General features: G+C 41.1%; 2 protein-coding genes, 1 long non-coding RNA gene and 1 pseudogene across 12 annotated transcripts; 2 read left to right on the top strand and 2 right to left on the bottom strand.

Annotated features, from left to right (window-relative positions):
• Nucleotides 1–7,877: 7,877 nt before the first annotated feature.
• On the bottom strand, nt 7,878–29,907 carry LOC131516500 (uncharacterized). 2 transcript variants are annotated; one of them, XR_009264114.1, is made up of 3 exons: nt 29,788–29,907; nt 11,110–11,295; nt 7,878–7,969 (listed from the first exon to the last, which is right to left on the bottom strand). It is a non-coding gene; the product is annotated as an uncharacterized LOC131516500 (long non-coding RNA). The 2 variants fall into 2 exon arrangements; XR_009264113.1 differs by lacking the exons at nt 7,878–7,969; nt 11,110–11,295 and adding an exon at nt 23,626–23,778.
• A 39,210-nt stretch (nt 29,908–69,117) lies between these two features.
• ALDH1A2 (aldehyde dehydrogenase 1 family member A2) lies at nt 69,118–202,406 on the bottom strand. Of its 9 annotated transcripts, none has more exons than XM_058737592.1 (14): nt 169,865–170,063; nt 133,355–133,459; nt 133,032–133,172; nt 129,875–130,004; nt 117,333–117,394; nt 115,190–115,318; nt 114,950–115,063; nt 83,819–83,921; nt 81,925–82,109; nt 80,400–80,564; nt 79,558–79,715; nt 79,137–79,211; nt 74,270–74,331; nt 70,120–71,963 (listed from the first exon to the last, which is right to left on the bottom strand). In XM_058737592.1, the coding sequence occupies exons 1-14, from the start codon at nt 169,979–169,981 to the stop codon at nt 71,929–71,931; spliced, it is 1,581 nt and encodes a 526-aa protein (XP_058593575.1). In that variant the 5' UTR covers nt 169,982–170,063; the 3' UTR covers nt 70,120–71,928. The 9 variants fall into 9 exon arrangements, with proteins under 9 accessions (XP_058593574.1, XP_058593575.1, XP_058593576.1 ...); XM_058737596.1 differs by lacking the exons at nt 70,120–71,963; nt 74,270–74,331 and adding exons at nt 71,988–72,225; nt 166,392–166,519 and having other exon boundaries at nt 169,865–169,979; XM_058737595.1 differs by lacking the exons at nt 70,120–71,963; nt 74,270–74,331; nt 169,865–170,063 and adding exons at nt 71,988–72,225; nt 166,392–166,519; nt 168,360–168,499.
• Nucleotides 202,407–229,631: 27,225 nt separating this feature from the next.
• Nucleotides 229,632–277,469, top strand: AQP9 (aquaporin 9). Its single transcript, XM_058737587.1, has 7 exons — nt 229,632–229,745; nt 230,479–231,278; nt 259,902–260,028; nt 263,512–263,649; nt 265,219–265,337; nt 270,557–270,774; nt 275,657–277,469. The coding sequence occupies exons 2-7, from the start codon at nt 231,168–231,170 to the stop codon at nt 275,829–275,831; spliced, it is 888 nt and encodes a 295-aa protein (XP_058593570.1). The 5' UTR covers nt 229,632–229,745; nt 230,479–231,167; the 3' UTR covers nt 275,832–277,469.
• On the top strand, nt 245,643–245,727 carry LOC131518385 (U6 spliceosomal RNA; annotated as a pseudogene).
• Nucleotides 277,470–288,358: the final 10,889 nt, after the last annotated feature.

Raw genomic sequence — 288,358 nt, 5'->3', positions numbered from 1 at the left:
GCCTATAAAGGGAACTCACAGGTTCTATAGAATTCTCACTGTCTTTTTCCCCTTGTCCTTAGCTAGCCAGTGAAGAGACAAAGAGCAGACTCATGTCAACATCTGGCTAGTGTCTAGGCGTGAGCCACAATGCTCTCCTCCCACACACAGGTGCTGCCATATGATGTCTGGCCGCCACATGGCACAGCCTGAGGAAGGGCATGCTGGGAAGAAAGTGGGTATGCCCTGTTTTCTGGTCCATCACGCCCATGGGCACCACCCCCGGAGTAACACATGAAATGGAGGAATCCTCATCTCCAGCTAGTTCTACGGAGCAGGGAACAAAAAACACAGAGACCATGACGGTCATCCCTGCCTGCCTGTCCCAAGGAGGGTGTCTTCAGTACATGGTCATCTGGAGCTTGCCGACCAGTCACGGAGAAGTTGTCTTCTGGGACCAGACCATCTAAAATCCAACATAAATGGGATAAGGCAAGCCCCCTACAGGGGTGTAAACATGTTGAAGTGCCACACGGCAGTTCAGACCTTTACTGTGCGGACCGTGCTCACTCCTGCAGCCTTCTTGCCGGCATATGCAGTTATTACTGTGCTGAGACTCTGCTCAGGTGTTTCCCTCCAGGAAGGGTCTGAATTCCCCCATTATTGGGAGGGCGTCCTCCTTCTTCTCTGTTCCCAGAACTCAGGCAACTGCTGAGCTGTGGCGGCATAGCAAGCTCATCATAGTAACTGCATCCCCCTCATGGGCCAAACCCCTGAAGTCCAGGTCATTCATCCTTGCAGCACCACCCCCCAAGGGGCTTACCAAACCCCAAACAGGGACTTGGTAAGAACAAAATCTGTGCTGATTGCGTGAAAGGATTAATGAGGAAGCAAGAGAATCGTCATGTTTATCAGGACACACCTGGGGCTGAAGTGCAACTGAAGGAATTTCGAGTCCAGCTCCATGGCCCCTCAAGCGCGGCCAGCGGAACATGAGCCCCTTTGGTGCGTGCTGCTCCCCTTCCCCTGGCAAGAGTAGATATTTAAAGGGGCATTCTCTGACTAAATCCAAATAAGCTCGGGAAACGCTGCACACTGCATGTCCTTCCTAAAGAAATATATGTATAGGAGTGTCACATGTTACAAAGGCCCTAGGAAGACCTATGGTTAAGAATCTTTTCAAAAGTTGCTTTCATCTGGTGTTGAGCAAACTAATTCTTTTAGATGCCAGGTCTGGCAATTATGCACTGTTTTATGAGCCAACCCTGATGCGCCGATGAAAATTTCAAAGAGAGGAACTTCCATTACAGCAGTGCCTCTCAAAGTGTGGTCCCCAGACCCACAGCAGCAGCAGCTGGGAACGTGCCAGGAATGCAAAGTTCAGGCCTCACCCTAGACCTACTGATTCAGAGACTGGGGGCAAGGGTGTAGCAAACTGTGTTGTAACAAACCCTCCAGGTGGTTCTTGGGGGTCCCCCTCATTCATTCAGAAAGGAGGGGCTTGTCCGAGGGGTGAGTCAGGGGAAGGAATGGCTCAGCCTTCTCTGATTCTGGCGTCAGATCTGCTATTTGCAACATGGGTGCATTAGGGTCTTCTTCCTTGGTAGGCTGTAAGCTCAGTGGGCCAGAATCTCCCGTGGGGAAGGCCTGTGGTTTTTCAATGCTGCTGGTGACTAGGTGGGTAAATGATCCAGAGATGGAGTTTGAGCAGGGCTTTTGCCTGCAAATCAAAAGCCTCACCTTCCAAAAAAAGGTAACTCTTAACAGAAGATAGCATTTTGATCATTGTTTGCCTGTCTTTTATGTCTTAATTGGCTCTGAGCTTGGGTGGGGAAGAAGGGAAGATTTTGCAGGCCTACCATGTAGCACAGCCCAGAAATCAGTGTGGATCGTGCTCCTAGGGTAACAGTCCCCGTTATTCTTTAGTCCCATAACACCCCAATTTTGTTGGCTGTGTAGAGTGCTATGTTGAGAAGGATTCTGTGACCAGGACTGGACTCAGTGGGAGGAGTGCTAAGGTTAGTTAATGAAGTCCACATTCATTAGAACATTAATGAATTGGGAACACTGTGCCTGGGCACTCTTTCCCCTCTTCACCAAGCAACCTTCTAACACAGAACTTGTTCTTCAAAGTGGACTAGCCTATCAGGAAGGAGTGCCCTGAGCCAAGAGCCAGTTACAGGTAACTCCCTAGATGGTTCTCCCATAGAAAAGCAATACATTGGCCTTTGGCTTTATTTCTAAGTCTCTTGTGTGTTTAGTGATGGGTCCAACCAGAGCCCAAGCACCGCCAGCTGAGACTCCAGGTGCTGGCAAGCTGAACTGGGCTCTGGCCACTGAACCTTGCTTGGGTGTCTTTCATCACAACGGGTGACTGGGCAGGATGGACCTTTTCTCAATTCACGCCTTCCATTTCAAAAGGCAAAGTATTTGGGCAAAGGGGAATGGCGAGGTGGAATTATCTAGGAATTTGATCCTTGTGGTCACTTCACAGATTAAAATGTTCCATCCATCCCTTTTCTCAAGAGCAGGAATTTGGTACCCGTATTATCTAGATCATTACATTACTCCTCTTGGCATTTGAAAAAAATTTGTTTTGTGTGTCTTTGAGAAAGAGATTTAATGTGTTTACCTTGCTTTGATGCCTGCTTCCTCTCTCAGTTTCTATTTCTATGACCAAGGAAGCCCTTGCATGTAGTTTTGTAATGTGAAGCCCACACAAAAAGCTTTTTTTTTTTTGTGAAACTACTTTTCTAAAATTACTTAAGAGCTGCCAATTCTGAAAAGCAGGCTTTATTGAATTAATTTTGAACAACAACCCCAACTAGTTAAGGGAGAAGAAAATTGAGAGGCATGAGCACTGTCAAAGTTTTCACATCTAATCTCCTACATATCCCTGCAGCCAGAGTTAATCAAGAGACTATTCCTGCCTAGAAGAGTAAATGCTTAGGACGAAATGAGCAAAACTCTTGTGACATTGACAAAGCTTTGAGAAAAAGGTCAGAACATGCCAAAGTCTTCTCAGAACTGGCAGTAAAAATGTAGACCTTTCCTGTCATTTTCCACATCTTGCTATGAGGCCTGGGCAGTCATGTATTAAAAAAAGGTGCTCAAAATGACACCTTCCAGATTTCTAGTGACTTCCAGTGTACCATCACATTTACAGAGCAGGGATTGTGGAGCCAAACTGCCTCCATCTGTGTGTGGGTGCCACTGTTTACTAGCTGTGTGATGCTGGGCAAATCATTTCTCCTTTTGGAGCCTCGGTAAGCTCTTATGTAAAATGGGGAGCACAGAGTATCAGTTCACAGCCTTGCGGAGAGAGAAATGAGCTTACTCATGTCAAGGACGTTACATTATAAGCATTTTCCTACATCATTAAAATTCTTCAAGTGAGCATTCCTTGTTGGTCATATAATATTCCATTGAATGGAAGACCTCTATTTTATTTAACCAGACTCTTTGATCTTTCAAGCCTGCTTCTCTGGGTCCAGAAAGAAATTGTTGCAGATTTATGCCAGCTGCCCCAAACACGATGTCAGGCTTTTACACATGCCTGCCCTGGGGGCCTCCGTTCTCAGAAAGACAGAACTGCTATGTGACTAAAGACAGCAAGACTGCCTGCCCTGCATGCGTGTGGACTGCCTGCTGGAACCCCGCAACCTCACCTGCCAGGGGAAGGGGGGAGTCTGGCACTTGAGTTGAATGAATGCACCTTTCTCAGGGCAACACAGCTGCCGGGACAAGGTAGAGACCCCGGGAAAGAGAGGGTGCAGCAAAGGTGAGGAAGGCAAATGGCAGAGGGAGACGGGGAAACGCTGTGCCAGGGCAGCATCCCAGCAGGACTTCTTGGCTTTTGCCCCCAGTGCTCCCAGCACATCCCTGCCTACTTTCTGCTCCTATACATTTCCTTGGGCAGGGCTGGCACAGAGCCATCCACATGAAACAACACAACAAAAACAAACTCTTCAGCAGATGCTGCAGCCCTAAGAAGCTCTTATATTCAAGACCCCAGACCTTGGCCTCAACTCAGCAAATGCAGGAGCCTGTGTACAGACGTGTGGGAGGACCAGAGCCCAATGCAAACAAAATGCTCCAGAAAGCATTTGCTTCAGATGGACTTTCTGGGCCCTCATAGGATGTGGCAGGCCAGCACAGAATGCAGCTGTCTGGCTCTCTTCAGGATAAAGATGACCAACGCTATGTGATAGAGGAACTGGAATGTTTATTTACAAAAATTTTGTTTACCTACTTCTGGCACTGATAGACCTGTGAGTGTACTCACATTTTTTGGTCTTTTTTTTTTTTTTAAATGTTTTATCTTTCTGGAAAAGAAATCTTTTTAGAATCTAACGTGCCCACATTTTGACATAAATCAGAAAGCAGCAACTGTTGGGTTTTGCTGACAGGTCTTCATCTTGATTTGATTTATCTCTGATTGGGGTGGGCAGAACGTTAGATGGAGTCATCATTTCTAATCCTGAATTTGTCACTTATTTGACGTGTGATTCTGAATGAATTATGTGTGCGATTATGAATAAATGGTTTAATTCTTCTGGATCTCAGTTTCCTCAAATGTAACATGAAGCAGTTGAATGATCCAACTGAGAAACCCAAGGCTGATATTTAAAATACTTACCAGCCAGAAGTGCTTGGGTCCCTCCAGTCAGTACATACGTTGACCACAGTCCTGTGGTAGAGATCTGGGAGCTCCCTGCCCTGCCTGACATGAACCCTTTCATTCTGTGCTCAGAGAGAGCTGGGGGTTGGATCTTAGGGAATAGGCCCCATGGCTCAGACATCCTGCTGAGAGCTCAAGACAGCAACTATTTACTAATAATTATGTCCACAGTAGTATGAGTCACAACAGCCAAAAATGGAAACAAACCAAGTGTCCATCAAATGAAGAATGGCAAGCGAAAACGTGGCATATCCATATGAGGGGACATTATGCAACCATATAAGGGAATGACATTGTGATAAATTCTATAATATGGAAGAGCCTTAAAACTTTATGGTAAGTTTAAAAAGCTAGACACAAAAAAGGCACATACTGTATGACTTTGTTTATATGAAACGTCTAGAACAGGAAAATCCATAGAGATTTGGATTACATAATACGTAGAATGTACTTTCTAGTACATTCACCATTACCAGGGGCTGGGGAGGGGGCAGGGTGGGTGGGAGACAGTGGTGAAGAACTGCTAATGAGCATGAGATTTCTTTCTGGGATGACAAAAATGTTTTGAATTAGCCAGCGGCAGTGATAGCACCAGTCTGTGAATGATCACTGAATCATACACATAACAAAGGGTCAATATCATGTTATGTGAATTACATCTCAATAAAACTGTTCTTTAAAAAGGTATTATGAGATGCTATGCATGCATATATTTTAAACTTTAGTGACACACACAAGTACCCAAGATAACACAAAATGGCAAAATCAGCACCAGAAAAAAAATAAAGAATTTGACTTGACTAGTAAGTATTAAGAGATTAAAATAAGAGTTAAATCTCCCTTCTACCCCAGAAATCCAGGCCCAGATGGTTTTACAGGTAAGTTCTACCAAACTCTCAAGAAACAGTTAATTTTAATCTTAAATAGACTGTATCAGAAAACAGAAACAACAAAAAATTTGTCCTGTTTTTTCTATGAGATCAGTGTATTTTAATTAAAACTCAGATAAAAACAATATGAGCAGGAAATTATAGGCCCATTTCACTTATGAACATAAATGTGAAAATCAAAATAAAAGTTTTAGCTTACCAAATCAGATACTGAATTATTTTTTTAAATGTATCATGATTAAGTAGTTTATGAAAATGGTTTGACACCAAAAATTTTATCAATGTAATTTTCCCTGTTAATAGACTGAACAACAGAAAACACATGATATCTTAAGCTACCAGAAAAAGCAGTCATTCAAGTGTTACTTTTAAAACAATTGCTTAGACCCTAGAGTAGAAAAAGAGCCTTCTTGATTTAATAAAGGTTATCTATGCAAACATACAGCATGTGTTACACTGAATGGAGAAACTTCAGATGCTTTTCTCAGTTTGGAGGCAGAGAGGGGGGCTATTCCTGAAGAAACTCACTGTCCCCCTGAGAACCACGGAGACCAGAGATCCCTGTGTCAAACAAGTCACAGTTTTCCTGCCGCCTTTCCCCACTCTCATGCTTTGATCTTACAGGGGCGAAAAACCATGAATTCCCAAGATCGGGAGGGCCAAGACCGGGATCAGAGCTCAGGAACTCAAACTCCTAATCTTGGCCTCCACCTTGTTCCAAGCCCAGGCTGTGAACATGCAGAAGCCCAAACTGTGGATGATGTGTAAAGTCTAATTTTTCACTGGACGGAAAATATGAATTATTGAGCTGAGACTACTTTTATTACCTGAAAGAGACCACAAAAACTCCGGAGACTTGTCCTACATTTCATCCAGGAGCAGAGAAGAACTAGTCCCACACAATAAACTTAAAGAAATTAAAGGGCACAAATAGAAAGGCTTTGTCATTACAATCCATGTGCAGTGACTATCAGAGATAATCATTACATTATTTGTCACCAGTCCTGGGGAGTTGATATTGTTATGAGAATAACATCAAACCCACAGAGGGGAAAACTCTTGCTTGTAGAGGTCAAGGGATTTGAACAGATCCACAGAGCTGCAATGTGGCAGAGCCTGGATTATGTCCTGCATTTCTGACTCTACACAGCATTTGTGAACACAGCATTTCAAGTATAGACTTGAGATAGTGTAAGATCTCCTGACCTACATCAAGATCTTCTCCACACAGAAGTTTCTACGTGAAATACCTGTTTCCTGGTGATCCTCCTGGGTTGGATCTCTTTTTAAATGACCCTAAACAAAACATTCCCATCCCAGTTTGCACCTCTTTCCCCCATCATTCTGTGCCTTATGATGATGGCACAAGACCTGCCACCAGCAGGAAGACAGGTCTCTCCCCGTCAGCCTTCTGATCCCACTTCACCCTGTAGCCACAGACACTAAGCCTCTTGTCTGGAGATCCATCAGCCCTGTGCAGACCCAGTTTAAAGATGCCCCAAACTCCAGAGGATACAAAGTGTAATTTCCAAGAACCACATTGAGGTCCTCTCTGGGCAAGGGATACAAAGGAGCTAGAGCCCTCCCACCCCTCCAAGTGCCTGTAGCAAGATAGGAGCAGCTCTAAGAGACCTCCCTTTTATAAGTCCATGCTCCATCTCTGCTCTCTCCACTTGTTTATACTCTTGTTTTAATCTTGGATCCAGTCAACTTGCTGAACTATCTTATTGGTTCTAATAGTTTTATTCTCCTGTTGATTATATTGATTTTTCCAGAAATTTTTTAAAAAAATGTTTATTCATTTACTTTTGGGAGAGAGAGAGAGAGCACGCAGATGCTCTCACAGTGCACATGAGCAAATGGGGGAGGGGCAGAGAGAGAGAGGGTAAGAGGGAAGCCCAAGCAGGCTTCAACCTGTCAGCACAAAGCCTGACATGGGGACTCGATCTCACAAACTGTAAGATCATGGCCTGAGCCAAAATCAAGAGTCGGAAGCTTAACCGACTGAGCCACCCAGGCACCTCAGTTTTCCAGGAATTTCTATTGTTGTGTAAGCTACCAATAATTTTGACTGGTTCTCAACCTTAAAGGAACATCCAGGCAGTCTTTCTGTCCCCAGGGCCCACCTCACAGGCTGTACATAACCTCCACAGTCACTTAGGGCTCCAGACTTGGTTTAATGGTTTGTCATCGCCATCTTGAAATCAAAATAATTTTGGAACAAGGGGGTCCCCTGTCTAGAGGACAGTGGGTGATGGTTATATAACAAAATCTACAACAGTCAAGAGTTAGCAAAGTATAATTTCTACTCAATGGCCTTGTCTTATCTGGCTATCTAAGTGTTCTTTTGTTGACATGCCAGCGCTGTTGTCGTCACTCTTCTTTCTATTAAAAGTTCTGTATAAAGAAGCTATTTTATCTGTTAAAAAAAAAAAAGTAATCAACTTAAGGATGTTTTAAGTGACTTGTGACTCAGCCTAATGCAGAATGGAGCCATGAGAAATCGGTTGTCCTAATAGGTCAGCGATCAAGTCATTCCAATTTGGATTATTCGAAGAAAACAACCAAATAAAATAGTGAATATAAAAATCATTTTAGGAAACTATTGGCCAGATTCCCTTCTCGAGTCTGAAGACCTTGCTAACATTTGCTAAGGAATTCATTATTTTTCCTTTTTCTGGGAAGCAAATGGGCTCAACCAAGTATGGCTGCTGTCTCAGTCCTCAGAGCCACCACACTAAGGTCTGAGTGCTTTTTCCCTGACCAAGTTTATAAGATTCAATGAAAAGTCACTTCCAGTGCAAGAATTATGCTTGCTTCCTGCCTGGAGAGGCACCGACCCCTTAATTCAATGAGGTAATACAGTATGAAACCCAGGGGAAGGACTGAAAGTGTCAGAACACCCACCACCACCACCACCCATGGTGAACTGATTTCCAGGCCCAGCCTTGAGGCTTGGCTGTGGTGATGGGCCAGTCCCTCTTGGCCCCCACCTTGTTCTAAGGAACTGAGACAGCTGGGGGGTCCACAACTTGCTGCTTGATCAAGAAGTTGACCCCTCCAGTTTCTGGTGCATGGCTAGAAGCTGGAGCATTGTCTCCAGTGAGTGCTGAGGGAAAACGGAAAACAAACAAAAACTCTGACCAGCTGACAAGACCAATTTAAGGTCTCTCCCAAAGAGGAGAGTGGTCTTTACACCTGGCATTTCTAGAATGAAAACCTTATCCCATTGAGTGGGCTTGAGAAAGGGCACATACTTAGCCCAGAAACAAATACTCAGGGGGACATGAAGGTATCAGGAGATCACACATGTCTGTGGCTTGCCAAGGGCAGGACCAGGGCAAGGGGTTGTCGTGGCAACAAATCAGCTTCTGTTGATTATAGGGAAAACTGTCTATCTGGAACCCACCTTAAGTCCGGCCATTTCACATGGTACAACTTCAGAGGGCCTTGGGAGGCCTTTAAACCTTTTTTATTGAAACACAACAAATAATCAGAAAAATATTCCCATAATTGAACAGCTCTATGAAATTTTACACACTCCCCACACCTATGTAGTGACCACAGAGATTGCTACCAGCTCCCCAGAGAGCTCTTCCAGTCAATACCCCCTTTCCAAGGGTGACTATTATGCCAACTTCTAAGGGCATCCACTGTTTCACCTGTTTTGTACTTTATGTAAATGGAATCAGAAATCTGGGTCCTTTTTTGGGCCCAGCTTCTTTGGCTCATCATTACATTTGTGCGATCCAGCCATGGTTGTGAATGATTCATTCTCATATGTGAATAAAGTATTATTTATATAACAAGTCTACTTGTTTGATGGGCATTTGGCTAGTTTCCGATTTGGGACTATTATAAAGAATGCTGAACATTCTGGTACATGCATTTTGCTGAGCATGTACATACTTACTCCTCTTCAGCAGGAATGGAATTACTGGCCCAGAGAGCATAGATTGTAGTAAATACTGCCACCAGCTTCCAAAATATTTGTATCAATTCACATTCCCTTCAATAGTGCAAGAGAGTAGCAAGGCTTTGTCACCCCTGAAATGTGTTCCCTGTTGGTCCCCTCAGAGACATCTGAGGTGTCGCCACTGGAGGTGACTTCCTACAGGGAGAGCCCATGCCCTTACTGGTTATCTACACTGTGTGGGAGTTAGTACTCATTCAGGAAGCTGAGAGACTTTGACAAGAGTCAAGATCAGGGCAGGAGAACCTTGTGCACTTTGTGGCTGGGAAAGTAGATTTGGGGACAGTAGAAATGCTATGATCCTAAGGTTGTGTCCCTGGCTGTCGGGTCTGTGCCTGGCCTCAGCTGCGCCCCATGAGAACAACAGGTTTGGCACTTGTCTGGCAGAGACCTGGTCCCTCACATTCCCCAGGGAGGAAGAGAAAGCAGTGCTGGTGCCCCCGTGTCCCCCAGGGAAGAGTGGAGCCCCCTAGCTGTGCAGCCCCTCGGTTCTGTCTGCTTCTCTGGCTTGGTCCACAGACTCATCACCCGTGCCCATCCCCATCACCCCCAGCCTCCTTTTCTACTTTTCTCCAAAACAGGAATTATTTTGCACATTTTCTTTCCAAGTCCAAAAATAGGAAAGAGAAGGGAACAGCTAATCTGGTCCAGCTGCTGGTTTTGCTACTTAACAAAGATTTTTTTTTTTTTACAGTAATTCTCTCTCTGGTTTTCCCTCACATCTGCACAACCTCCTGCTTCCCCTTCTCCCCTGACACCCCTTTTTACAAAACTGCTCTCTCTAGAGTCCAGAAAATGTTTCTTCCTTAGCTTCCCATAATGTATCCACACAACCAAAGGGGGTCCTCCTCAGTAGTGCCGAGCCCCCCACGCTGGGATTTTTACCTCTTGCCATGTACACACTCTGGGTGGATCATTGGCTGGTTTCAGTGAGTTTCAGCACATCTCACCCCAAGTCCTGGCCTTCTGGTATCACAATCTCACTTCTTGACAAGTTTGAAGGGTAGGCAGAGGTAATAAGAAGAACCTCCAAATAGGCAGCCTCAGTAGGCAGACCAGATGTAAAGTGAATTGCATTGCTTTGTGAATTACCATGTGCTAAACCAAATTCATGCATTCATTCATTTACCCAACCTGCATTTCCTGGGCGCCTAACTTATGGCAGGCTTGGTGCCAGATGCTGGGGTGGGTGCAGACATGTACATGCCACATTGCTCACGCTGAGGAAATTCATGCTGAAGACTGGTAGTAAGGGGACTGTAGGACTCTTCTAATAGCAAAAGACACCACTGACAGCTATTGCAGGATAGCAGGCTCAAACTGGAACTATCCTGGACAAATTCAGACAAATGACACCCTATTAACAGGGTAAGCATTTTGCCCATAGCTTAGGGCACTGGCTTTAACCAAGGTGGTTTCCAACTAGGTCACAGTGGAAATGGGGGCACTAACTCCCCTAGGGTTCCCAGGGACCCCTTTTCCAGTGCGGTTGCCAACTTGCAGCCAAATTGATAAGCAGAATGGAGTGGATTTCTGGTCCTAACAATGTCCCATCCCAGTTCCTTTAGCAGCCAGCACAGTCTTACCTTCTGTCCCTTCCTCAGGCTTCCCTCCATTGCAGATCTGTAGATGCGGGGCCACCCCTCAGGTTGCAGTCTCCACTGCCTGCTTGCTAAGTGATTTCATTGCCATCTACTGTGCCATCTCAAGTCAAATACAGAAATTTGGAGAAGGTCGTAGATATAATCCTTGTCCCCAGATCCTGCATGGGTCTAAAATTTTAAGATATCATATTAGGGTGCTTGGGTGGTTCAGTCAGTTAAGGGTCCAAATCTTGGCTCAGGTCATGATCTCACACACAGATCATGAGATCAAGCCCGTGTCAGGATCTGAGGTCTCAGCACAGAGCCTGTTTGGAATTTTCTCTCTCCCTCTGTCTCTGCCCTTCCCCCGCTCACTCATGCTTGGTATCTCTTTCTCTCTCTCTCAAAATAAATAAATAAACATTTTTTAAATGCCGTATTTTGTCTGAGTATGTGGACCTTTTTCCAATATAATTTCTGAAATTTCATTTAACAGGGAGTCGTAAGTCATGCGTGGCTAACCAGTCTTGAGAAGGAGTCACTGTTTCCAGATCCAGGTTACATTTCCTTAGAAAACTTATGGGAAGGGATTTTATTTAACAGCACAGAGACAGACAATCTCATTTTTGGCTGAAGAGAATCTAGGGGACAGGATTTTTCACATTCTTAGCAGAGAGACCCCCTATGAAGCTTTCAGTTTCCCCCCCTAGGTTTCTGCTCCAGGACTGAGAGGAGAGGGAAACTCAGAAATAAAAGGAAGTTGAATCCAAGAGGAATTACTAAGGCAGCAAGTATTGAAAGAAGGCAATATGCCTTATCTATTTGGGTATCTCTAACTGACAACATCATGAGCACTCAGTATAAATATTTGTCTAATGAATTCATGAATGGATGAGTGAATGAATGAAAAAATTAGACAATTGTGCTTGGAATTGGAGAAGTAACAAGAACAAATCCCTAAAAAGTCTATTATGAATGACATCACTAAAGCAAATGGGGGACAAAAGTGAGTGCCATGGTTCCTGAGGCTGGTCATTGGCTTGGGGGCCTCCACATGTCTCTACAAACTAGTGGGGCTGGTCAGGGAGGCATGTTGGTGCTGGAATGTGGGTTCAGGACTCTTTGTAGCATATAAGCCAGAGATTCTGAGAAGCTTTCATTGAGGCAGCTATTTTCTTTGCCTGCCCATCATCCACTCCCCTTTCTATTGCTAGATTATCAATTGTCCTTTGGTGGATCCACCTCTTATTTAATCTCAATCCATGTGGTTCAGGTGGGATTTACCACACTTCCCAGATCCAGTGATGACCACATGACTTTAATATGTCTAAAGTTATGAATGATTTAGAGATAGGGCCATGACACAGTCTGGCTCAATAAGGGTCAGTCCCAGTACTTTTGCTGGAACCATTGGGAAACAGGTATGGTTATTCTGCTATGGTTGCTAATCTGGGAGATGTCAGATGGTAAATATGCTGGCCGCCATATTAGCCACTAAGTGGGAATAGCCTGACATAAGCTAAAAAATTATTTTTCTGTGTTAAGTTTAGGTTGATTTTTCTGTCTCTTGTAGCTGAGACAGTGCTTTGTTTCTGTGCTCTGAGGCCCTAAAACCACCTGTGGGGTCCTCTGGCCCTTGGTCAAGCATTTTTGCCAACTTTCTGTTGTCCATGCTGGGTGATGAGCTAGGAGGCACCTAGTTTGTGAGTTTGGGACCACAGCATTTTGATCAAGCCTGTCCCCTTGTGTTTAGGCTTCCTGAAAGATTCCAGCTGAGCCTCTTTTGAACTAGAAGATTATCCCTGTGGACAATGCATCAGCATTCTGAGAATGCAGCACACTTTCCATGGTGGGGCTGAATTTCCAGCTTGGTCTCAGCTATTCCAAGCGTCAATGGCTGGGCTGTATTGCCATGGGGACCCTTGAGGTTCTATCTTCATGCCTGGACAGCTGGCTTAGACCAGGGCTGCTTAAAGCGCCCATCCACAGACTAGTTGTTACTGGTCTATGATGAGATAAGTCACTTGTATCAGAATGTATATAAATGTACTGCTTACTTCATAAGGAAAGTCTTACTACAAAAAACCCCCAAAACCAAAAAAAACCCAAAAGCTAAAAACCAAAAAAAAAACCCTTAAAAATATGATTGTTTCACATGATTGTACAACTTTCTTGAGGACCAGTAATAAAAGAATTAGTGAATCGACAGTGGTCTGCAGACCATGCTTTGAGTATCACCTGCCTAGATAGCCCTCAGTTCCCGCATTCACACAGGAGAATTGGTCTTGACCACAGTCACTTTCATAGATGTGATCCCCATGAGAGGGAAGCCTTGCCATCTTCTGAGAATGATGGATCTGCTATGATTCTCAACCTTGGTTGCACACTGGTATCATCTGGGAAGCTCAAAAGATGGATTCCATGTCCCAGACATTTTGATTTGATTGGGCCAGGGAGTGGTCTGAGCATTTGGGATTTTTAGAACTTCTTCAGGTAACTCTCATGTGCAACCAAGGTTGAGAACCACTGCTACAGTTCTAGGTTAGTGGTTGTTCAATGTTAAATGTGTATAAAAATCATTTGGAGAGCTTCTGTGAAATATAATCCTGAACACCAATGCCAAAGACTGATACAGTAGGATCCTGGGAATTGTTCTTTTTTAACAATTCCTTAGTAGCCCAGGAAATTTGATGTAGGTGGTCCATGGACCATGACACCTTGAATAGCACTATTTTAGATTATTGTCTGGATAGGTAAGATCAAGGTAGGCTGGAATAAGCAAAGATTCGAAATGAGTTTTCAATTGTTGAAATGTTGAAGACTTGCCAGGTGAATTTGTTTCCTTTACTTTTCTGAGGATCTCAGCTATGTGGGACTGTCATAGCAGAGGAATGGAGAGCTATTAATAGTGTCTAATGAAATCCAGGAATCAGTGGGCAACCTTAATTGTCTTGGAGCTTATCAATCACTATATTATTAATGTCATTAATATACTGTCTTATTTCACGTGAATGTCCCTGCCTTGAAGCTCGCAAACCACCTTTCTCTGCTGTAGCCTAACAGGAAATGCTATAACAAGACGTCCAAGACAGCCTAGGCCAGGCTTAGGAGTGGCCAGGTCCAATGAGTAAATCACAATGGCACTGTGATAGCGCAGGCTTCTTCTGTCAGCTTTTGTACTTGGTGGAAGTATTTTACCTGTTGAAAGCCTTTATAATGGCAACAAGGGGAAAGAGATCTTTTATCAGGATGAGGTTATACATCCATTCAAAAGTTCACATCATGAGCCAGGTTTTGCTCAGTTGGTTCAAGAGGTTAAAAATCAGAAGGAAAGAGCACTCAATCTCAATGGTAAAACACACTGAAGTCAAGGCGATCTTCAAACAGGAAGCACCCACATCCCCCCCACCTCCTTCTTATTGATGGACAGCCCCTAGGTCCAGGTAATGTACCTCCAAATTCAGGCCTAGAATGAAGATATTGTTAATGTTTAGAAGGACATAGGCTCTGAGGACCAGTTCTATGGGGGAGGTCCTATTAATGAACAGTGAACCACTCCTCCTGGTCTAAAACATCTAAAGTCTGAATACTTGTTCAGGATTCTCTGAGCAGGAAAAAATGGAAGGTATCAACAAAAGATCTTTTCAGTGATTTCTGAAGTGAGTTTTTAATGATCTGGAGATCCTAAATCAACTAAAACTTACTTTAGTGGAGTTAAATTAAATGTACAATTTTCCTCTGTGGGGAGACTTCTTCCTCCTGAAAGCTGGATATGTATAATTTGGAAGATCTAATTATTCTGATTTCCCTTGCATATATTCTGATTACCCAGGACAAACTCATTTTACATCTATTGTCCTTGTATAATAATTAAGATTGTTTCCTTTCAATCACAAGAGTCCCAGTTTGGGTGACAAATTGTATAGGGATTTTTTGTTTTAACTTGTAGGTCAATGAATATAAGTTTTGTCTTTTTTTTTTAAGTTTGTATTTTTTGAAGTGAGAAGTCAGGTTAGGAAATTGAAGTGGGAAAGATATTTGTTTAAAAACAACTATTGCAACATTTGCAAAGTGATCTAAGATGGATTCAGTAGGAATCCAACAATAATTTTTAAAAAATCTCTCAGGCAGTTAAGACTTTTTGATGGAAATTGTTGACTCTTCTCTGCCTCAATGCCCTTTCACTTGAGGAATCCACACTTGTTAAAGGCCATCAGATAAAATTGTAGCTGGATTTAAAAAGGAAAAAAACAATTATTTTTTGAGTCTTACCATGAGCATCTACCCCACTACCTAAGACAAAATAGCAGAGAATCAAATCCCTTCTTCCAAGGAGGATCCTCAGGAAATGAGATATAAACAAAATGTTCTGCCATGAAACTATTGTCCCTTGAGCAGTACTTAATCCAAAAAAAAAAAAAAGAAGAAGAAGAAGAAGAAAAAGAAAAAGAAGAAGAAGAAAGAAAGAAAGAAAGAAAGAAAGAAAGAAAGAAAGAAAGAAAGAAAGAAAGAAAGAAAATGTGTATGTCTTTAGCACTGAGTGGATAGACCAACAGAATTGCCAGTACCTGCCACCCAGCCTCATGTCTCTTTCTGGGTCAACCCTAGGCTCAGTTTCAAGCTCATTTCTAGGTCAACCACATTCAATGTAGGGAATAAAGACTATGTCAGCAGCTTTTATATCAGTAGAGCCTTAAACTTCTCTCCTCTGGTGTTCCAGGTGTTCCTGAGAGGTGTGGAAATGTGGCTAGTCCATCACATCATCATTATCAACATGGCTACCACTTATATGAGTGCACATCACATAAGAAGAACTGTTTCAAATGCTCTACATGAAGCAACTCACTCATTCTTAACAACCTTATAAGGAGGTACTATTGTAATCTGCCTGTGGCAGATGAAACTGAGGCACAGATAAGTGAGGTGACTTGCCTAAGTTCCCACAAATAGTAAGATGTGGAGTCAAGATTCAAAATGAGGAAATGTGATTCCTGAGCCTTTGCTCCCAACCTCTTTCTTCATCTCCACTCTAATACAAATGACAATATGTATGGAAACTCTATTTCTCCTGACATCATTTCCCTCTCGAGCTACTTCCCTCCTTCCCTTTACAGCAAAATTCCTCAAATTCCTCAAATAGCACAACTATACTTCCATCCCTTCCAATCTTGCCTCCCTTCCAATCAGGCCTTCACCCCACCACTCCACTAAAATTGTTCCATCAGAATAACCAATGGCCTCCATGTTGATAGATCCGATGGAAATTCTCAGTTCCATCCTCCTTGATGAGTCAATAGTTAACAAGTTGCTCACTCATAACTCCTTGAAAAAAAATCTCTTTATCGGCTACCAGGGCAACACATTTCCTTACCTCACTGGCCATTCTTCTTCAGTCTCTAGAGTTACCACCTCTTGATCTCCTCCAACACCACAATATTGGTGTGTCTCTGGGCTCAGTTCCTAGAATTCCTCTTTTGTCTGTCTATACTCTTGATGATCTCACTCTACTTCATAATTTTCAATATCTGTATTATAACATTTTATGTCCAACCTATGTCTCTCTTTTGAAACACATCCACCGTACCCCTCATCCAAGCCTTCATCATCTCTTGCCAGGACCGTTGTAATAGCTTCTTCATTTGTCTTCCTGCTTCTACTCTCATCCCCTTTTCAGTCTTTTCTCAATATAGCAACCAGAAAGATACTGTTTTTTTTTTAAATTTTTTAACATTTATGCATTTTTGAGAGACAGAGAGAGAAAGAGCATGAGTGGGGGAGGGGCAGAGAGAGGGAGACACAGAATCAGAAGCAGGCTCCAGGCTCTGAGCTGTCAGCACAGAGCCTGATACGGGGCTTGAACCCACAAACTGCAAGACCATGACCTGAGCCGAAGTCGAATGTTTGACTGAGCCACTCAGGTGCCTCCAGAAAGATCCTGTTTAAATGTGATTCATATCATGTTACTCTGCTCAAAATAATACAATGGTTTTTCATTGTACAGAGTGTGGCAGATTATATTTTTCAAAGATGGCTATACCAGTATTTTCTATCCCACAGGCTCTTCTTATAACATGACTTTAGAGAAATGGGATTTGTATTATCTCTCTTGAATCTGGACAGGCTTACGACTATGGCAAAAGTCATAAAAGTAACTTTCAAGGCTAGACCAGCCTTTGAATCTTTCTAGATTCTAAGTGCCCCAAACACTGTGGGAAATCATGGAACACAAACAATCCATCCTTATAATGCCCTGTCTGAATTCCTAACCCACACATGCATCATAAAATGATTATTTTATGAAACTACATTTTGAGGTGGTTTGTTACACAACAAAGGTAACTGGAGCATCGGATAAAAACCAAAGTCCTTATGGTAGCTACAAGGTCTCCCATAATCTGGCTCTTTGTTATGGCCCTGACTGACCTCACCTCCTACCACCACCCCCCCTTCCACTCTAGGCATCCTGGCTTACTTGCTATTCTTCGACTGTAGCAAGCCAGTCCCTGCAACAGAGTCTCTACATTTGTTATTCTCACTGCCTGGAGGTTCTGCCTCCCAGTTATTTTCATACTCAATCTCTCATCTCCTTCAAATTTCTCTTTTCCATCTTCCTTGCTAGGATATCCAGGCTCCAAGATGGTGCCAATGATAGCTGCCTCCTGGCATCATGCTATGGCATGGTCTCCTCCCACACGGATCATCTACCAATAGAATGTAGTAGAAATGAAAGAATATGACCAGGCTAGGTTGCAAAAGACACATTGGCTTCCATGTTGCCCTCTTGGGTCATTCATTCTGGGGGAAGCCAGTTACCATGTTGAGAGGAGACACAAGCAGCAAGGTGGAGGCCTGTAAGGTGAGGAGCTAAGGTCTGTTTCTTCCAGAGCCAGCAAGTGTCTGAGGCCTCCTGCCAAACCCATGAGAGTAAGGTATATTGCAAGGGGATTTTCCAGTTCCATTCAAGCCTTCAGATGACTGCAGGCCAGCTGACATCTTAATCGCAGCCTTGTTATAGACTCCAACCCAGAACCACCCAGCTAAGCTGCACGTGATTTTATGACCCACAAAAGTTGTGAAATAACAGATGTTGTTTTAAGCCACTCAATTTTGGGATAATTTGCTCCTCAGAAAAAGATAACTGAAACACCTGGCTACCCTATTTAACAATGTAACCCCTCTCTTCCCAACATTCTGTCCCTCTTTCTTGGTATTTTTCTCCACTGCCCTTATTACCACCTAATATACTACATATTTTACTTACTTATCTTAATTACTGACTCCTCTCCTGCTCCCCACTGTAATGTAATCTCTAGAAGGATAGACATTTTTGCCTGTTTTAGTCTCTGCAAATCTGCAGTCCAGGCATATGGCCAGCATTCAGTAAATATGTGTTAAAAGGATAAATCTCCCATGCCACTCTGTGATCAATTGGTTATGGCTACCTGAAACCCCGCGTTAATAGCAAGGATCGCCTGAGGTTAGCAGAAGAGTGCTGCCATCTATTAGTGATGACTGCTATGGCTATAAGAGCTGCAGTGCCATCACACTTGCCATGCAAATGCCCTCCCCACTCCACCCCTGCATCTTTTCATCAGGCACAATTCCTACCCAAGTTAGCCTATACCAATAATTACAGAGTTTATATTTTGTCGAGGCCACCAGATTAAGCAACTCATTCCACAGTTCAGCATTCATAACATTAGTAAAAATATTTCTCTCCTAATTCTCAATATAAATGTCAACATTCAGCTTGTCTGTTGGCTCTTGATTATCTTCTGGAGAGGCAAAGAATAACTGGTCACCATTATTTTTGAACTACTTAAAACAGAAAATAAACATTAAGAAATGAAAATTATATGGCTTACGGGGGGGGGGGGAATTTGAAACTTGAATACTGTCCAACCATAGAAATCAGAGTTTATGTAGGAGTTTGAAAGTAATTTTAAAAATGGATTCAACATTTATGCAGCCCATGAGAATATCACCAGCCCTGATCACAGGATGGAGTGCAGCATGCATGAAAATCAGGTCTGCACCATTGCTCATGGGCCTAGAGATCCTCTTTGAACACATTACTCTTCTCTGTTCATTCAAAAAACATTTTCTGATTGCCTACTGTGTTCTTGACATGGCTTTAAGTACAGGAAATTCAGTAGGGGAGTAAGCAAAGTTCCTGCCTCAAACATCTTACATTATTTTCCTGAAATGGCATGATTTTCTATCTGGCTCTGCTCACCCCAGTTAGACAGTCAAACTCAAATGTCCAAGAGATTTCTATGTTCAGCACTGTTCTTTGTCCCTTATCACATGGAATTGTAAGATAGTAGAGTAGGACAACCCACATAGTTTTGATCGGCCTGTCAGTTTTTAATTGGTTTTCCTCAAATCCAGAACCCTTATCTTTTATGAAACAAGAGGCAAAAAATTTAATTCCACCTTCCAAGTCCAAGCATTACTTTTAGAGAATCTGGGTATCTTCAAGGTAATGATTGCCCAGGTTCCTTCTGGGGAGACTGGAGAAGTCTGTTGTGAGAAAGGCTTCCAGCAGCTGAGTGGGCACCAGGTCTATTCAAGACCCATCTGTCAAACTGAAACCTGGATCCATCACAGGCATGTGAAGCAGGTTTGGGTAGGTGTGTGGGTGATGATGTAATGGGTTCAGTTTTCAATTTGTTGGCCATAAGAGAACTTTGGAAAATCCAAGAAGACAGTCCTATTAGTGGGAAATACAATCAATGATCCATTCAGCATTCCATCACTGTATTGGTGACAGCTGACATGCAGGAACTACAGATCAAGGAAGAGAGGGTTGAGGGTATATTTCTAGGGCACATCAACATTTCACATACATTAACTCATTTGACCCTCACCATAATCACTATGGCAGGTTGAATGGAGATTATTTTAGTCTTTGTTTTATAGACAAGAGATGGGAAATTCTGAGAAATCAGTTTGCTCAAGGTCTCATGGAGCAAAGTCAAGAATAGGCCTGGTATGACCCCCTTCTGCAACATTTACTATCCTGCAACATGGCCTTCTAGAGAGAAAGACTGTATCAGTATTATCCAAATTCTGTTGCTTCTGCATTTTTGATAATCACTCTGGAAACTCTTTCCTTATACATGGGAAAGGGAGAAAAGGCTGTATCAGCTGGATTTCCTTTATGTGCTGTGGATGGAACATAAAACTAGAGTCTTAGCATCTAAGATCTAAGCATCTTAGATGGCTCCTGTCACCCTGCCTGTAGCTGACTGCCCTCTGGCTCCAAACATACCTCATTTTTCCTACTAAAATCTGACCCGAAGAAATACAGTTGAAACCCTGACAATTTTGTATTTTTGTAACACAGTGGTCCAGACAGAGATGAAAAGATTCAAGCAAAAACCTTTTTTTTTTTTTTTTTAGGAAAACAAGCTAAAAGTAATTTCTTCTTTGCAAATTCCGAGCTTCACCTTTGTGTGTCTTGAAATTCCTTGGCAATGCACTTAATTTTGGGGAATCTGAGTTTATTAGAGGAATGTTGGGAGGAAGAAGGCTACCTGCCCTCCCAGCTCAGTGTTAGATTTAACTGTGAGTGTGTCTGCTTTGGTTTGTTATAACTATAAGACACAGTGATGGTCTGAGTCTCTCCCTCACTACCCGGAATGAAGATAGGGTATCTGCTGGCTCTGTTCCAGACCAATAACCAGGGGATGGACAAGGAGACGCTGAATTACAGTACTTTTTGAGAAGAGGAGTATGAGCTTATCCCATCCTCTCTACAACTGCCAAGTTTCCAGAAACTTCCAAGGGAACAAAATTAGCCTACAGCACCCTTTGGGAAAGTCTGGTGGAGGGCACTGGCACTGGTTTTTCCTTGATAAGGCCTTACTAACGGGAATGTGATTTACAAAAAAGTACACCCCATGAACAGACTAATAAGAACTACCCCTACCATATTATCATGCATTTTATCTGGACACTTTAGGAATGTTACTTCCTCATCTCACTTAATAGTTGCAAAACACCAGTGAGAAGCATAATTTTCTCCATTTTACAAATGAAAAAACCAAGAGTCAGAGGTATCACATAATTGGCCGAGATTCACAAAGCTGGTAGGAAGCGGAGCAATGAGTGTCTGACTTCAGTGTCCATTTTGCCCAGGTGGGGATTCTGTCCCTGGGTCTGTAGCCCTTTGTTAGGGAGTTCATTTCAAATTCAGCAGGCTGCTTTCCAAGTCAGCCTTCTGTCCTGGATGGGGGGTTCCCATAGCCCCTGATCACACTGCAGTGCAGTGGAGTTGGAGGGCTAGTTAAAAAACAGAAGTGGGGCACCTGGGTGGCTCAGTCAATTGAGTGTCTGACTTCGGCTCAGGTCATGATCTCACAGTTCCTGAATTTGAGCCCCGCGTCAGGCTCTGTGCTGACAGCTCAGAGGCTGGAGCTTGCTTCGGATTCTGTGTCTCCTTCTCTCTCTGCCCCTCCCCTGCTTGTGCTCTCTCTCTGTCTCTCAAAAATAAATAAATGTAAAAAAAAATTTTTTTTAATTAAAAAAAAAAACAGAAGCAAGGTTGCCACATGTAGCAAATGAAAATATAAGACTCACTTAGCTTTAAGTTTAATAAAAAATGAGTAGTTTCTTTTAAAAAATGTTTTTAAAGCAGGGTCCATGCCCACCATGGGGCTTGAATACATGACCCTGAGATCAAGAGTCACATGCTCTACTGACCAAGCCAGCCAGGCGCCCCAATAGCAAATAATTTCTTAGTACATGCCAGATATCGCATGGAACATACTTATACTAAGATTTTGGGGGTCTGTCTGAAATTCAGTCAAAACTAGGCATCCCATATGGAGCCTGGCAGCATGAGATGGGAGGGAAGCACAGTCCCAGGCTTCAACCAGCACAGCGCTGGGCTCAGCTCTTCTTCCTGGCTTGGTATTTCAGGCAACCCTTCCCTCTCCCAAATTTCTCAAATCTCCAGAGACTCGGCCTGCTTTCCTCTCCTTTCATGGAGCCACTTCCTAATCCCAATGGAAAATTTTCCTAGAGTCCTCATACTTCCCATCTTCTTTTCTCTGGCCCTCCAAATAAGCACACACGCTCTCTTGCTTCCTTTTCAGGGTTTTCCCACTAACCATCACAAGAACACCAACAGGGGTAGTAAAAGGAATAATAAGCATGAAGAAACCCAGAAGCTTCCAAAATGACTATAATGGTCTCTTGGTAATTATTTCCCACTTTCTCAGCAACACCCACACTCCCACCTCCTACCGCTCCACCCCCAGGTCTCTCTTTCTGAGCTGGTTCTAGACTTCTCCTCAGACTGGTGCCAGAGTTCATCAGCCCCACAGGCTTCTCATTCATCAGTCATCTCTCTCCACTGACTCTTGACCCAAGCAAGGCCAAATGCTGCCTTTGTTACACACTGCTGCGTTGAACGAAGCTATAGCCAGAGGAGGTGTGCCCCCTCCTGCACTGGCAGACCTTCATGCCCGTGTATAAACTATCTCAGGAAACAGACTCCCTTCTTCCTTTACCATGTTCAGTCCTTGTCTTTAAATCCTAAGTCCAGGGCAACTGCAACTATGCTCCTGCCTTTAAACCCCCATTCTTTTGGCACCCTCAAGTAAGCCTGGTCCTTCCTACACAGCCAGTACTACAACTGTTTCATTTCTCTTGATCTCCACCAGTCTGGCTCCTCACATTGCTGGGCATCTAAGGAAGAGCTGTCATCACCTAGCAGCCCACTGGCTGATTCTGGCCCACAGATTTTGGGCGGAGAAATTGTACAATGCGTTAAAAATTAGCTAACATCAAAAAGTTTTCATTATAACTTCTGCTTCTGGCTTATCTTTATAAATCAGAAGATCTCAGGCCACCAGGCCCACATTTCTGCACATTCTGGGGTGCCTGCACACCCTGCTTCCCCATTTCCTTCCTCCAGTTTCCTGCCAGTCCCGTCAGGACTGACACTCAGCCATTCACCGGAGAATTACAGGACTTTCACACACGAGTGGCAGACTAGACATAGACTCCTGATTAACACATTACATAACAGGCTGAGAACCAGGTTAAATTATAGTAATTTTTTTTTAATGGGTAGTTAAAACAGTTCTAAAAGAAATCATTAGGGGCGCCTGGGTGGCTCAGTTGTTTGAGTGTCCGACTTCGGCCCAGGTCATGATCTCATGGTTCGTGGGTTCAAGCCCCATGTTGGGCTCTGTGCTGATGGCTCAGAGCCTGGAGCCTGCTTCAGATTCTTTCTCCCTGTCTCTCTGCCCCTCCTTGGCTTGCATTCTGTATCTCTCTCTCTCTCTGTCTCAAAAATAAACATTAAAAAAATTAAGAAAAAAAAGAAATCATTTATTTTCTCTTATGACTGGATATGCTAATTTGAGGATTACTGAAAAGCATGCATATAGTTATTCTGGTTGTCCTTTACAGGTTTAGAATTAACTGAATCTAGTGCTACAAAATATATAGACATTATAAAATTACATCTCATTAAATTTAAAGGAAAAGTTTGCTGGTAAATAATTGTAGATTTGCTCATTGAATGTATTTCAGAACACATTTCATGTTACAATCTGCCAAATCATATGGAATAGGAGTCTCTTCATTTTTGCCAACATGGGAGTAATAGGCGAAAGCCAAAGACAAGCGGACGGAACGTGGAATTTCACTCTCCCTCTGCAAAGACTCAGAAGAAAAGAATATGTTTGTCAGCATCTTTATGATAACACCACAAGCAAAGACAATACTGAGTTTCTTCAATACTCCCCAAAGCAGAGAAACATCTCGTGTTTACTGTTGACAACAGTGTTGTCTGTCCTCAGAGCTCAGGCGCTGGCATCATCTGCTACACTTGATCATCTTACCTACAAAGTTATCCTCCTGAATAATGTAAGAAATACTTCCTGGCAAGTATTTGAGAGCCATTTTGCAAAATAAAGCATCTTGATGGATCAATAACATACATAGATGCTAATTAACATGTCCATCATACAATCATTATATTCATCACATTATAAAGTACATCTTACTGGAGAAATGTTTTCTTTCTTATTTTTGTTGGAAAAGTCAGAATTTATCCCCGCTTATCCAAATCTGGCCCATATTGTTAGAAGAGATCACAAAACTATAGAGTCACAGATTTTAAAGATGTCTTGGTGTTGGGTGACGCATTTTATCCCTTTTCCATCATCAGAGTTAACTGGAAGAATGCAGGACAGGTTTGGCTCACAGAGAGAGAGCCAAAAGATGACCGCACCTGAGCAGAGTATATGTCCAAATTCTGCTCAAATTTTGCAAATGAAGAAGCTGAGACTAAAGAAGAGGAATTAGCAGGACAAAGCCTCATGGTTGGTACAAGACACAGGAGTCTGGGTTGGTGTGCTACTCTTTCTAGCATTGCCTCCTTAGAAAATGCAAAACGACGTTGAGGATCCTCTGTGGAAGAAGTCAGGAGCATGCACTGTACCCTTTAAAAGATTTTCATTAAAATGGTGAAATACACAATGTTTTTACATAAAGGGACAAAAAGATGTCCATATATGTAACTAGAAGAATATATACCCAATGCTAACACTAGAATATAGGCTCTGATTACTGCTGTCTTCACGGCACTGACAATTTTGGGGCACAGTAGGTGTTTGATAAATAGGGTGACCATATGTGCTGGTTTGCCTAGGACATCCCCATTTATGCCTCTCGTCCTGAGGGTGGGCCCCTTAGTGCTCCTTTCCATTCTCCAATATCTCCAATATTAACTAAATATTAATAAATGCACTTGAATGAATAATTTATGACGGATGGGATTCATTTTTATTTTTCTGTTTTGATTTATCTGCATTTTCTAAATTCTGTATTAATAAACATGTGTATTTGCATATTAGGAAAAAACATTTTTTAATTAAAAATAAAAAATTTGGGGCGTCTGGGTGGCTCAGTTGGTTAAGTGGCCAACTTCAGCTCAGGTCATGATCTCGCAGTCTATGGGTTCAAGCCCCGTGTCGGGCTCTGTGCTGACAGCTGGGAGCCTGGAGCTTGTTTCAGATTCTGTGTCTTCCTCTCTCTCTGTTCCTCCCCCGCTTGCACTCTGTCTCTCTCTGTCTCTCAAAAATGAATAAACATTAAAAAAATAAAATAAAATAAAAAATTTGCCTCTTGATCAAATCTAGCTTCAGTTCAAATAGTCAATCCTATGAATCATGGAATTTCCTGATGATAATCTAAATATTGCAATAAACCTCCAGAGTTTAATTTTTTTTTAAGTTTTAATTATTATTTTGAGAAAGAGAGAGAGCACAAGCAGGGGAGGGGCAGAGAGAGAGGGAGAGATAGGATCCCAAGCAGGCTCCACACTGTCAGCATGGAGCTTGATGTGAGACTTGAACTCATGAACCATGAGATCATGACCTGAGCAGAGACCAAGAGTCAGACATTTAACCAAATGAGCCAGACAGGTACTCCCAACATGAAATTTCTTTCTTAAACCTACAATTTACAAATAGAATGTTAAATTGCTCTAGAACACTAGAGCAAAACTGAAAATCACAAATATTTTTTTTTAACTCAGATTACAACATAGTGTGGTTTTCAAATTAAGCCACTTCTATGTTAAACTATTTGGCAATTGGATCTCTATGATAAGTAAAGAGACTCTTTGAATGTGTTATTTCTTTTTGGTTTAAAAAAATAATTAATTTTTTGTTAATTTCTCTCTAGGAGTGTTTTGTGTTAAGAATTCCTACTCGTGGGGCGCCTGGGTGGCTTAGTCAGTTGAGTGTCCAACTTCAGCTCAGGTCGTTATCTCACAGTCTGTGAGTTCGAGCCCTGTGTCGCTCTGTGCTGACGGCTCAGAGCCTGGAGCCTGCTTCGGATACTGTGTCTCCCTCTCTCTGCCCCTCCCCCGCTCATGCTCTGTCTCTCTCTCTCTCTCTCTCTGTCAAAAATAAATAAACATTAAAAAAAAAAAAGAATTCCTACTCGTCCCCATTTTTGTGAAAAGTGGATATTCCTAAAAATTTAATGAAGACCTGCCTGTCCATAAACCATGTCAAATCACAACTTTTTCTTATTATATTCAGCTGAGGAAACAGAAATGTTTTTAAACAATGAACTTGATATCACAGAAATACACTTTAAAATTTGGGTGGAGGTACGTAGAGAGACAGGATGGTGAATACCCGGGAAAATAAAAGAGGGAAAGAAGGAAAGCCTTGCCCACTGCCTTCCAACAGGGAAATGAATGTAATGGGACAGTGAGAGCTTCAGGGCTTCCAATAGCAAGAGAGACACCCTTCCCTCCCTGACACTCCCACCTCCCAGCTTCCAAGATGCTGTGCCCTTTGACTTCCCAGCTCTTCACACTTGGCTTCTGCCCTTTCCACCATCCCTGGGGCTCAGTTCTTAGCATTCGGCTGTGGTTCCTTTGCGAGGCTCTTCCTTCACTGTGGTGCTGGTCTCCCACTAATCCATTCTGATATCCAGAAATGTCCATCTCACCCCAAATCACCCTAAGAACAGCATATGTACACAGGCTTTCAGACCACTTTCCTTGAGATGCCCTACCATCACTGGAACATAAATGAATAAATGTGATCAAGCACCTACTATGTGCAAGCCACCGCAGGGGATGCATTTTAATCTTTTTTCCATCATCAGAGTTAATTGGAGGAAAGGCAGAACAATATTGGCTCACAGAGAGGGAGCTGGAAGTGGACCCCACCTGGGCAGAGCATATGTGCATGGGACCCATTTACTGCTTTCATCACTTGCCTTCGTGGGACTGAGCCACATCTGGATCCCATTACAATTATGAAAGGTGCAGGCTTCATGCTTGCTCCAAAGCCCAGCTCTGATTTCACAACCAGCCTGGAGAAGCAGGAGGCAAGTAAATACTTCCTGTTCCATTTGTAATCAACATGCACTTGACATCAATAAACCAGGATAATTACATTATCATTATCATTACCATCATTATTATTGGCCACAATCGAGGAGACATTAATAGGGGTTTCTGCAGCATCCTCTTGGGACGGATGGGACCAACACTGGAGTAGGAGGGTGGAGGAGGATGCCATTTGTCGCTTTCCTTAGCCAAGCAGATGAGGCAACTCTTAAAATGCTCTCAAAAGACATAAAGATTTGATCTCACAGACCAGCAGTTGATTGCCTCCATTGTTTCTTCCACACAAAATCACAAGGTCTCCAGGCCTTGAATATTTTCTGGAACCCCAGAACATTGGAAGAGGAGGGATTTTTTTTTTTTTTAATTTTTTTTTCAACATTTTTTATTTATTTTTGGGACAGAGAGAGACAGAGCATGAACGGGGGAGGGGCAGAGAGAGAGGGAGACACAGAATCGGAAACAGGCTCCAGGCTCCGAGCCATCAGCCCAGAGCCTGACGCGGGGCTCGAACTCACGGACCGTGAGATCGTGACCTGGCTGAAGTCGGACGCTTAACCGACTGCGCCACCCAGGCGCCCCGGAAGAGGAGGGATTTTTAAAGATAGTCAAGTCTAGCCTCTTCTTCTTTCTTTTTTCTTTTATTGTTTTATTTTTGCTGTTGAGGAAATGTAGACCAAGGGACTTGATAGCACATTAGTCTGTAGAACTCAAACTAGAACTTCAGCTTTGGCCTGTCCACTTCCTCCACTGGTTGGGAAGAGCTTAACCGAGCTACCTTCATTCTTATACGTCGGCTTCTTCACCAGAAATTAGACTTTCTAATGGCTTAAGATTCTTCACCGTGGCCCTTAGGCATTCTCTTGTCCATTATCTAATGCAATATAAATATTTGGCAAACAGCCACTTGGCTTCTCCCCTGAAAAGAGAACTGCTACAAGTGAAATTTACATCAGACTATCTCTGCTGAAAACCCTCAGGGCAGTGTGGGTTGTTAGATGCTGGCAAGAATTGTGGAGAGATTTTTCCTTTTGAAAAATGTATATGTAGGAGGTGTGTGTGTGTGTGTATCTTACTTGGATATACTCTTTGTTGGATGGTATCCTATCATCAGATGAAGCCTGAAGGAGTATGGGTGGTGGTGGAAAGAGAAATGGATTATTTTGTGTTATCCATTATTTTGTGTGATATCACATCTATGATCCTGCTGTGTTTTTAGAATTGTTCTTTTGGACAGTGGGTAAGTCACCTTGTCAATGAAACTATCTGGTGGTGACAGATGATAACTAGACTTAACTGTGGTGATCACTTTGCAATGTACACAAATGTCAAGTCACTATGTTGAATACATAAAACTAATTAAATAATGTATGTCAACTATATAGTTCAATAAGAAATTTTTTATTAAATTTTTTTAAATGTTTATTTATTTTTGAGAAAGAGAAAGCGTGAGCAGGGAAGGGGCAGAGAGAGAGACACACACAGAATCCGAAGCAGGCTCCAGGCTCTGAGTTGTCAACACAAAGCCAGATGCGGAGCTCAAACCCATGAACTGTGAGATCATGACCTGAGCTGAAGTCAGACCCTTAACCGACTGAGCCACCCAAGTGCCCCAATAAGAAAATTTTTAAATGAAACTACCTGGGACTTTGCAATGTACACAAATGTTGAGTCACTATGTTGTATACGTAAAACTAATTGAATACTGTATGTCAATTACATAGTTCAATATAAAAATTTTTTAATGAAACTACCTGGGACATCCATACTCATAAACATGCATGAGCACATGCGCACACACACACACACACACGCACGCACCACCTTTTTTATCTTCATCACTTTCACTATATCATTGGTACAGAAATGTACAAAGAGAAACAAAACCACCCACGCTCCTTATACTCATAAGAGTCTCTGGTGTCCTAGTGAATGGGTGGTAATGACTGGATGGAATCATCCCTGAATGTATGCAAACCCTTGGAGTCTTTGATTAATAAACAAATATTGTTGATTCTAAAGTTATTTTAATTGTGATTAAAAAGAGCAAAATATGATTAATAAACAAGTTTTTACTTACAGCCACCAACTAAGTCACTTCTTTGATGAGCATTTTTAAAAGAAATAAATTATGAGACACCTCTTAGCTTCCATGATCAATCATGTCAAAGTGACCCTTTTCAAGGGCAGCTTTTCTGTTTAGGAAAAGGACAAAGGAGTAGTCCAGGGCGGCTGCTCAAACGAACTGGCTGGACAAATGCAGAGAGGTGTCCTTTTCCAAATGTGGGCCTCTGGCTCATTTCCTTCAATTTGCTCACCTTTCTTGTATGAAATGACCTGATTTTCCTCAACATCTTGATGATTTATTGTAAATAAGGGTTATTTATAAGAGATCTTCCTGGAGGAATAGCAGAATTATGTAATGGCTTCCCAAGAGGCCAGCTTAGCATTGTAACTCCCCTTCCTCCAATTCAGGGCAGAAACAAGAAAATAAAACCTCATTTAACTGTTTATTCAACCCAAATAAATCTGGCTCCAGGGCCTGCCAAGATTTTACAGTGCCAGAGGCAAGGGGGTGAGAAACCAGAAAGGGAAAGGAGGAAAGAGAATTGTAAGATGTGGGCAAGCGAGGGAAGCAAACAGCTCACACGGCGTGAGCTTCCTGCCTCCACAGACCCTGTTTATGAAATCTGAGCTCCTGCACCCCCGACACATGGAGTCAGGATCCAAAACGGATGGAAAATGAGAAAACTTCAAGCCATTTCCTGACTTCTCCAGTGTGTTCTCACCTTTTACCAGTTGGGCCCCAGACTGGACAGGTGCGAACAACATTTCCTTCACACTGTTCCCCAGTCCTTGTTCCTTGGGGTTCAGAGGGGCTGCATGTTAGAAGGGACCTCAAAAGGTCATCCAGCTGATTCTGCTGCCTCCAGGCAACAATGCCTCACCGCAGTTGAAGATTCCATACTTTGTTTTGGAATATTCCACAACCCCCGTTGGTTGTCTGTTTCAAGATTGAACCATCCCATTTTCTTTTCTTTTTTTTTTTTTTTTTTAATGTTTATTTTTCGAGAGAGAGAGAGAGAGAGACAGACAGACAGACAGAGAGAGAGAGAGGCAGAAAGAAAGGGAGACACAGAATCTGAAGCAGGCTCCAGGCTCCCGTGCTATCAACACAGAGCCCGACACGGGGCTCTAACTCATGGACCATGAGATCATGACCTGAGCCAAAGTTGGATGCTTAACTGACTGAGCCACCCAAGCACCCCATGAACCATCCCATTTGCAAAGTGTTTGCTAGTTAGAAGCAAGAGAGAAAGGAGAACTGTATAAAAAACAAACTTTGGCTTATATTCCTTCTACATGCTTTCCTGTTTATTACCTTCTGTCCTAGGTGACAGGCATGGCAAGTAAGTTATCTTCATTATACTGAGATTGGGGGACAAAACAGTTTGTCTAAAGCACCAAATCTCTTTGCTTTGGTGTCACAGATCACTGATGACTTAGTGGGCCTCATTCCCTTATACCCACTTACAACCAGGTCTGTGGCTCTCAGAAAGATAATCTCTCAGCATCATGAAAGTATTGAGAAAAACATGGAAGGTTGAAATGCAGAAACAGTGAGTGTAGGCAACAAGTTCCAGAATAGCAGCTGTGAAGGAATGCAGATCCTCACAGTAGTTAACAATGTCCAAGAACCAAGACAGGCTCTTTGTTTATTTAATTTTAAGATAGAGGACACCTGACTGTGTTCATGGAGTAAGAGGATGGAGACAGTGAAGAAAGTGAGGTTGAATAAATAAGGGGGAAATGTTTACAAGAAGGAATAATAGAGCAAAAGCCTGATGGGAATAGGATAGTTTGTGGTACCGAACTCGGTTGGAGCAATTAACCGTGGACATCAGAAGGACATCACCTCTTCTGAGATGGATGGGAAAGGGATGAAGGTGCAGGTGCACAAAGACAGAGTGTAGGTAGAAGTGGAGGGGGCTATCTGACAGCAGGGGTCAAAGTCATCTGCTGAGCGAGAGCAGAGGATGTTACTGGGGGGCTGAGAAGCAGTGGGGATTCTTGGTGGACCTATAGGAAGTGGGAGCATTACCTAGGGGATGAGAAGCTTTGCAGAGCAGCACGGAAGCCAGTGAAGGAGTGCTGATTTCCACCCAAGGTGGAATTTATAATTTCCACAACCCAAGGTTGTGTGGGACTTTTGCTAACGTCACTCGGCAGCCTAGATTTGGGGATGGCGATCTGGGCTGGTTGAGATAACTCACAGTTGGAGGTTCTCAAGAAGGTGGGCAGAGGAATGAGGTACAGAAGTTGAAGATGCTGGTTAGAAGGATCTGGACTGGAGGAGGCAGAAAGAGAGTCAGAGAAGGCTGGGTGACAGCAAAAAAAAAGCAGGAGGCAGAAAACCAGGTGCCATGAAGGAGTTGAAGAGTCAAAGGCCTGGAAGGGAGGATGCTGGGGTCAGACGCTGAGACACTTGGGATTTGAAACCTTAGAAGTGGAGCAGTTCTGGGAGATAACGCAGTCTCCACGGTGGCCTCAAAAGTGGGTAGCTAAAGAAGAGTGTAATATGAGACTAACAATATATCCACAGCTTGCTCTTTGGGTAGGGAAACCGGGGCCCTTGCCAGGATCCCACTTGGTGATGGAGGGGTGCACAGTGGCCTACCCCTTATTCTTCTTTTCTGACCATAATTCAAACTCAACATTTCTATCATTAAAGCTATCCCAAAGGTCCTGTGAAAGAAGCTGACAGTTGATACAGCTGCCACAGGTGCTGTGTTCTCAGATCAGCTCTGTCCAGGGAGGTTGACCCAGGCCTCATCCAGCCCTCTTTTCTGACAGAGGCACTGACAAAGATTCTATGCTTGTCCAAACTTTAGTCAGTCTCCTGAACCTTCTCCTAGGCCTATCTGTGCACTTTCTTGTAAAATCCAGTTTTAGCAAGAACTGCTAAAGTCAGTTAACCAGGACCCCCTGCCCTGGATATCTGATGGGGTTCCACATCCTCCACCCTCCCCCCAGGGGGTCTGCTCACCCTGGCCTGTCTTCAGCAAGAATCCTGTTAGGTCAGTTGAGTCAGAATCTCTCTATCCCTGATGTTTCTTCTCAGCAATTTTCTATCCACTAACTTCTACCCCACTCCTTGGCTATAAATTCCCACTCGCCCATGTCAAATTCAGAATTAAGCCCAGTTCTGTTCCAGGGTCTCTTATCAACCACTGTGATAGTCCTGAATATATATATTCATTTTATAATTACTTACTGACCAGCTCTGTTTTTAACTTGATAGCACTGAGAGACTTTAAGGAATCTTCTTGATTTCAATCTTGAGAGCTTAGGGGCATGTATTGAAGAATCATAGCACCTACTAATAATTCCTTAACTATTACCTGCAAGTTTATCAAAACTCTCTTTAATCCATTTGTGTTTTCAGCATGTACAACACCCCAGGGGTAATGTATTACATAAATTTATCACTTTCTCTATAAGGTAATTTTTTCTTTTACTTGTCCTGAACTTGACCCTTTCAATCTTTCAAAGATACTGTGTAATTTAAAATTTTGGATTTACACACTTTATAATTTTAGAGACGGTTTTCCCCAGCCTTCACCTCTGTAGAGTTGAGCTTTAGTCATTTTGTCTGTTCACATCCAGTCCCACTATCTTCACATGGCCCTCCTGACAATGCTGTTAATCAGATAGTGATGCCTCTTGATTTACCTCAGAGCTTTCAAAGCACTCATAACTCATCTTATTTGAGCCCCCACTGAAATCCTAAGAGTTAGGAAGAACCTTCTACTCATTGCATAGATCAAAAAGAGGTTGACTTGCCCAAGGACACACTTGACTTTTGATTCCAAATTCTAGGCTTTCTCCATACCTCAAGCACAACAGCACTACAGTTAGGAGAGTGACTTTTCAGGTTCTAGCTCAAAGCTCCACCCTGTCCCTTTCTATGAACTTAGACAATTTATTCAGTTGCTACAAGTCCAAGTAACTTAATCAATAAAACCAGAATGGATGTTTTTATCCTGAAAGTCTGTTATGTGAATTGAATGAGATTATATCTATGAGTGCTTAGAACAAAATTCCTTGTCCTTTTGCTGAATTATAAGAGACCTTGATGTTCATAACTTACAAATATAGTTTGGAAAATTCTTCCATGATTGCGCTACTTAATAGTTTGCCAGGCTTAAGCTCATTTGTACGTTTTCTGTCTGCTCGCATGTCATTGAAACAGCCCAACAACAGCAGAATACACGTTTTTTTTTTTTAATTTTTTTTTTAACATTTTATTTATTTTTGAGACAGGGAGAGACAGAGCATGAACGGGGGAGGGTCAGAGAGAAAGGGAGACACAGAATCTGAAACAGGCTCCAGGCTCTGAGCTGTCAGCACAGAGCCCGACGCGGGGCTCGAACTCACGGACCGCGAGATCATGACCTGAGCCGAAGTCAGCCGCTTAACCGACTGAGCCACCCAGGCGCCCCATGAATACACGTTATTTTATTTATTTTTTTTTTTTTAATTTTTTTTTTCAACGTTTTTTATTTATTTTTGGGACAGAGAGAGACAGAGCATGAACGGGGGAGGGGCAGAGAGAGAGGGAGACACAGAATCGGAAACAGGCTCCAGGCTCCGAGCCATCAGCCCAGAGCCTGACGCGGGGCTGGAACTCACGGACCGCGAGATCGTGACCTGGCTGAAGTCGGACGCTTAACCGACTGCGCCACCCAGGCGCCCCTGAATACACGTTATTTTTAAGTGCACATAGAACATTTACCAAGATAGACTGTATTCTAAGTCATTAATCAAATTTCAATAAATTTAAAATGATTAGCATCCTACAAAGCTTGTGCTCTGCCTGACCACAATGAAATTAATGAGAAATAACATATATCTGGAAAACCCCATATTTGGAAACTAACACATTTCTGAATAAGCCATGGGGTCCACAGATCAAAGAAGAAATTAAGGGGGAAATCAGAAATTAGAAAGTGTTTTGAGCCAAATTAAAATGAAAGCACAGCATATAAAACTTAGCAATATAAATATTGCTAACTCAATATTTAGAAGGAAATATATATGGTAATATTATAAGCTAATAAATATGCTGTATCAGAAGGAAGATCTTGAACAAATGACCTAAACTTCCATATGAAGAAACTAGGAGAAAGGGAGCAATGATAATAAAGGTAAGAGCAGAAATAAGTGAAACAAAAAAAGAGAAAAACCATACAGAAAATCAATAAAGACAGAACTTGATTCTTTAATAAAATCAATAAAGTTAATAAATATCTGCCTTGACTGATTAAAAAAATTATAACAAAAATTAAGAATATCAGGAATGAAGGAGGTATCATTGCTGCAGGTGTTAAAGGCATTGAAATGAACAAAAGGAAGATGATCTGAACACATTTATGCCAATATATTTGACAACTTGGATGAAATGGACAAATTCCTTGAAGAACACCAACAACCAAAACTCACTCAAGAAGAAATAGAGAACCTGAAAATCCTTATATATATGCTAAAGAGACAAAGTCTAGAGTTATGAACCTTCCCATCGCAGAAACAAAGACCTCAAGGCCCAGATGGATTTACTGCTGATTCTATGAAACATTTAAGGCAGAAATAATATAAATTCCATATAAATTTTTCAAGACAATTGAAGAGAAGGGAAAGGGAACATTTTCCCATTCAGTCTATGAGGCCAGCATTATTCTAATATGAAAACTAGAAAGAAACATTACAAAATTATAAACCAATCTCATGAACATGGATGTAACACCCATAATAAAATTCTAACAGATCAAATCCAAGAATACATAAAAAAAGATAATATATCATTAAAAATGGGGTTTATTCCAGAAATGCAACTTGGTCTAAAATTCAAAAATCAATGCAATTAACCATATTAACAGAGTAAAAAAGAAAAACTATATAATCAGCTCAATGCAAAAAAGAAAAGAAAAGAAGATGCTACTCCATTTCTGATTAACAACAACAACAACTCCCAGGACAGTAGGAATAGAAAGTAACTTCCTCCACTTGATAAAGGCCATTTATGGCAAAACTAACAGCTGACATCTTAATGGTGAATGACAGAATGCTTTCCCCTACGATTAGGAACAAGGTGTGTACGTCTGCTTTCAGCACTCCTATTCAAATTGTACTGGAGGTACAATAAAGCAAAAAAATAAATAAAAGGCATCCAGATAGGAAACTATCTTTATTTTAAGAAGACATGATCATTTGTTTACAAGATGCTAAGGAAAATTTTTTTTTGGTCACGAGAACTAATAAATGAGTTTACAATATCCCTGAAATACATGAAATATTTATGTATAAATCTTACAAAATATGTGTAATATCTGCACTACAAACATACAAAAAACTACAAAACACTGATGGGAAAATCTAAATAAGTGATGAAATGGTAATGCCATGTTCATGGATTAGAAAATTCAATATCATTAAGATGTTAATTCACTACAAATAGATCTATAGGTTCATTGCAATTCCAATCAAAAGCTATCTCAGCGAAATCCTCTTGTGGAAATCTACAAGTTCATTAAAATTTTTTAATGGAAAGCTGAAGGAACTAGAATAGTCAAAGCAATTAAAAAAAAAAGTTGGACGGGGAACTCAACTTTTCCCTGGATGGGTGGCTCAGTCAGTTAAACATCCAACTCTTGGTTTTAGCTCAGGTCATTATCTCACAGTTCATGAATTCAAGCCCTGTGCCAGGCTTTGTGCTATCTGTGCTTGGGATTCCTTGTTTCCCTCTCTATCTGCCCCTTTCTCTCCCCTCAAAAATAAATAAAAATCAAAAAAAAGAATAAAATTGGATACTCACACCACCCAATTTCAAGACTTACCATGAGCTTCAGTAATCAGCACAGTATGGTATTGATGGAAGAATAGACATGTAATAAACCAATGTAATGGAATAGAGAAACCATATATAGACCCATACATTTACCTCAATTGATTTTTGTCAAAGGTGCAGAGCCAATTCAATGTTTTCAATAAATGGTATTGGACCAAACAGATGACCATATGGAAAAAAATAAAGTTAAATACATACCTGTAACATATACAAAACTTAATTCAAAATTGGTGAGATATAAATACAACACCTAAAACTATAAAACTTTCAGAAGAAAACTTAGAAGAAAATCTTTGCTAACTTTCATTTCCTTAAAACACCACTAAAAAGCATGATTTGCCTAAGAAAATATTGGTAAACTGGACTTCATTGAAATCAAGAACCTTTGCTTTTGACAGTCAGGAAAATGAAAATACAAGTCAAAATTGGGAGAAAATATTTGTAAATCACATATTTGATAAAGGACTTGAATCCACATGTATAAAAAACCCTAAAAAGTTAGTAAGAAACAAAATTTTAAAGTTGGGGGAAATATTTAAACAGATGTTTCACCAACAAAGAAATATAAGTGACAAAAAACATGAAAAGATGCTCAACATTGTAAATCATTAGGTAAATGTTAATTAAAACCACAATGTGTTAACATTAGCCACCTTTTAAAGAGGATAATAAAACAACAGCACCAACAAAACCCCCTAAGTATTAAGAATGAAATTCTTATACATTTCTTGTAGGAATGCAAAATGGTACAGCCACTTTGAAAACCGTTGGACAATTTCCTAATGTTAAACATATACTTATGCTACATAGCAATCCTTCTCCTAGACATATACCTAGATATCTACCCAAGTGAAATAAGAGCTAATATTCACCCAGTACTTGTACATGAATGTTTACAGTAGCCTTACACATAACTGGCAAAAATTGGAACCAAATGTCTTCCAAACTTGGGTAAACAAACTGCGGTATATTTATACAAAGGAACACTATGCAGCATTGAAAAAGGAATATGCTACTAATGCACAGAACAACATGAATGAATCTCGGGTGTATTAAACTAAGCCAGAGTCAAATGCTACCTTGTATGAATCCACTTAAATGGCATTCTTAAAAAAGCTAACTATAAGGACAGGAAACAGATTAGTGGTTGCCAGGAGTTTTGGAGGGAGGGACGATGGAACTATTCTAGATCTAAATTGTGGTGGTAGTTACCCTGCTGTATCTATCAGAACTTACAGAACTATACATTAAAGATGGTTAATTGACTGTATGTGTATGTGTACTATATCTTACTTTTTTTTAATGAAAACACACACACACACACACACAAGATTCAGAGATTAAATTCACTGAGATCCAGAATTAGTGAGTGGTAAAATTGGGATGTGAATTCAGCTCTGACTCCAAAGCTTGTGTCCTTATCCACTATGGCAGAGGTGCCACAAGATCCCAACACAAAACAGTGGAAACTCTGTCAGCCTGGGAATGACTGTGTGAAATATAAACTTCTGCATGTTAAGCCACAGGTTTTGGGGCTGTTTGTTACTATAGCGTAATGTAACCTGTTCTGACTGATAGATGCAACCACTATGCTGCACTCCCCAGTAGCTTCCTTTTGCAAGACCTGAGGATCCGTGTAAGAGTTTCAGATTATAACCTGGAACAGCAAAGAAGAGAAAGCTGCTGAGGGTCTTGAATCCCAGACTTAGAAGTACAGACACCACTGGCTAGGTGACTGGGACTTCCACAGACCTGGACATCCTGGATTCAATCTTTGAAAGAACTATGAGAGGTAGTGGCCCAGTTGCAAATCTCTACACTCTGTGACTGGGCTCCCTCTGGCTCTACCCAGGAGCCATTTTCCTTGGTTTTGAGAAGCTAAGTCTCTCACTGGCAATCTCCCCAAAGGCCAGGCCCTTTGGGCACCAAGAGTATCCAAAGCCTTCCTATTTGGAATCTAGTGCCCTGGCTGGCTCCTGCAGTCTCAGGCTATGTTTTCCTGTGCAGGTTACAATGTTCTATGGAAAATGTGAAGCAGAAATTGTTGTGATAAGCCCGGAGCTGAGGGGCCTCTGGGGAGCAGCCCTGGTGAGCTGGGTCACCTCATTTCGTGAGGGCCAGCCCTCGGGGAGGCTCCACAAGCTTAATTAAAGCCAGCAGGGGCCTGTTTGAAGCAAGAGGAGCAAAAGAGTGAGGGCAGCAAAGAGCAGGCTAAACCAAACCCACCTCCTCTTGCTAGAGCCCAACCTGGGGAGTCCCAGAGGCTGGAGCCCAGTCAAAACCAAAGCACAGGATGAATGAGGGACAACACAGGGAGCACTGAGGGGACCAGGGGAGCAGCAGACGGGGCCTGGGCAGGAAGGCAAGGTGGCTGACTTGGGGGGAAATCACAGCTCTTCTTTGGGGAACTAGTTCCTAGGGCAGAGATGCTGGTGATCACCAGGATAACCAGCTGGGGGTGTAGGAGTTGAGGAACACAGAAATCCCAGACAAATGTGTTCATGAAACGTACACAGAAACATGTTATAGCCAGACATTGCTACTCTACCTTCTTTTGGTCCCAGCCCAGAGAACCCTCTTTCTCCTGCAGACAGTCTCCTTTTCTGCACTGTTCATTCACCCTTGCATGGGTATGTGTGGGGGCAGCAGGGGCTCCACCTTCTGTCCCCATGTATCCCTAACTGTAGCAGCCCTGGGCCCCAACTACATACCTGGAAGATGCTGACTCTGGTTTCCGGGGCTACCAGCCCCATACCATGCTTTGGGTTGGAGAGAAACAGACATCTTTTCCTTCCATGGCCATGAGCTTTGGGAATGCCTTTGGGAGGACTTGACTTCTGGACCAGAAGAGGTGATGAAGGGGTTGACAACAGGCCTGAGTATGAATTTGTACATTTGTACCTCAATTTAGAGTTTGCAAAATCTTTCCACATATCTTGTCTCATTTTCCCCAATTAACTATGAGATCAGAAGAGCAGTTCTTATTCCCATGTTACAGATAGAGGCCCAAGCAAAATGAAATGACTCCCCAAAGTCACAGGGATAGACTCAAGAGCCTTTCCTGCTGCTTCAATCAGGGCAAGTTTTTTTTGTTTTTGTCCCAACATTGATAAAAGATTTCTCCTGCTAAAAAATAAAATTGTTTAAAATAGCCACAAAATGTCTGAAGATCAATACTGTCATTTTTCTGCTGAGTAAAGAAATGAAATGATTCGTCCAAATTCATGCTGAATAAGCATCCAAGGTGGGGCCAGACCCATTTTTTCCTGCTTCCAGGCCAGTTTTCTTCTTTACGCAAAATATGGTCCTGGGCCAGAACCGAGCAGTGTCTTTACTCCTGGGTAACTCCGGGCATCGCTGTTCTTTCTTGCCAGGGTCCAGGCAGAATCTCACAATTGAGGGCAGGAAGGAAACTGAGTCCTAGTCCAAGGAACAGGGTTTTACACTTCACCAAAGAGGGCACCAACGCCAGGAAGAAGTGACTTTTCCCATATCACACAGTAAGTTAGAGGCAGAAACTGGATAAACCTGGGCGTTCCCAGGTCTTCAGGGCAGGGCTCTTCCATCGCACTGGAGCCTGCCCCTTCCCCTGCCCCTTGAACTGTCCGGCCAGGTCGCCTTCCCCCAACCTACGCCCTGACTACCCACCTCCGGAAATTCCTGACTCTTGTCTCCCTGACAGCCAATCGCCTCCTCCCTTGGCCTCAGACAGCCCGCCCCTCAGAACGAGGCCGTAAGCGCTTTCCTCGACCAGCTCTTACAATAGCGGTTCTCCCCCTCTAGCCCCGCCCTAGCGCTGGGTTCCAGGCAACACAGTTAAGATTCCCGGTGCCCAGGAGGTAAAGGGTCACAATCTAGTACAGAGTGGAAATGCTGGAGGTGATGGGGCGAAATGTCCTTCTGTGCAGTTCCCTGATCCTGGAAAACTTTTCATGACTTCTTCCTTGAGAGCCCTTAATGTCACCACACTGCAACACCTGGCTGAGAAGCAGCCTCCATGGGGGAGTTCCAGCTCAACCGTTAAGGGAGGGTTTTGGTGGGTCCATGCTCTTCTCCCGCCTTAGACTTGAATGACTCCCAGCCCCACCCACCCTGTTTCTGAGGGGCTCATTCAGCTTTGCGTTCCCAACACATATACACATCACCAGCAACGGGTGCTTTGCACATAGCACCAGATATTTGCTTAATATTTATTATACGTTATTCTATTATATTGTCATACTATTTTTACCATAATATTTATGTTCTATTTATTTATATGATTATTTACATACTCTATATACTTAATGACATTATTATACTTATATATACTATATAAAATAATGTATATATAATATATACTATCATTATCTATTCCATATAATACATGATGATACATGACATATAATACATTATAATATGTAACTTAAAATATTATAATTAATATTAATTTATTAGTTCATAATTACTATATCCCCATATACTTGTGCAGGACCAAACCCCAAGGGAGACAGAGAAGGATCCTGAGCCATGTAGTTCATGAGTTATAAGGAGGAGAACCAAATCCCAAATATATTGCCCCAAATGCATTTCTTAGGCGTTTCCAATATCTTTAAAGACTCCTTAGAACCCTGTTCTCATTAGTTTCCATCTCCTGAATTCCTAGTTTTCTGAGATTGAAGTGTACTAGCTTCACTGACGCTCCTGACACACTGTAAAATTACTTAATGGTTATCAACAGGACGCTGTGTTCTGGCCAAAGCAAACAGCCGCCTGGTCTGTTGGTCCAGGGTGAGCTGGAAGCATGCAATCTGTCAGTTCTGTGAGAGTTCTGGGTTTGGAAAATGCCCACAAGCGTCTGAGGGTCAGGAGGATGGATCAGTGGTTGGTTTCTACCTCGCATGTCACCCCTCCCATGAGCCTCAGTTTACTCACCTGCAGCAGGGTTGAGTGAGGGAGAGGGAATAATGATCTCTCATGGTAGGGCTGTGAGAAATAATTAGAGAAACATGGCAAAGTGTTTGAATGAACAAATTCATCTGAAAAACGATTTGAATGGGCCTCTGGGGAACAACAAACAGACTTTTACAAGTTCACAGTTACTTAGCTAAGATCAGGTGATGATATTTTATTTCAGGAAAAAGAAAACACCATGTGCTAGCAGAAGTTGCTCATGCTTGGGCCGAGGGAAGGACATCTGGGAGGAGGGGGGTGAGGGCTGCCCTGGTTCGGCCCCAGTCCTGGGAGAAGGCTTCACCCTTTCCGGTCACAGGCTGGCAGCATCTCCATCAACACCCTGGGTCCTGCCACCTCCCTGCCCAGATGTTTGGCTTCTCCTGACACCCCTACCATGGCACACTTTCAGCTTCATGTTTTCTTCCCGGGTTTTCATTTTCTCTGCTTTTGTCTTCTTGTACAATATTATCAAATGAAAATGTCCCATTACGGTTCAATATTTAGTTCTGACATATGGTGGGAGCTGGCCAAAAGCATTTATCTTCTTTGCCTCTCCATTTTCCAGACTATGCATCAGGAATAAGAGGGTCGTAAGTCCTATTTGATAAATATATTTTTATGTTTTTGCTTTTCTTTCTTTCTTTCTTTCTTTCTTTCTTTCTTTCTTTCTTTCTTTCATTCTTTCTTTCTTTCTTTCTTTCTTTCTTTCTTTCTTTCTTTCTTCTATCCTTCCTTCTTTCCTTCCTCCCTCCCTTCCTTCTTTCCTTTTCTCTCTCCTCTCTCTCTCTCTCTCTCTCTCTCTCTCAATGATTTCCAGGATTGCTAGCTCTGGGGAGAAGGGAGCTCAGCGTGTAGCTACAGAGATGGCATAAGCAGTCCCAGCAGCTCAGAGGGAAATACTGATGATGCTTTATCCCCAAAGTCATAGAAACTGCTCTGCTCTAGACCTGGAAAGGCATACTTTCATGCCTCTGGGAACCCAGAGGGGCCTTCTGGGCCTCAGGTCCCATGTCAAGTACCTGCAGCTGTAAGATTCTGGGAGGATGAAGATAGGCGAATCTGTGTCCAGCAGCCTCGCCCTTGCTGTGGCCCTGCTCCTCCTCCTCGGAGGTTCATTTAAGAGGGAAATTAGCTGAAGGTGGGAGACCCAACGTGGGACCGGCTGCGCAGTTACAGCCATATTATCTTGGCTCACCACATAACTCCTCTGGGCCCCAGTTTATCCATAAATAAGGAAGAGAGGCTTGGACTAAATCCGTGGATTTCAAAATTTTACTTCTTAAATTTTTTCAGCAGTGGCATCCTTTTCTCAAAATCCTTCACAGGACCTCATGACAGGAAACACATAAAGGTGGAGCCACCCTGCTTGAAGGTGGGTGGGAGGGCTTTCTCGCTGGCTCCAGGGCCCGGGCTGGGCACGGTGGCGGCGGGGATGCCTGCTCTGGTCCCGTCCAGCTCCCATAGTCTATGATTCAGGAGCCATAGCCCCTGACTCCACATTGAGGATGCAGGGAAGGAGGGAACCAGAGCACCATCTTCTTGCCCTATGGTCCCAGCATCCCTGCCTGCCTTCTTTACTCCAGAGCAACTGGTGGAGAGTAGGACCCTCCGTTTCCGGTATGGCGTTATGTAAGAGGGCCAGCCGGCCCCCCGTCATGGCCTGCTGTCGCTGTCTTCCTCAGCCTCCCAGTTTCTGAGGCCCTGCAGATGTGAAGGCTGACCTGGGACCTGGGAGAAGTCCTGGGGGAGTGTTGGGGGGGGGGGGAGCTGGTGACCTCACAGGGGAGGAGATCAAAGGAGGCTGAGCTCATCTGACCCAGGCCACAGACACAGGGCCGGGGACAGCTGTGAGAACAGAGGGAGGGCACCCAGCGCTCCAGGCGGGAGGAAGGAGGCTCCCGCTCCTCCTCAGACTTCCAGGTGGTACCTGCTTTCCCGCAGCACAGGCATTTTTGTGGCGGACAGTCGGAGAGCGAGGGAGGGCTGATAGAATTCCTGGGTTGTTTTGTTTCTTTTCACTAATTCCTCATCCTGGGCTTCTCTCCCACCTCCTCAGACTTTATAGGAATTTTTGGTTATTCAACACACCCTCTTTCCTGTCAGACCATATTTCATTTCTCACATTCCACCCTGGGGCCTAGGTTAGCAGAGCCCGGCTGCCCTGGTTAACCTAGGTGAGATATTAAACTCCACCCGCCCCGGGAGGCACCCATGGCCATCCCCCGAGCCGCGGGTTCTCTCCCTGGTGAAACGGAGGTGATAACAGTTCTCATGACATTGTTCAATTAAAAATTCCTGAAATGTTTCCAACATCAGCCAGCCAGCAAGGAGGGTGATAGGGAACAAATGGTGACAAGGAGAGAAAGAAAGAGAGAGGGAGAGAAGGGGATGGGGTGGGGGAGGGGAACGACCATGTGAGGGGCCAGGAATCCGCAAGGGAGAGCCCCGGAGACCAGGAGCCAGGAAATGCAGAGCCAGAAAGAGAAGCTGCCAGAAGAAAGATGGAGGAAGGGGGGCAGATCAAGCTGCTGAAGTAGACTGGGAGGCCCGAGAGAGCAGAACCCGCACATGGAAAAATCGAAACAGCCAAAAGATAGAGAGCTTTGGCTAGAAGTCAAAAAAGTGTTAACATAAGTGAGCTGGCACCTACTTGGCATTCGTTAGCCAGCTTTCCTGTATTGTCCTTAATCATTCTCCCTTCATTATTCTTTATCACAGTCTTCATTCTGGTCACTGGAGGGCCCATCCCCAAAATGTACCCGAAGCCACAGGGAAGGGAGTAACAGAGATCTCAACCTTGTAGGAAAGGAGAACACTTTTACCCCAAAGGCCTTTGTGGGCTTTCAAGAAATCACAGAGAATGAAGCCCAGCCGTGGCCTCCTAGGCAGGTGTTTGGCAAATCCATTTTGTTGGAACCGATGTGGTCACCCATCCCATCAGGGAGGGAGGTCCACGGGCAAAGATAAACAGGAGAGAGACGGGGAAGGGCCGTTATGTAACGTTCCCAAACACACCACTTCAGAGAGCATGCGGAGGAGGAAATGAGAACCAGTCATTTCAAAGGCAAAAAAGCAAATGGAAACCCCCACAGGCACCCACTTCTACGAAAAGCTGTGCGGGGGAGGGAAGTCCCTGGAACAACAGGACCCGCCACCACCAGGAAGCTGCTTGTGGAGCTGTCTTGAGGAAATAGCCAAGTAAACGGTTTCCTCCAAAGAGTGTGGGATCCTCCTCTGGTGCCCCCCAGCCCAGGCCACCGTGTCACCCACAACCCAGGTTGTTCCTGTCAGAAACCCTGGAACAGTCTACTTGGCCTCTTCCTCTAGGTTCATCGGCATGTTCTGGGAGCACTTCCTCCCTCCGCGTCCTCTGTGATCGCCTGGCTCAGGCCACCACCCCCTCTCACCTGGGGTATGTTCTGGTAGTAGTTTCCCGATGGCCTCCCTGCAGCCACTCCTGTTCCCCCTAATCCATTGCCCACTCCATAGCCAGAGGATCTAAAAATGTAACTCTCAGGTGCCTGGGTGGCTTAGTCAGTTAAGCTTCCAACTCTTGATCTCGGCTCAGGTCACGATCTCTCAGTTTTGCGAGTTCCAGCCCTGCGTCGGGCTCTGCACTCACAGCATAGAGCCTGCTTGAGATTCTCCCTCTTACTCTGCCCCTCCACCGATCTCATTCTCTCTCTCTCAAAATAAATAAATGAACTTAAAAAAAAAAAATGTAACTCCTATGGCATTTGTCCTATGGTGAGAGCCTGCCTGTGGCTTCTCATTGTCCTCAAATCAAGTCCAACGGAGTGAGCATGGCCCACAACGCTGCTGGGATCGGCCCCTGCTCCAGCCCCAACTTGCAGCTCTCCTACCCAGGGCTACTGGATGCCAGGCCTGCTTCCTATCCTATCAACACCCCAAATTCCTTCCTGCCGTGTGGCTTTAGCATCTGAAACTGGCATATCAGGGTGTCTCCTTTCTGTGGCACCAGATTCACACTCAGAACCTACTGAGGAAAGGGAAACATCAAAGGAGGGGGGGCCATATGATCTCCATGGCTTGCAGGGTCCTCTGCTGGTCTGTAGTCTTTGCGGTACATCCTGACACAAGGTCCTACCAGGCAATGGGGTGTTCTTGGAAACCCTCCAGTAGCTTCCATGTCTCCTTACCTCCAACATCACCACATCTGTTCCCACTGACAGACCACATGCTGACTCCAGATTAGTTACAAGCCATTGTTTTCCTGAAGGTTTAAGAGAGCATCCTCAAACCATACTGAGTGGGAGTCAGGAAGTTCTGATTTAGGCTAACTTGTCTTTTGGGCTGGCCTCACACCAATCTTTGATTGGTAGATCCTGCCCCTACTCCTCCATTCTTGCTATGGAACTCCTAAAGCACCTTTGTTCCTGTTTGGGGGCTCCTTGAAAGTCCCATATCCAAAGCTGTTATGAATATTTGTCACCCCCCAAATTCCTATGTTGAAATCCTAACCTCTAATGTGATGGCAGTAGGAGGTGGGGTTTGGGGGTGATTAGATCTAGATGCAGTCATGAGGGTGGGGTCCTCATAAGGAGATTAGTGCCCTTATCGGAAGAGGAAGAGACACTGGAGCTCCCTCCCCATGTTCACGCACTGTGGACAGGCCATGTGAGAAGGCGGCTGTCTGTAACGCAGGAAAAGGGCCCTCACCAGACACTGAATCTGCCAGCACCTTGATTTTGGACTTCTAGCCCCCAGAACTGTGAACAATATATGTCTGCTATATAAGCCACTCAGTCTATGGCATTTTATCACAGTGGCCCAAGCTGAGACAAAAAGCCAGTCGGCATTCCTCAGGATTCTCACACTCCCCATGGGAAGTCAGAGCCCCATCCTGTCCACCATGTCCCTGGCTCGGTGCTGGCAGACGCTAATGGGCCATTCCTCTTCCCAGGCTTCTCCCTGCTCAGAGGTACAGAGTGACAGTGACCGCTTCATTTGCAGTTTGGTCTTTATCCGTGGGGGACGTTCATCACTGGCTTCTCCTGGAATCACCTGGGTCTGTGCTGCTGTGCAAATGAGTATTTTTTTCCTAGGATGCTGCAACGTGGTCTATGATAAAACCTATTTTTTTCTATTTACGTGAATTTTATTTTGTGAAAAAGCTCTGGTCTTTTTATGTTGTATGCACATTTGTTTTCTTCCTGGACTGTGTTCATTACAAAGAGTTCTCACTTCAGCTCCCACCCCCACATTAGCCGAAATTGTATTTCTCTGCCTCCATTCGGGGTGGTGGGCACCGTCTTCCTATCATTTCTCTGTGATGCCCCCTGTTTCTCTCTGGAAAGTAAGGGAGGGTCTATTTCAGTTCTCTATGGGCATGGTTTTCCCTCAGACTAGAATATTCCTTCTTCCCCAGTTCCTTTCTCCAGCTGGTTTCTGTTTGTCTTCTACATCTCAGCTCAAAGTTCCCCCAGGGAGTTCATTCATTCATTCATTCATTCCTTACACTATACCATTTCGTGGGCCAGATATTGGAAATATAATAATGAGCCAAGACAAGCATGTCCCTTGTGGGGCTCACTGTCTTATAGAAGCAGCTAGCCAAGTTGGTGGACATAGGAGTGCAGCTGTGATGAGCTCCAGGAATGCATTACTTGGGAACTGGACCTAGTTAAGGAGGTTGGGGAAGCTGTATGAGACAGCAGGAGAGACATGGACATTCCAGGCAGAGGAACAACCCATGGAAAGGTCATTTGTCAAGAGGCACAGCACATACCAGAGCCTGAACGAGGACTGGGGTGGCTGGGCCAGAGAGTATGACTGTGTGCACGATGAGTCTGGGGAGGGAGGGCAGGGCAGAAGGTGCAGGGCTTTGTGGAATATGCTTTGGAGCTTGTTTTGATTCTAAGAGCAAAGACACATTGGGGTTGTACTTGCGGGATGTGGGTGGGATTAGAAGGGTAGAGGATGAGAGGTAAGGGATGGGGTGGCATAATTAGGTTTTCCTTTCAGACTATCTACCCTGTGTAGAGTAGATAGCAGGGGCCCCGTGGTGGGAAGGTAGATCTGGTGGGCGGGACTACAATGGTGCCTGCAAAAGGTGATGATTCTGCTGGAGACCAGGGCAGTGGAGGTGGAGATACATAGGGAACAAAATCAAGAGGGTCTGGCAAGGGATTGGTCATGGGGAGTGTGGGATTTGAGGATGACTCCTGGGTTATTGGCTCCCACACTGTGGGTGGGGGTGCTCTCTGAGATGGGTAGGACCCCAACAGGACCTGGTGTGGGAGGCCAGATCATAAGTTCTTCCTGTAACACCCACCCGGCACTTAGCACTGTTGGAATTAATCATTATCTGGGTAGTGATGTGTTCATTGTATGAATTTTCTGGAAATTATTATCTCCGTGAGGGTGGGACTTGAATTGGTCTTATTCACCAGGAAATCCACAAGGCCTGACTTGCTGGCATTAAGCAAATGTTTGCTGAATAAATTAGTGACCATCTGCCTCACTCTATCTGCCCATGGGAAATCACCGTTTGAAATATTCACCATTTCTGTAGCCTCCATGCATCCCAAACAGAGTTTGTTACTAACTTCACACGTTGGAGTTGAAAAGCACTGGGCTGAGAGTCAAAAGATCTGGGTTGGAGTCCCACTAGTTATGTGCTGTGCTAGCAAAAGGTCTATAGACAACTCAGAAATATTCAGAAATATGTTTCCTCTGGGGTAGAGGAACCTGGAAGCCAGGCCAGTCAGAGTATAAACACGGTGAACCAAGAAGCAAAGATTATTGTTCTGAAGGTGTTAGCTCTAACACGTCCTTCAAGGGCTCATTTTATTTCATTTCATCCTTTATTACTTTTCAATTGTGGGATCCTAGAGGAAGCTGGGAATGGATCAGGGATCTCCCAGAAGGGGCTAAGTTTTCCCTCAGTAGTGGGGCTGCCCCAGAAGGAATTTCTCTAGGAGACATTTCCCCAAGAGACATTTACCTCTCATCATTCTTTCTTTGGGAAGAAGTCGGATGTCAGAGGGTTCAGGGTGTGAGCGTTGAGTCATGGGGGGAGGGGAGGAGCATTGACCCAGCCTCAGGAGTTCTGGCTGCAGACCCGACCTGCCCTATGACTAAGGACATGCAACCCCTGTCCCAGCAGGGCCTGAGTTTCTGCACAGAGAGAATGAAGAATTTGCAGTACTTTAATGCTCATTCCCAGGGTGAAGCTGTGTTTGAGGGCGTTGTCGCAGAAGCAAGAAGAGATGGTAGTTTACAAGATCAAAGTCAAGGTGGGATGAGGCTGTTGACCTGAGACATTAGGAGGCATCCGTTCAAATTTCCAGTTGCCTGTTAGCTCATCAAGAAGATGCCCCCTGAACCAGTGTAAAGTAGGGCCCCCATTATTTCCTGTCATAGTGCCCTACTTTAGGAATAAACCATAAAAATTACACAATTTTAAATGAAGTATTATTTGTTTGATTATGTTTTAAACATGTCTCTTATGTTTTAAACAGGGTATAAGTTTTATGAAATGCCTGTTCTATATGAACAGACTTTAGCACAGGGCCTGCCACGCATGGATTAAGTAGAGGTCTGTTGGGTGGGTGGGTGGATGGATGGATGGATGGATGGATAAGTGAGCATGGAAACAGTTCCCAAGCCTCAGCATGCCCTATTGTGCTGGGACATCTGCCTTCTCCTTCTTGATGAGTTGACTCCCTCTTCCCCCAAAACTGCTCTCCCTCCCTGAGGGAGAAAGACTCAGAGCTCCTCAGCTTGCTTCCCAGACTTGGCAACCAGTCTTTTTACTGAATATGTGGCTGCCATCCTGACAGTCTTTGCTTTTATTATTAGAGGGTTAGAAATTAGGCCAATCCTGAAGATTATTTCAGGGGGACCGGCTGGCCCCCGATTTCTTGTTCGCCAGAAGTTTGTCAAAACCTCCGAGACTTTGGTTCTGACAGTGACAGCGGGCCCATTATTTGTGTCCTTAGGTGTCAGGCCCGTGCTGAGCATTGCCATCCATTCTCCCAAGCCACCCTGTGATGTAGATGCCATTCTTGCCTTCATTTCCCGTATGTGAGAGCACTGAGGGGAACTTGCCCGGGTCATGCGGAGAGCAATGGGCTGAGCTAAATTTGGATCCAGGCAGTCTCGGTATAGACACCACTCCCTTACCCATTAAAATAGATTTCGTCTTGTCCTAAAAGTGTGTTCCTTTCAGTTGAGTTCGGCTCCAGCTGTGAGATTTCTATTCTAGGGTTCATATTGGGTCTCTAAGTAATGCCCGATTGCACAGTGAGCGGGTGTGGAGAGGGCTGCTGTGTCCCAGGGAGAGGAAATATTTTGATTTCTGAGTGTCAATGGTGCATACAAGTTCTGCAGATTGTCCTCCAGGGGTGACAGGCTGTGCTTTCAGGAAAGTCTCAAGTGTCCGCTCTGGATGCAATCAGCCCAGGAAGGAGGGGCAGGTGCCCAGCCCCCGAACGCCCGGTTTGGGCCTGGGCAGCTGTGGCTTCCACACCGTGGCTTCTCTGACAGAAGGCCTGATGCTGAAGGTGTGCTGCAGCCGAGGCCACCTCTTTCTCAGTGCATGTATTTCAATTTTTAAAAACAAGGATAAAAAAGGAGCAAATTCAGGAGGTAAGTTCAAAAGTGTGCCAAACAGCAGACTATAGCATGCAGAGGATTGATGAGTTTTTCATACAGCACCATCTTAAAGTAACAGAAACGCTCCCAAATTAGTGCTTTTAACCCTTTTTAAAAAATTGCTTGGATTAAGATCAAATCTTAAACAAGCCTGGAACCAATATGCTGTTGTTTCTTCTGTTTGTATCAATCTTACAGCTGTTGCTTTGCTAGGATTAATTTGTCTCTGAGGGGTTTCAACACTATCCTCCCTGGTGTATTTTCAGAGCCCATAATGTCATGTAATCGGGACCATGTTATTTTTGTCTGAATCTCTAGGAGTGATGTAAGAGGAAAAAGGAAACTAGCTAACTCCCAACCATTTGACCAAAGGTTAAATTAGTCTTGGCCTTTCCCCAGCTGGACAGAATGCTGCTCAGTCAAACATTTATTCCACCCAGCAGAATGGAAGTCCTCTTCCTTTCTCCCTGAATTGTTTTCCTTAGATATCCTTCCCCCATAGTGCCCCCAAGTAATATGGCAACATTCTCATGCCCCTCCCCTTCCCCACCATCTTCTTGTTGCGCATTATGGGTCATTAGCACTGGGGTAAACTGTGTTAGAAAAGTCAGACCAGGTGGAAACAGATCCTGACGTCAGAACTGGAAATAAGCTTTTCCTTAAGAAAGCCTTCAAGCCATTAAGCGGATGTGAGGAGGATCCCCTGCTTGTCCCTTGGCCTCATCACTTGTGCAGACACCCAGTTTTGCCGGGATCTCAGAAACACCCTGATGACTCTGATTGTAGGTCCTTCTGAAGCTGCCATGCAGGGCAAGTCAAACACCCCACCCAAGCCTGGTAGTTGGTCTTCTTGTAAGACATATAGACATGTTGACTTTCATTCTATCAAACTTACTCTTCCTGCAGTTACAGCAAGCTCTCTTGGGGCCTGAGGGTGGGTCTTGAAAAATTAACATCTCTCCATTGACACTATATCTGTTTTGTGCTTGGAGACACTTGCCGGCAGGAGTTGTGGCTATTGAGTGCTATGCCAGGCCCAGGGAAATAGTCCTGTTTCTTTTTGGTATTCTTCTTTAGCTGGCAAGCAGAAATCCATCCAGTGGCAGACTTCAGCTTTCTGAAAAAGTGTCTTCTCTTCCAGGAGTAGGGACACTGTGGTAGAGGAGAGCTGAGGCAGAGAGTCTCTGGTGCTAGAAGAACTGTAAAAGCAATAGCTAACACTTATTAGGACTTCACTAGGTCTGGGCCAAGTGCTTTCTGTGCACTGCTTCCTGCAGCCTGTGCAGTGATCCCAGGAGGCAGGTCCTTTTGTGGTCCCCATCTTCAGAGAAGGAAACTGAGACTTAGAGCTTGTGTCATGGGTCTAACATCACAGAAGCAGTAGGAGACCAGTCTGGGATCGCTGGGACAGGCTTCTAGGCTGCTCCACACAACTTCCCCAAGAGTGGTCTGTGCACTGAGCCTCAGTTTCTTTCTCTCTGAAACGGGAACAGTAACATTTGTCTGTCCTACAAGGGTGCTTATAAGACTGGAGTGAGGCACAGCAGAGAAAAGAACAGCACTGCGAAGCAGCATGCAAACGTTTTTGCTTTTATTTTTATGGCTGAGAAATGATGAGCACCAGGGACCCACTGCCTCACAAGCTTCTGTTTGTGGTCTGAGCTTTTATAATTTGCAGGATAGTTTTTGGTGATGGGGGCCCATGTGATGGTGGTGGTGATATTTTAATTCTTAATGGATGAGTGTAAAAAAGTAGGAACAAGAAAACAGAAAAGGGATCTAAGAAAACAAGGGCCGCGTGGTGGCCAGGAGAGAGGAGACAAGATGTTTAAGAATCAACCCTTGATCAGTTATTTTCCCTCTCACCTCCTAGCTTGAAGTCCATTTGGTCATCCACATCCAATCAAATTCTGTCAAGTGCATTCTCCAAAGAGCTCTTAGATCTGATTTTTCTCCTTCCTTTCTGTCACTGTTTTGGTTCTGGTGCCCATCACTACTCACCTTGACTTTTCTTACCTTTTTACCTGCTCTCCATGCATCCAATCTTATTTTCTTCCTCCATTCTGCCATCAGAAATCTTACCCTTCAAGGGCCACACCATCTATCTCCTTAAAAAATAAAATCTAAATTCTGAGCATGAGTCCCTACCCTTAATGCCCTTATGAGACAGACCGTGCTAGGACCTGCAGACTCAGGCAAATGACACCTTAGTCCTGTATTCCAGCCACACTGAACCACTGGCCACGGCCCGTGCATGACATTTACTCTATGCTTTTAAGATTCAGAAAGTGGGAAGGATGTCCTTCCCTTCCTTATCCAGCAAACTCCTATGCATCTTGCAAATTCCAACTCACGAATTGTCCTTCTGTGTATTCTGATGGTACTGTATTTGAATTATCCAATAGTATCGTAATTATTTAACGCTTGTCATTCTTCCTGAGGGTTTCTTAGCTGTGGGAGCTATTTATTAGTCTCTATCAACCCCCTGTCTTAGAGATAGAAGGTACTAGGTGGAAGCTGTCTGAAAGATGAACGAACCTCTAATATTGGGGTTGGGTTTGTGCAAGATGGTTGGTTCTTCCTCTTGTCTTTACTCAGTTCACTGGCCGTGTTCTCCTACAAATTTTATGATTTTTCCAATGACTGTAGAGAATGTATTCATGCCTCATGATGTGGTATGGCTATTTCTGATTCTTCCTGAGTTGGGGAGGTGGGTGGTATGTAAAATATCTTAAAGCATGCAAGCAAAAAATGCTTTTTCAAAATGTGATGTTTATGCCCAAACAAACACTTTTATTGAACTCTGAAGAGTCTTGGAAAAGAATTTGGTTCAGCGCAAGGTTTGAACAAAATCTCTGCCAGCAAATTAATCCAGGGAAATGAACCCCCACACCTCCCTTATTCTGCTCTTCTCATTGGTTTAACAAAAAGGAATGGAATGTCGTTGACAACACTGTGTTATCCCAAGGAGCGAGATTCAGAGCTATTCTTTCCATCAAAAAGAAACAATATAAACTCTGCAAGCTGAGGCATATTTCTGTTATTTTTTCATGAAAACCTATTCCAGTTCAGTGGGTTAACCACAGCTATTTTGGAGATACGCTGCATTAAGTGCACAGCCCCAAAGCCAAAATGTCATAGACGTTTTAATATTTTAATTGTTCTAGTTGATATTCATTGATATATATAGATATAGATATAGATATATACAGATATATACACACACATATACATATGTATATATGTATCTGAATTTTCTCCACCAACCAGCATATATAATCATCTAAAAATAGAAATAGATTTAACTTCTAATTTTTACTAGTCTGACTACAAATGGGAATTAAGTCGTGTGTGGTTAAAAGCAACAGTGACAACTTGAGCCAAGTTAAAATGAATAACTTCCACAGAAAGCTTCTCCTTAGAAATATTTCTTGGGCTTATCCAGAATTCTAGGTAAAACCAATTTATTTTCTGGGAAGTTACTATACGAAGAATAGTTATCTGGTTCAGTGATTCCCAAACCCTAAATCCAGGATTAGCACAGGGTAGTTGACGTTTGAATCTCAAAAGGAGATTTTCACAAATTCCCAAACCCCACCCAGATCCATACTGATTTGATGTGTCTGGGGAGAGTCTGGAAAGCTGTATTTTGCAAAGCCCCAACTGATTTTGACGGAAAGCTGGGTCTGGGGTCTACCCTCACCCCCCCTTACCTTGCACAGATATAACTTAAGGTCGCACCTTCGTAATTCTTTAAGTGGCAGCTGTGTCATTGACCCAGAATGTGTGTGGCAATACCCTGCCTGTTGGGGTTCCATAGCAAGAGCCACAGACTCAATGAAAATGTGTTTGTCATTCAGAGAGCTGGAGTTTGGTGTTCATGGTTCAGTCAACAGCCTCTTCATATGTAAGTGATTTGTCACAGATTACTCTGGAGTTATTCTGTTGTGCAAGGGAACTGGAATGGCCAAAGTAAAACCACTCCTCAGCAGCCTCTGCTCTCACGAATCCTGAAGTTTTTCTCAGATCAGAGTGGGAAGGATCAAGGTTTTCAAGCTAGACTCTTCTCTTCATCTGGTACAGATCTGGCCCACGCATCTAAATGCAAGGGCCTATTCTACAAGGCCAGCAGAAACCAGAGACCTCAGCCCATTCTCCATGCTGCAGGACAGAGCCTGCCTGATGGATAAACTCACTTGGGAAGCTCCTCAGGGGTGAATGGGGGTACAGTTACTGTAGAACACCCAGTAAGGGCTGGACCCTTTTATACTGAAAGCTGGATGAAGCAGAAACATAGCAAGTTACTGGAGGATGGCTCAAGTCCAGGGCAGCAGGTGACCACTGGACATCAAATCATGTCCTTCACTATGAATCATGGAGCATTTTAGAAGTCCTTCTTTGTCATCAGATATGCATAACAGATTTTAAAGAATACTTTAAATATTTAAATTATCCACACAAAAAAAATGGAGAAAAAAATGGTTTTAAAAAAATCATTTTGACTGAATGTACTATTCCCATCTAGGCAGAGAAAGTAATCTAATTTTGGAAAAAGATAGCTTAATCTTTATCTTCATCTTTCTTTTAGAGATAAGTTGGAATGAGTAGACAGAGATTTGTATTTTTGCTTTGAAATTTTTTTAAATGTTTCTTTCTATTTGAGAGAGAAAGGAGCATGAGTGGGGGAGGGGCAGAGAGGGTGGGAGACACAGAATCCGAAGCAGGCTCCAGGCTCCAAGCTTCCAGCGCAGAGCCCGATGCGGGACTCGAACTCACATATTTGGAGATCATGACCTGAGCTGAAGTCAGAGGCTTGAGTGACTGAGCCCCCCAGGGGCCCCTATTACTACTTTTTAATAGCCCCTTGATTTCTTATTATGAAATGCATTTCTCCGGAGGAAAGACAATTATAGAACTTGAAGTAGCACGAATCCAAGTTTTCAGCAGACTTACTCTAGTAGCAGAGACCATTTCAAAACCTCAACAAATTTTACAAGCTTCACCCTTGACCCAGGTATTTATTATATCTAGAGTTGTTTAGAGACAATTCTGAGAAGCATTGGTCTTCAAGGTGAAATGAACCTCAGCAAGGCCCTTATCCAGTCTGAACCTCAGATGAGGTACCAGAGCCCCGAGTGGCTGTGTCCCGTCTCACGCCACAGGGGTGCTGGTGGCCATCTGGCTCTGAAGTCTGGGATCAGGATAACGCGCTCATTGCATGGCCCTTCCTTTTCAACTGTGAACAGTTAACCCTGCAGTGACAGCTTAAGACCCTTCTACCAAAGGAAACAATTGTGCTGCTTACATGTGTTTCCTTAATGCTGACAATTAACTCTGTCGTTGTATAGTCTAGTTTCAGGATCTCCTGTTTCTGCCCAATCTCGAGAAATCGGCAGTTTTTAAAAGAAGCCCTTTGGGGCGCCTGGGTGGTGCAGTCGGTTAAGCGTCCGACTTCAGCTCAGGTCACCATCTCGCAGTCGTGAGTTCGAGCCCCGCGTCGGGCTCTGGGCTGATGGCTCAGAGCCTGGAGCCTGCTTCCGATTCTGTGTCTCCCTCTCTCTCTGCCCCTCCCCGTTCATGCTCTGTCTCTCTCTGTCTCAAAAATAAGTAAACGTTAAAATAAATAAATAAATAAATAAATAAATAAATAAAAGAAGCCCTTTTCCTGTACCATGTTTAAGGCAAAGGAAGTATCTGAACGGCCAGCACATGCTCCATGTTTCTGTTTGGTAGATGTCAAGAACAGTGCCTGCGAGGGTTCACCCCCTTTATCTGGTCACCACCTTGTTCTCTGCTTGCCCTTCAGATCGGAGAACAGCTCAGAGTACTATCTTTTCACTCTGAGGAGACCCCATGGGCTCCCGCCCGGAGCAGCTGTCATGGAGTGTAGGCAGTCACTGTCTTTCTTGTTTCCCTCTCCCTTCCTTCCTATTCTTTCCCTCTTTCTTTCTGAGAGTTTGCCCCACCCCCACCCCCTGGGCCAGATATCTGCAGCCTAAGGTGTATTGAGTGAATCCCACACCATGTGTGGGCGGCTGGAGGCTCCCCTCACACTCCTCCCCACTTCACCTCATATTGGGGACATTTGCAGTACAGCCTGCCACCAACGGGTAGCTCTTGCCATCTGAGTTTCCTTTCGCTGCTGATTTGGTATGCATTCTGCTAACAGCGCATCTCCTGTTTTTTAAAGAACTTAGTCTCTTTCGGTGGCTGCATTAGTACAATTTTCCTCAAGGCTGGGGTACTATCTTCTTTCCCTTTCCTCCTTAGCAGTTTTTCTGTGACGGTGGCTCTGATGGGCCGATGCCCTGGCTCCGGGGTCCAAGCCGAGACAACCACCCCATCCCCAAAGGGAATTCACTTCACGAACAAGCTTTCGAAACAGTTCTTGTCGGTGGCACTCACTGGTTATTGCTACAAATGTGTCTGAGTTCTTTTTTAGGGTGGAGAATTTCAAAAACCTTTTCGCATACAAAGAGCTATTCCCTGACATCCACTGGCCTCACCAACAAGCCCCGAGTTAGGGGAGAGATGCTGAAAGTAAATCCCATGTACCGATGCGATGCGTGTGCTCAACCACTGCTGGAGGCGCTCAGACGCTGCAAGAGGAATATATGTCCAAACACACTCTCCCATCCGCATTTGAAATATGGTAGATCTGACCCAGAAACACAAAAATGCTCAGATGCTATTGTGAGAATCTGGTCGCCCAGAGTCCTCCAGGAGGCAGTGGGCTTCTGAGAGCTGGCTGCGTGGAGAGGTCAGGGCTCCATCTATCACCTTCATGGCTGCATCCTGAGCTGGGGTGCTTCCCGGGTGGGGGGTGGGCTCTGCTGGGCAAACAGGCATCCCATTTGCATTTCTTTGTTGCGCTGTTTGCATTTTGCACTTTACCACCTGTCTACCTAAAGGTAGAAGTTCATTAAAATGTTCTCCAGCCTGCGCAGTCCTCCTTCCCAGGAGATAGGGTTTCCCTTTTCCCACAGGAATCTCCCCCCGGGCTCAGTCCTTACTTCAGGGAAGCCCAGGCAGCTCTTTTTCTTCCAGAAAACAGAACTTTCCACTCAGAAGCTTCTCCTTTGTTTTCTGAGCCCCTTCTCCTTCTCATTTATATCAGTAGTTTATGTCTCCCTGGACATGCCTATCCCCACTCTGAGAAGCCTCCCTTGATAAACTTTGTGGATTAGAGTTAAGCTCTCAGCTCTATTCATATAAACTCTTGGATGGACAGTGGGTCTGACTGGATGCACAGCCAACACATCTCTACATTTGAAAGCTGAGCATCTTTGTTTCCAGAGACTTCTACCTGGAGGCAATGCACACTAACTCCCATAGAGAGGAGTACTTTCTTCTGTGTCCTCTCCAGATGCTTCTGGACCTATCTACAGATGACACCCTGTGAAGGGGAGCCCCTCACATAGTTCACCCTGTGTCTGGATGAGCTTTTGAAACTTTTCTTAAAAGTTTACTTGGTGGTCTGTATCAAGTTATATCTATCTGCCACCCCAAACTAGTATAAAGGTGTAACAGTTAGAAACCATGATCACTGTTTCATAATGATACTTTGGACCTTTAATATATCTTGAGTGGAAATACTTTTCTATAGGAATGGTAACTGGGGAGCCTGGGTGGCTCAACCAGTTGAGCGTCCAACTTTGTCTCAGGTCATGATCTTATGGTTCGTGGGTTCAAGCCCTGCATCGGGCTCTGTGCCGACAGCTCAGAACCTAGAACCTGCTTCTGATTCTGTGTCTCCCTCTCTCTCTGCCCCTCCCCCACTTGTGCTCTGTCTCTCTGTCTCTCCTTCATTCTCTCTCTCTCAAAAGTAAAAAAACATTAGAAAAAAGGAATGGTAACTATTTTTTGAAAAGCATCAGGACGCATACTCTGTCAATTAGTCAAGGTACTTGAAAATGGTTCTGCCAGAGAATATCCGAGATGTGTGCAGTTACCACACAAATGTATGTTCTCACAACAGATATTTTAACCTGTCTCTGTCCCAACTCCACAAAAACAAAAACAGCATTCCAAACTTTTTCATTGTTTTTGGGATGCCTGGATGGCCCACTTGGTTAAGTGTCTGGCTATTTGTTTTGGCTCAGGTCATGATCTCATGGTTTTGTGAGTTTGAGCCCCACACTGGGCTCTGCTCTAATAGCACAGAGCCTGCTTGGGATTCTCTGTCTCCCTCTTTCTCTGCCCCTCTCCTGCTCACCCTATCTCTGTCTCTCTCAAAATAAATAAATAAACTCAAAAATTTTTTTTCTTTTTTTTTTTTGAAGTTAATTTTAAAGTTGCCATTTAATTTAGTAGAAAGTTAAGTCCTCTCTAAAACTCTCAGGCATACTACTTAAACTCTGAGTCTCAGCTTCTCCCTCTGTAATTTGGGGATAATGATGACACCTGCTTCACAGAGTCTTGGGGACTAAATAAGGTAATAAGTGAAAGTGCTCTGAAATGCAAATGTTGGTTGTGAGTGATTTACTTCCTTTCACTGGGAGCAAGAAGATCCCCATAATCACCATTTGCCTCTGCCCACAAGCAAAATATTCATGCCATGAGTCAAGCTTTTACTGGAGTTGTACTTTTCCTAAGGAAGTCTGGTGATATGTATGTAAAGAAAGAGACATTCACATTTTACAGGCACAGAAACGAGGCTGAGTCTGAGTGTTTTTATGCCTTGGAGAATTTGATTTTGTATTCTTAGAGCACTAAGTCTTGGGAACCAACGGAAAGCTCACTAACTGTGTTGCTTGGACAAGCCATTGAATCTCTCTGGTCTTAGTTTCCTTACCTGTAGAAAGACTTTGGGCTAAATGTGGACCTTCCCAACTCCACTACAGGTTGACTTTCGCTGACCCGTTATAGGAAGGAGGGTAATAACAGTAAAAGCTACGTTACTGACCCTTTCCGCATGCCATTCTGTCGGCTCATCTATCCGCACAACATCCTCACAATAACTACTATTACGTTTGTATCAAGGATAAGGAAACTAAGGCAAGACAGGTTATATATGACTTGGCTCAATGCACACCGAGAAAGCCATGGAGCCGGGGTATGTACCCAGGCTGTGTGCGTTTTCACCAGGAGTCTCAACCACATTCTATGCCGAGATAAATTTTATCTATGTTAAATTTGTGTTCATTTAACTTACCCATTTAAACAAATCTATGGACACGTTCTTAAAAGAAATGAAAACTTTCCTGATAAAACTTGAGTGCCATTTGACAACCCCACGCCTATGCCAACCTCTTCTCCATAGGTAACCAGTGATAGACATTTGGCGTGAGTCTACGTCTTTTTCTATACGTTTAACATAATGCGTGTGCACTAGGCACATATATGGCATGCTGGTGCGTGTGCCTTAATCTACATGGCATTGTGCTTCATGTATTGTTTTTGAATAGCTTTCTTCACTTAACATTATGTTTAAGAACATATTGTTTCCCCTCTTCCTGGTACATGGAAAGGAGTCAGTAGGTGTGGTTTATTCTCCATAGAGCTACTCAAAAGTATATTTAACTAGTATTGATGGCATCATGTCATTGTGAGTCTGCACTGTCGTGATTACTAGTGAGAATGGGGATCTTTTCGTATACAGACTGAACTGGCCTTTTGTATTTATTCTTCTGCGAATTACTATTCATATTATTTGTCCAGTTTTCTATTGGCTTGCTTTTTTCTTACTGAGTTCTAGGAGCTCTCTATATATTCTGGATGCTGATGCCTTGTCACATATATTGCAAATATTGTCTCCTAGTCTTCCGGATGAATATATTTTTTAAATTCCATCTATTAAAACGCTTACCATGTTCTAGGCTTTGACGTGCATTGACCATAATCCTTGTAATGCTGTAGATTATTTGTTACTCTCCTGCAGGTTCAGAGAACAACATGAGCTGCAAAAGATAAGCATCTTGCCACAAGTCACACATAAATGGCAATACCAGTATTTGAGGCCTGCCTGTCTGAGTCCAGACCCAGTCTTACTACCACTCTTGATTTTATCTATTCAAACAGTTTCATGTGGCCAAACACAAGGATCATTTTTTAATTTTTTTTTAACGTTTATTTTTTTGAGATAGAGAGAGACAGAGCATGAACGGGGGAGGGTCAGAGAGAGGGAGACACAGAATCTGAAACAGGCTCCAGGCTCTGAGCTGTCAGCACAGAGCCCAACGCGGGGCTCGAACTCACGGACCGCGAGATCATGACCTGAGCCGAAGTCGGCCGCTTAACCGACTGAGCCACCCAGGTGCCCCAAGGATCATTTTTTAAATATCAGGTCATTCTTAGAACACAATGAATTTAAACTTTTAAATTCAACTAGTAAGTTCCCCTATTTTCCGTTAAGGTCATTTGGTGTGGCAATATGCAAGCAGACCCCGGAAGTATAAATGCAACCACGAAAGCTTTGCGCGTTGAAGCCAAGTCTTACTCATATGGTGCTACTGCTGCAGTGCCTGCCTGGCTTGCGGGGGCTCTCGATGAAATGAAAGGTTCTGACCACAGCAGGCAGAATTCTACCTGCCTGGTGTTGCCACCGTGGAGGGACTTGCGTTCTTCAGTGTCCCTGGGAACGTGTTTCCACCCTGGATCCTGGGCTGAGATCTGTGGGTGGAGATCCACCTGCAGGGAGCTTCCTCTTCTGTTCCACTCGCTGCTCCTCCCGCATTCCAGAAGAGCAGCTTGTGGCTTTCAGTCCACTCGCCAGCCTGGCACACTTGAGAAGCCTTGATCAAAACCAGTGTATCAGGGTCACAGAGCAAAGGACAAGTAGACTGTTGTACTGAGTTTCTCTTCAAGAGCCTCTCTCCCAAAACATGCCCCACCTTCCTCCTTACAAGGTCCATTAGCATTTCAGAAGAGAGTTGGGTAGCCATCATTTTTATTGGCTGTCGTGGTTGCCTGGCCACCTTTCCCTGCTTTTCCAAATCAGTCTTCGAGGCTCTACAGGCACGTTCTGCTTTGCTTATATACACTTAGGATCTACCCTTGCCTGATGGACAGATGTTTTCCTCCTGAGGCTGATCCCGGGTACTCTGGGTTTTCTCTTCTTGCTTATATGTGCACTTTGTTTTTTTGGTTTTTTTTCCTAGAAGCTACTGTGCTAGAAGGAGTCTGTATGAGGCTAAGTAAGATTCTGGGCTCTGGACATACCTCTGAATCCTCTGTGAGCCATGTAGCAAGTAAAAAAAAAAAAAATGCCTGATATGTAGATGGCTACATAATAAAATCAGAATGTTCTCACTCTCTGGTCCCTGCCCTTTATTCACCCTTCTAAAATCCTCTGTGGAAGCAGGGAGGTATTTAAAAAACCCCAATGTCACCTACTCTATAAAATTCTCCCCACCGCCCTCCCCCCAAACTCAGTCTAGCTCCTGCTCACCTATCAAAATTGACCACTTCCCTCCTCTGCCTTCTCACTGCAGTTTTTCTTCTTCCTGGTACAGCACTTATCCTATGACATTAGTGTGAGTGATTTATTTCTCTGTCTTCCACCTTAGAAGGTGGGCTTCAGAGGACCAGCTCCTCCCACCCTCTAGGTGTTCCCAGAACCTAGTACAGCGCCTAGCTCACAGGCAAGGAGCAGTCATCCTGCTGAAAGTATCAAGGAAAGACAGAAGGAAAAGGGAAGTCGGGGAAGCAGGGCTGAGTTCAGGCAGAGGGAGCAGGTGCCAGAGGAGCTAGGAACAATAGCCGTCGGGTCAGCCAGGGCTAGTGGAGGAGACAGTGGAGGGAGGACAGCGGTAATGGAGATGTGTGGCTGGGCAGAGGCCGGCAGGTGAGGGCCCCGACAGACACTCTACCTGCTCGCCTGGAAGGAGACTGGTCCCCGGATCCTGTGCTGCCACTTGTGATTTCTTCTCCAATCTCAACGCCATCAACGAAACAGGGTTGGCCAAGCCCCTCATTCATAGTGGGTAGTGCTGGGACTGAAGTGGAGCGTTGCCGATGAGGAGGCCGGCCGGCTGAGGGCAGGGCGCCAGCACACGGCCGAGACCAGAGCCCGGGTGCCTGGCCTGCGAGTCAGGGCCCTCCAGCCTCAGGGGGCTGCCCCTCGGGCTCCAGAGCAGGAACCATGACCTCAGGACCTCAGAAGATTCCACGCATATGCTCGCACACAAAGCCGGACTCACGGCCAGCTACGAGGCGGGCCAACTGAATTGGATGCTGAGAAACAGGAAACAACCAAGCCATGAAGTAAGCTGATCCGAGTGTTGAAAAGATAATTTGTCCAGAAACAGACCCCTGGTGAAGCTTCCCTGTGTTATTTATTAGCTAAGGGCAGAAGGCTGTGGAAGTGACGGTTGCTGGGACCATTACTGGGAGATCTTTAAGGCCATTACTGACTCAAGTATCAGGAACGAAGACGCTTTCGTCTCTAGAATTTCCAGCTCCTTTTCTGGGACGGTTTTTCAGATCTGAAATCGGTCAGCTTTGGGAAAAACAATCTCACTATGCGTAAATTTGGGGGTGCCACAAAGGATGGGAAGAGGAGGGAAAGAGGCAGGACCCACAGCAGAGCTCGAGTCTTCCTGGGTGCTGGGGAGAGGCAGGTTTTACTTGTCAAGTTTCCCTCCGGGGCAGTGCCAGGATCCCCACAGTCTTCTCCCAGCACCCCTGAAGCCATGGCCGGGAGTTGGGCCTCTAGTGCAGGAGAAGCCCTTCCTGGCCTGGCTCCATGCTCGGGGAGAACTCAGCTCTCCTGTCCACCCAAGATGCACCAGAGCGCTCCCGTCCCTGACAGCAGTGGCCGTGAGCAAGACAAGGACACCAGCAAAGGTCAAGCATGGAAGTAAGAGCACCGTGTACGAGAGCCTGTCATTGCCCTACTGCTCCGTGAGGCGTGATGTTTTGCTGTGTCTAAGCCTCAGTTCCCACATCTGCAGGGTAAGGAGGCTCTGGAGTAGACCCCTGTCCCCCCAACGCCTGTCTCGAGACGAGCTGCGCCACAGTCACTTGGGCCACATGTTAACAATGTCCATGGCATCTCGGGAAAGATACCAAGAAACCGATAAGGGGTGTGCTTCTGGAAAGAGGGATGGGGACTACCAGGACAAGGCTTTGGAAGGAAATCTTCCAATACACAAATCCTCTTTCTTTTTCGTGTGTGATTAACATTTGAGCTTTAAACCGAACATGTGCAAACAGCTGTTCAGTAATAACCTGAAGCGATTCACGTTTAAAGCAAGACAAACCACACATACAGATTTCCAGGCCAAACCTCAGTCCCACTGAATCAAAATAGCCACAGAGGAAATGGAGCAGTGTTTTTAACCAATTCTCCAAAGTGAGTCTGATGCCAGGTTCAAGGACCCCTGCCTCTCCCCACCCACGACCCGTAATTTACAGATAGAAAACTAAGCTCTGACAGGGGCCAGGATGGGGCCAAGTCACACTGTTGCTCAGAAGCAGAAACAGCAAGAAAATCAGATCTCCACACCATGACACCCTCACCCTCACCCTGCTGCGGCCCCAGGCGTGTTTCCCTCTTCATTCTACTTCTCTACGCAAGAAAGACTTTCCTCATCTCAGCTCCCTCGCCCTTCAAACCCTGCTTTCTTTAAGCTGATCTGGGAAACTGAGTGATGATGTGTTTAGTGGGTACTAATGGGCTAATGTGTTCTATTAAAAGACTCTGCTTGAACCCTTCTGGAAACATTTGCAATTAATGGCTATGTTTTACTTCTGTAAAGTAAGATTGGGGATTCAGTATAACAAGTTTCCAAAAATTCTATCCCAGGTGGTAGAGGAGAAAAAGCATCGGACTGAAGTTCTGGGCTGAAAGGTTTATTTACCGTGTGGAAGTCATTTCTCTCTTTGGCTCATTTTCTACATCTGTCAAATGAAGGTATTAGACTGGATAATCTCAAAGGTCCCTTTTAACTCTTAAAATCCCATTACATAACCCTGTCTAAATCTTCCCTCTCTGGCTAAATCTGCATCTTCAACGATAGGCACTAGAAAATACAACTTCCCCTTTGGAAAACAGTTGCCGGTGACCAGATTTTAATGAGGGTGAGAGGACCATATGTGGCAGGTTGGGGCATTGAGGACCAACTGCAAACTTCAGGTTTTTTCACAGGCTTTCCTTGGATGAATCCTCTGCCCTCAGCCCTTCAGATCTGTTCACACCTTGGCATCCACCCACCAGTGAACCTTCCCTAGTGAGTAGCTGTGTCCAACACCCCCGGGCTCTCCTTCCTGACCATGGAGAGCCCTGGCCCTGCACAGTTTGGTGGCTGCGGGGAACTTCCTGTCTTCCTCAGCTGAGGACATGGATGTGTGACTCAAACTCACGTATAAGCACATCTTCCAAAGTCTTAACGACCTTCAAAATAGGAAAGAATTTAATTGGAGGGTATGGGAACTTCTCTCCTAGAGTAGGGCTTTAAAGGTTACCAAAACATTTCTGAACAATGTGTTGAATAGACAAGACTAAAACTGTGGTTTAGTTTCCTGAAAAGAATTCCTGACAAGCTAATTTGTTACAAAGTCCTTGATATCGCTGAGGGTAAGTGGAAAAACATAAAGGACAAGTGTTTCCAATATGTATGTGGCTTTGCGCATTAGTTTATTTGTTATCTTTGAGCGAGAAATGAAAAAAAAGAAGAAAAAAAAAGCCAAATCAGGATCCTGGGTCACCATGGCCCTTGGGATTGAGTGAATTTCCAGGGTGGTTTTATTTTCCTTAAGTTTTTTAAGGTTATCTATTCTTCTTGTGGGCAAGCCTTGTAACTAGTTGGGAAGAATAACAGTTTCTTGTGGGAATGAAACAGACAAACAGAAGAAAGTGTTCTGGGCAGTTTTCAGTTTTGTTTTCTGCGGTCCTTTAGGCTTAGCTGATTGTACCAAGGCCTCTGCTTGGGAGAGCGTTCTTGTTTTCAACATCTGGGCCAAAGCAGCCCCCGCTCCTCTCCTCTGAAAGGGCCTAGAATTTCAGAGTCACATTTTGTAGCTCTGGGGAGAGGTGAGGCCTTCCCACAGTTAATACCCTTCCAGGGGTGTTACCATCGCCTTCCTGAGAACCTGGGCTTCAGTTTAAATGTTCAAACAGGCAGGTGACTCCCTCTAGCACACCTAGGCAAAACCCCTACCCCAATGTTATCGGAAGCAAGGATAACAACAACAATAATGTTGTAATAATAACCTCAACATAGCAAACACTTAGCACAAGGCAGCAAAAGCCTCTTCTGAGTTAGTAATTGCCTCCTTCACCAACACGGCCCCACTTGCTACCTGTTCTTTTAAACAGATGGGAACTGGAACCACATCTTCTGTGGGACACAATCTCTAGATCTTGGTGACAGGGCATGCAGAATAGAACTGACTGGTCACAGACATGTGATTTTAAATGATTCTACCCTGCCATCCTTCCAGCATTCACCAGAGTGGTTCCAATGCCACTATTTAAGGCCACCACAGTGCAGGTGTCCTCCTGCCTGGCTTCTGCATGGGAGCCCAAAGCCATGGATGTGCTAGACTGAACCTAAGGGACTGTGAAATTTATGACCTCTATGGGACTAGAGCTCTCCTGACTATGGATTTGTTTATTCATCTTTATTCATCGCTGCCATTTTTTTGAGCCCTTACAGTGGACCTCAGTAAGCATTTTACACACATCTCTTATTCCACTCTCATGACAACTGTGTGAGGTAGGTAATTTTATTACCCCCATTTTCCAGGTGAGGAAACTGAGAGCTTGGATAGTTAACAAATTTTCCAAAGCACACAGCTAGTGAGAGGTGGAACACTCTAGAATTTTGCTGCTTTGCCCGCTGGGAATCTCTTTATGTTACTAGTGTAACTGTTACTAACAGTTACTAACTCCAATTCCTGGAATCAGAGTATGTCAGATCTGAACTTAAAAGAGTAGTCATGTGGTGGGTGGATATCATGTACACACACACACACACACACACACACACACACACACCCGTGGTCCCCAGCCTTTGTCTGACAAGCTCCTGTCCCCACCTCTCTTTGGCAAGGCACACACAATTAAGGGCTGGGAGTGGACACTGCAGCAGCCTCCGAGAGTGTTTGTGGCCATCACACCTCCCTCAGGGCCACTAGGGAACATGAGCTAATTGTATTCACAAGTGGCATCTGGAATTTATCCAATTTTACTCGAATTCTGTGTTGTTTATGAATGAACCTAACTTGGGAAATGGAGACTGAGATCTCAGCTGTTTAACCAACAAAACTTCCCTTGGGTTTGCCAAACTCTGGCAAACTTAAGAAGCACGATGGGTGCTTGTTCATTGCTGCTTGGCTCTCACGGGAATCTCTGAAAGTTCTCCCTCTAGGTCACCAACCAAGAGGAACTGGGAAACGTTCTACACTATCCTTCCATAAATTGGATGTATCTGCTTGGAATTAGAAGAGGTCTTCCCAGAGCCCTGGAATCACTGCGTTTGGCTCCAGATGGGATGGCGCCTGGAGGAGTCTCTATTCTTTGCAGCTCACAAGTGCTTGGGCTTACAGTACTTTTTATCCTGCTCATAACATAAAATAGGAAGCCTATGGCACATCTCTGAAGCAGACTGGGGAAACCGCTTCATAAAAGAAATTCGGCAACTCGAGCCCACTTGATAATAACATCTATTTTGGGAGAAGGAGAGGAGGGACAGGGACCTGCTCTTGAGAAACAAACCAAAAAAGTAAGGCTCAAAGACCTTAAAACCATGAAGAGGCGCTCATGCTCCAGCAGGAAGGGGGCCCAAGCTGGGCTGGTTTCAGGTTCCTCCTTGCTACATAGATAAATGGCCAAAGGAAACATTATCTAAGCAGTTTCACATCAAAGGCTACATGGCAAGCTGATCTTCCTGTTAATCTGGCCAATAACCAAGTGAGAATTAGACCATGTACGTGTTTAGGAAGAGGGCTCATGCCGTTCTGGACTGGACTTTCCCATGCTCTCACTCCCAGCCAGCACCACTGAGGAGCAGTTGTTGTGTGACACATTCAGGGAGGCACCGGCAGTCCGGCCAGAGCCTGCAGGCCTCGTCATCACCCCACGCGGCGTCTGAACAATGTGTCGAATACACAGGACTGAAATCTGGGGAATGGCCGGAGCTACGTGCATCCCCCTCAGTCCTAGCTGGCTCGAGGGCTGCGCGTGTGGCCCAACTCCAGGCAAGGTGGCCTCCCCGGAGACCCAAGGAATCCCACTCTAGAGAGTCAGGGTCCGGGTGGTGGCCTTAAAGCTGAGTGAGAAATGACAAATTCTGGTGTCCTACAGATTGATCAGCAAAGCAACAGGGTCACTTTGTTATTACTTTTCGTAGCTTAGAGCTGTGTGTGTGCATGATGCTTCAGAGCAACCGAAGAAACTGACCATTCATGATGTTTCATGCCCGCACAGCATGGGGCGAGGCCCACCTAAGTGAAGGGACTTCCCCAAAGACACACACAACTTCCTGTAAAGGGACTACAAAGGAGGGCTGCTGATCACTTTTCTGACCCTCTCCTGCAACGTGCTCTTCCCCATGCCGCGTTGCTAGTTGGCCGTCACTCTGGATTACCAACAAGACGATGTGAGAAAGGGTCTGTGTGATCCTTCCACAAACTGGATGTATGTGCCCGGCAAGGAGTTACAGTGAGAGAGCAAAGCAGACGTCCCACAGTTATGGTTATCCTGTTAGACTGGAAGCTTCACAAGGTAGGAGCTGCGCCTGGCTGGCTTCGTGCCCCAGCATCCATGCCAACGCCTGGCATCATAAACATTTGTGGAGGGAAGGTGATGGAGGACAGGGGAGTGGTTTCTTAGGGCCAGTGGTCTGCAGTGTTAGCTCTTTCCTGATCGGATTAACAGCGACCCCTACAAACAGTGAGAGCACCTTGCAGAATGTGTTATTTTCCAGCCTCATTCTGGCTGCACTCGTTTCCCACTGTTTTCATCCCATTTTTAATTCATGTGATTTTGTAATTGTTTCTATTATTCCTAGTTTATTTCAAGCACTGTGATTGACTTTAAATATCTTGGGGACATTTGTCAACAGCCCTCTCCCAAAAAATACCCTAGAAAAACTAATAATTACATAAATACGCGTAACTGGCAATGGACATTTGTTCTGCCCTCAGCTGCAGAGAATGCAGCCGGGATGGCACTAAAACTGTGAGGAGACACTCCCCAACAGTCCCGCTATCCTCCTCTCTAGGCCTTCCCCAGCTCTACCCACTTTTGGACACTTGTTCCAAGGCCATTCTCCCCCTCCTGACCTCAGCCAGCTAATCCAGCTCTAGTTTCTTCTAATCAAAGGGGGCAAGTATCGAATGGGAGCTCACATCCTCTGTTTGCAGGGGGCTCTAGGGCAGACAAGAGCGCGGAGTAGGATGGAGCAGAGCAGGGCAGGGCAGGCGTAGACAGACACTGGCTGCTTGGTCACGAGCCCGCACCATGGCTCAGGAGAGGCGGGGGCTCTGCTGGCTGCTGAGCACCGTGGACCTCTGAGAGGCCTCCCGGCTCACGGCATGAAGCGTGTGCGTGGCAGTGGCTGCTTATCACCTCTCTCAACTCACGGCCACCACCAGCCTCCACTTCGTAAATGAAGAGATAAATTCAGAATCCCTTAACGTGGGGCTCCTCAAACCATCAGGCTCTCAAGCTTTTGGCTGCCTGCCCTCCTTGAACTCTCTCTCCCCTGGGTTTCTGGGGACGACAAGGTGTCCTCCCAGTTCTCTGACTGCTGCCTCCATTTTTTTCACTCGGCTCCTCCTTGGCCCTGGTTGTTTCTATTCTTGCATTCTCAGAACCATCGCTTTCATAGTCACGCCCCAGTTCAGTCTCCCGGGCCAGGTTCCAATCTCTTATCCCCACCTGCCTGCTCCTCTGGCTGGATATTCCTTCATCACCTTCAAAATTACATGTCCAAAGCCTGATGTCAAGATCTTTCCCTAAAACTTTGTTCCATGTTTCAACTTCCGCACTGATGGCACTGCCATTTCCTTGTCATCCGGGCTTGAAGATGTACTCATTTACTTTTCCTTCTTTCCTATTCATTCACGGAGTTCTTGTGACTTCTCCACTGATTTGTTTCCTCCCTTTCCATCCCCTGACCAAGCTGGGATAACACCACACTCTTCCTGTAACCAGTCTGCTTCTCTGCCATCCTCTCTGTTCCAGACCAGCATGTTCTAACCACCGCTCCGTCATTCTCCAGCCCCCATACCACCAGGGACCCCATTTTCTACTACAGTACCTGGAGCTCTGGCTGACCCTCAGGGCCCTCCACAATCTCAATGACTCCCATCTCCTCACAATCACAAGAGCATACCTCTGCCTCACCTCTGCGCCTGTGCAGATTACTGCTTTTACCAAGGACTCCTTCTTCTCACTCCGCTGCCTACTGGAATTGCACTCCTTCCTCAAGCCCAGATCAAAGCCCACCTCTTCCGCTAGCTTCTCCTGGAGTGTCCTCTTTTCTTGGGCATCTTCTTGTTTTACTGTAGTCTAGTGTACTTACTCTTTCTGTTCTTTAGTCCCTACCTCATGATTTTCTTGCCCTTTAGGGTCTAAAATGTCATGAAAAAGAATGAGATCATCAATACGAAGGCACTGAGAGTGTTTTGGAGGAAAAGGTATAATGGAAAGCTCAGGGATTAACAGTAAAAAAACATACAGTGGTGATGACAAGGATCGAGTGTCTCTGTATTAGTTTCATTACTGACATTTGTAATGGTGTCTTTATTTGCCTTTATATTGATACCGTAAAGGGATGAGGTTTGAGGATCTTTATGCTTTGAAGAACCATCAAATTATGTCTATCTTATTCTGGATTTCCATTATCTAGAAGCTCTACAGTGCCAGCTTCCAAAGGACTTTTCAATGATGACTCTATGCCCATCTGGTTCTCATTTTCTTCCTGGTGACTGAAAGTAATGAACATGAAGTAGATTCATAGGGAGCCTGCATCTTATATTTCAGAATACACCCCAGTGCCCTGGGGACTGCACTCCCCAGGTTCAGTTTCCTCCTCTGAGGGACGAGATCTCAGCAGAGAGCAGCACGACTCTCCACCCAGTCTGATCCCCTTTGTGGCCAAGTCATCAGTTTTTGTTTTGTCTCACATGACTAGGGCTCAGGTGAAGATTCCAAGCGTTGGAAGGAGGGGACGTGCAGGTCTGAAGAGTGGAAAGCACTCCCCCAAAGCTCAACTCTGAGAATGCAGAGCAAACAAACTCTAGCCGGTAATACAGTCACCATTCACAGCTTCCTTCTTACAGCTGCCAAAATACTGCGTCAGGTTGTCAGCTTTTGACTTCATTGCACCACAGTAAATAAAAATAAAACCACTGCCAAATACCATCAGCAACGCGAGCTCTGTCATGTAGCTGTGACGGCGAGGACGAGGCCCCGAGGCTCCTTTGCGTTTTAGCTTTCGTGGGGGCTCTTTTGAATGAAGTCATTTCCTAGGCTTTATAAATGATTATACTTGTTTGCCACACAAAATTGTATGTATATACCAATTCTGAATTGTGTCAGAAAACAAGGGTCTTGTTCACTTCACTGCATTCTGTAAAAATACTCGCCCAGACTTCTGGTCAGTAACCAGAGAAAACAGCCCAGCTGAAAGCCCCAGCCACTGAGAGAAGGACCCAAGTGTACTCAGTATGACACAAAGATTTATAAACACAGCCAAATAACCCCAAGGAGTACACAATATAAATGCTTTATTGCTAGCACAGAGGTTTCTTTTTAAGTAAATTAAAAGAAATAAATCTTCATTTTCACATTCTATACTGCAGTTGAAAGGTAACTAGCTGGTTAATGGATATGTTCACTTGGACACAAGCTATAAGGAGAGCATGACAGTCACATGGAAGGGCTCAGAGATGTGGCGTCTCTCAAGGCATCGGGCCACTGAATGCACTGCCGTTCGTAAATAACAGCGAGGAGGGATTTCTTTTAAACATCATGAATAGACAAGACTTATAAATAGAAACCCGGGATGGTTAGAAAGCAGAAACCCATTAAATACAGAAGGCTATATATGTGTTGGCCATATTCCATGTACTCTAGGCTATGTTTGGTACTTTTAAATAAATGATCTCCATCTACGTTACAGACCGGACTGACTTCGGCAGCCAGGAAAGCGGAAGGAGGAAAGGAAGGTGATGCTGTCCATCAACCGGTGGATGCGGTGGATGCGTTGGAAAGCAGGAGAGGAGGGTGTGACTGGAGGGGAGGGAGGGGCACCGCTTGGTGCCTCCCCCTCGGGAGGCTCCTGGGGAGGCTGGGAGGGAAAATGCTGCGTGGATGTGGACGAGCCGCTGGATGAGTCGGCGGAGGTCTGGTGGAGCGTGGCAATCGTGGCACGCTGCAAGTCTGCGAGTGACACGGAATCTGCAGGCTTGCTCAGGTTCTCCAGGGTTACTGCCAGTGGATTTAGGGCACGATAGGCCAAAGTGACAGCCAGAGCACTGGGAGTAGCAGTGCTGGGGCAATGGGGGGCGGGGGACAGAGGCTGAAGAGTCCAACTGCAGAGATAATTCACTTAGTAAGAATTGTCAGCCAGTACTGAAAATGAAATTATTTCTGCAAGGCCCCCAGCATTACCTTTTACCAAATTCTTGAGCCCAGCCATTCGTTTCTGGGTTGTTAAGATAAGCTTTGGAAAAAGACCTTATCAATCTATGAAAAACAACCCCCCCTGCCCCCACCTTATTCCAGAATCACCCAGAAGGAAGTAAACACACGCGCACCCACACGCCCTAAAGCCAAGCAGCCAGATCAGAAGTTGTGAACTACATAGGATGATCTCCAGATCTCCATCTTCCTGCTCTTTTGCTCGTGTTATTTATGGATGTAAGAAAGCCAGACTGGGTCAGGAATGTCCCCAGTTCTTGCTTCTTGGTACATCTGCAGTGTACCAGCTCCTGGCATTTTCAGTCTGGGCTGGCTCTAACTAAAACCATTTCATGTTTTGCTTTGAAGAAGTGGATAACATGAAATGGTAATTTGGCTGCAAAACCTTGGAAAATTGTTCCCGGCCCAAACATCTGCCCCAAATGAGCTCAGCTGAGATCTCCTTGGAGGGGTGGGAGGGATGGGTGAGCAGAGAGAGGCTGGAAAGGGGAAAATGAAGACAATGGAAGGACAACCTTCCCTCAGGAGGAAAGTTCTTTGTGACAAAAGGCGCCAGCCCATCCCTCTGGAGAGATCGAAGTCCCTGACAGCTACTTCTCTGCTCTCCGTCCCCTTTCCCCAGTATTTGGTATTATTCAGGTGAACCCTTACAGAGTGCCAGGAAATGGTGCCCACATGGTCTGCTTTCATTACCCACTGACTGGCCTGGCCTACGTGTCATTATTTCACTTTAAATAAGGACCTAGTATGGACTTTGGATTCCTGAGAGCCGGGCCCCCCAGGGAGAGCAGAGAGGGAGAGTCCTGCGGGATGGCCTCCACCTTCCCCCTTGGCCTTCTTAGGAGTTCTTCTGAGGGATCTTTACTGTCACCGTCTTCACCTCCGAGTACTCTCGCAAGCCAAACTCCCCCCTAAAAGGCAGAAATAGGCAGTATCAGACACCAGAGGGCTGGGCGGCCCGGCCTGAGGGACGGCAAGAGTCCCGAGAAGGGGAGGTTTATCACGTGCTAACAGCAGGCCCCTGGGTTTCCATGTAGAAATGTCTGATGAGTGGATAGCCCAGCTCTCCTCTGAGGAGCACAGAGAGCTGTCATATCCCGAGCAGTAACCGTTTCTTGACGGCAAAGACTGATTGTCTCCACAACATTGCACAGAAGGGTGCAGCACTGCCACCTACTCAGAGAAACAGGCATGTGGATTAGCCTGGGTCAGCGGTCACACAGGCCCTGAACTGTGCCCCTGGGTGGGCACCGTGGACAGCAGCGGACCAGGCCCAGGTCCCTGCCGCCGCGTCTCTACCGCAGGCAGCAATGGCTCCTGGGGACGATGGTGTGCCTTCCTCCTCTAAAACCTGCTCCTGCCACTGGACACCCCCTCATGTGTGTTTTCCAGTTGCTCCCCTAGAGATCTAGTCTACCTTAGCTGAAAGAAAAGCATGAGATTTCCGGGCTGGGATCCCCTCTGTCTGATGTTCTAAATTCCTTTTCACTGGACCTTAGACTTAACAAATGGAAAGGAAGACCTGAAGGCTCACCAGGGAAGAGCACGGATCACCTGCAACGCTTAAAAACAATCCTGATACAAGCTGCCCACATGCCCACAGAGTAAGGGCAAAGAGGCAGGAAATCAAAATAACTGACAGAAAAGGAAGTGGTAGTCAGTTGGTCCCCCAAGACTCCGGGGAAACGTTTACTGACTGGGAGCTGGGTCACTTGCCTCGGTGGGGACAGGAGCTACAGCCCTTCCCAGCCCTCCAGTCACTCAACTTGGGTCTCCAACCACTGTCTTCAGGATGCTGGGGTGTGGCCACGTCTCCTGGCCACAATGTTCCTTTTTTCACCTGTCTGTATTCCCTTCTCATTTCACTTCATTGTCACTGCCCTTTCCCCGCTTTTTTTTAAATCTCATTGTAAAATCAAGCACATTCTATTTTTTTTCCGTAAAAAAAGTTCAACTTTTTTTCTTCTATTCTTTTTAAAGTCACTTCTCTGTGATGCTTCTCCTGGCTCTCTCCTAAGAGCTCCTCCCTCCTCCGTGTTCAGAGCCTCTACCACAGCCCCGTCACCGTCACCTGCAACGGGGCTGCCTGAGCATCTGTCCCCTCCCATGGAGCTGTATCTTACTGATCCTGCTTTCTGCCCCCCACCCCCGCCCCCCCCACTGCCAAGCCTAGAGTACAGCCAACAGCTCAGGCTCAAATACAGCACTTGTGGAAGGAAGGAAGGGAGGAAGGCTTCTCCCCACCCCCTCTATCCGGGTGGATATATCGCCTCTGCCAGGAAAAAATAAAAGAAGACTTAGAGATGTATTTGAATAAGAAAATATTAATAAAGGCTGTCTTTAAGAAACAGTCATGTGTACAAGATACATTACAGTAACTGGGCTTAACAACCAAGAAACGATTCATTCTGCTTCCTTCCAGGAATTCCCATGCCCTCACAAGGCTCCAATCGCTTTGCCAGCAGCAACTCCCAGCACCAAGGCCACCTGAGTTGTTACGGCCACCCCCTCCCCACCAGGACATCAGAGGCAGCCAAGGAGAGACCAGGACATGTGCGCTATTCTCTTATCTGCATTGGCCATCTTGCTTACAGGAATGAGAATAAATTTGGGACTGTCCCGTGCCATTCAGTATAAGATTCCCTCATTAGCTCTTTTCAGGCCCTGAGTCTTTATTACCAGCTCAGCTCTGGCTCTTTCTGGACTTTTTCCTGCCCTTGGGCAATTCCGAAAGTGTCTCTTCATCACAGACATCATCTGCCTCCTGTTTGAAGTGAGGTTACTCCCTTCTTGTTTTCTGACTTGTGCACGCACATGGGGCAGACCCTGAACCACTGTCCTCCCCCTCAGACCTCTAAGTAGGTTGTGACAAATGTAAGAAAGTCTAGAGTCAGAAGCGTGCTGGTATGGTCGCCTTCGAGTGTGGCTTTTGGGTCCCATAATCTTTGGGTGCGTGATGCCATGGAAAACCGTCCCGGACTGGAGGAGCTCTTCCCCTGGGTCCTGGGGCAGCCGTCTGCCACCATGGTCCACACACAGCCCACTCTGAGAATGAGGAGTGGGCTCGCATCTGCCAGAACACCTGGAGCTGGGGAATGCCAGCTCAGCTCTGCATTAAGTGGCTGTATGACTCCAGGCGAGCCACCACTCCCACCCTTCTGGTGTCCTGTCACCTCACGGGCAGCAGTTCCCGAACCCCAGCAAACGTAAGGATCACCTTTGGAGCTTGCTTCGTTGTAGATTCCTGACCATCCCACCAAAGCTTCTGTCTCAGTAGGTCTGGGGAGGAACCCAAGAGATTATGCTGCAGGTTATTATTTGAGCCACCCTTTGAGAAACACTGCTGTAAAGTCTCTGAGAGCCCCCAAGCTTCTCAGAGCTATTTGACCACCTCATTCCAGGGTTTTTCTCTCAAATTTGCTTAATCCAGTTAAATTCTGTGGCACACAGGGTTCCAGGGTGAAGGAAGCTTCAACCACACAACAGGGCAAAGGCAGACACATTGTCATTGATCTCTCTGTGTGGTCGCCTTCATGGCTCCACAGTGTGTCGGGGCTCAGGCACATTGAGATGCCTGTATCCCTACTTCTGAGCCAGACTAGGCTATATTCCCTAACATGAACCAAACTTGGCCTACCTACAGGTAAGGTAAGATGTTACATTTTGGGGTCTCTCAGCCAGACATTTTAGAAAATCACTCCTAAAACAAAAAGGGATTTCTGTTTAGGATGTATCTTTCCCTGCTCTTTTCCCTCCTACAGCAGCATTGTTCAGAGCAGGGTCTCCAGATCGCCTGCATCAGAATCATTCCAGAAGCCTGTTAACACTGCAGCCCCTCAGCCCTCGCCCAGACTTACTAGAGAGGGGGTTCCCATATAGGCATGCCCAGCAAGCCCCTTCTCTGACTGCAGGTGACTTTTGGTGCACATGCATGCTGTGATGCAAACTTGGGAAGCCCCGATTTAGAATACCCTAATAATGCTTCTCATCTTCAAAGCTGTGTCCTTAGTTTTTAAAATGTTGAGGCTCGGGGCGCCTGGGTGGCGCAGTCGGTTAAGCGTCCGACTTCAGCCAGGTCACGATCTCGCGGTCCGTGAGTTCGAGCCCCGCGTCAGGCTCTGGGCTGATGGCTCAGAGCCTGGAGCCTGTTTCCGATTCTGTGTCTCCCTCTCTCTCTGCCCCTCCCCCGTTCATGCTCTGTCTCTCTCTGTCCCAAAAATAAATAAAAAACGTTGAAAAAAAAATTAAAAAAAAAAAAAAATGTTGAGGCTCACAGCTTTCCTTCCATCCCCTTAGTTTGTGACATGTATTTTATAGCTTGTCTCAGGGAAGCTTAAATGAGGAGTAAGGGAGAGGACAGGAAGAATGAAAGGGGGGGGAGGGGTAGCTGCACGCCAGAATTGAGGTGAGCTCGGCCCTCTCTCCAGCCATGGGAATCAGTGGCCAGCCTATCAGGTAACCTGTAGAGGGCAGTCCTCCACAGCTCTCTGTGTGGGGGGTGGTGGGAACCCTCAGGGGTTCCCACAGCTCTCCTTGGAGTTTGTCTCTAGAAGGTGCTACTTCTCTTCTCTGTGTCTCTTACAAGTGGGCAAGGAGGAGCCAGGAACCAGAGCCACATGAAGTTTGCAAGGCCATGAGATAAACACTACTGTCCAGAAGAAGGTAAGTGGAGTTTTAAGTGAGAAGCAAGAATGGGGGACCATGAGAGGCCGGGTTCGTTGACTTGAAACCTTTGTGACCACTCCACGTCATTTAAAGAAGGAAAAAAAACCCCATGTTTTGGGAGCAAGTAGGGACAAAGAATCATATAATTTAGACAAGATGAAGGGAGTCTCATCAAAGGGCACTGTTTCCTAATTATTTTTTAACTGCACTGGGAAGGCCAAATCATTATAGCACCAGGAAGACAAGTTGAGAAAGGCTGCTTTTCAGTCTCCTGGGCCACAGTCCTCTGTGTGGTTCTGACACAGCCAAACCATTCTCTGGACCATCTTTCCAGGGGAGGGGAAGGTTTCTAATGGGGACAGACTAGACCTGGACAATGTCACCAGCCTTCATCCTGCCCATGCTGAGGGCCAGGGCTAGCCTGGGACAGGCTCCATCAACCAGTGATTATTTATTATACTTTATGCTCATGATTCACTCTCTCAATGATCTGTAGCAAAACAGCGTGAGCAGCATTCCCAGAGCCAGTGACTGCCCCAACATTTCGGAGGCGTGGAAAGCACAAACACAGAAGCAGTACATGAAAGGACAGGCTGAATACATCTTGAGAAGTGGAAGCAGAACGTTAAGGCCATAGGCAAGTTAAGAAGAGATACCTGGAGCACATGAAGACTTTATAAAAGCTGAAAAAATACCAATAACTGAGCAAACAATTCTGGTTCTGGCTGTAAAGCAAGTGGGAAGTACTGAAGGCCAGAAGCAAGGTTCAGGCAGGAGCCACCTCTCCCTGGCATTTCCAGAGATAGAGCGTAAGCTGATGATACTAGCTGGAACTCAGGAAAAGTTCTGCCACACTTCCGAGCTAAGACATGTATTAAGAAAAAGAAGGATCGCCTCCATAGCACTCATCTACTTGACCAACAGTGATGACAGCAGCTAACATTTCAGAAGGTCTGGATGTCTGGGATACTCAGTCCTACCATTTAATCTTCACAGAAACCTTTTGGGGTAGGTGCGGTGATTACTCCCATTTTATAGATGAGGAAACAGAGGTTCAGTGAGATTAAGTGATTTGTCCAAGGTTGCACAGGTGTTAAGTGGTAGAGCCAGCATCCATCTCTGAAGCAATGTGATACCAGAAACTACTCTTCGTCTCAAAGCTATGCCTGACTTACAGTGGAATGGCCAAGGGCTAGAAATGACCAGCTAAAGTATGTGAAGCATGTAAATCCTCTGCACTGGTCTTATGGGTTCACTGTACTTGGTCGCAAAAACCACACTTCTTTCTCCCCCAATGCCTCTACTCACTCTTTCCCCACTGTACCTTGCTTGACCCCTTAACCCTGCAAACATACTTCCCTCTCTCTGTCTAGTCAAATGTTCCTCTCCTTTATAGGTCAATTCAAGTCTTCATATTTGATCGTATCTAAAGGTTTTCCAGACTTCTACAGTTCACAAGGATCTCCCCCCATCCCTAAACTCCACTATAACTTTACAGTCTTTTCTGGAATTCTTTGGATTCTTTCAATGTTGTAGATTAAATTTATCCAGCAAAATTTCTAGTGCCTTAATGAGCCACATCTTCCCCCACAGGTCAAGCACAACGCTTTGCACATGGTATATGGCTCAATACTTTTAGTAGACTGATTATGGACTAAGCATTTACTCACACAAGGATGCGTTTAAGAGTGGCAGAGGGAAACGGACATGGAAGATGTCTCCTCTTGTGAATCACAGGATTTTAAAAACATGGAACCAGCTGCTTTCAAAAGGAGGGAAAAAATTTTTTTGGATGGGGGGAGGGGGTGCATCAGCTTAGAACAACCCTGGCTATCATTTACCCTTGGAATGCTGCTCAAAAAATCCATTTATAAGGGCACCTGGGTGGTTTAGTCAGTTGAGTGTCTGACTTCAGATCAGGTCACCATCTCAGAGCTCGTGGGTTTGAGCTCCACATCAGGCTCACTGCTGTCAACACAGAGCCTGCTTTGGGGATCCTCTGTCCCCTTCCCACTCTGTCCCTCCCCTGCTCACTCTCTCAAAAATAAATAAATCTTAAGAAAATCCATTTATATATGAAGGCTGCAAATAAAATCCCCTTGAGTGTAGGTTTTCTTTGTTACAGTCCCATTTTTCAGGTCCTTTGCTTTTCAGGAGGACTCTTCCCCACTCTGATCTGATCCCTGAAGACTGTCTGTACCTGGCCTGCCTGCTTCCTTGGCTGGATATCATGGGAGCCACTTGAAACCTACGTTCAAACCTCACGTCTGCCACTTACTGGCTGGGTGACCTGGACAAGCTGCTTAACTACTGTAAGCCTCAGTTCCCCATCCAGACCATGTGGATGTGAGGGGTTAAGTGTATCACTTCCATTTCATCATGGTGAAAGTCGAATGAGACAATGTTAGGAAAGAAGCTAACATAAAACCAAATACAGAGCAGGCATTTAATTAATGATATCTATCATGGCTATTGTAAAATACTTGTAACCGGTCTTCCTCCTCTAGTCTTTGCCAGAACATCCTCTATATGCCAGAAATTTTGGCCTGAAGTCCTTTGATATCTCCTCAGCTCCCATAGAACACTTAAGCCCTCTGTGACTGGGTTCCAGCCACCCTTCCCACTTGTGTCTTCAGCAAGCCCCTTCTGGTCATCTTATGTCCAAACCTGTGGTCCCAGACTCAGAGAATCTACAGAGGCCAAGCAGGTGACATGAGCCAGTGGACGGGGTATGTGTAAAATGACTGACCACCAATATTGAGCCCCCAGAAGCCACAGGAGTGGTGGGGAAAGAAACAGATTCCAGAGCTCACAGCTGTAGTGATTTTGCTATGGGGGAATGAAAATAAGCAAGAAATCTAGATTTTATGGAGAGCCTCTTCATTTTTGAATGCCAGTTAAAGATTTTAAAATGTTGTGAGGCAAAACAAAACATTTCTGCAGGCCAGATTTGCCCTTGGGCTGCCAGTTGGTGACCTTTGTTTCAAACACACCAAACTCTGGGATGCTCTGAATTTGCTGTGTCTTCATGCCTGTGTTCCTGCTACTCCCTCTGCATGGGAGGACTGCCCCCCACCCTCCAAAACCGAAATGTTATTTGTTCTGTGAAAAAATTAATGGATTCTTTCCTCAGTACTTGCAAGATGTGTGACACGCTTCTATTAATAAAATAGCCCTTATTATATGAAATAGATGGTGCATTAATTTTTCTCAATTGCCACTTAAGGTAAGGGAGCTGTGTTCTAGTCATCTTTGTAGCATGTAGTACAATGCTTAGCCTATAGAAGTATGTGCTCAACAAAATGTTTGTTTAATGAATGGATGAGGGTAAGAGAAATCAACAATTGTGTGACTACTCCTCTATGCTGGTATCTGCAATCCCTATTTCTCTGCAGGCACCAGCAACTTTGGACACTTACATTTCTCTCCCATTTCCAGACATCTTGAATCCCCCAAAGGGGCTCTGGGCATTTAAGGCATTGTAACAATTGATCCTAAGGGAAGAAAACATAGTACCGTTAGTGCTGAATTCCACTTGCACAGAAATAGTACCACTGGCATAGTATTTCCTTTAAAAGTTTTATTTTTTTTAATTCCTTTTTTTTTTTTTTTTTTTTTTACATACGAAACATCTTTAATCTAAAATTTGCTTTGATTTCCCGATCTGGCCAGGAATGGGTGTATATCCATTCTCGGGGGGGGGGGGAGAGTCTCCTTGCCTTTGGTATTCCCATCCCCCCAGAGAATGTGCTTACTTCACCCAGGTTCTGGAGATTATGAGGTCCCCACACAGCCACTGGCATGTGTTACGGCTAGAACAATGACGCTGACTGATCTTACCAAACAGTCCCCGCCTGCATTGCAGAAGACACCGTGAGGGCCTTGTTGATGTCATTAGTGAAGACAGCTGCCACAAGTCCAAAGTCTGAGTTATTGGCTCTTTCGATCACTTCATCCATTGTCTTAAACCTCAGAATCTCCTGAACAGGGCCAAAGATCTGCAACAAAATCATTTGACCCAACACAGGGCTGCTTTGCCAGCACCTTTACAACTGCTTTCCACATTGCAAAACAAGTTTGTTCTGCTTTCATTATTTAAACTTCATTTCAGCTTAGCAGCACAGAACTGTAAAATAACCTTTGGCAGAATAGGATTGTACACGCGTCTAACCTTAGAGTTTGTTCAGGACCCTGACTCCTCCACCCTCCCTGGAATCACTCGATTCTACTGTTAAAGCTGCCTTCTCCATGATTCTCCAGACACTGCTCCAGATCTCAGAACTGCTGGTCTGGACTGTTGGCTGATGTGCTCCTGGTTCCTCTCTCGCACGAACGTGAGGATACTTGGGTGTCTTCTCCTTCCTGGGGAACAGCTTAGTAACCTACATCTGAAGGAACAGACCTGTTGCAAGTGTATTACTAAGGCCAATGATTGGCTATGGTGACTGTCCTCTGGGCTAATAATAATTGCAATCATTTAGCAGGTCACCTGGCCTCCATCTAGCTTGCTTGCCTTTTGATTTAACATTTTCTTGAAAGTGAGATTTTACATAGTGATGTTTATAGCTGTTACAGAATATATATAAAATATAAAGAGCTAAAGCTAGAATATCATGTACTAGAAGTGCTCTGGAAACCATTCCAGAAAGATGTGGCTTTTGTCAGAACCCCACATTGGATACCTCCTCCTTGGCAATCCGCATATCATCGGTGACATTGGAAAACACCGTGGGCTCTATGAAGAATCCCTTTCGGCCCAGTCCTTTGCCTCCACATTCCAGCTTGGCACCCTCTGCCACACCACTCTGGATGAGTTCCAGGATCTTGTTGTACTGTTTCTTGTCAATCTACAAAAGAAATTTCCTAATGACTCCGTGTAAAGTAAGTGGGTTCTCAAGAATCTCTCATCTGCAATTTTGTTTCAAAGCTCCATGATATCTAGTCATATCACATGGGACTGCTGTCACTTACCCATTCTTCACCAACAAAACATGTGGTTTTTTTATGGTTCCACCCAGCATGTTGGGAACTTCAGTAAATTACTGCACTGATGACAGTGTGAGAGTGCCAAATCAGAACTATCAGACATAGGCCATGTTTTCAGATGATAGAGAACTTGGCTAATTGATTAGTCATTGTTTACAAATGGGGGAAAACTGACCTCTACATCCAAATGAACAGTTCAGCAAGTTGTACTGATACTAAAAAGATGAAAACAATAGGTGAGCTATATGGCGCCACACATCAAATCCTATTGGGAAATATTTTTAATTGGACCTCCTATTACACCCGTAGAGGAAAAGATCAAGTCCAAAGAATGAGGACTAACTTTCTATTCCATAAAATAAAGTCAACCTTGCTCCCCAAAAGTCATAAGTATCACTCAATTACTATGGTTAAAAACCTAAATTCACTTGGGTTTAACTGCTCATCAGTCATCTTTCAAATGGTCCCCCAACCTAGGTGATGTTGTTGCTTATCGGGAAGACCTACACACTAGAGATCTAGATGCAATCTGGTCCAAATAGCCTTTACAAATTCTCGGGCTCTATCTACAGTTTAAAACCAGAATTCTATCTGGAAATATGCCTTCATGATTGTGGAGAACCTGCAGAGCCAAACAGTGTGGACTGCAGGGACTTTTGTGGCCCTCCCCACCCCATCCCACCACATGAAGCATTCAGGGTAAGAGAGAAACATAGAGCAGAGTGGGAAGGAGATAGCCCTCATTTCCTAAACATTTACAAGCCACAAGGACCTCCCCAAAGTAGGTCAGGTTGGTGGAGAGATTCCTCAGCCACTGAAGAAGGGTAAGTGGCTTCTGGGAAAAAGAGATGTCCACTCTCCCTGACAAAGGCATTTGTAGAGGGGTCTTGAAGGCCAGTGATTACCACTGGGTGTCAGTTCTCAAGGTCAACATCCATCTTGTCATGCACAGGTCTTTTTTAGAGCTGAGACACTCCAATTTACCCCCAAGGTTCAAAGTATCCTTAAGGCAACTCTAATCCCTTAGTGTTTCAGAGATAAAATTTAGAAAGGAAAAGAGAAGCATGAGAAATAAGAATGCCTCACCAGCTACATTTCTAGCCATGAAGACAAGGTGGAAGAGAAAGGAGGAAGCAGAAAAAAGAAGTTGTTTCTGGGGTCCCACTAGAGTGTCCAGTGTTCGCCAAGGATTAAGAAAGCGGATGTTTATTATTTCTCTACCTGGGGTCCCTGCTCAGTGGTGGGATCAAAGGGACTCCCCACTATGCGCCTCTTGGCCCGCTCCACACTTCTTCTCACAAACTCCTCATAGATGGATTCCTCCACAAAGATGCGAGACCCCGCGGTGCAGCACTGGCCTTGGTTGAAGAACACCCCCTGGTGAGCCTGCTCCACAGCATAGTCCACTGCAAGAGGAAAACAGCCACGTCCTCAGCACTAGTTCTCCTGCGGAGGGGTGTGTCTACAGAGTCACCTCCCATCCCTCTCCCCAGAGCCCTAGGTATAAATGCCACGCTCACCGCAGAGCGTATGGTGAGTAGGCAGCACTGGGGAGAGCACTGGATTGAGAACGCAGCTTAGGTGGAAGTTCTAACTAGACCCTGATGTTACTTGCTATGTGAACGTGGACAACTTCACTTCTTTGAGCCTCTTTCTTCTGTAAAAAGAAGGACTGGACCACGTCATCTAGAACAGGGGTCTCAAACTCCAGCATGCCAAGGGACTAGGCAGATAATGTAATGGTAGGAATCTGCCAGCTACTGAAACAATCTGATGGAGGCTCAGAAGGAAAGACACTACATTTGGCTGTTGCTCTGCGTGAATGTAAACCAATGGCTGCCAGATGGCCAATTTTAAGAAAAAACAGAAGTCAGTATTTTTAATGTGCAGTTTTTCTTTTTTCAAGTGCTGTGTGACATTTAGACAGGGAAACATATGTATGCCTGCATCTTGTCTATGGACTGCCAACGTGCAACCTTACCCTACAGAACCTTGTAGCTGTATGCTCAATTTGTATTTTGTCGAATTAATAAGCTAGAACAGAAACTGATCTTCTTGAAAGTCACCAAGTTTCCTCTATATTTACATGGGATGGTGTAATGGCATAAAACTTTTTCATGTCGTAGCGTATCCTTCAAGATAGGACTAGTAAGTATGGTGTGTTAGTTGCTAAATGACTGACTCCCATGAGTCAACCAGCGGTGTGAGTGGAGGACCTACTCCCCAAGAGAAATTTAGGTGTGAGAGTTCTGATCCCTCGGACAGCCAGCATGAAGCCGATGCTGAACTCTCTGCGGACTCCAAGCTGGGGCTGAGAGTCAGACAAACTGCTTTCTGCTTTCTGATCTCTCCAGTGATGAAAGGGAAAGCAGCTGCGCCTGGCAGGATGGGAAGAAGAAAAAGAAAGAATGAAAGAGACTTTGGAATTGCATTCCCTGGAAAGCTTTTCTAAACAGAAAGGCCACACCTAGGCAGGATGGACTGCATGGCATCCTGCCTGGAGACATGGGATTTCCTACGTTTGCTGCTCCATGCTGCCACAGAATCCTACCTCCAAGGCGTAATCACCTGATTGAGGTCCATTCATATGGGACTTACCAAAGTAGGTTGTCATTCTGGCTGAAAGTCATGGAAGCAGCAGAGGATGGGGGCACTAAACAGAGAAGGGGTTGGGGGTTTGGGGAAATGTTGGCAGGCCTAGTGAACTAGTATTTTTTTAATGATCTACAAAGCCACCAGGCACAGTTGAGAAGTTTCAGATTTCTTGCATCTCGGCAGAGAGAGGGTATTTCAGCCGTTCGGAGGCTTAGGCCACACCCCTTTGCACTGCACAGCCCTGAGCAAGCCTTCATCTCTTCTACCCTGCTCTATAGCATCACAGAGTCAAAGAAGCTCATTAGTGTCCAGAAAACAAACTCTGTTCAGCTGTCCACTGACAAGCGTTCTTTCCCAACATTAGTCTATCTGCTCCTTAGAAGGAAAGGTCCACATTCTTCTACTTAAGTGCCCCTTAGTCTCCCAGATCTTCTTCTTAGTGTCCTGTCAAAGTGGAGATACAAAGAGGGCACCGGAAGGCAGTGTGCTGGCACATGTATGAGATCTGTGGGTGACTTACAATCAGCATCGGCAAAAATAATATTGGGGCTCTTCCCTCCAAGTTCCAGAGTTACTCTCTTCAAGTTACTTCTTCCAGCTGCTTCTTGGATAAGCTTTCCAACCTGAAAGGAAAGGAAATGGAGGAAGGTTTTGCACACCTTGCAGCTGAGACAGTCAGTGGCCAAGCCAATTCTGGGCAACAGTAATTGATCCTGCAAGGCAAACTAACCCAGTGGAGGCGGCAGGAATAACTCCTGTGTCGGGTTGGGCGGACAAGATACAAGTCAGCTGGGATGCAGTTTAATGTCTGTGTGAAGTGAGTTGGAAGACTGCTTTAGTTTCATGATGGAAGGAGCATGGAAAGAGGGTTTAATCTGGAATCTTAATCACTGGTCTCCAAAAAAGCCAACTGGCTCCACATGAAAGACATGATACATGATGAATGTACAACAAAATCTTCATGTATTTAAAAAAAATGCCACATATGACTTTAATCACAGGGCTCAAAGAAAATATAGATGTTACACCTTTGCCTCTGCCTAGATCTAGAGTAGAAGGATTCCTGATGGCTGAAGAACTGTCTATACTGTGCAATGCCTATTTACCTAGAAGCCAAGCAAACAATAGGCTGAGTTAGAGATAGCATTTACCATGGTGTAAACTCACACTTCCAATGGAACTGAAAGTGTCAAGATGGAAACAGAAGAACACACTGCCTCAGTGATAGAAATGCTGTCCACTCTTTCAGAGTCTGCCTCAGCTGAACAGTGTTTCCTTGCCCAAGGGAATACCCTCCCATGGGTGGCCTATCCACGGATGGCAGCAGGGGTGTAGAGGCCCTTGCTCTCAGCTCACCACAGGACAGCTCTGCAGGCCCATGGATGCTCCACCATGCTGCATGTGGTTGGCGGACGTTGTCAGGCCTGCACTGCAGTTCAGCTTCCCCTGTGCCCACTCCCCTTCAGTAGCGATCCCTAATACATAACCTGCCTGGCAAACTCCATCTCAGCAGCTGCTTCCGGAGAACCTGACTCATACCAGGGTGCTACTCTACTATCAGGGTAGAGGTCACATTATGGGAAATACCAAGTCCCCAAATCGCCCATATGGGCACTTTGCTCTTGTTGGGATCAAAAATGCTACTGAATTCTACTGAAAATAAAATATTTTAAAAGCCTGGAGAAAAGAAATGCTAAATTTGAGTCCCTCCAGCCTCTTGTTGAGATCTTCAAGTAGGACTAACAATTCCTCAGGCAGGGTAGTCATGGTTAAGAGAAAATGTTCTGGAACCTGGAAGTTTTCTACTGATTTTATTGCTTACCAACTGGTTGACCTTGGAAAATTTATTTTACTTCTTGGCGCCTCGGTTTCCTCCTCTGTACCTGAGGCTAAACATAGTATCTACCTCAGAATTCAGTTGTCCTGAGGATTAAGTGAAGATATTTCATCCTTAAAACCTTCCTCGTACACAGTGTGCCCACTCATGGTAGCTACGTGAATGCGGGAGAAGCCAGGCCACTCTCTTTCCATGTTCAGTGCAGAGCAATGGAGGTGATCGTAAGAGGAGTTACTGCTAAGACTTTCCAAAGCAGGGCTCCCCCCTCCCTGCCCCCACTTCCCCCAAACTGCTTACACTTATCAGTTGCTTCAGGAAAATACTGGGGAAACTCTCTGACTTCCTTCAGTTGCCAGTATTACTCATTCACTGGATTAAATGCTTTTATGTTTTTATTATTACTCTACCTTATGGCAAAAAATTTAGAAAATGTACTTTCACTCCGAGGAAACTTAACCATGGGGGAAAAATAGTGATGTCTCTGGAAGAGCCAGAAGTGGTGTTTCTTAGTTTACAGGACAATGCTAGTTTCCAAGAGGTTAAGAAATACTGACATCCAGCCCTAAGATTAACGGGCAGGCATCAGCCCACCAGCCAGATGGTGCCTTTCCTGCCGTGCCAGTTTGTCTGTCTTCTACTTCAAGGCAAACTCCCTAGAAGACAGGCTAATAAAGGCCCTGTTCTCAGGAAAACATGCTTCCTCTTCTTCAGGAAGAAAATGTATGTACACAATGGAAAGGAGAATCTGGCGCTCTGTTCTGGCAAGAGGACAGCGGTCAGGTGAAAACTGTGACTGAAGCCTGAGATCCCTAGCTTGAGAGGGGAAGCCTTCAGAGGAGGACAGCTGGGACAAGAGCACCATGGGGAGTCCCTGACGGCTGTCCTCTGTGACTGATGCTTCTCCTGAGGAATTCTAGGGTTCTTGGCTCTCTCTGCCCTGAGGAATCCATATTGATGATGACTCATCTTTAAGTCCAGGAAGATAAACAGACGAGTGCTTTCTCAAAGAAGGCAATCACTGGAATTCCCGCACTTATTATTAATTGTATTAGAAAATGAACGTTTACTGAGCTGATCTATGTCAGACATTTACATGTAATTAGCTCATTTAAGTCGCTCAAACACCCTACATAGTAGATACTATCTCATTTTAAAGGTGACCAAACTTACGAGCTGGAAGTCAATGGATGGTACCATGTTACCCAGCAGGTGGGCTGGCAGAGCCTCTCAGACCCCAGGTAGACTGATGCCAGGGCACGAGCGCGGATCACTCCCTCTATGCGCCTCCCTCTCAACTTTCCGCCTTCCTTTCTGTATTTCCTGAGCACCTCATGTGTGCCACTCACCACCAAAACCTTGTCCCTGAACTCCTAATTGTATCCAGGTGAGTAGGAATATCACCTTTTATAGATACAAATGATGATCACAAACCATCAGTTGCAAAACTTACATTTTTGCCTTCAGAATGACATTAAAAAACAAGCAAAAGCAAGGGAAATCATGGGTTTCACCACAGTAAGATGCTGAATAAATGTTTGGGGTTGGTAAAGGGAGTGCGGGCCCAGCTGGCATTGCATTTCTGTTAGCCCTACTCATGACATTAATCAAAAAGTTCTAGGGGCTGGTATTTTTTGCCACTAGGAATGTTGTCCAGTGATTATTTTCATGGCTACGGTAACTATACAAAAACCTTGCTCAGTCTATGGTCATCAGAGAATACCTAAGAATAATTTTTCCTGTGTCAGTGCTTTGCCAGCCTTTCCTTAGAAACCAAATTTGTGCTAAACATTGTGAGGCAAATCTCAGATGAATAATGCCTTTCCTCTTCATCTTTGGAAGAAGGTCAAGTTGCAGCTCAGAGTCGAGAAACAACTGAATGTGTTAGGCCACGAGAGAACCATTCCCATCTGGAGGGGCCTCAGGAAAAGACACTTAGGAAATGCAGTTTTCACTGATCCCCTTCATTCAACACACATATTCCTGGTTCTCCAACTTCGTGCCGGGTGCAATGCTGTACCAGGAAGGACCTCACAGCTAAGAGGACTTCCACATAAACCTAGCAGCTGCTCACTAAGTGTAGCTTTACAGTCCACTGGGACAAAAATCTGGGTCAGATTTAATATTAGATAAGAGTGGACAGAATTATGGCTCTGAGGTACTTTGTTATAAGCCAGAGTCAGAGCTCTCTCTCCGGTCTTTGTCCACAGATTAGGGCTTTGGAGAACACATTATTACTCATGAATTCTCTCCGCGAGTGGACACAGGTTAAATGACCGCAAATGGGAGGCACTCCTCATTATCATTACCAAGAAGGGGAAAGAAGTGATGGAAAGGAAAACAGATGCAAGTCCAAAGCAAGAGATTTTTTTTTAGCAAGATTTTCTTAATAGGGAAAAGTAATATTTAAAAATCAAGTGTTCAAGTGAGAATTGACTCCATGTCTGCTTATAAAATTTGACACGTCCCGTGCAAACCGACCAAAAATACTACCTGTACAAAGCCCATACAAGGGTTCCCAAAATTAGAATCTACGGAGTTGGACAATGTCAGAAAGAACAAAATGCAGACACCACACAAGGGCCTGGGAGAGGCAGTGAGTAGTACTCCTTGGGAGTATGTGTGACCCCGGTCACGGCGAATCCCTGTATGCAGGATCAGAAGGCAGAAGTGCACGGAGAGGTAAATGGGGCCGCAAGACACACAGGTCTTGTGAGTGGTTAAAAGTCAAGTCAGTAGGGATAGATTTATAAAACCAAGTCCTATTCTGATCAAATAGGCAACACCTCCCGCCCCATCACTGACAAGCTGGCTAACTGCAACCATATTCAGGTTTATGGATTACCCACAGGTGTCAAGAGACCCAGGTACTACACACTGGCGTGGTGCCCAACTCCTCCTTCAATTGGGAGTGACACTTTGGCTCCTTAAACCTCAGTTTCTTCCTGTGCAGAATGAAGGCACAAGCCAAGTAGTTACTCTATTCTTAGTACTCGAGTTGGCCGGAAGGGTTTTAAAAGACACATAGGGCTCCCGGAGCCCGTCTGTATTTAGAATCTGTCCACTGTTCTTCTGCATTTTTCTTGCTTATGGAGCAGAAGTAGCTTTTCATCAAAGCATGCAGCTGCACAGAATGATAGAAAAACCTGATTTTTTTTTTTTAAGTTTCCTGGACAGAGGTCATTATGAAAGAGTAAGTGATGGTGTTCCAGCCACGTGGTTTCTTAACTTTGCATTCCCTGTAGTCAGTTGTATCTGTGTACCCCAAACAGGCAAGAGCGGGAAGTGGGGGCTCCCCCACACATATTGGAACTGGGCTCATTCTCAGCAGGAATGTTGGCACAGATCGACTCTGACTCCCATCCATGTTTTGAAAGGCTTCAGGATTGATATGAGGAGTATCCCTGGAAGAGCCACAATGTACCAGAACACGTTCACGGCAATGTGGCAGGGTAGGGAAATGCAATTTGGTGCTTTGCAAGGGAAAGGATTCCTCATACAGGACAAAAAAGAACACAAAAGGCCTTTCCATGCCCTCTTTTTTTTTTTTTTTCCTTAACGTTTATTTATTTTTGAGACAGAGAGAGACAGAGCATGAACGGGGGAGGCCCACAGAGAGAAGGAGACACAGAATCTGAAACAGGCTCCAGGCTCTGAGCTGTCAGCACAGAGCCTGACGCGGGGCTCGAACCCACGGACCGTGAGATCATGACCTGAGCCGAGGTCGGACACTTAACTGACTGAGCCACCCAGGCGCCCCCCATGCCCTCTTTAATTTAATGCTGTTGCTCCCTGAACAGTGTTGCTGAAGCTGAGTAAACTTTTTATTAATTAGTGAATTACATCTATTAATAAGGGTGGATTCTTTCTCAGAGACATGCCTCCTTAAAACAAAACAAAAATCTCTAGTACAGAGTTCAGTAAGCTGGCTGAAGGATGCCTGCTTTTTGGAATATATTTTCATTTCTTAAACCTCTAACAGATTGACTCTATGGCTTCTTCCCTCCTCCCCTTATTTTTCACTGTTGTGTTTACTGGCTAACTATGATGGAGACAGGAATGACAAAAATATATGTCATTGGATATTTCTTGCCTTTCTGAAATACCTAGAAAGAACAGGCCAAATCAGTCTGTTCAGATTTCTACCTGAAAGTAAAAAGACCAAAACAGTTAAGCAGTTCCTTTAATTTCAGTGATAAAAGCAATTTCAAAACTGTCAAATTCCAATTATGAAAACCAACATGGCCGCTAACAACCAGTCCTATCACACCTGTCCCTCCAGTCACATGAAACCATATGCCCTTCCTGGAACATGCCTCTATGTGTTTGTCCAGGCGGTTTCATCTGCTTAAAATGCCTTTCCTCCCCTTGCTTACTTGATAAAATCATTTTTCCTATTTCTGCCACTTCCTCTGTGAAGCTAGCTTTCCAGACCCACCCTCCCCACAGGTCTGGTCTCTGATCCAACAAAACTCTCACACTGTTCTTAATAGTTGTCTTCTAGCCTGAATTCGTGAACAGAGAGACTCTACTTTCCTACCTACCTACCGGACATACATATGGAAGATTTTCCTCATTTGTTGGGTCACTGCACCAGAATATGACACCGGTTCTAGGAGGTCTCTTGGAATCAGAGACCATGTTAGAGAAACAAGTGAGAGAATACAGGATGCTTGTGTCCAAGGTAGTCGTACTTTGCCATAACTAGCAGAATAATCTTGGGCTTCCCTTTCACTTATCTTTGGCTTAAATTTCCTCATTTTTTTTTTTCAACGTTTTTTATTTATTTTTGGGACAGAGAGAGACAGAGCATGAACGGGGGAGGGGCAGAGACAGAGGGAGACACAGAATCGGAAACAGGCTCCAGGCTCCGAGCCATCAGCCCAGAGCCTGACGCGGGGCTCGAACTCACATCACAGACCGCGAGATCGTGACCTGGCTGAAGTCGGACACTTAACCGACTGCGCCACCCAGGCGCCCCTAAATTTCCTCATTTTTAATGAAGGGAATGACTTCATCTAACATTGGCTGTACTGCTCCTGGAGCACTTAAACACTTTTTCTATGTCTGGGCTCTACCTCAAGAGATTCTGATTATTTTACTCTGGATTATTTGTAAAAGTTCCCAAGAACGTTCTAATTTGCTGCTAGGGTTAAGAACTATGAGATGAAAGAATCTTTAAAGGCACTGCTCCCATACTTGTCTCTAACCTTGCATCATTGGTTCTATTTTGCAATTGTACAACATTACTGTTTATTGAACACATAATCTGTGCTGCTTGTTCTCACAAACATTACTTAATCTTCATCCATTTCTGTGAGGCAAAATTACCCCCATTTTATAGCCGGGAAAGAAAAAATGTGACTCAGAGAGGTCAAGAAATGACTTGCTGACAGGCATCCACTGAGAGGCGGAGCCAGGACTGGACTCAGAGTGGCCGTACCAAGCCTAGGGTTCTTTCTGCTCCACTACGGCTTCTCTCTGTGGTTCTTACTTCTCTTCTCTGATGCTCTCCTGGGGATTAGGTCCCCTTTGCTCAGAGTAGAATTCTGACAGCTAAACACTCTATCCACAGCTAACAGATATTCCAGATCAACTGTCTGGGATACTTAGCCATCCTTCTGTTAACTACATAGGACTCTCCCTTTGTATTTCAGATAACTAAAAAAGTCAAGATTCTGGTTGTTTTGGTTTGCTTTGATAGGAAGAATCGTGGAGTACTCAAGTCCATGGTACTACATTTCCCACTAACCAGGTGAACTGAATGAAGGGATGGGCATCATAGGACCTGCTCATTATCACCCAGAGCTCCAAGGAGAGAAACCCCTTGCAGAATAAATAATCTCGGTGAGCAGGCAGAGGCCACAGCATACTTTTTCTTATTCTTCAGTACTCAAGTTTTGATTTAAGAATTAAGGAAAGGAAAAGAAGATACTTTAAAGCCTGTACATCCAGGTGCTTTTTGACACATTCAACTGGTATTTTTGATTCAAATGCTGGATGGTTTACTAGTGGACCCCTACAATCTTAGAAAGAGGCTCATGAGCTTTTTTTTAAAAAATAGACAAAACGATAGCAGGGCAACTCCCCCACCTACAAAGAGGGGCGAGGCTACAAGTGGAAAGAGCTGACCCAATTCATGACTCAAGCCGCAGCGAGGGTGTCTACACCATGCATTATGACATTCATCTCACTTAGGAAGTGAAGGAGAACCCCGGCTGCGTAAATTAGAATCAGTGATAATACAGCTGTTAGCCACAAACATTTGTTTGGCACGAATCAATCTGGACTCTCCTGTAGTTTGCTTTGATGGTCTCTCTACTATCTTGTTGACTAATGATGAAATCATGGTTTGTTAATCTAACTGAACAAAGAAAACACCACACCAAGCAAAGTGCAAACTGCTTTCCTGTACTTTATTGAGGTTGTTTATTGACTCTGTGTTTATAAGAGCCCTTTTATATTCACTTATTAAATATTTACATGCATTGCTTATGTATTTAGCTGCATAAGGAGAAATTAATCCTATCTTCCATCTGAGTAACTCTGTTTGTTTTTCAAAGGCCTTTTGCTGAAGTAAAATGGCAAGCAGCCACCTCAAATAAGCTTCTTGTTACTGTTGCAGACATTCTGTGATGTACCAGTAAGTCACTTCTCCCTAGGGTAATCATACCAGGGGCCATGTTCAAATTCATATTTAAGTGACATGTTCCCTCTGGAACAATCTATACAATTTCCCAAGGAGCCTACGAAGTTAAAAGAGAATAGATGGATAAAGAAGTAAAAACTGATGAAAGCAAGCTGAAAATGATTTTGGGAATTATGTGATCACTTGATTTGCCTGTAAAAATTCTCTACCCACCACCATTAATATGGGGAATTATAAGTTGGCTTTCATATTCTAGACAAATGCTTCTCTCTCAGGTCTTCTATTATCTATCTGTCAAAGATACTACTCCAGAAAAGAAACTAGGAGATACTCCAGAGGCCATAGCAGTAGTTCCCCTCTAAGTGAATGCAAACGCCTTTCTAGAGAGAGAAATATCAAATATAGATTTTTGTCAGAAAAACTTGGTGAAATGTGCTTTATGCACACTGCAATAGGCTACCTCATGTTGTGAGTATTCCTAAGAACAGAACACTTCACACGGCCACCTTCCACCTCATTCTCTTTCCCGAACTTTTCTTTTTCTGTCTGTCTGTGTGTGTGTCTCTCTCTCAGGTCCCTCCACTGAATATCGGCATCTTTGAAGATTACGTATTTAGTTTTTAATGCTCTTCCTGTTAAGATGGAGAATCTCCTATGTTATATTATATAAAGCTACAGTGACCAAAAATAGTGTGGTATTGGTGAAGGGACAGACACACAGATCAGTGGAACAGAACAGAGTCTAGAAAGAGCCCCATACAAATATGCACAACTGCAGCCTGAGAAAGGCACAAAGTCATTTTAGTAGAAACAAAGACCATCTTTTCAAGAAACGGTACTGGAACTAGTATTATCTACAAAGAAGTTAGTTCCTCACTTTACAACATGCACAAAAATTAAATAAAAATACATCATAAACCTAAGTGTTAAACACAAAAACTATAAAATTTCTAGAAGGAAACATAAAAGAAAATCTCTGTCATGTTAAGTTAGGCAAAAGTTGCTTAGGCATGACACCAAAAGCCTGATCCAGAAAATAAAAAAATAATGAATCAATAAACTGGATGCCATTAAAATTAAGAACTTCTGCTCTGCAAAAGGCACTGCTGAGAGAATGAAAGGATAAACCACAGACTAGGAGAAAATATTTGCAGAGCACAATGGACTTGCATCCAGAATACACAAAGAATTTTTAAAATTCAACAATGAAACAAACAACAAAACAGTAAAAAAAAAAAAAGTGGGCAAAGATTAAAACACACTTCAACAAAGAAGACACACAGATGACCAACACACACATCAAAGAGATGCTCACCATCACTCATCATCAAGGAAATGCAAATCAAAACCACAACGAGATATTACCTCACCTCTATTAGGATGGCTACTATAAAAAATACTGGAAATAACAAGTGATGGCAAGGATGTGGAGAAAAAGAGAACCCTTCGGCACTACTGGTGGGAATATAAATCGCTGCAACCATTATGAAAAATAGTACAGAGGCTCCTGAAAAACTTAAAGATAGAACTACCATATGATCCAACAACAATCCCACTTCTGAGTATTCTTCTGAAGAAAACAAAAACACTAACTAGAAAAGGGATCTGCACTTCCATGTTCACTGCAATATCATTTACAATAGCCAAGATATGGAAACAACCTGAGTCCACCAATGGATGATTAAAGAAACTGGTATATATTAACACTGGAATATATATTCAGCCATAAAAAGGACTAAAATCTTGCCATCTGTGACAACATGGATGAACCTCAATGACATTGTTAAGTGAGATAAATCAGACAGAGAAAGACAAATACTGTAGGAACTCTCTTATATATGCAATCTAAAATAAACATATTATATATTTATGTGTGTGTGTGTGTGTGTGTGTGTGTGTGTGTTGTGTGTGGACTCTTCCAGGACCATAACTGTCAATATGTATGCACTCAGTGTTTTAGCTACTGTGCTTTAGAAACTAACATTACAGTGAGGAGGGCCAGAATCCAAAAATTTTAAATGTGCAACGGAAACATCACATAAAACCAACTAACTCTATATACAAGCACACATATGCACAAGTGATGTGATCCTGAGAATGAGAAAAGCTCCCCAAAGGATGCACCAAGATCACCTATAAAATCTGAGTGAATTCAATTTCAATTGTGCCACATGGTATGTTATGTCGATCTACCTCATGATAAGGTATGGGCTGATAATTACCTAATTTCAAATACTGTTAAGGATAATTAATATATACAATGTCTGATTTCATCCCCAGCCCAGAAGAATCATTTATTAGCCAGCAACAGGGTAACTGTATAACAGGATCTTACACAGATATTATCTAGTTTAATGCTCATAACTGCTTGGCAAAGTAGGTATCAATCCCCCCTTTTTCTAGAAAACAGACTCAGAAAGCTAATGAATAATCAGGTGGAACTGGAATTAATTACATATCTGTGAAATAAATTTGTAGCAAAATTTTCAAATGGGCTTCTTTAATTTTAAAAACCTTTAAATAAATGTGGTGCGTAGTCAAAAGTTCCCAAGATATACATATATTTAAAAAAACCCACTATGTTGAGATAACACTATTACATTTATTAGGATGGCTAAAAATAAAAATACTGACCATACCAAATGCTGGAGAAGAGGTAGGGGAGCTGGAAATCTTAGACATTGCTGGGAGGAATATAAGGTGGTACCACCACTTTGGAAAATAGTTAACAATTTCTTAACCTACCATACAATCCAGCTATTCCATTCCTAGGTATTTATCCAAGAGTTAAGGAAATACACACACACATACAGATGCACAAAGAGTTGTACATGAAATGTTCACAGGAACTCTTATTTGTAGCAGTCCCAAACCAGAAATAACCTAAATGTCCACCAACAGGTGAATGACAAACAAATTCTGGTATATCCACAAAATGGAATATGACTCAGGAACAAGAAGGGATGAATTACTGAGATACACAACAAAATGGATGGATTTCAAAATTACTGTGTGAATAAGAACAGCCAGACAGAAGAGTATATACAGTGTGTTACTATTTATATGAAATTCCAAAAAGTGCAAACAATCTACCATGGCAAAAAGCAGATCCATGCCTGAGAATGGGCAGGGGGTGGAGGGCAAAAAGAGGAGATCACAAAGGGCCAGGAGGAAACTTCTGAGGGAGATGGATGTATTTGCTATCTGAACTTTGGTGGTGGTCACACAGGTAGATACATATGTCAAAACGTATCAAGTTGTACATTATGTGCAATTTATTATGCATCAATTATACCCCAATAAAGCTGTCAATAAATATACATTAAACAATGAAAGTGTTATTTTATTAGAGCAATTATGTCATACATCTATTTGTTGTCGTTTGGGAACTGTTGGGAGGAAAATTATATTGAATCTACCTGACTATTTAAAATATGATTTAATGGTTTTAATTAAAGTCAAATGGCTTAGGAATAAATTAATTACATTTTAAAATAATTGGAGCTTGACAGGGAAAGAGAAGTGAAGAGAAAAAAAGAAACTTAAAGGAAAGCAAAAGGCGGTGAAAATAAAGAACAGATCAGAGGACAAAAGAAGAGATTACAATTAGAACTAAAAAGAGGCAGGGCACTTGGGTGGCTCAGTCAGTTAAGCATCCAACTTTGGCTCAGTTCATGATCTCACAGTTCGTGAGTTCAAGCCCTGTATCAGGCTCTCTGCTTTAGATCTTCTGTCCCTCTCTCTTTCTCTGTCCCTACCTCCTGTGCACCCACTCTCTCCCTCCCTCTCAAAAATAAAACTTAAAAAAAAGAAAAGAAAAAGAGGCAACCCTTGAGATAGTAAGTCTCAATAAGAATGAAGCCACCATACTCACTACAGAGGTTGACCAGTTCTCATTTATCTGGACAGAAGGCAGGAAACAATCATGATGCTAAGGACTCACTGGCCAGATAAGGGAGGGGTGGGCACTCAGGCAGCAGAAACAGCACATACTCAGTCACAGAACTGAAAGGCACGGCCAGTCTAGGTGTCTGCAAGCAGTCTGGGAAGGCTAGAGAAAGGGGAAGTTGTGGGGTCAGGTCATGAACCAACTTGTCTGTTACCTGAAAGAATTTTGGATACCCAGGTAGAGATGTCTACTCTACAGATAGAAACAGAAGTCTCAAGCTCAAAAAAGCGGTTAATAATTACAGTGAGCTATTTCAAGGACATATTCTGACATACTGTGTTCACTCATAGGATTATTTCATATTGACAAATAAAAAATTACATGGACTGGGGCGCCTGGGTGGCGCAGTCGGTTAAGCGTCCGACTTCAGCCAGGTCACAATCTCGCGGTCCGTGAGTTCGAGCCCCGCGTCAGGCTCCGGGCTGATAGCTCGGAGCCTGGAGCCTGTTTCCGATTCTGTGTCTCCCTCTCTCTGACCCTCCCCTGTTCATGCTCTGTCTTTCTCTGTCCCAAAAATAAATAAAAAACGTTGAAAAAAAAATTAAAAAAAAAAATTACATGGACCAATTAAAGTTAGTACAAATGAAAAACCTTTTGTACCGATGGTCTTATGGGGAAGGAAGAATTAGAGTGGGAAATGGTGGTTAAATTCCAAGTTCAGAAACCAACATTTATGACTGAAATGAAACTTGCACCTTCTCTTAGGAATAGTGCTTTTCTTTTAATGTTTATTTTTGAGAGAGAGAAAGAAAGAGAGAGTGTGTGCAGAAGTGGGGGAGAGGCAGAGAGAAGGGGACAGAGGATCCAAAGAGGGCTCCATGCTGACAGCAGTGAGCCTGACGTGAGGCTAGAACTCACGAACTGCAAAATCATGACCTGAGCCGAAGTCGAAGTTTAATGCTCAACCGACTGAGCCACCCAGGTGCACCAGGAATAGTGCTTTTATGCAGTAAAAGCTAAGTCAACAAAAATTGCACATAAGAAGAAAATGTGACCGGCTAAGCCTGCAGTGTCAAATTTTCTATGAATTCATCAGCTGATTCTCTGGGTTCTCTTGAACAGCCACTGCAAGGGGCACATGATGATGCCATGGCCTTGGAGCTGGGCTGAACCTAGAAAACCCTCTGGGGAACAAGCCTGGAGCACAGAAGAAGTAGCAAAAAGAGGGAGGAGTAAGCAATCTTGCCGATTGCCAGTTCTATGCCCTGTGTGCCAGGGAAACCCCAAGGTCATTTGTAAAATAAGGAGTGACTTAAGGGCATCTTTACTCCTGCAAGGAACACAGTAGAGGATCAAAATACTTAACCGATGTAAGAGGACTTGGAGTTCTAAGATTATCAAAGTCCTCTCTTTCTGGCAGCTGGCAAGCCCATTTGCACCCTTCTGGGCTCCAGGGCTGCTCCAGCACATGGGGAGCAAGAAAGAGAGAAATGTTGCTACACACAGATTGAGAAGTGGCAGAGGAGTGCCTGGATTGCTACATACTTTCCTCTTATGACCACCTTTGCTGTGTCCCAGAGGTTTTGGGCTGTGGTGTTATCATTTTCATTGGCTTCCATGTACTTTTTTAATTTCCTCTTCAACTTCTTGGTTAGCCCATTCGTTCTTTGGTAGGATGTTCTTTAGTCTCCAAATATTTGTTACCTTTCCAGTTTTTTTCTGGTGGTTGTTTTCGAGTTACACAGCATCGTGGTCTGAAAATATGCACGGTATGATCTCAGTCTTTTTGTACTTGTTGAGGGCTGATTTGTGTCCCAGTATGTGATCTATTCTGAAGAACATTCCACATGCACTGGAGAAGAATATGTATTCTGCTGCCATAGGATGAAATGTTCTGAATATACCTGTTAAGTCCATCCGGTCCAGTGTGTCATCCAAAGCCATTGTTTCCTTGTTGATTTTCTGATTAGATGATCTGTCCATTGTTGTAAGTGGGGTGTTGAAGTCCCCTACTATTATGGTAAAATTATCAATGAGTTTGTGTTTGTGATCAATTGATGTATATATTTGGTTGTTTCATGTTGGGGACATAAATGTTTATAATTGTTAGATCTTCTTGGTGGGTAGGCCCATTAATTATGATACAATGCCCTTCTTCATCTCTTATTACCGTCTTTATTTTAAAGTCTACATTGTATGACATAAGTATGGCCACTCTGGCTTCCTTTTGGCGACCATTAGCATGACAGATGGTTCTCCATCCCCTTACTTTCAATCTGACAGAGTCTTTAGGTCTAAAGTGATCTCTTGTAAACAGCATATAGATGAATCTTGTTTTCTTATGTTACCCTATGTCTTTTGATTGGAGCATTTAGTCCATTGACATTTAGAGTGAGTACTGAAAGATAGGAATTTATTGCCTTGTGTTGCCTGTAGAGTTGGAGTTTCTGGTGGTGTTCTCTGGTCCTTTGTAGTCTTTGTTGCTTTTGTTGTTGTTTTTTATTTGATGTTTTGTGTTGGTTTTAATTTTTTAATTTTAATTTTTTATTTTATTAGTTCTTTTAATCTTCCAAAATGACAAAATGAAGGAATTCACCCCAAAAGAAAGAGCAGGAAGAAATGAAAGCCAGGGGGGTGCCTGAGTGGCTCAGTCAGTTAAGTGTCTGACTTCAGCTCAGGTCATGATCTTGCGGTTCACAAGTTCTAGCCTCGCATCGGGCTCTATGCTGACAGCTCACAACCAGAAGCCTGCTTCAGATTCTGTGTGTCCCTCTGTCTCTGTCCCTCCCCAGCTCACACTCTGTCTCTCTTACTCTTAGATGTTTAAAAACATTTAAAAAAATTAAAATAAAGAATTAGAGAACTCAGTGACTCATTAAAAAGGAAAAGTATCTGAATCATAAGAATCACAGAAGATGAAGAGAGAGAAAAAAGGGGTAGAAGGCTAGTGTGAGCAAATCATACTGGAGAACCATCTGTCATGCTAATGGTCGCCAAAAGGAAGCCAGAGTGGCCATACTTATGTCATACAATGTAGACTTTAAAATAAAGACGGTAATAAGAGATGAAGAAGGGCATTGTATCATAATTAATGGGCCTACCCACCAAGAAGATCTAACAATTATAAACATTTATGTCCCCAACATGAAACAACCAAATATATACATCAATTGATCACAAACACAAACTCATTGATAATTTTACCATAATAGTAGGGGACTTCAACACCCCACTTACAACAATGGACAGATCATCTAATCAGAAAATCAACAAGGAAACAATGGCTTTGGATGACACACTGGACCGGATGGACTTAACAGGTATATTCAGAACATTTCATCCTATGGCAGCAGAATACATATTCTTCTCCAGTGCATGTGGAATGTTCTTCAGAATAGATCACATACTGGGACACAAATCAGCCCTCAACAAGTACAAAAAGACTGAGATCATACCGTGCATATTTTCAGACCACGATGCTGTGTAACTCGAAAACAAGCACCAGAAAAAAACTGGAAAGGTAACAAATATTTGGAGACTAAAGAACATCCTACCAAAGAACGAATGGGCTAACCAAGAAGTTGAAGAGGAAATTAAAAAAGTACATGGAAGCCAATGAAAATGATAACACCACAGCCCAAAACCTCTGGGACACAGCAAAGGTGGTCATAAGAGGAAAGTATGTAGCAATCCAGGCACTCCTAAAGAAGGAAGAAAGGTCTCAGATACACAACCTAACCCTACACCTAAAGAGCTGGAAAAAGAACAGCAAATAAAACCCAAAACCAGAAAAAAACAGGAAATAATAAAGATTAGAGCAGATATCAATGCTATAGAAACAAAATAAAAGGAGAACAGATCATTGAAACCAGAAGCTAGTTCTTTGAAATAATTAACAAAACTGATAAAACCACTAGCCAGTTTGATCAAAAAGAAAAAGGAAAGGACCCAAATAAATAAAATGAAGAACAAAAGAGGAGAGACCACAACCAACACAGCAGAAATAAAAACAACAATAAAAAAATATTATGAGCAATTATATGCCACTAAAATGGGCAATCTGGAAGAAATGGACAAATTCCTAGAAACATATACACTACCAAAACTGAAACAGGAAGAAATAGAAAATTTGAACAGACCATAACCAGTAAAGAAATCAAATTAGTAATCAAAATCTGCCAAAAAACAAGAGTCCGGGGCCAGATGGCTTTCCAGGGGAATTCTACCAAACATTTAAGGAAGAGTTAACACCTATTCTCTTGAAGCTGTTCCAAAGAAGAAATGTAAGGAAAAGTTCCAAACTCTTTCTATGAAGCCAGCATTACCTTGATTCCAAAACCAGACAGCGACCCAACTAAAAAGGAGAACTATAGACCAATTTCCCTGATTAACATGGATGCAAAAATCTTCAACAAGATATTAGCCACCCGGATCCAACAATACATTAATAAAATTATTCACCACGACCAAGTGGGATTTATACCTGGGATGCAGGGCTGGTTCAATATCTGCAAAACATTCAGTGTGATTCATCACATCAATAAAAGAAAGGAAAAGAACCACACGATCCTCGGGACCCCTGAGTGGCTCAGTTGGTTAAATGTCTGACTTCAGCTCAGGTCATGATCTCACAGTTCGTGAGTTCAAGCCCCACATCAGGCTCTGTGCTGACAGCTTCGAAGCCTGAAGCCTGCTTCAAATTCTGTGTCTCCCTCTCTCTCTGTTCCTCCCCCACTCATGCTCTGTCTCTGTCTCTCTCTCTCTCCTTCAAAAACAAAAACATTAAAAAAAAAAAAAAAGAATCACACAATCCTCTCAACAGATGCAGAGAAAGCATTGGACAAAATATAGCCTCCTTTCTTGCTAAAAACCCTCAAGAAAGTAGGGATAGAAGCATCTACCTCAAGATCATAAGAGCCATGTATGAAAGACCCAACACTAATATCATCCTCAATGGGGAAAAACTGAAAGCTTTCCCCCTAAGGTCAGGAACACAACAGGGATGTCCACTCTTGCCACTGTTGTTCAACATAGTATTGGAAGTCTTAGCCTCAGCAGTCAGACAACACAAAGGAATAAAAGGCATCCAAACCAGCCAGGAGGAGGTCAAACTTTCACTCTTCGCAGATGACATGATACTCTATATGGAAAACCCAAAAGATTCCACCAAAAAAACTGCTAGAACTGATCCATGAATTCAGCAAAGTGGCAGGATATAAAACCAATGCACAGAATCGGTTGCATTCCTATACACAAATAATGAAGCAACAGAAAAAGAAATCAAAGAATAGATCCCATTTACAATAGCACCAAAAACCATAAAATACCTAGGAATATCTAATCAAAGAGGTGAAAAATCTATACACAGAAAACTATAGAAAGCTTATCAAAGAAATTGAAGAAGACACAAAAAAATGGAAAAAGATTCCATGCTACTGGATAGGAAGAACAAAAACTGTTAAAATGTCAAAACTACCCAAAGTAATCTACATATTCAATGCAATCCCTATCAAAGTAAAACAAGCATTCTTCATAGAGCTAGAACAAACAATTCTAAAATTTGTATGGAACCAGAAAAGACCCTGAATAGCCAAATAATCTTAAGAAAGAAAACCAAAGCAGGAGGCATCACAATCCCAGACTTCAAGCTATACCACAAAGTGTAATCATCAAGACAGTACAGTACTGGCACAAGAACAGACATTCAGATCAGTGGAACAGAATAGAGAACACAGAAATGGACCCATAAACGTATGGCCACCTAATCTTTGACAAAGCAGGAAAGAATATACAATGGAATAAAGACAGTCTCTTCAGCAAGTGGTGCTGGAAAACTGGACAGTGACATGTAGAAGAATGAACCTGGATCACTTTCTTACACCATACACAAAAATAACCTCAAAATGGATGAAAGACCTCAATGTAAGACGGGAAGCCATCAAACTCCTCGAGGAGAAAGCAGGCAAAAACCTCTTTGACCTTGGCCACAGCAACTTCTTACTCAACACGTCTACGGAGGCAAGGGAAACAAAAGCAAAAGTGAACTACTGGGACCTCGCCAAAATAAAAAGCTTCTGCACAGCAAAGGAAACACTCAGCAAAACTAAAAGGCAACCGACAGAATGGGAGAAGATATTTGCAAACAACATATCAGATAAAGGGCTAGTATCCAATATCTATAAAGAACTTATCAAACTCAACACTCAAAAAACAAATAATCCAGTGAAGAAATGGGCAAAAGACATGAACAGACACTTCTCCAAAGAAGACATCCAGATGGCCAACTGACACATGAAAAAAGGCTCCACATCACTCATCATCAGGGAAGTACCACAAGAGATACCACCTCATACCTGTCAGAATGGCTAACATTAACAACTCAGGCAACAACAAATGTTGGCAAAGATGCGAAGGAAGAGGATCTCTTTTGCACTCCTGGTGGGAATGCAAACTGGTGCAGCCACTCTGGAAAACAGTATGAAGGTTCCTCAAAAGATTAAAAATAGAACTACCCTACAACCCAGCAATTGCACTAGTAAGTATTTATCCAAGGGATACAAGTGTGCTGTTTTGAAGGGGCACATGCACCCCAATGTTTATAGCAGCACTATCAACAATAGCCAAAGTATGGAGAGAGCCCAAATATCCATCGACGGATGAATGGATAAGGAAAATGTGGTATATATATACCATGGAGTATTACTTGGCAATCAAAAAGAGTGAAATCTTGCCATTTGCAACTACGTGGATGGAACTCGTGGGTATTATGCTAAATGAAATTAGTCAGAGAAAGACAAATATCATATAACTTCATTCATATGAGGACTTTAAGAGACAAAACAGATGAAAATAAGGGAAGGGAAGCAAAAATAATATAAAAACAGGGAGCGGGACAAAACAGAAGAGACTCTTAAATATGGAGAACAAACACAGGGTTATTGGAGGGGTTGTGGGAGGAGGGATGGGTTAAATGGGTAAGAGGCATCAGGAAATCTACTCCTGAAATCATTGTTGCACTATATGCTAACTAACTTGGATGCAAATTTAAAGAAAGAAGTGGCAGAGGAGTCTCAATGGTTCTTGTCCATGAGATATAGCTTAAGGTGACAGGAAGAGTCTCAGCACTTCACGGGCGGACTATAGAAGTGACATATTCTTCTGAGAAATATAATCAAAGCATAACTCTGGCCCCCATGGTAACAGTACCCCTGCGTTCAGTGAATGTTTTCCCCAATTACCAATACTGCATAGTTGTGTGGTAAGTATTAGCTCTTGGAAAGTTTTGTGAACTTCTAAATAAAATAGAGGCACTTTTGTTGTTTATCTTTTGAGAAGTTCATGGGTGAAGGGAATGCTTTGGATGTCTTTGCTGTGCTAAACTGATTTTAAATTCATTTGTTTTCCCCCTTCAGGTGCTTAGAAGAGCTATCATCGTTGGAATGAAATTACAGACAGAGCAGACACTGGGAGTGGCGGCTGTCAGTTCGCACAAAGTCTTCCCTTGCACAGGTTAACAAACTCAGGGCTGTAGTTGTTTTCTTAAATGCATCTAGGAACATGTTTTGGAGTATGACCCAACTAGTCAAATTATGTATGAATCATAGTGATTCCTGAAAGCTAATGAACATAAGAACCACTAGAAAAGCTTATCAAAATAAGAATACCTAGACCTCATTTCCAAATAATCTAACTTAGAAGCTCTTGGGTGGTGCCCAGGAATCTACATTTAAACAAGCCTCTCGGCCCTCCCCCAATGCCCCCTCTGCGTCCCTGTAGGTGAGGTAGTCCTTGAAGAGCTACTGGAAAGCAATGGTAACCACATTACACTTCGCTGCGAAGAAATTGTCCCTGCACCAGATTTTTGTTCTGGCCAACACAGGCTGTGGGAGTGGCCCGTGCTCTAGACCAGTAGCAGAATCGGGAGTTCCTTAACAGGTACTAAGTGTCCTTTTCCGGCACTGCTCTCTAAATCAGCTACACTGTTCCACTTAAAAAGAAAACAGGATTCAAAATCATTTTATCCAAGCAAGCACTTGAGTGATCTTTCCAAAAAGTAAAATAGAACAGCAAAAACAAACAAACAAAAACCTCACATTTATTAGAAGACAAAAATATTCATAAACTATAAAAGCTTTAAAACAAACAAAAGGAAAGTAAAACTGCCAGAGGACAGTAGGAATTAGTTTTTGACAGATACATTCTTTGCAAATGGAAGTTTCGGATTCAGCTAATATTTACTGAGTTCTTACAATGTGCCAAGCAACAGGACTGGAACTTTCAAATGCGTCCTCTCAATTGGTCCACAAATAAATATGTAAGGAGTTATTATTCATAGCCTTTCTTAAGAGACGAAGAAATGAGAGGTCAGAAAGACTAAATAATTTGCTGAAGGTCACACAGCAGGAGATGTGGGATTGGATCCAAGGTTGGTTGAATCCAGCCCCCTTCTCTTCTACCCCACTTTCCCAAGAATAAACTGTTCTATAAATTTCATTTAAAAATAATAGAAAACAATGACAGCTAATATTTACTGATCCTTTACTAAGAACTACGCCTTGTCCTAAACACTTTACATATACTCGCTTATTCCATCCTCACGGTCCATGAATTAGATACCATCATCCCTTATCTTCAGACAGGAATGTGAGGGCTGGAAGGATAAAATACTAACACATACTGTGAACAAATCCACACCATCATTACAGAGGTTTAAATTATGTCCAGTGTTCTGATATGGATCTGACAGATCTTATTTAATCTTGATTACTTTTAGTATGACTTGAAGACCGTGCTTGGAATTTCTTGTTGTAAAAGGGATTTCCTCTGTTTTATTTTTAAGAGGCCAAGTATGGTGTTATGATGCAGTGTTCTTTCAAGCTTTCATTTAGCAAAAAAGGAGTACTTTATTTTCCTTTAAGAGGTTCTAAATAAAGGGCTGAAAGAAATTAACTCAAGCTGAACTACATACATTCAAGCTGAACTAAAGTTTCTAAACTAATGTAAGATTCTGGAAGGAGGTTTTTGTTATCATTAGACTGATTGGATTGATTACTAACTGTTTGGCTTAGTTATTAACTTTGCTTTTGATAAGCCACTGGATAGCTTTGCAGACGGAAATTAACCTGGCCTGAATACAGGTGAGAGTAACACAATCTAAGCAGTAGAAAGATGATTTATGAGAAATAGGTATAGGGGGAAACCTAATATTTTACCTAGCTTTTGCAAACTTTTGTGTCCTTTAAATATTAAATACTTCCACTAGGACACTGGGATTATGGGTTTAGCAGTCACTGAACCTCTGGTGTCCAGTGTTGGCTCACTCTACCAAGTGTTTGGGGCACTAGGAAATCAAACACACACCACTTCTCAATGTGTCCCATCTGCCATGACGTAGGTTCTTAGGACTGTTTTTTTTACCCCCATCTCTAGCAGGCTTTTCACTTCCAGAAGAGACTGTCAAGGATACACACTGAATTAGTATAAAATCTACAGCTCTGGAGTTTAAATGCCTGTTAAAAGTCAAGCTGTCTGAAATGACAGAAAAATGAAAACTACATTTGCTTTTGAGGGAAACCGTGAAACCTAATCTCCCATTTTACACCATGCCAGCAAAACGTGGAGCGAGCTTTTTCAAAGTGCTGGTCCTTAATATCAGGCTCAGGAAATGACCCTGAGAACTGAATGGATACCAGTATTTGTTGATTATCTGCCAATAGCAAACAACACATTACTCACAAGGGTCCCCGCAGCTGGGGCTACTTTCCTCCAAGTCCTTCTTGTACGTTGGTCCCCGTATGACTATCATTTCATTTTCTTCAGAGAAAAGGCAGACAGACCTACATTTCTCTGGGCTGTGAATACTAACAGCTCTGGAATGAAGATGTAGCATTATCTTTTTCTTAAATTATTATCAATCAATTATTGTTACCTTTGAATGAAGCTGCTTTTCATTTGAACTTAAATATCTTGAACTAATGATATTGTGATGGTGTTGTACGGTAAAAGATGGTAGCTACACTTGTGAGCACAGCATAATCGTAATCATCACCTTCTGGCTTGGAGAGTAAGCTTTTTTCTCCCCTCAAATTCAGTCTTTATTTTTGGGGCTAACAAATATTTATAATGCATGTTGACTACACATCAGATACTACTTGAGGTAGTGAGAAGAATGCCTAAGATCGACTCTAAAGAGACCTCCACCCCCAAATCTGCATCTATGGCCAGAAAGTGTCATCTGAAACTAAAGTGAAAAAAAGTCAACACAAAAGTGATAAGCAAATATTTGAGTTCACCCCAAAAGATTAAAAAGGAGTTACCTATGGGACAAAAATAATATACAAATATTCTATACCAAACACACCAAGGGTTTTTCCTGAATCCAAACATCTTTAGGATTGTATTCTTTAGACTTTATAATTGTATCAGCTGAAGTAAAGAAATTGATAACCTCACTGATTAGAATATATTCAATTTGAGGCAATGAGGATGAAGATAAACTATGAGAATAAGTGATGTGCCTGAAATCTAAAAGAAATCAAATAATGGTATCAAATTAATCAAAAGATGTGACAGATGATTCTGCTTTTGGTCGTAATGGAGTAACTGGCACTGGACTTGTCCTGCTACTGAAAACAACTAGAAAAGTATGTGACACTGCTTTCTCCAAAGTGGACATGAGGCAGTATGGGACTATGATCCTAGAGATAAGAGAAACACATAAGGGAAAACCTCTCTGCCAAGACTTTCTCGACTGCAGCAGGGGGTGGGGAGACCAAAGGAGAACGTGGTGGTCTCACTAAGTTGATGATAAATATCAGAGTATACAGGGGCTGCAGTGGCTAAAATGTGAGGGGCTTAGTACCAGAGGGAGAGAATGAGGTCCAGAAATCTGAACAGGGGGGTCCCTTGAGTTCTGGCTGAATGCTAAGCTGGGAATACACAGGGTGAGACTCCATTAGACTGAATAAAGAAGGAAGACCAGGTCATCTGTATGCTGAATAATTCCCAGAGTTCATACAGGGCAGGGAGACATTGGAGTTCAGACCAGCTAGAGTGGAAAGACCTTGCTGAACACCAGGAGCATTCGGCAGAAGCTCCAGAAAGATCTCCATTTAGTAATCTTAGTAAATTTTAGTAGTTAGTAAAAGATAAAGTAGTCCCAAAACAGCTTAAAATTAAGTGTCAAAAAGGTCAAGCTGTCCAGCAAGTGACTTAACCGTTTGTCAAAAAACAAACAAACAAACAAACAAAAACCCCCAACGTTCTTTAAAGAAAGACAACAAACTTCACATGGTAACAATCCTTTCAAAAATTAACAGGCATGCTCAACAAATGGTGTTGGGGAAACTGGCCGGTGACATGCAGGAGAAGGAAACTGGACCACTCTCTTACACCATACAGAAAAATAAATTCAAAATGGATGAAAGACCTAAATGTGAGACAGGAAACCATCAAAATCCTAGAGGAGAACACAGGTAGCAACCTCTTTGACCTCGGCTGGAGCAACTTCTTACTAGACATGTCACTTGAGGCAAGGGAAACAAAAGCAAACATGAATTACTGGGATTTGATCAAGATAAAAATCTTCTGCACAGTGAAGGAAACAATCAACAAAACAAAAAGGCAGCCTCCAGAATGGGAGAAGATATTTGCAAATGACATATCTGATAAAGATTTAGTATCCAAAATCTATAAAGAACTTATCAAACTCAACATCCAAAAAACAAATAATCCAGTTAAGAAATGGGCAGAAGTCATGAACAGACACTTTTCCAAAGAAGATATCTGGATGGCTAACAGACACATGAAAAGATGTTCAACATCACTTATCATCAGGGAAATACAAATCAAAACCATGATGAGATACCATCTCACACCTGTCAGACAGGCTAAAATTAACACAAGAAACATCAAGTGTTGGCGAGGAAGTAGAGAAAAAGGAACCCTCTTGCGTTATTGGTAGGAATGCAAACTGATGCAGCCACTCTGGAAAAGAGTATGGAGGTTTCTCAAAAAACTAAAAATAAAACTACCCTACTACCCAGCAATTGCATTATTATCTATATACCCAAAGGATATACAAAAATACAGATTCATAGGGGTACATGCACTTCAATGTTTACAACAGCATTATCAACAATAGCCAAGCTATGGAGAGAGCCCAAATTTCTATCAATTGATGAATGGATAAAGCAGATGTGGTATATATATATAATGGAATATTACTCAGCCATCAAAAAGAATGGAATCTTACCATTTGCAACAATGTGGATGGAGCTAGAAGGTATCATGCTAAGTGAAGTAAGTCAGTTGGGGAAAGACAAATACCATATGATTTCCCTCATATAGGGAATTTAAGAAACAGATGAACATATAGGAAAGGGGGGTGGAAAAAAGAGGAAAGAAGGAAACAGACCACAAGAGACTCTCAATAATAGAGAACAAACTAAGGGTTGATGGAGGGAGATGGGTGGGAGATGAGCTAGATGGGTGATGGTTATCAAGGAAGGCACTTGTTGTGATGAGCACTGGGAGTTGTAAGTGATGAATCACTGAATTCTACCCCTGAAACCCATATTGCACTGGATGCTAACTAACAAATTTAAATTAAAAAATAACAAATAAAATGCTATGGCAATAAATAAATGAAGGGATCACATGTTTAAATATTAAAAAAATTAACACTCATGGGGCGCCTGGGTGGCTCAGTAGGTTAAGCGTCTGAATTCAGTTCAGGTCATGATCTCACAGTTTTAAAGTTCGAGCCCTGCATCGGGCTCTGCGCTGACAGCTCAGAGCCTAGAGCCTGCTTTGGATTCTGTATCCCTCTCTCTTCTACCTCTCCCCCACTTGTACTCTGTCTCTATCTGTATCTCTCAAAGATAAATAAACATTAAAAAAAAATTAACACTCATGAGAAAAAGCAATATATATATATATATATATATATATATATATATATATATTATATATATATTTAAAGAAATATATATTTTTCTTTATATATTAAAGAAAACAATATATATATATTTATATATATATATCTTTATATATTAAAGAAAGCAATATATATATATATATATTTAAAGAAAATAAATATATATTTAAAAACATAATGGTTGGAAATTTCCAAATTTGATGTAAACTATAAACTTATAAAGCAATCTATAAACTCATAGATCCAAAATTTTTCAATGAGCCTCAACTAGGAAAAAGAGACAAAACTACACATAATAATCCAATTATTGAAAACTAATGAAAAGAGAATATCTTAAAAGCATCCAGAGAAAAACATTATGTACAGTAAAACTAAGATCATGACTGCTAACTTCTCATCAGAAAACGATGTCAGAAAAAAATGAGAATGATACCTTTAAAGCATTGATAGTAATAAAACAAAATAAAATTGTCAAATAAGAATTCGAGATTCAGGAAAAGTCATTAAAAAAATGAAAACAAAATGAAGACATTTGCAGACAAAAGCCAAGATAATTTGTCACTGACAGGGCTGCACTCTAAGAAATGTTTAAAGGAAGATGGTAACACGGAAGGAAAATGGTATTGGAAAGAAACCTGGGCCCACACCAAAAAAAGAAGAGGGCCAGAAATGGCAAGTTTGTGAGTAAATACAAAATAATTCTGTTTTCTTGCTTTGAATATTTTTTTAAAGACAGCTGTGTTATCAAAAAGTATATAACATATGTAGTAGTAAATTATAGGAAAACAGCATAAAAGGATGGTATGAGAAGTGGAAGAATTCTGTTTTACAGTCATTATATTATGTATGAAGTAACAATGCTATTTAATGATAGGCTATGATTAAGACACATATTGTACTTACTAAAGCAATCACTTTAAAAAGAGGTATAGCTAATAATCCAATAGAAGATAAAATGGAGTATTCATTTCATCCAATAGAAGGCAAAAAAAAGGAGGACCAAAGGAACAAAAAAACAGCTGGGACAAGTAGAAAACAAAAATCAGGATTGGAGACTTAACAACAAACCACACCAATAAATCTTTCATATTAAACAACAACAACAACAACAACAAAAACCCAACACAGGAGAGTACATATTGTATTACTCCATTTATATAAAATTCTAGAAAAATATAAAAAGGATCAGTGGGTTGCCTGGGGCCAAGGGTGATAACCACAAAGAGACATGCAAAATCTTTTTAGAGTATGGAAATGTTCTGTATTTTGATTTGGGCGATGATGATGATGAATTTTGTGTGCATCTGGTACTTAAATGGGTATATTTTATTGTGTATACATTATACTTCAGGGAAGTTTTTTAAAAAGTTGAAAAAAATCTTAAATGGCAATACAGAGATTTGAACTCAAGCGGCCCAGAAACAAGTGCTTACGTTCTTGCTGATATCACTAGGCCACTTCTTGTCCAGTCTGAAGGATTAGGTCATGCGTCAATTTAACTTTCTGATACATGATGTTGTGACTTTAAAAACCCTGCAAGACTGACAGATAAATGAAGAGATTTGCCTGATGTCCCAGATGAGAAGTCAATCTCGCACAGAAAGCACATGCCCTCAATATTACACACAGATAATGCAATGTCAGTCAAAATTTCAATGAGAGTTTTTGGGAGGAAGGCAAAGTGTTTAGAAAATCGATTTGAGGGCGCCTGGGTGGCTCAGTCAGCTAAGACTCTGACTTCGGCTCAGGTCATGATTTCATAGTTTGTGAGTTCGAGCCTCACATCAGGCTCTGTGCTGACAGCTCAGAGCTGGAGCCTGCTTCAGATTCTGTATCTCTCTCTCTCTCTCTCTCTCTGCCCCTCCCCAGCTTGCTCTCTGTCTCTTTCTCAAAAAATAAATAAAAAACAATAAAAAATTTAATAAAAAGAAAATCAATTTGAAATTTTACCTGAAAGAATGAGAATAGCTAAAAGGTTTTGAAAAACCAAATCAGAGGGTATCTTGCCTACCATACTGCAACATCTTTCAAAACCCTGTAATTAAGAGAATCTGGTACTAGTGAAAAAATAGACAACATTTTGAGTCCTAAAACAGAAGCATGTATATAAGGAAATTTATCATATTAATGTTAATGTTGTATTCAAATTAGCTGCAAAGGGATAGAGTATTTAATAAGCGGTGTTGAAGTAACAAACACTCATTTATAAAAAAAAATAGTCAACATCACTGGTCATCATGGAAATACAAATTAAAAGTACAATGAGGTATCATCTCACTCCTGTAAAATAGCTAAAATAAACAACACAAGAAACAAGTATTGGTGAGGATGTGGAGAAAGGGGAACCTTCTTGCACTGTTGGTGGAAATGCAAACTGTGTGTACAGCCATTCGGGAAAACAGTATGGAGCTTCCTAAAAGAGTTAAAAATAGAACTACCCTAGGATCCAGCAATCACACTAGTAGGTATTTACCCAAAGAATACAAAAATACTAATTCAAGGGGATACCTGCACTCCTATGTTTATAAAATAGCAGTATTATCTACAATAGCCAAATTATGGAAACAGCCCAAGTATCCATCCACTGATGAACAGATAAAGAAGAGTAGGGGATGTGTATGCATGTATGTATGTATAGGTATATATATATATATATATATATAATGGAGTGTTACTCAGGCATAAAAAAGAATGAAATCTTGCCATTAGCAACAGCATAGATGGAGCTAGAGAGTATTATACTAAGCAAATTGAGTCAGTCAGAGAAAGACAAATACCATATGATTTCACTCATATATGGAATTTAAGAAACCAAACAAAGGAGCAAAGGGGAAGAAAAAAGAGAGAAAGAGAGGGAGAGGCAAATCAAGAAAGAGACTCTTGGAGCCTCCTGAGGGGCAGCTGGTTAAGTGTCCAACTTGTGGTTTCAGCTTAGGTAGGGATCTCAGGGTTAGGAGATCAAGCCCCACCTCAGGCTCTGTGCTGAATGTGGAGTCTGCCTGAGATTCTCTCTCTCCCTTTGTCTCTGCCCCTCCCCTGCTCATGTTCCTTCTCTCTAAACAAACCAACAACAAAAAGAAATGGATTCTTAGAGAGAACAAACAAAGGGGACAGGTAGAGGGATGGGTTAAATAAGGGATGGGGATTAAAGGGGGCACTTGCTGTAATGAGCCGGGCATTGTATGGAAGTGTTGAATCACTAAATTGTAGAGCTTAAACTAATACTACACTGTATGGTAACGAACTGGAATTTAAATAAATACTTCAAAAAATAAAAAAATAAACAAACTTAGGTCTCATCTTTCATTACATGTGCAAATAAATTCCAACCAAGTTAAAGATTTAAACAAAAACAAAACTATAAAAGAAAATATTAAGGATCATTTGTATAATCTTAAAAGGGTTTCTTTAAAGACAGCTGGAAACCCAGAAGCCATGAAAAGAATGAAAGATATGACTAGAGACAAATTAAAAACTTGTGCAGAGCAAACACTTCTATTTAAAAAGAAAATAATAAAAGCAAAGAGAATATATGAGAATATTTGAGAATATTCGCAGAGTATTTGCAAATCCTACAAGGAACAAAAGATTAACATACTTAATATATGAGATCTTATAAATGAAACATCACTCTTAATGCATTTTTGGTAATAAGCAAATTAAAGCATAAACATCCTTTTATTTTATAATTTCACTTTTAAACTGTTATCTAGTAGAATGTCTAATATGTATATGAACAAAATTTCACTCAGATCTCCAAAGATTTTCATTTCAGTAGTCTGTATAATAGAGAAAAAAAAGTGAAAAAAAATCCAAAAAACTGAAATGTACATTAGCAAGGATTAATTAAACTATGATAAACTGATGCAAGAGTATTCTACTCAGCTATTAAAATGAATAAAAGAGATCTATGAGTACTGACATACAAGGTGCCATATCTCATTTTATATATTACAATCTCATTTTTATTTAAAAAAAAATATTACAGGGGCGCCTGAGTGGCTCAGTCAGTTAAGTATCCAACTCTGGATTTCGGCTCAGGTCATGAACTCAGGGTTTGTGAGTTCAAGCCCTGATGGCGCAGAGTCTCCCTCTGCCCCTACCCCCTGTCTCAAAATAAATAAACTTACAAAAATACATTATACTAGAAAGCCCTTAACTGACTCAATCAGGACCACCGATTGGTTAATATAAAGAGGTTGAAGCAGGGAAAGATCCTTAAGTATTTCATTTTAATTCATTCTCTAGTTTTTGATATAGAACTAAGAACTTTAATTATAGGTTCACCTGTCCTTTCTGATGAAAGCATACTTCTAAAATACTGTTTAAGGTTTCTGGTTTCAGTTTCCTTAGAGTGGAATGAAGACTGGGGTGCCTGGGTGGCTCAGTCAGTTAAGCGTCTGAGTTGGGCTCAGGTCACGACCTCACAGTTTGCGGGTTCGAGACCCGTGTAAGGGCTCTGTGCTGACAGCTCCGAGCCTAGAGCCGGTTTCAGATTCTCCCTCCCTCGCTCATGCTCTGTCTCTGTCTCAAAAATGAATAACATTAAAAAATTAAAAAAGAAATTTGAGCAAAGACTTAAAAATATTTGCAAAACGATCTGGGTGCACATTCTATCTAGCATTATATTTTCCCCCAATTTTTTTATTATTGCCTTGCCCAGTCCTAACTGACTGCAGTTTCTAAGGCATCTAGCTCTTAGCAAATCTTTTCAAGACACTAGACTTAGTTTAAATAGGAACTATATTTTCCTTTCACACTCACATTTTGGTTTACATATTTCATTAAAATTGCGAATTACTATAATTGAGTACAACTAGAATAAAAGGTTTGGAAACAAGATTAACTCTTTACAAACAGAAAACTCAAGATTCTCTAACTATAAGTTAATACTCAGGTTTATTAACCAATCTCTTATGGACATTTTTTTACATGAGTCAATTTAACCAAGTATCATTAAATGCACTGATATAATCAAGCCCCTAGGCCCGTGCCATCCAGCATGGTAGTCACTAGCCACATGTGGTGACAGGGCACTCACACAGTGGCTAGACTGAATTGAGATGTGCTGTAAATGTAAAATACATGCCAGATGTCAAGGACTTTGAACTGAAAAGAGCGTGCAAAATACTGTGACAATGATGTTTTTATATTAACCATAAATTGAAATGAGTATTTTAGATATACTGGATTAAATAAAATAATTATTAAAATTAATTTCACTTGTTTCAAAAATTTTTAAATGTGGCTAATAGCAAATTTTTCATTACAAATGTTGCTCTCACTGTATTTCTGTTGGGTGGCACACTGTTCCTGGAGATCTACAAACATGGTTTATTCAAAGGTGATGTCATCTGTGAAGTTCTACTTGAAACAATGAATCAGACTCTCTTTTTGATTATCTCTATTACTTGAATCTAAGACACTGGTAGTAACATTTTATAAAAAAATTTTTCTAAGCAGACTTATGACTCTGTATCAGGGGTCAATAAACTATGGCCCATGAGCCCAACTTGGCCTCCTGCCTACTTTAGTAAAGCCTGCACACTAAAAACAGTTTTTGTGTTTTTAAATGGTTGGGAGAGGGAATCAAAAGAAGATTAATATTTTGGGATGTGTAAAAATTATATGAAATTCAAATTTCAGATCTATAAAGAAAGTTTTATGAGCCCGTCACCATGCTCAGCTTCTACATTTCCTACAGCTGCTTCATGCTTTACAAGGGCAGAGTGGAGTAGTCGCAACAGAAACCGTACCACCTACAAGGTCTACAACATTTACTAGCTGGCCTTTTCCAAGAGAAGTTGTCTGACCCCCTGCTCTTTACCATCCCTATGGCTCGTGGACACAGTTACAGTTGCCAATGGCACCTACAGGATGTGGTGAAATAATGAGGAGAGAGAACCGTGTTCCCATTTTAATCTCAACTGGAGACTAGATTTCCAGCTTCTTAACCTGCTTCTGCCATTAATGCTCTGGACTCCAAAAAGTGTTTAGAACCCCAGCTTCTGGGACAGATTTTGTTTGTTTCTTTTTGCCTCTGATAAGTGTTCCTTTTATTTCAAAATATAATAGGGTTCCCCACCCCTCCCGGGACAGGTTTATAAAGATGGCATCACACAAAAAAAACACTCAACAACCTGCAACATCAAAAAATCAACGCACAACTTTACTTTGACATTCGCGAGTATTCTAGCTATGATACCAATGCTGCCCCTTTGAGGGCTTGGGTACTCGCTGCTCTTTTGGTGTCCAGCCTGTAGATAACATACCCAGTTTTCTTTCAAACCCTCTACTCCTTTGCAGGACTGTTCCTTGACCCATGGTTTCTCAGGTACCTACCTCAGTTGACCCTGTGAATGCAATCTTGTCTATGCCAATGTGAGAAGCTATTGCCGCCCCAGCCGTTGGCCCGTATCCTGGCAAAATATTGATGACTCCCGGCGGAAAGCCAGCCTAACAAAACAGAATTGGAGGAAACGTGGCTTGTGAAAGCTGATGAAGCACATTAAATCGGCTATGCTCCAGTAGGCCCCAACTACAAGGGGAGTGGGAGCCACTCCCAAGGTTGGTTTCTCTTACCTCCTTGATGAGGGCTCCCATGTAGAGCGCACTGAGCGGTGTTTGTTCTGCTGGTTTAATAACTACTGTATTGCCACAGCAAAGAGCTGGAGCAATTTTCCAAGCAAACATCAGCAGGGGGAAGTTCCACTGAAAGGAAGAAACTCAAGGTTGATAAATGAAAAAATATTCCTCTACTGTTTTGTTTTCAAGCTGTGACTGCTCAGATTTCTCAGACGAGGCCTCAACATAAATCTTGTCCCACCACCAAGTATCGATGTTCGGATATTTTAATTACTTCATTAAGAAGAGAATAGGACCGACCTGGAAAAGCTCTCCTTTTCTATTGGGCAAATTATTATATCCCAACTGCCCAACTACCAAAAGAAATCTCCTGGCGAAAGGGGAGTCTGAATTTTTTCTTTGCTTTGTTTTGGCTTTTCATTGCTGTCATTTTATGTTTTTAAAATCGGATTTTGGCTCCAGTTAAGTACTTGTCTATGAAAACTCTCTCTTGCATTTGTGATTTTTTGCACCAGGAATTTCAGACTGGCTTGAGAGCTCTTCAGTGTGGAAGAGTGAGATGAGAAAACTCCAGGTGTGAATTATATTTAAGTTAACGTGTATTTCAAGGTAGTGCCTTTTCTTTACAGACATGTGGTGTCACAAAACATACACAAAAGAAAGCACACTTACTAATGAGGATGCAACAATTTTCACTTGTCTCCCTTCTATTGCAAAATAAAACTAACGGACACTGAAAACTGTATGTTGAATATCTGAACTGGGGGCCTAAAATGGTTTAACGGGATTTTAAAAGCATATTAAGCTTGTATTGTCATAAGCACAGGGATGAACCTCAGTACTATCAGGTGTCACTGATAGTTTCATTAAGAAAGAAGACAGAAATCCTGGTCCCCTGCTTCAGCCCTTGACCACAATGTGTTTCTGCCTGAAGCATCTCAGCTGCCACCCTTGAGAGATTCCCACTGGCCCTGGCAAGCTTGCAAAAATATACAAGTGTCTTGCCTTCACCAAACACCCAATTTCTTTTCCCCTTGGTTGTTTATAAACTTGGGAGTCCACAGTGATGTTTTAATTCCATCTACAGTATATAAATCTTGGAGTGTGGTAATTGAGCCTGAGCTGGCTGACAAGTGGCTCTTGTCCTGGCAGTGAAAGCTGGAGCCCCAAGAGTGTGGGGAAGGGCAAGGCGAGCAGGTTTGAGTTCCTGCAGTTGAGGTGACAGACCTCACCCCTGTTCTGATCCAAATGGGATTACCCTGGGTGGTACAGGAGCAGCAGAACTTACACCCACCTCTCATTTTCTCTTCCATTCTCTAATAAATTTCACAGAAACCCACAGCTTGCAGATCAGTTAAAAAAGTACTAATACCTCTCAAAGATCTTTGGCCCCCAAAGCCAAAGATTACCTTCTCCTATATTTTGAAAAGAGAAAATTTCTTGTCTATGCTTTAAGAGTTTAATTTGAGCCTCCCCTGAAATCCTTGCCAGAATGATTACTAGTACTGCTGGAAGATTCGGTGATGTTTTGTACAGTGCCAAGGCTGTGTATGAGAGAAAGGGGGAAAAAAAGACAATGTTTAATGTTCCAATCCAAACACTAAGCACTACATCTATTTCCCTTTACAAGACATACAACAGCCCGGCATGGTTTCAATTATGACCGTGACGTTAATTGTACTGCTGTGTCTTCTGTACAGTCTTCTATCTAGATTCTTGTGAAAAGAAACAGTGGGAAAGAATGGGATTAAAAGACCATATAAAACAATATGCCTGGAAAGATGGTGAGTCATAGTTCTAAAAAATAAACAAGCAAATATAACAAAGCATTAATTTTCCATAAGCAGAATGGACATCCATAACCAAGGGCAGGTTATTAATACACTGGGCTTTGCTTTGCTTATTTTAATCATGAGAATTCCACGGCTTGAGAACTCAACTCCTGGTAACGGAGCCGAAACCCTATTAACCTGTTCAAATAAGCATTTGCAGGGAGGCTGTTAAAGATATGTCAACAACATGAGCTCAGTTTTTTTCCCCCAGTAATGGAAAGCACACCTCCTGAGGTCCATGTTTTATGTATCTCTAAGAGAACTGGTTCAAACGAAAATAAATATGAGGCGTGAGGAGATACACTCACCGGGATGATCTGTCCACACACTCCTATGGGTTCATGTCTTGTAAAAGTAAAATAATCTCCATCTGAAAGAAATGGGCAAGATCACTACAAGAGAATTCAGATTAGGAAAAAAAAAACCCGCAGAGGGAGAATTTGGGTGGCAACCACAAAACCAGAAATAAAGTTGAGAAAACATCCTACTCAACCATATAGGAAAGCTGGTAGAAGAGCTTATCACTTGGCCTGGGGTAGCTCCAGATATGGCTCCTGGACACCCAGGGTACTGATGAGGGAACCTTAAAGGCAAAATGAAAGACAAGTTTATGACACTAGAAGCAGTCTTCTGAGGAGGTGGGGGGAGGGGAGAGAATATGGGAAGAGGGGGGCTGGGAAGTAGAAAACAGTAAGTTCTAAATTTTATGTTAAGTATTAAAATGATACTTAAATGGGGGTGCCTGGGTGGTTCAGATGGTTGAGCGTCTGTCCAACTGTTGGAATCGGCTCAGGTCATGACCTCACAGTTTCATGGATTCGAGCCCTGCGTCTGGCTCTGCACTGGCAGCACAGAGCGTACTTGGGATTCTCTCTCTCTCCCTCTCTCTCTGCCCCTCCCTTGCTTGCACTGTCTCTCTCTCAAAATAAATAAATAAAACTTTCTAAACAATTAAAAAAAATTAAAATGACACTTAAATGTAAAACAGTTCTTTAAAAGCTGAGGTACCTTAACATTTTAAATAACTTTCTGCACTATTAAAAAAACAAAAACAAAACTAAGTAACATGTTACTGGGTAAATTTAAAATGGCAGGCAACTAGAAAAGGTGAGTAGTAAAAGTAAGGTCTTTTTTGTAACTCAATCCAGGTGTCAAAACAGACTTTCTGGGCCCTGGGGAAGCCAGACATCTTCAGGCATCTTTCAAGAAGTCAAAAGTCCGCTTCAAAGAAGATTCCATCAAAAACCCAAAGACTCTGCCCTCAAATTAGCCATGGAAATGAGGACAATTTAATAACCTTATTTTCCCTATAGGAGCAATAGGCAATTGGAATAATTACCCAGGAAATCCAAACCAAATTTTTCTTTAGAGAAATGCCATTATATTTATCTGAATTATTTTAAATGGTTAATTGAAATAACCAAAGAATGGCTTGCTTTTAGCATATGGCTCTTCAGTGCTGGTACTGGACAATGTCTTTGTTTTTCCCTCACCTGCCAACCCTGTGGCCACTTCCCTCATATTTGTTTTCTGTCTCAAAAGTTGTTCCCAGTAAAGTGAAGGCCCTCAGTTACTACTCGTGACGAACACTCCTATTAAGGATGAAGTAGGGACAGGAGTGCGTGGGTTGGGGGAAGAGAAAGAATGTGATGGTTTATCATTGTCTCTCAACATAACTAAGCCACTCATAGTTCTCACACAGAATTGTTTTAATTAAATACAAAATTATGCATTTAAAAATAATTGAAGGTCTCTCTCCCCTGAACCTCGTTTCCCAGAATCTGCAGCAATCTGTTGCTTCTGGGTCTTTTCACAGAACTTTTTTTCACATACAAGTATATATAGCATCCTTTTATTTCTGCCCCGCCTTTTTAAAAAATATAAATGTGATCATATTACCCACAATCTTCTGTATTTTTTCTCACGTGTTTTCATATATAGCTTACACATCTTTTCAACTGCTGAATGCTATTCCATTGGCACACTGCATAACCGTACTGCTGTGAACTGTCCTGAGGGGCACAGAAATTGCTTTCCCTTTAGGCTAATATAAATAATGCTTTAAACAGCCTCATTGTATATGATCTTTGCATATCTGGAGAACTGCATGATTAAAGTGAATATGCATTTTACATTTTGATAAATACTGCCAAATCACCCTTCAGAAAAGTCACACAATTTTTTAAGAAAATCTTTAAATGCTTATTCTTAGAGAGAGAGAACACACGAGCAGGGGAGGGGCAGAGAAAGAGAGAGACACAGAATCCGAAACAGGCTCCAGGCTCTGAGCTGTCAGCACAGAGCCTGACGTGGGGCTCGAACTCACTAACCACAAGATCATGACCTGAGCCGAAGTTGGATGCTTAACTGACTGAGCCACCCAGGTGCCCCTAAAAGTCACACAATTTGTAACTCCAACAACATGGTATTTTTCCCTATCCTTCAACATTGTGATTTTTCAAACATTTTAATTTCAGTGAACCTGACAGGTGCAAACTGGCGACCTGTGTTGATCTGTGACGAATGGTAGATATTTGGCTTGAAAAGCTTTTCATGTTTACTGGCCATTTTCAATTTTTTTCCTTCAGATTGATATCTTTTGCCATTTTTCTATTGGGTCATTCAACCTTTTGGTTATTTGAAGGACTCTACATATGTATATTAAGGAAATCAGGTCTCTGTCACATGTATACGTGAAGTTTTTTCCTAATCTGCTGCTTGTCCCTGAATTTTGCTTTACATATCTTGATTCAAATGGAAGAAATTAGGAAATATGCAAGCATTCAACAACTATAGAAATTACTTTAGAACATATCTCCATTAAAATAAACAATAGCCCAAATGTGGAAACTGCCATTGGATGACAATAAGTCTGAATGATATTTTAAAAATCAAATCAAATATCTTAGCTTTGCATGCAGACAACTCAAGAAGTTTCAGATATCATTCTTTTTTTTTTTTTAATTTTTCAATGTTTATTTATTTTTGAGAGGGAGGGAGGGGCAGAGAGAGAGAGGAAGACACAGAATCAGAAGCAGGCTCCAGGCTCTGAGCTGTCAGTACAGAGGCTGACATGGGGCTCAAACTCACAAACTGTGAGATAATGACCTGAGCTGAAGTCGAGCCACCCAGGCACCCCCTCATAGACATCATTCTTTACAAAAGTGCAAGTTACTACCCTTCTTCAACTTAAGATCTCTGAAAAGGTTCTTTTTTTTTTTTCTTTTAATATCAATACCTTTTACTGCTTCACTTCTCTGTGTGTATGGAAGATATAAATATGATGCCAGGCTCTTCCTCCTGGAAGCTTTTTCATGAAGAGCAATAACCCTTATCAAGAGGCTAGAGGGATTCATTCACATGGAAATCCTTCCCAACTGTAATTTGGCCAAGGTGATGGCTTCGGATGGATAATCACAGATGACAGAATCAGTGTCAGGTCAAGAAGGCATGCAAATGGGCTGAGAAGATGGGAACCTGAACTAAAGGACAACACAGGCGTTTCCAGGGGCAGCACATGTGGGAAACTGGAGCGGTTCAGATGGAGCGTGTCCCCTCTACATTCTAATGACTGGAGAATTTAGTTGTATTCCTTACATAATTTTGAAAGTTACTGAAAAAATGAAAGAAGAGAAAAAAAGTAGGCAAAATCTTACAAAGCTGGCCTCATAAGGAATTGAACTTGACTCTGTAAGTGTGTCCCAGGAGAAACTGAGTTATGGGGAGTGAACACTTCTGGGATGAACTGTCCACAGACTTGACATTTAGCTAAAGGCTGGCACAAAGAATGGACTAGAGAATCTTCTATCCCCACAGCTCCTCTAAGCAGGAAATAAAGAAATAAAGGGTATTTTGGTGCTTGAACTCTTCCTCAAAAAATCCTGAGTGAAAGACAGAAAGGGGCCCTGGCCTTGAGCTGAGTCTGTATTCTCATCTGGTTAGTGGAAGATAATTCTGGACACCCCTAGTCTGACCTAGGATGCCTGGCAATCGTGAGAGCTATGCCTTCTACGTGGGCCCTTGGCTAGGGCTAGTGGCACCACAGGTCCTTCCAGCACTATGGCCCTGCCCTGAATCCCACCCAGCTTCTACACTGACATTACCCAAAGGCCAATCACTTGAGAGACACCCTCATAATTTCTGTCGCATCCAAGTATCACTTACTCTATTACTTAAAGGTTTGTTAAATCAGCTTTTAAAAATATGTAAATAGCTACTTGTTAGACTCATCTTAAAAACATCTATGACGCAACAGGTTTCGTGAGCTAGCAATATTTGCTTCAAACCAAATAATTCAGATAAAAAATGTTCACTACTTTACTGTGTGGAATCACCTTGCATGCTCCAGTGCCAGGTGGGACAGGCCACTGTGCTTCTCAAATTTACATGTGTACATGAAGAACCTGGAGAGCTTGTTAAAATGCAGATTTTGAATCAGTAAGCCTGGGGCAGGACCTGAGAGTCTGCATTTCCACAAGCTCCCAGGTGATTATGGTGCTTCTGATCTACAGCCCAGGCTCCAAGTGTATCATGATGACTTATAGCTGCTTTATAGTTGCTGAGTTCATTTCTATTTACTCACTGTTTGCTTAGCTCTGGTAACTCTCCTCATTTGCCTGCAAGGAGTTTAAGTGAAGGAGAATCTGATCCACCTTTTTAATATTTAAAAAATACTAAAATAAGAACAAAACACATGTATTTCTATAAAGCTTTACAAACTATTTTCACATTCTTATCTCATTTCGTGCTCAAAACAACTCTATGGAAAAGGTAGGGCAACAGTTATTATCTATATTTTCTAAGTCGAGAAAAAAAATGGCACACAGTGGTAAGGTCTATAGTGATTTGACTGGCTAAACTGTGGCTTCTGGACTTGAATCTGGGTCATCAGACTTGCAGTTCATTGCCCTTAGAAACATTGCAAGACTTTCCTGTGAACAGAGTGTTGGATTTAGACGGGTATCACAAACCACAAAATCAAGAGTATGATGTGATGTCATGGAGTGCAAATGAGGGGGAAAAGACAATGCTTTTGTGAAGAGTGAAGAAGATTCTGTGGGGATTTGGTATGTGGACACAGAGAACTCACATAAACTCCAGGAGGTAAGATCTAAAGGGAACACTGCAGTGCAACACCACGTCCCCTGAGATGGGGCAGCCCAGGACTGAGTGCCTCTCTCCTCTTCACAGAAGCAGAGTCAACTCAAAGGGGTCACAGTGTTACTTCTCTCTCTCTCATATTCCTAAGAGGGTACACACCGAGAACTCTTCCCTAAGAGAAAGGAACAGCCCATTTTCCCACCTTTTATGTTAATAATGTCCTCTAAATCTGGCAAGATGACTTAAAAAGCTGTTCCCTTCACTTCTTTGGCTTTGTGCTATAAAGTGCTTCAGCTTGATAGAGAAAAAAAATCGCCACCCAAACTCAGATACTCCGTTTTAAGGCTACGATGATCTTAGGTCTTCTTACCCATATGGGGTATTACAGAGAGAGCTCAGACTCAGCAAAGAAAGGGCTGTATTTGATGAGAATACCAGAAAAACGTTCTGAGCCAACAAGTTAGAACATAACTATGGTGCAGAAAACTAAAGAAGCGATGAGATACCAAAATAGAAACACAAAATCACATGTATAGGAATTTTATCTCTCAGCCTCTTTTCTATTGCACTCAAAAAAGTAAAAAAAAAAAGACAGAGTAACAGGTACTTCTCTTAGAAGTTTATTTTAGGGGCGCCTGGGTGGCTCAGTTGGTTAAGCGTCCAACTTCAACTCAGGTCATGATCTCACAGTTCATGAGTTCAAGCCCCACGTTGAGCTCTGTGCTGACAGCTCAGAGCCTGGAGCCTGTGTCTCCCTCTCATGCTCTGTCTCTCTCGATCTTAAAAATAAATAAAACATTAAAAAAATGTTTTTTAAAAGTTTATTTTAAAACACACCAAGAGGCAACTTCTCTGATGTGTTTTTATATTTGAATGTTTACACCTCATGAAGAATATAAAAATCTTACAATTAAATACTTTACTATACCATTAATCTGGGTGAACTATGGATCACATTTTATTGACAATGTTTAGACTGAGCCATTTCTAGAACTGTATTAAGAAAAGTCTTTGGGGCGCCTGGGTGGCGCAGTCGGTTAAGCGTCCGGCTTCAGCCAGGTCACGATCTCGCGGTCCGTGAGTTCGAGCCCCGCGTCGGGCTCTGGGCCGATGGCTCGGAGCCTGGAGCCTGTTTCCGATTCTGTGTCTCCCTCTCTCTCTGCCCCTCCCCCGTTCATGCTCTGTCTCTCTCTGTCCCAAAAATAAATAAAAAACGTTGAAAAAAAAAAATTTAAAAAAAAAAAAAAAAAAAAAAAAAGAAAAGTCTTTGACCTTAGAAATGAGGAACAGAATCAGCCTCTTCTGTATTTGGGAAAATATCATGCCACTGTTCTATGTTCTTTGATGGGAACTTGTCTAATTACACAGAAGAGACAGCAATTATTCAGTTACTTAGAACAACTTTATTATTTGTATTATTCCTTCAGAGTTATCATTACCTATGTTCTTATTTTTAAAAAATTTGTAATGTTTTTATTTATATTTGAGAGAGAGAGAGATGGAGCTTGAGCGGGGGAGGGGCAGAGAGAAGGAAACAGAATCTGAAGCAGGCTCCAAGCTCTGAGCTGCGAGTGTCAGCACAGAACCCGATGTGGGGCTCAAACTCACAAGCAGTGGGATCATGACCTGAGGTGAAGTCAGACGCCCGACTAAGCCACCCAAGTGACCCTATCACTACTTCTTAGGGCAGATTTTGTCATTGCTTGAAATAATCTTTTTGTTTGTTTGTTTTTGTTTTTGTTTTACAGAATGTTTGTTCTCATAGGAATATCTGCCACTGGCAGTCTCTACATGAACTACAGTATGTTTAGAAAATCTGTATTGTCAATAAAATCATAAAAATCTAAAATGTGCCAGAAATTGAGGAGAAATTTATCTAATAGAGACCTCAAGAACTAGATCCCAATTACAATACTAAGAGTATTTCAAGAACTGCAGCAAATTTTATATACCTGTTAACACTAAAAGTGAGTTTATTTAATAGCATAAAAATATGTAACACAATTCAGTGAATGCTGGGTCATCTTCCAATCTCTAATCTGGGTGCACAGTTACCTTTTGAAGAGCTGGTAACCCCTCTGATGATGCCAGTATTAAATGATTAGAGCAGGAACAATGAGCTATTCCATCATGTGCCCTAGCAGATACCTATGTATTCTGACACTGAAAAGACCTCACTGAACATTTACAACTATCATGATAAGCTCTATAAATGCCTACACAATCACTGAGACTTCATGCTAGTACACAGCAATGTTAACACTATTCTTCTGGGAGTATGCTGGTAGCTTCTCAGGAGTTAGATGAAGCGTTCCTGAGTCTGTCGTGAAGATATCTTAACTCCACCACGACACTATTATGCAGTCTTGAAAAAAAGATGATTTCTCTGGACCTCAGTTTCTTTGTCTGAGAAATGAGTGGACTGGCCTTGGGGCCCAGGAGGTCTTTTGTAGTCAAACCTCCTCAAAGAGGCTACGTGTGAGGCCGACTTCACAACCTCCTGTCGCCAGCAATTCAGGTACCACTGAGGACCCCGCTTCTCCTCAAGCTCAGTGAGTGAACAAAAGATCTCACCATATGCATGCTTTGTATGTGCACACTAGAGTCAGCTGTTGAAGGCAACACCTTACGATTTGAGTCAGTGCCTTGCATATCTGTAGCCTTTCCTTTAGTTTAAAAGGTAAAACTGATGGGGGGGTGTAGTGGACAAATAATTACATATGATCTGGGTGGAGTTTTTAGCTTGTTCTAATGTATCATTAAGGCCATTTTGATGTCAGGATTCAGCTTGAAGCACGGACTACATTTTCCCTGCTTACATATCACAAAATCAATAAAACCAACAATTGTTAAACAGAGAAAAATCGTATGTAGTGCAGATCAATTAATCTCCCCCAGTAAACTGGAAACATGCTTGGATCATTCCTCCATCACAAGGAGTCTGTGGACATGAGAAGAAGCAGAGGATTTTCATTTAGGTTAAAAATAACCAAAATGGGGAAAATAACATTTCCCCTGCAGGGCTGCTATGAGATTAGAGATGATATAATGGGCACAAAGTGATCAATAAATCACAGTAATGATTATTATTTATCAGCATAATTAGGAGCTGCCATAGTAAAAGGGTCAAAGCACAAGATTTATGGTCAGAAAGAAGAGCTCCGTTGAATACCACGGCAGGAAATAAAAGCCAGTGCTGTCAAGTGAACAACACTGAGACCCTTGTCAATCACACTGACACCGCACAGTTCTGTGGTAATGTCCGACCGTGGGCCTTGCATGAGAGGAAAGAGAGAGGGATGGGAGAATCTCTCGATTCAGAGGGAGAAAGAGCTGTCCAGTGGAGAGTTCAAAGTGCTAATGCCATAACCCACTTCTCCTCTTCCCAAATATTCTAAGCTACCCTTCAGGCGGAGGGGAAAAAGCAGGTCCTTGTTCTAAGTACCCATTATATAATCAAAGTGCTGCTTGTAAAACGCAATTTGGTTCAAGGCATTTGTCTATTTCAAATGATTCAGTGACTCATCATTGCTGTGATAAAACTTGCAGCATGGTTTACCAGGCCCCAGAGCCCCAGGGTCTTCTCAACCCGGCTATGCTTTCAGATCCACTACCGCACCGTACTCTCCTCCCTCCATGCTCTGTACAGGCTATTACCACCACCTGTGATAGCCTCCTCCATTTTCACTTACGTGCCCACTCATCTCGTACGTCCCGCTTCCCTCTCCAGGAAGCCTTACTACCAGCTGAACTGCCTCTCCAGTGGAGAACTTCATGCCTCCATAGCTGAATGAGCTACACTATATTGCAACTGTTTGTCCATTGGCTTGTTTTCTTTACTATTCTTTGAACATCTTACTTACTCACCTTTGTATCTCCAGTGCTTTATACAAGACATGAAACACAGCAGACGCTCCCAAACAAATAAAACACAACAAAACAAAAAAATGAATGACTGTATGAAGCAAAGAGTGAATGACTGAGAGGCTGAAGTTGTTATCTGATACAGGAGATGAAGGAAGAGCTCTTCCCATTAGCTGGCAGACTGTCCTGCCTTCCTAAATGGGAAGGAGTGAAAGAAACAATAGTGTAATTCCTCCTGCTCTTTTTGGTTCTCATGCTTTAGTGTCAGAGATACTAAAGTGGATGAACCACAGAATATCCTTCAATGAAACTAAGTAATCTTATATTTTTGAGATTAAAAAAACACTTTCTGGGGCGCCTTGGTGGCTCAGTTGGCTAAGTGTCCGTGTCTTGATTTTGGCTCAGGTCATGACCTCAGGGTTGTGAGATGGAACCCCGCACCGGGCTCCACGCTGGGCACGGAGCCTGCTTTGGATTCTCTCTCTCCCACTCTCTGCCCCTCCTCCACTCGTGGTCTCTCTCACCTGTGCAAGCGCTTTCTCAAAAAATAAAACAAAACAAAACAGTTTTCCAGTTTACTTTTTACAGGTGACCAGAAAGAACTGTGCTTTTCATTAAACTGTGCTTTTCACTCCCATATGTCCTCTAGAAGCAACGATTTGGTATTTGCTGATTCAGTGTGCAAGCCGACGTTACATAACATAACTACCATGAATAACGAGAATAAAAAGCATATTGATCTAAAAACCTTCAGAGGGTTAAAGACTTCACCAGGGTGACTGGCCTCTTCATCATCCTGTCCTGCTGAACCAGTCTCCATAAGAAGAGGGCCTCCAGTAGAGACCTGGGTTTGAATCTCAGGCCTGCCACTTACTAGCCATGTAACCTTGTTCAAGACACTAAATCCTTGCTGTCTCATTTTCTTATCTGTAAAATGGAGTACCTTTTAAAACCCAAACTGTTTCACAGGGATCATACACAGAATCACATAGGTCCTGGGGGTGAAATAGTTTACACAATCAAGTACTGTACAAATATATATTATTCCTTCATGTTGTAATTCCAAATGTAAAATTAAGGTATTTCACAGAGAAATGTATGTAACACAATGAAGACCTCATGGTTAGAGACTAATAACCTTATGTTCTAGATTTCAGTGGAAAAGCCTGAGAAGGAACAAAACCAAGCTGATGATAAATTATGGAGTTACAAATGACAAACACAAAAGGACTGACTGAACATATCTGAGAATAAATAAGTGAATAATAATGACCCCTCCCCCTTTCCCTGATTTTCCCCTATGCTCTCCCACATCGGGTTCAGTCCAGCTAGAATCCCTAAGTACTGAACTAGCCAGAGGGGCCTATGAGCAGAATTCTCAGTAGCCTACAACAGGCAAGCTCAAATGTACCTAAACCTGGAACAGAGAGGAAAGCTGCCAAGTTCATGTTTGCCTCTGTCCTTCCCTCATCTGCTTGGAGCATCACAGCCAAAGCTCTTACATCTCAGATCCCCAGCCTCCTAGGGGTACTGCCTTCTCCTGACTCCCTTGAGAGTCACGTCACCTCTAAACACACTTTAAGAAAACACAGGGAAACTAAAAACTACTTAGCATATAAGAAAATTCCCCATTTTTTTCCTTCACAGGCTGAACACCAGTGTGTGAGTAAAAGTGAGAGGGACTTCTGTGAAAGCCTTTTCTGAGCCCTGTATTCCTAACTCCTAGGTCAACATCCTCAGGAACTCCAAAGAGCATCACATGAAAACAGTGAGGCTTATACACACACCACCTCTTGCCAGATAGAGTAAAATAAGGCATTAGACATCAGAGACTCGATAAATCTCTATCTTATCAAGGTCTTCTCTCCTAAGAAAGCAAAAGACAACCAAGACATTGTTAGGCCAAATAGAGATTTATGTGTACAGCCTTCTGTTTCACCTCATTTCTAAGATTATTTATAAGTCATTAAAAAAGATATTTAAATGCCCCAAACACATTTTGTTTTAATAGTGAAACGGCGAGGGGAGGGGATGCAAAAAAACACCAGGGCCTTTGGTCTTGTTAATTTACATTTCTGCCTTGAAACAGGAAAGGCCAGCTTAAAAAGGAAGACACATGTCCTGTTTTTAACAAAAATTGTAATTCTCAGGCCCTCCAACAGATATGCTCACACTACCTAGTAACCCTGCTCCACTCAGGCCATTCCCAAATCCTGCCAGCAATGCTAGAGAACAGGAATTCTGTAAAATCTTCACAGACAAAGCTGAACCAAGAGTCTGACATTCCCTAAGAGCAATCTTCTCCATACTGAACAAAGAAAACCTATGGGTGGCAAGGAAGAGTGCCTGTAACTGCAAACCCATTTTCTAAAGGCTAACATTCCACATGTTGCTGTATATCATGGAGGTAATTTTAAAATAGACCTGTGAAGTCTCATCTCTGTCCCTTCTCCACTCTTACTGTGACTCCTCCTCTTGCCCCATGCCTAAATGAAGCACCCCAACAGCCACTTGGCTGGTGCCGGTCTCTGTACCCTCTCCTTGCTGCTCGAGGCAGAGAACCAGCCGCACAGGCATCACCTGGCAGCTGGTTAGGAATGCAGAACCTCAGGTCTCACCCCAGACCTAGTCCATCAGAAACTGCATTTGACAAAGACCCCAAGTGATACGTATGTGTATCAAAGTTTGAGAAGAACTGCTCTAAGCCCACCGCACTATCTGCTGGCCACCCCCGTTCCAGGTAAAGCAACCCCTTGGCCTGAGAAGGGCCTCAGGGGGCACTCCAAAGTGCCCAGCCTTGCTTTCCACACTTCCTAGGATGCACACGGAAAGCAGGCTGTTTTCCAGAAAACCTAGGTAGAGCCCTGGGCACGGTACTTAGCAGCCACCAGGAGCCACTGGTGAAGATGTATTTCCTGTCCTTATGTCTGCTCACCACTACCAACACCCTCACATCTCCTGCAGTCATTCCCTTTCCTGTCCTACCTCTTCTTCCCAGTATTGAAAACGGATCAGCTAGTGAAGTGATTCACCAGGCTCTAATGTCAGAATTTCGGCTCTACAGCTTGCTTGCTGGTGAATTAGGAAAACTACTTAACTTCACTAGCCCTCAGTTACTTCCTCTGTCAGTGAGGATGCTATAATAGTGCCTTCACCTTGGGCTTGCTGTGAAAGCTCTCAATCTGGCATTCGGATGGCTGGCACCTCACTTGCAGATTGGGACCTGTCCACTGACTTAGTCTGCACATTCGCCCTCTCCTTAAAGGACTACACCACTGACAGGCAAGGCCACACAACTCAGCACCTAACTGTAACTCTCCCATAGAGATCTCTGTGCCGCTGGTTTTCTCTCCTAACTTGGATCTTAAAAGAAAGGATGGCTGTTGTGTTTACAGATTGAAAAAGTAATTCATGCTTATTACAGAAAAATATAAAAAAGAGAAATAAGTTATCCACAATCTCTCCTCTAAGAGACAATTGTTAACATTTAGAGTGTCCTCTTCCAAATAAGTAGATCTCACGGTCAGGAAGGAAAGGACCAAGTCTTAATGTCCTTGATAACTTCCCCGACTTCCCCACGTCCAATACCTCTCCACACTCCCAGCACCTAACGTAGCACAGTGCTGAGTACTTAGCAGCAGACAAACCCATACGTGTGCCTCAGCCGACTGCTGTAGTGACGTAAGTGGCTTGTCCCTGCACTTATATGTACACTGTCTACATACAGAAACAGGGACGTTGTCAGAGTTAGTGATGTAATATGTTTGGTTCATATGTAATGTGTCTGACACGAGTTGCTCCTATCTGCATTCTATGGGGCTACTGTTTGTGTTGGATGGTGAGTGTGTTTCTGGTTTCCCTTTCGATGTACTCAGATTTCACTTACCTACAGGAATGGTCATCCCGTGAATTTTATCAGCCCAGCCTGCATAGTACCGAAGAGTTTTGATGACCCCCTGCAAATCCACGTAAAAAGCTTGCAAGAACGGTTTGCCACCATTTAGGGATTCCATGGTCTGTACGAAAAGAAATGGAGAGAACTTTCCAGTGACACACAAAATAATCTCTAGAGCAGAGGAAAATGGAAGAGCGAGAATGTGAATGAATACGAATAGTGATTCATACCTGGTCAGTTCTGATTTCCCAAATGAAAAGATTTTTTAGTACTGCCAGTTTAGGTCAGTCTCTAGTAAAAACCACAATGAATATGTATGCACATGTTTTTGTGCCTGTGCGTCTCCAGTAACCACTATCCAAATGCATAAACACAACGTTTCTTCAACTAACGATAAAGAAATGTTCTGCCTGTCAAACCAGCTTCTGTTATATTAATGATCAGAGCTGCGTGGGGATGTGTTGGAGTCTAGACCAGTAATCTGAATCCATAAAGAGGAGCAGGGACATGGGCCTTTATGCAACTGATGAGAATATAAAGCGTTTTCCACCGCTGCCAAGACCCCTGCTGAGAAATGGAATATCCACCGTGCACAGTGACTTTATTTATTACCATCAAATAAACAAGAGCTCCTCTAGGGAAGCTCACACTTTAACAACTTCAGGGCTGCTTTTTGGTAAATATTTATGTTAACAACCATTACCTATTAAAAGTGAAGTATCTGTTCCATTGAATAAAAATAGACATACTGAGCAGTTGTAGATTACAAATGTTACTATTTGAATGAGGTGTTCCTAAACTGCTTGAATTGTAGCAACAACCATAAAAAGCCACATGGACACACTGAAATGAGAAAGGAGTATTTAGACTTGAGAAATATTGAAGGTGTTACAAGTTTAATGAATTCAAAATAAGCAAAAACATATGTTTATAATCTCATGTCCTTCTCTGTGAGGACACTTTATTATTCATACTGGTGTGAAAATGATGTGAGTGCTGACAAAACCAAGATGGAAATATTCTCCATTCGATGACATAAAAATACAATCACTTACAGGGCAACATACCCACTCACGTGGGTAAGGATCTGATGGGACTCACGTGCATATAAGATAGGACTCATTTTAAAAGATCCCATCACTTATCACTGTACATTGGCTCACCTTTACCAACGGGAATCCAATTATTTCCCAGTACTTTTGAGAACACGTATATGTTCAGGAGATGGGCATTATGTTCTCCAGGCAGCCAGCACAGAGCCAAGCTCCACACAGTATAGAGTGAAGTGCAGTCAGTAACCAGAATCTGAGCCACCTACATGGTCCCAATGAGCTGTTGACAACAGCCAATTTCACCTGAGGGTTGCCAGCCCTATGTTTATTTTCGATTAATTATATTTACTTGGATGAGGTATTAACTTCATTTTCTGGTCAGAAGCTCCCATCTATTCCAGAGGCTATCTCTTATTAAAAATCACTCCTCCCATGGCCTGAGGAATGTTTAAAAACAGAAATCTCATTTAAGTGTAATGGCAAAAGGGAACTGATCACGGTGAGGCATATGTCCGAAAAAGAATGGCATGTGAATTTTATGACATGAAAATATAACTGCAGTATGTGTGTGTGTGTGTGTGTGTGTGTATATATATATATATATATATATATGTGTGTGTGTGTGTGTGTGTGTACACATATATGTATATATATGTGTCTATATATATATATGTGTACACATATATATACACACACACTAGTCTAATGTTGTAAATATCGTATAGATTTCACTCAATTAAACAGACACTTACAGACAATCTATATGCCCTCTCTACCTGACCATTTATGTCCCAGGAACACAAAAGAAGTAAAATACAGTCCTCACGCTTGAAGAAATCATAATCCAGGGAAGACATAAGCCTGCAGACCAGCATTTCCCCCCAAGTGTTCCAAAGAATTCAGTTTTGCACGATACTGATAGATTAGCCAGAAAAATAGTGTTGAGGCTTAAATAAATCTGAGAAATAGTGACTAGGGCTTTTCCGAGTCTCTAATAGGTCAGTGTCTCGTGAACATCTGAGAAGGAGCTACTTTACCCGGAACAAACACCTTTATTGCAAAACGCATAAACACCTCACTGGAACAGTCTTCCTTGAAGTACCAGATTAGATAATGTTTTTATAGAGAAGTAAATGTTACAGGGGCCAGAGTTCCAAATAATCTCCATAAAGGATTCATTTTTGTTCCCATACTATGAACAGATCCTGGAAGGGGATGGCTGGAAGAATGATGGCAGCAGTGACACTGAGGAAGGACATAAGGCTTCCCCCTCCCAGAGCAAGCCCAATTGTGCTCTGTTTTCCCACGTGAAGGGTAGGATACAGTGTTCACGGTTTGAACGCCTGACTGAACAAGGACGCCCTAAACGTTAACTGATCAACAGTGGGTTATCCAGGAGGAGATCCCTGGTGCACAAAACAGACATTCCCAAATGGTTCCAGTTTCCAGGCAGTTCGTATTCCCTAAGAAACTGACTTTTATTTTATAAATAGCAAAAACAAACAAATACAAAAACCACTAGGAGAGAGGATGCTCCTTATGTGAGAAAATGATTTAGCGAAAGACAGTTGCTGTCTCCTGCTATCTCTCCTATCCCCTGGTTCTAGAAAGTGGCAGAAGAACAAAGGGGGCAGAAGTGCCTGAGAGGCCCTCTGCTTCTGAAGGATTCTCTTTAGTCAAGAGAGGTTAACTCTGGGGAGGTAAAAAAACAGTCCTATTTGATCCTCAAATGAATCATTTGGTGTTGGTTTTCCCCAAGCTTCATGGTGACTCTCCTGCTGCTTAACTGTTTTTGTTTTGATTTGTCGGTTGAGGGTGGGCTAAGGTTGGAAAGGAAGGCAAGAACGTCCTTTCTAGTCATGGGAAGCTATGGTTTTGTTCTTCAAAATTCACTAAGAAGAGACCCTCAGCTAGTCTTGCACCTCCCCATCTGATCCCAAAAGCCAAACACTTCTCATTTTTCATGTGTATTATGTTCTCTTCAGCTTGTCCCCCAAGTTGACTTCACACCACATTTTCAGAAAGGCTGAGGAATCTACATTTCAGTGGAGTAGTAAATTTAGGGTAAAGACTTAATGTTTTTTTAGGCTACTTACTGCAAGAACTGCCCTGTCTCGCTCCACCAAGTCTGCAAGCTTATCCAACAGACGGCCTCTTTCTGAAGCGTCCATCCTTCTCCACACTGAACCAAGAGAGAAAGCCAGGCGGGCTGCCTGCACTGCTTTGTCTATATCTGCCTGTTAGAGAGGAAGAGGCACAACTGAGGAGAGAGAACACTCCAAATAAAGGAAGAAACACCTGCTTCGATGAAAAAGGTGATGAATGAACGTCAGTGCTGGTGTCTGGGGAGGATAAGCTTAGTGCTCTGTTGTCTAAAGGCAGTTATTTCATAGGGAATCTTTTTCTAAGAAGGACATACCTTGTCTGCTTCTTGAACTTCACACACCTGCTCTCCTGTGGCTGGATTATAGACAGGGAACACTCTCCCGCTCTCTGAGTTCTGCCACTCGTTGTTAATAAAAATCTATGGAAGTAGACAACAGAAGAGGATCGGTGAGACACGTGATAGGAAGCCAACCAATGGTGAAGGATTATGGAAGTGCCATGGTAGTGGTATTTGTTCTATATGTTTGTTGGCACGTAAGTATAGAATTTGAAGCATTACAAGAGACCCTTAACAGTATGCAGTCCAGCCTCTCCCCAAATTCAGAAATTTCCTCTATGATATTTTTATCTCAAGTTTATCCAAAGATTAAATATAGTCCTTACCTTTAGCGAACCTGCCAACCAGTGAGGGAGTCAAACAAAGATGGAAGCACAGAGTCTCACATACATACAAACAATACACAAAGCTGAGAAAATATTTACTGACTGTCCAAACTCTGGCCAATATCCAAAAGGAGTAAATACCATGGATTAAACTGAGTCACCACGCTTTAGATCCTAGTTTCTCTCTCAGAGGCATAAGTAACTTCACAGGGAACTTGAAGGGTGCTGAAATAAGTAAGCATTCACTTAATTTATAGTCAGATCCTGAACTGTGCAATGACTCTAACTGGTGAGTTAAACAAGTTACGTGTGTAAGTCCAAGTTAGATTTCTTCCCCTTTGCTGGGTAGACTACACGACTCAGCAAAGGGAAAAGGCCTGTCTTTCAAACTGGTCTCTCAAGAATTTCTTAAGAGTCTTGGTTTCCTTATAAAGGAAATGGAGATTATATTAAAATGGCAAAGAGACTTATAGTTAAAAAAAAAATTCAAGTTAGTATCTCAGAAGATTTGTAAGGACTGAGTTGAAGAAAAGGAGAAAATATAGGCAAAGGAATGTAAAAATTTTTATTGATATTAAAGAGAGAAACCCAAACAAAACGTTTGGACTATGACAGCTCAAAGAATACACAAAGATATTTTACTCTATAAAATTTATAGCATTACCATGAAAATTTCTGAAGTCAGAAGCCATCAGTCAATTTAGAACAAACACAAGGAAAAATTGATTTGTTATTGTCTGCCATTTTAGTAAATCACAGATGAGGCTAAATGAAGACAGATCTGCAATTTTAAATACTAAGTTCTAGATCATTCCAAAGCTTTATTTTGCCTTGATTTGTTAAAACAATGAAGCCTATGTTTCCCCTTTTTAAGACAAAAGAGAAAAAAGACCTTAAGTCTGCATAAGCACTTAATTCAAAAGTAACAAGCATAAACACAATGGCCTTGTAATTGTAGAAATTTTAAGTGTACGATTTATAAACATGCTTTACAATTTACAACAATTTATAAACAATTTCTAAATGTAATGTATTCATTTATTCAATAAGTACTTAGATACTCCTAGACCTAGGACAGGCAAAGAGGACTAGCAGTGCCAGCCCTCCAGGGTCTTACAGTCTCTAGTAACTCATTAAATATTCACAACCTTAATGGCAGAATTTTATTACCACTACCAAAGATGAGAAAGTTGTGAGGATGGGAGGTTAAGAGTCTGATGAAGCAGGTTCTCGTTGTGGCTCTGACTAGTCTACTGCTCCTTCCAGTGTTATCAGAGCCTGCGGGATTGCTCAGTCCAAAGAAATGAGTTCGTGTCCAAGCCTAAATTAGATCTATAGTTCTTGGACTCCTGGTCTAGTTCTCTTCCCACTCCATGTAACAAACTTCCTAACAGTTCACAGTTGATCATATCTGCACACTCCTTTGAAACACAGTATGACCTCCAAGGTAACAAAGGACAAAAATTGAGAGGTTAGTTTCACTTCCAGAGCATTATCAGGTTTAAGGAAGAGGGGTCTTGCCAATATGCCTTATTCTCTTTATTCACAATTTGACAGAGACTTCTTAACCTTTGTAATCCAATTTTAGTTTTTAAGTTTCTTTACTGAGTTCTATCTGTAAGAATTGAGATTTCATGACCTTTATTGATTCTTAGAGGTCTTCCAAAGATCAAAGAGAAAAATTACTTATTTTTTAACAGGATAAAACTCATTCATTCTCTTACTGTTTTCATTTAGGTGCATGGATCATCTTATAAATTTAAGATACACTACAGGACCTTAGTGATCTTTTGCTATTTTGTCATCCTAGGAGTTACTTCATCATCACTCAATTATTTCCAACCATGCTAAAAAAGAACAAAACAAAAAACTGTGGAACTGCCATAGAATGAATAAATAATTACAACTATTTCATCATCCTTCAGTTTTCATATGGTGTTGTCCAAACTAATGCATCATCTTTTGAAAGCACATAAAAGAAGTCTGGGGACACCATCTTTGTCATATTCTTTTTAGCTTTCATTGAATGCATTTAGGAACTCAGAATTTTTCATTTCAGTCCATCATGAGTAAGAGAAGATTACAGAGAAAGATATTTCACAACCGTAAATGAGTCAGAAGATGAAGGCAAAGAGAGAGAAACACTGGAGACTCTACTGATGAGGGTGAAGTTGATGAAGCAAAAGTTTGGACTATTTTCTCAAACTCAGGAATTAAAGAGCAAACAAGATATTTATGAATACACCAAGAAAACATGATATTCTAACTCAGTCATTTAATAGGACAGAGTTAATTATTTAGCATTTTGCAACAAGAACCTGGACCACCTTGTTTTGCTAAAAGGATATGTGATAATTCTTTTATCTTTTATGATATCTGTGTGTAAAAATTTAGTTGATATGATTCATAAGTGGACAAATACTGAAGGTAGGTGTATACACAAAGGTGACTAGAGGACACATATTATGTAGAAATAAAATTTTTCATTGATCAATCTAATCTACGTTTAAATTAGAAATTTAAATTAGAAATTAAAAACAGGGGCGTCGATTGAGCATCTGACTCTCGATTTTGGCTCAGGTCATGAACTCACGGGTTCATGGGATTGAGACCTGTGTTGGGCTCTGTACATTCAGCACAGAGCATGCTTCAGATTCTCTCCCCCGCTCTCTCTGCCCCTACCCCATGTACTCTCTCTCAAAATAAACAAACTTTAAAAAAAAAACCTAAAAATGGAAACATCCTGTAATTATGGAACACAAAGATAGCCATCCTTTTTAATACAAAATTATAAGCACTCAAACTTTTCAATAGCATTACACTGTGAAAATGCACATACAAGAACCAGAAGTAACAATAAGCTGTAGCCTATTAGAGATATGTTTAAAATCTGGAATCAGTATTTATGACATGAATATTTCCTGTTTCATACATGATAGCTGATGAGCAGATAGTTAGATTCAAAGGCCCTTTACCCATTCCTGGCCAATACCTCTAAATATCCAGGAAAATATGGAAGAATAATTTGGTTTGCTATGTTTAAGTTCTAATTTTGTGGGTTTCACTATTACTACTGCTGTACATTTTTCATAAAATAACTTAAAATTTTAAGCATACAAAGGATCCAACAGACCCAGATGGTAAATGTGATGACTATTTTTCCTGGTATGCTGAAGGTTAAAATATTTGATTTTTACTAGGTTATTCTTTTTGTAGACCTAGCCTTATGACACTTAAAAAACCTGTACTGATAACTTTGTTGGTACACCGACTAGCAAATACCTCTAATACTTGAAGATTTTCAGCTTCTCTAGGCTATTTCAAAAATCTTGAATACTATATCAATAGTTCTTCCCTAACCAGGCTCCCAATGGCCAATACTGACATAATTTAAACAACAAAATAAATAATGATAGCAATGATTACTCATAGAATGAAAAAGGCACTCAAGAGCCCATAATGATACAAATTATTTTAATGAATATATAAGTGGGGGGATAGGATGAAGTTCTGCTTCATAGGAGAATTCCAACTAACAGTTGTGAAGGAATGGTGGAATTAGATAATCACCATTTGTCAAACATCATAGTAGTAATTGCTGAAGGCTAAATCATCAGTGGATGATAAAATTGGTGGGTAAAAGTATAATGAAAAATTGGATGTTAATGTAGTCTCAAAGTATATTCCCACAAGATACTTCCTAATTACAAAGGGAAAAATAGAAACTTTATTAGAGAAACTTGACAGACAGCACCTTAATCAAGCAATCAAGGTTAACATCACCAGTAATGCAACAAATGAGTTGTTATTAACATTTTATCTGCATGTCCTACCAATAATTAAAAAGCTGTGTTGAAATCTCTTGCTTTGGTTGTGGATCTGTCAGTATATCTCTTACAGTCTTCATTTATATCTTTATAAATTTTAGGCTATTTTATTAGTGAATATAAAATGATTTTTGTACATTATCCTTACATCCTATAATTGTTTATTAGTTCCAGAAGGGTTTTTTTCTCTTTTTTGTGTGTTTGAATTCTTAGGGATTTTCTACCTAGACAATCATGTTATTTATGAACAGAGACAGTTTTATTTCTTCCTTCCCAGTCTATATACATGTTATTTCCTTTTCTGGTTTTACTATATTAGGTAGGACTTTCAGCACAATGTTCAACAGGAGTGGCAAAAAGGGGTTTCTTGTTCCTATTCATAGAAAGCATCTATATAATTTCTTGTCATTAAGCATGATGTCAGCAAGAGGTTTTATGTAGGTATTTATCATCCAGTTGAGGAAATTCCTTTATTTTTAGTTTGTGGAGAGGTTTTTTTTTTTGTTTTTTGTTTTTTGGTTTTTTTTTTACCATGAATGGGTGTTGGATTTTGTCAAATGCTAATTCTAAATGTACAGATGCTATCGTATGAGTTTTTTTCATTAGCCTGTTGATGTGACAGATCATAATAAATGATTTTTGAATTCTGAACCAGTCTTGTATACCTGGAATAAATACCACTTTGTTGTGGTGTATAATATACTGTTGGATTTTATGTGTCAACATTTTTTACAGTATTTGCATTTATGTTAATAAGAGGTATTGGTCTGTAGTTTTCCTTTCCTGTATGTCTTTATCTGGTTTTAGTATTACAGTAATGCTGGCCATATTAGATGAGTTAGGGAGTGATCCTTTTGCTTCTATTTTCTGGAAAATACTACACAGAATTGGTATGTTTGCTAGAAATCACCACTAAAACCATCTGAACCAGGGGCATCTGGGTGGCTCAGCTGGGTGAACATCCAACTTCAACTCAGGTCATGATCTCAAGGTTCATGAGTTCAAGCCCCACATTGGGCTCGCTGCTGTCAGTGCAGAGTCCACTTCAGATCCTCTGTCCCCCTCTCTCCTTGCCCCTCCCCTGCTTGCTCTCTCTCTCAATAACAAACATTTTAAAAGATCTGGACCAGTGCTCTTTTATTTTTGGAAGGTTACTAATTACTAATTCGACTTCTTAAATTTATATGGGCCCATTTAGGGTTAGCCAATATGAGTTTCCATCCTTGGTTCCCACCACCAACTATTCCTTTTTTGTGCATCTCTTAGGTCAACCTCCTGAGAAGAGCACTTGGTTGGTTTCAGGACATTTTCTGAAGCACCTCCAGATGTAAATGAAATAACTACCCTTGGGTCCAAATATATGTAACCATAAAGAAGAAAGCCACGTATGTTTGAAGCCATTAAAGGGCCAAGTTTGGGTCAAGATAATTTCTTTTCAAAAGAACCATGGAGAGGCGGGCAACAAGTGATGAATATCTCAGGAGTGGGTGCCAAGTTGGTAGGTGTTAAGATTTTAAGAATTTCTGTATTTTTAAAATGTCTTTGGTATTGGTATCTGGGTAATTCTGGTCTCAAAGAGTAAGATGGAAAGTATTCTTCTCCTCTCTTCAATTTTCTGGAAGAGTTTTCGTAGAAGTAGCATTATTTTGTCCGTAAATATTTGATAGAATTTGCCGGTAAAAGTATCTGGGCTTGGAGTTTTCTCTGTCAAAAAGGTTTTTTAGCTATGTGTTCAATTTCTTCAATAAATACAGGGCTATTTATCTATTTCTCCTTGTGTGACTTTTGGTAAAATCTGTCTTTCAAGAAATTGACCCATTGGAGCATCTGGGTGGCTCAGTTGGTTAAGGGTTTGACTCTTGATTTTGGCTCAGGTCATAATCTCCTGGTCATGAGATCCAGCCCAGCACTGGGCTCCATGCTGAGCATGGAGCCTGCTTAAGATTCTCTCTCTCCCTCTCCCTCTCCCCTATGCTCTCTTTTTAAAATAAAAAAAAAAAGATAGATAGATAATTTGCCCATTAGTTATCAAATTTGTGGGCACAGATTTGCTCACAATATTCCTTTATCATCCTTATAATGTCCATTGATGGTCCCTCTTTCATTTCTGGTATTCAAAATTTATGTCTTCTCGCTTTTTCCCTTTGTTAGACAAGCTAGATATTTATCAATTTTATTGACCTTTTCAAAGAACCAGTCCATGGTTTTAGTGATATTCTCTATTGTTTTCTGTTTTCAATTTCACTGATTTCTGCTATAATTTTTTTATTATTTTTCTTCTGCTTGCTTTAGATTTATATAGCTCTTCTTCTTCTAGTTTTCTAAGGTAGAAACTTGGATTATTTCTTATTTTCTAGTATATGCAACTCAATGCTGTAAATTTTCCTCTACCATTTTCACTGCATCCCACAAATTTTGGTAAGTTGTATTTTCATTTAGTTTAAAACATTTTAAATTTCTCTTGAGACTTATTCTTTGATTCATGTGTTATTTAGAAATATGTTCTTTAATCTCCAAACATTTTGGGATTTTCCAGTTTTCTGCTATTAATTTATAGTTTTACTCTATTGTGGTCTGGGAGTATTTTTTATATGATTTCTACTCTTTTAAATTTGTTGAAGTGTGTTTTATGGTCTAGAATGTGGTCTATCTTAGTGAATGTTCCATATGAACTTGAGAAGAATGTGTATTCTGCTGCTGTTTGATGGAGGCTTACTTTACTACTCTTAGAACTAATAGCAGCATTTGCTTTTATAGAAAACCTAGCTTTTGCATTTTCCTTCCGTTCCCAACTCATTTTAATATCACTGTTCTTTCAATTAATCAATATATTAAAATTAATGTATGCATGGATAGCGTTTCAATTACATATTGTAATAATATTTCATGCCACACCGTATAATTAAGCAGAAAAAATGAAAGGCAAAAGGTTGAAAATAAAGTGATACTGTCTTTTTTTCTTCAGACATGATTGCCTGTCTGGAAATTCCTAAGAAATCTACAAAAAAACGCTGAAAGTATAATTTAGCAAAGTCCCAGGATACGAGATCAATATACTATCAATAAATCATTGGGAAATGAAATTTAAACGCATATATTTATACACACACATTAGTTCATGCAAGATCTGGTTGCACTGCGACAGAAGGGTCCTTTACAGTATATTGCTTACCTTACAGCCAGAAGTGGAAATCCTGGGCAGCAACTTCTGGCAGCAACTATTAACCCGTTAAATTATGTGACTTTAAAAATTATACTCTAAGAAAGAGTCTCAAGAAGAGTTATGGCTCTTAGTTGTAATGTAACCTCTTCACAAAATTGAGGGACCTGCAAAACTCTCTCCCAATCCTCCCCTGTAGAAAAAGATTCGATAGAAAACAAAACAAAACAAAAAAGGTGGAACTAACAGAAAAAGGAAGAGCTGAGCAGAAATTTGATTTTGCAGGAAAAAAACGGCCAAATGTTCATTGAAAGCCTATTTTAAGGGCACCTCACTGGCTCAGTTGGTGAAACATGTGATTCTTGATCTCAGGGTTGTGGGTTCAAGCCCCACACTGGGTATGGAGAGTGCTTAAAAATAAAATCTAAAAAACAAAAACAAAAACAAAAAAACAAAAAAACAAAAGGCCTACTCTAAACACCGAGTTGTTTTAGATTCTACTGAAAACCCACAGAAGACATGTACTCTGCTCTCTGCTGTCCTGGAACTTATAATTATGTTTCAGAGACAAGATTACTTTCAGGAAAGTTAAATAATGTAAGGCACTCTATGATTTAGTGCCAAGATGAATGGTAGAGATAACCACTGCAGGAGTGTACCTCAGAGAAGGGAGATAGCAGTGTGGGCTGACATGTTAGAAGAACACTTCAGGAAAACAAGAAATAATGAGGGAGTATGACCCAGGGTAGGGAAAGGATAAGGTAAAGGAAAGAAATTCTATCCCTAATAAGATGATTCAGCTGGCCCGATCTACCCCTCCTCCTCGACTTCAGCTCCTCTCTGAAGATTATCTGATACACTGGTTTAGGAAGTGTGACAGAAAAGGAAGAAACCCAAGTTTAGCTGCTCTCCTTCCCTCCAGGAGTCCCCAGACCCTAGCAGCAGCTCCAGGGATTGAGCGCCCTGGAAACCCAGCCCTAGCCTCTACCGCGGCACTGGCTTCAGAGTAAGCAGGGTGCCTTCCAGCACGCAGGTCCTCCAAACCACGAAAATCCAGAAAGGACATAGGTCAGAAAGCCGGTCACACTCACAGAAAGAAGGGAGACAGGAGAAAAGATTCTTCCCAATGTTGTAAATTGATACATTTAGAGAGAGCTGTGCCTAAAAGGAGTGAAAAAGACGGCAGAGCATACAGGAAGAAGAAGCTTTGAAAAGATATGGAAAATAAATACTGAAAAAAGTAGGGTTAGAGAACAAATATTTTTTTAAAAATGTAGTTGTTAGAATTGAAGAGTCTGAGAAAAATAAGCCTTACAGATTTCCCAATGAGAAACAATGAATCGACAAGGGAACCATGATGAAGAGAAATGGGGGCAGTGGGAAAAGAAAACGTTGAGATAGGGAAAATACAAAGAGCTGGAACTCCTCTCCTATGAACATTCAGGTGTTCAATATTTTGAACTGTTCGAGACTGGATAACTAGATTTCTTTCCTTTTTTCACATGAAAATACAGTTAGAAAAAGCATTAAAGCAAGACCAGCCAGAACACATACAGAGCCCGTGGCGGAGAACAATTTGAGACCCAGCCATCGACTTGTGTCATCACAATCCTGCTATTTGCAGACACGTCTTGTGTTCGTGGTTTTGGTCAATACCTGAATTTCGCTAGTAGCCCACGGAGTGGAGAAGGGATTACACTGTAGGGGAATCGTGGTATTCTTGGGTAGCATAATCCGGAATGCTAAGTATGTGTACTTGGGCCAAAAGGTTCTCAAAAGCCAAGCAAACGATTGCAGAGATAAAGACAAGGAGTCCCAGGCAATCAGTAAGGACAATTTTGTTATAAAAGTCTAGTCTAAACACAGCTGAACTCAAGAGGATGAGTCTCTTAAGGTGCAGGTTTCCATGGACTCTTCCTGTTAACACCCTCCCATCCCATCTTCCCTTCCCTTATCTTCCTCAAAAGTTTGTACTAAGTAGGTGCTTAGTGCCTGCTAGTGTCTCCTTAGATTTCTGGATTTTCTTTCTTTTCCAGGATGAGCAAATTACGTCTTTCAGGTTAAATATACCTGTCTGTCTCCAGTATATGATCCCAAGAGTACAAGAGGGCTAAAGGGGTACTTGCGCCAGACGTCCCAAAAGACAAAGGCCACTGCTTCCATGTAGCGTGTCAACCACCAAATAATTCTTTAAAGAGAAAATAAATCATTCCAATGACTGACTCACTTGTAGAGAACAGACCTGGCTAAAACAAACTCAATTATATATCATCAATCCTACCTACCCCACTGCCCCATGATCCCCATATCTGAGAATGCTCTTGACATCTGTTTTAAGAAAAGAGTAAGAAACAGCCAACTGGTCTGAGCCGCCTTATCAAAGTCACATTGAATTACAGCATTTGTTACTCTGTTGAAGCAACATGGCATTAAAGCCAAGTACACACCAATGTCAGTTGTGACATATTCCCAAATCGGAAGAAACTATACTTGCCATCAGTGTTGTGGTAGAAGGCAATGGGAATTGCTACTGGTAATGGTTAATGTTCATTTCTTCCTGTTCCACTTTCTATAAACAAGGTAATGCCTATACAAGCTCATTACTGTAAACTGAGCACATTTAAATTGGCAGTAAAACCAGAGTATTTACTCTAGTGCACATATAAAGTGCCTCATCCAATGTTTTGGAAATGTTTCAAGTTTTGAAACCAAGCAGCTGGCAGCTTTACAAGCCAAACCTTACACTTAAATCACTCACTCTGGAAAGTTTTTTGGTGTCCCGTGTCAGGTAGTACCATTCAGCAGACGTTCATTCCCCCACCCCTTGAATTCTTTTGCAATAAATTTGCATTCACAGGGCTCTTATAACTCTTCCAGCACCATAGACTCCAATGGCTGTTGATTAAATGTATATATCCTGTGCATTTAATCTGACTTACATTATGGCCACTTCGTAAAAATGCCACAGACTGGACAAGCGATGACACATAGCAAGAACCTGGAAGCCCTGCAAAGCCTCAGATTAGGGTTTTTTCTCCTTCTTTATTAATAGTGACCATTTTGTGGCCCGGCTCTAAATCAGCAAAAGTATTTGACAGCAAATGCTCCTATCTATGGATTATATATAACCCGTCCTACACACCAGATGAAAAAGGGATAACCCTGGGAAAGGAAGGGCTTGTTCCATGTAAATCATGTTACAAATTGGACAACACCCAGAGAGTTCATTGTTCAGCCTCAATTGTGAAGGCCGTTCCCATTTACTATTCTCCTAGAATCGATGTTAATTAAGGCGGACTGAGACCATAAATCAGCCTGGGAGTTTTACAATGTAATTCAGCATTAAGCATATATATTTAAATTAAAAGTAACTGATTAACCATTAGAGTTTTTCCAGAAGTGGCTGGGGCCATTTCTTTATAATAAAGACACGTCACCTTTCATTTTTGTAAAGGGGAGAGCATGAAAGAAATACTGTATTATCTTCTAAAATGGTGAATAAGGCTGGTAAGTGACTCACGACACTGGTTATTGGGAGGAGGAGCTGGCAAGAGAGAGAGAAAAGGAGAACAGGAAGGAGAGCTGCATGGTGCAGGGCAGCTGGCATCTTTTCTCTATCTCCCCTGAAGTCGTGGGCTCTCCCTTTAGTCACAATCATCCATTACCCACCTACCATTCATCAGGCTCTGTGCTAGGCACTGGGGGTGACAGAAATAAGTAAGAACCAGCGCCCGCCCTTCAAGTGAGCGTTCAGCATGGCAGAGGGCAGGACTGTCACAGCAATGGCTCTAATAATAGGACATGACAACAACATTCAAAAGGATTTATGGAACAACCACTAGGAATATGCTTCAAAGATACTATACTTTATGTTCCAACTTTATAAAACAGTAGCCCGGTAATTTGTGTGCCTCCAGGAAACCCAACCAAAGAGCTACACCTGCCTGACAGAAGCCAGGAGAACATCCTTCTGAGAATAGGACTTGGGCTTCATCAAAAAAAAAAAAAAAAAAAAAGCAGAAGAAACAAAGCAATGGCTCTGTAAACCCACAGCTGAAAAGACAGGATTGTCTGATAAGTAAGTCCTTCAAGAGCTGTGCTAACACAGCCCATCTACACATGCCTCCCCACACAGTAAATATGAAAACCACGTGCAGAGAGTGAGCCTGGGAGAGGAATTTGTTTTAACCCAAAGTACATGGATAACACATATTCGATGAGTAATTCAGATTTATTAACATTATTAGATGACCACTGTATACCAAGCATTTTTACTATTTCATTTAATCTGTGTAACATACCCGTGATGTAGGTATTTTCCTTCTAGATGTGTAAATGAAGGATCATGTTACAAATGCAAGTTTATACTGCAAATAATGTACAAGGCAAAAACTTGAACGTAGGTCTCTAAATGCTAAGTACAGAGCTTTTCCATTCCTCGTAACGTTACCGGTTCCCACCTCCCACCGTCCACAACTCTACTAGACTACAACTTTAAGTGAAAGATCTATGTTCAGTTAGGCCAAAAGCAGCAAAAAGAATATAATTAGGACTTTTCCTGTAAAGTCAGAATTGAAAACCCAACCAATCAAGTGAATAATAACAAAAGTTAACATATAAGGCTTACTATGTTCCCAGCACTGTTCTAGACACTTTACATATATTAACTCATTTAATACTCAACATTATCATCTGAGGTCAATACTATTATTATCCCTGTTTTACAGATGACGAAGCTGAAGCTCAGAGATATAGAGGAGCTCACCCACAGCCAGGCATGTGGCAGAACTGGGACTCAAAACCCACACAGTCTGGCACCTTCACCCCTCAGCCCTGGACACTGGTATCTATAACAGACTGGCACTCTGATGTCACTTCCTGCATTGCTACATAACCTTCAAGCGGCCATCTGCACTGTTCCAAAAGAAATAAACATGCTTCTTCCCCAATGGGTAGGTTTCTTCATAATCTGGTCCCAACAAACACTTCTGGTCTCCTCTCCGGCCATCCCTCACCATGTATCTAAGCAGGAATAACATCTATAGGACAATATCATTCATGAGAAACAAGCAGTGACAAAATAACACCACATTTCCCATCAAGGATATGTCCCTATCTAAATATAGAATGGAGTGTGTGCCTGTGGAGAAAACCAGACTGGTCTTACACAGACCAGTGTCTTATAGTGTGCCATAAACTGAGGAGCACAAGCATTCAAAATCTGTGGGTCTAAGTTCCTCCCTTTGCCCCCCTATACTTAAATCACACCAAAAATGCTAAGAATTGTTATGAATGAGGATCTCTGAGCCTGCTGTTTCCTCCCTTCCTTACCTGACACAACATTAGAATTTTAGTCATCTTTCAAAACTCAGTTCGAGGGGCGCCTGGGTGGCTCAGTTGGTTAAGTGCCCGACTTGGGCTCAGGTCGTGATCTCACAGCTCATGGGTTCAAGCCCCGTGTTGGGCTCTGTGCTGACAGCTCAGAGCCTGGAGCCTGCTTCGGATTCTGTCTCTCCCTTTCTCTCCGCCCCTTCCCCGACTCGTGCTCTGTCTCTCTCCCTCTCTCTCTCAAAAATAAATAAATATTTTAAAAATCACAAAAAACCCCTCGGTTCAAATACTTGACAAAGCTGTCCCAAACTCTTCAGAGTTGTCTGATCATTCTCTGACTTCTGCCTGTGTATCACATCGATCTGTAATACTTTACGCATGTCCCCCACTTAGATTGTGGGCTCCTTAAGGATAAACACCATGTCACTATGTCATCTTTGTTTTTTGATCTCCAGGACCTAGAAAAAGAATAGTGAAATGGTAGATGCTCAGTAAATATTTATATGCATTTGTATTACCCAAGAAGCAAATTCTTTTTGTCAACAAAAACCAAAACAATGTATGTTTTAATTCCAGGAATCAGATCCTTGGAATTCTAGAACCGTTTCTATCTATCCAGAGAAGCAGGTCCCCAGTCAACACTGAATACTACCTAATATTGGATGCTTCCTACTTTTTCTTGTCTGGATTGAGGCTACGCAACAATCAGCTTTCCTCTAGAACATGGCTTTGGATAGACACTGTGACACCAAGATAATGGAGTTATTTACTCACCTAAGAAGATTGCAGAACCATGCACCTTGCTAAAACTCTTTAGGATAAAGGTGGTTCAGAAGGAACCCTTTTTCTCTGGGGGCACTAGATAATGACACCGGAGTTCTCGGGAGGAACCTGAAACCCAGAACTGCAGTCCCTTCATCTCACCACTGCCAGTAGTGTGGTTCATTATTTAACTCTGCTTAGGGGCTTGTTTATAAACGGACATCACTTTCATGGTCTTATTTTCTATCACAGCAAAAGGAGGAGGGGGAGGAAGAGTGCTTGCGTTCTGTTCTTGGTTTCAAACTAAATGTTCAGCTAGTCTCCTAGCTTCCCCAACCCTCAGTTTCTTTATCTATGATAAAGAATGATGATTTATCTATAATAAGTGAAACTTGGTAACTGAAGATAGGCTAATCTATGGCACTTGTGATAAAACTTCTGTCCAGCCCCTTGACAGATATTGATAATCAATCACAGTATCTTCCAGTTGAATTGCTGAAAACTTTTCAACATGGCATTTTAGAAAGCTATTGCCAACCGAATGGAAGATGTCCCTGAGGACGTAAAAGTTCTAACTCTGTGAATCTGACTTACTGGCTATAGAACACATATGGCCACCAGTGGGCGCTCAATAGGAAAGTTTATCAGAAGTTCTGGGACACCGTAGGTTTGTCTTGCTTCTCCAAGTGCATGTTGACATTTCTCTAACCATTTCAACAACACCTCTCTATGTCCAGAGCAGAGTCCATCCTCTGGGTTCAAAAGTGGCGGTCTCCTTTTCCAATTACGTCTAGCACTTGAACATGTAACTGATGAAGTAGAAAGATACCATTTTGAAAAAGCACAATTTGGGCGGAAAAAAATCCTGCAACAAACATTTTAAAACTTAGGCAAGCTCATCACCAAGCACAATTGGTAACTGCCCACCTTCCGCCCAAACGGTCTTACTGCTTGTTGTGAAACTATGAGGTTTGACACGATCATACTTTACCAGCCCAATTGTACTAAAGGATCACTTTAAAAGACACTAATGGGGGGCACCTGGGTAGCTCAGTTGGTTAAGCATCCCACTCTTGGTTTCAGTTCAGGTCATGATCTCGCGGTTTGTGAGTCTGAGCCCCGCATCAGGCTCTGTGCTGACAGCACACAGCCTGCTTCAGATTCTGTGTCCCCCTCTCTCTCTGTCCCTCCCCAGCCTGCGCTCTCTTTTTCTCTCTCCCAAAAATAAACATTAAATTTTTTTTTAAAAAAGGAACTAACAAGTGAGTATCTTTTTCTTGCTCTAAATATAGTTAGTGGAGGCTGCTTGGGTTAGGAAGAGAGAGATTCACAATGCTGGAAGGGGCCCTAGATATAATGTATGCAAATGAAAAATGTTACTAAATAAATTTCTCAAAAGAAGCCAATGACTTGCACAAGGCCACATACCCCACTAGTGGTAGAATAATAGGGACTGGAACCCCCATGTCCTGATTCCCATTCTAGTGTTTTTTCTAAATTTAATCTTTGCTAATGTTTCTTTGGAAAGCAAATTTGATGGTTGACCAGGGAATCAGGGCAACCCTCACTGCATTTCTTCCACAAGGTCTCTTAAACATTACTCTGCACAAGGAATTTTGCTCAAGTCCCTTTTTTCTTCAATACAATCAATGCAGATGATAGCGAAATACTTTTTAATTTCCTTTCTTGAAAGCAAAATGTGTTAGGGAAACAGTGGTGATTTACATTCCTAATGTGATTCTGCTTAGAGATGAGGTCCTGGGATATTTTCTGCAGCCTCCTGAGGTGCAGAAGCAGGAACTTCTGGCAGAGAACAGACAGCAACCTGACTATTGTGATCTTCAGATAATAAATTATTTCTTGGGCTTATTAAAGAACAGCTTTGTGCTCTTACAACAACAGGGCTATATTTGAGGGTGCAGGAAGGATACTTCAAAATCATCCTAATGACTTCCCACAGGCCAGTAGGTCTTGGATAAGAAAAGAAAGGGAATGGCCAGCCTTGACTGATTTAGGAGCTGGTTACAATTTCACTGCATCAAAGTGATTCCTTTTTCATACTTTCCTTTCTCCATGGAATCTAGGTATCCACGGCTGAATAAGAAAAGGGCATCAAATGCCAAAATCTTTATAAAATGGTCACAGCTGTTTGATTCACAGTCACTTCTCCTAGCTAAGGGAATTAAAGTAAAAATTCATGATGGCACTTTGTTAGGGACACTACACACAAGCATTTGGGGAAAAAGAATCTCTAAGTGTAATTCCCTCCTGTAAATATTTCATAACATCCTAGATTCTGGGCAAGAAATGTCATTTATTTCCCCACCTCAGAAATTTTATCCCCTTCCTGAAGGAATGTGTTTAAGAACTCTAACAAGTACAATACTACAACAAAGTCTTCTGCCAAACATTAGTGTCCTTTTCCAGGGCACTGGGTGGCTCGGTTAAGCTTCTGACTCTTGATTTCTGCTCAGGTCATGATCTCATGGTTTGTGAGTTCAAACCCTGCATCTGGTTCTGCACTGACAGTACTGAGCCTGCTTGAGATTCTCTCTCCCACCCCTCTCTCTCTGCCCGTCCCCAGCGCATGCACGCTCTCTCAAAAGAAATAAACCTTAAAAAAAAAAAGTGTTCTTTCCCAAATCTGAAAGGAACAGGTATCTCAGTGTCCAAGAAGGGAGGTCTGAAATATGAGTGGAGTATATGGTTGTGTCTCTGGATTAAGACAGTAAGGACCATAACGACAGGCTTTCTGAAAGCCAATTCAATGTGACTGGGCTGGTTTATACTTTCTGTTGTTTGTTTGTTGTTGTTGTTGTTGTTGTTTTCCAAATAAGACCATCAGGATAGCAACATGCAAGTCTGTTCTCTCCTCAAGACAGGTATAGAAACTGAAGTTGCTTAACATATTCAATCATAATGATTAAATGTCATGAAGGTTGTGTCTATATGCAAAATGAAATAGAGATATGAGGAAATTCACTGAGGACTGAGGTGGTTAATCTTGCACATATTCCTTTATTTTCCTTATAGAACAACCAGAGTGGAGGTGCTAAGAGCCAAAAGATCTCCATGTAAATACCACTCTGCCTTTTACCACTTATGCAATCCTGAGCCATCTTTAAATAGACTCTCAAACTCTTTGAGCTGTTTCCTTCTCTGTAGGAACAGAAATAAGGCTCGTCCACCTTGCAGGGTTGTTGTACAATTAAGTGAGATAAAATGTAACTGTGCCTGAGGCTTAACTGGCTAGGATGAACTTTCTTCCCTCTCGAAGATCCTTGAAAAGAGCTCTCTTGGCTTCATTTGAAAAGAGCTCTCTTGGCTTCATTTGGTTTTCTCCGTACTCTAATAGAGCACTTAACATGCAGTCAGTGTTCAAAAGACATAATAGATCATACTCCTGGGACAGAAGTGAAGACGGACTTCAGATTGGCTGTCCACAGGGATCCGACCCATCTAACAGTGGCTTTACGTGGTTTTCTAAATCTCAGTAGTTACGTGGAGAAAGACCCAAAACAGGGAACTTAACCACACAAGCCAAGCCACATCACTTGGCCACTTTTGCACCAGGAAGGTAACAGAAGACAAATCAGGCTTGCCACACTTTGCAGCCCACAGCAAAGTGGCTGTGACAATACAGAGATGCTGCCATGAATTTTCTAATTGGGGAATCTGACCCCCTGAGGAATTCTGAAGCAGCAGGCTTTAATAGGAGTTAGGTGTAAATAATTTCCTATCCTCGATGAATCTTTGACATAAAGCTGTCATGTTTTATTTCAGTAATAAAATGTTTTGTTTTTTTAATAGTAAATGCTTCAAATGATTTGTATTTAAACCCTGCAGTAGATGGTGCCTTGGAGAGTTGAATTTTACTCGGCTTGCCACTAAACTGCTTTTGGTTCATCAAAGGAGAATACCAGATAACAAATCAATAACCAGAATGATGTATCTATAGAAAAAAGTTCAATTACTTTTAATTGAGCAGCATAAGGAAGTAGTTTAAGGACTTGTCATATGTTGGTTATCTCCTTTTACATGACTATTCCATTGTTTCTACGGATATACTGTACTTTAAAGCGATTTGTGGACAACAGAACACACAGCATGATCATTTAACTGTACAAAATTAAATTTCTATTGTAATGAAAAACTGTACTGATGACCACTTCAGTATGCTACTCTACAAAGCTAGTAGGCTTTTGAACATTATAATCAAAGGTAAAAAGGTTATTTTTAACTTCAATGAAAAACATCCCCATCTTCTTTTACTTCTAATTAAGAGGCTACCTATATAAAGTAAAATAATGAAGCAAATATTCGGAACCTTCCTGTTGAAACATTTAGGTAGGTAGAGCAAAAGTGGTTCTGTTGACTTCCATTTTTTGCTCTGCTTCACGCCAAAACATCTGGCTAAAAAGTGAAAAAACACCCAAATGGCATTGTATAGGAAAACACCTAGATGACTGATTGCATTTTGCACTTTAAAGTCAGTGTTTTGATATTATAGAGACATGGCCTTGGTTCAATAGGTGTAATCTCTTACAGGCAAAAGCATGGTTTCATAAAGCTTTGACAAGGACTAATTTACCAGTTCTAATTTTAAAGTAATTAACTGTTTTTTAATAACTGACCCAATTTGTATTCTCTGAACCCCACTTACCCTGAGTCCCAGGCTGAAAGGCAGGAAAAAGGAAAAGTCTTCACTAGGAAAAACTGCAATCTTGACTTTCAAAGTATGCAGACAGCACAAGGTCAAAAGAAATGAGAAATGAGAGGCAACATTTTAAAACAGCTTTAAAATACTAATCTAAAGCAATTGTGCCAGAGTATTTTAAAATGAAGGTTGTATGCCCAACACATTACACTAATGTGCAATAATTACATGAATTGTGTTAATCCTGGAAACAAATAAATTACAACATGAGCAGTGAGGTAGCAAAGATCCACCCAGCTTTTCAAATATCCATCTAATCTCAAGGTCTGTTTCTGAAAGTGAAAGGACACTGATGAGAGCCCAGAGACAAAAGGTCATTCATTAGTCATGTTCCCCAGAGGACAGTTCAGTTTGGGGCAGCCTTCCAGGAACAAGGCTAGATCTGAATGAACTGGAACGTGAGGGAAGAGGTGGGGAAGGAGGCTGGCCTCTTTCTCCAAAGGAGGCTGATTGGATCATTCAGATTAAAGGGCTCTGGGGTTACCTGTGATACAGATTAGGGAAGACACAGGGTTCCATTTGACTCAGGATTCCAAGGGTCATATTCCAAGGGCAGGATATTTCTACCACAGACTAAATTGTGGTAGATAACAAACTATTATCATATGACTGGTTTGACTAGCACCCAGGTTGAATCTCATGAAGGTCCTTTTTAGTCTTCTTTAATCACAAAAATGGGCAAAGGTATCCTAAAATCACATTCTGCCTCCTCATTTCTCTCCTGCCATTTCATAATGGGTATAATTCCCATGTGTATAAAGATTCCTAGATGGCGTGACTTGGGTATGGCATTTAAATTTTCTGTGGCTCAATTTTCTCATCTGTAAAATAAGATAATAAAACCACCTTGGGATACCTGGCTGGTTCAGTGGGTAGAGCATGCTATTCTTGATCTCTGGGTTGTGAGTTCAAATTCCACATTAGGCGTGGAGCCTACTCAAAAAATTAAAATAAAATAAAATAAAATAAAATAAAATAAAATAAAATAAAACCTCCTCATCCAGTGGATGTAAGAATTAACTAGATTACTGAAAAGTCTGGAATAGTGTGCACTCAGAACTTCTAACTGATTCAGATTCTGAATGTAAACAACCAATTCAAGACAATTTATTAGTGCTTTTAAAAAGCTAGTCACTGATTGTTCTGTGTTTACTCGTTTACTCTCCTCTCCATTGCTAGTAACTAAGACCTCTTCGAGAAACCATCAGAGACAAACAGGGCGAAAGGATAGGTGGAAGAAGGTAACGATGGTGAAGGCCATCCGACATATTAACTGGTCTCCCGTAATTTCTGATTGCTACTCTCCTGACTACCATAAAGACAGGTCAGTGCAGACTGGTTCACACATCCCAGGGTTTCCTGGGCGGGAGAGGGTCTGAGCGGTGGTGTGGGAATGTTCTTTCAGAAGAGGAAACTCAGCAAAGGGCTTTCATGCTGTCCTGTCAGTCTTGAGAAAGCAGGAATGTAACATGATTTCTTTTGTCTTGTGCTTGGAAACAAATGTTCCTTTGCCTATCTTCTCTAGGTTTAATTAGTCTTCTGTCTTTCTCAGAAATCAGCCTGTTCATTTGCAAATGGCAGACATCAGAAAGGCTAGTGACTATGAGTGTAGGTGTTGGGGGGGAAGGAGGCTGAAGTGTTTATTTTCAAAGCCACAGGGGTCCCCATTTGAAAAAGCACCCAGCTTATCTCAATGTTTTTGTTTGTATGATTTTGAATTAAAAGGTTGGAGCAATTCATTTAGGAGATTAAGCTGTCTTTACAATGAGCCTAGCTGCCCTATTTATTCACTAGTATCGTTACGGTTTTTAAAAAAGGTTTTCTACTACACTCTTCATTAGTGCAACAATTTTTAAAGATTCCTTGAGTCTTTGATTTTTAATGCCAATTAATTTTACATTAACATGATGCTCATTGCTGGTCGCCAGTAAAAATCACAAACCATATGTATAATAACAGTTTAGGGTTGACAGTTTTAGCAAATGAAATACAGGATGCCCAGTAAAATATCAATTTCAGAAAAACCAATTAAATTTCAGTATAAGTATGTCCCCAAATCACAGGGAAACCATGGTGCATTCTTATATTTAAAAAGTATTTGTTATTTACCTAAAATTCAAATTTAACTAGACGCTGTATATTTTATCTGGCAACCCTACGAGGTTTTCATGGAAATTGTACAAGCTCCACAAATGCCAAGTGGAAACTAGGAGAAACTCCATTTCATTACTTTATTATTATACTTAAACTCGCTTCTTGCAGAGCTCAACTTCATCAGTCAGAATAATACTCCCCAGTATATGAACAAATAAACAGATACCTTGGGAAATCAAGTGAATTGTGACTACAGGATGGGACTAAGTTCTAACCACCAAAGGCCATTCATTTATGGTAATTTTCTCATTGTGAAAAAGTGAACCACAAAAGGGACAACTGGTATCTTTAGCTGAATAAGAACTTAATGTCATGAACTACTACATTTAAATGCCAATGTCATCTTTCATTTATGTTACAAAGCAAACATCCTATGCAGAGAGAGGCTGAAACACCCCAGCGTCCATCCTAAAGTTGAAGAGGCCTTTGAAACAATAAATGAGTGATTTCTCCACACTAAACATTTGCTTGTGACAGTAAACAAAAAGCAAGCTGAATTTTATATAGCACAATCATTTTCGTGTATCTGTTGATGCAGTTAAAAGAAGAGAGCAATTACTGAATTTTTTCTTTCAATTAGAATTATAATTATTGCCCTTGACTCAAATCTTAGCAAATACTCTCAAATATAATTATATCTATGTTGTATATGATTAAATTCTTCCTTATTGCTCTCCACCCTTACAAATATGCGAAAAGATCTGTGTGACACCTTCCTCTACCCCAGGAATTTAATTGTAATATTTACAGTAATTAATTCCTAAAACCCGAGTTAATAAAATGTGATAATGAACTAATAAACCTAACTGTGCATAGCTTATAGAGTCAATTTCATTACCCTAAAGCCACATCTAATATTTAGGAAGACAGATTTTTTTTTGCAGACCTCAAATCGCCTTAATTTTTCTTTCCTTTTTGTCTTTCTTTTTAAAATAGGCACCTTCTTGACAAAGAAAAAAAGGAAAGGAGATGTCAAATGAAAAGCTCAAATTAACCTTCAAATATCTAATCAAGAAATCCCTATCTGCCACTTAAACAAGATATTAGAAAAATCTTGCTAGGACTTAATTTTGAAATAAGCTCACGTTGGAGGTAAGTCTTGCTAACACTTGAAATTGCTAAGAAATGCCACCAAAAGCCGCCACTTGACCCAGAATTCCTCTCCAAGAAAAACTAGCCATAACTACATGTGGGACCTTGTATGAGAAACTGCCAGAATGTCAACTTCATTTGCAGTGGCCCCATATGGCCTGATCGCTCTCCCTGGCATGATAAATCACTGGCAGAATCCTTACCTTCCTACGTTTGATCTCTGCTCAGCAAGATGTGGTTTTGATGTGAAGAACTCCAGATCTCTTAGGTCAGAGACAAATAGCAGTGGCACTGACCTGCAAAGTGCTAAGTCTCTATTAGACTCAAGTGAAAAGCCATAGGCTTCTGACAAGCTCCCTCGCCACAGACTTTACTCGACCCACCGTGGTTTTCAAGAGCTCAGCCTGACAGAAGAGCTGCTGAGATGGCTGGGAGGAAATGCCAACAAACCTTTTCTTTCTACCACTATTACCCAGTATTAAAATCAAACTTCTCTAAGATTTGAAGAAGGAATTCTCTTGGGAGTCACTGGTCTGATTTCTAGTACTCTAAGTCTTTAACGAACACAATGTTTTTTTTAATTTCCGGTGGCTCTTTATGACACTGAGAAATCATTCATATATGAAGAATCATGAACAGATTTCTGTGGACTGCTTTCTGGTAATTATAAGGAAATCGTTGGGAAAATATTTTAAACATTGCTTCGAGTGAAAATTTGGGGTCCAAGAATAGGGGTTTGCAAATAGACGGACAAACAAATTCAGTATTTTCCTTCTGATCCTCATAATCCCAGGTTCGGGCCCAGGAAATGAAAGAATTCTGAAGGGTCAGGGTGGGGTAAGGAACTCATATAGCTCTTTCCTCCAGTTCTTTTCATAAGTAGGTGGATTAATAATACACATCTCATTCTACCCTATGATTTTATAATAAAACGGATGTCCAAGGAATTTAAGTAACTAACCCAGTATCACAAAGCATTTTCCTATTCCCAGAGCCTAATATAGAAGAGAGTACTCAATAAGCTATCCAGTAACGTTATTTGTTAATTCCATGAATCTTTATCGTGTGCCTACGTATACAAGGAACTGTTAAAAAGCATACATTAATGGCAGAATTGGGCTCATTCTGCTTCCTTGTTCATTACTCCACAATGCACCCTAAAGATCTTCTGTTTCAAAGAAAGGGGTAGGTGAGTGGGACTGAAGGAGGGAAGTTTTTCAACCTAAAGAGTGTGTGTGTGTGTGTGTGTGTGTGTGTGTGTGTGCGCGTGCGCGTGTATATATATGTATGTTGCTCTCACTAGAAAGTTATTCATTTCAAAACACTTTACCTGGAATTCACTTTCTAGCTGTGGTATTTTGTCTATTAGTCACCATGCAAATGAAATCACAATTTTATTTTCTAGTGCTCATTCACTTATTAATTCACTCAAACACAAAAATATGTGGACCACACTTTGTGTCAAGACCACCATGATAACCGGCTTTTATGAAGATTCAAATCCAGGAAGGAAACTAGTCTACACATCAAGCAAAAACTGGATCCCTTACGTTGGCATTGTCAAACACACAAGTTATTTAACAGTAATAATAAAAATGAAGATCTGAAACAAGCCTTAAAAAACCACATTTGAAAGACTTCTTGCAACAAGTTCAGAAGCTATTTGTTATTGTAAAAATAACTACACAATCATTCCAAGAACAGTAAGACTAAAATTAGTATAAAACTTTAGTTGGCTGAAGTGATGAAGAACGCTGAGAAAGCAGTGCGCTATCACTTTAACAGCTGCATTATCTCAATAGCCGCCCCCTTTACACCACTCACAATTAGAGACACTCATAAATAAGCCCCTCATTAGCTCTCTGGAGAACGAAGTTGGTGACTCTGCAAGTGTTCATTCAAAGCAGAATGTTTGGTTTATTTTCTAGCTAAATGTAGTTTATGTACCCGTGTTTGTACGTACACGTCTACACTAAGTGTTGAGCAGTAATCTCTCTCCTTAAGTCAGATCATCAAGAGTTCCAAAAATCACTGTTTAGTGTACTTCTTTTCCAAGCCTTCTCTTTTTCTCTGTTGGAATTCCTGGTAACGATACCAGAATGTGGGCAAACCTCATTAGTCTCCCTGCTGTTTACAAGACAGGATTTATGCTCAATGTGCTGAACACAAGGACACACATCACTAAATGGCTCCAACTACCACCCAGGCTCTAATCTGAGAAATTTTTCACTCAGTACAAATACCTATCGGCACGGAGGAACACGGAAGAGCAATTACGGCCAACACATGTAGTCTTTTAAGAGTACACCAATAAATACCCATTTGTGAAGGTTAATTTAATGCAACCCAGGCTGTTATCTGGAATAGTGTGTGTCACCAATTCAATCCATTAAGTAATTACTAAATTCTCAGGAGGGCTCACAGAAGTCAAATGTGGTTATTCCAGGTTCATTGCTTCTGGTGTCCCCGAGGACCATTCGGGCCAACAGCTGGAAGAGCTGACTACAAAGGTTCCCAGGCATAACTAGACATGTTACGAAAACAGGTAAATGAATCTGACCAAGGAATGAGGGTCATCAAAGGCCTGCCTGACAGAAATACTTAGGGAGGCAGAAGAGAAGCAGAAGAAAAGAGAAAAAGATGGAAAAGGTGAGAAGGGATAACTCTGAGAAGTAGAGGAGAAAGGGAAATGCGTTCTCTCTAAAAGTGAAGACAGAGAAATCGGAAGACTACTGGGTTTGGCTTAAAGGAGACAACTTGTCAGGAGATTCTTTAGATGGGATTTTTGAGCCATTTACGATAAAACATTAATCGTGCATTCCAACCACCACCCTCTGGGCACTTAAGTTCTGTTACAGTATAAACACTGCATGAATTTCTGGGGTCTACTGTCTATTTCTCTATTCTGCATCCCCGCTGAGGCTACATACAATTGACAAATCTAATCGGAGTAGGATTCCAGTTGGAAGCTTTAAGTGGAAATGACTGCCCATAAAAGGCAAGGTGGAACACATCCACCTAAGTCGTTCTGGCAAGTGTCTCTACCACATAGGTTATAGTCAAGTTACACAAAATGATGGCCCATGGAAAGACAGAAAGCATTTGGAGCGCCTGAGTGGCTTAGTCGGATAAGCATCCAACTTCGGCTCAGGTCATGATCTCACGGTTCATGCGTTTGAACCCCACGTCGGGCTCTGTGCTGACAGCTCAGAGCCTGGAGCCTGGCTTCAAATTCTGTATCTCTGTCTCTGTCTGCCCCTCCCCCACTTGCATACCGCTCTCTCTCAAAAAATAAACATTAAAAAAATAAAATAAAGAGGAAGCATTAGAAAGAATATGAAATATATTCGTTTTCAACAGTCTCATCCGTACTCACTGCCAAGTAAATCTGAAGAACCATAACAAAGAAAAGCACTTTTTGAATGGAAAAAAAAAAAATACAAACAAGCAGATGTTATTAAGGGCAGTACATAACTGCCCAACCAGTGGGAATCCAAAAACACAGTTCTTTACCACAGCCTGAAGAATCACACCTAAGTATTGATTATATCAATTCTGTTTTTCTTTTTTTTTAATGAACACTTTCACTTTTATGTCAAGTTGAAATTGTTGCTAATGGTAGCTCCCATACCTACTGTGACTAAGTTGGGGATCCACAGTCATAGAACTGGGCTTGGGATTATCCTATACAACACTCAGCAGAGCATTAGGCTGAGTTCAAATTTTACTGTCTTTGTCGTCGTGGTTCTTAAGCTTGTTACTGTTGTTATGAGCAGAGAAGGAAGAGAACCAAGTCTTGGAATTGAAACCTACTAACTCTTGAGCCTGAAAAATTTAACTTTAATATGCTTGACTTTCTCAGTTACATAGTGGGAATATTAATATAGTATCGGTATCATAGGTTGTTGCAATTATTAAATGTAATCATATGGGAAAAGCACTCTGGAAATTATAGTATTAATAATAAAAGGAACTATCAGTAGCCAGTAATGATAATAAAATCTAACAAGTATTCATTCAACAAACATTTCCTAAGCATTTCACTATAAGGCACTGAGCTAGATGCTTCAGAAATACTAAGATGAATAAGAGTTTATAATCTAGTACAGTGTAGGAACAGGGAGTTACACCAAAAAATATAAGCATACAAGGCTAAAACTGTACCATTCAGAAGTAGTGTAAACAAGTAATATGGGCATTCAGAGAATGTAGGCTCATCCCCTCAAAATAAGTGTGGGACCGACAATGTCAGGTACTATGTAAGCAATAGGCACAAGAGGGCTAGCTCCAGTTTTAAGATTGGAGAATTTCATTCCTCCTCAGGTAGCTTCTTTAGAGTTAGAGATCAATAACTTAGAAATCCAAACACAAAAGTGAATGTGTAACACCAGCTTTGAGTTTAAAACACAATGAGTTAAAACATTAACGAAATATAAAGTGATGTTATTTTCAAGCCTGGTGCTAAGGAATGACTGAAATTCTCTAAGCTAACACAATGAAGCACAGTATGGAATTAGTCATTCAAGGGAAAGGTCCATCAGAAATTCTTTTTCGCATTATGTTAGCTGTCATCCCTCCAGTTTTCTCCAGTCCTATAAATAAATAGCACACAGTGAACCTGGTAATGCCCCTTCAAAAAATGGGTGGTGTGTGTGTAAGTGTGTGTGTGAGGGGAGGAGAACAACAATAACCAACATTTGAGCACTTCTTCTGTTCTAGGGAGTATAAGAAAGGTAGGGAAGTAACTCTTGACATGGAAAACTTACAATGATCATATCTCATTTTATACAATGACTCCTTAAAGGTAGATTTACAGAATGCCCTACTGTTGTTAGTTTAGGGAAACCAACAAGTACTAAAATCATCCACCAAAGTAGGACTAATTTCTGTATTTTCCCATTACAGAGAAGATCAGGCTTAGAGAAAAACCACACATTCTGAACCTCCTAATATTATTCCAGAATTGCACAGAATATAATTCTGAAAAATTCTTTACACATTAATATCATTTGCTTTTCTTATATGTTACATCATTTGTCCTTAAGATTTACCTGTGTCCTTATACATAAACAAATACAAATGGGATTAATTACAGGTAGATTAAGGCACAAATGAGAAAGGTAAATTTTTTAATAATAAAAGTAAACTTCAAAAGACTATGTAAAAGAATACCTTGAAAAACCTGGAATAAGAACGGATTTCTTTAAAAAGACACCAAAAGCGGGCGCCTGGGTGGCGCAGTCGGTTAAGCGTCCGACTTCAGCCAGGTCACGATCTCGCGGTCTGTGAGTTCGAGCCCCGCGTCAGGCTCTGGGCTGATGGCTCGGAGCCTGGAGCCTGTTTCCGATTCTGTGTCTCCCTCTCTCTCTGCCCCTCCCCCGTTCATGCTCTGTCTCTCTCTGTCCCAAAAGTAAATTAAAAAAAAAAAAAAAAAAAAAAAGTTGAAAAAAAAAAATAAATAAAAAGACACCAAAAGCACTAACCATAAAGAAAAGATACAAATATTCCTCAGGGTTCCTGGGTGCCTCAGTCGGTTACGTGTCAGACTTCGGCTCAGGTCATGATCTCACAGTTCGTGAGTTCAAGCCTCCTGTTGGGGCTGCACTAACAGTGCAGAGCCTGTTTGGGATTCTCTCTCTCTCTCTCTCTCTCTCTCTCTCTCTCTCTCTGCCCCTCCCCTGTGTGTGTGTGTGTGTGTGTGTGTGTGTGTAGGTGTGCGCTCTCTCTCTCTCAAGTTAAAGAAATAAACTAAAAAAAAAGAAATATTCCTATTTGCATTTAAAACTACATGACAATTACACTAAAAAAGAAGAAGAAAAAGCACAAGGGGGCAGAAATTTTTCACACTGTATATAACTGTCAAAGAATTATAATCCCAAGTACATAAAAAAAGGCTACAAATCATTAAAAAAAACATACATATGCAAACAGAAATGAGCAAATGACATACTAGCCAACTCACAAAGGAGGACAGCCAAATGGCCAATACACATATGAAAAGATACTCAACCTCACAAGAAATCAATGCAATGCAAATTCAAATAGCAATGAGATACCATTTCATACAGACTGGCAAAATTTCAGAAGTATGAGAACTCCGTATTTCTGAATGGAAGTGAGGTGACGATAGAGAGTAGCAGGTACTTTGATACCTGCTGGGGGTAGTGGCAACCAGTGTAACTGTGTTGGACAGAAATTTGGCAATCCCTAATTAAGATGCAGATCCACATACCCCTTAAGCCAGCAATAATATCACTTCTAAGCATACATCCTAGAAAAGTCTCTCACCCAGGCAAGTAAGGAGATATGCTTACGAACATTTAGTGCAACATCACTGTAATAGCAAAATGCTGGAAGTATCTTAAATGTCAATTAGTAGAATGAATGAAAAATTGTAATATATTCAAGGAATGGAATACTCTGACAATGAACGAATGACAATGTAAGCATTGCAAGTACATCCAGTAACACAGAGGAATCTTGAAAATAGCATGCTATGAAAACAAAGCAAACTGCAGCACAGTACCCTTTGTGTAAAAAAATTTAGCATGCAAAACAACAGTACATATTGTTTACGAGTACATGCAGGTGCATAGATACGAACACCTATGAACACCTATGAGGAAGATACATGCCTCTGAGGAAGGAACGGGGAAGTAAAGAAGGGAATGGAGGGGCGCCTGGGTGGCGCAGTCGGTTAAGCGTCCGACTTCAGCCAGGTCACGATCTCGCGGTCCGTGAGTTCGAGCCCCGCGTCAGGCTCCGGGCTGATGGCTCGGAGCCTGGAGCCTGTTTCCGATTCTGTGTCTCCCTCTCTCTCTGCCCCTCCCCCATTCATGCTTTGTCTCTCTCTGTCCCAAAAATAAATGAAAAAACGTTGAAAAAAAAATAAAAAAAAAAAAAAGAAGGGAATGGAGGAAAGCCACAGGTGGAGTTTCAATGCAGTATTTCTTTAAAAAAGAACAGAAGCAAATATTGCCAAATGTTAAGAGCTAACAAATCTGGGTATAGTTATACATGTTTGTGATATTATTGTCTGTAATCTTCTACAGGCTGAAACATTTCATTGTCTGTCAAGTATGTCCTACGAAACAGCGCTATTGGTCTGCAGAACCTGAAACATCTCTTTACCTTCTGAATACTCATGGTGCCTTCAGGACATTCATCTCAAGCATTTGCACCTTCTATTATGCACCATGTGTGTATGTTCTCACCCCATACCCAAGTGGGAATCCTCTCCAGCCTCTTCAGGGCAGGCCCCACAATCTATGTGGTGTTTCACGCCAGACAGTGACTAACAATGCTTTGTACACAAGCAGTCCTAAATAAATGTCAAATGAATGAACAAATTAATAAATTCAGACAAGCAAAAGGGTAGCTCTGGTTGTAGTTAAAAATGACCTCGAAATAATAGAGCTAGATACCCTTCCCTGTGAAAATCAAGTTACACTGGTATGTTGGGGATCAGACTGTAAAATACAGATGAGCATTGCAAGTCACTAGTTTCAGGTTTTGCTAGGGAATTTAACCAGTCATACTGATTCCTGATCTCCCAAAAAAGGATTCAGTGTAAAAGTAAATTTCTACACCTAGGGAAGAAAGACTTTAAGTTATCCTCTGTAGATTTCTATAGATATTTCCTAATTTTATCTTATCAGGCAAGTTCTTATTTCCCCTTTCCCTTCCCACCCTCAACACTCCATCAATACACACACATCAGCGCAGAGATCTGGTGTGTGTATTGTTTGTGGGCACTGGGGAAAGAGGGAACCAGGTTACATTTGCCTGTTACTAGGTTTACTTAAAACCACAATATTTTGCAAGATCCACTTACCCAGAGGTAGGTTCCATCATACGTGTGGGAAGAGCCACCCACTTATACCACTTTTTGTTTGACTAAGTTTAAGAAGTCCCTAAAAATGACCTGGGGCAAAAAAACAATCCCTAAGAGTCAGTGGACTTGAAATCAGAAGACATAGGCTAGAGGAATGAAAAGTATGTACAAGAAAATGTATAAAAATATATCTTTAATTATTTGGAAATTTCCTCCTTATATTTTATAATCAATGAAGATTGGAAAGTGTTTGGGTACTCATGATATCCTAAATTCTTTGTAAATAAGAAACAGGTATGTCTAGTTTTTAACTGGACAAGACGTTTCATCTTTCCAGAGATCTAGGAGTAAAGCAACTGTGACTCTGGCTCTCCAAAGGTCAGATTGTGACGAGGAAAGGAAACAGAGCAGATAACTGCTTCTGGAGGTACCAGGGCTGAGCTGAAGTGAAAAGAAAGGTTCTTTCTACAATAAAAATTAAAATGTTCACTCACAGACATTCTAATTGTTAACCACATTCTACAGAGGTCAATAACCCCCCGTGTTTAGCCCCAGGGAAATTTTGTTGAGAGCCTAGCAAAAGTCTAGGTGGTGAAGCACCCAATTATTATTCCAACTGGAATTTTCAAAGGCTGGAAGTATTTCCAAATCATGTGACACAACAGAGCTGTGCTGTAAATAAACTCACTGAGAGTTAAGATTTTGAAGGGAAACAATGTAAACCTGGCTTCATCTTTTTTATTTTTTTTTAATGTTTATTTTTGAGAGAGAGACAGAGACAGAGTGCAAGTGGGGGAGGGGCAGAGAGAGAGGGAGACACAGAATCTGAAGCAGGCTCCAGGTTCTGAGCTGTTAGCACAGAGCCTGACGTGGGGCTAGAATTCACAAACTATGAGATCATGACCTGAGCTGAAGTCAGACCCCTACTCAACTGAGCCACCCAGGTGCCCCTTTAATTTTTTTTAATGTTTATTTTGAGAGAGAGAGAGGGAGAGAGCGCGCGCACTTGCCCACATGAGTGTGGGGGGGGGCAGAGAAAGAGGGGGACACAGAGTCTGAAGCAGGCTCCAGGCTCTAAGCTGTCAGCACAGAGCCTCACTCAGGGCTCAAACCCACGAACCATGAGATCATGACCGGAGCTGAAGATGGACACTTAACCCACTGGGTCACACAGGTGCCCCAAACATAGCTTCATCTTAAAGGCCAAAAAACAAGCAATGGAGAAATGCCAGAGGTAAGAAATTCCCAATTTGGATAATCTCATATATCTGAAAGGTAAAATGGAATGGAGCTCAAAGATAGATCTGAAAAAGCAATTAAAAATTATCCAAAGTGACATTATGGCAATCACTTCTATATGCATCAGATTTGGTGTCTGAGGGGAAATTACTGGTTTTGAAATGATTTGTTGCAGCAAATAAAGAAATTAATGAAATGCTAGAAGGGCTTTCAAAATAGTCACTGCATTTTACTTTCTGGAAGCTGCCAAACTGGGCAGTCAGAAGCAATGAAAAGTCTCTTTAGCTTTAAATTATAGGAACTAAGATACCTTCCCATTTCTAAAAGGTATATATACCATCTGAGAATGTACTCAAATGCTGCCATATCTCCCAGATTTATGTGCCAAAGACCTGGCAACACCTTTGCCCAAACTACTTAAAATGCCAGAAACGGTTGTCTGCCATCTGACAACTAGGGCAAGCCACCTGGGTGTACTGAGGCATATTAATGCCAGATTTCGCCACAGTGTCAGGTATCTAATTTGATTCTTTAAAAACCAGCTGGGAAACTGTTTGATTTAGTGACTTTTTAGTAAAGAGAAGACCTTAGTAGAGAAACTGCCAAGGGATCTCATTTGATGGAAATGTAGGGAAAACATATAAGGGACCCATAGCTACCCAGAATATTAAACTCTCGTGGCTAATTAAAATAGTAAACAATGGCCTGTCTTGTAAAACCTTACCGACCATACAATTCTGATCTTTCTTAAAGTGGGCTTGCATTAATTCGTAACTACAAATGTAAAAATGAAATGGAATTAGCCCTTGGCTAACTATCATTATATGTACTTTCACACAGTTTTTCATTTAGCCCTCACAACAACCCCTAGTAAGTACATATATGACCAAGGTTTGAACAAAGACCTACTTTAACTCAGAGCCTTTCTTTTTCCAAATCAAGAACTTACAAACTTTTTCTAAAATATAGGCCATATAGTCTCTGTTGCAACTGCTAGACTCTAGCATTGCAGTCTAAAAGTAGCTCCAGACAATATATAACTGAATGGGTGTGTCTGTGTTCCAATAAAGTTTTATTTACAACATCACGCAGATAGTCTGTAGTTTGTTGACTACCACAAGCTGTCACTGAGATAATTAAAGCAGACAAAAATATACACCAGTATTTCTATTTCATTATCCAACTGCGAAAGACTAGAGACAGAAGTGCATATGTTGGTATTTGAGATGTTTTTGGTCTGCTCATATTTGAGATGTATTTGATCACTGTGCTTGTGTAATGCAACAGAGAACTTATATTATGCATGCCTGGCTTCTCTTAAGCCTTGCTGCAAGGGAATCAGACCTCACACACAGAACAGGCTCCTCAGAGTATCTTCCACCCTCAAATAGAAAATCTATTATTCCTCATTTTATAGAAACAGACGACAGAATTGCCTGAGCAAATGATGATTCCATATGGTAGCAGAATCCTGTACAGAAGGCATCAGGGCAGGACTCCAAGAGAATTATCTATTTCAAGCCCTACAATAAAGTTGTTTAGCAATAAAGTTCTTTTGCAAATCTGAGGTTCCTATAAACATGAGGTGTTATTCATAATTTATGATAAAAACAATCTTGATTAGAGATTTGGGAACAATTAGACCCACACCATGTTTTAAGAAATAATCTCTGCAAGGCACCTGGGTGGCTCAGTTGTTAAGCATCCAATGGCTCAGGTCACGATCTCACAGTTCATAGGTTCGAGCCTCAAGTCTGAGCTGTCAGCTCAGAGCCTGGAGCCTGCTTCAGATTCTGTCTCCCAGTCTCTCTCTGCCCCTGCCCTGCTGGAGTGCTTGTGTGCTCTCTCTCATTAAAAAAAAAAAAAAAAAAAAAAAGAATCTCTGAAATAGGCAAGAATCTGATTTTTTAAAAAAGTAGAACATAAAAAGTAGTTAATTTAAAGTCAGGGAATCAAAAGCCACATGATGTAGCTTCTTCCTAAGAAGAGTAGACCAGCACATATTCTCCCCATGTTTGCAACAGAAAGAACACAAAAAAAATAAAGATGTAAACTCTCTCTCTCTCTCTCTCTCTCTCAAAAAAAAAAAAAAAAAAAAGTATGTTACTGTTAGGAAAAGCGAAGTGTATTATGGTCAGGAAAGATCCATCAGTTTTTTAAAAGTCAAGGCCAAGGTCTTTCTTATCAAGTATTTCTACTTCTTCCTATTCGCTCTCCTTCAAAAGGTTTTGCAAGGATCAGATATGGTACACATTAAAGTGCTAGGTAAACTATTAGACCCTATAACCAATGTAAGTGGCATTATGTATTTTTTATCATTATTTGTTACTACAATGATCAACTGAACTACTGCCATGCTGACAATTTTTGGCGATCAATCTTTCTAATAAGATCCTAAGCTCCTGGAAGGGAGATGCCCAATTAGCTTAACAAGGAACACTGTTGTTAGGAATACTAACAACACTCAGTGGTCACCCAAACATCCTTTGGACAGAATTGAAATTGACAGCAGAAAATAGAAAATGTTCAATAATAAGATTTTAAACAAACAAATAAATAAGTAGAAGTTACCCAATGCACATTTGCTCTGATTTTCAGTTGTCTTTTATTTTTTCTCTTCTAGTTTAGTAGTTTAGTAGGTTAGTACTCCATTAATGTTCCTTTCTTCCCTCTGTTCTAGCTCCTCACAGAATCAGATGCTGGAAGAAAACACAACCCTTTATGTTACTGTCAATTATAGGCATAAACTGTCACTGAAAAAATGCTCAACACAGAGACAGCACAATGCCTCTGCGTGTGTGCACGTGTGTATAATGGGGATGTGGCAGTAGAAAGAAACTAGTAAAGACAGAAGAGACGACAGAGACAACAGACAAGGTAGGGGTGGGATAAAGACAGAAAGATTCCAAAGACCTTCTGGGAATCTGGAAGAAATCTCCCCTGCAGTTAAGGGCAGTCGGCAAAGTGCTAGCCTTAATTTTACAACGTGTGAACTCTGATAATATATTCAGCCATACAAAGTTTGAAAAACCGGACTGATGAAACAGAAACAACTCAGAAAAGTTTTAATTCATAGAAACACACCTAAAACCAATCAGATTCCTGCAATAGCTGGCAAGCAGTCTTCTGAGGATCAAAGCAGGAGAGTACACGCTGTCTTGGCCTTCAAGTGGTCACCTCGCTACTTGTTGTTGGTAAACTTAACGCTTTCTTGACCGATGCAGTCTTTTCTTTAAAACAACAACAACAAAAACACCCATATTCCTTAATAAGGAATCATTTTTAAAACCTGGGATCTAGACTGCTTCATTAAGGAAATAAAACTAGATCTATACCAATGATGGTATTGCCACTGATCATTAGTCTAAATTGGGTACTGGAACTTCAGACAGGTAGGCTTATTTTAAGAACTAAATGTAAAATCACTACAAGAGCACAAGTTAAGCCCTTTCAGTATCTATGGGGACTGGACTGTAATTCTGGAGTATTTTCACTGGACCTTTGACAGACAAAGATGTAAGTTTTATTTCTAATAATCTCTCCCACTTCCCCCTTCATAAAAAATGAAAAATACATCAGATCATAGATCTTAAATGCAAGATCATAAATGCAAAGTTTTCTAAATGCATGCAACTTGAAATTCTCATAATCTGACATTTACACGTAGGCAGTGGCTTTATGTTGGTCCCCAAATCACATTTACAAATCTTATCGTGATACCCTTAAAGATGCATTCGTTCAACAAGACAAAAATGATGAAGGATCCATCTTGTTTATCCTGCACGGCTTTGTGACACAAACATGGGATTTGTTTCCTATGTGTTCTTCAACAAGCCCTACAGCATAGTAGTTCTTTAACCATTACTCTTTCAAAAATCCCTCTCATGAATGTGGTACTACTGTTCTAAAGGACGAACTGTCATTCTACCTTGTTCATTCTTCTGCTTGAAATTACCAAGATAATATCCCTCACTTCTGATCATAAGTGAGTTTTTAAAAACCTTTCCATGGATCCTATTTTTCCTTTTAAGTAAAAAAACCATTAGCCTCAGCTACCAAAAGAGCAGATTCTGCTCTTCACATTAAAAAAGCTGCTCACCAAAGACGGCTTGTGTCAGAAAATTTAGAAGTCTCACTAAAAAGCTGGGGGGTGGGGAGTAAGCTGCTGGGAATCTTCACAGATACCTGATTTAACAAGGTTTTGTGAAAAGAGCTTGCCTTTAGATTAGCATTACTCAGTGTTTATGAGGGTTGTTTGTCAAGCCAAAAATAAGGCGCCTCCTCCCCACAAATTAAAAGAGTCAAGTTTCGATCCATTATTTCATTTCTGATTGTTTTTCTTTGCAATAAGTGGGAAAGTGGATACTGGATAAAAGTCTCCTCCGAGCTAAAAGACTCCACATTAAAGGCTTCATTTAGCTATAAATCAGTTGTCTTTCCTACTGGGGGAGAACAAGAGAAAAAGGGAGCGGGGGTAGCTGGAGAAAAAAGAGAACTGGAAGAGCTTCCAAATTAAATTCCGAAATACCTACTGCATACCTAAAAGTCCTTTCCGGGGCTGTGAGGAAAATCCCAATGAAAAGCTAAGACTAAAATCGAACCTTCCAAAGTATGAGAGTAGGGTCCCGTCTCACCGGGAGATCCTGAATCTTAAGATCTTTAAAGAGGGGCTGGAGAGGTTAGCGACCCTCATAAAACAAAGCGTTTATGCTGTGTATTTCCCTGCTCGTTCCCAAACCCAGAGTTGTGCCACGCACTGGCACTATTGTTATGCAAACAATGCCTAAATGGCTGTAACCACTAACGACCTCCCATTAAAATGGCTTTCAAAAATTTGTCACACCATCTAAAAAAGCTAACAGGTACATCAAATCCATCATAAATCGGGCACTTAGAACACGAATCACCTTGATTTGCATCCTAAAACTCAATGCAAGTAAAATTTCAAAATTCGGATATTTAAAAAATTTCTCTTTCAACCATTAAGCCAGAACCAAACAATACACTTCTCAACAAATTTAGTTTATCCTGTAGTAAGAATGATGGAAAACAACTTTAACCGTATTGTGTGTCTGGGAAACGCGCTTTGGTTTATCGGGAACAATTTGGGGTAGAAATCAATTGAAAGTAATAGAAAAACAAGAGAACTGTAAAATGAGCTCCAAGGAACATGGCATTAAATCCCATCTTTCTCCCCCCACCATGTTATAACTTTATAATCACCCCGTGTATCTAATCAATATATTTTTTTCCATGTGGAATTCGTAGAAAGTGAATTCAACTCCCATTAATGAAGGTAGCGCATGCATATCCTTTTTTATATGGCCCAGCAACAAATCCTGCTTGGCAAACCCAAAATGTCAGGGTTCGTTATAAAAAATGATTTCTTTTCAGTCCGAGAGCGAGCCCGTTAATGCACAGCAATTTCGAGAGTTTCTGCGTTGTCCAGCAGAACTGCCACTGCCTACAAATGCCGAACGAAATGCCCAAGCCGGAAGCGCCGGGAGGCAGCGTCCAGGTTTCGGCGCGATGCGTTAAGGGCGGCCCGAGCTTCGTGCGCCCTGTCGGCCCCTCCCGAAAAGCCGCTCCGCACCGCGGGCTTCCGAGGTCGGAGCGGGGACTAGCAGCCCAGCGGCCCCTGAAGGCGCAGGGCCGCTGGGAAAAGCGGCCGGGCTGCGTGGCCCACCTGGCGGGAACCCTTCTAACCCCCATGAGTCGAAGCGGTGCCGACGCCTCCCCTGCGACAGTCCGGACCCCGCGAATCGGATCAGGAGGCAGCGGCAGACGCAGCGTGGGTGAAGAGCCGTTGACCGCGACCCCCAGCGCCGCGTTCAGGTTGGGGCGAGTCCCCGAGGCTTCCCGAGTCCCCGACAGGCCTTCGGAAGCCCTAATCCCGAGGACGGGGCGTCCCTCTGCTGCGAGGGGATGAGAGGCTGGCCCCGGGCCCCGACCCGTCACGCCGCCCTACTCCCCTAACAGATCAGGGACAGGAAGGAAGGTTCTAGAAAGCCTCGGTGGACGGCAGGTCCTCGCCGGGCGCTTACCTTGGTGTACTTGATTTCGAGGTTGGGCGTGGGCGACGGCAAGAGGTGCAGGGACGCCATGAGGGCGGCGGGGTCGGCCTTCACCTCGCCCGGCATCTCGATCTTACTGGAAGTCATGGTGGCGGGCCGAGGTCTCGCTCGCCCGCGGCGTGGGCTGTGCGGGCTGTGCGCGCGGTCGGCGGGCCGGGGGCGCGCTCGCCTGTATATAGGCAGGTGTCAAGCTGGGGCTCTTCTTATTGGACGTGAGGGCCGAGGCGCGGGGGGCTGGTCCATCCTACCTAGGACGCCCGGGCGCAGCCCCGATTTACATAAAGCCCGCCGCCCGCGTCGCGCGATCCGTTCGCTCCGCGCCCACGGTCAAGTGCGCCTGGCGACTACCTCGGCCGCGGGGACAGGCCCAAGCCGCCTCCACCGCCGGCCTCGACGGCCAGAGCCCGAACCGCGCTGCGGCCGCTCGGGGCTCCGAGAGCGGGACCGGCCTCGCTCCCGTCCGGGCGGCGGCGGTGGGGGGCGCACCTTAGCGGATGTCGGGCGTGGGTCGTAACCCCAGAAGCCGCACCGGCGGGGGCTGACGCGGTGCGTTGGAGTTAGCTCTCGGAGCTCAAAGGGCGGCTCTTGGGGCGCCAAGCGGGCTCGGCAGAGGAGGGGGTGCGTCAGGGGCCCCTCCCTCTCGCGTCCCGGGGCCCTTCTCTCCCGGAGACCCGGGGGGCGCCCTCCGCTTTCTTTCTTCGGGCAGGCGGCCTAGCACACACCCACTCCCCTCAACGGAGCCGGAGGTGCACCGCGGCCGCAGGGTCCTGGTCAGGGAGTGATGAGTGCGAGTTCCTCGCCCCACACTTAAAATTAAGTATCCCCGCCAGGCAGTCGACTCCGCGCGGCCCTCGCCCAGCTTTTTCCGCCCAGCTGCTGCCCTCTGCCGGCCGGGACGGCCCCGGGCGGTCCGCGCTGCGCCCCAGGATGAGGGCGTCGGTCCTCTGAGGGAGTTGGCGTGTTTCCTTGGCCCCTCTGTCTTTCTTCTGGGATGCCCCCTTCTAGCTCTCGTTCTCCTCGCCCCCAAATAACTCAAGGATATACTTGTTTTGTTTTTCTGTTATTTTTCACGCCAACAGGTGAATGTCCCTCCAGACATTGGGTTCCTCGCTTTACTGACCCTTTGGGTTTGAGCTTCTGTATTTATATCCCTTTAATGTAGATGTTTACCTAGCTCCAACAGGCCTTCTTTTAGTTTGTGGGATCCTAGAGGTGAGCATATAGGTGTACGTCAAGAATCCAGAGATTCCATCCCAGAATGGGCTTTGGGCTACAAAATCTGGGCTTCAGATAAAAAGACCTTTATAGGTCATGTCTGCTCCTCGCTCCCAGTGCAAGCTTGACAGGGGCCTACTGATTCTTATCTTAAATGCCATTTTCAAAGCCCTTAGAACCTCATTTCTTTGGCTGTTAAGGGTCAGCCTGAAGAAATTTCCCCTTGGATACTTTTCTTAATTAAAAGTGCCTGACACTCAGTGCCTGAATGCTAACCAACAGTAGAAAATAGACAGAAATATTTCATTTTAGTATTAGGTCTATAGAAATAAATTCCAGCCTCTCAGAACCCAAAGTATCTACCCAAGTTTATGTGAGTGAATTACCTCAGCCTAAGCAATAGGTAGATCTCAATTCACAGAGGATCGCTATGGCCAAAAATTGTATTTTAGTTGACAGTATATCTTCATGAGCTATAGTTTTGTTTTGTTTTGTTTTTTTAAGGCTTGGAGAGTTGGAGATATAATTGAGGAAATAAATAAATAAATACATAAATACATAAATAAACGAAGTCCAGGAGTTAGTTGGGGAGAGGGGGAGAAGATAGTGGCAAGGGGAATCAATGGTGCTTGTGGAACAATTTTGCAAACATGTTTTGCAAGGTGCCTTACTAGAGTTTGGGTTACAAACAAAATGGATAGCCTTTGCCATCAGTGAGCAGGAACCCTTCCCCACAGGGAGGTAGATCACTATGAGGGACTGTGGGAAAAAGTTACAACCGTATGCTCTGGGACTCTACTAAGAAAGAGGTCAGCTCTCTGGGAATGCTGACCTTTGAGCTGGGCCTTAAAGGAAGAGGTGGAGAGCGCCTGGCTGGCTCAGTCAGTTGAGCATCCCACTCTTGATTTTGGTTCAGGTCATGATGTCACTGTTTGAAAGTTCAAGGCCCACTTCAGGCTCTGTGCTGACAGCACGGAGCCTGCTTGGGATTCTCTCTCTCCTCTGTCTGTCCCTCCCCTACTCATGCTCTCTCTCTCTCATAAATACATACATACATACATACATACATACATACATACATACATACATACATGAGGTGGAGCTTCCTTCCACAGGGGAGAAGAGTACAGAATAGGTAGGAGGGTCCACAAGAGCAAAGGCATAAAAATTGGAGAATGCTTTGGTGGGAGGTGGAGAGAGAGGCATCAATGTGGCTGGAGCAGCAGCAGATGAGGCTGGCAAGGCAGTTGACTCAAGGTTGTAAGGACCTTAATTCTTGAGATGCTAAGAAACCATCAAAAGAGGGGCACCTGGGTGGCTCAGTCAGTTAAGTGTCCGTCTTTGGCTCAGGTCATGATCTTGAGGTTCGTGGGTTCGAGCCCTGCATCAGGCTCTGTGCTGACAGCTCAGAGCCTGGAGCCTACTTTGGATACTGTGTCTCCCTCTCTCTCTGCCTCTCACCTGCTCGAGTGCTCTCTCTCTCTCTCTCTCTCTCTCTCTCAAAAACAAATACACATTTAAAAAAACCTGAAAAGATGTTGAGCATGAGGAAAGGGGAATCTGTATAATTTAAACAGATAAATGAATACTGTCAGGAAAGACTCACAAAGTAGAAATAGTTGAGGTATATTCTTCTCAAAGCATGAGACAGACTTGTTCATCCTTGAGGCATCTCTTGCTTGTGGACTCTAGTTCTAGCACTGTGGCTGGAAAAGCTCTCCCAGGGAAGAAACAGTATGATGGAATTGTTAGCATTCATTACACAGTGAGGTAGAGCAAGTAAATAGATCCCTCTTCCTGGAAATACAAATCAAAACCACAATGAGATATCACCTTACAACTGTCAGAATGGCTAACATTAACAACTCAGGAAACAACAACAGATGTTGGTGAGGATGCAGAGAAAGAGGTCTCTTTTGCGTTGTTGGTGGGAATGCAAGCTGGTGCAGCCACTCTGGAAAACAGTATGGAGGTTCCTCAAAAACTAAAAATAGAACTACCCTACCACCCAGCAATTGCACTACTAGGTATTTATCCAAAGGATACAGGTGTGCTGTTTTGAAGGGGCTCATACACCCCAATGTTTATAGCAGCACTATCAACAATAGTCAAAGTATGGAGAGAGCCCAAATGTCCACTGACAGATGAATGGATAAAGAAGATGTGGTATATATATATATATACAATGGAGTATTACTTGGCAGTCAAAAAGAATAAAATCTTGCCATTTGCAACTGTGTGGCTGGAACTGGAGGGTATTATGCTTAGTGAAATTAGTCAAAGAAAGACAAATATATGACTTCACTCATATGAGGACTTTAAGAGACAAAACAGATGAACATAAGGGAAGGGAAACAAAAATAATATAAAAACAGGGAGGGGGACAAAACAGAAGAGACTCTTAAATATGGAGAACAAACAGAGGGTTACTGGAGGGGGTGTGGGAGGGTGGATGGACTAAATGGGTAAGGGGCATTAAGGAATCTCCTGAAATCAATGTTGCACTAATTTGGATGTAAATTTTAAAAAATAAAATTAAAAAAATAAAAAAGAGATCCCTCTTCTCCAGGCAGGAAAGGGATCTCTAAGCTTTTCCTCATAAACAGTTCCAAAAGGTCTAGTGCATTTTTATCCAGTTCAAGATGGGGGACAAGATTCAGCAGAAAAGAACAGTGAATTATAATTACTTTTTCAGCATACGTTTTCTTTGTTCCTGTTTGTAGGACTTACTCTGCTTTAACTCCCTTGTAAGGCTGCTTTAACCTCTCTTCTCACATTCTTAGTCTTCCCTTTTCTTCTCTTTCCTTCACTATCTTGTTACTTTCTCATTTTCTCTTTGGATTTCACAATGGTTAAAGTGGCGATCTTCCCCACCACTACCTTTTGATATCTAGCATTTTGAATTCCAGTCTTTTCCATGATTTGGTTAAGAAACATTTTTTTCCCACCCTTATAATGTTTCCTTCTCCCACCCTCTCCCATCTGTAATTATTTATTGTTTAGGATACATGTTGTTTATAAAACCCCTTGCACAACGGAACACAGGCTACAGCATGATCTATTTCCTTGTGAAAACAATTTATTAGGCCTGGTGGAGCCAATATCCTGGAGTTGTAGAGGAGAAAAATAAATTCTTGCCTCATATTTCCTCACCTAAATAATAGAATGCAAAGTTGTAATTTTAAGGTATTTGCCTTATGTGAGGTTTGATTTTTTTTTTTTTAAGGTATGAAACCAGAGCAATTTAGGATTTTTTTTTTTTTTTGCAGTTATGCAGGAACAAATTGAGAAACATGCTTTAGAAAATCAGTGAAGGAAACCAAATGGAGCACAAAGATTCCTCCCAACCAAGGAACACTTTTGGTTTTGACAATAACAATGTCCAGCTTGAACTTCGAGCTTCCACATTCAGGGGCTATCGCAGCCTCAGGTGGCCCTGCTTAATTGCCTTCCTGTTCCCATTACTAACCATGATGACAGCCTACCTTTTCTAACAGATATACTCACATTTTAATTTATCTGCAAAAATAAATCACACATTATAGCATTTCTCTCTTCCGGGTTAATTGAATCAGTTCCTTAAATGTCTCTAAGTCTAATGATTTAAAAGGAGCACATTGTTTGAAATTTTTAAAAATTAGGGGCCTTGGGTTGTATGCAGAATGATCTCAGTGCTTATTTCAGATATAAGTGTTTCCTAATGATCTCATTCATCTCAAACGGGATATATGCTCAGCTACTTTATTTAAAATGTTTCCTGAAAACTCTAACAGAAAAGCTTAATGCAAAGTATATTTATAGAGAAATGGTATTTAATATATTTTTAAAAATCTTCTAAAGAACTTTACATGTTTTTATCCAGAAATGCTTAATGAAGTATTTTAGACCCATTATAAATACTTCTGTAAAACAAATTCACTTATATTTTTATTTAACGTGAATATTAACTTTTTATTTAGGATCTAAACACTCATTTAATTATCCTGTTCCTTCCAACATTTAGAAGAAAAGAGGCTGAGATTGTGGCATTTATTAACCATAAAAATTCTCTACATATTAAGTCCTTCATACCCCAGTGTGGCCTCTGGTCACTGTATTCTATGAAAAGGGGTATTTATGGTTGCAGGGATTAGATTCCTAATTGGTTATGACTCCAAAAATAATATTTTGATACAAAACACACTTCTTTCCCTTTAAAATATATCCTCCACCTTTTGGGAGCCTCGAGAGGCTATTTTAAAAGTGGAAACTAGATTCGTCTTTGTTGTAAAGCCCAGTTCTACCTCATATATGTTTTAGAGACTTCAATCTAGGGGCAGGGATGAGCTCAGCACTTTATCAATAATCAAACTTAACAGGCACAGGGAGAAATTAAAATCCCAGCTATGCAGCCTTCTCTGCAGGGCCGGAGGAAAAGGGCATTAGCGCCCTCTGCAGTTGATGGCATGTATGTGCAAATGAATGTGAAATGTCAAAAAGCAATAGTTTGGCTTTAGTGTATTTTATCTGCTACTGATGAGATATGTTTGGAGATGTTACAGTTTTAATTTGAATTAGGTTGGAGGGGGATGAATCTCAGAATGCAGAAAAATTTCAAGCTGCAGTTAATTTAGGAGAGGGACTTTCATTAAAAAAGCTTTTGACTTTTAGGAAAAGAATGGTAGTGTTTATTAACCAAGTTTACCACAGAAAGTGAAGTACTTAGACCCCTACCGTCTTGCTCACGGAGTAGTTCAGAGCATGCAGTATACCACAGCAAGTCATATGGGTGTGTCTCAGATTGGAAGCAGCTATTTTATCATGGGGAATGAGAAAGGGTTGCTCAGGGTTGCACGCTCCAGAATTTTTTTTTCTTGCCCACATTAAGTGCTTACTTTGTAATTAAGTTAAGTTGGCTTTTCTGTTTTCCTTTCGTGTTCCGTAATTTGCGGTTTTGCTTTTACTTTTAAAATTCCTCACATCTACGCATAACTCTTAACTGCTATGACTTCCTAGCCCTTCCTAGGGCTCTCCCATTCTTAAACATAAGCTCCTTCCCCAAGTCCTTCTGCCCTTATGCGGTCATTCATCCAAAGGGTCTTTGTTCATATGAAATTGTCATATGAACATTGATGATATCTGGGACAGGGATCCATATTCATGTTCACTAGAAGATGAGGTAACTGAACAGTCATTGTCTCTCTCTTTCACATGCTAGAACAAGCCATTGAAAAGACAATGAGGAACACTTTAGATGTCTTGACCACAGAGGGGGAATGCCACTTCTTTCTTCCCTATCACCCAGTTCAATCTGTGAAAACACAGGGCAAAAATGGGAGGCATTCAGAGCCAAGACACTGACATCCAATTTGAATATCCAGCCCCAAACCAAGAGGACAGATCTCTTGCTTCAGGCATACATATTCCCCCTTTCAGGGCATCTGGGACTCCTTGGTTGCTGGTGCTAAACATAGATTTTTCCTCCCTCTGTCAGTCAGATAGCTCCAATTGAACAAATATTTACTGACAATACATTATGAGCCAAGCATTGACATGGAATCTATGAAGAACAAAAAAGAAGTGTGTGGAATGATGGGGAGGCTGCATCCTTCAAGGGCCAGATGAGACAGGAAAGAAGTCAGACGATACAGTGTAGAATAAGAGGGAAAGGTGGTGGCAGACAGGCAACAACCTATTCACAAATACTTTTATCAGCCTTTTCATGGACCTCACGCTCTTCTAGGTGCTATGGGGGTTATAAGACACAAGTGGGAAAGATAGTAGCTTCCAAAACATGGACCCAAAAGGAATTCCTTTGGCATCTTTTAGTGTTAAGCCAGCTAATGGGTTGTTGTTGGTTTTTTTTTTTTTTTTAGTTTTATTTATTTTGAGAGAGAGAGAGAGAGAGAATGTGCACATGTGAGCGGGGTGGGGGCGTGGGGACTGACAGGGGACAGAGAGAGAGGAGAGAGAGAATCCCAAGCAGGATCCACACTGTCAGCGTACAGTTTGATGTGGGGTTTGAACTTAGGAACTGTGAGATCAAGACCTGAGTCAAAATCAAGAGTCAGATGCTTAATAACTGAGACCCCAGGCACCACCATCCCCCCAGCTAGTGTTATTGGAGAGGTTAAAATAGCTATTTGTAAAATTGTAATTCCCAAAAGCAAATACTCAGAGCTGAGATTCCTTCCACTTCCCAAATCCAAGTTAAACGTCCTCAAGTGTAAAGCCTTTTGGTACAGACCTAGCCAGAAGAGAAAGTAGAGGGACCAAGGGCAGTTGATCTTTCTCCCTCACTTAGGAAGAAAAGAAAGTGTGTGTGACATTAGGTCATGTATCTAATGCTTCCATACCTACTGTGGATTGATGTTGTCACCTCACTTCTGCTTGGTTGGTGGGGGGGGAGTGGGTGGGGTCAGATATTCATGGAATAGTCCAATGGTTTTCAACCCAGCTTCCAATTATAATCATTTATGGTGCTTTACGGAAATATGGAGGCTGGGTCCCACATCCAAAGATTTCAGCGAGTCTAAGGTAGGGCCCAAGGCACTGCTATTTTTAACAAAGCTTCTAGGTGTCTATTAAGGCACAGCCTATTTTAAGAACCACCGGTTAACCCACAGAAGGTTAATTCAGAGGAGTTACTTGAGTCCACTCTGCCACCTCTGGATTGGAAAAGTGGATTCCATGCCTCCTACTCTGTAGTGCTCTTTGATTTGCTATTTTTAATTTACTATTTGAAAAACACATCAAGCCTCAAATGGATTGACCTTTCTGCTAATGTATTTCACCTAAATTAACAGAGGCAATTAACTAATTTATATTGGGATTGTGCACTTTCCAGTTCACATTTATCAACTCTTAAATGCTCGATCGGGTGTTGCAGTTTAAATTTTTTATTATTACCCTTTAAATCTGAAGGAATGTCTTACATCTAATTAGCCAAACTTACATATTCAATTAATAGATTCATTACAGGCTAATGAATATGGAAGCTGCACTAGGGTAACATCTGCCTGCCAGTTCAAAGGACTCAAACTTTGCTGCTGCTATGAAAAAAGGAAAGTCTGCTATAGAAGTGAAACAACTTGAACTTGCAGTTTTAACATTTCTGTGCGCTATAATACCTGCAAGGAGTTTTAGGGGCCGGCTGACATAGAAAATGTAATATGCGGTCCAGAGATAACTGCCTGTCCAGAAATATGGGAATCAGAATTGCAAAAGAAATACACCTCCACAGACCCTTCTCAGGATGAAAACTGTGCAGCTCTAGATTTTCATCTCAGGTCATCTAGTTTTTCTAACCTGAGTTTTTCATGAAAAATGCTTAAGAAAATAAACTCTGAGAAAATTAATACCACAAATTAAACAGAATTTTAACTTACTGTAATATACTTTAGGATCATTTTAAAATCATGGGATTTTATAGATTTGAAAATATAAGCAGACATTATTTTGGGAACTGGATATTCCAGTAATATTTGAATTCTAGGTAAATCCAGAGATCTAAAATGAACTTCCGCAATATTTTCAGTTATTAAAATTCTGGTATTTTATTTCTCTGGCTAGGAAAAAAATAGATATTTTTAGTAATTATGAAAAAGCCACGAGTTTCAGGAAAGGTGGCTGAGAGCTAGAATTCATTTGAAAAACTCTTTTTAGAGATGGCAAGATTGTGGGGAAAATAATCAGAACTCCCTTCCCAAGCATGTGATAGGTCCAACATTGGCAAGAATTGAACAAGTGACTTTGGACTCATGTCTGTGACGTGACAGTAGGAGTGTTTCAGGACATGTGCATGCTACCGTATTGGGGCATCATAAGTCTTTTTTTTCTTTTTTCACTTCATACTCCTTACATTCAAGCTGCCACTTGACTTATGAGAAGGACCACATTTCTTTCAATTACAGGAGTGCGTAGTCCCAATGTCCTTGCTATAGAATCAAGTACACATTTGTCAAATATTCTTAAAGTGAATTACTGCGATATTCATTATGTCTACTACTGAAGAAAGTTTCTAATGTGCCTAGCAAGGGCCAGACTCCCTGGGCCATGACAAAGAAAACCTTAAGGTCTGGTCACACCTCAAGGAATTCATAATTTGATCCTCAAAAGGAAAATCTCTATGATTGACAACACATATACCCAGGCCCACAAGATTCACCGTGTTTCAAGGATGGCTTATTCTCTTCAGTATCTGAAAAACAGTGCCTGTGTGAGTAAATCTTCCCCGTGTTGCTCCCAGTAGAAGAAACACAGGGGGGGAAAAAGGCACCAGGTCTGCTCAGGGGGCCTGGAAGGAGAAAACATAAGCAATTCCTGGGTAGGAGGGATGTCTGTCTTGGTACCCTTGCTATTGAGGGCCCTGATGTTACAAATACAGAAAGAGCAAATTTAATAAAAATACCCAGGCACCTAGATCATTCAGGATCTAGCTTTCAGTGCCGGTGAACCCTAGACATCCACTGTCACCACTAACACAGTTCAGGGCCCAAGGAGATGCTCTTCCTCATCCCTTGTCCTGTGTCCTGAAAACAAAAGAAAACATTTGAATGCTGGAAGGTTAGTGTGTTAAGCATCGTCATCATTAACACACAGGCAGGGTCTGAGCAGTGCAAATGTGGAGATGAGGAAAAGGACAATTAGCTAACTTGCCAAGTCCTTTTTCTCAGAGAGTATGAATATAACAGGCTTCCAAAGTAGAAGTATTTCCCAAGAGGGCCGAGTGTCCGTGTTCTTGCTTCTCTTTGTATTCCACTGGGTGGCTTTTCAGGTAGTCACAAATTAACATGGTATTCTTATCAGTTGTGTGTGTTAACTGGGATATTTTGCAATATTAAATAACTTATAATACTATAAAACTTGTATATATGAAGGTCTAGAAATAACATAAAGTATGATATTCTTTATCTTGGCAGCTAGACGGACATTAAACTCTAGAATTTCTAATAGTTACATTTTTTAAATTAAAAAAAATTTTTAACGTTTATTTTTTGAGAGACAGGGAGAGACAGAGCACAAGAGGGGGAGGGGCAGAGAGAGAAGGAGACAGAAAATCTGAAGCAGGCTCCAGACTCTGAGCTGTCAGCACAGAGCCCGACATAGGGCAAGAACTCACCAACTACCAGATCATGACCTGAGCTGAAGTCAGACCCCTGACTGAGCCACACAGGTGCCCCTATTTCTTTAATTTTTAATTCCAGTATAGGTAGCATAAGAGTTATATATTAGTTTCAGGTGTACAATATAGTGATTCAACAATTCCATGCATCACCCAGTGCTCATCATGACAAGTATACTCTTTAATCTCCATCACCAATTTTACACATTCCCTTACTCACCTCCCCTCTGGTAATCATCTGTTTGTTCTCTATAGTAAGAGTCTGTTTCTTGGTTTGTCTCTTTCTCTTTTTTCCCCTTTGCTCATTGGTTTTGTTTCCTAAATTCCACACAGGATGAAATCATGGTATTTGTCTTTCTTTGACTTATATCGCTTAGCATTATACTCTCCAGCTCCATCCATGTTGTTGCAAATGGCAAGGTTTCATTCTTTTGGAATCATTATTTTTGGAATATTATTTTGGAATAATATTCCATTGTATATATATACCACATCTTTATTCATCTATCCATGGACACTTGTGCTGCTTCCATAATTTGGTTATTGTAAATAATGCTGTTATAAACATAGAGGTGCATGTATCCCTTTCAGTTAGTGGTTTTGTATTTTAGGGGTAAATACCCAGTAGCATGATTACTGGCTCATTTTAACTTTCTGAGGGATCGCCATACTGTTTTCCACAGTGGCTGTACCAGTTTGCAATCCCACCAACAATGCAAGAGGGTTCCTTTTTCTCCACAACCTCGCCAACCTTGTTGTTCTTCTGTTGTTGATTTTAGCCATTCTGACAGGTGTGAGGTGATAGCTCATTGTAGTTTTAATTTGCATTTCCCTAATGATAAGTAATGATGCGTGTATTTTCATGTGTCTGTTGGCCATCTGGATGTCTTCTTTGGAGAAGTGTCTGTTCATTTCTTCTGCCCACTTTTTACATTGGATTATTTGGTTTGGGGGTGTTGATTTGTATAAATTCTTTCTACATTTTGGATATTAACCCTTTATCAGATATGTCATCTGCAAATAACTTCTCCCATTCTGTAGGTTGCCTTTTTGTTTTATGATTGTTTCCTTCGTTGTGCAGAAGCTTTTTATTTTGATGTTGTCAATAGTTTATTTTTGCTTTCCTTTCCCTTGCCTCAGGAGACATATCTAGAAAAATGTTGCTGTGGCCAATGTCAGAGACATTATTGCCTGTGCTGTCTTCTAGGATTTCTATGGCTTCAAGTGTCACATTCAGGTCTTTAATCAATTTTGAATTTATTTTTGTGTATGGTGTAAAAAGTGGTCCCATTTCATTATTTTTTAGGTAGCATTATTTTTTAACTTCATTCTTTGCATGTAACTGTCCAGTTTTCCCAACACCATTTGTTGAAGAGACTGCCTTTTTCCCTTTGGATTTTCTTTCAGCAAAACAGGGGTTTTCTGTTGTGTTCCTGACCTAGGTGTCCCTGTTTGTGTCGGTACCATACTGTGTTGATCACTACAGCTTTGTAATAAAACCTCAAGTCTGGAATGGTGATACCTCTAGTTTTACTTTTCTTTTTCGAAATTGCTTCAGCAATTCAGGGTCTTTTGTGGTTACATACAAATTTTAGAATATTTTATTCTACTTCTGTGAAAAATGGTGTTAGTATTTTGATAGGGATTGAATTAAATCTCTGGATTGCTTTGGGTAATATACACATTTTAACAATATTTGTTCTTCCTATCCACAAGCATGGGATGTCTTTCATTTCTTTGAGCTGTTCCCAATTTCTTTCATCAATGTTTTATAGTTTTAAGAGGATAGGTCTTTCACCTCTTTGGTTAGGTTTATTCCTAGGTATCTTATTATTTTTGGTGCAGTTGTAAATGGGATTGTTTTCTTGATTTTTCTTTCTGCTGTTTCCTTATTAGTGTATAGAATGCAGCAGATTTCTGCACATTAATTTTTGTATCCTGTGACCTTACTGAATTCATTTATCAGTTCTAATAGTTTTTGGTGGAGTCTTTAGGGTTTTCTATATAGAGTATCATGTCATCTGCAAATAGTGAAAGTTTTACTTCTCCCTTACCAATTTGGGTGCCTTTTATTTCTTTTCATTGTCTGATTGCTATGACTAGGACTTCCAGTACTATGTTGAACAAGAGTGGTGAAAGTGGACATCCTTGTCTTGTTCTTGACCTTAGGGGAAAACCTCTCCGTTTTTCCCCATTGAGTATGATGTTAACTGTGGGTTTTTTGCATGTGGACTTTATTATGTTGAGTCTAATAGTTTCATTTTTACAAAAATATTTTGTGAGATGTAATTATATTTAAAAAAATTTTTTTAATGTTTATTTATTTTTGAGAGAGGGAAAGAGAGAGAGGGAGAGAGAGAGAGAGAGAGAGAGAGTGAGAGACGGAGCATGAGTGGGGGAGGGGCAGAGAGAGAGGGAGACACAGAATCCGAAGCAGGCTCCAGGCTCTGAGCTGTCAGCACAGAGCCCAACACGGGGCTCGAACTCACGAGCTGTAAGATCATGACCTGAGCCGAAGTTGGACGCTCAGCTGACTGAACCACCCAGGCACCCCTGTAATTATATTTTTTTTAACTGGATAATTTTATTCATAAGTTTGATAGTCATTAATTTTAATTTCTATTTTGTCTTTTTAATAGAAAATTTTAAATAGCTTAGAGAAAACTTCTGAAAACATCTATGAGAAATATTTTACTATTTCTATTTTTTTTTTTTAATTTTTTTTTCAACTTTTTTTTTAATTTATTTATTTTTGGGACAGAGAGACAGAGCATGAACGGGGGAGGGGCAGAGAGAGAGAGAGACACAGAATCGGAAACAGGCTCCAGGCTCCGAGCCATCAGCCCAGAGCCTGACGCGGGGCTCGAACTCACGGACCGCGAGATCGTGACCTGGCTGAAGTCGGACGCTTAACCGACTGCGCCACCCAGGCGCCCCATACTATTTCTATTTTTATTTAATTCACATTTCTGATTAAATATAGTAAAATTTGTACACTTTAAATATAATTCCTTCTTAAAAGAAACTTTAAATCACTGCTGGCAATATCATCAAATTATGTGAAATCTTGGTTATGACAATATAGTGATTTTGATTAAATAAAGGCAAAAGCTGCATTTTGCATTTTGTGGAATATATAATATATATAATTTATGAACCATGCAAGTCTTTATTTTATTAGTTACCCACACAATGCTACACATCAACAGAACACTTAGACGTACACAATGATCATGAAATTCGGTAGTCTTGATATTTTGCTGGCTTTCAGCCAAATAAAAAGTATAGCTTTCTATATTTAAAAATTTTGCCATCATGAAGTTCTATTTGTTAAATCAGAAGAGAACACTATATTTAATAAGTGGTAACATTAGATAAAAATTGTAAAATATTTAAATGTATGGTACTTGGGTCTCCATTTGTCCTCTTTATCTGGACTCAATGCTGTTAGGGGTGGGCCCAGATATAAGGAGTTGTTTTTCTCTGTGGGCTTAAGAGACTGATGTTTCTTTGTGTCCTGATTCCATTTGACTTCTCAGAGACTCTTGGCTAGTTGGCAACTGTTTTCTTTTGTTAACTATCCTGTGATATTCCCCTTGTGTATTTTTAAACTTTTCTCTGAAAAGGTGTGTAAAGTATTCCTAGAAACACAATTTGATTTTGAACTTAATATGTTAATTGACTTTTTTTTTCAGTGGTTTCCATCAACTGTTAACAGACTGAATCAACCCTGTAGAGATTTTCTCTACCTTGTGATCATTGTTTTCCTTTTTTCTATGTTCCCTATGCTGTACTTCTCATCTCCATTACTTACTTATTTTATAACTGGAAGTTTTTACCTCTTAATCCCCATCCCTATTTCACCTGTCATCCCCACCAACTTCCCGTACAGCAACCACCAGTTTGTTGGTTGTATTTGAATCTATTTGTTACTGTTATTACTTGTTTATTCTTTTGTTTTTTAGATTCCACATGTAAGTGAAATTATGTGGTATTTGTCCCTCTCTGCATGATTTATTTCACTTAGATTTTTACTCTCTAGATTCATCCATGTCATTGAAAATGGCAAGATTTCATTCTTTTTGATGGCTGAGTAATATTCCAGTGTGTGTGTGTGTGTGTGTGTGTGTGTGTGTGTGTGTGTGTGTGAACCATATATTCTTTCTCCATTCATCTTTCTATATTTGGGCTCTTTCTACAATTTGGCTATTGTTGATAATGCTGCCATAAACATCGGGGTGCATGTACCCCTTTAAGTCAGTATTTTTATATCTTTGGGTAAATACCTAGTAGTGCAATTGCTGGGTCATAGGGTAGTTCTGTGTTTGTTTGTTTTAACGTTTATTCATCTTTGAGAGACAGAAAAAGACAAAGCATGAGTGGAGAAGGGGTAGAGAGAGGGAGACACAGAATCCGAAGCAGGCTCCAGGCTCCGAGCTGTCAGCACAGAGCTTGATGCGGGGCTCTAACTCACGAACTGCAAGATCATGACCTGAGCCGAAGTCGGACGCTCAACCGACTGAGCCATCCAGGAGCCCCAGGGTAGTTCTATTTTTACTTTTTGAGGCACCTCCATACTGTTTTCCAGAGTGGCTATACCAGTTTGCATTCCCATCAACAGTGCACAAGGGTTCCTTTTTCTTTATGTCTTTGTCAATATTTTTTATGTCTTTCCCTTTTTTTTTTTTAATTTTTTTTTTAACGTTTATTTATTTTTGAGACAGAGAGAGACAGAGCATGAACAGGGGAGGGTCAGAGAGAGGGAGACACAGAATCTGAAACAGGCTCCAGGCTCTGAGCTGTCAGCACAGAGCCCGATGCAGGGCTTGAACTCACTGACCGCGAGATCATGACCTGAGCCGAAGTCGGCCGCTTAACCAACTGAGCCACCCAGGCGCCCCTATGTCTTTCCCTTTTAATATTAATCATTCTGACAGGTGGGAGATGATATGCCATTGTGGTTTTGATTTACATTTCCTTGAAGACCAGTTGTGTTGATCATCTTTACATTTGTCTGTTGGCCAACTGTATGTCTTCTTTGGAAAAAGTTCTATTTAAGTCCTCTGCCCATTTTTAAATCAGATTATCTGGGGGTTTTTTGGTGTTGAATTTTATAAATTCTTTATGTGTTCTGGATAGTAACCCCTTTTTTGATATATCATTTGCAAATATCTTCTCCCATTGGTTAGGCTGCATTGTCATTTCATTGATGGTTTCCTTTGTTGTGCAAAAGCTTTTGATTTTGCTGTTTATTTTCATAAGTTTTTGTTTTTGTTTGGAAAAGGCACTGGATCAGGATTCAGGAAACCCAAATTCTATTCCTGAATATTCCTTTGCTCACTATGTTTTAGCCATTGAAATGTCCCCTGCTTCCCCCACTAGAAAATGTTTATGCTAGAGAGACACTTGGGTGGCTCAGTCAGTTAGGCTCTTGGTTTTGCTCAGGTTATGATCTCATGGTTCATGGGATCGAGCCCCGCATTCTGGCATAGCGCTGGCAGCCAGACCCTAGTCTGCTTGGGATTCTCTCTCTCCATCTCTTCCCCTGCCCTATAAGCTCATGCTCTCTCTCTCTCTCTGTGTGTGTCTCTCTCTCTCTCTCTTTCTCCAAATAAATAAATATTTAAAACAAGAAAATGTTTATGCCAATGTGAGTATAGCCTCATGAGAAAGTGTCAAAGTTTGTATTAGGAGATCTGCATTTTTTTTTTAAATACAAAGGAAAACAATACCAATTTTCTATGCTACAAAGTCATTCTTAAAACTGTGGAATAAAGAATTAGGGTACAGTTGAACTAAACAAGTTGTGGTATATGTGAAATATGTAACTACATTCCATCTTCATAATGCAACAAAAACAACTGCAGTACTATCGGGAGCTGAGGGCTATAAAGAAGCATAAAGCATTGCCTCACATGCAAGAGCTCTGTGTTCAAGCCAGCAGGGAGCGCAGTGGTGCCCTACCAGGTGTGCAGTGCTACAGAGATCAGAAGAGAAAGTAGTTATGTCTCTCCGGATGGCCAACAGGCACATGAAAAGATGCTCAACGTCGCTCCTCATCAGAGAAATACAAATCAAAACCACACTCAGATATCACCTCACGCCAGTCAGAGTGGCCAAAATGAAGAAATCAGGAGACTATAGATGCTGGAGAGGATGTGGAGAAACGGGACCCCTGTGGCACTGTTGGTGGGAATGCAAATTGGTGCAGCCACTCTGGAAAACAGTGTGGAGGTTCCTCAAAAAATTAAAAATAGACCTACCCTATGACCCAGCAGTAGCACTGCTAGGAATTTACCCAAGGGATACAGGAGTACTGATGCATGAGGGCACTTGTACCCCAATGTTTATAGCAGCACTCTCAACAATAGCCAAATTATGGAAAGAGCCTAAATGTCCATCAGCTGATGAATGGAGAAAGAAATTGTGGTTTATATACACAATGGAATACTACGTGGCAATGAGAAAGAATGAAATATGGCCTTTTGTAGCAACGTGGGTGGAACTGGAGAGTGTGATGCTAAGTGAAATAAGCCATACAGAGAAAGACAGATACCATATGGTTTCACTCTTATGTGGATCCTGAGAAACTTGACAGAAACCCATGGGGGAGGGGAAGGAAAAAAAAATGAGGTTAGAGTGGGAGAGAGCCAAAGCATAAGAGACTGTTAAAAACTGAGAACAAACTGAGGGTTGATGGGGGTGGGAGGGAGGGGAGGGTGGGTGATGGGTATTGAGGAGGGCACCTTTTGGGATGAGCACTGGGTATTGTATGGAAACCAATTTGACAATAAATCTCATATATTAAAAGAAAAGAAAAAAAAAGAAAAGAAAAGAAAAGAAAAGAGAAGAAAAGAAAGTAGTTATGTCTCTATGCGAACCAGAAGAAGGATGGCATTTGAACTGTATCTACATGGTAGGGCACATAGGCAGGACTAGTATGGTGGCAGGAATACTGAAACAAATTTTGGAAAAGTATAACATAACTGTAGACCAATGGTAAGGACAGAGCCTAGATGATAAGCTAAGAAATTGATTTAGTAGAACAGGGAGCTAGAGTAACCCCCCCTCCCCACCTCCTCACACACCTCTTTACATGAAGATATTACCTGGGTTATATGGTAGCAAATCCTAGAGAAGAGTGATGTGTATGCTATTGCCATTCAGCATTGTAAATAGCCAGGCAAAAGCAGAAAAAGGTCCAAAAGGTCTACCCATGAATCAGAGGATTCCCAGGTATAAGGCAAATTCCTTGGACCATAGGAGGGGGAAGCAAGGTGATGAAGAGGAAAGGCCTGGAGCTGTTGCTAAGAAGGAAGTAGGGGTCACTTACACTTCACTGGCTACAAAACCTTGCAAGGTGCAGACTGGTCTCTGTGTTAACCCTCTCCTCACCAAGTTTTGTATCTTCTAGCTCACTACCATTCTCTCTGTCCTGCCCTTTTTCTCCACCTTTAATGTTACTGCTTTTGTCCTGTTCCTCTTTATCTCTTGAATAGCATAGGTTCTACACTGCAAACTTCTACACTGACAAGAATGAATTTCAGGTAAAATTAAGCAAGTGATACCATGTCAGTTCCTGTGGGATGTGGGAAGGAGGAATGCTCTGAGCTACTGATAGGAGAAATGGATGTCTGGACTATTGTAATAATTTTGTCCTTCCTGCTTCTGGTCTTATACCACCCTTCATGCAGCTGATAGAGTGATCTTTCAACATACCAACCATGATTAGGCTACTCATTTCCATAGGGGCTTCCCAGTGCCTGTAGGAGGAAGCCCAAACTCCTTGATGTGGCAGTAGCTGCTCAGAGCTGTGACTTTGGAGGATTAATTGTATAACCATGTGTAAGAGAAGTAGACTATTCATTCAAGACCAACAAGAGAACTCGAGGTCATCTAGTCTGGGCTTTCCTAAACTTCTCTCATCAGTCATGAATGTAATAGACTCCTGCTGCATCAGTCTTCCAAGGAAGGTCCCAGGAGTGTGTGTTTAATGACTGGAGCTCTCCCAGAGCATTCTTATGATCGGGTAGTTTGGGGAAACAGTGATACTGCCCATCACCTTTTACACCAGAAGCCATATTCCAGAAAGGAGGGACCAAAAGGAGGAGAGTTGTGAATGAGACTGTAGACCTCATGATAATGTCACCAGAGTATACATGCCAGAGCCTAATCTAAGGTCCACCTGGGGGCTCCTGTGAATGTATGATCTTGGCATGTAGAGACTTTTCTCCCACTCCTGTCAGTCCTGTGGGGCCACAACAGTAGCAACTCTTTGGCAGCAGTGACTGGGGAAAGTAGTGGACGAGCAGGAGAAAAAGAAAAATCCTAGACTGCATTCCCATTGAGGAACCAGAATCAGGTAGATTTTTGCCCCCAGCTTCTAGTTGTTCAGAAGCAGCTGAAAGTAAGCAAGATTTGACTGAGTACAGCAGAATTTGTTGCTGGTATTTATATACTTAGCTTTTTGCTTTTTTCCCTGCTTGTCAGTGCTCTCACCTCCTCATCCCCCCAGTGAGTCCTTGTTCTCAAACCTTTCTTCTCTAGATACATCGAAATGGCTTTGTTGTCATCAGCCGTACTTTGAGGCAGTGTTTTGCTTTGACCAGGCATTTGTACTACCCATCGTTCTCTCTCTCTGTCTCTGTCTCAGTTTAAAAATATAAATTATTTCAGGCAGCAGTAGAAGCCGAAAAAAATAATTGCAATAGAAGGCCAAGAAAGCCACCTTGCCCCTGAAATGATAATTTTCCACAGGTTGCCTCACAGTTTTCTTCAGCCACTCAACTCACATTTAATGGATGGGACATTGTGCTAAGCACTGTGTGGAATATTTGGCAACCAGAAGAGAACAGGGAAATATGAAAATAATCATAATAAGTAACAGGGCTTTGTCTTTTTCTTTGACTTGCTCACAGTCTGATGAGGATAAAAACTCAACCAGATAGAGGCATCTGGATGGTTCTGTCAGTTAAGCATCTGACTCTTGATTTCAGCTCAGGTCATAATCTCAGGGGTCATGAGATCGAGCCCCGCATCAGGCGCAGAGCCTGCTTGGGATTTTCTCTCTCCCCCTCTCTCTGCCCCTCCCTTATTCTCTCTTTCTCTTTCCCTCTCAAAATAAATAAATAAACATTAAAAAAAAAAACCAGATAATACTGTAAGACACAGATATGTATAACATACATAGGATCCTAGGGAACAGAATAGTTAACCTTTTAGGGGCATGGGACAAGAAGGCTTTACAGAGATACATTTTAATTTGGACTTAAATCATCAGAAGGTTTTTACTATGAAGGTAACAGGGAGAAGGAAGGACATTCCAAGTATAAGGAGTGGCATATACAAGGGTACAGAGGCAGGAAAATTTTGTCACGTTCAAAGAAAAAAACTAAGCAAAACAGAAGGTCTGTATGGAAAGTGTAGAGTGAGTGGCAAGGAGTAGAAGGAAATGATGCTGAAAGGGTAGGTGGGAAGTGAAGGGTCTACCATGTGGCAGACTGTATTTTTCAAGTGATATACTTTTTCAAAATGACTTCACCAATATATATTCCATCCCACAGTATTTACATTCCTCCATCCAGAGGTGAGGGCTCTGTTCCCTCTCGTTGAACCTGGGACACCTTTATAACCTTTCTGACCAATAGGATGTGGCAGAAGTGATGCTGCATGACTTCTAAGGCTTCTTCTAAGGCTCGTTTATAGAAAACACTATGACTTCCACCCACTGTGCTTCCACCCTACCGCCTACCCTCCCTCCTCCTATCCTTCTCCTCCTGCCTCCCTCCCTCTGTTTCTGGACCCTTGTCTTTGGAAGTCAGCATGTTGTGAGGAAGGCCAGGCCAAGTGGAGAAGCTAAGTGTGGGTGTTCTGGCTCCTGGCCCCAGCTAGGACTCAGATGTAGAATGAACAGGCCTCTAGATGACTTTGGCCGGTGAGTCTTCGTGCAAGGCCCTGGACCTTGCAAAGCAGTCATAAACCAGGCCTCCTATATTCCACCTGAATGTCTACCCACAGTGACCCTGAGAGATAATAAATGGTTATTACTGTTTGAAGCCAATTGGTTTTGGAGTAATTTTTTACGCAGCAATGGATAACAAATACAGTCATGCCAAAGAGTTGCATGACTTCATCTTAAAAACACTGATGAGAGCATAAGAATTACAGATTAGAGAGATAGCCCTGGTGCGATATGGAAATAGGATGGTGGTGGAAGGCTGGTTTAGAGGCTGGGAAGACAGGAAGCTATTACAGTTATCTAGATCGGAGAGAATGGTAGGGCAGGAAAGCATTTCTGATTTTTTAGGCAAACTTTCTTAATTTTAGTTTGGCTTAGGAACTCTCTCACTTTTATGTACCCAAATGGTGACAGTCAGTAAAGAGAGCAAAACACTTGAGCTGACTCTCTTTCACTCTCCCCTATCTCAGCTTTTTTTTCCCACTTTCTTATATCCAGATCCTAGACTTTTCGAGTCTGTTTTCATGGTGCCCTCATTCCTCCCTAATGATGTCTAGTGCCCAACAGCACACTCCTCCTAGCTGGTGTCTTCCTGCCTTCTAAGTGTGAAGGTCATGGTGCCAATCTTCTCATCTAGAGTTTCTGTTGTCTCTAGCTCATCGGCATCTGGGTTCAGAGGAAAGCATAGTCCTGGAGTTTTGTAGGGGGTATAGGAGGACATGTTTGAGGGAAAGGGGATCTCAACTGTTGGGGGAGTAGATCCTAGCTTTTTTAATACAGATGAGTTAAATAATGATAATCCTGAGACCTATATGATTTATACTATTGAGTACTATTTTTGATGATTGTAAATACTGAAGGAGTAATGATGTGTTTCTTAACATACATTATTTGGTCATATAGTGTTAACAGTACAATATCATTCACCACTTAGAGCAAGACTCTTTAACTGTTGCCTGTTGTCATGTATATATAGTAGAATGTATAAGTCTAAGAGGTATTTAGAAAAGCAATGCAGGCCAAAAATAAAATGAATTAAAATTTTTCCTTCATTTCCCTTGTGCTTCATTCTTCCTGCTAAGTATTAGACTCATCTCTAAATTTATCTAGGAGTACTTGGCAATAATATCTTACATGCACTATCATGCAATTTTATTCATTTTGGTTACATTTGTGATTCAACTTCCAGAACTACCATATTGAGCAATTTCTTTCTGTCAGGATCTTTCATATTCATGACCTTACTCAATCCTTACATTAAGTTCACAAGGTAGTATTTTATCTCTATTTTATAGTTAGGAAAGCTTTCCTGATTCTAAGTTAAGCAACATGCTGAAGGCTAAATTGTTGCAGGATTTTTTATCACAATACCTGGGATTTGTTGTCTCGCCGCTTCGATGAATGAAGAGGTGGACACAAAATGAGCAGCAGGTAAAAGTCTATTAGAGTATAAAATAGAAAGGAAGAATAGAAGGAAAGCTCTCTACAGAGAGGGGGACATTCAAAAGTGAATGCCAGAGGACTATAGGCGAGAGTTCTTGTTTTATGAGGTTCTGGTCAGCCCTCCCTCTTCCGTTCTCCCTTGTTCCTTCTCAGATTCTACTCTCACTGACTTGATAGCTCTAGGTGCTGGGTTGTCCATTCCTGATTGGCTCATTTCCATTGTCTGAGGGGTGGTCTATGGCCATACTTAGGTCTTTTGTCAAATTCCTGAGGGGAAACCTGAGAGGGAGTAGGTGGGGTCTGTTACATTCTTAAGAGGAACCTTATGCCTGAGGATGTTTGCTGTGGTCTGACACTCCCGGCATTGTTCCAAAATAGGTGTTTCCCCACCCCCCCCCCCCACCCCACCCAGGGACCTCTGGCCCTAATCTTTCCCTCTCTGCCTACTGAATCCTGTCTTCTCCTATCATAAAATGATTCTCAATAATAAAGCAGGGCCTTGATGTTACATATTTTAGCTTTTAAATTCAGAATTCTTTTCACTGTGTACCAGAAAGCATGATGGACTTAGGCCATATTTTTTTCAATAGCTGTAACTGAAGGCAAACTGCTTTCATTTGTTTTTACTCACACAGTGACAAACTGACAGGTTTTACTCAACTGGTTGGTTGGATATTCAGATCTGGCCTGCTAAGCCTTTTAATATGTGGACGGTTTCAGCTCTCCCTGTGTCAGCATCTGCCCTGGCACTCAGTCATTTTCCAACACACTGTGAGAATTTGCACATAGTTCTGGTGCCTAACAACTCACACTCTGGAGCCAACTATTTGGATTCAGATCTTAACTCTGCCGCTTGTTAGTTCTGTGACCTTGAGGTAGTACTTTACCACCCTGTGCCTTAGTTACTTCACCTTTGAAATGTAGATAATAACAGTGTGCCTATCTTGTGAGTTTGTTGTTAGGATTAAATGAGTTAAATAGTAGATGAAGTTTGTAGAACATTGCCTAGAACATAGTAAATGCTATTTAAGTATTATTATTATTATTATTATTATTATTATTATTATTCCAGGAACCTAAGGAATCAGTATGAAATCAGCTTGGCAATTTAATAGCACACATTTATGTGTAGTTATGTGTGGATATGTATACAGCTGTTTTTTTCCTTCCTTCCTTCCTTCCTTCCTTCCTTCCTTCCTTCCTTCCTTCCTTCCTTCCTTCCTTTCACAGCCTAATTTCCAACCAAAATGTAAGAATCCCATTGTCTGGAACTTGAAAAATCTCTCTCCCTTCAGTCATCATGGTATCCAGACAAAATAAATGATGACATATTAGTTTGCTAGGGCTGCCATAGCAAAATGCCATTGACTGGATGGCTTGCACAGAGAAATGTATTTTCTCCCTGCTCTAGTGGCTGAAAGTCCAAGATCAAGGTGTCCTTAGGTTTGGTTTTTCCTGAGGTCTCTCTCCCTGGCTTGAAGATAGCTGCCCTCTGGCTACCTTTTCATGTTCCTCTTTACTCTGTGTGAGCACATCCCTGGTATCTCTTTGTGTGTACAAATTTCCTCTTCTTCTAAGGACACTGGTCAGATAGGATTACTTTCTTATCACCTCTTAAAAGGCCTTATCGCCAAATATGGGTTACAGTCTGAAGAGGGGGGTATTATGAATGGGGCAGGAATGGGAGGGCAGACTATCTAAATTATTTTATGTTACCGTGTCTACTGGGTAGGAGCTATGGTCCCTTACTGTTGTTATGTAAATCCCCACAATTTCCCAAGGTTACTGTCCCTGGGAGTTGGAGACCTGCACAGGTTGCTGGTTGAAGTATGATGGCTTGTTAAATCCTCCTGGGCACTCAGCTGGATTCTGAGTTCTGAGGGAAGGTGAGAAGTAAAGACACCCCTCAGAGCCCCCTGGGCTACTTGCCAGGTGCCACTATGCTTATGTGACATAGAACCAGGAGGGACCCAGAAAGTGGATCTGCTAGAAAATGCTAAGATTGATCAGAGTATTTTCTCTAGGTTTACTTCAAAAGTTTTTGATCATTTAACTTGAAAATAGCTATAACTTGGCTTTTTCAAGGCAGTCAGCAGAAAGAAAGGAGGGAGACTGGAGCCAGCAGCTAAGCCTGTGCGGGCAGGGCAAGAAAACACTAGGTTCACATCCCGTTTATCAGTCAGCCCTGGAGGCATCAAAAGGTTTACTGAAGGGATGTGCTCCTGCATGGGTGGGCTTAATCAAACCACTCGCTCTAATCATCTTGTCACTCATTTGCAAGTGGTTTTCCTCACTAAAATACCATTAACATGAGGAGAGGGAAGTGTAACCAGGGCAATGGGGAGTGGAATCAGTGCAGTTCGGTATCAGCGATCTTCAAAATTATCTTGTCTGATTTCCCATTTTCCCAGAAGGCACTGATGTCACACGTTCTTGTTCTCCATCTCCTAAAGTTGATTTCCCCTCTGATCAATAACACTCAACACTTCCTGGCCTTCTTTTTAAGATTTTATCTCCTTATAGAAAGAAATGAACTTCTGAATTTTTTCATACCCTTCTCTTCTGCTCTTGTCTTCCCATCATCAATAACATAAAAAGGAATGATCAGTTTAATTTATATGGCTAAAAATTGTTAAAATTATTGATAAGATTATGAAATAGCTGTGCTATAGCTATGAGAGAGTTTTGGATTTAAAGTCATAGGATTTGGATTTACATTCTGATTCCACTGTTTACCAACCCTGCAAGGCCAAGTCACTCTTTACTCTCTCTGCACCTCTGCTTCCTCACGTACAAGATGGAATACCTCTCTCAGGAATATATTGAGAGTTACATAGGGTATAGTTTATAAAAAAAAGTGTTACACCTAGCACCGGGTCTTATCTATAGAAGGTACATGGCATATCTTCATTAAATCCAAATCTGTTTTACTAGCAATCAAAAAAAAAAAAAATCTTTGTGTTATGTAAATTTTCAAACATAGACAGAAGGAAAAGGAGAATTCTAACAACCCCCAATGTACCCCTTACCCGCTGTTCAACATATGTCAACAGGTTGTCAAACTCATTTTACTTACCAACACTTTGCGTTTCTGGAATATTTTAAAGCAAATCTTAGCCACTGTGTTATGTCGCATGTAAATACTTGAGCATGCATCTGTAACTTACCACCATAGCATTTTTACACCTAACAGAATTAAGAGTGATTCCTTAATATCATCTGTAACCTGGTTGATATGCAAATATTCTTGATTATCTTAAAGAGATTTGTTTTAGTCAATTTGTTGCAATAAGGATTCAGACAAGGCCCACAGAGTGCATTTATTGTGCTTAAGTCTCTTGTTTAAAAATAGTCCCCAATTTCTTATATTTTTTAACTTTATGACATCAATTCGTTAGAAACAAACATGTTATTTGTGTTACAGAATTATTTACTTTCTGTATTTAGCTGTTGTTCTGGCTTCATGATGTTACTCAACTTTTTCTTTTATCTCCTGAACTTCCTGTAAACTGATGTTTGGATCTAGAGGCCTGATTATGTTCGTTTCCAAATTTTATAGACAAGAATGCTTCATAAACGGTACAGAGTTAGCAATCTTTTGAGAATGACTTATGATGTATTTCTCACTATTTTGCCATCAGTCTCAGAAATCTTTCTCTGCCACAAACCCAGGCATATAATGACCATGGTGGCAGTTCCATTCAGTTGACTAAAAAACTCTTATCTTACATTGCCACTGAATGTGGCTGTCTGTATTCTTCTATTGTTGTTGTTTTATTTTGTTTATTTTTTTAGGTAAAAGTCTAGAATTTAGTACTGTTTTAGAAACTATATGCCCCTAACTCTAGTGAATCACCACTTTTGTAAGTCACTCACCATTCACTTCATATACATAGATATTTAGTTAGAATTCATGTTGAGTCACAGTATATTTAAAACAATGAGTCATTGTCTCAAATTGAATGTGATAGGAATTATTCAGAAGACAATAGTCACCTTCTCTATAGTCATTCCTTAAATTAAAAATAAGAAGTTTTAGATTCTGGATAATTCAGAATTCCAAAATAATTCTCCCTCAATTGTGTAGATACTCTCTTGAAATAGTGAGTCAATTCACATGATTCCCCTCAAGTAGTTTCACAAATAAATATTTATCAAGCCCTACTTTGTTTTTTTTTAATTTATTTATTTATTTTTTAATATATGAAATTTACTGTCAAATTGGTTTCCATACAACACCCAGTGCTCATCCCAAAAGGTGCCCTCCTCAATACCCATCGCCCACCCTGCCCTCCCTCCCACCCCCCATCAACCCTCAGTTTGTTCTCAGTTTTTAACAGTCTCTTATGCTTTGGTATCAAGCCCTACTTTGAATAACTCAAGTTTGCAAGAAACTACAAGGTAAGACTTAGTTTCTGCCCTCAGGGACTAAGTTTGTTAGGGAAGATAGTGAGTACATCAATAGTTATAGTGTGAAGTATGTTTTGTAAGAGTGACAAAAGCAAAGCATGCAAAAATTTACTTTAGAAGCACATGGGATAGTTTTTGGTAGTATTTGAGATGAACTTTGAAGATTTGGAAGGTTTTGTTTGATCCTTGGAAGATGAGAAATGGTGGCTTTGGCAGGAATGGAACATACAAAAAAGCCTAAAAACCAGGCTTGAAATCAATGGATATGGTTTGCCTCCACTTAGAGAGATGAACAGAGGACGCCTGGGTGGCTCAGTCAGTTAGGCATCCAACTTTGGCTCAGGTCATGATCTCACAGTTCTTGGTTTGCAGCCCCACATCAGGGTCTGGGCTGACAGCTCAGAGCCTGGAACCTGCTTCAGATTCTGTGTCTGCCTCTCTCTCTCCTCCCCACCCCCACTTGTGTTCTCTCTCTCTCTCTCTCTCTCTCTCTCAAAAACAAATAAATAAACATTAAACAAAATTTAAAAAAAGAGAGAGAGATGAGCGGGGATAGAGAGAGAAAAGCAAGTCTATCCCTCCTTTCCTTCCTTCCTTCTTCCCTCCGTCTCTCTCTCTCTCTTCCTTTCTTTCCTTCTTCCTTCCTTCTTTCCTTCTTCCTTCTTTTCTTTCTTTCTTTCTTTCTTTCTTTCTTTCTTTCTTTCTTTCTTTCTTTCTTTCTTTCTTTCTTTCTTTCTTTCTTTCTTTCTTTCTTTTTCTTTCTCCCTTCCTTCCTCCCTCCCTCCCTCCCTCCCTCCCTCCCTCCCATTCTTCCTCCCTTTCTCCCTTCCTTAATTCGGAAGGTAACATAAAAACATTAAAGTAAGATGACATAAAGTGGTGTCAAAACCAGAAGAAGGAGTTTTAAGATGAAAGGAAGCACCATTATTCACAATAGCAAAAAAATGGAAACAACTCAAATGTTCATCAATTAATGGATGTATAAACACATGTGGTATATCTGTACAATGGAATACTGTTCAACCATAAAAACGAATGAAGGACTGTTATACATTACTATATGGACGAACCTTGAAAACATACTAAGTGAAAGAAGCCAGTCAACAAGGGACTACATATGAGATTCTATTTATATAAATTGTGTAAAAGAGACAAATCCATAGAGAGAGAAAGCAGATTAGTGGTTACCTAGGCCTGGGGTGGGGGGGGGGGCAGTGGGCAGGTGGAAGAATTGGAGGGTGATGAGTAAGGAGAGTGGGATTTCTTTTTGGGGTAATGAATTGTTCTAAAACGGATTGTAATGATCACTGCACAACTCTGTGAATATATTAAAAGTCATTGGATTTTATACTTTATTGGAATGAATTGTATGATATATGAATTATATCTCAGTCTAGTTGTTTAAGAAAAAAAATAATGAAGGGAGTGGTCCACTGTATCACTTTTACCAGGAAGTTCAAGAAGAATGAATTAAAAGTTCATTGGTGACCTTTAAAAGGGGAACTTATTCTCTAGAATGGTGGGAGCTGAAGTGAGTGGGTGAAGAGGAAGTAGAAGTGGATTTGCCTTTTAAGATATTTGGCCATAAGGGGTGAGACCATAGGATATGAGCACTTCACTGTACCCCTACACAGCCTCAACATTCATTTTTCAAAATCATCTCATTAATAGTAATTATTTCTAAAGAAAACCATTCTTTTGGGCTAGGGCTTACCTTTCTTAGTTCTTGACCTTATTTTCCACTCTCAGTCCAAGACTCTTGCCTGATTTACTATGTTCTTTCTCAGTTTAGTAATAAAGAAGCCTCATACAAATCCAAGTTATGGCACATTGTACAAAATAATTGGTCTGTAATGATTAAAAGTGTCAAGATCAAGACAGTCCAGAAAAACTGAGGAACCCTTCCTCACTGAAGGACACTGAAGAATTAGTGTGGTAACTAAATGTAACACATGATTCTAGACTGCCTTCTTCTATTATAAAAGACATAATTGGGGCAACTGTTGAGACATGATGGGGTCTGAGGATTAGGTAATAGTAATATATCAATGGTTGCCTCCTGATTTTGATAGTTTTATCATTCTATGTGAGAGAATGTCCGTGTGTATAGTGGGCAACACTAAGGTGAATGGATGTGATCAGCATCATTTGGCAACTTACTTTCAAATAGTTCAGGAATACAGTTCTTTGTATAATTCCTGCAACTTTCTACAAATCTGAGATTGTTTCAAAAACATAAATGCAAGTATCATCATGCAAGAAGTAAAAATAAAATGTGCCTAGAAAGATAATCCTCCCAGCAACCTGAATAAGTTAGCACAAATCCTTCTTGAGGGAACAAAAAAGTTCATCCTGAATCTCAAAGAATTCCCACTTATGAATTCATAGTTAAAATCATAGAACACAAGAAAATAAGTTATGAGGAAGAGTTGAAGCAATACATAGCAGAATTAGAACCATAAAGACTTCAGATAATGAAATTAGCAAAAAATATAAAATTCATGCTTAACTGTATTAAAATATGTTTAACATGCTTTATGAGGTAAAAAGGAGTCTTGAACATATACAGAAGACTATAAAAACAACCAAAAAGGCTTGGAAAAAAAAGAATCAAATAGAAATTCTAGAAAATAAAAATATGATTGAAAGTAAACATATTAAACTTGCTATTAAAGAAAAGATTAGACATAGTTCAAGAAAGAATGAGTGAACTTGAAGCTAGAGTCAAAGACAAATTCCAGAGTGTAGTTCAAAGAGCTAAAAGGATAGAAAATATGAAAGAGGTAAAGAGGCACAGAGGCTAGATTGTGAAGGACTAACGAATGTGTGCTTGGAATTTTGGAGAGGAATAACAGAATTGAAAAGAGTCAGTATTTGAAGAAGCATGAGGTTGAGAATTCCCCCAGAATTGTTGAAAGACAATCAACAGTTGTCAAAAAAAATTGTCAAAAATCATCTGGCAAATGCTAAAGAGAAGCTGGTTTTTATCTAATATTGGGATCACACTTATATAAATGAGAAATATTTAATGCTCCTGGCTTAGAAGACTTAATGTGTAAATATGCCAGTTTGCCCCACATGATTATTTAATGCAATTCCAATAAAAGTCCCAATTAGTATTTTCATGATATTTAATAGCTCAACTCTAAAAGATATGTGGAAATACACAATGCCCAGGAGATCAAAGATACTCTTAAAAATGAACAAGTTGGGAGAACTTGCTCTACCATGTATCAAGATTGATTATAAAGCTGTAGTAATTAAGTTAGTGTGACATTTGTTCAGAGATAAAGAAATAGACCACTGGCATGAATATAGAGCCCAGAAAAGATCTATGTGAGTACTGATAGAAGGGCACTGAAGGGCAGGGGGCAAAAAGACAGACTTTTTAAACATGTGAGGCTAAAACAATTGGCCATCCAAATGAGGAAAAATGAAATTAGATTTCTACCTTACAGGATACAGAAAAACCAATACTTGATGATTAAAAATCTAATATAAAAGACAAAATTAGAAATCTCTAAGAAGATTATATAGAAGAGTATCTTCGTGACCTTAAGATTTGGGAAGGATTTTTTTAAACGAGATATAAAAAACTAAAAAGGAAAAGACTGATAAGTTGGATTTCATTTAAAGTTAAGAATGTTGAGTCATTAATTTTGCATTTAAAATGTTGTATTCTTGGGGCGCCTGGGTGGCTCAGTCGGTTACATGTCCGACTTCGGCTCAGGTCATGATCTCGCGGTCTGTGAGTTCGAGCCCCGCGTTGGGCTCTGTGCTGACAGCTCAGAACCTGGACCCTGTTTCGGATTCTGTGTCTCCCTCTCTCTCTGACCCTCCCCTGTTCGTGCTGCGTCTCTCTCTGTCTCAAAAATAAATAAACGTTAAAAAATAAAAAAAATAAATAAAAAAGAAAAATAAAATGTTGTATTCTTTTTCTTAAGAAGGCACCCAAATTGTATATCTCCACTGCCCACAAAACTGCCTACATCTAGTCCTTTCAAACAATACCTTCTTTATTTCCTAAGCATACTTTATTCCTAAAGACAATATTGTAGATATAGGCCTTTTCTATTTTCTTCTTTACTTTTAGGTTTGTAATAATTTCATTAAGAAATTTCTCTTCCTGAACCCAGGAAGGATGCCATGGTCTCTTTATAATAAAAGCTTCTATTCCTTTTGATCTGCTCATGAATACAATTATCCACCATTTGTAGAAGAAACCAGATCTCAAACCATGGTCATAACTGCCCAAACCAACAAAACCAGAGCCAACCTGAGACCACTTCAGCCTATGAACAAATATGTGATTCCAAGAAGCTAAGTCATTCACCACTACTTCTCTTGGCCCTAGTGATAGCTCAAACACAAAGGGACTTATGTGGTTCTTCCTAACTAGACCTGGCAAGAAACTCACACTTTAGTGTTTTGGAGCCCAAGTAGAATCGGCCTAGCTCTCTTTAGAGTCTAAAGTCATGGTCGCTAACCTTACTGATAAACCAAAGAAAAGCAATGAAAATTGTTCATGCAACTAATACCTAAAACACCTGTACCTTAAAGCTCTGCCTGTTTTGAGGTGAAATTTTCCTGGGGTAATGTGACATAGTACCCAATAACTTAACCCCTGCTTCAGCCAGGCTGAAGCTAAACTGAATCTGTTTGGGCCAAAGTTGTGCCCACCTAGGTCATGTCAAGGTTCACGTACTACATGCACCTATTAAAGCTGTGCTGTCCCTCTCCAATTATAAATAGCTGCATAGTTATAAAAACTTGCCAACCTACAAACTCCCTCAAACTGTCAAAGGTAAATACTACGTGACTTTAAACACTAAAGTGCTATATTTCCTCACATGGATGCCCCCAGAAGCCTCAACCACTACATGATATTTTAGACTTCATAGTATCAGTTCTTACACTTTATATAAACAACTAACTGGATATCTGCATTATATATATAAATATAGGTCTCATTTTTTGCCTATTTGCTTGAAGAGTTCTTTTCTCATTAACTAGAAATGCCCTTATTTGTCATTCTGTATTATTTTTTACTGGTATATATGGTTTGTCTTTTCAACGTGAAGATTCAGTTTTTCATTTGCTTTAGAGACATTTAAAATATTCTCTGTGGGGTGCCTGGTGGCTCAGTGACTCAGTGCCTGGGTCGTGATTTCATGGTTCGTGAGTTCGAGCCCCGGATCAGGCTCTGTGTTGACGGTGCAGAACTTACTTGGGATTCTCTCTTTCCCTCTCTCTTTAACCCCTTCCCTGCTTACAATCTCTCTCTCTCTCTACCTCCCCCCCCTCCCTCCCTCCATCCCTCCCTCAAAATAAGTAAATAAACATTTTTAAAAAATTTTTTCTGAAAACTTTTTTTTCTGTCTTATTTTTTGGCCTTTCTATAATAGAGAGCAATTACCCTTATGTTGGATTGTCTCCTCTGTTTCCCTCTGCCTAATTGCTTTAATCCTTTTCTCTCATTTTTGTTTGCTTGTTCGTTTCTTTTTGGTTCACTCTGAATAGCCCAAGACTTCTGATCTCCAGAATCTCCAGAACCATAATATAATAAATTTATGTTATTTCAAGCCATTAAGTTTGTGGTAATTTGTTACGGCATCTAGGGAAATGAATGCAGACATTGTCCATCAGGGCCCATCCTCCTGGCCAGCAGTATGTACTACTTCTGTGGATGCCAGCTGACTCTCCCAAACTCAGCAAGGTGCCATGGATAATAGCAGGTCCTAAAGTCCCTGCACCTTTGCCAGTGCTCCATGGGGACATGGACAGCATCTGCTTTTAGGACTTTTCCTTAGCTTTTACAAAGACTACTGACTTGTTACTACAGTAAATGCCTTACCAATTGGAGAGTACTCATGAGAATCCTCAGGATTCTCTCTCCCCTGTTCTCTCTCTCTCTCTCTCTCTCCCAAAAGTAAAATAAAATATTAAAAAAAATAAATATGCAGCAGCCTAGGGAAAGTAGGAAGAAGGCTAGTGCCTGATGCATTTCAGAAGAAAGCTTTGCTATGGCAGCCAAGAATTAACCAGGCCAGGGCCTCTGTTTGGAGGGTAAGTTATTAAAAAGTGCTACTGCCTACTCCCTCCAGGTGCTTCCTCTAAACAGAAGCTAGACTCTTATGTACCCCGAGCTGACCTCTGGTATGTATATTCACCTCCAGTCCTTACCACTGAGTGAGTTATTTTATGGATTTTCATCAAAGTGTCTTTTTCAGTCTAGTCATTTATCTTTTTGAAAAAAGTTAGAAGTTCTGTCATTTAAAAAAGCCTGCATCTCTTAGGCTGAGTAGAATTTTCATAAAAACAGGACCATGAAACAGTGAGAAACAGTGGTGAGTACTCACTGTACCTTTCTTCTTTTCCTGTTAGCATCTCAGATTTGCCTGCAGACTTCATTCATGCACTCAACGTTTACAGGCCTAAGAGCCTGGCTTTATGCTGGGAAAAAAGAATACAAAGATAAGTAAAATGAACTCCAGGCAGGTAAAATAGTGATTGGATTCTTGATGGTCAATGGGATAAAAACATTATAAACTAAATCAGCACTAGAAGCTTGTAAAGGGTGGCATTCAAATATTAGATCTTATAGAACAATTTTTGCTAATCATAGTTTATATGGATTAGATGAAGCAAGGGCCAACCTCCGGCTGTGGCTTTCCAGTAGTCAACCCCCAGGTCATTCAAAGGCTTAACAATCTACAATTGGTCAAAAGAGTTGTAATCACTTGCGGGGAGAATTCTACTTTAGCTTGTAAGAAGCAGAGTCCCTTTACATAATTTGGCTATTGTTGAGAGTGCTGCTATAAACATTGGGGTACAAGTGCCCCTATGCATCAGTACTCCTGTATCCCTTGGATAAATTCCTAGCAGTGCTTCAACCGATGAATGGATAAAGAAATTGTGGTTTATATACACAATGGAGTACTACGTGGCAATGAGAAAGAATGAAATATGGCCCTTTCTGGCAACGTGGATGGAATTGGAGAGTGTGATGCTAAGTGAAATAAGTCACACAGAGAAAGACAGATACCATATGTTTTCACTCTTATGTGGATCCTGAGAAACTTAACAGAAACCCATGGGGGAGGGGAAGGAAAAAAAAAAGAAAAAAAGAGGTTAGAGTGGGAGAGAGCCAAAGCATATGAGACTCTTAAAAACTGAGAACAAACTGAGGGTTGATGGGGGGTGGGAGGGAGGGGAGGGTGGATGATGGGCATTGAGGAGGGCACCTTTTGGGATGAGCACTAGGTGTTGTATGGAAACCAATTTGACAATACATTAAAAAAAAAAAAAAAAAAAAAGCAGAGTCCCCAAGGAAGTGGTGGCAAAGAAGTGCCTACATTGACAGCAGTGGCAGCAGGATACAGGGCTTTGGGGCACTTTTGTTCCTAGTGGGGGAAGCAGTGATGAGGATAACAAGAGCAAGCTGCCTACAGACCCACTGGGAAGAAGGGTCACAGACCCTTCTGTGACTTCTAAGTGGGTGGAGTCAGATATCCTTGCCATTAAACCCAAGACAGGCATGGTATGGACAAATAAATGTTCTGTTCCTAAGAATGAACTCAAATATTCCTCCTTATTAATTCCACCCATTAATCCTAGTCCTGGCTCTGGAGCCATCTGCTTTGTTTCCTACATCAAAGCCCTTTATATATTCAAAGACAGTTATCATGTCCCACTCCATTCTTTCCTCCAGAATAAACCTGGGCAGTCCCTCCACTCTGTCATTTTCAGGTCACTTTCCTCCACAGGCACTTTAATTTTGTCAGTCCCTAGCTCAGCTCCTCTTCTCTTTCCATTCATGCTGGAGACATACTGTCAGCCTTTGCTTTAGTCTCCAAACATGGTTCCATTATAAGGGTTTGTCTTGTTTCATTATTTGTTTGTGCTATCAATAGAAGTGTTTCAGGAGCTTGACATCAGTTATACTCAATTCAATTAGTTGTGTCTCTCTTTGTTGATGATATTTGGGTAGTTACTTAACGGAGACCGATATAAACAGTTTAGAAACTTAAGTTTCTTGGATCAGAGGTAGAATTTCTTTCCAGGTATGTGAACATAGGTCCTGGTCAAAAATAAGAATTTGAATGTTTATATGTTAAATTGGCATGGACCAGGTCTTCCTGATTTGGAATTTAAAATGAGTGGGAGTTTTGTGTTGTTTTGTTTTTAATCAGGACCCTTGTATTTCTTCTACTCCTCTTAACGTTCTGTGTCCTGGCACAGTCACCCATTCAGTTTCAGGAATGAAAGAAGGAACCCAAAATAAATGTGAGGGCTGGAAATGTGAATGGTATACGTTCTTTAAGATAATTGAAAAGCATGATATGAGAGACTTAAAAAGCATATGCTGGCAAGTTCTTTTTGTAACAATGGCCATTTTTCAAATTTATAAATGACAGCAATATTTTGGAAATAAACTGATCTTTTTAAGTCTTCTTTTTAAGAAACTCATTAGAATGAGAATTGAAAGTCTCAACACTTATCAGCCTGAAAGACTGAGCCCAATGATAAGTTGAGATACTTTTTTTTGTTGTCAAAAAGTCTGGTATGATTCCTTCTCTGCAGAAGAAGCCAATAGAGCTCATGTTTTGTCTATTGGTGGTTTGTTCCCTCCCCTTTGTATTTTGGAAGTCGTGGGGAGGATTTGTCACTTAACTTCTGTTATAACTGTTGATGATGGGGGCACCTGAGTGGCTCCATCAGTTAAGCGTCTGACTCTTGACTTTGGCTCAGGTTGTGATCTCACAGTTCAGAGTTCCAGCCTTGTGCTGGCAGTATGGAGCCTGCTTGGGAATTCTGTCTCCCTCTCTCTGCCCTTCCCCACTCATGCTGCCTCTGTCTCTCTCAAAAAACAAACAAACAAACAACTCAAATAATTATTAATGATGGATTTTTGGTTTTGTGATCTAGTCACTCTGTTTTTTATGTGATGAATTGGTAAGATAAAATGTATGTTACCGCAGCTACTTTAAATGTGTTGATTGTGCCAGGGTCCCAAGAAAAAGTTGGGTATCAGGAGGAAAGAGTTGCAGCTTCCACTATCAAAGAGCTCACAGTTTAATAAAGGAGATGGAAAAGCCAACCACAATTAGGATGGGTGGTGCTGATGGCTCTGTGCACATGTATTATGTGGCAAAAAGAGAGTCACCTGACTTTGTGGAATAGTGAGGAGGAGATCAGGGACAATCTTCTGGAGGAGGTAGTGCTGAAGGTAGAGCCTCAGCTGAAGGTAGAGCCTAGTGCTGAAGGACAATTGGATATTAAATAGGATGATGCAGTAAGGGAAGCTTTTCTGCACCAAGGAAATTGCACTGACAAAGGCATGGAAGCTGGAAACGACATGGCGTAGATGGGTACCACACATTAAATTACAGCTATGTAGGAACTCTGAGCAGGATTCTTAGGGGAAGTGATGATATATGAGTCTAGAATAATATGTGAGTTCATGGGCTAGTTCACGAAGACTGATGTTGTAAGCTGTGGGAAAGGATTAAGCTGGGCAGGCATCCCTTACACATAGAAGAGAGCTGCATATCACAAGATGCCCTGCTCTGCCTTATTGCTCAAAGAAATCACTCCAACTCTGACCTCTACCCCTGACTCCTAGCAGTCCCTTCTAGGTCTAAACAAGCCCCTGTGGTCCCTGCTAATCTTGGGCCATCCAAGTAGTTTGTTTATGGGTTCACTTTTCAGATTTTGCCCCAACTTCTGCACATTCTCTGGTCTAACCTCTTTATTACCACTGGTTCTATTTGGGACAACTCTGTTTATTCCCTGCTGTCCCATCCCTGCTCATCATATCTGACTCGAGGACAACTTCCCACCTGGCTCCTGGAGTCATCACAGCCCTCATTAGTTTATTCTTTGGTTCATATATTAAACTTACTAAGCTCTTAAAATGTGCCAATAAAATGAATAAGAAATTCTCACCCCGACTTTGAAATCCTTCCTAAAGCAGATACTGAGATGAGGATTAGGGTGCAGTTGGTTTACTTGGGAGATGATCTCAGAGAATATAAGGGGAAGAATGGGGAAAGCATGAGTGAGTCATCACTGTGGACAACGGAGGCTGAATCTCTCTGTGAATCCTGTGTGGAACTATGTAGAACATGCCTCAGAATTGTCCTATCGAGGGCCAGGAAGCTGGAGCATTTATCCATAGATTTCTGTCACTCATTGGTTGAGCTTTCTCCCCTGGAAATGTTACATCCTTGGCTTTTCTGTGCTTCTCTGCAGAGCAAAGCAGAGCAAATTCCTATGGCCTAGGAGAAAGCCCTCATGGAGCAGAGGAGATCAACATAACACTTGAGCTAGGAAGGTGTCAGTGTGCACACTAGCTGTCAGCTGCAGCTTCAGGGAAGCTCAGAGTCAGCAAAAGGGTCATGGGGCAAGGCATCAGCACTGTCTGCTGCACAGTCTTTACTTTCAAGAGGGTTTCTTTCCATAGGAAAGTATAGGAATATGAACGATTGTGTGTTGTAGTGTTATGGGTGTTATGGTAGAATAATATACAGGGTACGTGTGAGAGAAGGTACAAGGGAGGAAGTGGTGCATTCTACCAAGTAAGGGCCAGGAAATGTTTCCTAGAGAAGTCACCCATAGACTCTACCACATCCCACTTGGCCTGATCCTTCAACTGAGACATGGCCTGACTGAACCGGTGGAAGGTTGACAATAGAATAATTACATGTTCCAGTCTGCATTTTGGAGAGTCATTCTTATAGCGGTATGGTGGATGGTCTGGAGAAGAACAAGACCAGAGGAAAAGCCAGTTCCATTAGAAAACTCTTGTGGTAGTTAGTCCACATAAGAAAGTATGTCAGCTTGGATTAAATCTGTGACAATGAGGCTGGAGAGAAGAGAACAAATTCTGGAAGAATAAAGGAGACAGGATCGACACAACATGATGATGGATTGCAAACAGTTTTGCAGGACGGCAAGTTTAAGGATGTTTCTGGATGAAGTGACTGGATGGATGGTGATACCATTCATGGATATGGGGACACAGGAGAGAGAAGAAGCTTTACAAGGAAGAGAGTCGACTCAGTTTGGGGCATGGAGAATTTGCATGCTCTTGTGATCGAAAGATGACAGAAATAAAAGAGGGTGAAGGATATTGTGTCCAAAGAATTTGGAACTCAAATAAATGAGGGTAGAAGAAATAGTGATGACTCAGGAAAGCTGGTCTCTTTCCCTTGTCCCAGAGATGCAGGCAGGAAAGGGGATGTAGAAGAATGAACTCTTGGAAATAAAGTCACAAAAGAAAGTGGGTTCTTAGAGGAAAGACAACTTGCAGTTAGAGCCATGAGGAGAAGCAGATGGAAAAGGTGAAGGTGGAAGGGCCCTATTATCAACCAGGGGGTTTGCCTGGGGTTCTAAAGAGAATTTTACAAGAAGATGCCCAGGTACTTTGACCAAGCCTATCCCCAATTGATGGGAAAAGGAAAAGATAGACTGAGTGTATTTTCAACTCACTATGAACAAACAACACATTATTTTGTGCTCAAAGTAAGATAATGCCCCTCTTCAAACTTTCCTAAGTTGTGCTCTCTCCATCCTTTATAGGGAGGAACATCTGAAAAATATCTCTTAAGCTTTTAAATATTAGAGGTTGAAATAAAGATGATTTTATTAATTGGATATTTCTTAAAATTCTTATCCATCAAACTTTTTTTTCTTTATGTAAGTCACATGATGGACCATATTTCAGAATAACTATTGTTGGACCAGAAAGAAGGACACAGTGTATTTGTGAAGTATAGACTTGTTTTCTGGGGAGAGGTGGAACAGATAAAAGGAGCTTTTCATTCATAAGCCCCTCTAGGCATTTTGAAGAATGTAAAAGAAATTTCTACCCTTAGAATATTTGCTCACCCTCAGCTAGAGGATCATACTTGATTATAGTTTTGGGCAGCAAGGACTCTAAGACTTCATAAAGAAAAACATATGAATAATAAATGACATGGAGGAAAATCTTTGATAAAAGGAAGGAAATTACAGTAGTGGAGAAGAGTGAGTCAGGAGGTTATGTGTGGCAGGTGGACAGTGTGAACAGGGGCAAAGATGGGAATGATAAAGCATTCTTAGGGGAATGACAGAGTGTCCTGACAGAAGAGCACTGCGGATGAGATTAGAGAGATCTATTGGAGCAATTGACTAATGGCCTTGAATGCTGGGCTCAGAGAGCATATTTACCTGATAAGTAAGCAGAAGTTATTGTAAACTTTTTATGCAGACAATGGCAAGATGAGAGTGATGTTTGACAAATACTTGTGTGAGTTGTTAAAGAAGCCAGTTAAGATAGGATAGCATATTTGGGGCAATGACCCCTATGTTAATTGAATAATACCCCCCCCCCCAAAGATGTCCACATTCTAATCCCCAGAACCTGTGAATCTTGTCTTATATGGCAAAAGGGACTTTGCAAATGTGATTAAATTAAGGATCTTGGGAGGGGAAGAAAGAGTATCCTGGATTACTTGAGTGGGCCCAATATAATCATAAGAGTCCTTTTAAGAGGGAGGCAGCAGATCAGTATAAGTAATAGTAGATATGGCAACAGAAGCAAGAGGTTGGAAAGATGCAAGGAAGGGGCCACAAGCCACAGGGTGCAGGTGGGCTGTACAAACTAAGAAAAGGGCAAGGACATAGCAGCCTCCAGAAAGAATGAAACCCTGCCAACACTTTGATTTCAAACTTGTCACTTCCAGGACTATAAAAGAATAAATTCTTGTTTTTTTAGGCCGGTAAACTTTTGGTAATTTGTTTCAGTGGTAATGGCAAACCAATACATCTCCGTTTGGGAGACTGCTGAAAACTATTATTTTACATAGAAAAATGCACGTATGTCCGAAACCAACAGAATACACATTCTTTTCAAGTGCACATGGGACACTCTCCAGAATAGATCACATACTAGGTCACAAATCAGGCCCCAACAGATAAAAAAAGATTGAGATCATAATACCATGCCTATTTTCTGACCACAATGCTATGAATCTTGAATTCAAACACAAGAAAAAATTTGGAAAGACCCCAAATACATGGAGGCTAAACAACATGCTTCAAAAGAATGAATGGATCAAATAGGAAATCAAAGAAGAAATTAAAAAAAAAATACATGGAAACAAATGAAAGTGAAAACATGATGGTCCAAAACCTTTGGGATACAGTAAAGTGGTCATAAGTGGGAAGCAAATAACAATACAGACCTACCTCAAGAAGCAAGAAAAGTCTCAAATACACAACCTAACCTTCCACCTAAAAGAGCTACAAAAAAACCAACAAATGAAGCCTAAAACCAGCAGAAGAGAAATAATAAAGAGTGGAGCAGAAATAAATGATATAGAAACTAAAAACAAACAAACAAACCAACCCCACCAACCAACCAACAAACAAACAAAAAAAACCCCACAAAACAATAGAAATAGATCAATGAAACCAGGAGCTGGTTCTTTGAAAAAGAAATTAATAAAATTGATAAACCCCTAGCCAGATTTATCAAAAAGAAAAGAGAAAGGACCCAAATAAATGAAATCACAAATGACAGAGGAGAAATAACAACCAACACCACAGAAATACAAACAATTATAAGAGAATATTATGGAAAAATTATATGCCAACAAATTGGACAAACTGGAAGAAATGAATAAACTCCTAGAAACACGTAAGCTACCAAAACTAAAACAGGAAGAAATAGAAAACTTGAATAGATCAATAAACAGCAAAGAAATTGAATCAGTAATAAAAAATGTACCAACAGACAAAAGTCCAGGGCCAGATAGTTTCCCAGGGGAATTCTACCAAACATTTAAAGAAGAGTTAATACCTATTCTTCTCAAACTATTCCAAAAAATAGAAATAGAGGGAAAACTTCCAAATTCATTCTATGAGGCCAGCATTACCCTTATGCTAAAACCAGACAAAAACTCTACTAAGAAAGAGAACTATAGGCCAATATCCCTGATGAATATGGATGCAAAAATTCTCAATAAAATACTAGCAAATTGAATACAACAGTACATTAAAAGAATCAGTCATCACAATCAAGTGGGATTTATTCTTGGGCTGCAAGCGTGGTTCAATATTCACAAATCAATCAATGTGATATACCATATCAATAAAAGCAATGATAAAAACCATATGATTTTTTTCAATAGATGCAGAAAAAGCATTTGACAAAGTACAGCATTAATTCATGATAAAAAACTGTTAATAAAATAGGGCTAGACAGAATATACCTCAACATAACAAAAGCCATATACTAAAAACCCACAGCTAATATCATCCTCAATGGGAAAAAACTGAGAGCTTTTCCTCTAAAGTCAGGAACAAGACAGGGATGTCCACTTTCACCACTGTTATTTAACATAGTATTGGAAGTTCTAGCCTCAGTAATCAGATAATAAAAATAAATAAAACGCATCCAAATTCATAAGGAAGAAGTAAAATATTCACTATTTGCAGATGACATGATACTCTATATAGAAAATCCGAAAGACTCCACCAAAAAATTGCTAGACCTGATAACACAAATTCAGTAAAGTCTCAGGATGCAAAATCAATGTACAGAAATCTGTTTTATTTTTATACATCAATAATGAAGCAGCAGGAAGAGAAATTAAGGAATCAGTACCATTTGCAATTGCACCAAAAACCATAAGATACTCCTGAAATAAACCTAACCAAAGAGGTGAAAGATCTGTACTCTGAAAACTATAAAACACCAATGAAAGAAGTTGAAAATGACACAAAGAAATTGAAAAGCATTCCATGCTCATGATTGGAAGAACAAATATTGTTAAAATTTGTCAATATTACTCAAATCAATCTACACATTTTAATGTGTCTATCAAAATACCACCAGATGGGGCGCCTGGGTGGCGCAGTCGGTTAAGCGTCCGACTTCAGCCAGGTCACGATCTCGCGGTCCGTGAGTTCGAGCCCCGCGTCAGGCTCTGGGCTGATGGCTCGGAGCCTGGAGCCTGTTTCCGATTCTGTGTCTCCCTCTCTCTCTGCCCCTCCCCCGTTCATGCTCTGTCTCTCTCTGTCCCAAAAATAAATAAAAAACGTTGAAAAAAATATTTCAAAATACCACCAGCATTTTTCACAGAGCTGGAACAAAGAATCCTAAAATTTGTTTGGAACCACAAAAGACCCCGAATAGCTAAAGCAATCTTGAAAAAGAAAAGAAAAGCTGGAGGCATCACAATACTGGACTTCAAATTATATTACAAAGCTGTAATCATCAAGACTGTATGGTACTGGCATTAAAAAGACACAAAGATCAATAGAACAGAATAGAAAACCCAGAAATGAACCCACAACTCTATGGTCAATTAATCTTCAACAAAGCAGGAAAGAATATCCAATGGAAAAAAGACAGTCTTTTCAACAAATAAGTTGGGAAAACTGGACAGCAACAGGCAAAAGAATGAAACTGTCCACTCTCTTACACCATACACAAAAATAAATTCAAAATGGATGAAAGACCTAAGTGTGAAAAGGAAACTATCAAAATCCTAGAGGAGAACACAGATAGTAACCTCTTTGACGTTGGCCATAGCATCTTCTTACTAGATACGTCTCCTGAGGCAAGGGAAACAAAAGCAAAAATAAGCTATTAGGACTTCATCAAAGTAAAGAGCTTCTGCACAAGGAAGGAAACAATCAACAAAACTAAAAGGCAGCCAATAGAATGGAGAAGATATTTGCAAATGACATATCTGATAAAAGGTTAGTATCCAAAATGTGTATATTTTGTGTATATTGTGTGTGTGTGCGTGTGTGTGTGTGTGTGTGTGTGTGTGTGTGTAGAGTATAAAGAACTGATACAACTCCTCACCCAAACAACACACAAATAATCCAGGTAAAAAATGGCAGAAGACATGAATAGACATTTTTCCAAAGAAGACATACAGATGGCTAACAGACACATGAAAAGATGTTCAACATCATTCATCATCAGGTAAATACAAATCAAAACCACAATGAGGTATCACATCTGTCAGAATGACTAAAATTAACAACATAGGAAACAACAGGTGTTGGTGAGGATACAGGGAAAGGGGAACCCTCTTACAGTGTTGGTGAGAATGCAAAATGGTGCAGCCACTCTAGAAAATAGTATGGAGTTTGCTTAAAAAGTTAAAAATAGAGCTACCCCATGATCCAGTAATTGTGCTACTATGTGTTTAACCAATGGATACAAAAATACTGATTTGAACGGATACATGTACCCTGATGTTTATGGTAGCATTATCAACAATAGCCAAATTATGGAAAGAGCCCAAATGTCCATTGACTGATGAACAGATAAAAAAGACATGGTGTGTGTGTGTGTGTGTGTGTGTGTGTGTGTATATATATATATATATATATATATATATATATATATATATATAATGGAATATTACTGAGCCATCAAAAGAATGAAATCTTGCCACTTGCAATGATGTAGATGGAGCTAGAGAGTATTATGCTAAGTGAAAAATTCAGTCAGAGAAAGACAAATACCATCTGATTTCACTCATATGTGGAATTTAAGAAATAAAACAAATGAACATAGGGGAGGAAAAAAAGAGAAGCAAATCATGAAACAAACTCTTAACTACTATAGAGAAAAAACTGAAGGATACCAGAGGGGAAGTGGTTGGGGTAAAGGGTTAAACGGGTGATGGAGATTAAGGAGGGCACTTGTGATGAATACTAGGTGTTGTATGTAAGTGATGAATCACTAAATTATAAATCTGAAACTAATGTTACACTGTATGTTACATAAATGGAATTTAAGTAAAAACTTGGAAAAAAAAAAAGAAAAATGCATGTATGCACCCCAGCATATCAGTATTTTTAAAAAGAATTTCAGGGGTTTTACAGGCCCATTAAAGCTTGTGTATTACCATCTAGGGGGTGTTTGGTTCACAGGTTAAAAACTCTGGAGCTCACAGCTTATTTTAATACCTCATACATATAATAAAGAGGCTTAAGGCTATGACAGCGAGATAGAAAGATGGCATAAATGTAAGAGCAACTATGGTAGAAGACTAGGTGTGCAGCCTAAGGACAGACATACACCAAGGTGACTCCAAGACTGTGAATCTGAGATACCAAGAGAATGAAGATATGTTAACAAGAAATGGAGAAGGTGGAAAGACAAGAAAGTTTGCCAGGAAAGGTTATGGGGGAACACCCATGATACAGAGCCTGAAAGAGGACTTCACCTACCTCTATTTTGACCTCAGTCTGTACTTTCTAACTGATTAAGTTCTTCTTTCCAGCTTATCTCTTAACTCAGGCAAAAGACCCAGCTGACAGAGCATCCCATGAGGGGAACTGAAACTACCCCCTCAAGCAATAACAACTGCCCTGAGCCAGCAAGACCCAGCAAAATTGACCCCAAGACAATGATCCACCTGACCTGTAATGCCCACCTCCATGTTCCCACTGACCTCTGTCCCACATTCTCCTTACATAAACCTGGAAGTGTTCTCAGAACTTTGGAAACAGTCTTTGAGAAGCTAGTCCACTGTCTTCCCATTGTTGGCCTCACTGAAATAAATTCCTTTCTTGTTTCACCACCACTCAACTCTCTGCCTTTGGATTTTGTCAGTGGTGAGTGGTTGAACCTGGTCTCCTTGGGGGACCCCCAGAGCCAGGAACTCTTGCACCGTAGGGCCCCAGTTACAAGCCTGCCCCTGGGGCCAAAATCAAATTTCCTAGTTTATCTCAGGATTTAGGATCTACAAGGAGAGCATTTGTGGGTGAGGGAAACCCAGAAGCCAGACTCAGGCTCAAGGGAGCACCCAAAGGGTAGAGTTTTGGGGACTGTTTCCTCAGCCAGGAATTGAGTAGGGCTGGAGAAGGGATGGAATGATGACCATGGAAGCCACCATGGACGCCTCAGGTTGTGAGAATGGTGCCCTCAGTATACAGCCACCCATTCCTCTAATTGATACAATGACTGCTACCCGGGGGTCTGCAGGAGGAAATCTGTCTGCAGGAGGAAAAGAATTTAGAAATCTAGGTTAAGAATTCATTAACTCTAGGGGCGCCTGGGTGGCTCAGTTGGTTAAGCGTCCGGCTTCGGCTCAGGTCATGATCTCGCGGTCTGTGGGTTCGAGCCCCGCGTCAGGCTCTGTGCTGACAGCTCAGAGCCTGGAACCTGTTTCAGATTCTATGTCTCCCTCTTCCTCTGACCCTCCCCTGTTCATGCTCTCTCTCTCTCTCTCTCTGTCTCAAAAAAATAAATAAATATTTTTTTAAAAAATTAAAAAAAAAAAAAAGAATTCATTAACTCTACAATTAGTGAATTGGTTTTCAGTCAGAGGGCTAGTCCGACAGAAAAGTTCAATTCATTGGTTCCCATTAAGATAAGGAGTCCTGAATCAGTGCCAAAATAACAATACCACCAAGAGAAGCAAAACCAATAAACAAAATGCAGGATAGCCTAGCGCCAAAAGGTACAACCAGGGCTGTCCCAAGAAGATCTGGGTATCTGGCCTGAATTGATTATGGACAATGAAATCTGTGTCATTATTTGAGGAGTCTTTAAGAAGGTGCCCCTACACTATGCAGACAACTTAGGGAAAAGGTCACTCTGAATTTTATGAGGGAGACAATAGAGCATTCTGGAAAAAAGCATGGGTTCTGAAACTAGGAAGACTTTGGTTCATATCAGATCTCCTCCAGTTGCTGCCCATCCCAAGCAAATGTCCTAAAGCCATGAAGTCTAGTTTCCTCAACTTTTAGAACTACAAAAACAATATCTTTCTTTACAAGGATGTTGTCAACATTATGTGTGGTAATATTCATAAAGCAATTTGCATGGTGCCTGGCACATAAAAAGTGCTCAATAAGTGGTGACTGTTGTCACTGTGATTAGGCAGCTGCTAAGTTGGATACCCTGGAGATGGTATGCAGGAATGAATGTGCTATCTAATCTAATCTAGTCCTATATCAAATCAACAGAGTGTTACTTTGCAACTATAACCCACTCAATTGTATTGTGAAACATCTGAGGTCACTGTGCTGTCCTAAAGAAAAAAGGGGCTGCTTGGAATCTAGAAAAAGTATAGATAAAGAGTAGGGATAAGTGTTATGTGCTTACTGTGATCCATATGGATTGTGTTATATAAAATAATTCATTTATTCCTAGGAACAGCCTTATTATTATTGCCTTTCTACAAATAAGGACACTGAGGTGTAAAGCAGTTAATAACCTGCCCAAAGTTGGGGCGCCTGGGTGGCTCAGTCAGTTAAGCATCCAACTTCGGCCCAGGTGATGATGTCATAGTTTGTGGGTTCAAACCCCGTGTGCTGGCAGCTCAGAGCCTGGAGCCTACTTCGGATTCTGTGCCTCCTTCTCTCTCTGTCCCCCCCCCTGCTCATGCTGTCCCTCTCTCTCTCTCAAAAATAAACATTAAAAATAAATAGATTTAAAAAAATAACTTGCCCCAAGTTCCACAGCTGTTGAGTGATGACACGAAGATAGAAACTCAAGCTCCCTTAACTCCAGGGCCTACAAATTCAGCCCCACACTCTTCTGTCTCTCAAAAGAAGGAATGGTCTCCAGAACTGCTAATGGAGTCATAATCAATGGACAAATGTTCTAGTTCCTACCATGGATAGATCCCCATGGTAGAAATGAGTGAATCAGGTTACTTTTTGAATCCTCTCCAGGACAAAGTGATAAGGATGAGAGAGCTAGACTACTGGTTGGAGGAGGATTCTGGTTGCTGGAAGCAAGTCATCTGAAGGATAACTTTTTACTTTTCAAGAGTTTCTATACTTTTTCAAGAGTTATCTGAAGGACAGGAGCCAGGGGTGAAAGTCAGGTGGAACACCAGGGACCACCTAAGGAAATAGCAATCCCAAACCAGTTGAACTGAATGGTGAAAAGCTGGTTGAGGAAAACGGAGTATGAAAAGAAGCCAACAAGATGCAGTAATGAGATTCAGGTGGATTTGGAGCCTGCAGCGAGAATCCTTGAGTGTAGAATGGGAAGCAAATCGTTTTTTGAAGGGAACCAGCCTGCGGGTGGAGGAAGCAATTGTTAAGGTGGCCAGTTCCCCCTGTCCTGATACATATTTCCCCAAGTTGGCTTCTATGAAGACGTGACCACTGAAAAGATGTGTGCAGGTCAACCAAGAGGAGTAACGTGGTGGATTTCCACATCACAAACAGTAAACAGGCATGCCATTTATTAGTTAGCATCTCCTGCATTTGGTAACTTGAGTCAGGCTTCCAGGGCTTAGTCACATTTGGGAAACATAGTAAAATTAAGTTTTAGATCTATGAAGCTGAAGACAACATCCTGGGTCTCAGTTGATTCCATTCAAAAGACAATCTCCTTTCACAAGAGAGTCAGCCTTTCTCTTTAACATCTTTTTAGGGACAAGTAGTTCTAGGAATTCTACGCTCTTAGAGTTCACCCAGTTGGATCATTCATGCATTTATCAAATTTGCCAATAATCTATGTAGTTTCTTAATTATATTGAGATAATGTTGAAGGCCCAGGCTGCTTTCATTGATCTTCATGTGCCCAGCATGATCTTCATTGTACCTAGCACAATGGCAGGCACTTGTATACTCAAAAACTGTTTGCTGAACTGAGCTGACCCAATGTGGATAAGAACAATGTATCATACTATAGACAATACAGGCAATATGCCCAATATGTTTCAGACAGTGGATAGAAAGATATCACTTCACCTTTCTCCATGTACCAAATATAACATATATTTTAAATTATACATTAAATGCTCATTTGATAAATATTAAGTGACTGCCATTTTGTTTTAAACTAATTGTAATGTTTTCCTTCATCTTCTTTAGTAGCATACCAAATTTCAACAGTTAAACCCTTTGATATCATAGAACAAACACAAGTAAAAGTGACCTTGCTTTTAGTCAACACACTTTCCCTTAAACAAATTCTCCCTGAGCAAATGTTTGGGTAAACAGAAGATCAATGAACTCAGTTCACAGAGGTCATGAAAATCATGGAGTCAAAGATCCCCTCACTGATCACACATTAGTCATGACTATGTTCAATTCAGATGATTCAGTTCAAAATGGAGTTGACTTTAAATTTGTTTCTGTAATGCTTATGTGATTATTAATTAACTGGTTATTTTTACCAGTTCAACTGTTTAAGCACCTCGGCTACGTGGGGGTTTGATCAATTATTCAGAGATTAATCTGCAAAAGGTCTATATGGGTGGCCACTATCATAGTCTCCAAATTCTTTGTATTAAACTAAAAGATGTTTAGAGGTATTCTGAGACTGTATTTCCACTGAGAAATACAGTATGTCAAAACACACTCTTAACTTACTACCAAGGACAAAAGCTTTGCTACCAGTGACATATTTTGCAATGAGTTCCTAGATAATGATCTATTGGAAACTATAATTTATTTTAAAATTTCAAGAGATCATTATATTTTTCAGCAGCCAACAAGTTAAATTTTAAAAAATTTAAAAAATTTTGAAAATCCACCTTTACTGGATTCAGGACATGAGGGAAACTTACCTCCCATGTGTGCCTCAGTGGCTCATGGGAGTCTCCTATGGAGAGAGCTCCAGGATGTTCTTTAGCTTGGGGCACCACATATTCTCTGAGGGTCAGGTAAAGGTCACTCTCTACTTAAACCCTTTACTTAATCTCTTTACTGGGAAGTGCATCAGTGATCATTGCTGTTTCTCCCCATTGTGCTACAACAAATATAAAGTTAGAGGAGGATTACCCTGAAAAGAGCTCTGAAAACAGATATTTGTGTCCTCTGGCTTAATGGAACAGTTAGAATTAAAATTTGTGGAGAAGCTTCTGAAAGGAAAGTCCTCTGATGGAGCACTTCATACATATGACTGACAATATAACCAACTGAGAGAGTATTAGCTATGGGCTAGAACAAGAAGGAACATCCCAGGTTCTCAGGACTATATGGAGAGCACACTAGTCTATTAAGTAGCAACCAGTAGGCATTTGGGGGTGTCCACTGGTAGAGTTTGAAAAGCAGGCAATGGACTCCTATCCCAATTGCTGAGAGATTCGGGGGCTCTTCAATGTCTTTCTCAGGATATCGTGTCCAGCATCCTTGCTAGTGGGGGGTGAGGGCTGCACGGACTTCCAGGGGAATGGCATCTTTGTGGGACGTGTGACTCCTCACCCTGATCCCCAACTTGATGAAGAATTTAGGCTTCTGAAATACTAAAGTTGAGGGGCGCCTGGGTGGCGCAGTCGGTTAAGCGTCCGACTTCAGCCAGGTCACGATCTCGCGGTCCCTGAGTTCGAGCCCCGCGTCGGGCTCTGGGCCGATGGCTCGGAGCCTGGAGCCTGTTTCCGATTCTGTGTCTCCCTCTCTCTCTGCCCCTCCCCCGTTCATGCTCTGTCTCTCTCTGTCCCAAAAATAAAAAAATAAAAAATGTTGAAAAAAAAAAATTAATTGAAATACTAAAGTTGCAGTTATAATAGTGACAGAGCTATATACAGTTGTTGTTGCTAATGCACTTTCCGGAGGGCACCTGCTTTTGTTTTTGCGGTTCTGGAGATGAATTGGTACAAGATCATTCTCAGTCTTTGTGATCAGCTTTGTGTGATTGAGAGATGCATGTGGCTGCGGGGTGGAGTCCACCAGACCAAGTGCCACTTGCCAAGCCCTTGGCCTCAGCCTCATTCTCGCAGAGCTGCAACTCGACCCGAGAAACCTTTTCCCGATTATAGTGTGTTCATTCTATGAAATAGCATACTTGTAAAGAAGCTAGCAAAGGTTGAATAAAAACCTCCCCATAAGCCAAAATCTTTCCATTTGTGGCAAAATCAGATTTCTCTGTTGTGTCCAAGCAATGGCAGAAGTGCATTGGATCCAGAGTCCAAAGGTTCAGATTTGAATCCTCACTGTTTCACTAACTACATGGTTTGGGACAGGTCACTGCACTTTCTTGGGCTTCAGTTTCTTCAAATGAAAGTGAGGATTCTCTTCTCTCCCTAATTACACATGTGTTTATTCAAAGATTGCATGCCATAGGCATACCAGGTGCGGGGTATCTAACATAGCATAGTTTCTAACCTTCTAAGCATTGGCATAGTATGAGAGACAGGCCAAGTCACAAAAATTTGTAATTTATATTTTACTTTACATGCTGGTTTTGAGGTAAAAATAAATGATTTATGCAAATGCTTGATAAAATGTGAAAAGCTATTTTAAAAAAGGGCCAGCAACTTGCCCATACTACATTCTCCATAAATACTTATTAAATTTTACTTCTATGATGATCATTTTGTTGTGAGATAATTTGTGTGTCTGGTAAAGACAGACTTATAGGTTTTCCTGATTCATTAGACTTTACATTTTATATTTTACAGGACCACCTTGATGTGACTCTGTAATCTCTCTTATTCTTTGCCAAAGTCTCACCCACCTCTCATCAACCTCTAAGACACATAGTTCCTTACCTCACTCCTGAAGCCTCTTGACTAGGGGTCATAGATAGGGTGAGTCTCAGGACATGGGACAGGATAGGATAGAGGTTCTGTTGTGCACATTACTGGTCAATTTTAAGTTGAACATTTAAAAGTTTGTTTCTCTCCTGAAGCCAAGAGCACACCTTATACACTCTATGTTAGCTAACTTGACAATAAATTACATTAAAAAAGTAAAAATAAAAAAAAAATGAAATAAATAAAAGTTTTTCTTGGGTCCTGTGAAAATATCTCTGTACCATGGTGGCTGGATAAAAATGGCTCCATTGGAATGCCATTTAAGTGAGAATATTTCTGAAAGGAAGGAAGGACCACTGGGAAATTTAAATATCACAGCACACAATATAAGCTAGACACATTTCAACACATTAACATTGGAATTAATTTTGAAAACTGTTTCCAAGTTTTATTTTAGTGTGAAGCATTTTCAAAGCATTCCATGCCATGAAAAGCTTTTTGAAAAAGCATATTTATTTATATGACAAATGTTTACTATACTAAACCTTTTAGGCCATAGCAAGTAACAAAAAATAGTTGTTACTTTTGAAGAGTTTATCATCCATATGGGGAGGAAAAAAACACATGCATAAATACACATACACACACACACAGATAGGAAGGGTTAAGAAACTGTATATGTTTAAGACTGAAGTGAGCAATTTACACCACGAGTGGTAGAGGCATTTGACGATGGGATATTTCACTGTTCAGTGGAATTGTGAGGAAGCGTTCACAAATGAGTTAGAAAGAGGGCTTGACCTTCAAAAGAAGAGATGAGTAAGATTTGGACAAGAAGAGAGGCAGAGAATGGGCATTCCAGATGAAAGGATAGAACACAAGCAAGGACTCGTAGGCAGAAATAAACAAATCAATTAAAACTAACGACTCAGGAAGCAACAGATGTTGGCGAGGATGCAGAGAAGGGGAACACTTTTGCACTGTTGGGAATGCAAACTGGTGCAGCCACTCTGGGAAACAGTATGGAGGTTTCTCAAAAAATTAAGAATAAAACTACCTTACGACCCAGCAATTGCACTACTAGGTATTTATTCAAATACCTGGTTTGAAGGGGCACATGCACCCCAATGTTTATAGCAGCGCTATCAACAATAGCCAAATTATGAAAAGAGCTGAAATGTCCATTGACTGATGAATGGATAAAGAAGATGTGGTATTTATATATACATATACATACACACATATATATGTATATGTATTATATACATATATAAATATACGTATATGTATATATACATACACACACATACAGTGGAATATTACTTGGCAATAAAAATATGAAATCTTGCCATTTGACACAACATAGATATAACTAGAGTGGGTGGGGGGATGGGCTAAATGGGGGATGGGGATTAAGGAGGAGGACACTTGTGATGAGCACTGGATGTTATATGTAAGTGATGAATCACTGGGTTCTACACCCGAAACCAATACTACATTGTATGTTAACTATCTTGAATTTAAATAAATAAATTCAAAGAAAAGAAAGGAGCAATGCATTTTGTGGGAACTATATGGGCTCTCCTGGATAAAATGGAGTGAATCATGTTGGGGATATTGATGTATATATTTGGGCAGATGAAGACCTTAACTGTCAGTCTAGGGAGTTTGGATTTTACCCCTTAGAGAATGGGGAATCCATGAGTTTTAGGGAAGGGAATGTTGTAATGAAATCATGATTTTAAAAGATTCCTCTCTCAAGGATGTACAAGGTAAATCAGTGAGGAGAGGGAAGCAGGGAGCTCATTTTTTCTATTATTTTCAATGCTATTTTATTTTTTCTCTTTATTAATAAAACAGATATAAAGTATAAAAATCCATGATACAGTGAACATCTATGAAGCCACTTCCCAGTTTATGATGAGCAATAGGACCATCACCTGACAGTCCCTTGTGTGGTTCCTCACATCTGTCTGTTCTCCCACTGCTTGATAGGTAACCTGTATCTTGAGCTTGTTGTTTATCATCTCTTTACATTTCTTCACAGATCTACCGCCTAAGTTTGGTCCCTAAAAATATGTTGAACAATTTTGTATGAAAATGAAAATAAATTAATCAGTAAATCTAAAGAAATAAATAAGAACAGTAAAAGAAATTTATATAAATCAGGAGAAATATATGAAGAAAAATAAGAAACTTTTATTTTATTTATTAATTTATGTTGTTTTAATTTAAATTTTAGTTAATATACAGTGCAGAATTGGTTTCACAAGTATAATTCAGTGATTCACCACTTACTTAACACCCAGTGCTCATCACAAGTGCCCTCCTTAATACCCATCAGCCATCTAGCCCACCTCCGACCCAGCACTCCACCAGCAACTCTCAATTTGTTCTCTGTATTTAAGAGTCTCTTATGGTTTGCCTCCCTCTCTGTTTTTATCTCATTTTTCTTTCCCTTCCCCTATGTTCATCTGTTTTGTTTCTTAAATTCCACATATGAGTGAAATCAAATGATATTTGTCTTTCTCCGACTAACTTATTTTGCTTAGCATAATACATTCTAGCTCCATCCACATTGTTGCAAATGGCAAGATTTCATTCAGAAACTAGTTGAGTTTAAATAAAAGAAAATAATTGACAAACAAAATCAAGTCATGCTTCTTCAAATATAACAGTAAAAATAGTACACTTCTGGCAACTGAGACCAGTGAGAAAAGAGAAGAAAGTAAATAGTACTTGAAATGAAAAAAGATGCTTTAAAATTATATGATGTGTCTGTGTTAATTTTGAAAATCTATATTAAATAAAAGAATGTATAGAAAAGCATAACTGACCAAAACACTTAAGACATATAACAACAGTAACTGTGATAAATACTCAAAGATCTACTACCCAAAAAGGAGCTTGGCTCATATTTGTATATAAATGGAGCCTATCATTTTCCTAGGGAACAGATATCTATTGGATTATTTAAACAGTTTCATAGAATAGAGAAATATGGAAATCTTTCCAGTTTATTTGTTTATGGAGAGTATTAGTCTGATATAAAGTCTGACAAATAAAACACAAATCACCTATTTATCATTTTAATGGTGAATATCCAAGCCCAAAAGAGTAATCAAAACCTAAATTTTGGAAAATTAAATTTAGCAGTACATGTATATGTGTATCATGACAAGTAGGGGTCTTTAAGGAATGCAAGGTCGTTTTAACAGAACATTCAAAATATAGTATGATTAATTAAAAAAAAATTTTTTTTTAACGTTTATTTATTTTTTTGAGACAGAGAGAGACAGAGCATGAACAGGGGAGGGGCAGAGAGAGAGGGAGACACAGAATCTGAAACGGGCTCCAGGCTCTGGGCTGTCAGCACAGAGCCCAACGCGGGGCTCGAACCCACAGACCGTGAGATCATGACCTGAGCCAAAGTCGGACGCTTAACCGACTGAGCCACCCAGGCGCCCCAGTATGATTAATTAATGACATAATGATTAACAGAATAATTTTTTAAATGCAATTTCATCATTAAATATTCAGAAGACATTTGATGAAACCCATTATCCATTCCTGTTTTTAAAATAACATTTCTGGGGCGCCTGGGTGGCTCAGTCGGTTAAGCGTCCGACTTCGGCTCAGGTCACAATCTCACAGTTCGTGAGTTTGAGCCCCGCATCGGGCTCTGTGCTGACAGCTCAGAACCTGGAGCCTGCTTCACATTCTGTGTCTCCCTCTCTCTCTGCCCCTTCCCTGCTCATGCTGTGTCTCTCTCTGTCTCAAAAATAAATAAACATTAAAAAAAATTTTTTTTAATAACATTTCTTATTAAATTTTTAAGAAGTCCTAGTATGATAAATAAAGAACATGAAGCAATGAATGGTACAATCAAGGCATTGTCTTTAAACTTGGAAACAATATAAGGATGCCTGTTCTCATTATTTAAAAAAAAAATTTTTTTTAATGTTTATTTATTTTTGAGAGAGACAGAGACAGAATGCGAGTGCGTTAGGGGCAGAGAGAGAGGGAGACACAGAATCCAAAGCAGGCTCCAGGCTCTGAGCTGTCAGCACAGAGCCCGACAGGGGGTCGAACTCATGAGCTGTGAGATCATGACCTGAGCTGAAGTCGGATGCTCAACTGACCAAGCCACCCAGGCGCCCCTGCCTGTTCTCATTATTATGATTCAATATTTTTGCAATGACTTCTGCCCATACTATAAAGCAAGAAAAAGAAATAAATAGTAATATGAAAAAGGAAAAGAGTGAATGATGATTATTTATACTTCATTTATATTCTACCTGTTTAATTAGAAGCCTAGTTTCCCCAAAGATTATAGTATGGGTGTCTATAATATTTGGGGCTATAAGCTTCCCTGTTCATGTCCAAGAGATGATAGAGAACTGGGTAGAGAATTGGGCAGAGGATTCCTACAGCTTTCAAAGAATTGAGGAATTCCTTTCCAAAGCCCTAGAAAGCTTCCCCTCAAATTTTTTGGCCCAAATTAAATGACATTATTATTCCTGAACTAGGCATGTTTTTGAGGGTGGGAAAATGATTCTGATAGGCTTAGACGCATCAGTGTTTACCTTTAAACCCGAGTATAACTAATCTTTCACCCAGAGCCTATAATTGCATAGAATAAAAAGAAGATACCCAAATGAAAATCTGGTACTATTAGAAAAAGGATTTAATAGATGCCAAGTAGGCAACTAACAATTTTCACTACAATATCAACTAGAAACCTATGTAAAACTATAAGAAAGTTCATTAGGATAGACAGTTAAAAGATATATACACAGAAATAAAGTTTTGCTTGTAACGGTCAGTTAGAAAATAGAATAAAATAAGGGATTCCATCCTTACTCCAAAAATAAATATAACTAAGTATCAAATAAACTTAAGAATTTACAAGACCCTTGGGCGCCTGGGTGGCGCAGTCGGTTAAGCGTCCAACTTCAGCCAGGTCACGATCTCGCGGTCCGTGAGTTCGAGCCCTGCGTCGGGCTCTGGGCTGATGGCTCGGAGCCTGGAGCCTGTTTCCGATTCTGTGTCTCCCTCTCTCTCTGCCCCTCCCCCGGTCATGCTCTGTCTCTCTCTGTCCCAAAAAATAAATTAAAAAACGTTGAAAAAAAAAAATTAAAAAAAAAAGAATTTACAAGACCCAATGGAGAATGTGTACAATGTAATTTTGCTTGAGAACATAAAAAAGACGAATAGAGAGATGGGAGTTATATTTCTGAACAGGAAAATTCACATTATAACTTTATCTATAACGTTAATGCTTTCTCATTAATGGTGGGAGAAGATGGAACTTAAAAAATGATTCTAAATTATTCTAAAGTTCACCTAGCTAATAAATATTTGAAAATAATATTGAGGAGGGTAACTTCTCTAACCAGAAAAACATTAAAAGCATAGTAGGACTAGAGTAATTAAAAAATCACAATTTTATGTTAGGGAATTTTTTATATATAGATGAAGTTTCAAGTCAAATTGTGTTGGAAAACTTGTCAAAATAGTTGGGAAATATATTAGAGTCCTACCTTATGCTATACATCATAATCTAGAAAAATTTTAAATTTAAGTACGAAAAGAAAATCATGAAAATACTGGAAAAATATAGGACAAAGTTTAGTATTTTTGGAATTTTGGTGTAGATCAGGTCTTTATTAGAATAAATAACAAAGTTGGAAACCATACAGAAAAAGGTATATAGACTTGAGCATATAAATTTTCTAAACTATATAACAACCAAATACCATCATAAGTTAAAGATAAATGAGTAACTGGAAAATATATGTGGAAAATGATTTGCCACATATAATATATAAAATATTTATATCCTATATTGTAAAGAGTGACAAAAATTAATAAATAGCTGCACTTGAGTGGCTCAGTCAGTTAAGTGTACGACTCGACTTCGGCTTGAGTCATTGTTTCACAGTTGTGAGATTGAGTCCCATGTCGGACTTTGTGCTGAGCATGGAGCCTGCTTAGGATTCTCCCTCTCTCTACCCCTCTGCTGCTTGTTTTTTTTCTCTCTCTCTCTCAAAAATAAATAAATAAGCAGTTAAAAATTAATAAATAAAATTAAACATTATATTGAAAATTGGGTAGAGCACTTGTTGGGATGAGCACTGGGTGTTTCTGGAAACCAATGTGACAATAAATTATATTAAAAAAAGAAAATTGGGTAGAGGACAAAAATATAAAATTTATAAAAGATTAAGTACAAATAGCTAACACATGAAAGATGCTCGACCTCACCATTAACCAAATAAGTGCATATTAGTACAATACCATTTCTTAACTATTGGGAAAAGATTGAAAGGATTTATATTAACCAATATTGAAAAGAATGGGAGCAATCGGTACTTTTAAAACACTTGATATATGCATATTCTTTGATTAGTAAATAATTTAACTTCAAGGAAGTTGTACTAAGAGGTACATAAGTATTTACATAGGTATGTTCATTTAATGGGGGAAAATTGGAAACATCTGTCTATCAAAATATTATGTAGTCATTAAAAAGATGAGTTATACATTGGCATAGAAAGATGAGCAAAATATTGTAAGTGGAAAAAAGCCCTACAAACCTAGTATTAGGGAAAAAAAATTTATATATGTCTACTGAAAAAAAAATTCTGGAGAGATATAGTTTAACCTGCGGTTGAATATAACCATAGTGGTAATCTCTGAGGGCTGGGATTATGAGACATTTGTATGTTTTAATTTAAGTACTTCTGAATTAGTTTTATTTTTTCAATGTAACATGATTTTATGCTTGAGGGGAACTGGTTATTTCTTCCCCCAGATAGAAAAGAAAGAATGTGGAGAAAACCAATGAAATGGTTGCTGTGAACTGCTTGTTTACGTCTCCCCTGCCCCCACCCCACAAATTCATATGTTAAAGCCCTAGTCCTCAATGTGGTAGTATTCAGAGGTGGGGCCTTCAGGAGGAAGTTGATTTTGAATGAAGTCCTGGGAGTGGAGTTCTTATCATGGGATTGGTGCCCTAAAAAAGGGATAAAGAGGTAGGAGGTCTCTCTGCCATGCGTGGATGGATACAGCAAGAAGGTGGCTGTCTACAAACCTGAACATGTGTCCTCACCCAAACCCGACCATACCAGCACCCTAATTTCAGTCTTTCTGTAGTGGCTCCAACTAACTAAAAAAAGAATTTGAGGCAGAACAACTAGGAAGGGATGTTTTTCAGAATAGGTAAGACCGAAAGTTGTTTGTAGGCCCTGGGAAAGAAACTACTGGGGAAAAGAGATAGGGAGTGTGAGGAGATTATTAATCAACTGCCATCCTAGAGGGGCTAGAATAGCATAGCAACCTCCGGCTAACGGTAGAAAGAAGGAAAGGAAAAGAGGACAACACAAATAAAAGTAGGACAATTTTTTGAGGAGGAGAGGCACAAAAGGTATGATAGCTATTAAGCCCATTTTTCCCCCTCAATGGGTTGGGAGAAAAGTTTATCAGCTGAGCAGGAGGTTTGGGACAGCTAGTTGGAGGGGTGTAGAAAGTGTACTGCTGCTGCCTGAAATGAGGCAAGGTGTCTGAATCATCAGCTATATGTTTATGAGATTCCTGAACTCCATCCCAGATCTACCAAAGCATACTCTCTGAAGGTGGGTGATCCTAATGCACACTAAAATCTGGAACCTTTGAAATAAAAGGGCAACTAAGATTATGTACCCACCGCTGATGATAGATCACAATGATCTTAAATAGGGTCAATCAATACATTAATATGATGATCTCCAGCTTCATTCAGTAGCCTGGGAAGGGAGTACTTGAGAAAAACAGGTGGCTAGGTTATACTCAGAGTTGGGCTTTGGTAATGTGGATGTGGAAGAAAGTCAATGTGCCAGTGGAACCTGAGATACTGGTAAGGGCATTGTTAACCTGGATGATCATGAGGTTAAGAATGGGTGGAGAAGAAGGAGCTGAGGGACTGAGTCTATGAGGAGGATGTTGCACACATTTGTGAAAGACAGTGGGTGAACTGTGAGAACTGGAAGTTTTAGTCAGAGAGGTATGTCTTTGTGTGAAAGGTTCTGAAAGGGAAGATGGTAACACATCCCAACAATAGCCATCAAAGGGCTTCTCAACTAAAGTGGAGATAAAGTTGGTCAAGTAGAAGAGGTTGGGGAAGTGAGGTGAGAGTGTGAGATAATTTTCCTTATGAACACCACACTTGTTGAATCCCATCAGTGGAACCAAAATGGTTACTCAGGGTACAACCAGATAGGGAAGAAGAGAACGTTGGGGTCAGGGAGTGACAGAGTCAGGAGGATCTAAAAGAGCTGGGGAGGCTAGCCCTGGAGAGTCAGCATGGCAATGCATCTCAGGGATTATGATTCTAGAAGTCTTGGCAGAAGGAGGAGTCAATATGTTGGCAATGGATAGTGACCTCTCAGATGTCCATGGGGTGATAGCTGTAATTTTAGTTCAATGCTTTGCATATGCTCCTATTTTACTATATGATGTATTCACTTGGAAGTCTTTGTCACTTAGACTATACTAGAGATCTGTGTTCCTAATTTTTGAATCCCCTGTGCCTGACACATGGTATACTCAGTAAAACCAAATGAGTGAGTGAATGAATGAATGAAAACTAAGCAGCCACATATTTCTAATAGGAACTTTGGTGTGAGGCTGCAAACGGGAATGTGAGTTACGTTCACTGTGAAGTTAGTAGTTCTTGGTGATGAAAGTGAAAGTGTGGCTTTTCTGAAAGGAGAATAAAAGACATAACAAAGATTCCATTCTCCTCTCCCTGAGCATGAAGTGTTCAGCACCACAAACTCAGCCTCTGCTTTCTTCAAATTCTCCCCCTAGGCAACCTCACCTTATTCTTGGCTTCAATGATCACATCTATGAACACACAGACCTTTCCTCTGAACCAAACTATTTCCCACTTACCATCTTCTCTCCAAGGCACTAGAGAGCCCCTAAGGCTTAATCGGCACAAGCAGAAGTCATGATCTTCCATGGCAATCCTCGTCTTTTTCTAGTGTTTCCTCTCCCATTACTTAGCAACTCTTTCTCCAGCAAGCCAGGGACCCAATGATCAACTTTGCTGCATCCCTCTCCTCACCTTCCATATCCAAATCACCAAGTTCTTCCAATTTTAATATACAAAGAACTCTTGAATCCTTCCATGTCTCTCCCTGTCAAAGCCACCACCCAGTGCTGAAATTCTGTAATATCCCCCAGTGGGTCTACATATGACCACTTCAGGCACCCTCAAATCCCCTTTCCACCACATAACCTGGTTGATTTTTTTTTAAATGTTTATTCTTGAGAGACAGAGAGAGCACGCATGCATGAGCAGAGGAGGGGCAGAGAGAGAGGGAGACACAGAATCCAAAGCAGGCTCCAGGCTCTGAGCTGTCAGCACAGAGCCTGACACTCAAACTCACAAACTGTGAGATCATGACCTGAGCTGAAGTCAGACGCTCAACCAAAGGAGCCACCCAGGAGCCCCCAAGTTGATTTTTTTTTAAACTCAAATTTGGTGGTGTTGTGTTCTCACTTAAACCACCTTCATGGCTTATCATTGCTTTGCCCTGAATATGATTTATAGGGCTCAGGATGTATGGTCTGACTCCCACCTATGGCTTCAGGTTCTTTTTGCACCATGTTCCTTCATTGTCCCTGGGAGCCAGCTAGTAGGTTGGCCAGAACATCATACTGTTCCCACCCCCACTGCCCAAGGCCATTGAACATGCACTTCCCCCACTTCAGGTAGTGAAGCCCTACACTTCCTTCTGATCTCAGCTCGGACATGATTTCCTTAGAGAAGCCATCAGAGATACCTCCATTGAGGTGAAATCCCCCTCTTTTATTCACTCATAGAAGTATGTCTTATATCTTTATAGCATACACCTCAATTATGATTTCATATTTCTGTGTGTATGATTGTTTCACTATGCCTGTCTTCCTCATTAGACTCTAAGCTCTGTAAAGGACAAGAACTATGTGTGCTTTGCTAAATGCAGTGCTTGGCACATAATGAGTATGCTATAAATATTTCTTAGATGAGTGAATAAACAGACCAAAGAACACCCTTGTATCATATTAGTTGTAGTCACAGCAATAAAGTCCTGTTTCTCTGGTTCATCTACTGGGACTTTGGAATAGTGTGGTCACAAGTAATCCTTCTGGACAATGGTATCCATGATAACTTAACCAAGAATTAAAGCCAAAATGCTACATTCTTGTCCTGGCTCTGCAATGATGTGCCCTCAGGTAAGTTATAATTTCTTTAGGTCTAAACTCTACCTCACCTACAGATTAGGTATCTCCTTCTGTCCTTTGACTCTCAATAGCTGTTTTCTCCAGATCTCACCTGCCTGCCTCCTCAGTTGGAAATGACTGTAGGCCTCCTGCAAAGGTAGGGAAAGACCTGAAACAGAGCTGGCTTCTCTGTGGGAGGGTTGGGAGGCAGCACAAAGCGTGGGCACTAATTCCATGGGACTGCCTTGATATTCAAAAACAACTGATGCATTCTATCTCTTCAGACAAACTAGCTTTAAAAAACAAGGCTTAAATATTTGACATGACAGGAAGCTAGTCCTAAACAATTTGTTGCCTACAAGGATGATAATTCATCAAACTTAAATAGCATAACCTAGAAGGATTATTTAGATGTATTTAACTCCTTTCTTGTTTAACTGGCGTGGCATATACTCAGACTGATCTCTTTCTGGCTCAGTGACCTCCAACAGTTTCAAGCTGCTATTGTTTATTTTCTATGAATTTTGCTTAAATATTTCATGGTAAACAAAAGGGAGTAACTAGATTTTCAAACCAGAATCCTCCTTCAGAAGAAAGTCAACAAGTTGCTTTCTCCATCATTTTAATTCTTGGATCCCAGTCTATCCTCAGTAGATGAAACCCAGCCACAGTAACCAAGGAGGAGATCCATCCTGTCCTAAAGACTTGCAATGGTCTCTCTGTATGTTAGTTTCTCCATCTCTAGAATGGATGAAGTTGTTCTTACCACCCTGAGGAAGGTGTCATTAAATCACTGGAATTACATTGGAAGAAAACAAGAGGGATTAATCTTGCAGAACAATACATCTGTATTTGCTTTATATTCTCCAATGTGCATGAAAAGTTCCTTCAGAAGAGAATGTTTACACTGGATGTATCTGTACCTGATTTGACAATCCCAAACTACACCCCAACCACCCACTTCTGAACAGGGGAAAAAAAAAAAGAAAACAGAAGACTGCAATTGTGTAACATGCAAATCTTCTGGACGGGAGCCCATCGCTGTGGTTTGGCAACACAACCAGCACAACATCTCTTTTCTCATCTCTTGAAGAAAAAAACAAAACAAAACAAAACAAAAACCAACAGAGAAAAAAATACTTTGAGAATAAAGGTAATGATTAATCTATCAGGCACAAAAAGGATCGTTTGGGGGATTTCAGGTTCTAACCTGCTAATTCAAATAAACAACTGTGAACAGGAGATGACAATTTCACCAGAAGAGGATTAAGTCACGGGTTCTAATTGGCACAGTGTTTGTACAGTCAGAGAAGCTCACCAGACATCTCCAGGAATCTGTGAGCAGTTGTCAAAACTTCCATTTTCATGTGCGAGTGAAGTAGGGACCAGAAGAAGCAGGTATTGGTGGAGAGTGGTCCTTGGAGAAGACCCAAGATGCAGCCTGGGAAAGGACGAAAGGGGAAGAGCTTCAAGCAAAGACTGGTCTTGAAGAGCACCTTAGCTAAAGAAACAATCTCTGAGTTCTTGGGCACCTTTATAATGATCGTAAGTGTTTCCTGAATCCTGACCCAATTATGCCTTCCTTTCTACCCAGCTCGTAATGAATAGTTTTGTTTTCTTTTCTTTAAGTTTGTCGCTAGATTCATCTCTTCCAGGAAATAGGATGTTCCTTCCGGGCTGTTTGGCTCTGTACGGGCTACAAGGTTGGATTTCCATTTACACATTTCATTTATTCACAAGAGTTGATGGGGACAGGAGAGGGGGAGTGAACTACTTTCTTCACTTCAGCAATTTACTGAGATTCTGAGCTGGCTTTGATTAAAGTCAGTCATTAGTAATTTGTCTCATTGATTAATTGACTTATACCTTGTTTATTTCCCACAAATATTGAGGTGACTCAGTCACTTGAAGTAAGAACTGGCAGTCAATAAATATGAGTGGCAAGAAACATCTCAGTATTACAAGTGCTCGGCAAAGATTGTGTTGTCATATCATTTGACTTTTAACAAGTTAGAAATTGCACTAGATAGAAACATGCATTCTACAATCATCCATCTTTGGTTTTACCTCATTTTCCCCCTCTTTTTACCTGAAACTGATATCTAAAGATCTTCAATACAACAGTTATAAGAACCTTGTGTGTGTTTGTGTGTGTGTGTGTGTATAAACAGAAGGATTGATTCTAAGAACCACTCAAGGATTTTGTCCAGAGAACTGCACAGCTATTAAGGAAAGACTGGACAGTTTATGTAAGTGGCATGGGCTCTAAGCTTCCACCCTATTGCATGCTATAGCATTCTTTGGATCCTGAATTTTCAGCTGGAGCCAGAAAATTAAATTTTCAATTATTCTCATATGCAACAACCACTGACTTTAACTTGCTTTAAAAAAAATCCTCTCAAGGGGCTCTTGGGTGGCTTGGTTGGTTAAGCATCTGACTTCGGCTCAGGTCATGATTTCATGGCTCATGAGTTCGAGCCCCGTGTTGGACTCTGTGCTGACATCTCAGAGCCTGGAGCCTGCTTTGTATTTTGTGTCTCCCTCTCTCTTTGCCCTGCTAATGCTCTTTCTCTTTCTCTCTCTTTCTCAAAAATAAATAAATGTTAAAAAAAATTTATTTTTAAAAATCCACTCAAAGATTCCCTACTTCAGTATTAATAATTTCATTTTTCTTAAAGTTGTAGAGATTTGTCCATAAACTTACAAGTTCTTGCTGATGTACAGCATGATAACTACAGTTAATAATACTGTATTGCATATTTGAAAGTTGCTAAGAGCATAGATAAAGTTTGTTATCAGGAGAAAAAAATTTATAACTATGTTGTGATAAATGTTAACCAGACTTATTGTGGTTATCATTTCATAATATATGTAAATATTGAATTATTATATTGTACCCCTGAAGCTAATATAATGTTTATAAGTCAGCTATATCTCAGAATAAAGTTCTTTGCTTTGTATAAATACATAATTTAGGAGAATAAGCCAAGATCAAGAAACAAGTGTGAACTCAAAAAACTGAACTAGTGTAAATTGAGAGAAAGTCGTAAGTATTCTGGTCTCTGAGAACCTCTTTTTTCTGAATTCACTCAAGTATTCTTGAGGCAAATGGACAGCTATTTGCACTCTTTCTTGACTGTCCTCACTTGTGTTAAGAATGTGGATGGGAGGGTGGGTGGTTGGAGAAAAAGAGAGAAAATAAAAGCCAATGATTCTTCTTTAAAAAAAAATTTTTTTTTAATGTATATTTATTTTTGAAGGAGAGAGAGACAGAGTGTGAGCAGGGGTGGGGCAGAGAGAGAGGGAGACACAGAATCTAAAGTAGCTCCAGGCTCTGAGCTGTCAGCACAGAGCCCGATGCGGGGCTCAAACTCACGAGCTGTGAGAACATGACCTGATCCGAAGTCAGACACTTTAAGGGACTAAGCCACTCAGGTGTCCCAAGCCCATGATTCTTCTGATCTTACTCTGTGCTTACTGGAAAATCACCCTCAGCGAGACAAAAACTGTTCATGTTACTTGAAATTTGGTCCCAAAGAAGAGAGTGGATGTCACTACAGACTCGATGCAGCTCTATGGTGACCTGTGGTACTGAGAAGTAAAGCAAATTCAGTTACACTCTATAGTCGTCTGCAGAAAACACGGAGGAGGAAGTGAACTAAACAACCATTTTGCAACTGAAAAAGTTAAAAACCCTCCTTTTTTTTTTTTTAATTTAAACCCTCCTTTCTTAACAAGAAGCTGTTTCTTAATCTCATTCCCTCCGAGTTGAGTAAGTGAAAGTTACCGTCAGCCATTTACTCATACAATTAGTAGCATGTCTTCCCCTACCATTCACGGTAGGAGCTAAACACATATCTTCATACTGTATATTGAAAAATAAAACTTTGTGTCTTCTGGCCAAAGCCAATAATTTCCTAAATGATTCATTTCCATCTCCACTGTACATTAATTTTTTAAAGCAAACTCTTGTGGAATCCATAATTGTGATTATAATATTTTTATTAAGGCTTGGGGGTATATATGCCAGAAGTTTTCGTACAACACAATATTTTTTCTAACCAATTATGTGGCTTTGCTCAACTCTTAGCCAAAATAATTATTTCTGCTTTCTTAGAAAATGTGCATAATATGTTGCTTTGTATAGTAGAAAGCTTTGATTGTTGACAAGGTATGGGCAAAAGGGAACATTTAAAAAAAAAAAAAAGATGGCAGAGGATATGCAGGACTCATCAGTCCTTCAAATTTGGCTTTTCCCCCAGACCCTGAGAGTCTGGTGCCATTTTCCTCCTTACTCTCAAAAATCTGCCCTTAGAAGAAGTATCTTAAACTCATTTATACCATGGTGCAAATGACTAATAAGGCCCACTGGTAGCATTAAGGTCCATGAAAAATTCTTTGTAAACTATAACTAAAAACAGCAATAACTAGGTTATAAGCAAAGAATTAGCTCTAATTTGGGCTTACAGACCCAAATTAGAAAGGGATAGGTATACCTTTTCACCTTTGCTAGTGCCAGGGAGAGGGGTCACAGTGGATCTTCCCTAATACATAGAAGGGTTTCAAAGCCTTGAGCTGCAAACGTAGGGAGGGAGTATGTATTAAGTACCTACCATATGTTAGCTTCTTTACATACATTTGTTTAATCCTACAATAGCTGCATTGGGAAGGTTTTATTATTACTCATAAACAATTGAAGAAATGAGGACTCAAAGAGATGAAGTCACTGGCCGAAACCAGGAAAGCACTGAACTGGCATTCTTTCTAATTCTAGAGCCTACACTTCCCACCCATTGCTGGAGTTCCTTCCACAATGTCCTTGATAGATAGTAAATCAGACTCCCTCCACTTGAACGTCTCCATAGACTGGAGCCATGAGTTAGCTCTCTCATTTGCTTGCAGTCACGTGAGTTTAACTGGTGGGCACCTGATGAGGCCAGACCATGAGTTGTACCCCCAAAGCTTTCTGAAGCAGAAAACACTGCTCAACAAGGGTCACTGCTCAACAAGGGGAAGGGAGCGAGCAGGGGAATCCTTAGCCTTCTGCACATGGCTCAGGGCCTGGGGATTTCAAACTGCACATTACCCACTACACGTAAAGCTCCTGAGATAGGAACCGCTCATAAAATGCTGGCTCCCTTTCCCCATGCTCGCCCCTTCCCCTCTTCTACTTCAGAGTCTTTGTAGTACTTGAAAACAGCTTCTTTGTCTCCTTCTGGACATCTTGCAGCCTCCTTTCCCCAACATCTGCCACAGAACTCTGCACATACATAAATGGGACCCCATAAATGTGTGTTCAATTAAAATGTCTTTTGGTGGCTGAAATTCCCAGAATCTCTAGTCGTTTCTTGTAGCAGCTATGTTTACTCCTCACCACTCCATGCACCTTTTCCTGTCTTCAAATGTTTCCGGATTCTTTGATACAGAGTTCATCCTATTGAAGATGCTGAGGTGAACAGCCTGGCAAGCAGCTATATTTCCTCTTGTAGTGGAAGGGCATCCTTCCAGGGCAGAATTTATGAGTGGGTGATCATCTCCTTGTGTATTGGGAAAGACTCTAAATTCTTGTCTCACTCTGTCAAGGTTGCACATTAGAGATCTACCTTTTGGCATCTCCAAGATTGAAAAAATGTAAATACTTCTGCTAAAAGTAATAGCCTCGATCTGTGCCCTGAAGGTGAAATAGAATGAGCAGAGACCTGGGACACAGGATGTGGAGGGCATAAGGGAGTGGGCAGTGCAGGAGGGAGGGAGGAAGTGAGATGGATGGCACATGACAAATGTCAAACCCCACAGTGATTTCCATATCTGCTTCTGCCTTCCTCCGTGACTTCATGACCAAACTTCCCACCTTGCCAAAGTCACTGGGTTTGCCATTCTGTTCTTGGAGAGATACCAGATATGCTAACTATAGAAATTCTAGGTCTTTAAAATTATTATTACAAAGTGTGCTCAGATCTTAGAGTGGGTCTATTTCATACTGGAGAGCTTTTGAAACAAAAGAATATATGATTAGCATTTAGAGTAAAATAGGAAAATTCTTAAAACAAGCCAGTTCTTAAAATAAGTGCTTTGCAGGGCATAATTCAGGACATTTGGAACTGCTACATATTTAGAATTTCCAGGTACTAGTAGGACAGCTCTGAGAACCGGATGAGATAGATGTTGCTGGCCCTTCCTATTGATGGGGAAGCTGACACACAGATTGATGCAATCATATGTCCTTTGAGTCAGTGTGGAGCCCACACTGCCTTAAGCATAAACTTCTCTTGGTTTCCACTGCGTTTTCCCTCCAAGAGGCATAGAGTGCCTTCTCAGGTAGATTATTTCTTTCAATTTCATTTTGGTTAATATACAGTGTTATATTTCAGGTGTACAATGTAGAAATTCAACTAGTCTATATATTACTCAGTGCTCATCATGATAAGTGTACTTTTAATCCCCTTTACCTATTTCATCCAGCCCCCACCTACCTTCCCTCTGGTTACCAGTTTGTGCTCTAGAGAGTTTGTCTCTTTTTGTCTTTGCTTGTTTTGTTTATTAAATTCCACATATGAGTGAAATCGTGTGGTGTTTGTTTACTTAGCATTATACTCTCTAGATCCATCCATGTTGTTGCACATCTCATATAGATTCTTGTTTATTGTTATATTTATATCTTTCCTGGGGGGAAGGGAGAGAAAGAGAGAGGGAGAGGGAGAAAGAAAGAGATACAGAGAGAGAAAGATATCAACTCCATTTTGCCCGGTGGGAGAAATAGGTATAACATAATTAAGAGGTTCACCCAAGGTCACCCAGCCCATGAATGTGAGAGCTGGGCTTGATATCTTGGCTTTAGTTATTACTAATGTACCATTGTTTGGTGAGAATTAACTCCTTTCATGGGAAAGCTCAAGAGAACTTTACTAATTTTATAGCCTAAAATACATTAGATAGTAAAGGTACCAAAAGATGCTTATATAGAGCAGACATGATCCTGGCAGAGAAATTTTACAGAAGCTCTATTAGCATAGAGTTTATGGACCACTTCAGTATCTACAAACACACTCAAAGCTCTTGTAACACTAGGGTTCTGAGGTGGTTCAGTCATATCTTCATGTCCTTAATGAACACATTGACCATGCATTGCACTGTGTTTCCCCTAGAGCTTCTATTTTCTGGATTCTCCTTGAGGACACCTTGTGGCTCAGAGCAAGGGACCAATAGGCAAAGGGGAATAAAGGGACACCATAACTCTTCTCTCACACTTTCTTGCTCAACAGTCACCTGCCCTTTCTCTGTTTCCTCTCTGCTTGGTCTGGCTTATGACTTTGCAAAGACCTGTCCCCCTCCAGGCCTGGCTGCCAATGATGAGGGTCCCACTGAGCTAGAGCTGTCAGTCTGCCAACATATGATTGGGCAGAAGCCTCTGCTGTCAGCAGTGCCTGGCTGATTCTGGCCCCAAATGCCATGCCTCTGTGTCCTTCAGATGAAGAAACAGAGACCCACACACTCACAGGATTCTGTCAAATGCTTTTTCCACCACAGTCAATTCCACCTGATTCTTATTATTTACTTTTGATTTACATTTAGTTCTCAGCCTCTCATGGGTCTGTACTTCTGTACTGGGTGTTCTGTCACTTTAAGAAAGTCCCAGGTTCTAAATATGAAAGTGTGGAAGAACTAAGCATGTAGGGTTCTATGTGGGCCCTTGCCTTGTACCTTTAGCAGCTTTGAGAAGGCTGATGCAGAAGGTTCTCTGCCTTCCAGCATGGTGATGAGATGAGGACAAAAGACCAGGAAAGGGGTAAACATTTGTTGAACATACACTATACCCAGACAATCATTAGTTCTGGAAAAATCTCATAAGGTAAGGGAATTTTTCTTATTTTACAGATAAGGAAAGGAAGGCTTAGTATGATCGAGTAACTTGCCCACAGGCAAATATGTGGTGGAGCTGGGATTAGAATCAAATCTCTGGTTTTTCTTCACCATGCTGAAATTACCGTTCTCATGTATGCTTTTGAACTTCCACTGCTGTTGCCTGAAACAATATATGTTTTATATGTTTTCAAAATGTACATATATGGCTTCATAGTTTGTATGCCTTCTACGATTTGAAAATTTCCTCCCAAATACACTTTCTGAGATTTATCTATTTGGGGACATGTAGGTGTAGGCAATTCATTTTACTTTTGTAGTACGGTGGGTTTGTGTATCCATTCCCCTCTTGAACTGTTATGTGGTTTGCAACACATTACCAACACTGCTGCAGTGAACGTCTTTGTACGTGTCCTGTATGTGTGTCCCAGAGTTCTTCTGAGTACATACTTAGAAGTAGGTTTGGTGGCCCTAGGCATGTGCATCTTCAACTTCATGCATATTGTAAAATTGCTCTTTAAAGTGGTTTTAAATTTAAGTACCATCAGTAACATAGGAGTCCCCGTTTTCCATGTACTCACTGACCCTTGGTATTATCCAACTTTTAGATTTTTGTCCATTCGACATATAAGAAACCATGGTGCCTGGGTGGGTCAGTTGATTAAGTGTCTGACCTTTGATTTCGGCTCAGGTCATGATCTCATGGTTTGTGAGACTGAGCCCCGCGTTAGTCTTTGCGCTGACATGCGACAGTGCTGAGCCTGCTTGGGATTTTCTCTCTCCCTCTCTCAGTGCCTTTCCCTCGTGCGTTCTCTCTCTCTCTCTCTCTCTCTCTCTCTCTCTCTCTCTCTCTCTCTCCTCTCTCTCTCTCCCTCTCTCTCTCTCTCAAAATAAATAAATAAACTTAAAAAAAAAAGAAATAGAATTTCACTAGTAATTTTAATGAATTTCTAGTGCAATCCACAATCTTTTTCAGGTTTACTGAAGCTTTAGCTTTCCTATTCTTTAAATTGTCTGTTCATATCCTCTGCATTTTTAAACTTTTTCTTATTGATTATAATAGGATTTTGATATTTTGTGTTTTCTTATAGCTTAATGTCTTACTTTTCATAGTTAAGTCTTCAAATCATTAGAATTTATTCTGGTGTATGGTGCAGAGTAGGTGCCCTTTATCTGGTAAAATAGCCAATTGTTTCAGTAATGTATTTGACCAGTCTGTTCTGCTTCTACTGATTGTGATGATATCATATACCCGTTAGATAGATCATATATCAGTTCATATATGAAGGTGGTTGTATGTCAAAACTTTTTTTAGTTCTAGTGATTTCTCTGTCCAAACCAGCACCAATGCCATATATTTTTGTTATAATTACTTTCTTTTTTTTCTTCCAAGTTTTTATTTAAATTCAAATTAGTTAACCTATAGCGCAATATTGGTTTCAGGATTAGAACCCAGTAATTCATCACTTACATATAACACCCAGTGCTCCCACAACAAGTGCCCTTCTTAATGTGAAATGCTCTATTGGGTTGTGCTGGTACAAACAATTTTTTTTTTTCCTGAGAATATGAGAACTTTTATTTTCTTTCTTTCTAGACCTTAATATTTAATTTCTTCTTATTATCATGGTTAAAACCTTCCTAGTACAAGGTTATTAGAAGCTATCATTGTAGCATTGTTATTTTATTCCCAACTTTAAAGAATCTACTTCTCATGTTTTACCATTAAGTGTGATAGTTCCTATAGGCTTTGGGTAGGCATTCTTGATTTGAGTAAGGGAATTCCTATCTGCCCCTCATTTACTAAAGCTTTCATTAGGGATGTTTATTGAATTTTTTAAAAAGTATCTCTTCTATATTTATTGAGATAAGCATAGGGGTTACTCTTTTATCTGTTGATGAAGAAAATTACATTGACAATGTTTTTAGCATTAAACCATCCTTACATTTCTGAGATGAATTTCCACCTAATCATGTGGCATTTCAATTGCAATGTTTTATTAAGGAATTGGACTATAATTTCTTTTTATGTTGTCCTTTGTCTAATTTAATCACCAAGATTACATTAGCACCATGAAAAGTAGTTCTTTCCCTCTTTTTATATTTTCTATATTTTCTATTTTATATTTATATTTATATTTTCTGTGTTGCAAACCACATAACAGTTCACGAGGGGAATGGATACACAAACCCACCGTACTACAACACTTTGTATAAAGTAAGGATTACCTACTCCTTGAAGATTAGTTAGCATATGCACTAAAAAAAGAGCGAGAGAGAGAGAAGTGTACAAGAAGATTTCTCTAAAACTTATGTCTAATTGTCTAAGTTAGATTTTCCATTCTTTTTTTTTTAATTTCTTTAATGTTTATTTATTATTTTGAGAGAGAGAGCACAAGTTGGGGAGAGGCAGAGAGAGAGGGAGACACAGGATACGAAGCAGGCTCCAGGCTCCGAGCCGTCAACACGTGGCCTGATGCAGGGCTTGAACTGACAGAACTTGAGATCATGACCTGAGCCGAAGTCAGACACTCAGCCAAACCAACCGCGCCACCCAGGAGCCCCCAGATTTTCTATTCTTAATTACATTTTAGCAATTTATATTTTTTCTACATTGTACTTCATTTGTGTTTTCAAACATAGTTTTTCAAAATTGCTAATATTTTCAAAATCAATACAGTGAAAGCAATAATTGTGAAATAATTTTTCATAGTATTTCCATATGGCTCTTAATATCTCTACTGTACTTGTGATGATTCTCTCTAATTTTTAATGTGTTTTTTTTCACAGTAATTTCTGCTTTGATCTTTTTTTTTTTTTTAAGTTTCTTTTGAGAGAAAGAGAAGAGAGAGAGCATGAACAGGGAGAGGCACAGAGAGGGAGAGAGAGAATACCAAGCAGAGGCTCAATCTCATGAACGAACTGTGAGATCATGACCTGAGCAGAAATCAAGAGTCTGACCCTTAACTGACTGAACCACCCAGGTGCCCGGCCCCCCTTTTGAAGTGACCTTTCTTACATTTTTCCATCGAGTTGAACAGGTTTCTTTATTTCTCCCCTTTCTCCTGTGCTTGTTCTATTTTTAAGTATTTACCCTTTCATCTTTAGAAAATGTATTCTAGAGTTAACAAAATTTAAAGTGAATCAACTTCTTTCCTTCTGAACAACACAAAAACTTTTTAAAATCCTGATTGTAATCAACCACTCTATCTTACATGTCATTATTGTCTGATATTTAAATTCTACCTCCAATATTTTTATTATTGGTATTTTTAATGATGATTACTTATTTAAATTTACTACCACTTATCACTTTATTTGCTAATTACTTATACATCTATGCATTACTTTTAGGTGCATTTTCCTTCTTTGTGCAGTAAAAAAAACCTTTCCTTAGGAAATTTTCCAGAAAGGGTGTGTGAGGAATAAACTTTCTCTGTCTTTGTTTGCCTGAGTTTTTCTTTATTTCACTCTCAAGTTTCAATGATTGGCTGATGAATTTGAGGTTGACAACTGGTTTTGCTTGGCAATTCGCAGGTGTCCTTCCAATGTCTCTTATTGCTGTTGACAAGTCTAGTGTTCATCTAATTCTTGTCTTAATCTGAATTTCCCTAGTTTCTATTAAGAGTTTCTCTTTTTATGTGGCACACACACACGCGCGCACACACAAATATTATACAGCCATAAAAAAGGAGGAGATCTTGCCGTTTGCAACAACATGGACAGGCCTAGATAGAGGGGGTATTTAAGCCAGACTGAGAAAGACACATACCATGTGATTTCACTCAGATGTGGCATCTAAAAAAACATAATGAATGGATAAATAAACAAAATGCAGAATCAGGCCTATAAATACAGAGAACAAAATGATGGTCACCAGAGGGGAGAAGAATAAAGGAATGGGCAAAATGGGTGAAGGGGAGTGGGAGATACAGGCTTCCAGGAATAAAAGTCATAGCATAGGGAATCTAGTCAATGGTATTGTAATAGTGTTGTTTGGTGACAGAGGGTAACTGCATTGGAAAGGAGCAGAATATAACATATAGAGAAGTTGAATCACTATGTTGTACACCTAAAACTAATGTAACATTGTGTTTCAACTATACTGAAATTTTAAAAATTATAAAAGCAACAACAACAACAAAAAGACTTTCTCTTTTTTTTCCCTTGAAATTTCACTACAATATGACCAGGGCTTATTTTATCTTATACATAACACTCAGGATTCATTGTTTATCAGCATTTAAAGATTCACAATTTATACAGTTCTAGAAAATTCTTAATTTAATCGCCTTGCCTCTCCCCAGTGTCTCTGTTTTCTCCTTATAGAATTCCTATTAAATGTGCATATATGCCTGACCTTCTTACTTTTTTAATTTATGTCTCTACCCTTCTCTCATATTTGTATCTCTTAATCTCTCCATGATGAATTTTATGTAGTTGTCTCAAATCTATTTTCCAATGCACGAATTCCTCTCTGTTGTATCTAATCTTTTAATACATTCATTAAGTCTTTAGTTTCATTAATATGTTTTCATTTCTAGAAGTTCTATTTGGTTCTTTTCAAAAATTGCTTTTCTTTTCTCTTCTCATGTGTTTATTTCTTTTCTCTCTCTAACTCACTAAAGCCTAATGTACCGATGGTATTTTATGATTGTTCTGTTCATCTCAAATTTTGGGGGAACTAATAATCCTGTTTATTTTATGCACTCTCATTCACAAAAGAAAACTTCCTTTAGTGTTTTCTAAATTTGTAGTGTAAACTCTTCCAGCAGGGTTTGCTTTTCTCTGTGGGAATTCTGTACGGCCTGCACTGTGGGGTTGTTCTTCCACAGCAGTCTTACATTTGTTTCTGGGAGGTTGCTTGGGTATATCACCAACAAGAAATGATTGTTGTAAAGTGGAAAACTAGAAAAGGAAGACTGATGAATGTGCATACCCTGTTGAAGAGCACTCTCTCCAAAAAAGTGGCACTCTGCAGGGCATCTAGGTGGCTCAGTCTGTTAAGTGCCTGACTCTTGGTTTCTGCTCAGGTCATGATCTCACAGTTTTGTGGATTTGAGCCCCACATTAGGCTCTGCATTGACAGTACAGAGCCTTCTTGGGATTCTCTGTCTCCCTTTCTCTCTGTTCTCCCCACCCCCCTCGCTCACTCTCTCTCTCTCTCACTCAAAAATAAATGAATAAACATTAAAAATATTAAAAAAAAAAAAAAAAAAAAAGAATGTCTCTCTGCTCCCTTTCCCCCACATGAGATGTGTGACCATGAATGACTAACTAGGAAATCCCATGCTTTCTCCAAATGAAGCTGACTCTCTTCTAGTCCTTACAGCCTGAGTCAGGATCAGCTGAAGGAGGACTTTCCTATAGAGTTCCCCTTACCAACAGTGAACATGAAGGGCCAGACTGGCCTGGAAAATTTCAGAGTTCCAAAAGACCTGGGGAGAAAAGTCTGTTCTGGGTCATTGATCTAAAGGCTACAGATTCCTAAAGCCAAACAATTCTGCCAAACAGAACTCTGTTTTTGATCCCTGAGTTTGAATTTTGACTCAGAAAACTTGCTACATTCATTGACTTTCAAAGAGGAAGTATTTTTGTTTTCTACTTTCCAGAATGGGTTTGGTTCGTTTTTTTCTTTAGTGACAAAGCCCATTGCAACATGTTTCCATTACTTGACAAGAAAGGAGAACATAGAAATGAGAGCAGACGTTGTCTCCTCTTTACTCATCAACCTTATGATGAAGATACAGCATAAACTGAGGGACTGGGAGGAAGAGAAGCCTCATAAAAGAGAGGTAGCTGATAGGTCTGATCAAAATGCTAAAACAGCTCAGCAATGAAGTCTACTCCATACATGTAGTGGGCACCTTATTTCATGTCCTGGTAGGACTGCTGAGCTCACTGAACCCACCAAGCAAAGAAAATGCTTTAAGAGAAAATATGCCAGCAAAATGTGCCCCCCTCCTCCATCATGATGGATTGGCTGATCATGCTAAGACACACAGTCCCGGCATGACCAGCCAAGACCAAAAAAGATCTGAGGGCTTCACTTCTCTCCCAGCCTAGAATCAGCCCACACGCCTTAGTCTCTATTTCAAAGTTTAGATTTTCTAAGGAGGAAACCTCCTGAAAAACCCATGCCTCTATCAACAAATAAGTGGTTAAATAAATTGTGGTGCATCCTTACAATGAACTGCTATATACAAATTAGAGATAATGAGGCCAATTTTTATATGCTGTTATGAAAAGATTCATTAAGCTACCAACTTGAAAAAGTCAGCAGAAAATGGTATGTATAAAATACTCCTATTTGTATAAACACATACACACACACACACACACACACACACATTTTTACAGGATATATCAGGAAGTAGTGATATTAGTTACTGTAAAGAATAAAATATAAAATCTGGGATGGGAAAGAGACAAATTTCTTTTATTTTTTAAGTTTTTTTGCTTGAGAGAGAGTGCTTGTGAACAAGGGAGGAGCAGAGTGAGAGGGGGACAGAGGATCTGAAGCGAGGTCTGTGCTGATAGCAGAGAGCCCAATACAGGTGAGATCATGACCTGAGCCAAAGTCAGATGCTTAACTGAATGAGCCACCCACACAAACCAAGAGATAAATTTCTTATATTTTATTGTATACCCTTTGTATTTGAAAAAAATTTTACATATTCATGTACATTTTCTTCAATCCCCTGTTCCCCTAAAAGAGCTGACTCAGCAGATCTTCTCCCTTCAATGTGTTTTAGGGAGTTGCTCATAATGTGTTCTGAAGAATACTAGTTCCATGAAATGCAAATAAGGATTAAGTGAAAGAAAATATGCTGTCCATCCCAAATATGTTTGGAAAACACTGGGTTAAACCAAGTTAAGCAGTTTCTTCAACTATAGGACTTATCAGAGCTTTTAATGTTCACTATAAACTCTAAGAGGGAAATAGAATATATAGGCCCTGGACTTACTTGACCACAAATTCCTTTTTTATTTTATTAATGTGTATTTATTTTGAGAGAGAAAGAGAGAGAGAGAGAGAGAGAGAGAGAGAGAGAGAGAGAGAGAGAAAAGGCAGAGAGAGAGAGGGAAAGAGAGAGAATCCCAAGCAGGCTCCTCTCTATCAGCACAGAACCCGACTCAGCTTGATCTCACAAACCATGAGATCATGACTGGAGCCAAAACCAACAATCAGATGTGTAATCAACTGAGCCACCCAGTCACCCCAACAAATCCCTTTTTAAAATTTTAATTTCAGTATAGTTAATAGATAGTGCTATATTGATTTCAGGCATACAATATAGTGATTCAACAATTCTATACATTGCTCAATGCTCATCAGGATAAGTGTACTCTTAACCCTATTACCTATCTCACCCATCACCCACACCCACCTCCACTCTGGTAGCCATCAGTTTTCTATAGTTAAGAATCTGTTTCCTGGTCTGTCTCTATTTTTCCTTTGTTCATTTGCTTTGTTTCTTAAATTCCACACATGAGTGAGATCATATGGTATTTGTCTTTCTCTGACTGACTGATTTTGCTTAGCATTATACCCTCTAGATCCATCCATCACCTTGGAAATGGCAAGATTTCATTCCTTTTTATAACTGAATAATACTCCATTGTATGTATTTATACCACATCTTCCTTATCCATTCATGCATCATTGGACACTGGGGTGCTTCCATAATTTGACTATTTTAAATAATGCTGCAATAAACATAAAGGTGCATATATTTTTTGAATTAGTGTTTTCATATTCTTTGAGTAAATACCCACTAGTGTGATTACTGTATTATATGGTCATTCTATTTTCAATTTTTTGAGGAACATCCATACTGTTTTCCCCAGTGCTGCACTAGCTTGCATTCCTACAAATAGTGCATAAGGGTTCCTTTTTTCCACATCCTCGCCAACACTTGTTTCTTGTGTTTTTTATTTTAGACATTCTGACATGTGTGAAGTAATAGCTCATTGTAGTTTTGATTTGCACTACCTGATGATGAGTGATGTTGAGCATGTTTTCACGTGTCTGTTGGCCATCTGTATGTCTTCTTTGGAGAAAAATTAGAATAATACAGAGAAGATTAGCATGGCCCCTGCAAAGATCCTTTTTTTTTTTTTTTTTTTTTTTGAGGAGCATCTCATGGAACTGATGGTCTGTGGAACATACTGGGTCTGGAATGAATCTAAGAAACAAATTTGCCCCAGAATTCCTGTCTTCAGGTATCTTCCAGACTGAAGGTGACCCAAGGTGTTCTTAACATTGTTAGGTCACTTTGAATAAAGAGAGAGCTGTCCTTAGGGTACCTGGGTGGCCCCACTGGTTAAGCATCCGACTTGGGCTCAGGTCATGATCTCACGGTTTGTGCGTTCAAGCCCCACATCAAGTTTCTGCTGTTAGTGCAGAACCTACGTTGGATTCTCTGTATGTCTGTCCCTCCCCTGCTCACATGCTTTTTCTGTCTCTCCCAAACATAAATAAACATTTACCAAGAAAAGTGGGGGAGGGGGAGAGAGCTGTCCTCAGCAACCCTCCATCTATGTACAGCATCATCAGACCCATGTTTATCCTATTGAACACTCATACCTTAATAAATAAATGTTTAATTAGTTCCTAATTCTGACCCAGGGATTGTGATCAAGTTCTTGTCCAAGCAAGCATTATTTTGGATGAGTTGAGGGACATGAACACCTGATATAGGCCAGAAAAGGAGAGAATTGTTCTTTTCATCTTATGAGAAAGAATGACGTTTAATCACCTTATATTTCTGAGACCCAAGTTTGTGCTTCATCCTCTTTTCTACTTAGAGAGCACTGAGGTTGGCCATTCGCCCATTCACCTGGTTCTCAAATTTCAGATTCCTCTGTTTTTATGAGCTTGCCCTAACATCATCTCTTTTCAAGTACAGCTGGTTCTTGAGGGGTGACTGATCATATCCTGATATTTTCTCAGGCTACATACCATCAAATACTTTATTTTTAACCAGAAGGTCCAGGTTTCAGTCTTGGGTTTTTTTGTGACTATTTTTGTTATGACTGAGAACATTTTATTTTCCAGTTTGAAAACTAACTGACTAGAAAGCTGTGCATAAATATGCATTCTGTCCTAATAAAGGGAACAAACAGACCCACCAAAACAACAGCAGTTGGCACAGGAGGGACACAGAGCTAGGAATCAGAAGACCTGGTTCCAGACTCAAATTCTGCCACTTATTAGCTGTATGAATTCTGTCAGGTTATCCAGTCTTCCATTTTTTTAAAAAAAGTTTTTATGTTAATTCCAGTTAGTATACAGTGTAATATTAGTTTCAGGTGTACAATATAGTGATTCAACACTTCCATACAACACGCAGTGCTCAACACAAGTGCCCTCCTTAATCCCCATCACCTATTTCACCCATTACCCCGACCCCAACCATCAGTTTGCTCTCTATAGTTAAGAGTCTGTGTTGGTTTGTCTCTCTCCAGCCTTCCACTTTTTGTTCTATTTAAAAAACATTTTTTTTAACGTTTATTTATTTTTGAGAGAGAGAAACAGACTGAGAGCTGGGGAGGGGCAGAGACTGAGACAAAGAATTCAAAGCAGGCTCCAGGCTCTGAGCTGTCAGCACAGAGCCCAACCTGGGGCTCAAACCCACGAACCGTGAGATCATGACCTGAGCTGAAGTTGGACACTTACCCAACTGAACCACCCAGGTGCCCTGGCCTTCCAATTTTTAAATGCGGATTAAATGTTGGGAAGAATAATGGAAGCAATGTACATGACAGTATGATACATGTGCTATTAATGTTTGTTCATTCACCTATCCAGTAGTCAAAATCATGTGTAGTCAAACCTGGGCCCCATGTGTGTGAATGTGAGAAATTCTCTTAACCTCTCTAAACTTCATTCCCTTGTTCGTAAAATGGAGGAAGAGAGAGGACCTGACTCAAAGGGTTGATGTGAGGACCAATGGGCTAATGTATGGAAAGTACTTAACTCATAAAAAGCACTCAATAAAATGTTAGCTGTTGTTGTTGTTTCTATTATCATGACATGTTCCAGTGGATATAGTCACAAAAACTAAATAGATGTATGATAAGTAGGATGTGCGACTTATAGTAACATATACCTACAGCACAGGCTGAAGGGCCAAGGTTTGCAGAGAATGTATTGACAGATTGGCATTTGTTCTCCTTCCTCTCCAGTTACAAAAAACAAAATGTTTATAGGAGGAGGAGAACCTCTGGCAAAGGCCCAAAGTGACTCCCTTCTCAAGAATGGAGACTATACGGGGCACCCGGGTGGCTGAGTCACTTTAGCGTCTGACCCTTGATTTCGGCTCAAGTCATGATCTCACAGTTCATGAGTTCAAGCCCTGCATCAGGCTCTGCGCTGACAGTGTGGAGCCTGCGTGGGATTCTCTCTCTCTCCCTCTTTCTCTGTCCTTCCCCAACTCATGCATTCTCTCTCTCAAAATAAACTGTACAAAATAATAATGGAGACTGTGCTTTTGGTCTCCCTATCACTGCTACCTTAAAGTCTTGCCCATAGTCAGTCTTTCATTTGAAGGTAGCCACAGATTCTCTCTCCAGGAACTGAGAGTCTGTGCTGCATCTCATCTTGGGGCTGCTATCACCAGGATATCTGTGGGGTCAGGAAGTCACCAACACCAAAAGCTAAATGGATTTCTCCTCCCAGGACTTAAGATGGGAGTCAGTAGCCCCAAAGCTTATTGAGATGAGGCAGGTAACATATATGGATGAAGTGGACATGGCAGGGTTAAGAAGGAAGTGTTTGTCCTGTCTCAGGAGGCGTCTGCCACCCAGACTGTCTCCACTGTGGCCAAGTAGGAATGGGGTAGATTTTTATCAGACTTTCAAGTTTGAAAAAAAGAAAGGTCTATGTGTAATTTTTCTTTTTAAATACTGGCAACAAGGGTGCCTGGGTAGCTCAGTAGGTCAAGCTCAAACTCTTGATTTCAGCTCATATCATGATCTCATGGTTCATGAGATGGAGCCCTGCGTTGGATTCCATGCTGGGCATGGAGCCTGCTTTGGATTCTCTCTGCCCCTAACCCCTAAAACCAATAAATAACCATTAAAAAATAAGATTATATACTAGCGACAATTTCTAAAATTTAAAAAAAAAATCACCATGTAGGCCAAGCATATCTCTGAGTCAATCCCACTCATAGACTGTCTTCAGTCATGGACCACCAGTTTGTGACTGTGCTCTCAAGATGTCCTTAGCCACACTCTACAAACTATTCTCACCAGAAAAGGGCAAGTGGAGAGACTCTGAGGGCCTCAGCCTTCTATTCAATATCATCTGTTTATAAGAGGCCTGCTATTGGAAATCAAATTCCTTAGTGCAAGATTGTGATCCTTTTGTTTTCTCATCCTAACACCTGGCAAAATTGACTGAGGCAATCATGTGAAAACCATTTTTATTTCAGGCAGTACCAGAAGAGAAATCTTGATCTCATATAATTTTAATCAAGTTGCTCATTAGGCCAATCTGTTATGTGCATATATTAATACATCTCAGATTTAATAGTATTATTAAATACTATGATGATTCAATAATTTGGGGGTATTAATCAGATAATTCAAGAATTTGGGGAGACTGAAATGTCAAAACAGCTGTCACTTAGGTCGTAAGACTAAACTATAAAACCACATTTCCAGGTATACTTTCCCTAGCCATAAATGCTTAAGCCATTTACTAATAACAAGCTTAGTGGGGTGCCTGGGTGGCTCAGTCGGTTGAGAGTCCAACTTCAGTTCAGGTCATGATCTTGCGATTCGTGGGTCTGAGCCCTTCATTGGGCTCTGTGCTAACAGCTCAGGGCCTGGAGCCTGCTTCAGATTTTGTGTCTCCCTCTCCTGCCCTTCCCCCACTCACACTTTGTCTCTCTCTCTCTCTCTCTCTCTCTCTCTCAAACATAAATAGACATCAAAAAAAAATAACAAGCTTAGAATATTAAATAACAGCACCACACTTCATCCATATTTTTCTTACCGGTTCTCAGCTATCTTACCTCTCCCACTACTCTGTGAGCTCTTAGAGGACCTGTGTCTGAATTTTGTTTGCAACCCTGCTACCATGAGGCACCACATGTGCCGAATGTACATATGTATGGAAGAATAAATGACAAGAGGAAGGAATGGCTGAGTGAATGCCAGATCACAATTAGGGCTACTTGCAGATTTAGGGATCTTAGTTTACTATATTACATTTTTTGAAAGACAGACTTGTAAAGCACAAATCTGGACACACTACTTATTTTGTTCAGGTACAGTTGAGGGCAGTTTAGGGTAAGTGAAGAAACACAACCTTTGGACACAAATGTTAATTTTAGGTTCCAAAAAAATCTTTTCACTAGTTGTATGGCCTCCGGCAAATTACTTAATTTCTTTGTCCAAGGGTTTCTTTAGAAGAAAACAGCATTGTTTTCCTTCCCTGGAGTTATTATGGGGACTAAAAGAGAGTATTTGTAACATATATGTGTGTGTGTAAACAAATCAGTTCATTTAAATTACAAATGTTGCCACAGGCATACTCTTTGAATACTGACTTTTCTGTTTTATGAACATTTACATTAAATGACAAATTCTCCACTGAAGGATATTTTTCATTTAAAATATATTCCTCCCCTAAATTTCAAGAAGACCTGCACCAAGGTACAAGATAAACAGTCATACATGACTCACATTCTTGGCTCACATGGTTGCTTCCCACGTGAGACGTAACAAACATGTCCCAAACTGGCATTACTAAATTAAAGGAGGATATTCCCTTCTTAGAAAAGTTTTCAAGAGAATGGTAATAAATAAATACTAGCCAGGTGAGCTTGGAAAATGTTGGGGCATTTTACAATGGCCCCTTGGGTTACTTCTTGGGTCTGGTTAAAGGGGCAGGTGAGAGTTGGGGAATGGCTTCACTTCTTGGATCTTAGTGTTGAGAACAGATATGAGTGCTAATAAGTCCCCAGAATGCTGGCCAGTGCCATCTGTGTGGCTCGTGGGTGTGGTTCATCAGTACAGATAAAGGCCTTGCCCCACCATTATCTCAGCCCACTCACTTCCGGTACCAGGCAGGTTTGGTCAGCATTGGGCGCATGAGTGTACCTTCTCCTGATGACCACAAAGTTGCGAGACACCAAGAGGAAAGAAGACAGACAAAAGTGGAAGTTGCCTATGCAGGAGGAGCAAGAGAGCAAGCAAATGTTAATCAGTGAAACAGGTTTTGCATAAACTGAAAAGCTCTGCACTTAGTCACCAGCCTATCTCACTGGTCTCTGAGAAAGAAGGGAAATGGGCCTGAAAAGGATTTTTCGCTGGGTCACTAGAAGCTTTGGTGAAAATTCACAAGTGTCGGACCAAAGTGACCATGTTTGTTATCACCAGAAACGTCACGTGCCCTGGTACAGGAGCCCAAGAATTATAAGAAGAGTCCCCAAATGAGCATTCTCCTCAGGCCTTCAACCCCCTTGGACTGATATACCTGGTTTACAATGCAGTTGTTTGCACTGGGTAGATTGATAACAGATGGCTGCTATCATGGGTCTCCAAGTCCTTCAGCATTCCCAGACAGCCCTTCACTTGCAGTATGAGATAGGAAAACTGGTGCCCTGATCCCACACTGTGGGAGCCCAGCATTCTACCTGAATATTTCTATCAATTCTCGGGGGTGTTTGTTCCTTCTGATGACCTCTCACTCCACCCAATGTGTAATGGTTAAGAGCACAGGCCTCTGATTAGGACAGACCTGGGATCAAATCCAGGTTCTGTCTCTTTTATTTTTTATTATGTAACATTAGAGAAATTGCTTGGCCTCTCTCAGCCTCAATTTCTTCATCCATAAAAGGGAGATAATAATACCGTACTTTTCTCCTAGGGTGAACATAAGTTGATAATGATGAAGTAATACAGGTAAGGCACTTAGCAAGGAACCCGGCACAAAGAACACACCAAATAGATCGTAGCTGGTGTTTATATTTCTTTATCCATGCTACCCTAAACGGATGAGTAAAGATAGTAAGCATTTCATGAAGCCTTAACTCCAAAGTCCATGACAGTATTTCCCAAGAAGTCCTTTCAACTCTTCTTTCAGTATCTATTAATTCTGAAAATACTGAACTACAAAACGTAGATATGAGACATGGTTTTTTTTCCCCTTATTTGGACCATGTTTGATGCACACAAAGAATCACAGGCCCCTTATAATAATTACAAGTTTCCCTAGTGATCATTGGCCTCGTGTTGCAAGCATTTGCAAACATTTGTAAACATTTTGCTAAAGAATCCCTAGCCTTTATTAATGACTGCTTTTCTGAAAGGGCTCAATTTTTACCTACTTACTAAATAAATGTTTACTGAGTCTCTGTTTTACATACTGACTAAATAAATATTTGATGAGGGTCTATTATGCACTGTGTACTGTGTTGGGAATATCTTGGTTGGCACTGTAAAGAAGGGAATAGATACCTAAGAGTTTTGAGAATAGTAGGCTTATTATCCTTTCTCCTCATCTCCAGCATTTGTCTGTGATAATAACTTGATCTGTGTCCAGTAATCAGCTTGTCGTAGGGGTCATGGCTCAGTTGGGAACTTGCCAGCAGCCCAACTGATATTTCTTAGAAATCACACCTCCCACTTCTCACATCCCACCCTGAAATTGACTGTTTCTCTTGAAAAGACATTTACACAGGGTTTTATTTTCCCTGCTTATGTTTAGACATTTTAATATATTACATCAGATATTGTTTGAGCTGCTGTGGCAGACGCTACAGTCTTGGTGGGGTGACACAAGGCAAGGTGGAATATAATGAAATGACATCGTAAAGACATAGTAGAAGAAGCAGAAGAGGCCTCTGCAGGCTGAAGCTGTCAAAGAAAAACCCCACAGAGGAGGTAGGATTTTAGTTCAGTGTTAAGAATAGATTGGGTTTGGCTGGGGAAAGTGAAGAGAAGGGACATTTTGCTGGAAGGTATAGCATAAGCAGGTGTACAGGGTGGGAATGAGTGTCATGAGCTCAAAGGACTCAAGTGACTGGGACACCAGCCTGGCTGATGCAGATTTATGCTGAAGAATACCAGGCAGAAAGTGGATGAGTCACGAGGCAAGGCACCAGAGGGCCCTGAGGACCAGGTGGAGGTGTTTGTGCTGCTACTTCCTGAGTAATGGCATATAAGTTGTGCTTCATCTGGCATGGTCACTGAGTGGGGAGACACTGGGGGTGAGGACACTGGCTGGGGGCTGCAGAAGAAGACTCAGAAAATTTGAGAATGATTGGCTATGAATGGCAAAGGGAGAGAAGAGGAGGGAATACAAATGATTCCAGAATGTTTGGCCTGGGTGATTGAGAATGACTGGTCACCAGTCCAACTGCCTTTCAAATATCCTTCTTGCTTTCCCACTGAAATTCTTTCTCCCACTCCTGCCACATGTGGTGCCTGATAATAACAACAGTATTTACCCTCTCCCCTTTCTGTGTTGCTTTCCTACCAAAAGCACTAAAACCCCACCAAATATGAAAGGACCCATCTTTGGAGAGGAATCATAAATAGGCAAAACAATGTGAAGCTCTTGTCAGCTTCCCACTTTCTCTCTTCCGCAAATTTATCCCACTACTAGGAATGAAACAGCAACTATTTGTAATACATGTCATAGATGTGTTTCTCCCTGGTTTTATTACCCATGAGTGAGTCAGTGGTTAAGTTCATGAGTCCGTTTGTCTTAACTTACTCACCCAAAATGGGGGTTTTCTTTTTTAGTTTATATTAAAAGCAATAATATCCTGCACTTGTCATTGCCCTTTGTCATTTAAATAGTGCTTTCATTGTTGTTATCCCATTTGCACCTTTACTAAACAATCCTATGAAACAAGCCTGGCTGGTATTATTATTACGCTTTAATAGATAATCAAGCTGAGACTGAGAATTGACATGTTCATTTACACAGACACCGACAGTCGTACCTGGAAACAGCAGCTAAAATCTGTTTATTTAATTACCTCCAATATTCTAGATGCTGTTACAGAGACAAAGAAGTTTAACACATGATCTTGTATACCTTATAAAATTGGGAAAATCAGGCATAGATACGTGAACAGTTCAAGTACATCCTGTGCCTGAGTGTCCCACTAGATGGCAGTAGAAGCAATGAGCAGAGGGTATAGGATAAATTACCATGTCAGAACATGACACACAAATAAGGGAGGACTGTGTCCATTTCTGGGCCCTGTGTTTTAAGAGGAATGCTGACAACCCAGAGCTCAACCAGGTGAGACTCACTGGGAATCTGACTCTTAGGAATCAAAAATGAAGGGACAGGCATCCAGGAAAGGGAACTTAGAGAGGACCTTAGGCTCCCTCCATTTATTAGAAGCCCGGTATGTGAAAGAAGTTTATTCTTTATAGTCCCAAGAATGGGCCTAGAGCTAATAGACAGAAATTAGAGGAGAGAGGATTCCAACTTCATATAAGGAAGGACTCCCCAGCCAATGGAAAAATGAAAAAATATATAGCACAAACTGCCTGATGTGATAATGAGCTCCCTATGCCTCACAGTAATCCAACATGGACCAGATGAATACCTGTTTAGGATGTTGTTGGTGAAATGCCTATATAAGATCCAGTATGTGTGCCATTGAGTTCAGAACCAGCATGGTGCTAAGGCTGAGGAGAGAGCATCATGCAGGGTTTAAGACCCCAGGCTCTGGAGACTATGGTGCTCACACTGGGTTCCGAGCCACCATGTTGTAAAGAAGCCAGTCCACAAGGAGAGGCCATTTGTAGGTGTTTGGGCCAATGCTCCAGCTAAGGCATCAGCTGAGAGCCAATATCAACCACTAAACACGTGAATGTGTTAGCCTTTAGATAATTATAATCCTATCAACTTTGAACCATCATACTTGACACCAAATGGAGCAGAGTTGAAATGCCCTGACCAACCTTGCCCAAACTGCAGACTCACAAGCAAAATAAATGTTGTCATTTTAAGCCACTAAGTTCAGGGGTAGTTACATAGTGCTGGATAACGAACACAAATGTGATATTCTACATTGTCATTGAGCTTCAAGGCAACTTACAGGCACGGAGTAAGTAGAAGGTGGTGGTGTTTGCAGAAAGGAGGTTGGTGTATTGGCAGACGAGAGAAGAGAAAGCTTGGTGAAGCTATTGAGAGAATATGAATGAGAGATGAATGAGGAGCTTTAGGGGCACAACGAAGGACACAGTGAGGACCAGATCCATGACTTGTAATACCTTTCCTCCTCTACATGCTTTTGTGAGTTCTCTAACTCTCCTGGAGAAGGCAGTTAGACTGAGCAGTTGCTAGATCCTGACAAGAAGGTGGAACAGAACTTGAAGGTCTGTACATGGCCTCCTGTACAAGGAGGGGATGGTGGGCGTGGGAAACACAACACCTAAGGAAACAATAAAACAAAATAAACCAGCCTAGTGTTTGCTGTGGGTATGGAAAGGAATCTTAGAAATTGTTTTCTAGATAAGGAAACCAAGGTCCGGCATTTGGAAAACAACTAAGCACTAATTGTATAGTATGGACAGTACGATTGAATTTCAAAGAACAAAGGTTAGGTGTGGTGAGTTATGAATGGGTAATGGGTCCAAAACAGCTTTCCAGATAGGGAGACCAGAAAACTGAGACAAAGTGGATATGATAATAGGCTTTCTCTGTATCTAAGAAGGAGAATGGTAGGACAGGCTTTTCAAAGGTTAGGGCAGGGAGTTGGTTGGAAAATTTCTCAGTAATACCATGAAGGAAAGTTCTTTCATTTTGGAAGGAAAAAAACTACACTGGGCGCACAGAAGAAGGAAACCAGAGTGGGTGACCAGTTCCCTAGCAATCAGGCCGCGATACATTAGGATATCCAAGGACTGCTTCCCTGTGCAGTAAATTCAGGTGGGATGAGGCAGGCAAGGGGTGATACTAGAGGGTAGTTGCCTGACTTCCTCATTGCCTCTGAGACTATAATAAATGTATTTTAAAATTTAAAAGCAATGATGTAAATCTGGGCTGAAATCTGAGTGGCAATTTCTGATGGTCAGGGAAGTCCCCACACTGTTCATTTGTCCTCCTTCCTTTCCCACAGCACACAGCATCGATTATCCTCCTGAGGAAAGAACAAAAAAACCATTTCAGCATCTGGGGTGGAAAAGGAGAGTATTAATCATTATGAAATTTGACAGGGCAGAGGCCTCCCTGAATCCACTCAGGCCATTTAAAACTTTTCTGTCCCCTCTAGACTAGCACGAGTGCACGCGCATCAGACCATAAAAGCAGGAAGATGCTTATATGGAAAGCAGTAATATTTCAGGACTGGCCTGTGTCCGGATGTGTCTCATTACACCTCATTGTCTAAATCAAGTCATGGTAGTTGTCAGTAAACTTTTATTCTTGTTTTCTGAAGATGCTGCCAAAATGCCAGTTACTTTGGAAGTTGTGCACAGGGCAGTTAATTCAGTTTAAATTAAAAAGAAAGACACCAATGTGGTGGCGGTTTTAATAAAGAGAGTTATTATAATAGATAGAGATTCTGGGAAAAAAATAGGTCAAGTCTAAGTGAAATTGATAGGCTATGAAATGGACCCAGGGGATGTTTTTGAATAAGGAAAGGGGAACATGTTCCTATTACAACCTCACTTAGGATTCAGTGTAGGGTCTGGAGCCAAGCCAGTGCATGTGTGATGGGTAGCCCAAGGGTGTCCCTCAAGATATCAAGCCACCTACTTAACCCTACCATCCAGCAGTTAGAACTGAGGTGAGTCAATATGTCTTAGAATTGGGGATTACGGAGGCTATTGAAAGACCATCAAGATAATTTCTCTGCCTTCAGGGAGGAGTAAAACAAAAGCATTCTATATGTATGAAATTATTGTTTGTATATTATATTTCTATGAAAGACCTCACAAATGCACCCTGGGGGAGCGGTTTAGAATTAATCCATCACTGTCAAGAAATTGTTTATGTGCTACCTCTCCTACTTCAGGTTCACACTTCTCTTCTCATCCTTTTGTGAAGAGGCACATAGTGGCTGGTTATTATCTTCCTGATAAGAGGCATTCACATGTTTAATCTCTTTTTTCCTTGAGCATATTTATTTCTGAAACCTTTCCTCACGTGTCCTTAAATAATATTCTTTACTTGATACTGAGTCCTTCTTGAAGTTGTTGTTTCATTATGAAACCCAAGCTGAGCCATGTATTCTAGAAAAAGTTTGGCCAATTCAAAATATAAAGAGCAATGATTTAATGATCCTGCAGTCCAGAACTTATTCCTCCAGGAGCATACTAGCTGTTTAAACCACAGCATGAGGATGGCTGATGGCCACTTATTGTCTTGTTGCTTTTCTAACAGACTTACATGTAACTAATCTGTCTTTCCCAGTAACACTCCCTCATCAAATGTTTCCTTAATGGACCATGATTAAATGGTTTTAATTGTTCAGTGAAAATATAGGACTCATTTTTTAAAAATTAGGAAATGCATGATGCTACAAATATTTGTGTCCCCCCGCCCACCGCCAAATTCATTTGCTAAAAACCTAATGCCCACAGTGATGGTATTAGAGGTAGGGCCTTTGGGAGGTGATTAGATCACAAGGATGGAGCCCTCATGAATGGGATTAGTGCCCTTTTAAAAGACGTACGAGAGCTTGCTCAGTCCCTTCTGCTCTGCAGGATACAACAGAGAAGTCTGCAACCCAGAATAGGGCTTTCACCTGACCATATTGGCATCCTTATTTTGAACTTCCAGCCTCCAGAACTGTGAGAAATAAGTGTCTGTTGTTTATAAGCCACCCAGTCTGTGGTATTTTGTTATAGAGGTACAAACAAACTAAAACACATGGTTAAAAAAAAAAAAAAGTATGCAATGAAAATTTCTCTCCCAGTATCTGCACTGGCCATTTAGCTCCCCCCATGGAATCCAGTACCATCTCCTGATCCGTGTTCATAGAGATGGCTCATGAATGTAAAAAGAAATACATACACAGTAAAACCTTGGTTTGCAAGTATAATTAGTTCCAAAAACATGCTTGTAATCCAAAGCCCTTGTATATCAAAGCAAATTTTCCCTTAAGAAATAATGGAAACTCAGATGATTCATTCCACAACTCAAAAATATTCATGTAGAAATGATTACAGTCCTGTAATATAATACAAAATACTAAAGAAAATTAAAAAAAAATTTTTTTTACTTGCCTTTGAAAACCTTTGTGGCTGGCGTGAGGGAGACAAGAGAGAGAAGGGTTATTGTGTAGGACGACTTTCACAATCCCTTATGGAATCACTGCTATCTACTGACTCAATGGAATTTTTTCTGCATGGGGGCCATTGTATATGCTCATATGGATGTTGACTACAGTACAATATTAATAAACTTTTGTCATATACTGTATTTAATGTAATTGTCAATAAGGCAGCAGAAGAAGGGGTCTCCATCTGCAGGCAGTCTGACCTAGAATGAAGCAAAGCATTCTTTCCTAAGCTTACTTTTGTTTGGAAAAGCAGAGGACTGTCCATAGGTGCTCTGAAGTGACAAAAAATACACTAGTGTCAGTTGTGGGCACTTTCTAACATTCTGAAAAATCACTGATAACTGCCAAACACTGCAGCCTGAGACCGAGCATCTGGGCATGAGAAACAATCACCCACAATCCGAGAGAGAGAGAGAGAGAGAGAGAGAGAGAGAGAGAGAGAGAGAGAGGAAGAAAGAAAGAAAGAAAGAAAGAAAGAAAGAAAGAAAGAAAGAAAGAAAGAAAGGGAGAGAGAATCATTAACTTGGTTGTGATCATGTGATGTTAGGCATCACATACTACTCGTATTGCAAGACATCACTCATTTATCAACTGAAAATTTATTAGAAATGTTTGTTCACTTGTAGAACACTTGCAGAACAAGTTACTCACAATCCAAGGTTTTAATGTAATATATTTTGAATATGATTGGCAGTGTGCTTTAACACTGATCTATATCTTTTCTTAAAAGTTATTAATATAGGGGCGCCTGCATGGCTCAGTTGGTAGAGCGTCTGACTTCAACTCATGTCACGATCTCATGATTTATGAGTATGAGCCCTGTGTTGGGCTCGCTGCTGTCAGTGCAGGGCCTGCTTCAAATCCTCTGTCCCTCCCCTGCTTGTACTTTCTCTTCTCTCTCAAAAATAAATAAACATGAAAAAAAGTTAATAGTATATATTGGGAATCTTTCCGTACACACTGATCTGCTTCATTCTGTGATACAGCTGCATAGTACTCTGCTGAGTAGATGTACCATAATATATTTGTTCCAGACATTTCTGAATACTTATCCCATTCTCCAAAATACCCTCTAGAGCTGAAGACTATGGAAGATCCTACTTCATCTTTACTGTATAACTGTTTGTAGAGTGCTTCCTATAAGCACAGCTCTGTGCTTGGTGCCAGAGGGAATGCAAGAAGCAGTAAGTTTGGCAGCCCGGCTCCCTAAGAAAGTACAGCCTCATCAGGGAGAAAAGACATGGGGATGAGGAGAGCTAGATTGCCAATGCTATCCCCCTGCCACTTTTCCTTTGTTTTCTTGCACATCAGATGCCCTTTCCCATGGCTTTGTACATGGCACAAATGGCCTTTCCATTTGTCAGATGTGCATATGACTGTGAGCCTGAGATGGCTTACACTGGGAACTTCTAGAGCAGGGATTGCCAGCTCTCCTATAGGGGCCAGGAAGGAGACCTCCGTGAGTGGAGTGAAGTGAGTGAGCCGCTTGGGAGCATACAAGCTCTGTTTAAAGGGAGTGAGCAGCCTCCCCTCTCTCTGCCCCTCCCCTACTTAAGCTCTCTCTCTCTCAAAAATAAACATTAATTTAAAGGGAGTGACCAGCTGCTGCTCTGCTCCAGGAAATTATTTCCCTGTGGTTGCTAGATCTTCTGATTGATGAAAAGGAACCAGTGGTAAAAAGTACATGGGATCTTTCTGTGTTATTTCTTACAACCTCAAGGGAATCTACAACTGCCTCAAATAAAAAGTTTGATTTAAACTAAGAACAGAACCCTGGATCATGGTGTGAAATTACCCGATTTACAAGTATGGGGAAAATGTTAATGCTGCAGGCCCAGAAACCTCATCTGTAAGCCAGATACAGCTTCAGAACCACCATTTTGCTCTCTGTGCACAGCGGGATCATTACGATTTGATTTGCATGAAGCCTGAGGCAGCCCAATCTACATGTCTGCTTAAAACATCTTTCTTGTTCCTATGGCTTTCCATTGTCTTTGACAGTGGCCATCCCCACTTATGAAGCTTCCTCTCATTCCAGGTCCTTGGATGTGGCTCTGTTGCCCAAGCTATCCTCAGTCGTGGACACTTGGGAGGAATTGTCACTATCAATGTTGGATTTGCAATGGCAGTTGTAATGGCCATTTATGTGACTGGAGGTGTCTCTGGTAAGTAATAGAAATAATAACAGCTGCTGTTAATTCAACCATTCCAGTATGCTAGCCTAGTGTTGGATGCTTTACATACCTCAATTTATTTGGATCTCCACAACCCTGAAAGAATATGTATTTGATTCTATTTTTATAGAGGTTAAAATCAAAGGGGACAGCAAACGGTAAGTGACTTGTGCAAAGGCAACATTTAGCAAGAGAGGTGGGGTTAGGACTCAGAACTAGCTGACTCCTAAATCTAGTCACTACATTGTATTCTTCTTCCATCAATATGATCTTTTACCTTCTCTACCCCATGCCTGGAAGCCGTTCTCGGATACCCCATGCCGAGCCCAGTGAAGATCACTCCAAGAGAGAAAAATCCCTGGACCTTTACCCACAGCAATGAAAAAGTCTATGCCACTTGCAAAATGACTGGTGCTTTCATGGAAGTGCAGGTCTCATCAAGCAGATCATGAGCTAATTCTGCCCTGATTGGAAGCCACTCACAATGTTCTGAGAAGCAAAATGAAATGATGATATTTAACACAGACTGGGGACTTAGGAGAGCACTGTAGAAATGATCCAGTTCTCAAAGGCACTCAGAATCTTTCAGAATCCTTGTCAGAACACTAAGGCAGGACCACTGGGGATAAAGGAAGAAAGGGAAACACCACGTGCTGGGTGCTATCCTGGGGCTGTCCATACTTTATCTCTTTTCTCTACAGCAGCCCTCTGAGGCAGGCATTACTGCCTACATCCCACCAAGAAAAGTGGAGCGCCAAGATATTAAATAAATTGCTGGAGTTGCACAACTGGCAAAGAGCAGAGCAAAGATTTGACGCAGGTCTACATGACAGCAAACCTCATGTCCCCACGGTCACACAATATTCACAGTGGTCTATTATGGGAAGGGCGTTATAAGCAGGGCCTTTGGGCAGAGCAGGCCTGCCAGACAACCATGCTGGCCAGCTGGCCTGGTGACAGATACTGCCACTGGAGCCCTGAAGAATGGTTGCCTCGACCCTGGGGGAGCCTCCTTGAGCTGGGCACCTGGAACGGTCATTTGCTGGCTGGCACCCTTTCCATAGCACATGGACTCAGATCCTGGGGTGGTCCAGGTTAGAGATGCCTGTATGTGTGATTTGTTTGGCATGAGCAGTGTTTATGTTCACTCTCTCGTCAAGCCTTTGGTGTGATCCCAGGGCTGCACTGCCTACCTAAGCACAAGAGTACACAGGGGACCATCCTGACTGTGCCAAGGCCAAATTACAGTGCAGGCCTTGCCAGCAGGCACAGATCATAGTTGTGGCTTAAAACAAGCATGCAGGAGGCTCCACTGCTGCCCCCCAAGGCCCCCCTATGTTCACACAACAAGTGTGGTTTCCACAAACCGTGGGATATAAACATGAGTGCATTCTCAGCTGTTTTTTAGGTAGTGACACGGTTTGGGAATATTTCACCTGCATAACACCCTGAATTGAATTCTATTTATTTAGAAATATTGACCCCAGGCCCTAGGAGTGTAAGAAATTGCTTTCATCACCACTGCAGCCCATGTCTGTTTGTATCCATTGATATACTCAGGGATTTGGGCAGTCACCATAGGAAAAAAAGGGGCAGAAACTGGCAAGAAGAGGAAGAGAGGGTGAGGGATGGTGTGAAGTCTTCCCATCTGGCCCCTAGACCTGGGTTAAGCCCCTGTGGCCAGAGGGGTGAGAACCAGAGCTGATGGGACTGTTTCCACTAGAGGCTGTTTCTGGGTGAGGGTTGAGAGCTGACCAAGTTGTTCACGAGAGCCTGTGAGACCCCAAAATACAAGTACAGCAGTTTCTAAGCCCGGTTAATACAAGAAGGCATTGGGTTGAAAAGGAAGCTCATCTCCCCATCTCTGGAGAGGCTCCTTGAAGACTGGTGCGTTCCCACTGGTGGGAAGGTGCAGGGACAACACACCAGCCTACCACTGCCATCCACACAGACACCCATATTGGTTGTTTCAGCAGCCACGGGACAAGGATAGGAAGACTGTGGGGGAGATGACTTTCTCATGTGGCTACAGCTAACATACTGGTTTGTGGGCACATACGAGGCCCTCTTTGAGGATTCCAAAAATAACCAATGTGCACTGGGCATAAATATAAAAATAAGATCTCATTTGTGGTCACAGACTGGTGAGGTCAAACGACATCTGGTTTTGAAATAGAAAACATTACCTTACTGGAAGGAAGTTACCACACCCTGCTTCCTTGTGAACATGCCAGTGGTCTGCCATTCAAATCTGGCCAATCGGAACTCACAACTCCTCCATTAATTTTGCAACGTCCCCCGTGACAGTATTCACACTGCCTACTTTTACCTAGGCTATGCTGGTTGTTTTTGATGTAGCATTCTATAAGCTGTATAAATTCTTGAAAAAACAAAAGAGCTTTGTGTGATGACAAATAAAATATTAAGGTTGCCTCTATCACAGAATGGTCTCTGAGTGCGGGAAAGGGGGTCACTTGCCCAGAACAGCACCTTGAAAGGGTTCAATCTGCTCGCATAAGACTTCTGTCTTGGGCCTGGTGGGCTCCAGTTCCACCCCGGGCTCTTTGTATGAATCATCTGATCGTTACAACAACCTTGGCAGAGCCAAGACTTGAGGGCGGCACTCTCTGTCTCGCACTCATGTTCTTTCCACTACACCGCTCTGCTTTGTCCAGCAGTATTCCAGGCTGTGCGCTCGTCTCTGCCAGGAGAAATCACCTGTTGCTTTGCAAGGCACCATCCTGAACACACCCTCTCGAATTCCCAAACAACTTTCCCTCTCAGTACTTTTGCAGTCTGAACTACCTGAATAAAATCCTCTGACTATTTATTTATTCGACTTTCATATTTTGAACTCTTGCTCTGTGCCTTTCACTGTGTGAAGGCCAAGGTGAAGAATGAGGTCCCTGTCTCAGAGGGCTTATGAGGGTTCATTTCCCCTTAGACATCTCTTTTCCATCTTAAGATTGTTTGAGACCTTCTGGATGTGGACCAAGGAATTACTAGATGCAGATTTAAACCTTAAACAATATATTGTATAAATATATTGACTTAAAAATATATTGAAGTTATCAGTTTATATCAATCTCTTTGAGGTTGTTGTTTTATAGATAGATAAAGCCCAGTGGATGGATGATGGCTAGATGGTAGATTGATGATAGATACAGACAGAAAGGAAGCCTCGTGAGTACAAGTTTCTTTCTATATCTGACTCCCTTTTCAGAAAGCTTAACTCTCTAAACAGTGTCTAATGACACTTGCAGGTTACTAGTTCCCATTTCCTCCCCACTCAAACACAAACACACACACTTACACACATACTTACACTCACAAATGCTTAAGTCTCTGTCTCTTCACATATAGTTCTCTACCTAGAAGACTGAATTCTGCCTGGGATCTCTAGATAAGGCTTTCTTCATAATAATTCTCCCTGGCCTGCTGCTGACATCCCTAATCATCTTATCTTTCTTGTAGGTGGCCACATCAACCCAGCTGTGTCTTTTGCAATGTGTCTCTTTGGACGGATGAAATGGTTCAAATTTCCTTTTTATGTGGGAGCCCAGTTTTTGGGAGCCTTTGTAGGAGCTGCAGCCCTCTTTGGCATTTACTATGGTAAGTAGGACAGCTGGCCATGATTTTAAAGTCAGAATTACTTGGTAGGAAGAGATAAGATAAGGCAAGAGCAGAACATGTTCCGCAGTTGACAGGCAGTTCTAAGAATTCTAGGTTCTCAATAATGGGACCAACATTATCATTAGGACAAATTCATGAAGCCTGTTTAAGAAAATGGTCACAAGCTTAAACGGAGGGCAGAACTTGAAATCTATTTTTAGATCCAATCAGTACCACAATGTGAACATGCCCAAAATAAGCAATAAGCCAGTGGCTTCTCCACAAGCTTTCTCTGAGTTGGCTGGGAGAGGAGGTGTTGACTGGTAGGTAGCAAAGGATATGATGAGTAAGTATTTAGAGAAAGAATCTGGAACAAAGTCTTTGAGGGAAGAGGCATAGTTGAGAATAGGCTAGGTGGGGATCTCTTCTCCATTCCGTCCAACAACCAGGACTTCTGTTCTGCAACAGTCTTGGGGTGAAAACACAGCCCTGACGATTGAAGCCCCAGACTTTAACTCTGTGCTGTGTGAGTAAATAGCTGTGTGACTTAAGTAAGTCATCTGACTTTGTTGTTTCAGTTTCCTTCTCTGGAAAATGAGAGAATTGACTTCTAAGACTCTTCAAACTAAAAAATTTTGAGATTGTATGAAATTAACTGTTAAAATAGTTCCTCTGTCTAACCCAAGTTAAGTCTCCTACATTATGACTCTTGAATTGAAGCCCTTAGTAACTAGAATTTATGAAACCATGCCTTAGAGAAATACAACGTTGAAGGAGGCTTCTTCCCCCAGAGTGTCTTTCTGAGAAAGAGAGCCTAAGAGGAATGACAGAGAATTGCAGCCCAGATCAGAAACTTGGAGAGCCAGCTGCTGTGGCAGGAGGGACTGGGGCCAGCGCTGGCTGTGTCGAGGACTGCTGTCTCCCTTGTTCTGAGGGCATCTTCACTGTACCACAGCACACCCCCAATTTCTGGACTCATATTGGGGGTTACTGAGAACCCTCTGGGAATTATGAGTTCTGCCTACAGTACATCAAAGCTCCACTTTGGCATTTGGTTGATATAAAAAATTCCAAGAATGTCCCCCAGAGAATATTAGTTCCCCAGATCCAATGGCTAAGGATTTGGCTCAAGTTTGGAGTGAACCATAGAGGGCAACCAGGGCTTTCCATCTTTGACCTGGTATCCTGGAATTTATTTGGACATCTCTAAAACTACATGCTATGGGGGCTCCTGGGTGGCTCAGTCGATTAAGTGCCTGACTCTTGATTTCGGCTCAGGTCATGATCTCACAGTTTGTGGGTTTGGGCCCGTGTTGAGTTCTGCGCTGATGGTGCAGAGCCTGCTTGGGATTATCTCCCACTCTCTCTCTCTCCATGCCTCTCCTGCCCCTCAAAATAAATAAACTTAAAAAAAAAAAAAACTACCATGCTATGAAGTGAGGAGTGGCAAACAGTGTGGATCTGCCAAGCTGAACCTGAGTGATTATAGCTATTTAGCACAAACAGGACATAGGCTGCACTCAACTTTGCCAGGAGGACACTAATGTTCCAGAGCTCTGTCTTCCATAGATGGACTTATGTCCTTTGCTGGTGGAAAATTGCTCATCGTGGGAGAAAATGCAACAGCACACATTTTTGCGACATACCCAGCTCCATATCTGTCCCTGACAAATGCATTTGCAGACCAAGTAAGTGTACATTTAACAAAGATCTAACTCTGGTGAAAAGATATGATCTAGTAAGGGGAAAGCATAGTTGCATTATAGGCTAGCAGAAAGGAAAGGCTGTGTTTCCAAAGTCAGAGGTCATTAGGCATAACCCAAGCTTTTTGTTAACAAGTTTTTTCCTTTACCAAAGTTGACACTACTAAAAAAGTTTTCTGGTTCCTCTTTAATACATACACTTGTTTCACTTTGGTTGAGGTCTAGAAGAGAGCAGATGACTAGACATTTCAACCCCTAAAGGAGAAAATAGGGTTTGTTTCAGGATTACAGTCTCTTTTGTGATCTGAATGGGGAGGCCATAAGAAAAGACATTTCTATCTCAATTCAAGGACTGTGAAGTGTGGTAGTTGAGCCTAGAGTATCACTGATCCTCTGTGTGTCCTCATATGCACAGGTTTATCTAAACTCTCAAGGTAGCTAGAAGTGTCTCCACCTTATTCACATTTAAACAAGCTGCACCCACCATCTATGATATAGCCAAATGAACAGTTATTCTGGTCTATTTGTTGGAGGATCAACATTATCAACCTGATAGTCTCTTCCTCCCTTACTGTATCCCAGGAAGGTTGCTGGTCAACCTGGCAACCTGGTAGGAAGGAAGGAAGGAAGGAAGGAAGGAAGGAAGGAAGGAAGGGTAGGAGGAGAACAGGAGGGAGGGAGGGAGGGAGGAAAAAAGGGAGAGAGGACATCTCCAGCAACTCTAAGTTGTTCTCTTGTGATCAGGATTTATACGATGGGACAGGGAAGAGTGAGCATGTGTATAAAATGGATCTTCCAGTTTGCCAACTCTGTCCACCTCCATTTAAGATAGATGAAAGAAACTATGCCCTCATGTCCTGAGCCTTTTTCCTTCCCACTTTATCAATAAACCAAATAGGCAACAAGTCTTTCTTGAGCACTTTCTATATGCTCAGCCCTGTGTTGGAGCTGGAGGGACTGACAAGTAAACAGGAGTTGTAAAGATCCAAGATTTGGAGTCTGAGTACCTGACTTAAAATAACAGTTCTGTCCCAACTCCCTGAGTAGCCTTAGCTAAACTACTGAACTTTCAGGGTCTCAAGTTTTCATTTGTAAAGTGGGGATAGTAGTAGTACTTATCAGATTACTTGTAAGAATAAAATGAATAATATGAGGAAAATGTATTGTAAACAGTCTCTGCTCAGGAATTTAGAATCTAGTGAAAAACAAAATGATCACCTAAGAACAAGAGGAACATTGCAAAACTGAAGATAATTAGATGGGAAACTGGGCTGTAGGAGTCATATTAGTAATTTGGAACAGAGAGTCTAAGTGAGCTGGGATGATAAGAAAAGTTTTGGTGGAAAAGACACAGAGAGATATAGCTGCCATAAAAAGGAATGTTATCATAAGCTGAAAAAATAGAAGGATTGTATTCAAATGAAGTAGTTTAGGGTCTTACTCTATTTCCATACTTGGAGTATCAGACTCATCCAAATGTCACACTTCAAGAGGACATACTACTGAAAGAGAGGATCCAAAAAGGTCACACAGCAATGAGTGGAGAGTAGGGATGTTTTCTCTAGAGAAGGTGTGCGTGCAGGAGCTGGGGAGGATGTATGTGATCATCATGTACCAGTAGCTTTCAAAGATTTGAGGGAGTGTCAAGTGCAAAAAAAGTTAGACTTCGTGTGTATACCCTGCATGGAGATTTGGTGGAAATTAGTACATAGCAGGTACTCAATAAATATTTATTACTATACTTATATATTAAGTATGTAAAATTTGTACACCAGTATTTATATACTAATTATAAAATATTTAATCCCTACATGAATGAAATTATGGTGAGATCAAGTTATATTCAATAAAAGGAAGACTCTTCTAGCAATTGGGGCTGGGCTAAATATAGACCCTTTTGTCACAGGACAACAGTCATTAGGCCTGTCTAGTGGTAGGCCTGTCTGGGTAACCTACAGGGCCGGAAAGCTTGGATTCAGAGATTCAAACACCAGATGATGGACATTGTGGGATGTGTCCCCTTCAAGGTCCTTTCCAGCCTGGAGACTAAATTAGCCAGTTGGAAACTAGGAAAAACTGATGTCATCCGAAGGAAAGGAGCAGGAGGGAAGTTGTTTCATAAACTTGGGACAGCAACACAGAAAAAGACGGGAGGGGAGAGAACGCAGGATAGCTGGAAACAAGATGCTGGGCGTCCTTTACCCCTCTGGGCATCAGTCTCTATTAAGTGAGAGAGAATGGCTAGGTGATAATGGTTCAAAGTGCCCGGAGGACAGGGAGGGTGGGAACAGTTCACATTGACTGGCGCAGTTGCTGAGTCAGTAAGGGATGCAGGGGCTGCCTCAGAATGGACTCTGGGGATGCCAAACAGTTGGGTTTCTCAGGGATCCTACGTTCCATTAAATTCAGGCACAGTTTATCTTATAATGAAGAAGAGGGGAGCAGAGTCAAGAGCTGTTGAGGGACCTTTAGAGATGTCTCCTGTGATTTCAGGTCCTTTCCATTCGAGCTAAGAGAGAAAGAATACTGACTTTCTCTCTGAAACCCTGGCTTGCATTGAAAAGGGCAGTGGCTTCATTGCATACTTCATTCAGTGTGGTTTGCATACTTCATTTAGTGTGGTCACAGGGTTTCATCCCTGTGCTCTCAGGCTTTTCTGAGAATGTGAGGAGCAAAGTGAAGCCTCTAGCCCCACATATTTCCCCCTGAGTCCTGGTGCAATGCTGTCCTCCTTACTCCTCCTGAGAGTTAGCTGGGGCCAAGCCATCCCTGACACACTGCCACTCTGGGGGCAGGAGAGTGACACAAGCCTCCCTCAGAATTATGCAGTGTGCTGGGAGATGGGGCCCGGTCTTGCCTCTTTCCAAGCATCTGCCCTGAAACAAGTCACTCAGAACCTACTGAAGCCTCAGGTTCGTCTTCTGATAAATGGCATCAATAATACCTGCTTAATACATGGTAGGTAGCAATAAAATCCCTCAACAAGCAGTTATTTTTCAACCATTAGCCAGCCCTCTCTCCCTCCCAACCTTGTTCTTATAATGCAGTCCTATATCATGTTACATGCTCTTCCAATTCATATCTTCAAGATGTACCACTGAGTATCTTGGTGACAAGAAAATTGCTTGGTCTTCTGGTCAGTGGAGGTCCAGCCTCACTGAGGGTTGCCATCTCTTACCCGATGCTTATCCCCATATGATCTCCTAAGCCTCAGTCACTGTGTTCACTTCGTTCACCTTTTCTCAAAGTGAGTTGCCAGTTTCTCTAAGAGCCGTGGGTTTAAGCCAGCTATTATGTATAGCTAAGTAGAGAAATTGAATATTAGAAAACCCTGATGCTCCAACCATGGGCGACCCCTGAAGGTTCTGTATTCTTTAGGCTTTGCGGAGAGTTCCAGAGAGTACCAACTGTTAGTCAGTGGACACACAACAGAACTCTGGCCACCATGGCTGTATTTCTGGGTCAGTTTATCTCAAGAGCACAAAATTGTTTACCTCTAAGTATTGTTCAAGGATATTCCACAATTTAATTAATAAACAATCATTCATTCAGCCGATATTTGTTGGCATCTACTGAGCCAGATACAGCTCCATGGCTGTTCCTTCCTCAACCCTCAGGTTGAGGTGCCCAATCTGACAAGTAAGCAGATCCCTCTGTAGCAGGGTGATCATGATTGTGATAGGAGTAAAGTCGAATGTAATGGGAGTCCAGAGGTGGAAGCTTCTATCCTGCCTGGGAGAGTGGGAAAAGACTTTCCAGGGAAGAGCGCCCTTGGGGTAACATGATTCTTTGAATACAAATACTTTTAATCTTCTTGTGTTGGAAAACAGATGAAAGGATGAGGAACTCAAATTCTAAAATCAGTTGCCTGGTTCTCATCCTGATTCTTCTGCTTACGAGCTGTGTGTCCTTGGGCAAGTTTCTTAACCTGTTTCTCTGCAAGTTTCCTCATCTGTAAACTGAGAGTAATAGTGGGATTTGTCTTGGGGCAATTGGCTGGCTCAGTCAGTGGAGCATGCAACTCTTGATCTTGGAGTTGTGAATTCGAGCCCCAGGTTGGGTATAGAGATTACTTAAAATAATAATAATAATAATAATAATAATAATAATAATAGTACGATTTATCTGATGGTTATTAGTAAATGCTAATGAGATAAACATATGAAACACCTGGCACATAATAGGTATTCAGTGAATAGTGTCCATCAATTAGTGGTTAAGTAAGTAAAACAATAGTTTGGAAAATATAGAAAATAAATAGTGGGGAAAATACCAACTAGAATGCACCACTTCAGAATACCTATTATTGTATTTCTTACAATATTTCTTACAATGTTTTCTTACAGTATTTCTTTTATGCACATTTTTAAAATATGAAATACAACGTGCATATATTTTTTACTTAATATCATAAGCACTTTTAAATATTATCACATAGCTTTTATATTTATTATGTTTAATGGCTGTAGAGTAGACCATAAATAGACACTCCCATTATTTTTAGCTTTTTCCCTATTTAATATGTTTTTAGATCTCTTCCAATTTTTTAGCACTATAAATAATGCCGAAGTGAGCATGTTTGTTTTATGATTTTTTTTCATATTTTAGATTATTTCCAGGGTATGGTTTTCAGATACCTAGCTGGGTCGAACTGAATAGATAATTTTATGGATTTTTTAATGCATATTGCTAAATTACTGCTGAATTTCCTTTTGAGAGTGGTACATTTAGTTCTGCCAGAAGAGCCTGAGGAAACTGGTATCATTTCCCTAACGTTTAGTAGTGTTTGCATTTTTCCATTATGAATCAGATTTTCCCACTTATTGTTTCTTAATTCTGTTTTTCTTATGAATTTTCTGTTCATTTCCTTTACCCATTTATCTACTGGTGTCTTGCCAGTTTGACTGAGGGCCTTAGTTTATTGCTTAGCTAGCTGGGTAGTAGCTTAGCATAATGGTATAGTGAAGGTAAGAGTCACCAGAGCTGAACTCTCTGGGTCCACACCTGACTGCCACTCACTGAGTTTGACCTTGGCACGTAACGAATGTGTAAATGAGGATGACACTGGCACCCACATCTAGGATTGCTCACCAATGCATGTTAGTCATTACTAGGTTTGTTCTTTAACAAGAGGGGGTAAATTCTGCAGTGGGCAAATGAGTAGAATACAAGTTCAACCCCTTATGTATTTTCTCCTTCTGCAGGTAGTGGCCACCATGTTCCTCCTCATGATTGTCTTTGCCATTTTTGACTCCAGAAATTTGGGAGTGCCCAAAGGCCTAGAACCCATTGCCATCGGCCTCCTGATTATTGTCATTTCTTCCTCCTTGGGATTGAACAGTGGTTGTGCCATGAACCCAGCTCGAGACCTGAGTCCCAGGCTTTTCACTGCTTTGGCAGGATGGGGGTTTGAGGTCTTCACGTAAGTAACAGTGGTGTCGGGGGAGAGAGAAAGATTCATGCTATGCTTTACTGGGGAGAGCTGTGTTTGCACTATGGAAGTCAAAGAGAGTTCAGATGGGAGCACGGAGGTTAAGGGCACACTCTGGTCATCAGTATGGAATATTTCACTAGTGATTTGTGGTATGCAGTATGGTAGGGGATGGGTGGGGAAGACAGACATGGACACAGATAAAGAGAAAGAGAGAGAGAAAGAGACAGAGAGAGAAGCTCCAGGTAAATTCCAGAAGAGATAGCCTTGCCCTATATAATAATAATCAATCCTCAATTGATATATGGTTTTATGTGGATATTTTGGTTGTATAACTTCTCTGCAGATTCACTTTGATACAAAGTTGCGGCAAGAATTTACATATTCCGATACTACTACAGGGCTCTTTCTAGGGAATCATGCTATGTATGCTTCAGTCATTCAACCTATCTTTAGTGAACACTATCTGTGCTGTGGTCACTGTGCTAGGTAAGGAAATTTCAAAATCAGCTAAGACACTAGCCTTGAGCAACATAATAAGTGCTCTGGCAACTCCTAAAACTAAGTGCTAGACAAGAGAGTAACTAGCGGGGCGCCTGGGTGGCGCAGTCGGTTAAGCATGCAACTTCAGCCAGGTCACGATCTCGCGGTCCGTGAGTTCGAGCCCCGCGTCAGGCTCTGGGCTGATGGCTCGGAGCCTGGAGCCTGTTTCCGATTCTGTGTCTCCCTCTCTCTCTGCCCCTCCCCCGTTCATGCTCTGTCTCTCTCTGTCCCAAAAATAAAAAATAAAAAAAAACGTTGAAAAAAAAAAAAAGAGAGTAACTAGCTAGCTATGCCTGGGGAAATTGGAAAAGGCATCACTGAAGAAGTGAGAGCTGAGTTGGGTCTTGAGGTATGAGTAGGAAGTCCCTGGTAGAACAGACATAAAAGAGAGCCTGTGTATAAAAAAAGGCAAGATGCCAAGCTTTCTACCTCAGAATGTGCTGTGGAAACATGCCAACTGTCGGGACCAGTCTTCCAGGACAATCTGTACCCATTTCTTCCTTCCCACTTTTGCCCCATAAAATCACAGTGGCCTGTCCCCATCCATTTATCACATTTCTCTCTGGGAAAGGAACTCACTTGGTTCATCAGGAAACAGGGCTCTAATACAGAGAAAGAGAGGCAGGAGAGACATGTGTCAGGAAATGTTAGTTTGATATTTGCTATGAGAAAAGACTTGAGTGTTTCTAAACACTGACCTATACATATAGTCATATACATGTTATGACTTATTTAAGTGTAAGTTGGGTTGTCTTCTCCAATGTGAAAAACTAGCTATTGAAATAACTGATACCAGTCAGAATACCAGAGACAGGGTTGAGAGCTGTTAGAGTATAAGCATGCTGAGGACAGGGACCTGGCAGCTTCCTCACTGCTGCACTCCCAGTGACAAGACTCGGGCCTGTCATATACAGAGTCTCATAGAAGTTAATAAATGTCTGAACGAAATAATGGATAAACACTATATTCCAGACATGTCCTAAGAGATGAGGGATACAAAGAAAACCAAGCCACATCCCCTATCTTTAAGAAACTAGTAATGCAGTGAATTTTCTAGAGCAGTGGTTCTCAACCAGAGGTGATTTTTTTCCACCCAGAGATATTTAGCAATGCCCCTGGAGACATTTTTGGTTGTCCCAACTGGGGAGGGTGGAGATGAAAGTTGTTACTGGCATCTAGTGAGTAGAGGCCAGGGATAGTGCCAAACATCCTACAGTACCCACAACAGATCCCCACAACAAAGAATTATTCAGACAAATTGTTAAGAGTACCACAGGTGAAGGGCTCTTGTTCCAGAATGATTACCACTAGAACATGAAAAGGTTGAACAAAACGCCTCCAACTAGGAAGGATCTTTTGTATTCTTCCAACAGAGAATGAAAAACATATGTCAGAAAGATAATCAGAGCCCAGAATTAACCTATGAGTTTCGTTAATTCCACCTTCTTGAGCTTCGCTCTAGGAGACCACTGCCCCCATGACCAGGTCACCTCAGTTAGCTTCACACAGACCCTGAACAAAGATGCCTCAAAGGCCTCCCTTTGAGCCCTGCTTGGTGATTCATCCAAAGCTCTAAGAGTGATCGTGGTTCTAAGATAGGCAGAGATTTTCCCTACTCTCTCTTGGCTTTATTATGTATATGCAGGAGATCATGTCTGTGGCAAAGTGCTACAATCACCTAGTGCCAAATTGAGCTCCGTGTCCCTCTGTCAGGGTCTTCTCCCTTCATTCATTCATTTATTCATCCATGCAGCTACCTGAGCTCTCATTCAAGGAGCTGTGCTGGAGATGACAAAAACCAGTTACTGTCCTTCAGCTTTAATTGTGTTTTGTTTCAGAGGGGTTAGCATAGGCTCTTACACAAGTTGAAGTTGTCAAATGGCATTAAACAGATTTGACTCATTAAAACCAGCACTTGAACGGTTTTCAGCTTCAAATTTAGGAATTATAGGGGTGGAAGTAGGGACATTTTATAGTATTTGGACATGTTTAAACAGGGACAAAGAGAATATTTCAGGCAGAGATGCTGCTGTATACGAAGACAAATGTTCAAATGACATGTGATCTAGTCTATCTGGAAGGGTGCATGAAGAAGGCTGGAAATGACAACTCTTGTTAGATCACAGAGGATCTAAACTCCCAGAATGAAAAAATTGGGTTTTGGCCGCTCCCTATTGTGTAGATTATGGGAAGTAGCAAAAGATTTAGAGCAAAAGTTTGATGTGTTTAGAGCTCCAATTTAGCAAAATTAATCTGACATTACTACATAAAATGGATAAAAAGGAGAGTAGAGGATCAGAAACCAGTTAGGAAAGAGCTGGCTGGCCGATAATCGTCAAAAATTTCTGAGAAAACCTTTGAGGGATAACAGGTCTCCAAAGTATTCCCAGACTCTCCCATCCTTTCAGGATTCCCTATTCCTGATAAGCATCTCAGAAGATATCCCAGCTTGGATCTACACCCTCGGTCTCAGATAAAACCAAGACTGCCTTATTCTCAAGTCCTCACTTGCCCCTGTAAGACAGGCAGTGAGGATGATGGCGGAGTGGGGCACCAGAGGGTCCAACGAGGGCAAGTCAACAGACTCTAGCTGACTATTGCTTTTCCCTTAAATATTAGGATGTTTCCCATCTAAGCTCTCTCCACTAATTCATATTAAGTTGTTTATGACTTCATACATGAAGGATCTCAGGAGTATTGTTAATATTTTAAATAGTTTACCCAAAGGAATGAATCCCTGATGATGGTATGTACCTTAAGCAAATAACACAGACGTTTTCCTGGGATATCCCAATCACAGCGTACAAATGACACTGTGGACTTTTAAGACTGGGCCAAGAAGTATACCACATGTAAGGACCTTCATTTATGACTTGTGACCTTGGCACAACAGGTTCAGCCCTGACAGAAGGAAGAGCCCAGCCAGTGAAAAGAGGACATGTGTCCTGGCAGATATCTGGGACACTAATCTGTTAAATGACAGTGAGATTTGCCATTAAATCATGATGAACGAAAGAAAATGGTAGACAAATTAGATGGCTTAGACTTGCTTCATGTGTTTACCAAAGAGAAGTCTCCTAGCTCTTTAAAGCCCATGTGCCTCTCCTAGGAAAGTCCTTGGGGGCTTGTGAAGGGGCACTGAGAAAGCAGCGAGTGCAGCTTCCTCTCTCCCATGCCGTAAGAGTGACATCTGGTGGCTGCTGTGCTCACCCTCGGTGCTCTTCCCTCCAGCCTGCATTCCTAATCCAAGATTTTGGAGTGCTTGAATGATCCAGGTGGAAGAGACCACCATGCAGATGAAAGAACGAAGTTCAAGGGCAGGGCTTATTTCCTTTATTATCCTTTCTAATCAAACTGTGATAGAAATAAAAGGCCACATGGAACATATATGTAGTTATTAAGCAGAAGGATAAAAAGGACAGCCATCAACCTTTTCTAGGTAGGACAATGTGATGTCCTCAAGTATATGTGTGTGCTCTTGCTATTTCCCCTGCCTCCTCTGCATTATCCTGAATATTTGTGTTTACCATTCCCCTGCTTTAAAAAGTTTTATCTGAAATATATAGGTCATTGAACAATATATTGTACAGTTTTGCTTGCTTCTGAGGATCATGTTCCTTTCTATGGAGCTATTTAAATCAATTTCCTGTCTCTGAAAAAGATGGTGACAATTTACAAAGGCATCTGCTTTCTCCCATAACTATACTTTAATATAATGTACCGTCATTGAAGACTTCTTTAGAAGACAGAATCATGGCACAAAACCCTTATCAGAGAGGAACTTTAAGCTGTGACCTCAAAAAATAAGCATGTAACTAAATTATATTTAGTAGGTAATTCATATATCCACCTTTAATTTTTTAAAATTAATTCATTCATTGATAAACATTTCCTGATTGTTTATTTTGTGGTTGCCCTCATAGATGGATGATTTCCAGGAAGCCCTCCACACCTTTCCATTCATTATCCCCAGGATTCCTCATTTCAGGATACAAGAAAGGCAGTTCCTGAGTAATCAACCTGAACTATCCCTAGATGTCTTCAGTTTTGACAGTGGGTTCAGGGACTATATTTTCTGAAAGGAAAATAAATGGGGCATATTCTCTCAAGAGTACTCATAGGAAAATGGAATAGATCATCTGAAATCAGGTAAATGGAAAATCCAGGATGATGGTTGCCAAGCTACAGTGAGTGTCCTTATGCTTAGTTCTTGCTGAGTTAAAAGGGAACCATGAGCCTGAGAAAGACTGGCTTGTTTAGTGGATAACTAAACAATAATATCAGGAGAAAGGTCCAAGTGCAATATCATTAATTTCTTGTTTGATTTCAGAGCTGGAAATAACTTCTGGTGGATTCCTGTAGTGGGCCCTTTGGTTGGCGCTGTCATTGGAGGCCTCATCTATGTGCTTGTCATTGAAATCCACCACCCAGACCCTGACCCAGACTTCGAGACAGAACAAACTGAAGACAAAACAGATAAATATGAACTTAGTGTGATAATGTAGTAGTGTGCTCAGTTCTGGGTTTGCAATTGGCTGAACTAGTATTCTCTTCAGAAAAGATGGCATCCAGGCATCTGTGTTTTCATAAGACTAGGATGGAATCCATCCAATTTTCTCTGCTAGCCGTGTGAGGCACCTCACTGTAAAAGCATTCAAGTAAAAGCTTGCAAATGCCGACCTCTTCTCCACCAGCTTCCCCCAGAATAGCACTGAATATTCCCTGCTCTGTTTATTTTATCCTTTGATGGGAATCTTTATTAGTGGATGAGCACTAATCACTTAGAACTTTGACCATGGACTTATTTGGATGATCTTAGCTGCATTACTTGTATGAAATGACATTACAAAAGCCTTGTTTTCAAATTCCACAAAGATTACATTTTGAGTATCAACCAAAACTAAATTGAAAGACAAAATAGTGATTTCAGTTAATATGTCCACGGATTAGCATTAACTCTGTAGTTATGTTGTGCCACTATCTTTGTATGAATACAGATATTCCTCAAACCTCGGAATAAAGGAAACGTAGACTACAGCTGGAAAGCACAGGGGAAGGACATTGTGGCATTCAGAAACCTCAGGAGACAAGACAAATTTGGGAAACCAAATGGAATTTTTTAATGGAAACCATTTATCAGATTAATCTCTTGCTCTTTGCATTTTAGAGGGCACCAACTAATTTCCTTGTCTTTGGTATATAATAACCTAAAATACAACTGTAACCTCAGTCATGAAAAATACATCACTCTGTATTTTTAACTCAAATGTATTTTCCTAATTGTCCACTTGAGGATAGACGTTTGAAAAAAGATGTCAATGGCTGCACTCATCCATTATTCTTCACATGCCCTAGAAGTCAAAACTGAAAGCCACTGGAACCTGGACTAGAGGAATCTTCAGGATAGAAGGTCCCTGGAAAGATAGAATTACCTTATTGGGCTTTACAACTCACAAAACACTTCCATATTTATTATCTAATTTAATTCTCATGGTGATTGTTTGAGGTATATGCCATGCTTCCCATTTTCTCAGATAAAGAAACAGAAGCTCAGGGAAGTTAAGTGAGTTGCCGAAGGCCACGAGGAAAATTGAGCCTTGTCTAATGCATCCTACACCTTTCTGAAGATCAATAACTGGCCAAGATTCTTGGCTAGCCAGAAGACATGGATTGGCAGTTGCCAGAATGTGCACATCTTCTGGACATAATGTTCCTGGGATCCTAAAATATAAAGACCTTCATCATCTGGTTTTATTTTCACTGTTACTGAAGCACTAACAAAGGAAAGAGGTAGCAATTTGGTTGTACTTTTCATGTGCTGAAAAACGTTATCAGAAGGCCTCTCTTGCTTGCACTTGCTAAATCTTGCTCCTCTTCCCCCTCCTTCCTTCCCTGCCAATCACAAACATTACATTTGGGGAATTTCCTGTTGGTCAGGCTCTTCCCTGTGAAGTGCTCTAATTGATGCTGCTTTGGTGACAAGTTTACACAAGCTTGTAACTCACAAGCACCAGAGAAATTGCCCTACACCAAGTGATTCATTCTCAAACTGTTAAAAAGCCCAGCCTTCCCAGAGGTATCCACTTTCCCAATTGCTTTGTGATGATCGCAGAACAAAAAGTAAATGTGAAATGTTTCCAGTGGACTATGTTCTACCATCTACCAACCTGGAATTTTTTTTCCTTGCTCTGAAACTACCTGGATATTTCCTCTTTGAAATAAATTAGTGGTTTTTTTTTTTAAGTTTTTAGGAGTATTATGACTTCTAAGTACATATGTTCATCCTGTCTACAAATTGAGAACTCCTGGGGAGCTTTTAAAAACTACTAATACCCAGTTATTCTTTTGTAAATATCACAGTGATTCAAATGCATAGCCAGGGTTGAGAACATTGAGTTAGTTAAATTATATGTGTCTAAGCTTTCTTTGAGAACCATGTCTGGAGGTGGCCAGGTGATTCCTGGTAGCATTCACAGGCTTGGGATCCTCAGAGATTTGAGAGCAGTGGTTCTCAATAGGGGGCAGTTTTGCCCCCTTTCCATTCCCTTCCACCACCCCCTGCAAGGGGATATTTGGCAATGTCTGGAGAGGTTTTTGGATGTCATAATTGGGGCAGGAGAGTTACTGGCATCTAGAGGATAGAAGTCAGCATGCTGCTAAACATCCTACAAAGGACAAGACAGCCCCACCCCACCCCCCACATTAAAGAATTATTCAGCCCAAAATGGCAATAATGCAGAGGTTAAGAGACCCTGGATTTGGAAAAAAAAAGTGAGGTGAGGAATAAGAGAAGACACGAAACCCTGTGCCCTGGTTCAAGTTCTGCAAAAACAGAGATGCCAAACAAGTCAGGAACAGCCCCAGGGTAGATTATAATTATTAGAGGAAGAGGCAACGTAAAATTTTAGTTTTCAGGTTAAATTGTGTAATTTATGATCTATGCAGGTGCTCATTAAACACTACTTGGTGATTAATGACTGAAATTATAAAGAAGAAATGCACACTTATGGAAATCAACCCCAGGAAGGCTTTTTTTTTTAATGGAAAAAAAAGGTCCTCTTGTTCTAGGTGCTCACATTCTCTCTCTGGCCCAGTTTACAAGTGAGTTTGCCTGTGGCAGGTTCTTATGCAAGATAATGTCTTTTTGGTTGAATGATCAGTATCAGAAGTCAATTAGAGCCAAATAAACTATTTTTTAAATAGACCTTTTAGGAGCTGGAATTTTAACATCTCCCACCCTCCTTGTCAATCATGAAACTTAATAGAAAGTATTTATTTTAATGACAAACAGAATTTCTCTATGATTCTCCAACTTGTTGAGATCTCAAAGCATGTCAAATATTGTAGGACTTTTTTTTTTTAAGTTTATTTATTGGTAGGGAGAGGCAGAGAGACAAGGAGAGAGAGAATCCCAAGCAGGCTCTGCACTGTCATCACAGAGCCCAATGCGGAGTATGAACCCACAAACCATGAGTTCATGACCTGAGCCAAAACCAAGAGTCAGACGCTTAACCTAGTGAGCCATCAAGGCACCCCAGACTTTTCTAACTAGTAAGAACCAAGGTTAATACTCAGCTGTTGAACAGGATAAGCAAAGGATAAATGTCACATTTAAAAATCTGATCCTTAAGATATAAATTATTATTTCCTTTAAGTTGTTTACACACACACACACACACACACACACACACACACACGTCTTATATAAATGTTGTAGAATTTTTTTTTACCTCAATACCCGGGGTTTGTTGTCTTGCCACTTCAAAAAATGAAGAGGTGGACACAAAATGAGCAGCAGGCAGAAGTTTATTAGAGTATAAGACCAGAAAAGAATAGTATGAAAGCTCTCGTTACAGAGAGGGGGCATTCAAAAGCTAATGCCTGCAACTATAGGTAAGGGTCCTTGTTTTATAAGGTTCTGGTCAGCACCCATGTCCCTTCCCCCCTCATTCTTTCCCTTACTGGCTAGACAACTTTAGGTGCTGGGTTGTCAATTCCTAATTGGTTCGACTCCATTGTGTGAGGAGTCAGACTGGTCATACTGTCCTAAATAACACAAGTTTTATGGTTTAGCTAGGTATTTTTATCGTCAACACATTATACCAGAGGGACTAAACAGACCATTCCATCCAAAAGCAATAGAACATACATTCTTCTCAAGGACACATGGAAGATTTTCCAGGTTAGATCATGTGGTAGGCCACAAAATAAGTCTTAACAAATTTAAGAGGATTGAAATTGTATCAGGCATCTTTCTGATCACAATGGTATGAAACTAGAAATGAATTACATGAGGAATACTGGGAAATCCACCAATATGTGGAGACTAAACAACATGCTACTGAACAACCAGTGGGTCAAAGAAGAAATCAAAACAGAAATGAAAAAATACCATGGGGGTAAATATAAATGGAAATATACCAAAATTTGTGGGATGAAGCAAAAGCAGTTACAAGTGAGAAGTTCATAGTGAGCCTAAAATGTATATGCGAATGAAAAGGCACTAGAAGACCCAAAACAAATGAAAAAAGGAACAAAATTGGAGGACTTATACTCTCTGATTTCAGTACTTTCTATACAGCCAGGGACAGTGTGCTATTAACAGAGCATGTCCCTAAGGAGGGACAAATAGATTAATGAAACAAAATAGAGAATACAGACTTTGATCCACATTTATGCGGTAAATTGATTTTCAGTAAAGGAGTCCATGTAATCCTATAGAGAAAGGACACAGGTTTCAAAAAATAGTAATGAATAAAGGAATAGAAAAAAAGGAAATCTTGACTCCTACTTCATAGTAACATAATACACAAACATTAATTCAAGATGGATCGTAGGCTAAAGCTTCTAGAGGAAAACATGGGAGGATATATTTACAAATTTAGGATTAGAAGAATTCTTGTAAAAGAATATAAAACAATAAAAATAGGTTAATCAGACTTCTGCAATATGTAAAACCTCTACCCATTAAAAGGTACCATTAAGAAAAGGAATGTGCAAGCCACAGACTGGGAAAAAATATTTGTAATACATATACTTAACAAAGAACTTGTACCCAGAGTATCTAAAGTACTCCTTCAACTCAATAAAAAAGACAAACAGATGTTTTTAAAATGAGCTAAGGACTTAAATAGACACTTTATTAAGGAATATATATGAATGGCCAATAAGAATATGAATGAAGTTCAAATTAAAATCACAATAATGTATTAAATTACAGGCACTAAAATGGCTAATTCCAAAATAGACTTAGTAACAGTAGCTGAACTCATATTATCAGTGGAAGTGTAAAATGGTACTACTCTGTAAAAGTGTTTTTTTATAAAATTAAGCATACATATATTCCATGACCGTGCATTTTACTCTCAAGTATTGACCCAAGTAAAACAAAATATGTCTTCCAAAAAGCCTTATACAAGAATGTTCATAGCATCGTTATTCATTATAGTCCTCATTTGGAAAAAATCCAAATGCCCATCAATAAGAAAATGGATATATAATTTGTGGTATATTCTTACAACGAAACATTACTCAATAATCAAAAATAATATGCTAAAGGAGCACTTGGGTAGCAGAGTCAGTTAAATGTTCAACTCTTGGTTTTGGCTCAGGTCATGATCTCACAGTCCATGAGTTCAAGCCTTGCATTGGGCTCTGTACTGCCAGTGTGGAGCCTGCTTGGGATTCTCTCTCCCTCTCTCTCTGCCCCTCCCCCACTCATACTCTCTCAAATAAACAAACAAACAAACTTTAAAAATAACATGCTGGGGCGCCTGGGTGGCGCAGTCGGTTAAGCGTCCGACTTCAGCCAGGTCACGATCTCGCGGTCCGTGAGTTCGAGCCCCGCGTCAGGCTCTGGGCTGATGGCTTGGAGCCTGGAGCCTGTTTCCGATTCTGTGTCTCCCTCTCTCTCTGCCCCTCCCCCGTTCATGCTCTCTCTCTGTCCCAAAAATAAATAAAAAAATAAAAATAAAAAAATAAAAAATAACATGCTATTAATACATGCCATAACATGGATAAATCTTTAAAACATGCAGAGTAAAAGAAATCAGACATAAAAAGTACATACTGTATGGTTCAATTTTTAATGAGCTCAAAGGCAGGAAAAAGAAATCAGAGTATTATTTGCTGCAGAGGTGGGCAGCAGTATTGATTATAAAAGGACTAGAGAAAATTTTCTGGAAATAAAAGTTTTAAATTTCTTGATTGGGTTAAAGATTATATAAATGTATACACATGTCAAAACTTACACTGAAAAATCTGTGCAGTTCACTGTATGTAAATAGTACAAGAAATCTTTAAAAATATTAATATATGATTTCTCATTTGAAACTATAAAGGCCACAAGTCAGTGGGATAGTAAATTCAAAGTAATAAAAGAAAAAGACATCAATCAAGAATTCTATGTCCAGCAAAAATATGTCCAGCAAAACTACCCTTTAAAAAATAAAGGAAAAGTTAAGACTTTGCCAGAAAAACAAAAGCTGAGAGAGTTTGTCACCGATAGATCTGCACTGCTTGAAATACTAAAGGAAATCTCTCAGGGTGAAATTAAAGGACATTAGACAGTAATCAAATCCACATGAGAAATAGACTGATAAAAGTAACTACATAGGTAAATATCAAAGGCAGTAGACATGTCTTTTGTTTATAACTTTTTTTCACATGGCATATTTTAAAACATAACTGTATAACACTATAATTACATGGTTCTATTGATAGTTTTATAATGTATAAGTATGTAATTTGTGTGACAACAGCATGAAGTGAGGAGGGAATGAAGCTGTATAGGAGCTAGGTTTTTTTTACAATATTGAAATCAAGTGGCTATTTATCAGAACTAGGTTGCTATAAATTAATAAATTTATTGTAATTTCCAGGACAGCCACTAAGACAATAACTCAAAAAATAGTAAAAGAGACAAAGAATGAAAATACTGAACTACAAAATATGTTTAACACAAAAGCAGGCAATAATGGAGAAATAAAAAAATAAAAATACATAAGACATATAGAAAACAAATAACAAAATAGCAATTGTAAATTCTACCTTATTAATGATTACATTAAATGTAAATAGATTAAACACTTCAGTGAGAAGATGGAGATTGGCAGAATCAATCTGAAAATATCATCTAATTTTATACTGTCTACAAAAGATGCACTTTATACTGAAAGTCAAACATAGGTTGAAAGTAAAATGATGGAAAAGGATACATACCATGCAAATGGTAATCAAAAGAGAAGTGTCTACTAATATCAGAAAAATAGGTATTAATGAAAAACTGTTACTAGAAACCAAGAGAACATTTAAAAATGATAAAAGAGTGCATCAAGAAGACCTAAGGAGTGTAAACATACATGTACTTGAAAATAGAGTTCCAAAATACATGAAGCAGGACAAGTCTCCAGGACAGACTATAAGTAGGCCAACAAATCCCAATAAATTTAAAGGGATTGAAATCATACAGCAGTGCCTGATTGGCTCCATCAGTTAAGTGTTGGATTCTTGATTTCGGCTCAGGTCATGATCTCAAGGTCCTGAGATCAAGCTCCATGTGGGGCTCTAGACTGAGTGTGGAGCTTGCTTGGGATTGTCTCTCTCCTTCTTTCTCTGCCCCTCTCTTGCTTACACTCTCTCTCAAAATAAATAAATAAACATTTTAAAAAGGCAGTGAAATCATACAATATATGTTCTCTGACCACAATGAAATGAAAAATCAATAGCTACGAAATTTGGGAAATTCACTAGTACATGTAAATTAAACAACCACTATTAAATAATCAATGGGTCAAGGAAGAAATCCAAAGAAAACTAGAAAATACATTGAGATGAATGAAAATGAAAACATAACATATGGAAATTTATGGGATGCAGTGAAAGCAATGCTCAAAGGAAGATTTATAGCTATAAATGCATATGTTAAAAGAAAAAAAACTCCAATCAACAACCTAGTCTTCTGCCTTAAGACACTGAAAAAGAAGATCAAACTAAATTCGGAACAATTTTAACTACACTGGAATAAAAAAAAACACCTTAAGAGCAATCAAAAGGAATGAAATAATAAGGATTAAAGTAGGAATGAATGAAATAGGAAACAGGAAAACAGGGGTGCCTCTCTGGCTCAGTCAGAAAAGCATATGACTCTTGATCTCAGGGTCATGAGTTCAAGCCCCACATTGGGTACAGAGATTACCTAAATAAATAAAAACTTTCAAAACAAAAAGGAAACAGAAAAACAATAGGGAAAATTAACAAAATGAAAAAATGGGCTCTTTAAAAAATCAACAAAATGGACAAGACTTCAGCTAGATTAACCAAGAAAAAAGGAATACGATTCAAATTACTAAAATCAGGAATGAAAGAAGGAACATAACTACTGAACATACAGAAATAAAAAGATTTATAAAGGAATACTATGAACTTCTATATACCAACAAATTAAATAACTTTGAAAAAAAATTTCCTGAGAAGGACAAAAAGCATTCAAACTAACTCAAGAAGAAATAGAAAATCTGAACATACCTGTAATGAAAAGATTAAATTGATAATCAAAAGACCTCCCACAAAGAAAAACCCAAAACTAGATGGCTTGTCAGGTGAATTCCACGTCACATTTAAAGAAGAATTGGTACAAATTCTTCACAAACTCTTCCAAAAAATGCAAGAGGAGAAAACACTGCTCAACTCATTCTATGAGACCAGAATTATCCTGATACCAAAATTACACAAAGATATTACAATAAAACTACAGACTAAAATCTTTTATAAGTATTGATGCAAAAATACTCAAGAAAATACTAGCAAACTGAATCCAGCAACATATAAAAAGAATTATATTCCATGATCACAGAGATTTATCCTAAGGATGTAAGATTGGATCAATGTATGAAAAACAGTCAGTGTAATAAGCCATAATAGAATAAAAGGCAAAAATGACATGATCATTTTAGTAGAAGCCGAAAAATCAATTGACACAAATCTAAAACATTTTTATAATAAGAACACTCAATAAATTAGTGATAGGAGGGAGTTTCTTTAACCTGATAAAGGACATCTACAACAAACACACACCAACATCATACTTAATGATGGAAGACTGAAATCTTTCCCCCTAAGATCAGGAACAAGATAAGTTATGTCTACTCAGATACTTCAACATTTTACTTGAAATCCTAGCCAGTACAATTAGGCAAGAAAAAGAAGTAAAAGACATCAGATTGGAAAAGAAGAGGTAAAACTGTGTTTATTTCCAGATGACAGAATCATGTATGTAGAAAATCCTAAGGATTACACATACATACACACACACACACACACACACAGACACACACACACACACACACACACACACACACACACACACACAAATACTACTGGATATCATGGGCCTGGGTGGCTCAGTTAAGCCTCTGACTTCAGCTCAGGTCACAATCTCACAGTTCATGAGTTCAAGCCCCACGTCAGGCTCTGTACTGACAGCTCAGAGCCTGGAGCCTGCTTCAGATTCTGTGTCTCCCTCTCTCTCAGCCCCTCCCCTGCTCATATTCTGTCTCTCTCTGTCTCTCAAAAATAAATAAACATTAAAAATTTTTTAACTTAAAAAACACTATTGGATATAATAAATAAGTTCAGCAAAGGTGTAGGATAAAAGATCAAGAATCCAAAATCAGCTTTATGTCTATACACTAGCAACAAACCATCTGAAATGAAATTATAAAACAATTCCATTTATAATAGTATCAAAAAGGATAAAATTTACAAATAAATTTAACAAAATGCTTTCAAGCTTTGTACACTGAAAACTGTAAAACATTGTGAGAAGGAGATGTGACTGTAGAAGAAAGAGGAAGTGAGAGAATATCATGAGAAGGACTTGGCCTACCATTGTTGGCTTTGAAGATGGACAAGCATGTGATGAATCAAGGAATGAGGGTGGCCTCTGGTAGCTAAAAAAGAAAATAGATTATTCCCTGGAGCATCCAGGAAGGAATGCAATCCTGATTTGATTTCGGTGAATCCATGTGGGATTTCTGGGCTATGGAACTGTAAAATAACAAAATTGTGTTGTTTGAAGCCACTATGTGCCAATTTGTTATATATGCCATAGAAAACTAATACTAATGGTAACACTGTCAAACACTCCCGAAACAATCTTGAAAAAAACAAAGTTGAAGGACTTACACTGCATGATTTTACAACTTAGTACAAAGCTGAAGTAATCAGGACAGTATGGATAAGGATAGACATAGAACAATGGAATAGAATTGAAAGCCCAGGAACAAACCTTCACACTTATAGTCAATCCATTTTCAACAAAAGTTCCAAGACAATTCAATGGAGAAATAAGTTTCTTTCAACAAATGATAGTGAAACAACTGGATATACACCTGCAAAGGAAAGAATTTAGATCCATGTCTTACAACATATACAAAAATTAATCCATTATGAATCAAAGACTCTAAATGTAAAAGTTAAAACTATTGAACTCCTAAAGGAAAACATAGGCCTATATCTTTATGACCTTGGATTAGACAATGGGTTACACCAAAAGCATAAACAACAAAAGAAAAAAAATAAACTGGACTTCATCAAAATTAACTTGTGTTTCAAAGGACACCATCAAGAAAGTGAAAAGACAGTCTATAGAATAGGTGAAAATATTTGCACATCATATATCTGATAAGGAACTTATGTCCATAATATATAAAAAATTAACAGAAATCAATAATAAAAGGACAAATAACTAATTTAAAAGCAGACAAAGGATTTAAATATACATTTCTCCAAAGAAGATATATAAATGGCCAATAAGCACATAGAATACATAGAAAGCCCAATAAACACATAGAAATATGCTCAAAATAATTAATCATTATAGAGATTCAAGTCAAAACCACAATGAGATACTGCTTCCCACCTACTTGAATGGCTAGACAACAACAAGTGTTGGTTAGGATGTCTGGATACTGGACCCTTCATATATTGCTGGTGGAAATGTAAAATGATACGTTTGCTTCAGAAAAAGTTCCTCAGTGATTAAGGAGAGTTACCATATGACATAGCAAGTCCATTCTTAGGTCCATATTCAAGAGAATTGAAAATATTTACACAAAAATGTCTACACAAAAACTTGCACATGAATGTTCATAGACACTTACTCATTACATCAAATAGCAGCACAAACATCCATCAACTGATCAGTGGAAAAATAAAATGTGGTATGTCCATACAATTGAATATTATTCAGCCATAAAAGGCATGAAGTACTGATGCATGCTACAACATGGATGACCATTGAAAACAATTTGCTAAGTGAGAGAAACCAGACACAAAAGACCACACATAATATGATTCTATGTATACAAAATGTCCAGAACAGGAAAATCTATAGAGTCAGACAATAGGGTTTTCAGGACCTGGTTGCCATGGTCTGGAGGAAGAGGAAATGGAGAGTGATTGCAAATATATACCAGATTTCTTTTGGAAGTGCTACAAATGTTCTGGAATTAGATGCACAACTCTGTGAGTAATCTATAACCCCTGAATGGTATACCTTAAAAGAGCAAATTTTACAGGAAACACATTATCTCTCAATAAAAAAGAATGTTATGACCATTTAGATTAGCTTTTTCTTAGGTAAGCTCTACACCCAACATGGGGCTTGAACTCATAACCCCAAGATCAAGAGTCACATGCTCTACCAACTTGGCTAGCCAGGTACCCCTATCATGACCATTTAAAGAACAACCTAGAAGCATTTAGTTGTAGTAGGTACTTGTATTCCTGTGATTCAGCACCTCCCTCCTGTCCATATACTTCTGATAATCAGATCCATAGGGACATATGCATGGGGATGTTTACTGTGTTGTTTTTGACAGGGAAATGAAATGTGGTGGATGCATGTTATCAACCATCATGCAGCAGTTAGCAGCAATGAGCCAGATGGACATCTCGCACTTTAAATAGATCCTAGAAACAGTGTCAAGTTAAAAAATAAGAGAACAAGATCTATAGTAAGCACTATTTGTGTAAATTAAAAATGCATAAATATAACATATTCTTCAATGATATATGCAAATGCAAGAATATAGCATCTTAGAATGGCTACCCTTAGCGGGAGTGAGGACTGGGATAAAGACTCAGAATGAAGGGGGAAAATAATAAAATAAAATAGAAGCAAAGCCAAGGACATGCAAATGTTGATAATGTGCCGTGACTGAGAAGTGTGAATAACTCAACTCTCTGCCCTTGAGGTCTAAGGAGAGACAGAGAAGGAAGAGGATAAGAAAGAAGGACTAGGGAGGAGAGGAGGGCAGAGAGAAGCTAGCTCAAATACCTCCAATATGTTAAGAGATGTTATCTCTAGGAGGTGAGGTTTATTTCCCCATCTCTTTACTTCTCCACCTCTTTTAAAAACAATGGGAAGGGAATATTTTGTTTTGTTTTGTTTTAAAAGGTTAAGAAATGGGGGCGCCTGGGTGGCTCAGTCGGTTTGGTATCTGACTTCAGCTCAGGTCATGATCTCACAGTTCATGGGTTCAAACCCTGTGTCTGGCTCTATGCTGACAGCTCAGAGTCTGCATCCTGCTTCAGATTCTGTGTCTCCCTCTCTCTCTGCCCCTCCCCCATTCGCCCCCCCTCAAAAACAAACATTAAAAAAATTTTAAAAAAGATTAAGAAATGGCAAAAGTCTTAGATAGCTTTTGAGTGACATTTAAGGGCACCTTGATGCTGCAGACAGCCAAAGGATTATAACCAGTACCATTCCCTTAGGTTGTTAAAGTGGATTAAAAATGACTGCCCTGTGAAGTGTAACCCATCACTGCCTCTCTCCATTCTAATCAGATCTGTTCTAACATAAAATTGACATATTGAGTACTCAGAGAGTCACCAGTGACCTGGATCCCACTCAGCTGTAGTCAAATATTATCATCCTGCTGAAAGAAAGGTATCTGATAGGTTTCTATCTAGTCTTACAATATGGCAATGTTTCAAAAGTCTCAGAAATCAGTAAAAGAAAGGCTCTTCA

The sequence above is a fragment of the Neofelis nebulosa genome, chromosome 7 (assembly GCF_028018385.1).
Source record: "Neofelis nebulosa isolate mNeoNeb1 chromosome 7, mNeoNeb1.pri, whole genome shotgun sequence".
Classification (NCBI taxonomy): Eukaryota; Metazoa; Chordata; class Mammalia; order Carnivora; family Felidae; genus Neofelis; species Neofelis nebulosa.
This window is presented reverse-complemented; position numbering and strand designations above follow the sequence as displayed.

Bases quoted from the DNA above. Each gene is read 5' to 3' on its own strand.
- ALDH1A2 (XM_058737588.1), bottom strand. From the start codon at position 169,981: ATGACTTCCAGTAAGATCGAGATGCCGGGCGAGGTGAAGGCCGACCCC. The intron at 115,319-117,332 runs GTGAGTGTATCT...TCTTCCTTTCAG, and splicing joins TGTGTGGACAGATCATCCCG to TGGAACTTCCCCCTGCTGAT. The intron at 79,716-80,399 runs GTATCCAATGTG...ATTTTGTTGCAG, and splicing joins TGCGGATTGCCAAGGAGGAG to ATCTTTGGCCCTGTTCAGGA.
- AQP9 (XM_058737587.1), top strand. From the start codon at position 231,168: ATGCAGCCTGGGAAAGGACGAAAGGGGAAGAGCTTCAAGCAAAGACTG. The intron at 231,279-259,901 runs GTAAGTGTTTCC...CTCTCATTCCAG, and splicing joins TGGGCACCTTTATAATGATC to GTCCTTGGATGTGGCTCTGT. The intron at 263,650-265,218 runs GTAAGTAGGACA...TGTCTTCCATAG, and splicing joins CCTCTTTGGCATTTACTATG to ATGGACTTATGTCCTTTGCT.